General features: G+C 42.0%; 4 protein-coding genes across 5 annotated transcripts; 3 read left to right on the plus strand and 1 right to left on the minus strand.

The window, feature by feature from the left end:
• The first annotated feature begins 1422 nt into the window (after nucleotides 1-1422).
• DUSP16 (dual specificity phosphatase 16) lies at nucleotides 1423-28387 on the plus strand. Its single transcript, XM_066319431.1, has 6 exons — nucleotides 1423-2119; nucleotides 3294-3432; nucleotides 15375-15538; nucleotides 21869-22028; nucleotides 22711-22834; nucleotides 26627-28387. Exons 1-6 carry the CDS (start codon nucleotides 1889-1891, stop codon nucleotides 27747-27749), a joined length of 1941 nt encoding a protein of 646 aa, XP_066175528.1. The 5' UTR covers nucleotides 1423-1888; the 3' UTR covers nucleotides 27750-28387.
• Nucleotides 28388-32803: 4416 nt separating this feature from the next.
• BORCS5 (BLOC-1 related complex subunit 5) lies at nucleotides 32804-92502 on the minus strand. Its single transcript, XM_066319432.1, has 4 exons — nucleotides 92382-92502; nucleotides 91789-91932; nucleotides 52548-52705; nucleotides 32804-36519 (listed from the first exon to the last, which is right to left on the minus strand). Exons 1-4 carry the CDS (start codon nucleotides 92437-92439, stop codon nucleotides 36289-36291), a joined length of 591 nt encoding a protein of 196 aa, XP_066175529.1. The 5' UTR covers nucleotides 92440-92502; the 3' UTR covers nucleotides 32804-36288.
• Nucleotides 92503-97599: 5097 nt separating this feature from the next.
• Nucleotides 97600-102451, plus strand: MANSC1 (MANSC domain containing 1). Its single transcript, XM_066319433.1, has 3 exons — nucleotides 97600-97828; nucleotides 98639-98779; nucleotides 100491-102451. The coding sequence occupies exons 1-3, from the start codon at nucleotides 97609-97611 to the stop codon at nucleotides 101462-101464; spliced, it is 1335 nt and encodes a 444-aa protein (XP_066175530.1). The 5' UTR covers nucleotides 97600-97608; the 3' UTR covers nucleotides 101465-102451.
• Nucleotides 102452-114998: 12547 nt separating this feature from the next.
• Nucleotides 114999-222574, plus strand: LRP6 (LDL receptor related protein 6). 2 transcript variants are annotated; one of them, XM_066319434.1, is made up of 23 exons: nucleotides 114999-115360; nucleotides 129661-130054; nucleotides 159707-159904; nucleotides 168351-168547; nucleotides 169258-169389; nucleotides 177060-177456; nucleotides 177957-178128; nucleotides 192582-192798; nucleotides 193866-194155; nucleotides 195297-195523; nucleotides 197708-197892; nucleotides 199604-199930; nucleotides 203414-203616; nucleotides 206244-206455; nucleotides 206639-206829; nucleotides 210976-211185; nucleotides 212424-212549; nucleotides 213896-214132; nucleotides 215777-215887; nucleotides 217684-217914; nucleotides 218709-218845; nucleotides 220000-220097; nucleotides 222226-222574. In XM_066319434.1, the coding sequence occupies exons 1-23, from the start codon at nucleotides 115306-115308 to the stop codon at nucleotides 222515-222517; spliced, it is 4839 nt and encodes a 1612-aa protein (XP_066175531.1). In that variant the 5' UTR covers nucleotides 114999-115305; the 3' UTR covers nucleotides 222518-222574. The 2 variants fall into 2 exon arrangements, with proteins under 2 accessions (XP_066175531.1, XP_066175532.1); XM_066319435.1 differs by having other exon boundaries at nucleotides 213938-214132.
• Nucleotides 222575-243793: the final 21219 nt, after the last annotated feature.

Below are 243793 nucleotides of genomic sequence, written 5' to 3' on the forward strand. Positions count from 1 at the left end.
CTTTAAAACTGGATTTAATGAAAATTTGGTATAGTATGTTTTCCAGTATTTTTATTGTAGTTTAAAGCAATATGCATTTCATTGCTATGTGCTTCCATTTATCTGGGCAAGCTTAACAGCACTGTCACAACAGCACTAAATCAGGACAAATGGAAAATCACATCTTATCAACCTAATGTCTGTCTACGTGGAAGGTGATGTTTTTCTTGTATTGTCACACAAAACTCATGAAAGAACTTCCAGTCTCCTCTTTTGGATAGTTAAGATGACGTTTGTACTTTTTGCAGGATTTATTTTACTTAAGGGTGTGTGAATGTAGATTTGTATGACATATCTTAAGAGTAAAAAGTCTTGGGACCTGGGATTTCCCATTGCCAAATGCAACTGACCTGTTGCTATAACAGGACTTTTAATATAAATCTATCAATAGTTTGAATTCATTACTTCTCTTGCAATTCAAGTAAAAAACAAGCAAGCACTTCAAACGAAAGCAGCTAGTCAACACTATAAAATCTAAATTCAAATGTGAGCTAAATCCCTGAAGGATGCAGCCCCCTGTGGTGGCTCCTTCCTGAGGAGTGCTCCTAGGAGGACTTGTGCCATCAACAGGAACCTGTTTTGGGAGACTCTGAGGAGCCTAAGGGCAGCTATGAGGCAGTGGTACAAAGAGGGGGCTAAAGGTGTCAGGGTTTGCTCTGCTGCTGTTGCGCTTTCAGCCGATGCTGTTCAGGTGCTCTCAGGATCTAATTTTAGAGAAGTATAGAAATTGTTTCAGGGATTATTTAGCATAAGTGCTGGGGGTTACGCACCTCACATAAGCATCACATAGCTCCAAGAAGAACAGAAGAGTGCTCATTGCTTTACCTTCCAGTAGTGCGAGGCCTCATCCATCTCTGGTGATGAATTCAAATAAAATGCTTGTGTCCTGATGTGGCATCTTGTCCTGGTTTCTATTCAAGCATTTCCTGCAAAGAGATAGATGTGAGTTTGGTTCTTTCTTTGGTGTAGTTTCAGTTCCCCAACTTGCAGTGCTGTTTTGTGAAATATTTTCCAAGTCATTAAACTTTTAAAAAATGTTTAATGTTTAAAATGTTCAAGTGTTTATAAACAAATTTTACTTCTTACTATCTGGTGCAGTGTTGAAATGCATTTAAATAGTTTTGCTATTGAAAGGAATACCATGATTTAGGGCAGTATCTCTTAATTATGTTCTAACAAAGTCTTGTGAAGAGGCAGAGCTAGTGGCAACAAAAGTCTGCAATTAAGGCAGGGTATGTTGCCTGAAATACAAGATAATTGTCCAGGCAAGATCGTTGGAATGGATTCAGAGCCTGTAGTTGCCAATGCTCTCTCTAGGTGTTTGGCACATTCAGCAGAGAGGAGAACTCCTCAGGAATGTGTTTATTACATGGTGTGGCCCACTGTACAGCTAGGACTCAGAGCTGAATGTTTTGTTCTGTGAAGTTTCGTGGCCTCATCTGGTTTGTGTTTTTTGTTTTTTTCCATCTTCCCCTTCATACAGGCTCTCTCGGTCTGGTGTAAAGCTGATGGGTGGGAGCAAAGGTAAAGAATGATGTAATGCAGCAGCAGCCAGAAAGCATCTTTTGTGTGAATTGTGAAATGGCCACTCCGTAGTCATCTCCCGATGAATCAGACGTGAGGGGCTGCTTTGTGGAGCCAACCCTTTGTACATCAACTGGAAGCAGGAGGAGACATTCAGTCCAAGAGCTCTTTCTGAAAATGGAATTAACTTTTCTTTCGCCAGTCACTACCAGCATGACCTCATACACTTCTAGTACAATGGTGTGGCTAAGCCTTTGAGTACACAGCCATTACATCACCGCAGCAAATTAGAGAGAGAGGTGGGGAAAGAGGCCTTGTTGTTGTCATGGCCGATGAGATGATCAGGACCCAGCTCATAGTTGCCGAGAAGTTGGTGGCTTTGCTGGAGAGCGGGACGGAGAAGCTGCTGCTGATTGACAGCCGCCCCTTTGTGGAATACAACACCTCCCACATCCTGGATGCCATCAACATCAACTGCTCCAAGCTCATGAAGCGCAGGCTGCAGCAGGACAAAGTTTTGATCACAGAGCTCATTCAGCATTCAGCAAAACACAAGGTAGGGGTCATTTTCCTCTTATTCCTTGCGTTTGTTTAAAGGATTGGCTGGAAAGCAACTTGTAATAATTTTTCCTTAGGTATTTCATTAAATAAAAAAAACCCCAAACAATCAAAACTCAGCAAGAATAAAGGACAGCGTTTAGCTGAGATGTTACCTGATTGAAGAGGGTATTGGTTACTACTGAGTTTATCTTTGGGATTCTTTGTAGAATCAGTGACACAGTTAAGGGGAGCGATATAGAAATTACTCAGAAAGAATGTTCTCAGTCTTCTTGTGTGTCTTGCAAAGCACAGCCTCTCTAATGTATGTAATTAAGGCAGGAAACATTCTCTACTAAACTTTGAAGGATTCTTGGGGGTCTGTGGTGGTGGTGGGACTTGCTTAGCAACTGTTCATTTGGTTTGCAAAGAGATTGCCTCTGTCAGTCCTGGCTCCTACTGTTTAAAGGGCTTTTCATGGAGGCAGTTTGATGAATTTTGGTGTTTGTTTTGTAGTTTGTTTATTTCGGAGGAGGGGTGTGGTTTTCTCCAGTGTTATCAGTGAAAATAGCTATGCTGTTTAAAATAAACGTGTATCTGTGTGTGTGTGTGTGTGTGTGGAGGGAGTATTGGGTTTTTTTAATCCACTGATATTTATTTCACGTGTTTTGGGTGCAAAACATTTTATCTACTAGGTTCTTGTTTTGACATGTAAAAAATGAAGCTTTTTATTTTTATTATCTAAAGCATATTTTATATATAAAGTTGCGCAGGTAACCAAAATGTGTGTGTCTTAGCAGCAGTTTAAGGTTTCTTTACTGCTTATGTACACAAGCCTCAGAAGCAAAAAGTGAGGCAGGGACAACTTCTAAAAAGCTCAGCTTTTAAACAAATCCACCAGCCTAGCTGAAGGTAGAGCAATTCATAAGTGACATAAAATTACCAAATGATAGAAATTTGTGGAGTGGGCTTCAACTTGCAGCAAATAATCAATTTACAAACTCGCTGTGATATTAAATCTGAGAGGCTTATGAAGTATAAAATAAAAACTGTTTAGTGAACAGGTGCATAAGAAATCTATATATCTGAACTGCTGTTATAGCAAGTATGTGGGAACCCTGATGGAGGTGATAATGTGTTGCTTTCAATCATCATCCTTCTTCCTGTTTTACTCCGAATTCCTTGTGTTTCAGATTGAAATCGACTGCAAGCAGGAAGTGGTGGTGTATGACCAAAACTCTAAAGATGTGACCTCTCTCTCATCTGACTGCTTTCTTACTGTGCTCCTGGGCAAACTGGAGAAGAATTTCAGCTCCCTGTATCTGCTTTCAGGTAAGGAACAAAACAAAATAAAATATAACAAAAGAAACTCCTTTCAGGTGACATGTACCAAAAGAAACCTCTGAAACCCTTGAATAAAGAGAAGAGAGAAAATGCTGTTGGTATAACAGACCTGTACGGTTCTGCAAGTGCTGGTATAAACTTCAATTACAGCAGAGGCTTTTCTATAGTTCTTTTTTTCCATATAGTGACAGTCATAATACATGCAGTGCTTAGAAATTGCATCTCACAGGGGATATATCACACCATTACTCTGTGTAAATGTAAATGGAGCAATGCTGAGGTTTTTTAAATGCATATGTCTTCTACTTTAGGGTCAAAAAATAGTAAAAGAAATGGGCTTCCATGTTTTTTTAAGTATTGTACATTGTAGGAAGAAATTCTCTTCCTTACTGAATTGGTAATTACTAAAATAAGAACAAAGGAAATGATCTCCCAGAGTTATAGAGATTAGTTTGTGTGACATTTGAAACTTCAGCTCCTTAAGTGGTAGCACTTTATTTAGGTCTTTTCCTTCACCCTTCTTTTGTTGTTTTTGTTTTTTGATTTTAAATCCCAGGTCAAAGCACCTATAGAAATTCAATTCCTTATAATACAGGATTTGCTGGTCTCAGTAGGTGCTTGTGTCATTATTTCTGTCATGGAGCAGTAGACAGTGTTCACAAGAAGGAGCAAGGAGGGGAGTAAAGCAGATCCAAGGCTGAAAGAAGAGGGAATGACAAATTTAGATAAGAAATCCATTGCAGTGACTGGATCATGATCTAATGAAGTGTACATACACCTAGTGTCTGAGAGCTGCTGAAACACAGGGACTGAATAATGGGAAGAGAAAGGAAATAACTCCAGAGAGATGCTTCCTCTTAGCAACAGGGCTTCACTACAGTTTGTAGTGACTTCAGATGACAGTGAGAGGTTGTGGTACTGAGAACTTTTCTCAACTTGTTTTCAAAGTGATTACAGAGAAAGTAGATAATTCCTGCACTTGGACATGAATTTGGTGCTCATGCGAGCTTTACTTACAGTAGGCCAAGCGGGTTTTCCTTTGGCTAAGGTTGGTGATTTTGTTTTCTTTGCTGTGTAGGTAAGAATTACACCTGTGGGTGGTGGGCTACAGTATTAGATTAAGTAACTCTCTCTCCTTTCATATGAGCCACCAAAAATTGTGTGGTGTGTAGGCAAAGTAAATGCTTAATGCAAAAGTGCTGTAATAAGTGGTTAATATTCTCTTAAACTGAAAATTGTTATTTGAAAAATAAGCTAGAAACAGTTTATATCTCTTCAGAAATCCTTTTATTGTTCAGATTCCCAACTCTGCTCAGCTCTCCTGAGGGTTTTTTTTAATAACTTGGGGCAGATTACAGCTCCAGGCACAAATCAGACTATCCTCAACTTAATTTCCACGATAGAAACAGCATTCTTACGACTGAGAATCAGATCTCATGGCAGGGAGGTGTTGGGGAGGGGCCAAGCACAGGAAAATGTCATGAACCTCCCTTCCTCTACACTGTTCCTCACTTGTGTGAGACATAGCTTTGATGTTCTGTCTCATCTGCTGGACCCTCTGAAAGAAGTGCTCGGAGTCTCCACTCTCAGGCTTGCCTGTGGCTCTCATAGGAATGGACAGGATGAGGAAGGGAGTGTTCCCAGCTGCCCAGTGCATCATCTGAGCGATCACCAGTTGCATGTACCATCATGATGCTGGGAGAAATGGTTTTCTTTTCATTTCCAGTATGTGGTCGTTGTCTCTTCAAGATGAAACTGTTACCTAAACCACAAGCAAGATGGTAGTGCACATGAGCTGAGGTGAACTTAGCCACACACAGCTGGGGAATCTAATGTGTCAACAGCCTCCTTATAAAAATCAGGACTTTTATTTTAGAGTGTCAACTGGCAAAGATCAGGTTTGAGAGTTTCCTCTTGTATTTGTTTACATAGCTAAGATGGGGATATTTATGAATGCAGAAACAACTGATGGCTTGAAAAACCAGTGGTAGAGGAGGATAAGAAAAAAAAGGGAAATATAAAGAATTTATTTATGACTGATCTATTACAGTTGAGTGTAAATTTCATGTGCTTATTTTTTTACATCTGTTAGAAATCTAGCTACTTAATGCACACACAAGAAACCTTTTAGGACGTGGCATGAAGGAGAATTGGGTAGATTCAGACTTACAGAAAGCTCCTTGGAGTTTATTGATATGTGGCTGTAGAAACTAGATAAAATATGTTGTCTCAGCAAGCTGATGACGAACTCTCATAAATGTTTATGGCCCATAGTGAGGGCAGGGGTCGGTGTACTGTGTAAAGAGAAAAACCTTTGGACTTGAGTTTTCCCTATGCCACTAAATCTGGTTTATTTAAAACAGTGACCTTAAATAAACATTTTGGGGTAGGAAAATATTTTTTTGTTGGGATAGAATAAGGAGCAATTAATGAAGATCTGAAATTCCTGCCTCTGTGAGGTCGTTTTTTATTTAGGTTGTGCATAAAGATGTGCTCTGCCCTGGAGGTTGTTTTTCACTGAAGTAAGTATTGTAAAGACCTCAAAGGAACCCTTACCAATCAGTTTAAGATCTTTATATAATTTCATAAAAATACTTATAATCTGATGAGGAATGTTTTCAGGAATTAAAGATTCCATTTGGTTCTTAGTTTTTAACAGTGCACAAAATACTGAAATGTGGGCACCAAGGGCTTAATTCTATTCCCATCATGGCGTCTACTCCTCTGAGTTAAGTAAGATTTAAACACGGGGATGTCACTCGATTCCTTCTCATATGTTGAGAATTGGATTTACTTGCAGTCCTTTTCCTAGTTAATAGTGTTATGATTTTCCTGCTTGCTCTGCAGAAACAGTTAGGAGAAACTAGTGATTTTTTGTTTGAATGATCATTATTAATGCTGTAAACATCAAGAGTCTTGATTAAATTCTATTCCACTATGTGAATAGAAGCATTCATATTCTACTTTTCTTTTAAATACTTGTTCTCCCCTGCTTTTAATCTGGCTTAGTTCTGCTCATGCAAGCACAGATGTCTTCATGACAGCTACCTTTCAAATTTTTCCTGTGAAGAAGATGAAGCACAGCTTTTTATTTTGTGTTGATTTTTTTAAAAACTTTTTTTTTTTTCCAAAACACTTTATCTAAGTGGAAGACTTTCTGAAAAACAGTGATAAAAACCCCCAAACAAAACCTTTTTGTATATACAAACTGTCATTAAAAATTTTGATAACCTAATACTGAAACAAGGTATGTCTCCCTCTCAAAACAATGGTTGGTGGGGAATTGCCTTCTAATCTCTTGCTACCCTTCTGGCTATGAAAAATGTCGTAATGTGATGGTGGATTCTCCCTTCACTAGAGCTCTCTGACAAACTCCTGTAGAGTCAAAGGTGTAATAAGGAGAAATAAATAAGTTATTGGGTTTTTATTCAGTGACAAATGTTGGGGTCATACATAGTGGACAGTGAAGGGTGTCCTAGGCAGAATGAGTTCAGTGAGACTGGACAAAGGTCCTGGGAACAAAGCAATGAGTGATTACCCAGGGAGTATGGCAAAAGGTATGTTATTGCTGAGACAGCCCAATTCCTTGTTTCCCCCTGAGCTGTCCCTTACCTGACAAGGTGTGTGTACCAAATGGAAGACTTGCATGGAGGATCCGAGGAGAAGGAAGCAAGTCAGGAACTCTTCTTCAGTCTTCTTTATCCTGCCATTTGTTTTAGAAATATTTGAAATTGGAAGCCCATTTAAAGAAATCTTTAGTGAAGTATCTCTAGGATGCATTCACCATTCTGCTGTCTTTCTTGCCTAAAGAAAACCTAGGTAAGGAAAACCCAGTGCTTTCTCCCTGCTTTAACTCCACAAGAAGCATTCCTTGTGGCAAAGGAGGAGGAAATCTGAAGAATGTTCTCTTGTAGGTAGAGCTGGTCGTTTCCATGTGCTGAAGGGACCAGGGCTGTGAGACAGGGCTTTATTCCCAGTTTCTGCAGTCCCCTATGTCAAGTAAGAGGGTGCCATGTGGTTCACTGTGGACTGAAGGAAGGCATAAGGTTTGATAAAGTCCTGGCAAACATCCTGACACCTTTAAACAGTTAGATTTGGAGCTTTATACCTTTCCATTGTCGATGTTCTGAGTGTTTCCTATGTAGAAGTCTTTCCAGAGTACGCCAGCACACCTTAAAATGGTGATGTCATCAATTGAAATAATCAGGTTATCAGTGAATTGAAATAAGTATAGTGAGAATGAGCTGTTAAATATCCTGCCAGCATTTGGAGGGGGGGAGACTGTTGCACAATGATGCCAGCTTTCTTGATATTCCAACTGGTTCATTCCATTAGAAGGAAGCCTCTACTGAGAGAGGTAAAAATCTTGCTGAGGTAATGCAGTATTCCCCAAGTGGTCCCATAACCCATGGAGTACAGCCAGTGATGTTAGGGAGGAGATGAGACTGAGGGAGGACCTTAGCTCTGAATCACTCCCTTGAAAAGTCTTCCTCTCCATCAATTTTTAAGAGAGCTTAGAAAAGGCCTTGGCTACAGCCAGGCCTCTGTGAATATCCTCCCGCCCTCTGTACTTAAAATGCAATTTTCAGTGTTCACTTAGTGCCATAATTGTTTTAAGCACTTGAAGAATGAGAGTAGGGTTTATTACTTTCATATGTGCATCCACTTGCTGTCTTTTGAGAGAGAGCAAGGCTTGACTAGAGTAGAGCTCACATAACATTTCTCAAACCCAAGAATAACTTGTTAAGTTTGCTTTTGTTTTGGATACCTCTGGATGCTTGTGAAATTTAATTGACTGAAATTATGGTGAAGGTTTTTTGGGGTTTTTTTTCCCTTAAAGGCAGAAAGGGCAAGTGCGGTGTCCACTCTGCTCTTTGTACTTGCCGTGCCACTTGGAATATGGCACTTGGGTGGGATGGGAAGCTTGACCCCATTCTCACACATCTCCCCTTCCTTGTTTGCTTAACCTGCCTATTAACCTTGTCTTACCAAAGGCAGAAACCTCCAGGGCAAAGAACTTCCCATGCTACTGTGCTTGTAAAACACCTGAAATAACGGGGCCACTTTCCGAACACCACCAGAATAAAACCACCCCTGGCTTCCCCAAACTGCGAAACCTTGGATGCTGTGGAAGGACACCCCATGGCTGAGGAGGGGGGGACAGGAATGGGATGGGAGCCCTCTCTCCACAGGGCCCTCCAGCCTGAGCTTATGTAATGGAAAATGGCACGGGTCCCTGCGGAGCGGAGCTGGAATGCGGGAATTGTAATGGCCTGTGGAGGTCTGCAGCTCGTTTAAACAGAGTGGAAACATTGCAGATTCATAAAACTTGTGAGTCAGAAAGTTTACAGCTTTCCTTCCTTACGGCAAGGGAAAAAAAAAAAATCTACACTGCAGCTTTTAGATAAACACGTTAATGTTCGACGGGAATGTGACTGGGAAAGAGCACGATGAGCCTCTGAGGCAAAGCAAACGTAAAACTTCAGGGGTTGTGTATTTTATCTTTGCTATAGTGCTGTTTGATTTTTTTTTTAGCCTAGTTTTCAGTGATGTTACCTTACTGGCCTGGCACTAATTGGTATTTACAGTAACAAATTCTAAATTGCTATTTAGAAGAGAAAAAAAAAAAAAAGCCCCAAAAGCTAAATATGAGTTACTCCACTGCATACCTTTGGTGAATAACAGGCATTTGGTGAGGCTTGCTTAGAATCATAGTACCTAAATATTATGTTTCAGAGGTAGTTACAGATTTTCCTGCTTTTTTATTCTTTACTTCCTTTAAAATGGAAAATCAAATGAAAAAGGGAAAGAAAAAAAAAGGATAGCAATATTCCTTTAAAAAAAGGGAAAGCAATATAATATTTCTTAGAATGTGGTTATATAAAATTATGAATAATTAGTGCCCTTAATGAAGAAGCAAATTCTGGATTTAATAAAGGTGGAATTGTCTATTAAATCCATAAGCTTCAGTTTCCTTCTTGCAATTCTGTCCTAGTACATGCATGTAGTTTATGGTTTTCTGACTCATCACTTGGGTCTCAGACCTTTTCCACTCCCTGCTTTAAAATAATGGGTTTTGATGCTGAATTAACACTGATGTACTGGCAGACAATTAGGTCTTGTGGGAAAAGGAAGGAAGTAGCTTCTAGTCTGTTTTCAAGAATTCATTGAAGAAAACCAATTTCTCCCTTTGGCTTTTTCAGAACTGTCAGAATCCAAAGCAGGGGGAAGAGGAGCAGTATCTGATTTAAATGGCACTTCAGAAAAATGCCAAAGTTTGCTCTGTTCCCAGTGTGCCTTGTCTGTGGTCTTTTCCAGCAGACTCCATGTGAAAAAAGGAGTCTCTTACATCTCCATCAGGAGCACCAGATGAGATCTTTCTGTGCCTCCTATGTGAGGCACATGGAGCTGCAGGGCCAGCTGGAGCTGCAGGGATGTTGTATTAAACACTTTCTAGGCTTTTCTTAGCCTGAAGCCAAGCTCTGAGGAGTTGCCATGTTGTCATCCACAAAACATGTTTCAAAAGCTCGTTGGTCAGCTTCAATAAAGCTTGACAAAAGGAGTAATTAAATGAAAAAAATAATGGAAGTTCTTGTGAGCTGTCTGAAATAAGCACTGGTACAGTACAGAGCTGCAAATTAGTGTCTCTCCCTGAGAAGCTGAGCTGGGAGTGGATTTGCTGGTGTGACCAAGCAGCTGAGAGAGCTTAGGCTGGAAGTTCACAACGATCTGCCATGAGATGAGCACTGGTGGCAGGTGGGATTCCTCGGTTCTGCAGCCCCTCAGTTTCTTGCATGAAAAACATGTCTCTATTCATTGGAGAAGGTGCCAGAGACTTTCATCCTGGTTACTACCTCTTCTCCAGCTGAATCTCCTCTCCCCTCTGCCGGGCTCTGAGGCACAGAAGCAATTGTTGAGATTCTCCATCGAGCTGTAGCTGTCCAGGCTCACTGCAAACACGTGGAGTGATGTGAACACCTATTTTCTCACCTTTCTTTCATTCCAAGTTAGGTTTCATGGCTGTATTAACAAAGAAATAGTACAAAATCCTCATGACACAAATGCGCTGTCAGCTTGTTTCTACACCTTTGACTGTTAGGATTTGTGTATGCATGGAGCTCTCACCCTTTGTAGGAGTTGTCTCCATACTTGGATAGTTACACAGAAGAAACAAGTCACACCTAATGGAAAGGTCCCCTATTTTCATCCTTCCCTTTTCTTGCAGAGCTGTGAGAAAACTCAGAGTTGCACTTCAGCTGTTGCTCTTCAGTTTCACACCCAAACTTAACCCACCTTATCTCTGAAGCACAGTCAGATATCTGTTCCTTTATGTGCTTTGTCAGTATGCACATGCCTGATGAGCAAGAGCAGCTCTCTAGATAAGGATTAAGGATAAAAATTCTGGTGCATACCTCTGCAGACACCTGAGGATGAAAAGGAATTACAGAATTGGCTGTTTCAACAGTAAGGTTATGAGCAACTATAAAGAGAGATTAGGATAGCCTCCTGATTGTTTTTTTTTTTTTTCTATATGTTAGAAATATGTGTAAGTTGAGAGATAGGATGGATGTATGAGGGAGCAACTGTAGTCTGTGATGTGAATGAAGAGCAATGCTTGCCTTTTGAAAACTGATGTTTTTAATAACTGATGCTTCTATTTAACCTTTTTGTTCTTCCTTGGGCCAAGTTAGTAATTAGCATGTTCCATGTGAATTTGTCTTGTCTAATTATGGTCACATCTCTGAATGGTTTGACATCCATTGAAGGAAATATAAAGACCAGGAGGAAGAAGAGAAACCAGTGTAACAAGGAATGGACGTAAGAACCATCCACCTGTCCTGTTATGGTGTCATTTAACTGGAAAGATTTTATTAAATATTGGATAAAACAAATGAAAAGTTATCTGCACTTCACAACTTCATACTAAGTATTCAAATCAATACCTTTGGGCTTAGCTGATCTTCCATTTGCAAACCTGCAAAGTGGTTTGCAGAGCTCTGTCCCTGATTGCAGCAGGGCAGCTGGCAGCACTGGAATGCTCCTGCTCTGTTTCCACAGAACACAGAGAAATGAGCTGCTGTAACTGCTTGTGCTTCTCAGGAGTCATTCCTATGGAATAATTTATGATTTGTGTTTAGTGGTAGTTAAACTAAGTAATCATAAGGATCTGGATGAATTCCATTCCCTCAGTGAAAGGAAGCTCTTCCCAAATCAACAATATTTCTCTATCATTTGTTGCCTCTTGATCCCATATTCTTTCCCTGCCTCTTCCTGTTTCTAGCAGAGTTAATTGGGAGTTCTGTTTCTATAAGGACTTATGCAGTGAATCTATAAGGAGGAATAACTTTTACCACAGAATTTTGCTGATTTTTTTTTAATCCGTTCTGGGTTTGGCCCTGGTTTGTTTCCTGAGCTGGCTGAGAAGGGAGCTGACACTTCTGATACCAAGATTCCCTTAGAGATCATACCTTTATGATCCCAGCTGTAGTTAGGGAAGCCTTGATCAAAGAGAAGTCTGTAGTCACCACTTTGCAGAACCATAGCAACAGGGCAATCAAGTAGTTTACTGGATCTTGCCAGATTTCTGCTAAGGGATGTGGAGGCTTGTAAGCAAGAAACACTTTGCTGTAAGGACTGGGAGGTGTTGGGTTGTCTGCCACACACAAGGGCTGCAAAAGCAGAGAGCTTTTGGCACCTTGACATGGTTTTGTAGAGACATCCTGTTGAATGTCAAGAGAGCTGTTTCAGCTCAGCTTACCACTTAGAATACAGAAAACCTGTGTGGTTCAGAGCTATTGAGGAAAGAATATCTGGGAGTTATTTGTCAGTCATCTATTTCCAAGGCCCGGTGACATTTATCAAAGAATTCAGTGAAACTCTATTAACCCAGTAGCTCTTTTAATGATCTGTGGATTTTTGCTTTCCTCCCTCACACTGTTCCAACATGCTCTTGCAATTGATTTATGATTCACATGAGGCTGGAGCAGTGGTGGGAGAACGGGTGTTATTTAGAAACTAGCTCCAGAAGAAAAGTATTATTTTCTCTAATTAAAACAAACTGCACAGTGCTGCCAGTGGCTCTGTTCCAACTGAGGCACGTAACGAGATTTAAAGAAAAAAATTGTCTTCTTGCAAAGGTCATCCCCAAATGATGGAATTTGAAACAAAACTTGTCCTGATTTTCTTTTAAGGTTCAATTTTCTGTTCTGCATTCCTACCTGTAGGCTAAATTAATTTTCCAAGTGTTTTAAGTTTATTTTTTGAAAACTGCTTCATTTACAGCAGAAGTGTAGAGGTGGTCTGAGTGCTTAAAACACTTTCCTCATAAGAATGCCTTTCCTCATAAGAGGCTCCTCATGTAGATTGATCACAGAGTTCAGCTTTGGGGACTCTGGGGAGCCCCTATCTGTGTTAGAAAAACAGACATTTGAAATAAATCCCTTTTCTCTATACATCTTTAGGTGCTGAAGGTTTTTTTAAATACATTTCCCTATGTATTTTAAAAATATGTATATTTTGTAAGTTAGTGCCAGGAAATAGTGATGAGTACAGATCTTTTGAACAGAAATGAGTCTCATAATGCCATGAGATCTCAGTGATCATACATGTGGATGCTGTTGTTCCAGACCCCTGATAGTTTGTGGCACTTTAAGGAATTGGTACTTCAACAGGATGCATTAGTGTTTTCTTGGTTTGGGATTTGCTTGCTTGTGGGCTTTATAAGCAATTTTTCCACACACACTGACCTAGAATGGGTTTTTCATATGGGGAAGTGCCATAAATCAAAGCCAGATTCATTGAAAAGCTACTAACCTTTTGAAAACCTGGTCATAGAGGATGGCAGGGAAGACAGCTTAATATTTGAGACAAATCACTGGTTTTGTTCTTTCTCAAATCAGTTCAGTACAGATACTAACACCAGGTTAAAATACACTCAGAGGAAAGGAGGGTTCACTTGGTGCACATGTAAAGGCAGGCAGTATAATGTCAGACTTTAGAGATTTGAGCCTTTTCTGAGAGTAATTCATGTTGTAAAGGTACCGAAGCTACATGTTACTAGGAAAGCATGAGTAGGAAAAGAAGAAACATGACTTTGAAAGGATGAATGCCTTAGAGGAAGTATCGAAGCATCTAATATTGAATAATTTTAATTTGCCTTGATAGAATCCTGGAATAAAAATAAAACAAAAGAGTGCTCCTTATACTTATGATGACAGAGCATGGGCTCCATCTCCCAAGATCTCAGGTGTTCTGCACATTAGCATCCTGCTTAATTTCTTGTCACAGGTTTCACATAGAAATGAGACCAATCCCTAGGAAGTTGTGAAGAAACATTTTTTGCTGAACTTTTCCCACATAGTCTTTTGCAAAGATAGCACAGTTGTAAATCCTTGCTTGTGCAGCTTCTTTGTAAGGACTTCTCTATTTCCAGCCATGTCAGTGAGAGGATCCACAAAGCAGCCAACAATGCTCCCAGCACATAAAGGATAAGCAAATGAAACCAAGGCAAATATTTGATTTCCTCTTCTTCACCACCCTCTCAAATAACTGCTTAAATTCAATCTCAGAGGTATATATAATGCCTGTAAATTCAAGAAATGCATGTTGTAACAGAAAGGAAAACATTAGACCATACAGAGGAAAATTCAGCAAGTATGTGCAAACTCTTCCTCTCATTCGATGGAATAAGCAGGATCTGTGCTCCTGATGGGCAGTGCCTTAGCTTGTCTAACAAAATAGTCAAGTTATTTATTTATTTTGTTTATTCTTTTTAATTTATTTATTCAGGAGACTAAGCAGGAATTGCTGTTCATAAAATGTTTGCTTTAGAATCTGCTTGCTGGCTTTTTTTTATTATTATTAGATAAAATGGGTTGTTACACTCCATTGCCTTGGTGTTTGTACATTTACTAATGATACAGATTTTAAAATCTAAAGAATAGGCATAATTCAGGCAATGGTAATGCAAGCCCTGGCAAAACAGTACATTAGCTTATTCCTGAGTAATTTTAATTCACATCTTCAAACTGTAATCATAGTGAACATAGCATTTGGCAGATTCAGCATGTCAGTGCTTCAATTCCTTGATGATAAAAAGGTCTCTGTTCTAAACAGGTTATAATTACTCTTCCTTCAGTTAAAACTCTGCTCATCTGGGAGGAAAGAGCTGGGGATTTTCACTGTGCTTTGCAAATTTTCCCTCTGGTTCACCTCCCCCACTCGAGATGGAAAAGCCTTGGCTTGGTGTGGTTTTGAAAGATGAAACACATTATTGGTGTCCTGGATGAAATACATTATTGGTGGAGCACCACACAAAACAGTACTGCAGGATTTTAATTAGTACTGTAGGATTTAATCAGTAATGAAGGATTTTAAAAGTAAGCATTACTAAATGCATATTAATGCTTTTACCACATGGAGTAAACGTGACCTTTTCTTAATGAATTCTCAGTATAAACCTGATATAGGAGAAGGAAGTGTCTAGAAAGCATCTTGCTGGGGTGGAGACTAAAAGGTGTGCCTGTTCATGATGTGGTGGGTGCTGTGCCTGTTTTCCTGAAGGATCATTTCCATATATTGAGAATGGGAAGAAGCATCAAAAATTCCTGAGATGTGGAGGGAGAGAAAGAAATGTTCCAGGCAGAGTGGGAATACATAGCCAGACCTTGGCTGCTGATATATGGTTCCACAGAAAGATTTGTACTTCTTCTCTTATTCTAGGGAGCGAAAAATCAAGAATTACAAATTTCCTGTTTTGTCTGGAGAACCACAAAGCTGACCTAAGGAAAAGGCACATGTACAGCTTCTCTACCAAGGCTTTCCTGCTGCCCCTCAGTGCCTCCCCATCTCCCATGCTAAATGCTGTTCTCCCAGGACTGGCACAGGCACCACCACATTTGTAGATTAAATCCATGCTCTTCCTCTCACAGGTGGATTTGCTGAGTTCTCCAGCTCTTTCCCTGGTCTCTGTGAAGGAAAATCCACACTCATCCCTACTTGCATTTCTCAGCCCTGCCTACCTGTTTCCAACACTGGCCCAACTAGAATCCTGCCTCATCTCTACCTTGGGTGTCAGCGAGATGTCCTCAACAAGGTGAGCATCCTGGGTGCCATGTGGGTCACTGGAATGTATCTGATCTCCAGGGATCTCCCATCATGGTGCATCATCACAGCTGTGAAACAGCAGAAGTGGGTGCAGGTAATGCACAAGCCATGGAAAGCTGTGGGAGAAGCAGTGATCCACACACCATGTAATTCTTCTATGGCTCATGTAACTTGGGAGTCTTTCTTCTTCATCCTGGGGCAGATGAAATGGTGCATTCCTCAGGAACCCACCCACCAACAGCAAACTGTCACATCTGCCTTGACAGCAGGTCAAGTGTGTTCCTGTCACAGCTCTGGCTTGTTTTGGCAGGTCTTGGAGGTTGACACAATTACATTCATGGTTACAGCAGGACAAAGGAAGATTGTCTGGTTTAAGTATTTCCTTCAAGTGCTAGGAAAAATTTAAACACTATTAATTGTGTAATAAGAGATTACTGCAAACAAATCTTCAGGTAACTACTGAAATCAGTGGGGTTGTTTAAAATGAGCTTTTATGGTGGCACTGCATTAAGAAACTTTTACTGTTTCTAAGTAATTTAAATTACTAAAAATTAGTAACTTCTGCTCCTAAAGAATAGAAAAAAAATTATATACTTAAAACAGTCAGCAAAGTTATCCAATATAGCACTTGTAGGATGCTGGACTACCAGATATCTAAGACAGCTTGTCTCAAATTGCCATGGGTCTCTATGCCTATGTATAGCTACAGGTGTTTGCCTCCATGAGGAGCCAGCTCACACTGCTTCCAACCTGCACCTTGGGTCCCTTTAAAGGGAATTTTTATTCCTTGTGCTGCATGTGCCCTCTTGCCTCCCAAGCTCTCTGACAGTCCTATTCATTAGCTGAATCCCCAACAGCCTTCATAAACTGGCATTAAATACATGGATAAGGGAGAGAGGAGGAGTGCTTCACCCTAGGATATTGCCCTAATTATGTGCAAGGTTTATGTGTATGGTTTTTTATCCATGTGCAAACATTAAGCCAGGAGCTGTCATAAGTAGTCCTGTAACTGGATAAATTTTATGTACTTTGACCATTTTAATTTTCACTGCTTTCTTCTGCTTTTGCTCCATCCCAGTCTGGCTGGGATAGCTAATAGGCTATTTTTTGATTTCTCACAATTGTTTTAAGGGGATTTTTGACACACAAGCAATCATATGGAAGGTAATTGTGATTTAGCAGAAAGCACAGAAATGGAGGGTAGTCAGCAGTCATTGCATCTACTTTGTCCTTTAAAATCTTCCTTGTCTTTACTGCCAGGTAACAAGTCAGCCATTCCATTCAGTGATTCACTTATGATGGATGTCAAAGCAGCTTATTACTCTTCCTACCACAGAAGTAATTTATGGTCCCCAGACAAAAGGCAGCAGGAACTAAGTAATTAAAAAAAAATCCCTCTTTCAGTTGATAAGGTATTAGATGTTTTTATGCTGTTTATGTCAGTGTGTCTGCAGTCTTGGTGTCACTTCAGTGTGTGTCAAAGGAAACCCTGCAGCTGCAGATACTTTGGAATTAGTGCAAAAGCCCCAGGAGCTGGTCAGATCTGTACTTCTTCACATGTGTTTGGGACTGAAAATCAAGGATTACTGTGTTTCCCATGCTGTATGGAGAACCACACAAATGACACAGATCACCTCTTGAGGTGTTCAGGAAGTTCTTACCACCTGCTGTCATCTCTGACAGTCGGTGTTTGGAAGTTTTTCCAATGGTGACCTTTTAGATTTCTTACCCATTTTTACGACAAATACAAATCTTTTGATTTCAGATCCACTAATTTTTTAAAACTTTTTCGTTTTCCTTGGGAATGTCACTTGTTGGCTGCACTAACTGGACCTGAGTGCCAGTGGCTTATCTACCTCTTACCTACATCTTCAGATTCCATATTTGCCTCTGGAAAATGCAAAAAGGCTTCCATCTTTAGTACCAGAAAATATTAAGAAGCTGTGGAAACAAATTACAATTTCTACCTCTTAGGCACTTGGTGTTTTCCCCAATACCAGCAACTCCCATTTTCCTGGGTTTAACTAAATCAGTTTCTGGATTTAACTAAAAGTTAAATCTTTTAACTGGCACATTAGAAACACAAATTATCTCTGCTGCTCTTCCTGTAACATGCTTGGCTTCTGGGAAGCCTGGATCCTGCACAGGGGCATTGGGGAGAGCAAGGAGGGTGGCTGACTTCACTGATTGCCCAGAAACACATGGCAAGAAATCTGGGAAGTAAAGAACATTTGAAAGCAGAGGGCCAGAAACAAAAAACCAGGGACAAGTAGCAAAGTGCTGTTTCTGATAGGACAGTCCAGGAGCTGGTAAATGGCTATATTTGCATGCTCTGGTTTTTTTGCTTGGGCTACTTGGGACAGGAAGTCAGCTTTCTGCTAAGATTAAAATAGCTCTTTTCTATTCACATCCAGATTAAAAAAAAAAAAAAAAAAAAAAAAAAAAAAAAAAAAAAAAAAAAAACACAACAAAACAAAAAAACAAACAAAAACCAGCTGAAAAATTCTAGTAAGATTCCCCAAATTTAAAATGTAGCTGTATACTGACCTTTTTCTTGCCTGCGAGTGCTACGAGTTCTTCTGGTTACTTTGATTCACTAGACATATCAATCTCTCTGAAATGAAATAATCTCAAAAAGAAACTCCTAATCAGCACTACTGTTTGACCTGATAAATTAAAGATGTGAATTTTCATCAGGTTTTATCAAGATGAGCTTATCTTTTCAGAATCTTTATAAGCTTATCTCTGAGTGCCTGAGTAGGGAAATGCTTCTGTTGTTGGAGAACAATCTGTATTCATGACCTTTTCAGAATAGTAATGCTATTTACCATTAATACCTCTGCTGATAATGCTTTATTTAGGAAAGATGTGCAACCACAAATGCTTGGTTTCTGTCCTTCAGCAAAACTAATGATTCATTCAGGAAAGTCTTAGGAGAACTTTATTATTTTCTGCAGATTTATTTCTAAATGCTTAATTCTGAAAACATTAATATTTTTTCAGTGTTGGAATGCTAAAACCCCCCTCAGAGTTCTACAAGAAAAGTTTGCTTGTTTTGGGTCTCAGTGTGCTACATTGTGGTCATTTTCCTGTGATAGACTGGTGACATTGCAAGACAGTATTTACTTTTACAGATCTTCCTTCATCTTTGTGAAAGAGAGGAGAATTGCATTCTAACCTATGTAGACACTATGTAATGACAATAGAGTGACAATGTCCTTTCTGAAAGTTAGTGGGCCAGAAAGCAATCTGTAGGGTGGTTATGGGCCTGAAGGAGCTTCCTACTTACACCTCATGACTTGTACCAGCATTTAAAATGTAAAACTTTCTGCCTTCCCACTTGCATAACTATTCTTTTCTTCCAGACCTGGATTTTATTTCCTGGAACAAAATAACATTTTAAGGTGCTATTAATTTTCAGATTAAACAAGTCATAAAATGTAAATAAGCTTACAAAAGAGCATTTACCTTCTTTTCACAGAGTTGTTAGTATTAGGATTTCTGGATCTTCCTCCCATCGTAATTCACTTTTTCCTCTTGGGTGCCTCACAATGAAGGCACTGTTATGGTTATTACACTGGAGCATGTCACAGTGGGAATGATTGATTCTTCAGAACAGAAGGAAGCATAACTTCTTTCTTTAGCCTCAGTCTGAAAGACAAGCACTAACATTTTGGGGTGGATTTCTTGGCTTGTAGATTTTGGACTTGGCACCTTCAGCCTTCTTGTTCCATTTGAATAATCAATCCCACATCCAAAACCTGGCACAACTGTGCAGTGGTGATGGTTGGACTGTGCAGCCCATCAATGAGTTTTAAAAGAAATAATAGGGTTTTCTATTCTTCCCAATTCATCACTCCTCCTTAGGTCCTTAACAAACCTGGCAGTCTATTTGTTAGTGAGACCTTCACCACCCCCCTCTTCATACCTGGGAATTCAGGACCCTGTGTGTGCTTTTGTCCTGGATATCCCAGTTGCTCCTCGCTCACCTTCAAGCAGTGACAACAGAGAGTGAGCTGGTTTAGGGCCAGTATTTCAGCTCAGTGACCTAAAGCCAGTAATTGTTTCCCAGGAGCTGCTGCTGAAGAGCTTTGGGGTCCTGGAAGAGAAAAGCTGTGTGGTCCAGGACAGTGAGGTGGGGACATTGGAGATCAGGGGGTTACCCTAGCACATGTAAGATACCAGGAGTCCAGTTAGTGCCCTGTGCCAGAAATCCCATTCCCACTGGATAAATCCCAGTATTCCCATATTTCCTTACAGCACTCTTGCTTTTGGCCATGTGAGTGTGTGAGAGTGAAATCCAGGCAAGGAAGGTGGTGCTGTGGAAGGCGTGCAGGGCTGGAGGGAGCTTGGTGCTTCAGCTGGGGGGCATGAAGGAAGGGAGAGGGGCAAACAGGGACATATTGGAATTTGTTGATGAGAAGCTGAGCTATACTGGGAGTGTGACCCAGGAAATTAGCAAGGCAAGAAGCACCAAGGCTGAGAACTTACCTTGACACATACAGCCCTTTTCCTTTCTTCTTTTTGTTTTATTTTGACCATTGCTGCAAATAATATTTCTGATTATTTGCTTTGCAAGGAATTGTCCATCTCCTGTTCCCCCTGGATAGGTGTGTTCATGACATAATGCATGTCCATTAGTTTATTGTGCCCACACCTCCAGCCTCTGAAGGTGCTGATGTGAGGGACTTTGGATGAGAGGATGAAGGAGCAGCTCATTTTGTTCCAGGCAACAAAAATCAGCTCCCTAGCAGAGATTCATGTAAATTCCCTGTTTAAAACACTATTGCCTGGACTTTGTGCACTTTCCCCTGCAAGTGGCTGATGTAGATTCCCTTCTCCCCTGCAGCTCTTGGTTCTCACTCAGCATTTAATTTATGCATGGATATCCCTGTGTGTGTTCATCCCTTCTACACATGCTGTGCCATGTGTGAGGGGTTCCTGTGCTCAGCACCACATGTTAGTTAGACTGCTCTGACTAAACAAGATAGAGTTCTGGCTCTTCTGCACATTAAGCATATCCCTGTTTTTCCTCACTAAAAGATCTCTATGCTTGCAGAAGGAATTTCGGGAAGAATCAACCATTTGGCTTTATGACTGTATTTTTCTACTGGTAGATCTCCAGTTGAAATCAGCAGCGTAAGAATTCCTTCATGCTTCTGCTCCTATGGATAGACAAACTTTATTATATATCTGCTATGAAAGCAAAAGGATTAAAACCAGATTTTCGTGGGGGGTTTTTTGTGGGTTTTTTTTAATGTTTATTTTGAGATAAGTTTCCATAGAAATCTGGCCAAAAGCTTCCCAGTATTTATGTTCAGTGTAAGTAGTGTCCAAGCCCAGTATTGCATGTCACTTACTGTCAGGTCCTCTCTGAACCATGGCAGTTTGATAAGCATTACTCTAACATGCTAAATTGCTTTTCTGTGTCAAGATGCTTCCTTGGAGGAGACTGAATGGTTTGCAGTAGAGCCATCTCTACTTTTCCAGTACTTCTTCCACATGTTTTTGCACACTGCATCACAAACTACTTTGCTCAACTCCAAATACCATGTCTATGGTGACATGCAGAGAAGATGCCTCTCTTTTATTTCAGTCATGAAAACTGACTTACTTAAAGCCCAGTTGACTCTTAAATGTACACTGAGTCTCTTTGCTTGTTCCTGTGACATTTCTCTGAGAGGCAAGAGGTCTAGAGACTGAAAACTGAAATTGTACATCACAGAGCAGGATTCCAGTAAAATGCCACTCAGTGCTGTGTGGAAATGGTTTAATTCAAGATCTTCATCTGTTTCCTTGAGGTTTTGAGAGAGTTTTGCACATTCCCTTAGAAACAAGAAACTCCTGGACTTGAGAGGTGACTGCAGGAAACATCTATTTCATTTCCTATTTCCCGCCAATATCAATGATGGGGCAATTTCAGTCCTAGATATGTGATCTGGAGAACATATTCAGGTCAGCAAACTGCATGTGGGAAGTGTTTGTTGTCAGCTTGCGTGCTGAAAATTTAAACCAAAGTAGCAAAAAGTTCATTCTGTTGGAAATGATGCTTCAGAGTAGAAGGTATTCTACCATTCCTTCTGTTCTTTGTTAACTTTGTTTTTAAGACATTTGCAGGCTATATGTTATTTGGACACACCGGATGTCTCATTAGAAGTTGTTAAAAGAATTCAAAGCAGAGGACTTGTCTTTTTCCTAGAAGGATGTCCCTTACACAGCTAGAGCAATTCCAACACAAATTTCAGTTTGATCTTTAGCTTTGTTATGTGCCAAAGATACCGTTTGACTTCTCTAGGCCTAATCTTCCTCTCCCTCCTAGGAGCTGATGCAGCAGAACGACATTGGCTACGTCCTGAACGCCAGCAATACTTGTCCAAAGCCTGATTTTATTCCAGAATCCCATTTCCTCAGAGTGCCTGTGAATGACAGCTTTTGTGAGAAAATTTTGCCTTGGTTGGATAAATCAGTCGATTTTATAGGTGAGTAGATTTTAATTCTCTCTCTCCAACAGTGTTTGGGTTGCTCTGTGTTTCTGCCATGCTCTTTTGGCTGGAGAAGCCCCAACTGCTTTCTCTGTGGTGTGAAAATACCCTCAGGATCTGTGGACATGATCAGCATCGCTTCTTGAGCCAAGGAGCAAAAACTGGGGAGAATCTGCCACTGCATGTTCCAGCATTACAGAACAAAGGCACTTCAGAGCTGCTTTCAGGCAGCCTGGTACATGCCTGATGTATGTCTGCAGAGAGTGGATTAGAAATTTGGACATACACCTTCTGTCTTTACTTTTGAGAAGTGAACTAGCCAGATTTGAACTGGCCCATTTGTTCCATCATGAATGCTTGCTTTTTACTTGTGTATAAAATTAGAAACAATCACCTTTCCCAGACATCTAAATAGGGCTGTTTATGTGCACATTAAAATGAGCTATGCTGTGACTGCAGGATGTTTCCTGTGTGTAGTCATGCTTTTTCTATACTCAATGATGCTACACAGTGCTAGAGAAAATAAGTGAGTTTTGTTTCAAGCTTCCATGAGATTTGCAATTAGCAGTTCACTTGGAAGATTTAAATAATTTTCACTAACAGTACTTTCTTTGCAAACTTTTCATTCTGGTGTGATGCTGCTGAGTTTGACAGTTGCCAATTTCTTTTTGCCATATAGAAAAAGCAAAAGCATCCAATGGCTGTGTGTTGGTGCACTGTTTAGCTGGGATATCTCGCTCTGCCACAATTGCCATTGCATACATCATGAAAAGAATGGATATGTCCTTGGATGAAGCTTACAGGTAGGGACAACTCTTCCCTTTCTACTAACTCTTGTGCCCGTTGCACTGTTTTTAGGGTGGATGACAAAAGGTTCTGTGACCAAGGGTAGAAGCAGACATTTTACCTGGTAGTTCACTGGCAGTGCTTGTTTTAAGCATAGGTTTCTTCCAGAAACAAATTAATGGTATTGAATTGATATTATACTGCTAATATTAATTGCTCACTGCAGAATGGTTGTTGATCCAAGCAGGCAAATACATGGAATGTAAACTGCCTGTTCAATGTATGTGTCTTGTCCTGCTTCTGGCCAGGAGGGGGTTAATTTCTGCAGTAGCCAGCAGAGGCGTGGCAAGGACCTGGAGGTTATTCTGTGCCACCTCTTGTCACTGCTGGGAGCAGGGGAAGGGTCCCTTCAGGGGCAGGGGCGGGTGCCGTGGGGTTTCCACATGGGCTGAGTCATTTGCCTCTTTCTTTGCCGTCTGTCATTACTATTGTGCTGTTACTGTTCATTTTTCTGTCTCATCGCTGTTTCCAGTGAATTGTTCTTATCCCAACCCATGATCTTTGCCTTTCGTGCCTCCGATGCTCCCCTCCATCCTGCTGCGGAGGAGCAGTGCATGGTTTGGGACTGAGCACCATTCCTGAACCACAGCTGTGTGTACAGACACACAGAGTTACAGCACACATGTAACATCATCCTGTGAGCCACAGGGACAGCTCAATGGTCAGGGTTGAAGAGAGAACATTTAGAGCCACACTTAGGACAAATGCTGGGCTGGATCTGGCTCCTGCAGTTTGGTGTTTGGTAGTGCTCACAAAGAACTGCCTGCAAGTGAAATGCCCAGGAATGGAGAAAGCTTCCTTGTGGCTCTTGAAGTCAACCAAAAACTGTGGGAGAAAGTACTTTGAAGTATCATGTCATTTGGCATTTGTGGAGACCCCCTTCTCTTTTCTCCTTCAGAGATCCCATTTTTTCTCTGCTTGGATTGTGAACACTTTCCTACCCACTAGGTGTCTTGGTTGCTGTTTACCATGACTTCTGTATTTAATTTAACCAACTGCTTTGTTGTGTTGTACAGAAAATGATGAATGTCTTTTTGATGGGCTCCCTGGGCATCACTAAGGAGTTATGCAGAACCTGTCTCAGTAATTGCCCTGGAGCAGGGGGAGAGGAGTCCCTTTGGAATAAACTGTGTGTTTGTTACCACCATCCCTAAAAGAGGGATAAGGACAGAGAGATGAACACTGTATATTGCCATGTGGGACATGATTTCCACAGAAACTTTTAAGCTGTTGAATGTTGTTAAGTGTGCAGTGAAAGAACTGCATGGAAGAGGTGCCTGAGCTGCAGCTCTCTCCTGCTGTGTTTGGACACTTCCCACATTTCCTTACTAGAGCCTGCTGGTAGCTTGGGGTTGTGCAGGAATTTCAACATGGAACAGATTTGGTTAAGAAGCTAAAAGCTTGGTTTTTCAGGTACAGATAACAGGCATGAATTACGATGGATGTGGACAGATACAGTGCAAGGTGTGAGCTCAGCGAAAAAGCCTCTGGTCTCAGGCTGCAGTGGCTGAGGGCAGCGCTGTAGAGAACTAAACACTTCTAAAATGTACACACTTCAAGGAACTTCTTCAGGGAGCTTCTAAATGCCTCCATGAAATCTCTGCATTCAATTCTAGTTTGTATCTTAACCAAAAGCATGAACAGAGTGTGACAGATTAGTCCCACTATGTCTTTTTCTCTTAGCAGTGAGCAACTGCTGTGAAATTTAGATTATATTTCATCCTATTTCCCTTGATATGGCTCAGAGAGAATCATCTGCAGAACATTTCACTCATTGGTTTGGGATCTCTTGTTGGCCAAGCTTAAAAGAAAAATACTTCTCTTTGAATTAGTGGAAGTCATTAGATAAAATGTTTGTCTGACACCATTACAAAAAGCAAAAGGTGATACTATTACTTGAAGTCAAAGAACTAAACTTTTAAAATCTTCTGTATAATGAACTATTTAACAGAAATAAACATAAGAATTAAACATTACACGTTTTCCAATTGGAAAAAATAGTGCATATTTTGAGACGAAAAAGCTTGCAAAGCTTTAAAACTTGTTAGGGGATCCAGCATGCTTTCCCTACTCTCTTCATTTTTAAAAATTCTAGTTTTAAATTTGGGACTGCCCAGTATTTTGGAGAGAGAGGAGAAAGTGAAAAGAACAGAGTGTTTGGGAGGCTACCAGAACACAGGCAAGAAGGACCTGTTGCTTTAAGTGACTAATCCAAGTACAACTAACTTTGACTGGAAAAAAAATGAACAATGACTATGAATTCCTGGGAGCGAATTGCTAAAAACCTTCACATCAAATGCTAAGAGGACAAACTACAGAATTTCTCCTGAGGAGACTCACTGGATTTCTCCATTTGCCAGTGTTACACTTCTTGGTGGAAGTTTCCACTGTCAGCTTGTGAAATCCGATATTCCAGGTCATAGTGCCAGCTTGACTACTCCTAATATTGTTTCTTCTCTGTCAAATTAAAAAAAAAGTAATAAAAATGCAAGTTTTGACATTTTTCATGTGCTAGCATGTACACACATACACAAATACATATTTCCATTTTTCTCACACTGTTTTTAATGACTGCACACTCATCTTCTGTACACTTTCCCAGACAGGTTTTATTTTTAATAGTATTTAATTTTCCCAGGGACACATTATATGTGTGTTTGTACTAGATTTAGCTCCTCAAGGTCTCTTCCCTTGTTAATTCTCTTGTCATTGGGTTAATCATAGTTCCAGGAACGTTTCTTTTGAAAAAAACCAACAGAAACCAAAACTGGAGGAGGAGGGATTTGGGCAACTTTGTTTTGCAGCCTGTTAAAAGCAGAGTACTTATTTATCTGTATTGCAAATCAGACAGTTAGGAAATATGTATTTATATTTAACTTTCAAATAAATAATAGAAGTCATGTGATACAACTCTTTTGTATACATTCAGAATCCTGATTCAGCAAAACATTTCCACTACCCTTGCACTTGCAGTGCATGAGTAGATTGGCAGACCTGTGCCAGCCAGGCTGCTTCCTACAGCACCTCAAAACAGGTGAACTCTTCTAGGGATTTAGCAATCTTGTTTCCCTGTACTGCTGAACACCTGCAGGGCTTGAGAGAGGGTTTTGTTTTAACGCTGCATCTGCACCTTTCTAGTGTTGGTCATCCCATCAGTGGTCAGTAACAGCGTGGGGTAGAAATCGCTGGCACTGGCTGGACAAGTTCAGAATGTACCAGGGCTCTCTGTCTTGCCTGGCAATGACAAGCAGGGTAGGCAGTGCAGTGGTGACATGAGAGAGGGGACAGGAACATGTGATGTCACTGGAATGGTGGGGAAGGTGTCCACTCTCTGTAGCACAAGGGAAATCGTCTCTTGGCTAAAGCTCAAGTGCTGTTTGTGCAAAAACTCCAGGAGGTCTTCACTTTGGTCAGAAACCAAGGTAGCAAAGATCCCAGTGATGAAGTAAATACAGAAAATTATGCACTTAAATCACCTGTGGACACCATGAAGAGTTAAAATATTTTTTTCCCCCCACACTTTTTAGCCACCTTTAAACCGCAGAGACAATTGAGAGCAATGCAGCAAGCATTATTTTGCTTTAAACTGCCTTTTTAAAACTCCATCCTCAGGTTACTTATGCTTGATTGAGCCTTTGTCCAAGTTAAGAACAGGCTATAGGCATTCCTGACACTCAGTTTAGGGTCATCTTACACCTGAGCAGCAGGCTCTTGAAATAATTCTTGGGTTGTTTGTCCCCTCTTACCAGATTTGTCAAAGAAAAGAGGCCAACCATTTCTCCCAACTTCAACTTCCTGGGCCAGCTTTTGGACTTCGAGAAGAAGCTCAAGAACCAGAGCGGTCAGCCCGGCCACATCAGCAAGCTCAAACTGCTGCACTTGGAGAAGAGCAGCGAGCAGGCGCCGGAGGGGGGCCCGAGCAGCCTGTCCACCAGCCAGCTCTGCCTGTCTGCCGCCTCGGAGCTGCTGGAGCCGGCGGACGGCGGCCCCCGCGGGCACCCGGCCCCGCTGGAGGACGGCCCGCTGCTGCAGGGCATCAACGGGCTGCACGTCTCCCTGGACAAGGTGGAAGACAGCAACCGCCTGAAGCGCTCCTTTTCCTTGGACATCAAATCCGTGTCCTACTCGGCGAGCAGCAGCTGCGTGACCGCGTCGGTGCAGGGCTTCGCCTCCTCCGAGGACACGCGGGAGTATTACAAACACGCGGCCGCCCTGGAGGGTAGCAGCAAGCTGTGCCAGTTCTCCCCCGTGCAGGAGGTGTCGGAGCAGAGCCCGGAGAGCAGCCCCGACAAGGAGGAGGCGGCCCGGCCCCGGGAGGCGCCGGGCCCGTGGCCGCCGGACAGCCCGGCCTCTCGGGCACACGCGCCTCGGCCCCTCCTGTACCCCCTGCACCGCAGCGGCAGCGTGGAGGACGCCTACAGAACGAACTTCGTGTTCGGGCTCTCCACCAGCCAGCAGCACCTGGCCAAGTCCGCCGCGGGGCTGGGCCTCAAGGGCTGGCACTCGGACATCCTGGCCCAGCAGCCGTCGTCCCTCACCAACAGCTGGTATTTCGCCGCAGAGTCCTCGCATTTCTACTCGGCCTCGGTGTTCGGGGGCGGCGCCGCCTTCCCCGCCTACAGCTGCAGCCAGCTGCCGTCGGGCTGCGAGCAGCCCAGCGCCGTGCGCCGCCGGCCCCGCCAGGCCGACCGCGGGGACTCCCGGCGCAGCTGGCACGAGGAGAGCTCCTTCGAGAAGCAGTTCAAGCGCCGCAGCTGCCAGATGGAGTTCGGGGAGAGCATCCTGTCGGACAACAGATCCAGAGAGGAACTGGGCAAAGTAGGCAGTCAGTCAAGCTTTTCAGGCAGCATGGAAATCATTGAAGTGTCCTGAGGGGCGGAGGCGCGTGTGACTGTGGCAGAGCTGCTTCCCCTTCCAGGCCGCTCCCCCAGCCTGTGAGAGGCCCCTGTAAATCTGAAACTTTGGGTAAAAAGGTGGAGGGAGGGAAGAAACGGAGGCTTTGCTGTGAGCCGGGGAAAGGTTGGTACTGCAGGGAAGTGACCGCGGCCTCTGCCCGAGGAGACCAAGTGTGCTGCTGGGCTTTTTCCCTCTCCGGGAGAAGGGCAGAAAATTTCACAGACCTTTCCCTGTCAGAGGAAACAATTCTATGCAAGGGCTTGCACATCCTTTCAGTGGCTTTTAACAAGGAAGCTCTCTTGGTGTCAAACCCTTTCTCTGGTTCTGCTGAACCGCGCTCCTACCTGTCAGAAGGAGTTTTGTTCTCCCCTCCCCATGCCCCATGTGTTCACCAGTGCACCTTAGCCCTGACACTGAGCCAACCTCTGGAGGGAGACCTTTTTCCGGTAAGAAAAGGAGACTGGGAGCGATTCCAAAGGCCATAGGGACCGGTTACAGCAAGGCTGGTCTGAACACACCGTTCAGACAAATGTAAATACTGGTGTAACTATTGTTCTAATGGATAGGCTTTAGGTGATTCGCTAGAGAGCTGCTTCAGAGAGAAAAAAACAAAACCAGTACCTCAAAAATACACAAAATAAACTAGGGCTTTATGGCTGCCACATGCTGGTAGTCAGTTCATAAGCAATGTGAACAAGTAATGACTGGCCACATTTGATTTTTTTTTTAAAGCTGTTTACGCACAAGTGTTTCAGTTGGCTTAGCAGCAATTCTTAAAAGAAGATGAATGAACCATACCTAGGACTGTTTCCCTCAGTCTTTTGATACAGTATTTGTATTTTTGATATTAACCCGGCTTCTGGGAGAGGGGTAGCTGCTTTGGTTTCTAAACTATAAAGGAGTGGTTGATAGGTAGAGCTACATGGAAGAGAAGTGGCTGGTACAAGTGGCCATGACACGCTTTTCTTGCCCTTTCAATTGCCGTAACAATTCAATTGCTGAAAAACAATTATTTTTTTGTTTGTTTTTTTAAGGTAAAAATGAGCTGGGGTGGGCTTTTGTCCTTAACTGAGCAGTTCCAGGGTGGAACTGCAGACACTCAAGGCTGTACCACGTCCTCACCCTTAGCACCCCAGGGCAGACACCTCCAGCTCGGAGGTGTCACAGCCTTGGTGTCACAGACGAGGCACAACCCTTCCCATGTTTTTGACTGCCACCCAGCTGCTTCCCCTCCCACCTTGGCTGCTGCTCACCTTGGGCTACGTGTACACGTTGCCATGAGAGGTTTATGGTCAGCGAGAGGTGGTACCAGAGCCACTGTGTAAAGCTGCATCCTTCCTGCCCCCAGGGCCTTCCCCAGCAGCCCTCAGAAAATGTATGTTGAGGGGAAACTATATTGTTTTGTCCCGTTTCAGTGCAGGCAGCTGAAAATTGTAGTAACAAATAATTAACCCTGGCCAACAGCTTTAAAAAAAAAAAATTGTCAGCAGCAAACTGAAGCCCTAATTCAAGTCAGCAGCTTGGGTTATGTGTGGGGTTTTTTTACTGTAAGTTTAGCTAGTTTGTGACTCAAATCTCAGGTTTTACTATATTGAAATGTGGAGAAGATTTTTGTCATTGTTTTGTTTTGTGGCTAGGATGTGACTTTAATTTCCTACAATGGACCGTTGAAAATAGCACTGAAAGCTACAGCATTGATTAACTTGATCCTAAAAAGTGCAAAAGGCACAGAGAGAGGAGGCACCAGGAGTCACTGAGCCCAGAGGCTCTTTGTGCTGCATGTGCAAGAGGCTGGACAAGGGCCTAGGCAAGGGAGAGGTTGACATCACCCTGGACACTGTGTCAGGTGCTGCCACTTGTCTCTGTTTACATCTCCAGTGGAAGTGATTACATCACAGCTATTTTCAGCTGTGTGTGTATTTGCCTGTGTAAACAGCTGAACAGGGCTCCTCTCAGCCACATTTCAGGAAAAGCCCGTGGCTTTGATTTAAACCAGTTAATGGGAGTTAACAGGTCCCTAGATCCTCTAGATCCCTAGAGGCAGATAGGGATCTTCCTCTTTTGTGCTCCCCCAGACACGCGTGTTCTCCCCTTTTCCGTATGCTTGGAGTTGGTTTGGTTGATTGCCTTCTGAGGAACTGAAATCTGTTCTTGTGGCTCCTTGTGATTCCCAAGGTGTTCTGGATGAATCCAAGGTGTAGGCTCAGTACTTACAGGGGGCAGGTTCCCATAGGAGGAAGCCTTAACCCCATGTCCTGCACAGGGTGGTGCCCTGGCTCATCCCTGAACAATACTGGAAATGGTTTGCAGAAGTCTGGAAAGCAAGGTGGAGGATGTGAGAGGGAAAAATGTGTACACGTTCAATATGAATATAATGTATGGCATTTGGTGTGTGGCATATTTGGCATGTTTGGTGTATGGCAAGCTGGTGAAATGGTTCAGAGAGATGTGAGTTTCTCATCTTGTTGTGTCATGAGCATTACCTGTATGTTATGATGAAATAAAATCAGAAATGGTACCTGTTTATACAGAAGGCTGAGGAAGGAGTTGTGGAGTGTTTTACATGCAGCAGGACCTGCTCCCCACAGCTGCCAGGAGAGCAGGGGCCTTGTCCTTTATGGAACACCCCCTTCCCTGCAGGTGTGTTCATAAATGACAGGGCTGGAGCAGCTTTAGATCACTTCTCACAAGCAGTGGTGATTTTACAGCACCAGTAACCATTCAGGCTCTTACCTGTTCCTCATTATACCCCTTCTTCTGCTCAGTTGATGAGCAGCGGTGGCACTTGTCTGCATTAACATTAACACCTTCCACTAATCCAGGTGTGAGAAACCTGCTCCTCAGCCAGCTGGGGAGGTAGGTCTTGGTGAAGCAAGTATTTCAAATTGTTGAAGTTACCCAGAATGAACCCCATGCTTTTCTCTTGCCTCCCTCCCATACTACTTATTTGAAGAATAATTTAATTACTTGTTTAAATACTTGTTTTGACTGATGCTGTCAGTCTTGAAGTATTCAGAGCAAGTTCTGCTGGCTGAGATTGGAGCACACCCACCACTGCTGCTTCAGAGAATGGCTTACACAAATATAGCAGACTGGAATTAAAGGGGGCTGCCACTGTTGTATCCTTAAGAGGGGAACGCTGCAAGTTTATGTAACAGCATCTTCAAACTCAATCTTCATCTGGGATTGAAGCACAATCCCAGAAAGAGAAATGCAAAATCTTCAGCCTCTCTAAAAGAAACCAAGCCATCAGTCAGAGCACAAGTACCAACCTGTGGGAGTTTCTGTGCTTAGTTTCTACAAACAAGATGTAGCAGCTCTTAGGGAAGAAAACAAGAATCATGCAAATTGAATGGCATCATCAGCTGCTTAGCCTACACAACAGGTTGACATGACAATCTTCTAAAATTTAGCTGCTCACCACTTCTGACTGCAGTAGCTCCGTTTGCTGCCTCAAGGTCTGTTTTTTGAAGCATTCACTTCAGCTTTCACCAATCCTCCTGCCTGCTTTACAGGACTCGCTCTGCTCCTGTTCCCTCCATGCCTGGCCCTGCCACTAGACAGCTCTGAGAAGAGACAGTTTAACTCCACCTTCAGTCAAAACACAAGGGGCAACTGAAATCTGCCTCAGGCATGTCATCAACACTTAATTTTCATTTCACTGCTTGGCATTACTGGGAGGAGGTCCCCGAGGTCACTGGGCTCCTGATTGTAACCATCACAGTGACATTCCTAGAATGAAGTGAACTGAAAACAGAGCGAACCTCCCCCCAGCAGGGATCAGGTAGCCCTACTTTTGAGAGGGCTGGGGAGGATAAGAGAGTAGAAATATGGTAATTAAGTAAACTACTGTCCTTATTAACTGAATTCATCAGCTAAGTGCCTCGATATGCTGTGACTCACAGCACAAGTTATAAACTGACTTCTGCCAGAAAGTGGGGGCATGAAAAGCCCAGAACAAGGGGCACAGCACTAGGGTCCTATTAAGACTGCTACTTTTAAAATACAAAATCACTGTGATTCAGCCCCAAACTTACCTATCCAGACATCTTAATTAGCCAGCCATGCACCTAGGTAGTCTGTATTTGTTATTAATCTATGATACAAGTAGTTATTCTAGCACTTTTAGACAGTGTAACATACACAATACCAAATTACATTATACACACAAACCCACAACTGAGAATTCAGGTAGAACAGTGTTCCTAATACATGACCTTTGTCTGGCAACAGCACTTTCCCTTTGAACCCTGCCTGCAAAGAACTTCTTGGACCTCAGGTCCAAATGGTTGCTCTGAGGCAAACTGAAGTGTTTCTGCAGTAAAGCCGTCAGCTAATTCTGTATTTCCAAGAACATTATTATGAGTCACCATAAATAGAAAAGGAAAGGGAGCTATTTTCTTGCCTTCTGCAACACCCACCCCTCTGGGAAGGGGCTGCTTTCCTGGCAAGTAAAATGCTGCCAAACACTTCTGGAGCTTTGTCCTGCTGCAAGGGATTGCTCACTTGGAGGAATGGATTTCAGCTGCCATTTTCAGGGACCCTCACCACGCCTCACTGCTCATACAAAGCCAAAGTGTGACACTACAGGCAATGATAAGGCTGGGGCATCAGGCCATTAAAATACCCCAAAACAGCAGCAAAACAAAAAGAAATCCCATAAATTTGCCTCTATTTCTTTTTTCAGTATCATGTGTGCACATGAGAGTTCATCACCGTTTTGCCTTCCCAATGCCAAGTCCCAAAGTCCCAAGTCACTGCTCACATCCTGTATTCAAACTGGACATCAGTGCCAGGCAGAACTGGGACAGCACTGGGGCAAAAAAAGCCAACCAGCATTTATTTTCATTCTGGGGACATGTTTCCTCTCAATCCCACAGCAGAGGCAGCCCCAGGGCAGCTGCAATCAGCCACCTCCATGGCACAGAGTGGGTGCAGAGTAAAGGTGAGCTACGCCTGCACTGCCCAGACACCACAGTGGGAAGTGGGAATGAAGAATGACTAATGAGGCAATTGGAGAAACAACACACTTGGAAAAGAGCCACACCAAAGGTTTTAATGCTGGAGCTGTGGAACATGGAGTATGTAGGAAGCTGAACAGGGTAACCACCCATAAACCATGGAGTGCTCAGCCACAAGGCTGGCAATCAAAATACCCTCTGGCAGCCTGGGAACAAGAGGGATGTTACAGCAGTACCTTGGGAAACTACTGGCACACAGTCTGAGAGAGGGGCTGGCTCACACAACCAGTGGGCCTTTAAAAATGTGTATTTCTACTCTCTCTGTGTAAAAGCTTGGAGGAGGGGAAAACACACTTTAAATATTTAAGTATATTTAAATATATTTAATTTAAAATACATATATTAAAAAAAACTACCCCACAAAAACTCTTTTCTCTCCCCTTCAGCAGAATTGCCCTGCAGGTAGGTTGGCACTTTAGCACCCTGTCAATGCATTCAGTGACAAGAACAACAGAAACAACAAAGCAAACCTGCTCGCATGGGCGGCACAGTGACCAGCGTGAGACACAAGGAGCACCAGTGGCAGCACGGCGGGGGAGTTGCCACAGCACAGTCAGGGGAAGGGCCAGAGCAGCTCAGGGCAAAGAGGAACCACAGCTCCAGTGACTTGTCCTGCTCCCCAGCTTTTCACAAGATCACATATCAAGAAGCTTAGCCTGTACCCCAGACCACACACCACCCCAGAAAGCAGAAAAGGGCAGCAGTGTCTGGTTTCAGGGGAGCACACCAGATTATTCTCTGTTCATAGCACTAAATTTGTGGTAGAAGTAACAGCTGGTACATTCGTGAAAGATACCTGAGGCCTCCTCCAAGAGCACTTGGCTTGGAAGAGGGAAATTCATAAGCAGAAAGGTGATTCCAGTCACATCTCCAAGCTCCTGCTAAACGGCGTGGGAGGGAAGCGTCAGTCTTACCCTGAGCATCACCTGCATCTGAGCTGAAGCTGAAAGCAGCGTGTGGAGAGCAAAGCCAACAAGAAGCAGCCAAGCAACAAACAGCAGCTCGAGAAGATGTGGCAGGGACACGTCTCCCCCTCAGCAAGAGGCTAAAGATTTACAGTTCCTGAAGGCAGAGACAATGTTTTAAATAAAACTGTAAACCATCATTCAAGGGCAGTTAAGAGGGTGCATGCTTCTTACAGTACCCACGTGAGAGACTATCACCTGTGGAATGAAGGTGATGACATGTGAGCCTTGGAAAAGGTTGGTCTTCACATTTCAGCTCTAATTTCTTTCTAGTTCAGTTATTACAGCTTCCACAACCTGCCCTTGCTGTTCAAGAAGCTCTGTCTGTGAGGCCCAGCAGCACAGCCACAAGCTTAAAGACCAATGTTCCTAAGAACAAAGGTTTTCTCCCGTTCTCAGCCCAATGCCTTGGCGTTTTCTGGCAAATGAGGAAGGAACTGATTTGCAGTGCTCACTCGTGCAGCCTTCAGTTGGGAATGATTCCTTGGCCCTCATTAGCACTGCAGGGAGCAGTGCTTTCATCTGATACTTCATGGCCTGAGGCCAAATGTACAAGCCTCAGAGAAGTGTCTTACAGGAGAGAGCATCTGCCTTGAGAGCCAGTATCAGGATCTTCTCACTGGCACAGGCTTCCAGCACACCAGGGTATGGGACACTGATGATCCCGTCTGGCAGACAGCTGAATGTTGCACATTTTAAACATCCAGACAGCATCATCTGGACAAAGAGAACAAAAATGGCTGCAGCTGCTATTTAAAGCAGCTCAATATTCTTGTGTGTCTGATGGTGGGAGAGACATTCCACAATGGACAATGAAGACCCACAAGGGTCTCGACAAGTCTTGACATGGCCATGACAAGCAGCTTTTCCTGGTTTAAGTCTCATGTAAGCTTTTAACATTCCAAGTGTAAAACATGGCAGGAAGCTTGAAAAAGGATGGAATGCTGATGTTTTATCCTGGGCAACACACAGCATATGCCTATGTACATACAGCTGTGTAAAACCTCTGGGGTGGGAGCAGCAGGCAAGGAGACCTGCTGCCTTTGCTAAAAACCCTCCTGCTGAGGGTTCCCTGCTCTCCCTGAACCAGTCAGTCCCACTTCCCAGGGCATCATTCCAGGGGGCTTCATTTCTACAGGACTCTGCTTCTAGATAGGATTCAGCAGGCTGGGATCCAACCACCACCATGGTTCGGATGCACATCTAAGTTGGCTGCTGTCAAAATGACAAAAATCCACACTATGTGGCCTTTGGGAATGCAACAAGAGAACAGCCTGTTGCTTCTTGCCACCAAGCAATAATTATTAGTCAAAAACCTACTGCACTCTTACTTCCAAATGCTCAGAGACAACCTTTTGCTTAATAAATGCTATTAAGTACTAAGACGTATTGAAGCAAGTTGCCTTTGGCAAGTGACCCCACTTTGTGCTGTACTGGAAGCTGGTTTGTCCCTGACTGTCCTCACTGCTGAACTGCACTCCTGACACACAACAACCCTTGGGGCTCACAGGCTCTTCAGCCTTGCCTGGGAGGAGGCAAGACAAGAATGTCCTGTTGCCTTTGGAGCAGGTGGCTGCGAAGGGCCCCGTGGTTTCAGTTGTTCAGCAGCGTGCCACAAACCAACACAAAGAGCCAAAGGACTTCTCGTGTCTCTCTCCTCCACCCTCATACACTTGAGAAGCAGCTGCACCCCACTGGTAAAACAGACAGCACCAAGGTAACTCAAGTGTCCCAACAAAAAAAGACACCTTGTGTCCAACTTTGGGACGCAAAGTGAGCAGGTTGTACCAGTGCCTGTCAGAGGGACACAAAATGCCACCAGCTGGGGCATGGGGACATTGTCGGGGCAAGAGGGAGAGGAATTCTAAGGTTTGCTTTACATTAACAGACATACATATCTAGAACAGTTACTCCTTTACAGCCTCATAAATTAGTGAGCCCATAGAAACAGGAGCGTCAAGGACGTGCCAAAACCCTGCTGTGCAAGCCATATTAATTATGATAATGGCCAGATTTTAATAAGCCAGTTCCTGGCTCCCACACTTTTCACCTATAAAACACACATATTTCCAAGGCCAGGGGATCTCAGAAATACCTTCCAGTCATCTAATTGTCTAAACCTCAGTGGCACAAAAAACATGTTAGAGGGTTCGTCACACCCCATATCCCTTTGAATTTTTTTAGTAAAAAAAATAAAATAAATCAGAAGAAAGGAAATTCCTCCTCTGTAAACCCCAAACAGTCACAGTAATGAAAGAAATGGATCTGCACAGACAGTGTAGTGGCAAAGGAGACAGGAGGGCAAGAGGAGGGAGATGAGGGAACAGTAAATCATCTCCTCCAGGAAGCTCCTGGATTCCTGGCTGTGCGGCTCTGGCACTGACGCCGCTCTCTCTCCGGTGCCCTGGCAGAGTCCAGCAGCAGCGCTGCCCGCTCCAAACACCTGCCAGCGCAGCCAGGGCAGCCTGCTGGAGGCGTGTCCGTGCCCACCGTGGAGCCGGAAGGTGAGGAGGAGGAGCTGCCAGAGCGCTACGACCTCAGCTCCCGGTCGGGTTTCATGGAGAAGGGCTCCAGGCGCTCCCCCTCTGGCAGGAGGCTGTTCAGCCGCTCCATCAGCGGCACCGTCTGGTCGATGCCCATCTGGATGCGGCGCAGGATGGCAGACATCTCATTGACCTTCTGGATCTGCTCCGCATACTTGGCGTACTTCTTCTGGCGCTCCTGCATGAGGCTGTAGAGAGTTTCCACGGAGAGGTCCATCTGTGTAAAAACAGCAAGCAGAGCAAGGCTCGTTAGGACAACTGCTGCCGCAGACCGTCAGCACACCGTCCTTCCCAAAAGCAGCACTCGGGATGCTCCGCTAACAGGAGGTGACAGGTACAGAGGAGCTCCTCGGAAGGTACATAACCAGTTTGTCATGGAATAGGATGATTCATAGTTGTATGACAGGGAGTACATATGATGACCCAAATACCTGATCAGAAAATTCTTCATTTGCAGGACTGAAAGCCTACAGGCGCTGCCAGGGATTTCCCAATAAACCAACACACACATCCTCCAAGTTATCCAAACCTGAAACTATATTTTCACTGGAGATCATTCATTTGCAAGCATTAAACTCTGCCACAGTTGCCAGTGCTAATTCTTCTCAGTTTAGCTAGGTTACTCTGCAACTAAGCTACAGCTGTTATTACCATTATCATCTGGAAAACTCCTGCCTTGAGAGAACCACAATGGATTGCTAGTGTCCCTAATTTCCCTGAAATCCAAAAATAAGAGTGTTATAAGTGACCCCAGGAGAGACATTAAGTAAATTAGCCATGCAATTAAACACAGTCAGTACCCAAACGTGGCTCAAGCATGATGACAATGACAGGAACTGCAGTGCTGTTCCTGCCATTGAGGGAAGAAGGCAGCCTTTATAATTCACAACCCATTTTTCTGTTCAGCCAGACCTCCAATCTCCAGGCAGGATTCAGCCAGTAGCTGCCAGTACCTTACACACAAGCCCAGTCAGACGGTTTCAGCTGTTTTACATATCCTAAGGTATGTACCACATGTTCCAAGAGCTCGGTAACAGGGTTGCTCCAAGCCCTCGAGTGCACACTTGAGGCTCGGTTGCTTTGGCTCACTGTAGCTGTACTTAAAAACCCCACTGACTCCAGTGCACTGCCTCTTCCAACTGGGATGTCTTTGTGGAAAGCTTGGGACAGCACAAGCCCACAGTGACTGGGGGTGAGGGGCAGGAGAAGACACACACAGGGCAGTTTTAGCCCATTGCCACCTCTTACCACTGTTTTCCCAAACCTTTCCCATCTAATTGCTCCCAGAGGAAGGAGGTCACTGTTCACAATGCAGCAGCCTCGGGGAATCGATGCCGAGAACTCCTGGTCTACCAAGAAGCCCAGGTTCAAACACCACCCCTCTCCTGAACTGTGTGACAGAGCCAACCCATCCGGTGGAGGACAGTGACCGTACCTGTCACAGGGGCAACACACATTTATCAGTGCAGTGCTAAGAACACACAAGGTGCTGACCTGACCTGACTGACACAGCACTGAACAGGCAGGGGCAATCCCGACCCCATGCCCAGTGCTGTGGGTTTCTAGGAGAGAGCCTGCAGGAATGGAAATGGTACAACACTGGAAGGCCTCGCTGAGGACAGAGGGCCCAGCAGACAGAATCTGCCATCCCACTGGTGGCAGTAGGGTTTGACACTGGGGATAAACTGCTGTAGCTGTATGTGCTGACAGACATCCCTTTCAAGCCCTGGGAAGGAGGTCAAGTAAAAAATAGCTGGGCAAGAAAATATTTTATTGAGCAACCTAAGTTACAAATAGCATTGAAAACAAACACACAAGTTTCTGCTGAACTATCATGGGGATTAGGGGACATTTTTCCCCTCATCACCTCCATCAGAGTTGCATACAGTACCAATTGACTTTATTTCCATTTCAATCAAGGCCTGCACTTTCTACTGCACTCAGTCTGAATTCGTTCTCTTTGCCTCTGTGCTTTCCTGTGAATTCCGTCCTCCATGCCTTCATGCATGGGACAAAATAAAAACCAGCAGAGCAGGAAACTCCAAATAGAGTGGAAACAATTTAAGCCTACACAGGGGTTTCTATTAAAACCCCAGCTTAATAATTTAGTGCCTTGGCACTAGCTCTGTAAAGAGGAGTGTGTAAAAAGCAGACCACCACCAACTAGCAAGTTCAATCCAGTGCCTAAAAACATCCTACCTAATTGAGAGACAGTGGCCTGGAGGGGCGGCTGGTGGGAAACCTGCCAAAAGCCAGCACGCCTCGTTAAACACAGCAGTGCGGGGACCCAGGCAGAAACCTCCTCTGGTTTTGAAGTTCTCCTCCCCAGGCAGGTTCTCCACAGCACTGCACAAGAAGCAAAGCTGGCACCTACCAAGCTTTCAAGCAAAAAAACACCCAAGGTCCCCCTTTCTCTCCATTACAGTAATTTCATTCAGCTGACTTTTAGGCTCCTTGTGCAAGTATGAGTAACATTCACTTACTGGCGGAGAACGAGGGGAGAAGCTGATGCTGACCTGCAGTAGGAAGAAGAAATGCAGAGTGGCCTCCAAGCACTTTGCTACCTTTGGACACATTCATAACAGCCATAAAGAGCTGCCTCAAAAGAAAGAGAAAGGGTCGAAATGAGTGTTTCCTATGGTTTCCTTACACCTACTGTCCAAGTTTGCCTGCTGAGGGAGGCCACAGCAGCTGCACAGCACAGAGAGACAGGGAGAACTGAAGTGGAGCAATTGTGAGGAAAGGTCAATTTTTACTCAGTCTGAACCTGGTCTTTATAACTATTAAAAAAAAAAGGCAACTACATTAATTCCTCCAGATAAATGCCAATGTCTCTCTCAGCTTTCCTTGAAGCAGGCCTAAGTACACACTTACATCCTTCCTGCTTCCTCCCCCTCCAAGTGAGCTCCTCCAGTGCCAGACTTATTGCTTTTACCTCTCCTGGCATGCAGTCCCATTCCTCTGGCACTGGGATGGAGCCCTCAGATTCTGAGGGTCAGCCTCATCTACCCACCACAGAGACTAACACTGGCCTGCAGGAATCCATAATGAGCACAGAACATGTGTAAGAATCCCCCTCATTCCTATCTATTTAATTTCACACATCATACAGTAGCAATAAAAAGCATCTGGAAAAGGGGAGCTGAAGTAGAGTCTGGTCCCTCACCTACAGCCAAGGCAGTCCAAGACACCCTGGAGAGTCAATGAGTGGATTTGCCTTTCCTGAACAGTTCCCATCGACTCCTGCGTCCCTGACACAAAGCCCTGCCACGTTCTCACCTGGAAAACATTCAAGTCTCAGCCTTCTTGCCCATCCCAGACTGGGAAGCTCTCTGGGAAGCTCAGCAAGACAGCCCACAGCCAGTAGTTCTTCACTGTCCTACAACTATCTGAGAGTGTTTTACTGAGTCATTGTTTGCGCTCTGCTTGCTTCAAACTTCCTATGACGCCCGGCCACCAGGGCTGCAGACAACTCCCTATCACCCTGAGCCCATCAGATAGGACAGATGTGAAGCAGCATTGTCACCAGCCCCTGACAACCTCACCATCACTAGTCCGTCCTTCCAACATCACCACTCAGTAAGCTACAAACATCCACAGCTTAGTGGTACAGAAAAGTTTCTGGGGAGTTAAAAGACTGACCTTGAGGCCTGTTTAAGAAGCAACAGAACAAAGCAGAGGGCAGAGCCCAGCATGTGATGTCAGCGTCCTAATTTTCATCAAAGCAAGAGGTTCTGCCCCAGCTGGAGTTAAGAAAAGAAGATGTGTTCTCAATGAAGGCATGAGCTCCTAATGCATATGTTATTTCTTTCCAAAAATTATTCTTCCTGTCAAAGCAGCAAACCTGAGGCTGGACATACCCAGAGCAGAAGACAGGATCTTTCTCCCCTTCCTACATCAAAAAGGTTGGAGTTCAGTTTTTCTTTCAGAAGCACAGGATCATAAAAATGGACAAGCCTAAAACTCACCCTCCAGCATGACACACTTTCTTTGTACAACCAGTGACATTCAGAATTTGTGTCTGTTTCTGTTTCAAAGCTCATGCCTCCATCTGTGGATTATCATCAGCAGGACTCTAATTTATGCCTCAGCTTCACATTTAAACATGAAATGACATCTACTGAGCTTTTCTTTCATCAAATGAAACCAGATTAATAATTACTTCCAACAACACTTCAAGATGGATATTTCCTCACTTAAAAGGGCCCCAGCACAGCCCCTCCTACTACACCATTCACATTGTCAGCCCTGAGTCTCCTCTGCATTACACAGGCCCATTTGTAACACCACACTGATGAAACACAAAAACAACTGAGGACACTGTCAGACATCTTGCACACCATAAATTCTTGCATTCATTGAAAAATTCTTCTTGGCCCACACTGCCAAGCAGAATAAAGACATTAATTTAGCCCACAAAAAGACTGAGGTCAGCACTGGCCAATGCCCAATTCTTTTCAAGAGACCACACTGAAAACAAACCAGTGCCCATATATATACATATACACACACACATACACATATATACACAGGCTTCTTACCTGGCATTGTTCAATAGTACCCCAGTCACGGGCACATGAGTGTCCTAAGCTCTCAGAATCAGAGGTCACATCTCATTAGTTCAATGACTGAGAGACTGAAAACTGCAGCTAGACACATTTTCCCTGGTTGCAGAATATGCAAATGTAATCACAAGTTCATTAAACTTGGAATCGAATTTTTAGAGAGGCACTGCTGACATTCATAACAAAACAAATACATCTCATGAGAGGATGTTCAGACATTCCAGTCCCTCCTAAAATGCCAGTAAAGGCAAGAAGATGTTTTTGTTTCCCCCCACATTCAGTAAGAGCCTCAAGAGCTCAGGCAGACATGCATTTGTCCTGTGTCCTTGTGTCCCAACGATTTCCTCTCAGTTCCCATCCCCTATGGCTGCCCCTCCAAAATACACAGCTCTTAAGGTGCAATCCTTATTCCAGAAAGTTCTTTTGCTAGGACAGCACTCTGAGCACAAGCAGCCTTGCCTTCACATTGTCAGGTGCTTGACTGGGGTTAAATGAACATCTCCCTGCAGCTGCACACAAACCACATCAGAAAGTGGCAGGCGGGAACATGACTTCATGGAATATTAGTCACGATGTGCTGGTGTGAAAATACTTTTCAATCAACACACTTAAAACTGAAGACAGCTCCTCTTTCTGTACTGCCTGAAAACAAATGTGCCCCATGAATGGTTTTTTTTTTTCTCTTCCCCTCTCTCTTTGATAATGTCACGCAAAGTCAGCACAATAGATTGCGATGACTTCCTGATGCTGGGAACATCCTCTGTTTCTCCCACTCCGCACACACTGGTCAGTGATAAACTGACTGGGCAGCTTCTGTGCCAGGGTACACAACAGAGATGCCCAGCCATGGATCTCACCCCCTTCTCTTCAGCTTCAGCCGTGAGTACGGCTCTCATGGAGCTGCACCCTTCCTCTGCCCCTCTGCCAGGTAAACAACTGTAGTTTGTGTTTAGATTTTCCTTATCACATCTAAGATTGAATCCACTGCCAAAAAATTCCTTTTGCTCCCTTTGTGATCTGACATTGCTGCAAACGATTGCTAAGGGTTATTTTGTCTAAGCATTGCACAGATCACAGTCAAGTCAGAGAATGAAGAGTAACCATTTTAACTGGCTCTGGAACTGAATTATAGCAATATTAATAGGTACATTAAGGCCCTTACTCTTAAAGATCAAAATTAAACCCATGCTTAGTCCCTTAGTTCTACAGTAGATACATGACAACATGTATCATCCCAAGCTGCTCAATCTGTAGGATCAAGATTTAATTATTCTGAGAGGCCTTGGGACACACAAAAGCATTCAGAATTCCAAACAAGAAGAAGGTTTATTCTTTAAAAAGCTTTTCCACCTTTATGTCAGTGTCTTTCCCTGCCTGTTGTGTTATTGGACAGGATGTGTTTGTCACTCCCACTGTGTGGCCTCCTCAGCCCACATCTCCCTGCCTGAGAGCCACCAGCATCCTTCTGCCAACTGGCAGGCCCCCAAGATTAAGTTATGGCTGCTATCACTGACTGGTGCTAAAAAAAGAGTCCCAAAGCTATGAGTGAAACAGTATCTACCTCTTGCCCAGGCCCAATGCACCCACAAACTTCCAAGTGTTTAAACAAGGCTGGGCCCCACTTCACAGAGATGAGAGAAGATGGGCAGCAAAACCTGACAGCCAGCTCTCCAGTTTGGACACATCTCCTATCATACTGCCATCCTACTGGTCTCCGTTTACTTATGTTTCCCTCAACACCACAGACACCCATCATCTTTGGCTTTCAAAACAGCTAAATTCTTTTCACAAAAGCAAGTGAAACTCAGGGCACTGCAAAGCAGCAGTCACACACTCCTCCGAAGGAGCTGAATAATCACAAACTTAGTTCTGCACCTTAGTCCTCAAAACAAATGGAGTCTTCCCTGCCTCCCTCTTCTTCAGTGGTCTTCTGGCCCATGAGCTGACTCCCAGCCCGACAGTCACAAACCAGCAGGATCACAGGGTGAACAGCACCATCTCTCCCCCTGCATGTGATCCTGGCCTTCGAACTCAGCGGCTGCTGGGGCTGTATCAGACTTAAATGCACAAGATTCCTGAAAAGCAGAAAGGAAAAAACCCAAAAAAGATCCAGTTTTGCCAGTAACCTTTCTAAACTGTCCCCAAGAAAAGGTCACAGTAATTTCTAGCTCATTGTCTTTGATTATTAAGAATGCCTTTTTAGAGCTTTCATTTGCTGCTTTTGTAGAACAATCTACATCCATCTAAGAAGTCACCTCTAAAATTTATCGTGGCTAAAATTGTTGTTACATCCTGAGCATTAGAAATTCTTAAATTCTTCCATACCTATTCTAAATAACCAAGTTTACGAAAAATAAATACAAATACGCCACCCAAACAAGATTATTGCACCTGTGTGTGCAATGTTCTCACAATGTTCTCTCTTTTGTGGAATAGAATTCCACAGTAATTAATAACACATTCCTGATCTGTGTACAATTAGCTGTTCCTGGAAAAGAAAAAAATATGTAACTGTTACAGATCTATTGCCTAAATGATAACTTGTACAACTCTTATTTCAGGCTACCTAATAATTCTGTTAAAAAACACAACCTTCAATCTCCTCTTTTCCTGATTTTACACTGCTGACACGTTACTTGCCCACAACCCTCCTATGCCCAGCCAGAGCTTGAATGTTGCAGGCGAACAGCAATTACAATGTTATTTACCCTTAGGGGGTTATTTTATAATAAATTTCAGTTTTGTACTTTCAACATGTCAGAATGACTAGCTTTAAGCAAGTTGTTTTTCCCATCACAAGTAAACTTTGATTTGAAAAGAGATGACCACTATCATTAATGAGATGTTTCTCAGAAAACACCACCATTCTCGTTTCCCAGTGAAAACAGTCAACATCATTACATTTGCAAGCCATCTGGTATTTATTCTCAACTTCACAGATGGGACCTGATAGCTGTAGGTCTTCTTTTCCATGTCCCACAGAAGTCTTTCAGAAGAAAATGATATTGCTGTGTTTAGTCAGGGTTAGATACACTAGAAGAAAATTATATTTAAGTAGAAAAAGCTCTCAAATCTGTTCCCACAGAATGCACAGGAGCTGGGTTTTAACTATTTCCTACTGGGTGTGAAGTGCTAAAAGGATTTTAGCTCTTTTTTCCCTGAGGAACAGCAGACAAAGCTGGGTCCACACACCCCAACACTCACACTGCCAGTCCAACACATCTGGGTGCATCAGACCTCCCTCCATGTGCTCTGCAAGGATACATGCAAGGAGCCTGAAGTGTTAGATGAGCATGGACATGAGCCCAGCAGTCAGGAATCAGGGATTTCTGGACACCTGAGAGCCCTGATCAAGCTTTTGCTCTTTTCCTGCCAGCCACATTTTTCATATGAAAGTCCAAATCAACTTCCAGGGAAACTCCAAGGCATGTCAGTTCTAACAAAGTCAGTCGCTGATAATCTGAAAAACTCCTCAAGTATCTATCTGTAGCTCTACATCAGCTCTTCCTTCCATGTTTGAAAAGCACATTAAATGAGTCAAGTACACCCACTGATGTTAAAGGGAGGATCTACTCCTTCATCCCCAGAAGAGAGACTTTCAAGGCTGACTCCACCATATTTCCACAGTGCTGAAGCTCAGACATCCCAGCAATTTTCTGGAGGTCACAACATCTGGACAGTAAATCTCTGGCTTCGAGAAAGCCTCAAGGAAATCTTGAGCACTGTACGTCATTTACAGACCAAGCTCTTCTGAGGCTATAGACTATTGTTCAAAATACAGCAACAGGAGTACAAACCTTCAGAGATCAGCGAGTCACAGAAAGGTTGGCTGAAGTGCCAGCTCTGATCCTCCCTGAGCATTCATTTTTATTGTAATCAGCTGCAGTGGCCTCAAGATCTACAGAAAGCTGAGGTGTGGTTTTTTTTTTATGTCTACTAATTAATCTCTTGAATAAATTGATCAAATGCAAGAAGACATTTGAAAATTTGTACTACAATCTGCTAGAAGAACTTGTAATTGAAAAGTAAGTAGTTCAGTTTCTGCATAGCCTTAGGTCAGGCATAAGGAAGAATTAAATTCTATGGACTCGATTAAGTAAAAGGAAAAGCAAAAGCTATGACCCAAGAATCCTTTCTGACCTTAAAAGCTCTTAAAAATTCTTTACTGTGTACTGCTGTTATGTTGATTTCTTTTACAACTGCTACCTGAGCCTTTTTTTTCAGCTGGAACTCATCTGATTTGGGATTTTGTCTTTCAGACAACGTGCAGCAAGTCCCACCAACCACTCTTAAATGCATCACTTGCTGTTCCAGTTAAAAAAATCAAAACCAAATGTTTAAAAGTCTTATTTTTTGCTCAGTTCACTACAGTTTTGGCACAGTTCATACACGTGATTATGGGGAATTCTACTATACTATAGTTCAGCATTTTATCCAGGCTTTTAGAGGTAGGTGACACATTCATGTTTCATACCTCAGAGAAGTGTTGCAATAATGGGTAATAAATGCTCTCATGTAGAGGCATTCATGCCCCAGTGGCACAGAAACATTTAGGAAACCCTACCCTTCACAAAAAGTGAGATGGGCAGATTACTTGCACTAAGGCTTTGTAATGCTTTCAACATGAAGTCATCTCTGCAGATCACATCTGATTATCACCACAATGCTAATTATGGGGCTGCTAACACAAGGTCCACCCTGCTCCCTCAAGTCTACCAACTACCATCTTAAAGTCATCACTGCAACTTCAAATGTTTGCAAGTAAGGCTGGCTAACTTGTCTGAAACAAAAATTAAACTGCTGAAAATTTTCCACCCAGTACTCCTGGCACCTCCACACCCCACCCCAATTCTCACTCAAGTGTGGAGTTAACACATTGAAAATTTCAATTCAACACTGAAACAGGAGGTAATAGTTAAGAAGGACAGCTTGTAAATTGACTTCTCCTATATCAACACAATCCTTCAGGGAGGGAGAAGGGCATTTTTAATCTACATTATTGCCAAACTGATTTAGAAAGAGAAATCATATCATTGTCTGTCTTCACTTGACTAAGCCAAACAAACAAAGCTTTTCCAGTTTCTTCCCCAAGGTTCTCCACTCCCCACACATCCTTAGAGCCCTTTTCTTGTGTTACCAGCTCTCCTTCCTTGAGCATTATGAGAGCTGCACACAGTGTGTCAGATGAGATCCCTCAGCTTTGTGCAAGCACCCTTTCATTTCTCCCGGAAATATAAGCTTGTACTTGTAGAAGTACAAGCTGTGATACACCCCAGGTTGACATTTGCTTTCTTTCTATCTCAAAGCCCTTTCATGCCCAAATGCACCATCAAGTCTGCTAGCTCTCTAATGAAATTTAGCACTTCTTATTTGTATTTGAAGTTCTACAGTGTTGGGGCAGGGGGTTGCTGCAGGTTTTTTCCACCTGGGAAAACAAGGCTTGAATAAGAAATCCAGTTTCGTAGTTTAAGCAAGCTGTGAGAAGGAACTGAATTATATTCCTTCTGGTACCTGATGATCATAAGCTCCGTGCCCTAATCCTGATGGAAGTGCTACTAAAAGGCTTTGCATGCTAGACTTGGGATCTTCAGGGACAGTTTCTTAAGCACCTAAGCTCTATAATAATACAAACCTTTCTGACTGCTAGATGCTTGCTCAAACCTAATTTTTTTCCTTGGAAATTCAGTTGTGGAAAGGATTCCAGTTTAGATCTTTCCTCAAAAGGCCATAAAGCACAAGAGAAGAGAACATGCCAGAACTGATTACACATATATATTCTAGGAGCAAGGGACTGGTCTTTTTTATGACACCAGACAAAGCAGTGCATGTCAGCAAAACAGATTTCAGACTGTCACCAGTGCAAACAATCTTTCCTCTTCCTTTATAACTGCTAGATCCCTTCATAAAGTTCATGTACAACAGAGCACTGGCCATCTGCCTCAGGCATACACTGCTAGACATTTATTCTCTATATTTAAATAACAGTGATGAAGCCTTTTAAGAACATTTTCACGTTTTGGTGCTGGCTGGTTAAGACACCACCCCACCACTTGGGTATTGAAGCTACTTGCACAGCAGACTGGAGAAAAATGAGCAAGATCAACCAAGGGACATGAAGATTAACATGTTTCCAGCTTAATAATCCTGTGCATTTATTTCTGCATGATGGTGCCTCTTGAGATTCCAGCCTTTATAAACAACACTTCATTGCTGATGAGAGAAGAAATAAAGAGCTGGACAGACTGCCACAGTCCTCATCCAACAACTTCCAAGATGCCAAAGACTAAATTTAAGGTATTGATTTCTTACAGAACACAACATTTCCTAGTTTTTTTCTGGAGAGCAGTGTAGCATTAAATCCTTTGAAAATACAAGTGGCATTTCAACCAAGGTTCCTCCTCTTTTCAGAAATATTATAGCACAAGGGATTTTATCCCTGGACCTGGGGCATTGGTAATTTAAGTCTGTAAACCAAAAGGCTCAATTTTGCTTGCAAGAGAACACACCTTATTTAGAACAACTTTATATGTTGTGTCAAAAATTAAAAACATCTCGATTTCCAATTTGCCAGGCTTCTTTTAACCGGCTTATTTTTGATTCCCTGAGCCCTCCCCTTTAATGGGCTGAAAGGTAACTTCATGGGCTGGTCCATATGAAAGCAAAGGCCTGAAACTAAAGATGCATTCTGTACTTTGTAAGGGCATTCATCTTTCATTGGCCTAATTTGGTTTAGTCAGAAGGTGCACCACTCTCAGGGCATGTCTGCTGAAAAGGGATTTCACAAACAGTCTTGGAAACTCAGGTCTGAAACCACCCACAGTGAAACCATAACCAAGAGGAATGGCAATAAACACCTCACTCAGCTGAGTCCTGAAACAAACCAAACCAAAGACCACCCAAAAAACTCCTCCCTGAAACTTCATCTTCATTTGAATCCATTCCCTGAAGGGACACTTCAGATCTTTCTGCCCATGGAGGGATGGAGTCAGAAGAGCCTGTGGTGTTTCACCCAGTAGAAGCTCTGTGTGCTTACAGCTGATGTGCACCTTGAGCCTCACTGCAGCTGTGGCTGACACAGTCCCCAGCCAGGCAATGTCCCCCCAAAGTTTCTGGCCCAGATCTTATTCATTCCTGGTGATGGAACAGCTTCCTGCACTTAGGACAGCTTTTCCCTTTATCAACCACCTTACAGGAGGTTTCCAGCAGGGAACATCAGACTGCTACAGGCAGTCCCCACCACAGCCAGCCCTCCCACCCCTATGGGGAGGGATTTAAAGTCATGGGCCATACCCAGAGCAAGCCCATGCTGCCCTCAGGGTGAACAAAACCATGTCCATGACTTCTGCGCATCACATTCCCCAGCAGGTTTTGCCACAGGATGATGGGGTGCCTCTGCTTTACATTACAGAAACAACGTAATTGCAAATAAAGGTCAAAAGGCCACATAGCATTCACAAAAAGATAAACTGAAATCCCTAAATCCCCAAACTGTTGGGCACATGCGGTGACATGAATGGCTGAATCACAGTTTATGAGTCTTAAATGCATGAGATAAGCTACAACATGCTTGTATATAGGAGTGATTTTTCTTGTCAAATGCATTAGACTTGCTGCTTATAGGAAACAGTGATTGAACTTCTGCTCATAATTTTAAAAGCTGAATTGGGAGATGTGATGTTGTGCTTGTGTGGCTGCAAAAGTTATTTATCTGCCAAATATTAAGGGATGTATTTCTGGATAACTTTAATATTAGAGAAGCCCATTACATTTACTTTTTTTGCAGCAAGCTGGTAAAGTAAAAAACAAAAAAGAAGAAACCAAAACAAGTCGAATCCATATACAGGCTATTCTGGAGTATTTGCTCAAAATAATGAGCTATTCCCATAGAAGAATTTATAGGTATGAAACAAGCCATACACTGCAATTTGCTGCATGGAAAACCAACTACTCATATTAATGCCTCCCTGACCAAAATTTATTTAACTATCATGAATATAAAAGTAATATTTATTATATTTGAAAATGGGGCGGTTCCCCCATCTTCCCTCCAAAGGTGAGTACCAGCTTAGACTGAGACATTTAAAATTTTACCTTGTATTGCAAAAGCTCCTGTTTTCAAATTTATTGGCAGTCTGGGATTCCTATGGTAATAAAAGCTACAAATAACACTGCATTAACATTTGTTTTCAAGGCAAAGCATCAGAGCCCTCCCAGTAACCCATTTCCAAATATTCGATTTCCAACCTCAGAATATCTAGAAACTACATTTGCCTTTAGGGTACATGGGATACTTCAAAAGCACAATCCCACTGACAATGCTGGAAGTCTAGTAAGAAATGCTGAAGATCTTTTCACTCAAAGCTTCTTTGAAAGGGGCTTAGAGGGCTTTCAGTTTCCCTTTTGCTTTCATGGAAAGAAGACAGGCCTCAATTTTCATGTGTGACTAGTAATTTTTGGATGCTTACCTCCAGATATCTTGTAAGATGTGATTTTTGAGAAGCTTAGTACCTTGTGCACACAATAATCCTTTTTTAAGTCATTGAAACTAGACTATTTTGAAGGCACACAAAATCATGTGCCGTTTCTGAAAATTTAGCTCTGTTCCCAGCTTTTTACCTATTCTGCTTGTTTCCCATTCCCTGGTATTCACCATCCCCTATCATATGTCTTGAAATTCTCTCTCTCCCTGTCACCCAAAACACCTATCTTCCACTGTGAAGAACTTAATGTAAAGGAGTCCTCTCCTCATTTATTTGCTGATTTCCCCCATTCATGTCTTCAGAGCTGGTCAACATTTGCCTTCAAACTGATCTTGTCAGAAACCCTCTGTTTTGGAGATCACAAAACTGCGGCAGACACTCCTGGTGAAGAGAGCATGTGTGGCTCTGTCAAACCCACAGCAGCTGGAGTTCCTCAAAATTTTGAATGAGTTACAATGCAAATCTCTATTATTTTCCTCAAAAAGATGCAAGCACATCCTCCTTTTTGTTCTTGACAGTGAAGACTTGACTTATGACAAAACCTCTTGTCATAAGTAAATCACTCCCTCCCCAAACCAAATCTCATTGTGGTATGATCAACTGCTGAAAAAAGGCACCTGAGTCAACCACCTTCCACCATCCATTCAATTCTTTCCCCTTCAGTCTCTTGGATAGATGTATTTCTGCTCAAGAGAAAACAGTCACAGCCACCTGGAAACTGCACAGGTTCTACATTTAGGAGCAGATATGGATCCAGCCAACACTGCAAAGGAATCCTGGCTACACTGGGAAATGGGATGGAGAGCAAATTTACACTGTACTGCTCCCTGGTCTGCTCAGACCTGCAGTCACTACTGTCCATGCAGGGTTGTTTTTTTCCTTTAGCTCATTCTCTTTCCTATTCAGAACCATTGTACTTCACACTGTGTGCTGATTTGCAAACCACCACAGCCAATTCTGAGTAATTGAGCACCAATTAATTTACAGCAGTACTTCTGAGTTTTGACAGAATCCAGGAAACTTCTTTCCTGGTGACAGGACAATGAACAAAAGATATTTGCTCTGGAACATTTTGTCAAGGAAAGACTAAAAAACAATCCCGGCTGCAGGCAGTGTGAGTATAGCGCATTATACAGCAGGACTGCTAGTACAGTTGGAGTCTGAGAAGTGAACATACCTCAGACAAATGGTAGGAAATCAGAGACTGAAGCTCACCAACATTTTGTAGAAAATTAAAAACATCAGTCACTTGACAATGTCTATTATCAGAAGAAAACACTTCAGTACTTAATGGTGTTAAAGAAAGGGAAAAGGAAATACTGGCTACCAAAATGAGGATAAAAGAATTTACTGTCCCAGCTTGTGCATACATTCTACTTTTCACAACACACTTGATTTTCTCTTTCATTTTTACACTTTACTAAGGGTCAAAAGCTTTGTGTACATGGCAAAACTAAATCATTGCTGACAAATCGGTGAGGCCAAAGGCGATTTCCTTTGTCTACACTTGTAAGGAGAGACACCTCCTGCTCTGGTTCAGCTGCACCCGGTGTTGTCAACAACTGTCAGCTCTGGTTCAATTTAGTGCATCAAGGAGAGCCCAAACAATTCAGAAAGAATGATTTAAGCCAAGTGGGTCCCACCCACATGCTCCAAAACACACATGCAGAACAGCCAACCAAAAAAAAAACCATTTAAAAATTATTAGGAAAATGAACAGTAAACCCATCAGATCTGGCAGAGGGACTGAAAGCATCTGAAGTCACTTAAAAGTTGTGACCAGTAAAAACCCAAACCACAGCTGATTTGTCGGTTCCCTGACTTACAGAATTCCCCATTTCTCCATCACTTTGTCAGAGGAGGCTGTTATAAAGAAGCCAGTGAGAGTATCAGTATCATAATTTAATTTATTTTAGATGAAAGACAATCACAAGCCTTATGAACTGGAAAAACATCACCGTAGCTAATTTGAAAGGGACTCTGTCACTTGCCCTATAGAAGGCAAACCCAGTTCATGAATATTGCACTGGTGGTGTCTACTATGACTCTAAATCATGTCCCTAGTCCCTCTGACACTTTAACAGCCAAAAGAATTACAATCTGCTTGGATTAATGCAGTACACTGTCATTAGGCTGGCAGTTAAATCCCATTTCTGAGATTGTGTGATCTGAGTCACCAACATCTGCAAATATCTTTACATCTTGTGTAATAGCTGGCCTCAGATGTTGATACACCAAAGTAAAAAGGTCTTTTTAATGCTTCCCACATTATTTTGGACTTAGAACTTCATGATGACAGCAGCTTCTCAAAGCAGCCCATGAATCAAATTTATTACCCATTTTGTCATGTGGGATTTTCTTAGCTCTAAGCCAACAGAGCAACACCAAATCAAGGTCAGTGTTTATACTGCATGAATAAAAATTAACCACATGCTCAAAAACACTTTTTTGACACTGAAAAGGTATTTGGTCTCAAAGACTTGTAACATACGCAGAATTCACCAGCTCTTCTACACATCTGAGAGTATCTGAGAAAACACCTCAAGTAACATTTCCCTGTCATGCCAGTCTGTCTTGATTCAAAACCTAATAGAATCTGGCAGCTATTCAGCTGCTTCCAACATCAGCAGTAACACATGAGAAAGACAATCCCACTGAACGACGCTCATCCCAGGAATAAAGTCAATCCCAAACAGCATCATTGAATATTTAAACAGATCAGAGGTTTCCAAATGATGATCTAGTGGTAAAAGCAGCAGCACAGGAGACCATTTTGCCATAGAGGTCAGAAATGATGGGGCATGTTATAGGCTTTGAAAACAAATCCACTGAAGTATTAGGTTCTTTAGCCATAGAGGATGTTAAGGTAGCTGTTTCCTTCCTTAAATTAGAGCCTAACCACGGGGCGCCATAAAATGTATGCTATACAGACCTACATAAGGAACGCTACCTTACAAACTCCAGTCATGTTTTAGCTCTCGGAGAGCCGCTGGCAGCCCCTGCCATTGCAGCGGCGCGGCTGTTGCTCAGGGCCAGGCCTCCTCGGGCAGGGCACACACACAGAGCAGGCGGCAGGAGCCGCGCAGCCCCGGGCTCCCGGCCCGCAGCGCACAGCCGCAGGGGCCCCGCGCCCCGCCATGGCGGCTCCGCAGGCGGCCGCACAGAGCCCCCGCCGCCCCGCGCCCCGCCGCGCCCCGCACCTCCTTGATGCGCTTCACCAGCGCGTTCTGGTCGAAGGCCACGGCCTCGGCGCACTGGTGCAGGTGGTCCTGGTACCGCAGGCACAGCTGCAGCACCTGCTGCGGGTCCAGCTTCTCCAGCTTGGTGTTGGTTGGAGACGTCTGCCCACTGAGGAGTCCTACAAAGCAAAGGAAAGCCCGGAGTTAACCTGGATGTTCCGTGCAATCAGTTCAGCTGCAACCCAAGAGGCAGCAGAACAAACCCAGCAGACAAGATTTATGAGGGGTGATGAAAAGCTAGTTCAGAATCATTTAAAGATGTTTTGAATTTACACCAATGCATAGGAGAGCTTGCCATAGAGCTTGGCCCTCCCTTTTTAAGTTCCCTCAGAACCTAAACACACTCTAAATGCAGATCCATAACGCGCATCTCCTTGGTTTTCAGCAATGAATTCAAGTCCTGTTTTTTCTCCTCCACAAGCAATCCTAAACTGTGAAGAATGAGCTTTCTCCTAATTTATGTATGCCAGAAGAGGAAGGAGTTGAAATCTGCATTCCCAGAAGGCACTGGAGTGATTCTATTTTCACCAGACTCACATTGCCAATACTAGAGCTCTAAAAATTCACTGCTCCCCCAAAATAAACCTGAGAAAACAAGTGGCCGACCTTAGGTTAAATTACTAGGGGTGAAATGTCTGCAATTGCCTACCTTGCAATTTTTAAAGGTTCAGAACTCTTTTACCTTCTAAGGCTTTTCTTTACATTCTCAAAGACTAGCAATAGACCTCTTTTTGTTCCGTTAATATGGAATTAAGATCCCTACCTACTTTTATGACCAGGTTGCACAAAAAGCTCACAAAAAAAAAAAAAAAAAAAAGAAAAGAAAGAAAAGAAAAAAAAGACATTGGACTTAGAAGTGGGACACTGGAAATATTCAGAGGAGCATAATTTCCCAGAGAAATTTCTCCTGCCCATTGTTTGCTGCCTACATAGTGCAACTTGACAATATCTGCTGAGCTCAAGGGTGTGTGTTCCACACTGACCCCCTTCCCCACAGCAGCTGGAAAAAAAGATGCTAAGCTGTCAGGCCATACTTTTTTTGCTATTTCATTTACTAACTTTCATTTTCCTTCAGCATCAGCTGTGACAAACTGCACATACACACAACATGCTTTTCCCAAAACATCCATCAAGCTATGTAAACTGAATTCAGTGACTGCACGCATGTGCCCTCTGGGACTCTCATTTTACAGACAGGAAAAGACATTAAAACAGCAAATGTAAGCAAGTATCACACTAAGCAATTAGAAAGTAATAAATGCCAGTTATTTGGATTGGAAAAGCTCTTCTAAGAATGTACCTCAGTGGAAAATGGAAAGTATTTTGAATGGCCCCCATGCCTGTTGGAAGCTACAACTGGTGACAGCGAGTTCTTGCTAAAGCACAAGAACAAGATAGAAACCAAGAAGCAAGTCAGAAGCATCTTACGAATATGAGCAAGTTAAACCTTTTTGAAAACATTTGCAGACCAAAATGAAAATAAAACTAGGACAGTAACTTCATCAAATATGAAGAAGAAGCAAGTTTACATTTCATCAACACTCAACATCTTATTCTCCTGGGATGCTCTCAATGGCTCTCTACACAAAACCTCATCATAAGAGATTTTAAAAAAAGGTAATTTTGTTGTACGGATTTGTCCACTACAATTTTGTTGCCTCAGTCAAGAGGTCAGAAGAGGAAACAAACCATTTAGTCACAGGATTTAGTCAAATCCCTGCGTTAGCAACAGTCAATTTTTTGTGTGTGTGTGGGTTTTGGAGGGAATAATCTCAAACAAAATCTTAGATTCATCAGTATCAGTTGCAGATCTTTTAAATCTACTTTCAGGTAAAGTACAAAACTGTGACAGGAAAAAATGCACTGAAGGAAATAAGACTTAAAAAAAACTTTTTATGTTTCATGTTCTAGTGCTTCCTCAGTTCACAAATTGTGATCTTTTACAGTATTATCTTGTCAGGATGCATGTTCAAATAATGTTGTCAACTTTTAATATACTGAATGTTCACACAGGAATGAAGAGTTCACCATACACCTGAGGCACTTATCCTGTCTCTGCACTGATCAAATACATGATGCTATCAGCCAACTAATTTTCTTTTATTACTAATCTCTCACCAACTTTGAGAGGAAAAAGAAAATTAGACACTGTTTAAGAGATTTAATTAACAAGAAGTATGTACTTTAGCCAACTTACGCTGCTTGTGAGAATTTTGAAGCGGAACAGGCCAAGGACTGTAAAATGAGCTATTAAAGAACATGCTACTTAAACTCATGTACTTACAGCCTTGTACAGGTTACATAATGCTAAAAGAAAAATTAATAAACCTATGCCTCTCATCTCCTATCCAGAAAAACACAAGCTTGAGTGAAGGGAGACATGCCCTATTCAGCTGGAATTCCTTCATAAGAGAGACAGAGGAGGAAATAAAATCCAGCACAAATGTTTGGACTAGAGATAAAAAACAAACATCATATGCTGCTTAAAGATAGACTATGGTATTATTCTGGGTGATGGAGTAGGGAGAAACCAAAGGAATTAGCTTCTCCAAAGACCTCTGGGGTAATGCTGACAATGCCAGAGAACAATTTAGCTTATTTTCAACTTGCAAGAATGGAAAAAGTACAGTAAACAACAGCCCAAAAAGGCCATGCATCCTGGCAGGAACTCCCATTGTCAGAAAGTTAATCCACCATTTTTTGCTGCTCACTGTAACCACTTACTAACCATGCTATAAATATCAACATTTCTTACTAACATTCCCCTCTGCCCAACTCAGGTGAGACTCCACCTGGAGCACTGCATCCAGCTCTGGGGTCCCAGCATAAGATAGATATGGATCTGGTGGAGTGAGGCCACAGGAAGGACATAAAAATGGTCAGAAGGCTGGAACATCTCTCCTGTGAGGAAAGACAGAGAGCTGGGGTTGTTCAGCCTGAAAAACAGAAACCTCCAGGGAGACTTTATCATAACCTTTCAATATTTAAAGGGGCTTGTGAAAAAGACAAAGAAAGACTTTTACCAGGGCCTTTTAGGTAAATTTCTTCTTAAACCAGAAGAAATTTAAATTGGACATAAGGAAGACATGTTTACAATGAGGGTGGTGGGAAGTTGGATGTCCCATACCTGAAACTGTTCAAGGTAAGGTGAGATGGGGCTTTGAACAACCTCATCTAGTGAAAGGGAGTGAAAGATATGTCTGCCCATGACAGGGTGGTGAGACTAGATGATCTTTAAAGGTCCCTCCCAACCAAAACCATTCCATGATTTCATTAATTCACTGCATTTTATTTTTTAGCAATTCTTATTTATATTAATATAATGTATTAGTAAAAATCTTTCCCTTTGAAAATCATTGCATCGTTCTTAAAGCCTTGTCCCACATTTTGACCTCTCCACTGAACAGGGCCATCCCTCAGTGACTGGTCTACGTGTGGTTTGTAAGAGGATATGAGATCACATCTGTTGCAATAACATATTTATTAGGTCACTCTTACAAGTGCCAAAAAGGGGAGAGACAGAGGTCACTGAGTGGTTCAGGCTCGCTCCTGAAACATCCAGAACTTGAACCTGGCCACCAGCACATCTCAGAGCAGCCAGCCACTGGGGTAGTATCCCTTCTGCACTGAGGAAATTGTGTTCCTGTGATTTCTTCTGTGGGATTATTGCTCCCTGCCCCGCCAAGAGCACAGTTCTGCTCTTATATGAAAAGAAAACAGCATTGAGAGCTTTCATTTCTTATTAAACTGAATACTCATTTTTCAAGCTGCTGGTTCTCTTCCAAAGAAGGAAGCACACCAGGAATCCTCTGTGCACTGTCTGGAGCCTTGGGAAGAGGCAGCTTGGCACGTGAGTGATAACAGCACACCCAGCATGACAAGGGAGGGCTGCATAGGGGGGGCTGTGGCTGGGGAAAACAGAAAGGGGAGAACAGGAGAAGGCCTCCTGCACAGCTCCAGTGCATGGACCAGAAGGGGCTGGCAAGTGCCAAACATTGCACAGCCCTGGCTATCCAATGACACCACAAAACAAGGAAGACCACAGACTACCTCTGTGCCTGCCATGATGATGAGACGTCAAATCTCCCACCTACTCGGACACATCTGGTCAGTAAACAGCATGACCAGGAGGTGACAAACAGCAGCTGGGGTAAAGAAAGAGTCACATTTCTAAAGCACAATGGTGCTTCAGAAAAAAACCAACTCAATACACCAAGTATGTCTGTCGTGCACAGAGAAATATATCATTGCAAGGCTAGCTGACCCACAGACTTGACAAATCTGTTATTGTTTCCATATTCCTTGGCAAAGCAGAGGCATGTTAAAACCATTTTCCTCCTACTTAGTCATCTCCTCGTTGGTTCCAGGTCAACATACACATCCAACAAATCATATCTTACTGAGCAGAAGAAAGCTGTTTAAAAGTTTAAAAAGCATTTTTATTACTAGAAGTGAAGTTCTCGAAAGAAAGCTCTTCACACAATACTGATTCTACATGCATACAGAACTTAGGACCCCACTATAGTTATGTTCTGCTGCTTTGGTGGGCAATCTCAACAACACCTTGAGTGCTTTCCGAACCTGAAAAGCATTAATTTTTCTTTTTGACTACTGTACTTCCACTTGTCAATCCTCTTTTCAACCAGTAACAGCAGGCATTACAAAAAGAAAACCAGTAGGCTGTAAATTTATTATTACAGACAGCGAAGCATATGATTTGTGGGGTCTTGTTACTAATTTTAAGGCCAGAAGGAGTTGCTGTCATCAGCAAACCAACCCTTCTGTGGACTACAAGAGAAGACTTAAGAAGTTACACCTTCTAAAATGAGACAAGAAGTCTACCTTGCCTAGAATACTGCTTCCAACATCTGACAACAGTTGACATTTACAAAAAAAAAACCCTTTTTATGCCTCCCAAGTTATTAATAAAAATTTCAGGCAGAAAAAACTGTTCTCAGTGAAGCTGTGGAGACTTGATTTTCACTAAACCTTTTTGAAAGGTGTACCTTTATCTCCACAATATCCTGTGACAGTAAGTATGATGCTTATTTACACAGCATGAAAAAACCCTTCTCACTTACTTTATGCTCTGTAGCTGTGCTGTGACACAACAGAAGTCTAATCAAGGTGTACTTCATTCCAACATCTTTCCAAGCTCAAAAACCCCACTGATCAGTCTCCTCTCCCACAGGTGTCTTAATTTCTTGGATTACCTCTGTAATACCTCCAAACACCTCCAACCTGAAGCCTTACTTCCCTCTTTAAAAGCCAAGTAAATTCTTCTGCGGAGTATATCGGTCACACTTCTAAAAATGCAGTTGCTTTTCAATTGCTACTCCTTTGCAGGACCTGCTAATCACCAACACCCCTTCAAAGAATGTGCATTACAGTGTATCCCACATGTCATCACCTCTTCCCCCAAGACCAAGGTTAAATAAAGCATCAGATTCCACACTGTGGTTAGCAATGGCTTGTCAGCTTTACAGAGGCATTCCTGATACCAGTTTTTGGAGGTTTATTACAATGGATGTAACCATTTTCTCTAAAACCTCTTCTGTGAACACTTCTTATTCCTCCTTGTCAAGAATGATGCTTTTTGGAAGGTCTTCTCTGAAGACAATCCCACAGACTCTCCAGTAAGCTTCCAGATAACCTTTAAAGCTTTTGTTAAGTACATACAAGTAGAAACATGTTTTGAAGGAAATTTCTGTTCTGGTTTTCTGATGACTTCCTATTTAACCCACTATAGTTTATGCAATCTTTTGCTCTCCTAACACAAGTTTCTTTTTTACCTTGGGTTTGGGGCTTTGAGGTTTTTTTGTTTTTGGAGTGTGGGTATCTTTTTGCCAACAGGTCCCTTCACACTGCTTTAACTACACTGCTTTTCCTTCTCCCATTCTTCAAATCCACCTGTACTGCCTGAAACTTATTTCAGCCATTCCCTGCTTCTATTACTACCCTAATTTTTTATTATATTCCTCTTCATAAAATTAACCCAAGACAGTTTTTCAGCTCTTCTATTCCACATGAATTTGAGTCGATTACAGTTACTGTACTATATTATAATAATGTAGTATATATAATAATTTCATTTACTATCATTAAGGCACCATTAGTTTCAGCTCAAAAAACACTAGTGTTTTTCAAGTCTCCAGGAATTTTTCTGTGTTCCACGTGTATTTAAAAACTAACAACCCCACAACTTGCTCCATCAAGCATTTCTAAAGCTCTTAGGTAGAAGCTACCCAGCGTGGTCAGCTTCTTAAATAAAGTCTGGCCTCACTGGCCACAGACTAACCATTATCATTGTCTTCCTTGTTGCTATTTGCATGGGAAGATTGTCTTGCCAGTACCTTCAAGATCCCTAAGTACCAAAAAAACGATCCACACAAGAAACAGATGAAATTACATTCCTAAAGACCGAGTCTTGTTTCTTGACTGTTGCTGCCTGCACATCTTTGGAGGCAGCAACTTGTTATTAGCTGAAATAGAGAGCTCATTTCCTTTTATTCTCCATGCAATATTACCTACTGAATAGAAAGAATTGCACACCTACGTGCAGCAGAATAAAAGGTATCAAAATACTTGCATATGGATCTGGTAATCAGATTTACAGGACTCTTAATGACTAAATGCTTTGAATTCTAATTGTGTACTTCCTTTCTCATTCTTGAAAACTAAGAAAAGACTAAATTTTTTAGCAAAGCCTGAACAGTTAAAGTAACTTTTCTGAAGGTTGTTTTGGCTTTGCTGTGGGGTTCTTGGTGGCTTGTTTTTTGATTGATTGAGGAAGGTTTTGTTTGTTTGTGTTTTAATAACCCCTGAGTTAGGAAACATCAACACTTATACACTCAAATTTGAAAACACAGGCCACCCTTAAGAAAAAGGCAATTAGTAAAAGTCAATCATAAGGAAACTGAAAAATGAAATGAAAACAAAATCACTACTATTCACCCAGAAATCTTTAAGCTGAAATGTGGATGACCACATGATCTTTTACTCAGAGCAGTTAATTTTCTAAAAATCTCACCGAAAAAATACCTTGTACTAAAACACATATTCACTCCAAAACAAAAGTTGGCTTTGTTGCCTGTGTATATTTTCAATTCCTTTGAACTTTAGTGGGGGAGCACAGTGACTGTAGGCAAAGTGAATAGCTATTGTGTGAGCAAAGAACACATTTGTATTGTTGCAAGGAATGTTGGCTGTAGCAGCAGATTTCCCCTCTACTTTGGAGTCGGTACCATGTGACCATTTACTTCTGCATGGGTGAGAGATGGGCTGAGGACCCTCCTCTTGTCATATCCTTTAAGAGGCAACTTTTTTGACCACAGAGCTCAAATATGCTTTCTGTGTGAATTCCCCACCTGGGTCTCCTAAGGCTCTCTAAGTCATAGCCTGCCAGACATTAGTCACCAAGATATATAAATCACCTCCCCTTTTGTTCCTCCACCATATGTCTTAAAAAACAAACATTAAGAGGACTCAGAACATTTAGGCTTCTATGAAAATGCAGCCTACTACAATTCTAAGACAAATTCCTCACATTCTTACATATTTCCACCTACTGAGGTCACTTAACATTAAAAGTGACTTAAAATCAAATAACTTACATAAAAGAAACTGTGATGCAGAGGGAAATACTTGCTGCTATTAATTATTATTATTTGCTTTAAATAAGTATCTGTTGAGATACTTCTGCTTTCCAATGGAGACTCATTTTGTTTAAGACTCACATTCTGCAAAGATTTCTATTTATCATTAGAGCTTTCTCTGTCCCACAGGGATGGCCACACATAACCAATAACGGGCACAGAGTTTTTTGCACCACTGAAGTTTGCAGCTTCTCTCACGTGATGATTTTTGCTCCATGCTTTTTATGAGCCATACAGCAGTTAGCACCATGGAGCCAGATCATGACCAGGGCTTTGAAGACTGCTGAAAAACACAAACCTCTCTCAAACACAACATCTCAAAAAATGCCTAAATGAAACCTTCCATTTTGAAAGAAGGGAAGATGAAAGAAACCGGAAATGCTGCCTCATTCAGATTGTTAGGAACCTGAATGTCCAAAAGGAGAAAACAGTGCACCATTTGCAGGTGCTGAGATTTCAGTCTGGAGTCACTTAAGATATGCCTCTCCACAAGGATGAGATTGAGGGTTACACCTTCCAAAAGTTGCTTGAGGTTGCAGCAAAACTGGAAGCTTCTTTTGAAGCTTCAGGCAGGAAAAAAAGTACACAATATACTCTGAAAAAAGCACACAGCTGCACTTTGTCAACTAAAAGCAGCCAAGATCCTGCTTAGTCCATCTCCCCACTAACTTTTCACTCCTAGAGCACAGAAGTAATATGGAAAAGAAGTGGTTTTGACTACACAGTTGCATTATCGTATGGCAAACTACCTGTAACAAATCTCAAAGTACAAAAAATAGACATAAGAGTGGAAAAAAGGATGGGGTAACTCACAGGGAAGTGAGAGACAATGCTCTTGTGCTATGCAATAAACTGTATTTGCTATGCAACACCCTTTTTTCTTGAAAACACACTAAGAGAGCCCCAAAGGCTACCATCATCTGATGGTACAAGCACATCACATCCACGGGCTACAGCTGACTCTGTTCTTCTAAGTGCTCTGCAAACCCCAAAGCCACAAGACTAACATCATCTTAAAAGATGAGGAATTGAGGCACCAAGAGATTAGATAATTTATCTGAGACCACATGGAAGCTGCTGTCCCTTGGCCTGATGACTTCAGCACCAGAACATCCCTCCCCTTCTCTGGCCCTCAAATACCAAACGCCAGTGGGACAGGCAGCAGAGGAGTCTCATTTCCTACAGCACCCCAAGGGCTGACACTGAGCATCGACACGGCCTCTCCCACACAATTCCCAGATAGCTACTACAGGTTCATGAAAGCCAGTGCCAAATCAATGGCTTCTTCCTTCTGACTCCCAAACTCATACTCCACGGAAAGGAAGATCCAACTCCCTCCCTCCTCATCATCTGCCTCACCACAGCTCTTGCACAGAAAATTCTTCACTCCACTAAAACCACAGACAATTAATCCTGTGGTTTTCTCTGTCCTCTAGGGTAGCAAAAGGAATCAGAGCACCACAAGACCAAATACTAGAGCTAGTCCCTCCAGGAGAAGCAGGCGAGTGGCAAGGAAAGGACAGAGGGTAACTTCTCTGTTTTAGCAGCAACAAAATGTCACTTCAGTTATTTTATACGTGCAAAGCCTTGAGTGAGTCTCAACTTTACCTGTCCACCCATCTTCCTTAAAATAATGGGACCATAACTGTCTTTTTTATCTCTCTCCCTGCAAAGTTTTCTAGGCAGTAGATGGAAGAGAACGGAGAAAGGATCAAATAAACTCAATTTCTTTAAAATAATTTTTAAAAATATCTACAAGCTAAAACCCACACAACTGATTCTATTACTAGTATTAAAGATAAGCCTCACAGCAATCTTTATTTTATTTTAGGCAAAAGTGCATGGGTATTCATCCACATGAGACAGCCCATGCCAGCAGACAAAAAACAACCCTAAAATCCCAGCGTTTTCTGGTTTAGAGAAAAGGTGACATCTAAAATCACTTCCAAGCACAAGGGCGCCCATGTGAAGCTGGGGGTGCATTTGCTGTTCCACAATAACCAGACTGTGTACAGACACTCAGCCCAGGTAAAGAGTGGGGGCACATGCACTGTGCTGCTTACACCAAGAGCCCAGAAGTTTGGAGAACATTAACAGACAGCAGCAGTGTCAGCTTACTTTTGGGCATTTCCTTCAGTTCAGATGTAAATCTGAGAGTCTTGTTGGCTGTTTATTTTCACAGCATGACACGGAGCAAGACTGATCAACAGGCCATTTACTAACAGGTTCAGCAAGTCCAAGATTTCAGTTCTTTTCCATGCATGGAGAAAACTTTTGAAAGTTGTTTTAAAAAGCTGTTTTAAAACTGTTTTAAAAGGGTTTGGTGAAAACCTTCACAAAAATAGTTCCTTTTAAATAAGTAATAGGATCTGTTGGTGAATGTTTCATCAATACCTTATAATTGCAAATCAAACCCAGTGCCGATGCTGGTATAACCATCATTTATATACATGAAACACAATTTCTCTTTGGTACCTATCAACACTTATCACAGAATCACAGAATATTCTGGGTTGGAAGGGACTCACAATGATCATCAACTTCAACTCACTTACTTCCTATCAATTTTGCACCAGCACAATACAGTGGACACATTGAATGATGGCACATTGCCATAATAAAAAGAATTATGGCCATGTCATGGCCTTTGCCTATTTTTCAAGAGCACTATTTAAAATGTACATTAAAGCACTGTCAAAAATATACCACTGGCATGTTCTAGCCACAGGTACTAGGAAATAGTAACTTATCTCTACCATGTGAATTCAGGAAAAGATAGAAAAAACAAGAGTAAAGTTGTAAATCCAAGAGTTGACATTTTCTACTTCTTTTCTCATATGCAACCCAACTTATCACTCAGCAGTTTTGCTAGCAATGTGGGCTGCCATTTCACATGCAGTTGTAATTTGAATGACACTTCTTTTCTGAAGGCTTTACCAGCCTGAATTGAATTGGCTGCACTACTCAGGAGTAGCAAAGTCCAAGTGGGGCTGAGGAAACACTTGATGTTTTATAATCCATACATACATAGGTCATACAGAAATTAAGAAATTGCTCCTTACTTTTTCTTGTAACAAGTTTAATGGAATTCTCTTGTTTTTTAGGGTAAGTGGTTATTTACTAACAAGTCCAGAGGGAAACATGAAGCTGGCATGGAATTATAACAACTAAATTTAGGATACTGAAATGACCTAAAAGCTGAGCCGAGGAGAGACACAGGCTACAACACACACACTATCTACTTCTGACAGTATTTTTAAAAAAACTGATCACTCAGCTTGGAGAGCCTTATTATGGCACCTAAAACATTCAACAGTTACAGAGAATTAAGTGGCCCACTGTGCTCTGTATTACCTCTGTATTTATCATCTTCTGTCAAATACTGTCAAGTACAACATGCCTGGAAGAAAGACAAAGCACAATAAGGAATCCTTAGCACTGAGTGTTTTAAAATTCCCAGAGGAGGGGCAAAAAAATAAAGCAAACTGCACCTCCTCAGTTTACATACCTTTTGCCCTTCAGTAAATGAACTCATTAGTAAAAATATTATGAAAGAAGATACTCTCACAATTAAAAAAAGCTTCTACTTAAGCAAGCTTTGAATGCCTAATGATAATATTTATCCTTCTAGGTAACTGCAATCTAGAAATACTGCTTTTATCAGCTGTAAGTAACAGCCCAGGGTCAGGAAGCCTGGGAGCTTCTTGAGCCCGACTCGAGCACGTGCACCACTTCTCTGAAGTTAGAAATAGCCAGAATATAACAATTCATTCATTCCTCCACTTAACCCCCTCAAAACAGGGCAGCTGTAAAAACATCTCCCCTTATTTTTTATTTTTCTACATACAGCCTACTGATGGTGTGCTCACACACAGTATGAACATATTTTCTATGTCTGTCATGGAAATTATCAGTCATTTTACAGAAAAACTTCACCACAAAGGTTTTAAATACGCAGCAGGTGGAGTTTTGCTCATCCTAAATCACATCTCCCTCAAGGTACTTATAAGGCCCATTACAATACCTAAGAAGCCTTTCTAGCTGGAAAGCCTCCCAACAGCTGGAAAACAGTTGGAAAAGTCCCCTGTCCCTGTTAAAGACACATTCTCAGAACTACATCCTCAGCAGATCTTGGGGTGCTCTCCCAAAAATGGAATTCATCTTGTTGCTCTGCCACCCCTCCTTGCCTTTCTTGCTCCAGTCATGCATCTTTCTAAGCTCCTGCATGGATGGATTCAGCCCACCAACCTTACCAGAAAACTGCCTACTTTTCACTCCTGGATTCTTCTCATCCCACTGAGCCAAATTGGCTCACAAGGGGGCCAACAAGCCCCAGGAGCAGCACAAAACACAAAGACATAGGTATGTCCTCCCTCCTCGCAGCTGTTAGATCAACTCTCCTGCTCTGGGGATATCTGGAGACAAACAGACAGACATTCTTCCACAGTCTGGGGCAGAGTCTGGCATCCAAACTTATAAAAGCACCTCCCCGAGCACAGAATTCACTCTTGGCATCATCTTCCTGCACTGTGAGGGGAAAGAAAAATACATCATGTTATAGATACATAAAGTGTGTGTGTGTGTATATATATATGGAATACCACCAAGGAGAGTAATTATGGTACATGAGGACATACTAGTACCAGATGCTCCTAATACTAGAAAATATGCACAACAGCCAAATAGAACTAAAAACATTGAATAGTTACTCAGCTGCTAAGTTTAATATTAATATATATACACGCTCATGAAGCTCACTTTCTTTTCGTTGAAACAACTTGGTTTGTGACACTGACAGCAATTAATTCTGCAGCTATTAAGAGAAAGTAGCTGTTCTAGATGCTGTTTTTGTATCAGGTCCTACATAAACATCTCCACTTCTGCAAGGATTTCTGCTTTTTCAAACAACACAAAAATAGACTGAGAGGTAGATTTTAGTAAAGGCTACACTTTTGCTTGAACTTGTAGGGGAAGAATTTTGATCATCTGGGAACCTGTAACCACAGGAATGATGACAGAAGAACTGTCTTTTGTTCTGAAATTATAAAGCATTTCTTGCTCTTACTAATATAAATACATACCAACATGTTGACTCCACATCTCTGCTCTAACAACAAAAATCTAAAAGCAGAAGAAAACAAACTGTGGAAGTGCAGACATACATGCATCTCTTCCTGGACTTGAGAAGAAAGAATAGGAAAACCTGCTCTACAGAAACAGGAACAAGAGCAACATGTAACCATGTATCTACCTCTTCAGCTTCTCTAAAATTAAGGTATAAACCAATTTAGAACAGGTTAGAACTTGAAAGTCCAGAGCTCTGACTTCTTAAGACTCCCCTAAAAACTCACGAGAACCTTAAATATTTTCATTCAACTGTCAAGTTAATGAAGTGTGATTTTTTTTTTTCCTTTCTTACTACTTAATTTAGGAGAGGAGGACAGCCTTTGCAGCAGCCGCTACATGATTTGTTTGATTCTGATAACTTTTGGTAAAGGAGTGGAACATGCAACAAACCTGATTGTTCCTCCTTCCCAAGTTAAACTGCCTGCACTTATCAAAGGCTCCAGCCAACACAAACACAGCAGCTTTTTCTTTTGCTTGTCCAGTGTGGCTTGAGGGCTGATGCACTGCTCTTTGCTCATGCCTGGAGCCAAGTCACTGCAAAGGTCTGACACAAGTCCAGTAAGGTCATTCACCAGAGAACACTCCAACCTGCTCCCTCCACACTGTGCTAGCCAAGTGAATTCTGAATGACACAGCATAATCTAGCAGGAAGTGATCAAATGGAAAAGCTTCCAGAGGGTCACACATACCTGAGGGAATCCCATACCAAGAGGGTCAAATGCAAAGCTTTGCCTCTTTACAGTGCCACAGCAGTGTAAGCCTGGAGGTGAAAGCCAGCTGAACATGTTTAACTGATTTGCAAAGTTTGGGTTCTAAACAATGCAGTTCTTAAATCCTATAACCTTCTGAAAGAGAATGGCCTCATTTCCCACAAGTGCTCAGTATCCTGAAGAGCTGTTTGATAACCACACAAACACCTTAGAAATGTTTGGATAGCTCAGGTAGCTGAGAGCAACCTATGTACATGGTGAGGATGAGGAAAGGGAAAGATACACGACACACAAAGTACCTCACATCTACACTCCTAGAAGTCTCAGTACTGGCACCTATTCCAGCCTAGGAGAGCTCTTTTCTAGTTTAACTTGAGCCACTTTAGAAATGGTCTGCTCTGAGCTAGAATGCATGAACACAGAGCAAACACTATACAACTCCTATCCTTGTTATAGGTTTTAAAACATTTTTTTCTTAAAATCTCTGTCACTTCTATGTTCTGCAGGAGCATTCATACAGAGGATGATGAGCAGTAGATACCTCAGTATAGACAATCCATAGATTAGACGCTGTTAAAGATTTCCCGTGTTTTTTTGGTTTTAGAAGATTCTTTGTTTCATTTCTAGGAGCATTTTTTTCTAGAACTGTTCTATCACTACATCTACATCTTTTCTGAGGTGCTTTCCTAGACTGTTCACCTTCAAATTCACCAAATACCTACCAGTTGTTGCTTCTGGGCTAGAGAGTGGTCCCTGTTGAAAGGCAGCTTTCACTGTTCTGCTGCCTGTGTTATGCAAGTCTCTTTTTCTGCAGAGAAAACTCTGTATTACTTGAAGCATAACATATGATGAAGCTTTAAAATAAGGACATACAGACATTGAGGGTGAGGGGATGTCCTCCTATTCATTGGCCAGGCAGGGAAACTATCAGAGGTCACAAAAGCTGAACTTCTTTATTCAAGCAGAAATTCCCATTGAAGCTAAATGAGTTTTTGTTGAATGAGGGCCACAGGAATAAGCCTGTAGTACACTCTGGACTGGGAGCAAGTCAAAGCAGATTACACAACAGCTGTGAGGAATCTGTGTACAGGTCTGCAGAGCCACGGAGGAGCCCTGGTCCATCCTTAACCTTTGTCTATTTATGTCCAAGCCCTGAGACCCCTTTCAATAAAACAAGCCATGTTTTAATATATTTTTATGAGAAAAATTTATAGCAAACGCTCTCTCCTCCTCTTCCTCTTTCCCCTCCCCTCCTTCCCACCGTTCCCTCTCCTTCCTCTTGCTGTGTTGTGCTGTTTGTGTGGAAAAAAACGAGCTCCTGCCCTTGCCAAGAGTGACATCAACTCATTCTTATCCGGTGATGTCCAGCAGAATCTTCCTCTGATAAACATTTGCTCAGTGTCAGAGCCCCAAGGTTACTGGCTGCATTTTGTTTTCATTGTTTTTTGTTTTCTGACACTTATAACTGCTTGTTATACATTAAAATCCTCCCCCCTGCATGTCTTCGACCTGGAGCCGGGTGAGGCAGTGAACAGGACATTCCTCGCTGCTTACCCGGGTCTCCCACCACCCCCTTCCCCTGAAACAAGAGTCTGTTTGTTTCTCTGTGAACAAGAAAAAGCTGATATTGCAGAGAAGAAAAAAAAAATTCAGGAGTGCAAACCTGTATCTTTTTAACCTTAGGTTTCTTTTTTTTTTTTAACAGATTTTCTTTTATCCTTTCATAGCATGCTCTAAAGTCAGTGAAGAGCCATGGTTGATTAATGGGCTGGTGTACCTTCCTCCCACCTGATGAAGAACCTCAGATGTTTTCCTCTTCTCCCCTCCCCTCCTTTATCCATCCTCTCCTCAAAAGCCACCAGCATTCTGGAGAAGAGGGAAGCAAATGATCCTTTTTCAGGCATGTTCCCCATACCCCTTATCCAAGCTGACATTTATCTGAAGTACATCAACCTGTGCCTTCAGACAACTAGTACTGAATGAAATGCATTGCTGTCTGTCCATGCACAACATGGTGCCATAAAGCAAGAAGCAGAGAAAATTTTGACAAAACGTAAAGGGCTGAGTAAATGTCAAAAGCCCTGAAATGTCTAACAGTGAATAAAGACTGGAAACAGGCACCTTTTACCCTGATTGGTTCTTATATACAATTCCATCAAAGAGAAAGCACTCTACAAAAACTTCATTACAGGATAATGGAAATGTTGCAACTACAACTGCATCCCTCCCTGGGTCATTGGGAAGCAAGAAAAATCCATTTGTACAGTTATCCAGAAGGAAAGGTCACCTGTAAATGGAAGATGTTCTTCTTCTAGCACCAACCTACTGCCTCCCACTTTTCTAGGAAACCCATCATAAAATCTCCTCCACTGTTCAGGAAAAGGCCGCAGCTATTCTTAACAGCTTGTGAAAGCAATGGTCTTTTAGCTTGTATGTGACACAATGAACAAGTACCTTCAGAAAGAAAGTGAAGAAAAAAACTTAGTTTTGAATATTTCCATGAAAATATGCCAGCTGTACTAGAGCATTAGAAGTACCAAAAAAACCCAAACAAACAAACAAAAACAAACAAACAAACAAAAAACCACCAAAAAACCCAAACAAAAAAAAAAAAACACCAAAAAAAAACCACCAACAAACCCAACATAGGAATTTACTCCCTGCTCTGCCATCATAACTTACAGGAGGCTGCTGGAAGGAAGAAAGGCAAGATGACAACCTGGCTTCAAACAAAGCACAGGAATCCAGTGATTAGACAGGACAGTCAACCTGTCCTTGGGTTCTTCAACCTTTCCAGTTCTCAGTGGTGTCTCTAATGTCTCTTGGATCCAACTGCTCTTGCAAGTTCACAAATCCCAGCAGCACCTGCTGCCACAGGCTTACGTGCAACATCCTCTTACATAACAGCAAATTCTGTTCTTGTGTAGTTCTCTTTATGATTTTTTCTAGTACATACAGAAAATGTTGACAAACAAGACATTTCCTCCTCATCACCTGATTTTCTAAAAGCCTTGATTGCTTTCATGGAAGCAGGCAGAGTACAAGTAGCAATCATAGTCAAGGTCAGGTAAGAAATATGTTCTCAAACCATGAGGAAGTAACACCCAAGGTCTCAAATTAATTAACAAATGAGACTTTTTTAATGTCAGTTTTCAGTGAGAAGGTTGTCATCTTTTAGAGAAGTGTTTTGGAAGGTCAAGGTCTTATTTCCTCTTTTCATAACAGTTCTTTCAGAATGATAAAATATTAGTAGCAGCTGAAAAAAGTCACTGAAAACAAATTTTGCAAAGTAGTGTGCTTAATCTTAATGTAATTCCCTCTCTCTTTCCAATGAGACAGCCAGCCTAAATAAATGGAAAATCTCCTCTTGCCTTGAAGGCCTGATAAGATGCTACACCACTACTGCAACAGATCACCCTCAAGGTTATCCTGTCCCTTTCCATGACTAAACAGACAGGCAGAGGCACCAACACCTCACACAGAAGCACTACAAACCTTTAACCAAACATGAACAAGCATGCTATAAAACCCCTACACAAACAGAAACTATACACACCAGTCTTAAAATATAATTTTAAAAAAAGACTGATTTTCCAGAATACACAAAGAACATTTTAGCACAAAATTGCTTACAGGCATTTGCATTGAAACATATCTTAGCACAGTGTCCAGACAGAGCCTGAATGGAAAAGGGGGAAATGTTTTTGGAGGGATAGAAGCATATCCATTTGCTACTGCCCCATCAGTTGTTTTGCTGTCCTCAAGGTGAAACAAGGTGAGACAAGTAGGGATGCAGCTCCATAGGAAACCTGGGTGCCAGGTCTCACCTGTGATCATTATAGGGCTGAGTTCTTTTCTAGGCCATCTTTTGTACAGTATTTGAAGTATGTGATTATTTCCAGTACCCAGAAATAGGATGTTTCATCACAGAAATACTGACAGGAACGCCAATTCCCAAATGACCTTGACTATAATTAACCATCTAATTTTAGTGGTGTTTGGCTGACCGACATTTCCCTGGCTGGTTTGTTTCAGCAGACAGACTGACTGCAGAAATTGTCAGAGCTGTCCTCCAGTAGGATACACCCCATGCAGTAAGGGAGGTGAGAGCTGTAATACAGGAATTCATTTGTCTGTGAACAAACCAGATTTTTTTTTTTCACAACAGGAATTAAAAAACATATAGCAGTGCTGTCTCAGGGGGTTAATTAGCTTCAAATGAACGCTGATAACAAGACATCTTATCAGAAGCTTTGCTTTCAACAAAACCAATTACTATCAATTGAAACAGAACCAGCTGAGATAAACGTGTACATAGCATGCATAACCTTGAGGTCCACAATGCCTAATAATTAAGTACTGGATCATTTCCCATACTCAAGAGAGAAAAGTTTGTATAAATCAACAATTATCAAAGGAAACTTGTTCTCCTATGGGGACATGAAGGGTTTGAATCCAATACATTTATTTCAGCCAGTTGTCGTTGTGAAACTGAACCATGGCAAGGCTCAGGTTTTCTGTGCAGCTTTCTGAGATCTCCAAACAAGATTGTGAACTTTTCCTTCCTAACATTTTGACTTACTTTCCTCCAAAAATGAGTCCACATTTCCAACATCTCTTGCAGACAAAGAAAAAACTAAGCCACAGCTCATTAGCAGAATTCCCACCCAAAACCATATTTATCCATCTCCCTTCCTCTCCCTGCTCTTTTGCAATCTCCTGTCTCTGCATTACTATTTCTTTTCAATCTCCTGTTTCAAGAAAGATTTACCTGGACCTTTTAATTAGCAATGGTTCAGTGGGGTTCTAAGTGATACAGATTTTAACTTCATACAACCTCTAAATGGGCTGAAGAAAAGTGAGACAGATTGAAAACTGGCTGAGCTGTCAGGCTAATAGGGTTGTGGTAAGTGGAATAAAGTCCAGCTGGAGGACAGTTACTGGTGGAGTGACTGCAGACTACAATACTGGGGCCAATACTGTTTAACGTGTTTATAAATGACCTAGATCAAGGGACAGAGCCCCCTTAGCAAACTTTCAGATTATACTAAATAGCTGATAACACCTCTGCCATTCAGAGGCACCTTGACAGGCTGGAGAAATGTGCTGATGGGAATCTCATGAAGTCCAGCAACACAAAATGCAGAGCCCTGCACCAGGGGAGAGGCCACCCCAAGCGCAGGTCATGCTGGGGGAGAGAGCAGCCTCGCAGAGCAGGACCCACAGACAGACAGCAAGCTGAACATGAGCCAACAGCAAGCCTCTGCAGCAGAGGCAGCCGAGAGATCCTGGGCTGCATGGGAAAGAGCTGCCAGCAGATGGAGAGAGAGAGATGGTCCTTCCATTCTGCCCAGCCCAGTGCTGTGTCCAGGGCTGGGCTTCCCAGTACAAGGCAGGCATGGACATGCTGGCAGTAAGTCCAGGGAAGGATCATGGAGATTGTTAAGGGGCTACAGACCTGTCTCATAAGAGAAGGCTGAGTGAGCTGGAACTGCTTATCCTCAAGAAGAAAAAGCTTGGAGGGGAATCCCATCTATGATAAACACCTGATGGGGGGCAGAAAAGGAGTCGGGCTCTTCTCAAGTATGGAGTGAAAGGATAAGAGATAGTGGACAAAAACTGAAACACATAAACATAAGCTTCTTTTGGTTTTGTTTTGTTGGGGTTTTTTACTACGATGGTGATCCAACAGTGGAACAGCTACCCAAAGAAGCTGGGGCGTCTCCATCCCTGGAGATACTCAAAACACAACCAAACAGGGCAATCCACTTTTGCTGACCTAGCTTTGTACAGGGAAACTGGACTAGGCTGGCTCCAGAGGCACCAGCCACCTTCAGCAATTCTGAGCAATGGGCAGAGACAAATGTTAGGCTCTCCAAGGTCACTGATGACTTGTAAACAGTGCTTATGTAATCTCTGCTAGTCTTAAAGAACATTATAAAACTTCTCAGCGCATTTCCCTTTTGCAGTAGGATCATTCTGTATCCTTCCAACAAAGAGCTACACAGAAATGCTACCAGAACAGAACTTTTAACTTACACCAAGCTCCAACTCACTGTTTGCACTCTGCCTCTTTTCTCCCACTTGGTTAATGCAAACTGGTCAAGTGCAGCCTGGGTTGTAGGAGCAGCAGCAAGAAGCACATCATTTGCATTCTGGTATACGGCCATCACTGGCTGCGACCACAGAATGCACATGTTTCTTATAAGATGGAAGAATGCTTCTGAGAGCATTTCAAATTCATTCACAGGGCCAAATTCCTTTCTTGGTTACGGAAAAATGGAGCAAGCTCACTGCGGTCAGGACACAGGATTGCAGGCTATTGTAATTACTGTACATGTGAACGTGTGCATGCATCCATCCCACATGCTGAGACTCAGGGCTACTTCCATAACTGCACTGCAAATTTCAGGACATGTAGTATTTTCTCTTTCAGCATTAGCAAAGTTATAGGACTATCTCCTGTATTTCTAGACATGCTGGCTTCAGAGAGCTTGAAAACACATGTTCTTCCCATACTTCTTCATCTGCCTTCTGATTTTTGTCTACAAAGGAAAATGTCTAAGTGGCAATTTCTCGGGTTAGCATGCAACTCTTCAGTGCTTGTGGCTGATAAAGACAACTTTCATTCAACCAGAACACTTCAATCCACATCAAGTCTTTCCTTAGAGAGAACTAAGGTAAACACAGGCATTTCAACTTACAATTTCTGTGACGCCCACGTAAGTTCTTCAAAATCATGCATGATTATCATCCAAACTTGTACACAGAACGCTCCCCCGGGGTCACACAGGAACAAGCCACAACTCCCCCTCCTGCATGAGTCACGCACCTCCTGCCACCTGCACCCACTGGCTTCAAACATCATGCAGAGCTTGTCTTTTCGTCAGGAGCAGCTTCACCCTCCTCTCCTCCACAGGAAGGGCACGAAGCCCTGCTCTGGTACTCTTTACCAAAAGCATTCCAAAATCTACAACTCAAAGCCACTCCTTTGCTTCATTTAACCCAACCTCTCCCCTCTCAGAGCACACCAAACTTCACAGCTGTTCATCTCCAACCAACCTATGTTCAGTCTTTAAAAATGCACTCTCTTCACCAGACTAACACCATAAAACATGTTTGGCAGACTCCACTGGTTTTGAGACCAGGACACTGTCATGTCTCAGTAAAATTTAAAAAGGAGAAGCAAGGTCTGAACATTTTGCAAAAGCACCATCGTTTCTGTGCATGCTTTAACCAATTTGTTCTGGTTTAACCAGGTGGGGCAGGAGTTGAGGAGCTCTGTCTGCATCCTCCAGGTTTCACTGCAAAGTTCCATTTGAGAGGGTGTTAATGTCAGCAGGGAACCTGGAAGAGAGGAAGCAGTTTGCATCCCAGATGTTAACCTTCACCCAGCCACTGCCAGACACTGAGACAGGTTGGAAACACAGGGCAGAAAACCCTAACTCTGGAGAAACAAATCACTTCTCAACTATGGCTGCAGCACAAAAATCACAATGTAAAGAAACTCAAGTTTCCTCCTTTAATAAGACTGTACTGAAGGCACCATGTCTTTGACTCACATCACTGAAATTATTTAAAAAATGATGACTTTCCCTACAGCCAAATATCACCTTCCTCACAACCATTAGACCATATGCTGCAGGGCTTCATTCGTTCTTTCATCCATGGTACACCCTGAAATCCTGGAAGTTTCTTTCCAATTCTTATTTCCTAAGGAAAATTTTTGAAACTGGTAGAAGCACAGTGTAAAATCCTACCATTTAACTATCAAGAAATGACACTGCTGGTATAGAAAACATTAATGAGCAGCCCTTGACAATATCACTGCCCTTGTTTGAAACAATCTTTCCAGCAAGCATAGGAAGAGGATGAAAATTCTGTCTTTCTCATTTTTATCCAAAAGCAATGGAATTATCCCACAGGATTTTGTACTTATTTTCTTTTCTCTTAAACTGGCAGCAAAAAAAAATTAAATAAATAACCTCTTCAGGATGAGGACAGTTCATGGAAGGCTAAGCTCAAACACTTAAAGTAAGGGCATAAACCCCCACACTTGTTTCTGCTTTGCATTTGTTTTCAGGATTGCTGGAAATAAAACCGTATTTCAGCACCAAGGTAAGCCAATTTAAGCCAAAGCTGCTGCCCTACATCCCCATATACAACCCAAATACACTATATTGACCTCCCCTTTACATCACTGTTGCTCTTACAGCTAGGTGGAAAGCTAGTTCAGGGAAATGAGATTGAGAGAAACCAGTGTTATTTTAGAGAGGGTAGGGTTAAGTTTTCAGTTGGCTCAGCTCCCTGTCTGGCTGCATGAGAGGCAGGGGTAACACAAGGGAGTAGGGAAAGCAAGACTGCCTTCAAACAGCTTTGAGCGCCAAGTGAACTTGGCGAGCCAGCTGGAAGGTCAGGAGATGAAACCTGCTGTGCTAGCGCCACTCCCCAAAGACCACTGCAGCGCTCGAGGTGTGTACAATGCACGTGGTTAAAACTAAAAAGCTTTGTGAAGAGGTACAGGTCAATGCTGAACAAGCAGGCAAAGCCACAGAGCCCAGGTTAGGCTCTTGCAGAAGATACAGGCTGAAGTCTGGGGGAAGCCTGCAGCCCGAGCTCAGGACACACTTAACAGCTTTATTAGCTGAGAATGATTCTGCTCCACTACTCTGGTAGTAGTGGAGCAGAATCATTCTGACTGCCTGACACTGCCTAAAAATTAGTCCCTAACACCCAAATATACTCCTTCCCAAGGCAGTTTGCATATTCACAGCAATGGTATTACTGCTGAGGGTGTACATACCTTCCCCTACCACAAGCAAACCCTCCCCTAAAATGCAAAAAACGAAGAGGTTGTAACTGCATTGCAAGCCAAACCTGCAAATTTAATTTTTTGAGTTCCCCAAAAGCCTCAGGCATAGTTTTCAAAAAGAGAATTGCCAAAGTGGATAATAACTAGAGGAGTGACTAGTGCTGCATCATACCCTAAAAGAAATGAATAATATTAATCACATTAATACTCCTCAATAGGAATATCAGGAGCCCAGGAATCAGCAGAAGACAGGTAACCTCGCCTGATACCTAGAAAGCAGCACAGACTCAAAAAATATAAGGTCTGAGTCTCCCTCCAAAAAGTTTGGTAACCATTTATTCTGACAACTCCCTCTATTCCTAACCCCTTAGCAAACATCCAGCTTCTTTTTGAACCTTGTTAAATTCTTGGCCCCAGCAGCATCCTGTGGTTGACTGTTCCAGCATCTAATTGCAATTCCTAACTTCTGGAGCCGCCGGCCGCGCTCTGTCTCACTTAAACACTGAGCCCACTCCACCCACGTGCAAGTGAAGAATGTCCCTGATAATCCTTGTGAACACATCTGCTTCAGAGCAGAGCACTGCCTCAAACCAGGTCTGCATCAGGCCTCAGAAACCCATGTATTAAACTGCCAGCAACTGCAGGAATGCCAGAAGGAAAAAGCCTATGGCAGACTAATCCCTGCAGCAATATTTGGAAGAAGCACTTAATCACTCTGCTAGGCAAAAATAAACAACGCAAAGGCAGAAAACAGGACAGCTGAATAAGAACAGCAAAATATTTGAGCAGTTAATAGCAAGGAGATGCTCTGGTTTCATCAGAGTGCGCCTGATTTACAGACTGTGCTCTTGTAACACATGAGTCCTCAAAAACACAGACCAAATGTGTCAGGCACATATACAGACTCATGTTGTATCATGTCCTCCCTACATCCTGCACATCAGGGAATCCAACTGTACTGGCCCGTTTCCAGAGTGAAATCATATAGTCTGCTATCAGCACTATGAATTCAAATTTCCAGAAAATCCTGATGTCATGGCCTGAGAGCAATTATCAATGAGGAATTATTGATTTTAATGTCAAGTTGTGCAATCACTTAACAGTGGGAGAAATAGAAGAAAACAGCCAAGCATGAACAGGCTATTTAATGTCTTTAAAAACAAAAATTAATTTAAAAGAGTCTTTGATATCCAGAACAATTGCAGTTGTGGCCAAAAAAAAAAAAAAAAAAAAAAAAAACCACAAAACAAAACAAAAACAAAAACACCCTAATTTTATTCCACTAAGGATTTACTGTTGGGTCCAAATTTCTTACTGTACTTCGTTGATAAACAGTTCAGCTGAAATGGACAATATACAATGGACAAAATGTGGCTGACAATATAAATGGCAGAAGTATGATCTACTAGACCTGTTTTACTCAGCAAATGCTGCAGTCAGATGTGGGAGCCATGACTTCATCTAAAGGTATGGATGCACCCTGGAGTTCTGAGCAGGAAAGAGCATTTATGTGCCATGGGATGCCCGAACACACCTGCCAGGCTAATGCCATCAGGGTGCTAAGTCCTCTGTGAAACATGATTCCTACCAAGAGAAAAATGAGGAAAGCTCTGTTATCACACCTGGAGACCACGGTTTCATGACAGGTTAGGTGCCAGCATGTTTCAGAACATCACCCAAACAAAAGCTGGCACCAGCACAAAGTAAAGGGAAGGGACTGGGTCATCAAACAGCAACACTCAGTACCAGAGGAGCAAAGCCTTGGCATGAAGCTCCATCAGCTCCCTCCTAACGGCTCAGCACTGCATGAAGGGCTGGTGGTCCTCCATCCACTTCTCTCATACCAGCCCTGGCACTCGTCTGACAGAGCAATAGACCAAAGCAGCTCATTAAGGGGAGAAAATTAACCTGGCACAGGAAGAGTTCTCCACCATGCTAACAACACAAGTCAGTTTCACACAGGCTCAGATGAATGTCAGACTTGGTGAGGATGGAAGGGCATCTGTTTCCAGAGTGAAAGACGGAATGTGGGTGGGTGTATTCTCCACCCTGGACAGGAGGGAGCTATTCCATCAGCTCAAGCTACACTGCATGCCCTGATGAGCCAGGCTGTCTCACTTTGCCTTGGAGGGGACATCAGCCTCTCCATGCAGTTATGTACAGCACCATTTTAATGTTCTCCCACCCATCAGCACAGGCGAATGAACTCCATGGACCCCAGGTACAACCTGCACAGAAGTAGAGAACAACAGTCCCCATGGTACCCACCCTACAGGGAGAGCCCAAGCCAAGCACTTTCCACACACAGCCCAGAGGGATTTTGCTTTCTGCAAGCTTTCAGAGCAAATACCCTTTGAACCTGCAGTTCCCCAGTGATAGCCTCACTTTAATATAGGGCTATATGACTGCAAGGCAACAAATGTCATTTTGATAGGAATCGAATGTTCTTTTAGGAAAGGGGAAAAAATGGGGAAGAAAGGGATACAAAGTGGAGGGGAAAGGGAAAAAAAAAAAAAAAGCACTGTGTTTCCTTGTTTTACTTATCTATATCCTCCATGAGGGCTAGTTTACCAGACGTGGCCAAAAAGCAAAACTAATGCATCAGTTTGATCCCTCTATTAAGAAATGATGACTCTAGAACATTTCTTAACTATATTCCAGGCATCCTCTCTGTGCAGAGATTGATTCAGCCATGCACTGGGATAGCTGCTCACTCAGATAACAGAGAGATTCTATTCACTTTGCAGAAATAGCTTCCTTTCAAAGACATCAGAAAACAAGTATGCAATGACTGTTTATTTGCACCTGAAGCAGGAGACAGTGAAAATTCAACTTTGTGACTGTGTTTTTAACATTCACTGAAAAGGGACAGATAGTCACTGAATAAAAGACTGGAGTGGTTTAGGATGTTCTTAAAAGTAAAGTTTTTGGTTTGTTGTGTTTTTTGTTTGTTTGTTTGTTTGTTTTAATTTAACTGTTCCCAGAAGCACAGATGGCAAAGCACATCACAGCAGCCACCTTTATGTGTTTCACTGCAAGATGCCAACATCCCAAAAATAAAATATAAAAAAAATTAAACAGAGATATGTCTAAGGTTTGCAAGTTATTCCACCTGAGGAACGTGTTTCTCAATAGAGAACACCTTCCTAACACAAACCTATGGTTATTATCCCAAAGCAGGGGCACAGGAGTTAAGTACAACCCACTTCACATAGTTTTTAAAAAATCCATTAGCTACAGCATCTCTTTTAGACGGCATCATTAATAAGAACATGCCTGAGGGCAAGCATATTTAGTATCACGCCAAACTCCTCGATGACACCTCAGAAGAGCAGAGCTCTCTGGGGCTACAACAAATAATTTTACTTCTACATTGTAAGAACAAACAACAACCAAACAAAACCCAAAACAAACAAACAAAAATACCAACAATTTTTAAAAAAATCTTTTTTTTTTCCTTTCCAGGTTTGGGCAGCATGCCCTCCTGGACAGAAGAGATGCCCTCAGTATATTTACAATGTCACTTCACAAGAGAATGAGAAGGTAAGGCAGTGAACTAATCTGTACATTTTACAACTGGTTGACCCCTACCTACATTCTGGCAACAAATGCCTTTAAAATCTTAGTCTTTGATGGAATCATCCTCCTGTGAAAGCTTTTCAGTGAAGGCACAGCAGTGTCCTTCCAAGGACAAGAATACTGAGGTGACCTTCCTAGCTCAGCTCCAAACAAAAAGCTGCCACAATGGAACTTGAGGCCATTTAGAACATTAGGACCTACTGTTAGGTGGCTCTGTCTTTTGTCCCATGGAGCATATTGTTGAAGAAGAATAAGGGAAAAAAAAAAAAAAGTTGGCACTGTCATTTGTCTTACTGCTTCATAATGTGCAGAAGTCTTGATGATCCATTTCTGCCTAATGGTAAATATTTACGAAAACCACAAGCAGCTACTTAACTTTTTAGCTTTTCTACTACAGTCATAAATCCCAGGTCTCATTTCAAAGGCTCACTGCTGAAACCAAAGCTAAACAATAAACCTAACTGAAGAAAACCCAACAAGGCACCTTATCTGTTACGAAGTCGTCTGTCTTGACCCAAACTATCAGCAAAACTAAGGTTTTTAGGGCAGTTATGCAGCACATCTCCATTTCCTGACCTGTTTTACAAGAACAATACCTACACTATCCCCTGTGAGGCAGCAGCTCAGATGAGGGCCTCTTCCAGCTGCAGCAACCTTGGCTCTGAGTGTCCCTGGAACTACAGGGAAATCCAAAGGGAGCAGTTGCTCCTTCACCAATACACATCCTAATGCAGTCTTATTTTAAAGATAAGGCTTTTCAGGTAGAAAAGTCCTAAAATGTCACTGTGAAGAAAAAATACAAAGGAGGAAGATCAACACACAAACACAGCATTCTTTCAACTCTCTGGTCCTTAAGGATTGAAAGAATGTTCATTCCTTTAGTAAGAAAAAAAAAATTGACAAACAAGAACTGAAGTTTAGTATAAACATGAGATAAGACACTATTTTAAGGTCATTGATCACATTTCCTGTAGAAGAAATATAAAATTTTCTTTCAAGCTTAAAATTTCTTATCACTGTTTCATGACCAACATTTTTGCTGGAACAAGTCTAATGTGTTGTAAATGAATAAAATTAGTTACAAGGTACAGTAACTTTGATAACTGAGACTCAAGGGGGGAAAAGGGCATCTGCACACAACTCCGGGCAAGTGAGCACATCCTGGCTTAATTTCAAAAGAAAATACCCCACAGCTGAGAATCCAAAGTGGGATAGCAATAGCTCTTACCAAAGATTAATTGAAACAGTACTTAAGATCTCACCAGCTGAATTCTCACTCCTCTCTGAACTTACAGACACAGTTCTAAAGGGACAACAGAGTCAACGGTGCAGTGAGTTTGTGACTGTGATTACCTTACTTTACCACTACACAGAGGGAGTAGAAATGGACTGACAGAACAGCCAACATCAGTGTGTTAAGGTGTGTTACAGCCTAGAACTTTGGTTGAGATGAGAGAGAGATTTCTGTGATTTTCTGCTGCATAGTAAGATTTATTTAATTTTATTTTCTGATATTCAGGGCTTGAACAGTACAATAATACATTCTTATCTTGATTTCACTGTACCTTATTTTGATTAGCCAGAAAAGTAAGCCTAGCTATCTGGATAATAAAGAGGCAGGTTAGCACATTACAGAACTTGATCAGTCTTCTGAAAAACTTCAGTAGGGTTAAAAATTAGAAGTAGTACAGGTTCTGTTTTCTTACTAGGCCCCTTCACTAAAGATAAGGGAGCAGAAAAATCAAAAGCATCAAAATAGCTGGCATCAAAACAGTTTCTAAAGAAAAAGTTTATGAACAGTCTCAGCACTTTTTATCTTTTCCAACCTCAGTTCCTTCTAGATGGCAGCTTTCCAAAGTAAAGACAAATTCTGCTGGTTTTAGGGAAAAGAGCCCCAAGCCATTAGATTTAGCCTGTTCTGCTCACCCTTGCTCTTGGAAAAATCACCAAATCAAACAGAGAATTAGAGCAGAATACAAAATATTTGTACAGAAGCCCCAAAGGTGCAAGTCCACCAGTCCAGCTGTCTCTGCTCCTGCCACAGCATCACCACCCAGTGCTTCATAACCACCCTGCCCCACTTTCCTGTGGGATAAGTCGGTCAGCAAAGCAGCAGTGCATTCAAAGGGGACACTCCGTGGGAAGCCAGAGTGCCTCAATAAACCCTGCACATGTTATCTTCTCCTGCAGTGAGTCCAGAGGCTAATTTTGGACACGTTCTTGCCTTAGTCCTGAAGTACCTAACTGGCAAAGCACAGCTGGCAAAGCTGATCTCAGCTGGCAAAGCTGATCTCAGCTGGCGCCCACATGACCTCAGTCCACCAGCCCTGGGATTTCTCCCCACACCAGCCAAAGCGCCTGCTGGATCTCATGGTGAGCCAAATCTAGCTCCTTGCCTACCAAAAGAGTTTTTTCCTGGTTTCCCTGGTTACACTAATCACCCTATTTTCTTTTTATCTTAAAATTTCGTTTACAAGGAGTAGAGATGAGTCACCCGGAACCACTGGTTAAGTATTAGTGGATTGGAGGTCAGGAAACAAACATCCTCAGTTTCTCACCTCTTCCCCAAACTCTACCAAGTCTGTTAATATTTAACAATTTCCACCTTTTCTTTTGTCCTGTGTGCACCACCTTTATCTTTCCCCGTTGCACATTGACCATGATGGCACATCAGCACAGCCCATTTTTAGCCAACTCACTAAACCATTTCCCTGTATCTTTATGGAGATATATTTTTCACATCAGTGCTACTCCTGGCAGCACAGCACTTCAGTATCTAACTCACTCCTGTTGTTTCACAGCACAGAAAACTGCTTTATTTTTACTTACATCTTAAGTAGGTGATGCAATCAAAACTTCAACCTTTTTAGATGCTTCCTTCTGCAAGCTGAGGTGGTACAAAGGTTGACATACTACCACAATTTTCTTTGCAGAGGCAAGAGCTATGACATGAAAAATAATTCTGCTCCTACCATATTTGTCCCATTGCCTGGCATTAAAAGCTAGGCCGAGCCTTTATGTTCCTCATCTAAATACATATGCATTGACCACAAAATCGGACTCAGATAGTGTTAAAAGGCATTTAAAATAAAGAAGTGAGTCCAAAACACCACTGTAGCTTAATCATCACTTGTCATACTAGAGATCATCAGACAAAAGAACTCATTTACATTCTAAGTGATTAATGTACAAATTCCTTCTGTCTTCCCTACCACAGAACATAATAAATCAGATGAATAACTGAGGGAATGCACAACAGTGGAGAATTTTGAACTATCGCAAAAAAAAGCAATTGAGCCACCACCCAAACTGATTCCAAATTTCAGTTCATACTAAAACTGGTGACATGTTCCCTGAAGGGGAGACAACCAAAACCAAGAGTAAGTATTCTACCCTGATTTGCCCTGTTTCTGCAAATATATAAATGCAAACATGTACTTCCATTTCAATCACCTGCATCTTCCTACTTTCACATCACAGAAAAAATAAAGATTTGCTCTCACGGGAGGCAAGCAGTATGCAGTCCTTAAGAAGTTTTTTTTCCATTATCTCTTCCACTTCCTATAAAGGTTCTGTTTAATCAGATGAAGTCAAGACTTCAGGGTTAAAAGGAAAATCAATCTTCCCCTTTAGGTACAGGCTTTGTTTAGCTGACAGAAACCTTCCAAGACTCCTATTACAAAGAATGAGAATGGATAAAATCCTGACCAACCTTTTTCCCATCCTCCTCCTGAGCCAGCTGAGGCAACTCTCAGCCATTCCTTGCAGAGGTCAGCCAGCACCAGGAGTGTCAGTAGCGCCTTTCCAGCAGGTTTTTTTGTGTTTGATACAGTATCAAAAGGAATACTTTAATTTTATCCAAAACTTGTAGAGCATCACCAGGTTTTGTTCTTCCCAGAGCTCATCAACACCATCTTAGTTTGACTAAGAACTAAAAGCAAAGGATTATTCACTGAAACGCTACCAGATGAAAATTACAATGCTTTTTGAAGTCTCTTGATGACTATGATTTATAATTCCCTGGTCCATAAGATCACACTTTCCAAGGAGCTCTTTGGAAACATCCCATTTACAGCATCACAGCTGCAACTGGTGTCTGCAGTCCAGCAGATCCCAGGTCAGCTTCCAATTACACACAACAGTCACAGAAAAGGTGGAGGACGCACAGCAGAAAACCCACCACTACAAGGACACAGCGAAGCAAAAACACAGTAGGAAGAGATGATCATTCGTCTGGCCAGCTAATATCTGCAAAAGAAAGGGATTCTTTAGGATAAGGGTTTTCCTTGGCACTGTGCTTCTTATTCTAACTTCAAACATGGCTTCCCATCCATGGTAGCTGGCACAAGAGTTTAGAAAAAGTTTGCAGAAACAGTGAATTTTAAACAAGGAAACTAAGACTCCAGCACTTTTACACCAAAGCCCGAGTGATGATGAGGCATGCCTTGCCTCATCAGCACTCAGTGGATTTCACTTTGGACAGTGAGACCAGGGGGAGGAGAACCTGCACAAGTAATTTTGCATGGTGTCTCACTGAGAACAAGTTTAGGCAAGCAGTAACGTTACCTATATCAGCACTTTAAAAAATTTTAAATGATTATAAGCAAATAGGTTATAATCTTAAGTTCCTGGTGTGCACCCAACACCTTCTCAAGCATCAAAAGGTTTGGGCAGCATATAGTGAAGGATAATACCCTTCAGCTGATGCCCAGATGTTGTGGTACAGACCTCCTATTAATGCATTGATGAAAAGAGAATCACATAAATCCTTCAAATAAACTCAAAGGGCTTTTATTGGCATGATAGACTGGACACAAGATACTTTCATGACACTTCCAAGGCAAGAGAGATTAAGGTTCAAGACATTCCTCTTCCACACTCCCTTGTCCTAAAATAACTCAGAAATTAGCAAAGCACTGGATTTAGCTGAACAGACGTATGTGATCAATACAAAGATTCTCCCAAACAAATGTCTTCATTTAGGTGAGATTACCTGTACTCACACACGAAGAAGGTGGGGTAAAAGCCTGGAATTTTAGGCTATCACTTAACAGACACATTGTTTTTTCCCCCTTCCCCTACTCACTTTGTGTTTCTCCCCTCACCCAGTTCATCCCATGTTCCACACTCTTGTAGCAACACTAGCTTGTAGGGCTGGTGATGAGCTGGAAAGATCTCATTGAACTGAACATTTTTGAGCTGGGCAGAAGGAAAGAGTGTTGAAATAACCTTCTGGACACATCAGTTCCCCAGTTCCATCCCCTATGCTGAATAAACATTTTTTCGCAGCACAATGGGCCGCCAGGGAAGAACTTACTATGCATCACTCTTGGCATGAGAACATCTTGGTCTTCAACACACCTATGATCAAAACAGTGTTGTCGAGAGAAACTACTGAATTCCATGTTACAGATGGTGTACTGAGGTGAGGATCAAGAGCCACAGCCAGCCTCTGAACCTCAAATTCTTTCACCTGAATTACTGTTCATCTGTATCTACATTTTCTTACCACACACACTTAGAAACCCGCTGGTAACAACCAAAAGCGAGTGGCACCCAGTATTTCTATTTTTCAAGATCATAAAGCCTTCTGAAAGGTTTTCAGCTGAAGATGACTGCACCATCTCCTTCTCACAGACCCAGTGCTGTTTCAGGCTGCAGCTGCCTCTCAGTAAAAAGCACTGTGTGCCTCAGATCACAGGTCCAACGGGTACCAACCCCAGCAAGGTCTGTCACCAAAACCTTGGTCACTTGATAGCAGTGCAAATAGAACACAAATGTTCATGGGAAGAGCTTGAAGAGAAAAAAGTTCCCAGCGTGCAGTTTCAGCAAGGTTTCCACCCCTTTTCAATCACGTCTGCTACTTCTTTTGTATTCCAGTGACACCCTGTGGCACTTACCTAGACTGCAGGCTTGCCAATCTCCGTATTTTTAACTACAGGGGTAAAACCAGCAAGCCAGAAAACAGAGAAAGGACATTGCAAGCCTGAGCTGAAGGACTGCTGGTGCTCCTCCTTACTCCCAAGGCATGAAATGCATAGATTTCTCCTGCACAGCAGTTACCCACTAGCAGCCTGCGCTGCTGTCCCAGTATCCCACCTGTTGTTACATTTTTCCCTTGGGTACAAGTACATCACTGCCATGCTGATGTAACATGGTTAAAAGAACTTCATTTTAATGCCTGAGCTTCTCAGGTCTTTTACTGCAGCACTGAATGGCACTTCACTTCAGTTGTATTTCTGTCTAAATTACACAAGTGACTTCCAGGGGATGTCCTAACTAACAAATGCAGCATGGGATCATAAAGTCTCAGTTTTCACTGCATTAGAACAGACCCAGCTACCTTTTCAAGAGTGTCATTTCTAGATGCATCAGCATATTAAAACAAACAAACAAACCACACAAGTGTATTCAAACAGCAGCCTAGCATTCTTACTGTTTGCCCTTAACCTCATTAAAAAACCTCTCATAAATATCAAGTGCACTTAATTTTGCCCTTCAGCTCTTTACCACATCAAGAAATATACCCATAGTGGACCTTTAATACAACAGGCAGCCAGGAGATACTGCACATTTTGCATTTAATGAACACATCAAGGGGCAGCCTGGGCATATTGTGTCTTCTCGGAAATTATGTGCCACAATTGCACACATAATTATAATATTATAAATATTTTGAAACATGAGAGAAGTAGATATATGCAACGCAGGTAAAAGCACCCATGTAAACAATCACAGACATACACACAGGGAAACCTCAAACAAAAAACTCCACATGCATCCAAAACACCAGCTCACACACAGAAGGTGCTCACATTGCTGCAGTGTCATCTTCAGAACTTCTCAAGAGGCTTTAAATTGCTGAAAGATAAGAGTTTCCACCATAAAAAAGGAAAACATCTCCCACACTGTGTTACAGTATTCCAAGGATGACCAGAGGCTGAGTAAGGTCTCAGCAGCTGCCACCAAAGGCTGCCTGAAGCCCCTTAGCTCAGCCTGCATGGTCAAGGAACCGACAAGAGCACAAGGTTTCTCAAAGAGAAGGGGCTAAGGGAGAGTGAAAGGAGAAGTGTGAATCCTGATCTTCAGTCCCTTCTTCCAAGCAACAAATGCTCTCTTTATAAAGAGCGTATAAAACAGACAGGTGAGCACAAAACCTCTGAGGAAGTTCCCATCTTTTGAACAACCAAGGCCCCTGTGGATCTAGTTTAAGGGTGGGAGGGAGAATCAATTCCAACAATGCTACTGGGGAACTTTCCACACAGTCTCCAGAACCTGTTCCCTACTTCTAAATTTCAAAAATCAACCTTAACACTCTACCATACAAATTTAAACTATACAGAAATGCACGCTGTTTTGGGACAAAAATCTTCAGTTGGAACTGACAGGAGCTTTGCCTTCCATGTCAGCAAAGTCTCAATTTCACCCTGAACATCCATTACTGCTATAAATTATTGCTTTAGAGCGTGTACATCTCCTCCTGTCCATTGTCCTTGACTAATTTACCCCTTCTTTGACTACTGCCTCAGGATGAGGGAGGCTCCAGAGCTGAGTTGCACAGCGTACTGGCAGAGTGGTGCCTGTGCACAGCTACGACAGGCAGCAATTCCACTTCCTACTAACATTACTACTCATCACTTTGTTACTACTGCAAACTGAAAATCAGGATGTCCAGGAGATCATCTGCATCTCAGGGTTCAGTATGTAATCTGCAATTGCACATCTTCTGGTTTATTCACGCAAGGGTGTCAACAAGCCAAGTGTACCATGGCCAGCCCCACATGGAAAATAGAGGGAACATTCAGAATGTCAAACCTCAGTGTTTAAGACAAACGAACCACGAAATTCCTATTTTCCCTTTTGTTAAGATGCCCTAAGAAAGGACTAGAGGCATATCAAATTTGATTCTAAACTTCAAGGTTTTATAACAATGAGCTTGCTGACCTGTGCTTTATTGGTCAGCTGTTGATGTCACACAATAATCCACAGAGAACATGGTTAAAGCTGAGCTCCCACCACTGCTTTGATAACAAGGCTTAGGGCTGGAGCAGACCTGCTTTTTCACTTGTACCTTAATACCCTTTTCATTTCTATACAATTTTAGTAAGTCAAATACTAATTAGAAAAGGGGAGTATTATTTACAGGCATGACTTTCTGGAATCTGCTCTTTATTCTGCTGATAGTGTGTGGGCAGGTAATAAAGACTACACCAATGGGTGTGCAACAGCTGGAAAAGAGGAAGGGAAAGGTAGAGAGGTAGAGAACTCAGTATTTGCAGTCCTTAGTGCTCTCCCTATGGGTATTGAGCACATTGTTCGGATAATGCCTAACCACAGACTCAAATCCTCTCACCCAAAAAACTGAGTTTAGGTCTCCTAACAGCCAACAAACAACTGAGGAATACATGGAAGTCAGATATTATCTTCATCGACTCCTTCTTCAGCTGTCCTTTGAAAGGAAAGCTCCTTTCTTCAGAACTGAAACATCTTCTAGATTCTGATTTCAGGATCCACTTTCAAGTCATGAATTCAAAATGGAGAGACAGATCTTTACAATACAGAATATTGCTCTACAAGCCTGAAAAAAAAACCCAAATCAAAAAAACCACACCCCACCAAAAAACCAGCCCTACTAACAAACAAAATTACAATTAAAAAACTCAAATTCACCAGGCCTATGTACTCACATTCCTGGTACTTCTTTCCACTCAACATGCACATTTTGTTACAAGGACTAGACATGGGGTCCATCCAACAAATTTGGATGTTTAAAATTCTAATAAAGGTCTATACTTCAGCAGCTACAAGCAGCAGATCCTCCTTGTAAGGCACAGGGACAGAATTATAAAGGTATTCAAGTACTATGTGTAGAGAATAATAGGAATAAAGTTTACTGATGCACTATTACCTAAATTCCCTACACTATAAATCTAAGTAGGAGCATTCAGTAAGGAAAGGGCAAGAAGAGAGGATGTAAGAAAATACTGAGGAGTGAGATGTGACAAAATCTTGCTTTAAATGCAGTAAACTCTAAACATCCATCCTTCCTTTAGACACCATGCCAGAAAGAAAAATACACTGGCGTTTTTTAGACAAGTAGCTTTCCTGCCTGAAAAATGACTTCATAAAAGAAGTTATAAAGGTATAAACAATCCTTTCAATGTTAACACAAGCTTCTGTTTCCTGTCCCTAGAGGACATGCGAAGACGCATGGAGCACACAACTTTCACCCCAGATTTCTCAGCATCTCCCTGTGCCTCTCAGCTGAAGATACACATCTACTGTAATATATGACAAGTTTTCCACTTCAAAGTATATTGAGCCTAAAAGAAAACTCCTTACGCTGGCCCTACTCTTTCTGCCATGTAACTTGGGTTTCCTTGTTGCACTACTTCCAGGTAAACTATGGCCTTAACTTTTCAGAGTAAAAGTCACTCTGTGTTCTTTATAAAATGCCTTTCTTAATAAATAACAATAATAAATATGGGTAATGAGCAGCAGAGTAAGCAAAGTTCTCACTGTATACTCCTTAATGTATTAATTTACTTCCAGTTCATGACTGATAGATCATTGCTTAATATGCCCTTAAAAACTGCATGGACAGAAATGCCACAACCTTACTGAGCAACCTCTTCCCATTATTTGCTATTCTTAGAAAAACAGCAGGATTATTTGTAGGACAAGAATCCAGTTGTTTTGGGCTAGAGCATGCTGATGAGCTGCACATAATACCCTCCATAAGACTGTAAGATGAAGGCCACCTATGTTTGACAAAGGAATGGAGTGCACAGGTAACTACTTGCTGAATGTCTGCAAAAAAGACAGCTCTCATCTATGACACGTCTGGGAATGCAGGTGAGCCTCAGCAGCTTCTGCTGACCTTTTTTCCTCTCAGTGCTTGAGGGACCAGGAGTTCCTATGACAGAAGACATGCTGCTTATGACAAACACAATTTGCATGTGACATAGCTGAACTGTTCATGTTCATGAACTGGCGATTCTGCAGCAGCACATCAGCACACTGCTTACTTCACAGAAACAATCTCTGCTCTCCTGGGAACTTGCACACAACAATCCAAACACCATCAGACAACACAAAACAGAAAGTATCATCACATTCTTGCAGCAGCCAAGCAGGCACCACCAAGTTGCAACAGTTAAATATCTAGCATTAAAATTGTTCTTATAGTATTAAGGTTTCCTTCATAAATAAGTCATAACACAAAACAGGGCTGCTGAATTATCTCTAAATAACCACAAGCCTATATTCAGTGAACTCACAGTATGCTGACTACTCAGGTATCACACTTCCAAGGGATGCTGCTATAACAGCTTCCTCCAAACAAGGAGGAAACAAAAAGTAAAAGGGCAGCACAAAAACATAACCAGTACTTACAGGGGAGTAAGTTACCAAAAGTTTGTTTCATGTTACCACAGGTGCTGTTTTAGTTACAGGTTAATTTTAATGTACAAGATCCACCCAGAGGAAGGTCACAGCCCTCCCTGATGTGTCAGCAGCAGCTGACAGTCACTGCCTATTCTGGCAGCTTTTGTCAACCAGTCAGGATTCTCACATGGTAACAATAACACCAGGCTGACCTGAATAACCGTGAAATGAGATTGGAGAGCAAACTGATCACAAAATCCTATGGGAACAGGAGGAGGCACAGTATGTAAAGAAGTTTCTGCTGCTGACACAGTGCCTTTGCAGTGAATTCGTAACCTCCGTTTCTTTTGCTTCTTCATGCTGAATACCTTTTACCAGTGCACAATTCTAGCCATAAGCAGGAAAATGTTTCCTTTCCCAAAAAGCCTCCAGAGACAGATAAAGCTTCTAAGAAAAAGAGACACTTTTTGCCTGGGCCTGCAATGAAGGAGCAAGGACAAAGGCTTTAAACCAAAGTGGGTAGGTTTAGACTGGACATAAGGAAGAAATTTTTTTTTTATGATGAGGCTGGCAACACACTGGAACAGGCTGTCCAGACCACGAGCACTCTTCAAGGTCAAGCTGGACAGAGCTTTGAGCAGCCCCACAGCAGCTTTCCAGTACCTGAAGAGCGCCTACAAGAAAGATGGAGAGGGACTTTTTACAAGGGCTCATAGCTGTAACTCTGAGGTGCAATCCTCCCTGTAGAAGTCAAGGGAAAGCATAAAAGATGTAATGGACAGGACACTGGCATCTTCTTCCAAGTGGGAGCTCACAATGGTAAAGGTTTCCAGGTTCACTGATTCACCTCAATTCAGTATGGCTAGGAGGAACAAGGGCATTTGTTTTTCAAGAACATGCAGTGTTTACATGACCATGTACTTTGCCAGTCCATTTATTTAATGATTATTCCCCTTTTGAAACTTAAAAGCAAAATAAAACCCCTTGCCTTTGCTTAGGCAAGGAGAAACTGAATAGAACAATGAACTATAGGGACTATAAATCCAACTGCAAGCTGGTAGATCACAAGGCACAAGTTTTTAGAATGAGGTCCTAAAAGATCTTGAAACTTACTCAATCTTTCCAGAAATATAATCTTGCATGGGAAGAATACTGATAAGAGACCAGTCCAAAACAGAACAGTTTCTGATGTGGGCCTGTGGCAGATCTGCCATCTCTTAAGAGTCAACTCACTAAACAGGCCCACACTGCTTTGTGTGAACACAAGCATCACAGTCTGATTGTTCAAGTAATAACGAGTCCTTGAGGCTGAAAAAAGTGCCCACCAAAGTGATTCAGCAGGCAAAACATGAGCAGTCACCAGATGTCACCACATCTCAAGAGACTCGTAGGGAAGCAGCAGGCCAAGTGACAAAACCAGAAGAGAATGTTTCTATCATACATCCGCAGCTTCAGGTCCAGAGTAAGGCCAAAGAAAGCAACTCAATCACCAAGACAACTTAAAGTGTGCACATTTAGGAGCTGAAGGACCTGGACTGGACATCTAAGGCAGTGCCTTCCAACCTTTCCATCTCAACCACGTGGCTGCTGCTCTAACTTCTTTCTCACTTCCCAACTCAAGCCCTGGATCCTTGAGACTCTTAACAGCCTCACAAGAACACCATCTCTGGAAGTGATCACCAGTCTCACTTCCCAGGACTTCCTTCCACAGGTCTTGTGCAACCCAGGTTCACTCACAAGTTTTAGGCTGGGTGGAACTGAAACTCTTTGTCATCGCACTCTTACACACACACAACTTTGGTGCCAGATGTTGTAGCATCTTCTAAATTTTTTCTCTCATATTAAAACTTCCTCATTTTTTTCAGAGACTTGGATTCCAGCATTTACATTTCAAGCTGTCACTAGCATGACCCTGGTTCTACCTTACATACAAAGCAGAATAAAGCATTTGCTTTATAGGCAAAGCATGCTCTGCTTTTTTTCATGGCCTCCCTATTTTTCTGCCCCTTCTGCAGGAAACAGCAGTCAGTGCTATGCACATCCAGAACTTGCTCATAACACAAAATGCCAAAAAAATGTTAAATGTTTGGCTCAACAGGATACCATAATGTCTACAAGTTCTAGTCATGTTCCACGACCCTCACGCAGTAGGCACATATAAACAAAAAGTAAATACTTTCTGTCCAAAAAGTGGTGGTATGATGCTACCTCTAGTAGATTACCTCTAGTGACACCTTTTCAGATACTAAGGCCACTCTGCAGTCTCCTCAAAAAGAGATACCTGGAAGCCAGGCCACAAAACACACCAACAGTTTTTGTTACACTGCAGGCTTGACAGCTTTGAAATCTTCCCTTTGAACAGAACAGAAGAAATAAATAATGAGTGCAAGGGATAAAAGAAAAAAAAAACAGAGTGAGAGGAAAAGAAACAAAGAGTCGTCTCAGCCCATCTACCCCACTGCAAAAAAACAAGAATAAAATTTGCCCTGTGTTGGAAACTCCCACAAGGCACCTTGATTTCAAGCAGCTGAACACATATACAGGTAGCTATGACTCTGAGAGTAACACACAACTGTTTCTAAAAGACTAGAGCAGAACAGGAGACTGTCATCCATTATATATTAGAATATAACACAGCATCTCTCATTGACCAGTGGTACAGGGCAAGCTGGTATGCTGGGAGCTGCTCTGTCTTCACAGTAGATGATTCCATTGCAGAGAACATTTCCAGCACACCTCTAAACCAGTTCACCCAGTGTTTAGAAGGCTGGGATTAATTAGGGCATAACAAAAGAGAGTAAGGTTTAAAACAAGAGAGGAAGCGAAAAATAGGAACAGAAATATGGTAGTAGGGTAGAAACCTCCAGATACACAAACTCCATTAGGTACAAAAAAAGAAGGCGCTTAAAAACAGAGGAAGAACAATCAGTTACCTTTCAAAAGGGGCTGGAAAGTTGGAATTTCCTGCAGTTTTATGACATCTGGATCATTGCTGACATTCCGTGAGGATTGTGTTCCTGGGGCTACGACCACAATGTCGTCCATTTTTGCTCGTTGTTTGGCTGGCAACGGAGATGCTGGATATGGGAGGGAGACGGAACAATCAACTTTAAAAGCAGATTCCACCAGAATTCAACCCTACGCGAATATTGCTCTATTTAACATTGCACAAGTATGCTTTTTATAGCGCATTGCCGAGATCCCTGAAGTGCTCTAAGCTCCTTTCCCTCTCCCCGCCGGGGAAGAGCCGACTCCGGAACAGCCGCACCACTGCGGCCCGCTGGCCCCTGCTCCCCCATACCCGCGCCGCGTCCAGGGCGCTCACGCCCGGCCCTGCCGCCCCGGCCCGGGCGGTGCCCCCGCGCCGTCACAGGAAGGGCCGGGCCGGGCCGCGCCGCCGCTGCCTCCCGGAGAACAGCCCTTCCCTTCTCCACAGCCGCCGTCCCTCATAGGAAACGGCCCTGCCCCTCTCCACAGCCGCCGCACCGGCACAGCCCCGCGCCCTGGCTCCCTGCCAGGCACCGACCTGCGGCGCCGGGCTCGCCCGGGCGGCTCTCGGCCTCGGCGCTCTGCTCCGCGCCCATGGCGGCGCCTCCGTCCCCCGCCCGCCGCGGCGCGGGGCCACCGCCGCCCACGGGGTTCCGGCGGCGCCGGGTCACGGCGGCTCCACCCGGCGGGCGGGGCCCCCTCGGGCCGGGGCCGCTCGCTCTGCCCCGCCGGAGCCGCGCTGATCCGTGTGGCCGGGGAAGGTGCTGCTCCGCCGCTGCTCGGCCCCAGTGAGGCCAGTGTCTGTAGGGCTGTGTCCCCTCCTGTGCTCCTCGGTGTCACCGGACAAGTGATTTCTTTAAAAAGGAGCCTGTGACCAAATATCCTCAGTTGGAAGGGACCTACAAGGATCGAGTCCAGCCCCTGGCCCTGCACAGACACCCCTCAATCCCACCCTGTGCATCCCTGAGAGCATTGTCCAGACTCTCCTGGAGCTCTGGAGCCTTGGGGCCGTGACCATTCCCTGGGGAGCCTGGTCAGTGCCCTACACCCTCTGGGGGAAGACCCTTTCCCTGATACCCAGCCTAAACCTCCCCTGACACAGCTCCAGCCGCTCCCTCGGGCCTGTCCCTGGGCACAGAGGGCAGAGCTCAGGGCCTGCCCCTCCTCTTCCCCTCAGTGACTGCCATGTCTCCCCTCAGTCTCCTCCGGCTGAACACACCAAGTGTCCTCAGCTGCTCCTCACACGGCTTCCCCTCAAGGCCCTTCACCATCCCTGTGCCCTCCTTTGGACACTCTCTGGTAGTTTAATGTCTCTGTTATTGTGGCACCCAAGACTCCACACAATATTCCAGGTGAGGCTGCCCCAGCGCAGAGCAAAGCAGGGCAATCCCCTCCCTGGCTGGGCCGGGGGTGCTCCGTAATTTGTGCTGAAATCAGCTCCAAGTGGGACAAGGTAATTCTGGTAGGGAGATCTCCAACCACTGATCCACAGGCCACCGAGAAACGCCTTGACCCAAAAGAAGAGACAAACTGAACATGTGGACTAATTAACATTAAATGCGAGCAAATCATTAACCAATAGAAGATAGAATACTAACTAATAAGAGAACTACATAACTGGTAACCAATGATCATTAATTCCTTTGTTCATCGAAATGTATAGATAGTCAAAAGTTTTGATAACTGATTAACGTGTTTGGTGAGGCAATACCCGTGTGCCTCAGTGCTGAATTTAGTACTGTCAGTTTTCTAACCTTACAGATTGGGTAAGAGAGCTCGTTTCCCAGTTTTTGGTGAGGAGAGGGTCTAGTAGACGCCACAAGGATAATGTGGGTCTGGAGCACCTCTCTTATAAGAAGGTGTGCCATGGGAGCAGTAGGAACGTCAGATAAGCTCTGCCCCAGCTCAGATTTTGGCAACAGTTTAAATGTAAGGTAAGGACTCACACTGTCCTGCAAGTTCTAGTGGTGGCAGATCAGGTCTGTTTATAAAAATGAATTATTTATTAAACAGACAAGTGATAGACAAAAGATCTTAATCAGAATTATTTACTACACAGTACAAAACTAAAAACATCTAGGAGTAGATTACAGCATAACATAAAACAGTGCACAATATCAAGATACCTTTATTAAAGGTAGCACAAGAAATAGTATTAGGAGTCAAATGTAACTTCCCACTGAAAGGTCAATAACATTCACAGGTTCCTTCATTTAGCCTCCAGGAAAGTAACAGCAAGGCAGTCCCTGCTCAGGGGAGAAACTCCACACATTCCCAGGGAAATGTGTAGAAAATTTCTGCTTTGTGGAAGTTTGGCTTTTATAGTTGTCAAGTGAGGTGTCTGTCAGTCAGAAATACAGCTTATCTTTCCAGATCTCACCTTTCAGTGAGATGTTTATTGGCTGCTGGGAGGTGCCAGATCCATGTTAACCCCATGGCCCCAAAATGATCCATTACAAGACAGCTTGTCCTGTTTGAGTTGTCTGACCAGTTAACAAATAACAAATAAGCTCTTGTGAGGAGTGAGATGCCCTGCTACGAAGCAACTGTGGGGACTGGGACTGTTTAGGCTGGAGAAGAGACAACCGAGAGAGGATCTCTTTAATACAGATAAATATCTTAAAGGCAGTGCCAAGAGGAAGAACCAGACTCTTTTCAGTGGTGCCCAGTGACAGGACAAGGAGCAATGGCCATAAACAAAAAAACGAGAAGTTTTATTTCAACATGAAGAAGAAATTCTTCCCATTGAGAATGGCAGAGCACTGGAAGAGCTGCCCTGGGAGGTTGTGGAGTCTTCCCCTCTGGAGAAATTCCAAACCCACCTGGAATGTGGGTTGCTATGCCACTTGCTCAGGGTGACCCTGCCTTGGCAGAGGAGCAGGACTAGATGATCTCCAACACTAGGTCCCTTCCAACGCTAACAATTCTATGATTCTGTGATTTTTTTTAATTAAAGGTATTAATTATTCTGTGCCAAGGCAAACCTGGCAAATCCCAAAGTGCTGGGCACAGAGCAGAGTAGTATGGGCAACACTCATCACCAGCAGCCCTTATATACACATGTGCCAGGAGTGAAGGAAAAGCAGCCCAGATCAAAAGTCCACAGGCAGCTCACACTTAAGAAAACAAGATTAAAAAAACTCAAAACCCCACAAGTGTAAATGAGAAGGAAACATACTTTGAGATTTCAAACTCTTTTCATATTTGACAGTCAAATCAGCAAAGACATCATGCAGTTGTCTATGACAGAAGAATTGTTATAAATAAGAACAGCACTGGTCTGTGCTGGTTTCTGAACAAGCCTGTTCTCATGCACAAAGCCCAACATCATCCAAAGCTCTGTGCCAAACTTGGCACCGTTTTTCTTGGCTGCTTTTGCTAATCGCCACCTAGATTTAATCTCACACAAGAATGTTGCTCATATCTCATGAGGACTGCACCTCAGCACTGTTACCGAGATCCAGGCTATGGGAAGGCAATCTCAATCCAACAGAACCTGCTGCTAGCTGTAGGCTGTATGCTGCACTATGTTCTTTTGTAACATATTAGGAATAAGTTACAATAGAGGTTCATCTTATCTGTACCTGAGCATTTCACTATGTAGGGCACTGGCTCCAAGGCAGAGAGCTGCTCTACAGAAAACACCTTTAGTGACCTAGCACCATGTCCAAGAGCTAATGCTGTCCCACCATTCTCCCTCTCTCAGGCTCTCTTTCTTCCCATTGCAGTGTCAAGGGAACATAGCATTTGCTGGGCAAGGCTGGCTCTCTCCTAGCCCAGTGGATGTGCTTTCTGGGTAGCTTTTGATGGACCTTGGCCTCCCTGCACCTCAGCAGCCTGACCAGTTTGCTTCTGGTCTCCCATGGGAGACGGAGTGCCTGCCCTACCAGGAAGAGGCAGGAAAAGCAGAAATTTGCCATGGTGGCTGGAGTGGGGCAGTTGTGTTATCTGCAGTATGTCTTCTGCCCTGCTTATATTACAGATCACATCAGCCCTTCCCATTTTCCCATGGCCATCTGTGCCTGTCTGACCACAGCAGTCTCTGTGCATATTCTCACATTCCCCATCCCAACAGTTCAGGTGAAAAACCAATTTCCTCAGCCTCCAGTTCGGACCACCTCAGCCAGACCTTTAACCTTATTTTTCAGCTTCTTTCTGCTTGGCTTCTTCCACCACCTCTATGCAAGCAAAGGCAGGTGGCAGCTGCAACTTTATCTAATACATAGCAGGGGTAATATCTGTGCTTGCTTTTAGTATTCATTCCCCTTGTTCATTCACTGTGTGATGCAGTTAGTAGGCAACACCCTAATGTTCACATTCTCTTAGGACTTTTTCTTTTAACAGTCAAAATAATGTCATCAGTTTACCAGAAGAGAGAAGCTGGTCTAGAAAGGAACATTTCCTCAAACAAGTGCAGGTGAAAATTTTAGAAGAAACCATTCCACCAAGACTGCGAGAATCACAAACAAACATTATTAATTGCCCCAAGATGGCCTTGTGATCCAAAATGAGATGGTGGGCTCAGTATCTTACAACACTCATATCCAAATAAAAGCCAACACCCAGCAGCATTGACAAAGGGGATTGACTGGGCATGAAGAACAAGACAGCTGCCCATGCCTTGGCATCTAACCATTACAATATATAAACTAACCTACCCTTTGGGATCTTTTCAGGTAATGCACATCTCTAAAAAGAAAACAGATTTTATTTACAGGGAACTAAATAAAAGGTCTCTTTCCTGAAAAAGAAGGAATCTGTCTTTTATTCTATTCCTTTGGTCTACTTTTAGTCCTAAACACTACCCCAAAACAGTAAGAAAACAAAAAGAGGAAATGAAAAATTTCCAAGCAAAAACATTACTTAAACAAGCAATTGCACTGAGAAGCTGAGGGAAGAATGGCCAAGACACCAATCGGGGTCCCAGTAGACAGGCTTTTCTGTACAGCTCCCATTCCACAAACATCTTGTGCTTGGCTGTGATTTGAACAGGATTACTCAGGTAACAGGGAGTCTTACACACACACGGACATATGTAATTGTCTGTTTAGTCTAGGACATGCATATTGATTGCTTTCATTACAGCTTCCGAAAGCAGATCTCGGATGGAGGAAAAGTCTGACTGTGGGTGAAACCGTATCAGCCTGACCACCAAGAGATTATTCACTAGGTGTTTTTGCCTTTGTGTCTGATGCTCAAGAAGAGCCCTTGGGGCCGGCGAGAGGCTGGAGGAGCGGGAATACCCTCGCAGCTCCACTGGGCAGGCAGGAGGAGGACGGGAGGAAGGCAGGAGAAGGGCAGGCGGGAGGAAGAGGGCAGGAAGGGGCAAGCAAGGGAGAAGGAGGGCAGGCAGGAGAAAAGGCAGGAAGGGGACAGGAGAACGGCGGGCAGTGAGAAGGAAGGAAGAGAAGAGGAGGGCAGGCAGGAGGAGGACAGGTAGGTAGGTAAGCAGGAAGCCCAGGAGGAAGAGGAGGGCAGGCAGGCAGGAGGAAGGCAGCAGGCGTCCCGCGCCCGCCTCCCACGGCCCCTCCTCCCGGACGTGCCGGGACAGTCGCGGTTTCCCCGAGCCGCGGTCCGGATCCCGGCCAGGCTCCGCCGCTGCCTTCCGGACCCCGCGCTGCGGGCGGGGGTAGCCCGAAGGTGCCCCAGGAACGCGTGCCCGTCCCGGGAGCAGCGGAGAGCCCTCGGCGCGGCTCCCCTCGCTGCCGCTGGCCGCGGATCCCGCCCGTGCCGGAGGAGCCCCGCGGGGACCGGTCCGGGTCACCATGTCCCTCGGGGGCGGCCGCTGGCCGGTTTGCCTGCTGGTGATCACCTGCCTGATGGCCGGGCCGGCGCTGAGCCAGGAGTGTTCCGCGGAGAAGATGGAGAATTCCATCATCGATATAGACTTGTCCTTGCCCCGCGGCGTCCGGGGCGCGGAGCCGCTGCGCGTCCTCAGCGCGGGTGCGTGTGTCCGCGCCTGCTGCTCGGGGCACCGGCTCGCAGGTAACCTCGGCCTCCTTCTCTGCCACTGCCTGGGACAATAATTCCGGAGTCTGGGCTCGCGGGGTGGTCAGCTGCTAGTGTTCTCCCTGTTCAGCATGGAATTTACCCTCGCGTTCAGGCTGCGCTTGGTTCCAGCTTTCGGCTGTTACCTTCTTTTGCCAGTAGATGTTAGATCTTAATGCAAGACCCCGTAGTGTTCAGGAAAATAGTTGCATCACAGAAACAGAACCCCGAAGGGGCACAAGCTGTATTTACTAGATGCACTAAAAGCAGCTGACATTTTGTGCTGTATTTAATTTTAGCCAAGAATTAGAATGCTCACCCTCCTCCGAGGCAGCTGATTTGAATCAAGTTCTTGGAGCAGTAGGAGGTAGAGGTAGAATTGACAGTGGTGAAGGTGACCCCCCGAAGCAGCAACTAGCCAAGCGATTCCTGGGATGTAATAAGGAAAAATGTCTAAATAATTTTCTTCCCCATGAGTATATCGAGGAGCTTTTCAGATTTATCAGCATTTGTAAGTGAGAAATTGTTGTATAAAGTGGTGTCAGTGCAGTATGGGCGAGGGGATGGAATGAGAGATTAGACTCATAATTTCCCCAACTTTATTTGTACAGGAAAAGGAAGGTGTGACCTTTCATATTTTGGCCCTGGGCCATTCTTCTGCAGTCCTTGATTGTTTTTCCTGTAGGAATGTTATATGTTAGTAGTTTTCCTCTTACTCACATGAGCAAAAGTTAACGAACTAGATCTCATTACCATACTGCTGTAAAAGTTCTTATTGCTGAAACAGGTATTTACTTTGTTTTGCAGGAGACAAGAAGTGTAATTTGATTATTTTTTATGCTGCAAGAACAAGTACACATCCAAACTGCTACTTGTTTTACTGTCCAAGCACTGAGGCTTGTCCAATGAAACCTGCACCAGGACTTGTGAGCTACAAGATAACTACAGGTAAATAATAGTGAGGGCCATTAGCCCCCACAGCAGATGATTTTTGCGCCTGTGAACTGTCAGTAGTGACCAGGAACTGCTTTTAGTAAAGTGCTCTAAGCCAAGCATTATGATTTGAAAATACTGCTGTTTTTTGTTGGGGAGGATGGCTGGGCAGGTGTGTGGTGAGCTCCTTTGTGGGCCCAGCTTCCTGCTTGGAATAATGTCCCAACCCTTATAGTATTCCTTCACATTAGATTCAGAAATCCTCCTAATTTGTCCTTGCTTAAGACAAAAAGAAGCTGCTTCCATCTAGATATAGTGAAGGAGGAAATTTTCCTGTTCATAATGCTGAAAAGTATCAGGAAAACCAATGGAAATACCATGCCCTTGTAGCCAGCTGTTTATTTAAAGGACTCATGCTACACTGATGAATAATTTGCAATAATAATAAATAATCATTATTTTGTGCTTTCAGTTAGGGAATCTGAAGTGCAGAAGCAGACCTAAACTCAGAGTTTTATGGCATGTGGGCTGCACACTCAGGAATTTCTTGCTCTCTGGCCTATGCTGTGGTATTTTTAACACCGGCCTACTTGTTGATTGACATTGACTTGCACCAAACCTGTCTGAACAGCTCAGATAACAAACTGATAATTAGACTGTCCTGCAAGGTGGTTTCCGTATGGCTGCTTGGGAGACCAAACTTTGGCCGAAAATGAGAACTTTTCCAAGAGACACTTGTATGATATGTAAAAAGATTACTCATGTAATATTACCAAGTATTTTTGTGCAAGCACAATCACACAGGAATCACGCAAAAGCAATGTGCAACAAGTGAACTGCATTTCTGTAAAATTATTACTATAGTTACACTTTGCTGCAGCTCCTTCTCCCCTAGAAGAACATTGGGATTTCAAATAAAGAACCAAGAAATGCAGTCATGCTTGTGCTTTTGTTCGGCATGTAGTGCAATGCTGAGTGAACAACTTGATTGCATTTAACACTTCTTTTTCATTTTGGAGACTTGATCTTCTGTGAACATTTAACTGTGGAAAGATTATGCCAGCTTGTTTAATGTTCCTGAGAAGTTTTCAAAAGTAGCATTTGAGCAGTGTCGATAGCAACAAATGTTTCAAAATTTGTTCTTTCATATGAGAATCTGTGTGTGGTTACAAGAAAACCAAGCTAAAAGAAGGAAAGATACTTGTTTAATTATTTTTTTCAGTTCCAGTGCAGTTAACAAACATTTTTGTTTCAATATTAAAAAGAGATGAGTGAGAGTCAGAACGACTTGAGAGCATGTTCCCTTTTAAATGTTCTGTGCTAAATGGTTATCATGAATATATTATATATATTTCTATATTTTTATAAATATAAAATTATATATTAATATGAATTGACAAGAGCTCATGCTCAGCCAAATACTTTCCATAATACCTGTAAATCAAGTAAATACTGTAGAAGAAATTCTGTAAAATCAGGTAGCTTTTAGGATTATCATTTGTATGGTATTTCTGCATAGAACACTGTTATGTGTTAGGCCGTTATGTGACAGCTTTTATGACATAGAATTTAAATGTTACTGTGCATATTTTAAAGAAAGGAAATTTCACTAGTCATTATCTATTAGAGCCCCCTCACATAAATGTTTCTAAGAAATAAAAATAGAGTATGCCTACATTAGTCAAAAATAGATTTAATAATTAAATGTCAATATTTCTTTTTCCAGACATCCATGGCTCAGAGGATGAATCCACGAAAACTCAGAACTTTTCTTCAAATGAGTATTTTTTGCCTTCAGATGCTGGAACCTTTATTTCCCCTAGTCAGAATATCCATCAGAATCACAATGCCAATGTGCAGCAATCTGTCTTTCATCAGGCAACTGAACTCCTGGACCACATAGGCAAGCATTTGGACAACATGGAACTTCATCCAGTTTTTCCTGAATCTCAAAGAGCAAAACAGTCTGAGAGCTTAGACCCCATCTCAAGGCAGAAAGTAATTACTCTGCCACCAAACATGCCTTCTGCTTCATTCCCCACCACTGTTCAGACAGGGGCTTCTGAAACCAGCAGTGCTTCTCTTACTCCTCTGCTGACAAGCACTGCCCAGCTGGAGCCTCCTACAACCCCTCTGCATGCTGGTGCTGCTAAACCAAACACAACCCAGCCCACAACAGCTGCCTCTCCACCTGCTGCAGCCACTGCAGCTAAACCTGGTGTCCCTGCCACCAGCATCACTGTTAGTCCTGTTCTTCTTTCCAAGCCCACAAATTCTGCTTCTACTTCTACAACCAAGCAGGTGACTGCAAATCCCAGATCTTCTACCACCTCATCAGGGTTAAGGACTCCAGCCATGGCTTCTGAGCCAACAGTTGTCTTTTCCAGTGATACCAGCCATGTGACCCCCCTCTCTTTTCCAGGTTTCATTCTGTCCAGTGATTCCCCTGCATCCTCCCAAAATGACCTTCAGGGTTATGACCCATCTGACTCAGAAAGCTTCCTGTCAGAAGGTGTTCTGAGAGGGAAAACTGTCTTTCAGCTTGGGGAAAAAACCAGCCTTGTAGCTGCTTTGTTTTTTGGGGTGATATTCTTGCTGCTAGTTATTGTGCTGACAGTGAAGAAAATACATGAATCTCTTCAGAAGAGGCATTACACCAGGCTGGATTACTTGATCAATGGAATGTATGCTGATGTCTGACTGGGAGAGGGAATAAAATTTTGAGGAGCATCTCTCACTTTTGAGAGGAGAACTCTGAAATGGAACAGTAGATACTGAAATCTCAGAAGAGAATGGATTCCCTTTTTTGGGCTTTAATGAGAAAGCAGGAGACAGGAGATGGGTTTGGTGGTGAGAAGGAATGCTCTGTCTGTGTTGAACTATAATGTCTGTCCTTTTGATTTATTACTAAATCCTGAGAGTAAACATTCAAATCCAAGTTAAGCTAAGAAGGTCTTATATTTAAGGAGAAAAAGCATTTCATGAGCTTAATCTGTACTGTGACAAGATTAGTGAAATTGAAGTACACCTAATAAATTCAGTACCTGTTCAGCACATGGGTGTTTTCAGTGCTATTTGCACCAAATGCCAGTGTTACACCATTGCCTGGCAATCCTATTTACCCTTGTTGTAGCTTTAAAGGAATACTTAGTAACAGAGCTTTGCATCCAAATGGTTTTAGGTACAAACAGGAAAAAAATGTATTACATATGGCATAATCTAATTTTCCTTATCTAAGTATAATGGTTATATACATATCTTTAAAGTTCTTCTTCTGCATATGTCACAGGTATCCTTAAAACTACATCCTGCAAACATGAGTAGTGCTCTCAAAGCACACTCTCTTCACTTCTAGTGTCCCCTTTGTGTGACTGATAATATGCATAGCTGTATAGTAATAATTGTCTTGATATTCAAGTTTTTTTCCAACCTAAACAACTCTATAATTTTATGTTTTCCTGACTCTTCAACAGGGAGAGTAAGTGGGAGCATCTACTGCCACACAACTTCCAGTTCACGTTATATAAATTTCCCTTTGTGTACAGTCAGTCTAAACCTGGTTTTAGAATGAAAGGCTAGATTTCAAAGTGTTCTTGTCAGGTGGCATAATCAACAACAAACGTCACAGCAGAGAAGGAAGGGTGCCTCATGAATGCAAGGAAACAATTCTATTACAAAATGTGAAATTTGACTCACATCCAAGAGATTCTTAGATCTGTCAAGCTTAGTGTGGTGGGAAGCAGGTGTGATCCAAAAAATGGCCTCAAGGCAAGTTTTCTGAAAGCTCTAAATAACTAAATGCAGAAAATTCTCTGAAAATTCCATTATTCAGAGATCAAAGAGAAGTCAGTGCTCCTTGTGTCAAGAACTTGAATTCTTAGTATATGGAGGCTGCAAATTGCTTTGTATATATAAAACCAGCTGGTCTGCTACACTGTTTAAGTCTGACAATGGTTAAAAGAAAAGCAGTCTGGATAACCTCTTAAAAGTGAGCAAAGTTACAGAAGTACCCCAAATTTATCAGCTTGTTTGTTGACTGTGCTTTGTTTAACCTCTTTTTCTTTTCTTGTTTTTTGTTTTGTTCCATTTTGTAGCTATTTTCAGATGTTTCTAGTCAAGAAACATAACAAGGAGGAACATTTTTGGGAAATGAGTTTACCTAATAAGTCCTAGGCCTAGCTGTAAAAATGCAGATGCAGATCTGAGGTTGACCATAATTTTCTCTCATAAGAACTGCAACCTTCTTTCTATGAAGCTACCTTCTTTCTGAGAAACTTTCCATGTTGCTGGTGCCATCACAGCACTTTAATGCAAGAGAGGTGCTGAGAACACCCCCTGAATGCTCACTGTGCATTTCTGCTGCAATAAATAACTCGTTGGAGGGAAAGGTGGTTGGTATTGATATGATTACAGTACAATAGCAAAATATTCAAGAGAAATCAGCAGATGTATCTCAGGGCTGTTCAGAGCACAGATCATGTATTCAGCTGGAGAGGGGCATTTCACAAGGACATGTAGTGATAGGACAAAGGGGAATAGCTTTAAACTAAAAGAGAGAAAGTTTAGATTAGATATTGAGAAGAAATTCTTCCCTATGAGGGTGGTGAGGCCCTGGCACAGGTTGCCCAGAGAAGCTGTGGCTGCCCCATCATCCCTGGAAGTGTTCCAGGCCAGGCTGGACCAGGCTCTGAGTGACCTGGACTAATGGAAGGTGTCTGTGTCCATGGCCAAGGGCTGGAATGAGCTGATCCTTAAGACCCCTTCCAACTCAAACCATTCTGGGATTATTCAGCGTGCCCCACGTCACTAAGAACTGCCCTCCAGCCCAATCAGCTGTGCATGCCCAGCAAGGCGAATGGCAGAGGTAAAGCTCAGAGGTGCTCAAGCACCATGGCTCATTTGGTGAGGATGCTGACCTCAGTGGCCTTTCACAACATTTGAGGAAAACAAACAACTTCAGACGTTGTTACATGAAAGATGTTCTTTTATGTTTGAGTAAAGAAAACAAGGTATTAGGCAGATGTACTGAAACACTTTTTAAAAATTATTTTTCCCTTCCATTTGTCATGTTGGATTAAGAATTAACCAGGAATTAATTGATGGCTGACCACTTTGGATCTTTCTGGAGGGGCTTAACTATCTGTGTTTGAACACTAGAGGGCAACAACAGTTTAATAAACAGAATTGACAAGTTAAGAGGATTTGTGATGATTTTAAAAAGTTTTAATTAGTTTGGTTTTTTAACTTCTCAAACTACGGCTATTTCATTGTAAAAAGGTTTTAAAGGAAAGTTTTTTGTTTATTGGAAGGGTCTGGGTGGAGGATTATATACACACATTTTAAAAGCTTTCCATATCATGAAAAGTATCATATAATGTAGGAGATTAACAAACCTAAGCATATTCACTATTTTAATAACATTGAATCAGGTTGCATTATTAGTCATGTATTGGCATTTCCAATTAACAGAGAAGGAGAGAGATTTCCCATCATCATTCTTTTGACTGTGATGCTTTATTACTTGCATTTTTGGAACTTATTTATTTGCCTGGATAATCGTCTTGTATTATGAATCAAAAAGGAGCGAGACAAAGTAACTAAAAAAATCCATCCAATTTGTTATGCTTTCCAGTGCTGAAACTTCTGTGCACTCTTCAATTTTTCCACTGACATATCCTGTGGTCTTCACTGTGCACCACACATGGAACTGGATCATTAATCACCACGCTGTGATGATAAGCCTCACATTGGGGTGGCTCTTTCTGAAGGTAACCAGTTCTGTTATGGCAGGAGGCCAAAAGCTGATTGACTTTTGTCACCTGGAGAGTGCAATAAATTCTGTAGCTGCTTGTTTTCATGTTGTTGCTTTATAGTGCTGAGCAAACATAAGGTGTGTAAATAGACACTCTCATGAACAAAACTGTCTTGTGGTACTGTACAGTAAAGCAAATAGCCCAAATTTTTATAATCACTGCAAACAGTCATACAGAAATAAACTGTAGATCTATTTGAGATGGATGAGAAGGGTGCAAAGTCCCTACCTCAAAGGGCTGCAAACTCAGCATGGTGTATTCTCTGCAAATAGTGCTTCAGGTCATTTTAACTCCTGCAGGAGTAGGAAATTCTTATACTCAGGATTATTTCAAGTAAATTACTAACCAAATAACAAAACCCAACAAATAAACAAGGAAATAAAATGACAAAAAAAAAATTACATGAGAAGGCAGTTTTAAAACTGGATCTTGTTTCCCTGCCTCCTGCAAAACCATCTTAGTGGATTTGAATCTGATGACATGCTTTGATCCTACCATCCCACACTCCATCCTGATAAAAATGTGGAGTTTAAAGTGCCAGTGCTGCAGTCAGCAGTTCCCACGCAGTATCCCATCATACACAGAGCTATACTTTTGTAGACTTTTTTTTCTGACACCCTCCTGAAATGGGCCTAGACAGCTGTGCTCTCCCTGTGCATTACTTATCCTCTCATGTAGGTGATATACTTCTCTACATTCCTGTTCATTGATAGTTGCAGCATAGCTGCAGCCCCTCATCCTTGAAGTCTTGCACATCCCTTCAGGAGTGTACCTGCTGTTCCCAGATGCTTTCCCAGTGTCTTGATAGGTATGTCCCCTGAAGGGCCAGCACACACTGAACATTTTCCTTCCTCTTCAGAAAGCCTACACTCAATCTTGCAGTCTAAATCTGCTTTTTTTCCTTTAGGTCTCTACACTTCTTCAGGATGTCAAAGTGAAAAGCATAAAACTGCTGCTCTTTGTCTCCTTTGTGTTTGGTATTATAAACAATGTATAAAAGTATTTTTAAGTTTCAGTACAACTATGCTTGATCACTGTTTCCTATACATTGGCTCACTTAATTAAAAAAAAGGCCTGAGGGTTTTGCATTAACTTATCTTCTGTTTTTCTCTTACTCCTTTCCTTCCCTCCTATAAAATGTCATTTTCTTAAGTGGCAAGAATTTAGATATGCCATGTGCAAGCTGTTCTGTTCCCTTTTCTTTTTGGTTTGTTTTAATAGAAAATTGACAAAGAAAATTGAAAATTCCATCATACCAATAACATCCAGGAGTAGTAATCAGTTCATTTGTGTACTCTGTATTTTCTCAAAGAAATTTAACAAGCAGTTAACACCCAGGAAACTGGCTAAACCATAAGGAATGTTATGAAGCATTTGCTGATTTGAGCAGTCACTCTGAAGACCAAGAAAGTGTTTCATCACAATGCTATGATGGTAAGGATGGTTATATGGGGTAAAATAAATCGTTCTAATGCTTTGGTACCAGCTACCTCAGAGAAGCAGCTGAATTCTGGCTGAAAGTTACTGGGAACATCACCAGGGTTTCTCTGTGCTTCCACTTGCACTGAAGGAAGGATGTGATCAGTGGAACTTAGACTTTGACACTGTGATTTTTGCAACAATTCTCAACAACACCTAGAAGGAAAATTTGCACAAAGTTTAAACATGCATTCTTCTGCTGCAAAGATGGTGGAAATCCCCTCACTATGACACAGATCTCCTACAGGCTTGGCTGCTGTTTCATTAGTTCCTGAGTAAAATTTTCTGTTTGCTTTTAGGAAAGAGCTTTTTTCCCTACCCTGAAACCTAAGTTCCAGTGACATTACTGAAATACTTGTGTGTAAGTGTTTGGATCCTACAAGGAAGATTTTTTGATCATCCAAGTAAGGATCCAGGTTAGTTTGGGTCCTCCACGTAAATTATGAATGAGATGATTCCTTTACTACAGTGGTCATGTCCCACTTTGGTCCTGTTTGGCTGTGGTTTGTGAGGGGCATGGCATCTGTGGGAGGTATGGTTCTGCTGGTTTTTAGTCAGCTCCTTTTTCTTCTTTCTTACTTTTATGTTGTTGGTAGTTTGTGGGGGGGATTTTATGGTTTGAGGGGGGGTTTTTTGGGTTTTGGGCTTTTATTTTTCCTCTGGTTGGCATTCACTCATCTCTGCTCAGGCCTCTCTTCTCTTGCTTTTTCTTTGCTTTTCATTTTCCTGCAGGGAGCCTGCAAATCTTTCCACCCAACAGTGAGCTTATACAGCTAAAGCCAGCACCAGTTGGAATCAGCTCTTGGTTTAGCCAAAGCTGATTCATTTTACCCTTTTTTCTTGGAAAGGCTTTTTAGTTCTCCCATGTGGTGCCAAGGAGTCTGCTGTGCTCTCTGGGGTGCACGGGGTGAAAGCTACAGGTGCCTAAACCAGAAATGTCAGTCAGAAGTCCAACAAGGCCAAGTGTCTGCAAACATTTTTGTCTCCTATCTTTAAGTTTGGATCTGTGATTCCCATTGTTTTGGGTTTTTTACTGTGGTGACTGGAACACCTTTTTCTGTACTGAATGATTTACTGCTCCAGTGTGCCTTAGGACACATGTATCCTAGCTGTTTTCTCCTGTGAAAGTGCCAGGATTCTTAAACCACAAATGAAGGTAGGACTCGAAATCATAGTTCCTTCCAACACTTAGAGCTTTCGTTATCTTGAAAGAAAAAAGTGTTTAGGGAAAATAGCACTTTAAATGTATTGCTCAAAAAAAAAGATTTCTTAATATGCTGAGATTAAATGGGGATATTGCTCGGTGTAAGCCCTTTTCAAATTGTTGTGAAGGTATTAGATTTTTCACAATTGCAATAAGGAAAAAAAAATAGTAGAAGTTGCATTAACTGCAAAGCTCTGACACTGAAAAAGGCATTGGAATGAGCTTTATGAGTCAGGGCTATTTAGACACAATTCCCTGTCTTATGCAAAGATCCATGTGACCAAATACTGTCTTTGTGGGTTTGACTGGGGAGATGGTAGAAAAAGGATGAGGAATGGATTGGGTAGCCTCACTCTAATCACTGTTTCTTCTTGAGAGGAGAAAATATAATCTAATTATTCCAAAATAGAACATTATCATCTTTCAAGAATATCTTCATAGCAGCCACTACTTTTTTAATAAATATATTTGGGGACAAGGTCTGACTTTCTCTGAGTTTTCCTTTGTCACTTATCTACATTTAGTTGCCAGCTGTAGTGGAATAGTATTTATTGAAATCTACACTGCAAGGAAATTATTCAAAGAACTAATGAAAATGGAAAGGCAGTGAATGACACTTCAGCCCTACATAATTGCCTCTTCCATCCCCCATCATGTGAAGAATGAGTTAAAGGCCATAAACCACAGAAACCTTTATACATGCAGCCAGTGCAAGCTTAAAGACCCACATGCATTCCTGCTGTAACGGGCAATGCCTTGTGATTAGTTGATTTAAAGGGTTTTGTTTTTTTTTAAGGTAAGAATTTTGTTCCTTGAAGTTCACTCATGTGAGATCAACCTCCAGGGCATTCACAAGAACTTTTATGATACTGAAATAAACTGGATATCATCTTTCATGCCATTTTTTCAGACCGTGAAACACTTCCCACAGAGAAATCTAAAATTTGTCAAACTCATTATAAGTAATAGTTCTGAATTGTCAGAGGCATTCCTCTTTCTCTGAGAAACCCTGGCTAATGGCAGTTTAATGAAAATGTTACCAAGAATGTGCCTTCATCTTTGTTTTTAATATTTAATTTATTCATCCAGTAAAAGGATAACGAAGATTCGGGTTTTCCTTGAAATAATAAATTGTTCCAACTTCTTGCATTTGTGTGGCCTTACCTTACAAATCACATAAAAGGAGAGAACACTTCATAAAACATCACAGACATTAAACCTAGGTATTAACCATTAGAGGGCAATCTTTCCTGCTCTGAGGAACTCAGCATGCTTTTCTAGCCTATTTTGAGAAGTTGACTACAGCTCATAAAAACAACACTCCTGAAGAGATATCAGGTTGGATGCTCCACACCCATATTCTTGAGGGGCATAGTGCATTTGCTGAACTGAAGACTAATTTGTATATGAACATAAAAATAAAGGTATTACTATCAACATGAATATAATATGAACACAGCTATAAATATGAAATACAAATAGGAAATACAAATATGACTCTTCCTCACAAAGTCTGAATGAAGAGGGATGGGTCTCTTTGCTTGCCATAAATTGCACTCTACGGTAGAGTATTTAGCCCAGAAGTGGCTACTGCAGGTGGCCAATGAGCTCTTCTCTACACACACACGTTGTGTCACATCATAGGATACACACATAAAGACTGAAAACTGTTGCAGAAAAGATTGCTAATTATTGTGACACAGTGACTTACCTTCCTTGACCATAGGCATGAATTCTAGTCACTAATCCCTGTGACTAAAAGAGTGCAAGAAAACGTACAAGGCTTTACCAGTAACTAATTTTTAAACTTCAAAGGCTGCAGTGCAAAGCAGAATTGTTAAATATTATGCATATTGCAAAACGCTGAAGGGGTTTGAAAGCGGCTTGAAAAGGAAATATTCTTAAATTGTTGTTGCTTAAAAGGCACACACGTTATGGTTAATAGAGCCCAGATGCTGACTGGTTTTGAAAAGCTGAGCAAGCTAAAACAAAATAGTGTTTTGGTGTCTGTCAGCCTGAAATGTGAGCTCTTTTAAAAGGATGTTTTCACTGTATCAACATAGCATTAAAGCACTTTCCAAATTTTAGAACAGTAACTTTCTCAAATGACATTTTTATAATATGGCTTTGAAATGTAGCCACGGCTAAATATTCCTAAGGAAAGTCTTGGACTTGCCCTGTGGTCTGGTGGGCAGTGCCAAATTAAAATCAGAATCCTGCATGGTTCACACTCAAAAACACGACCGCTGAAGAAGCGTATCCTCAGGCAGTGCTGTTTTCAACTCCCTGGGAGATGGGAGAGGAGAAAAGACGTAGTAGGTAGACAGCCTGACCTTGAATGCACCATCAGCAGGAGTCCAAATGCTCCTCCAAAGTCATAAAGAAAATGCCCAAGCCTTCCAGGTCATCTTATTTCATATTTCCCTGTGGGGATATTGCTGGATTTCTGTTAGACTAGCTTGCCTGTATGGGCTGCTGAACTCAAGCACCTTCTCCTCTGTGAAGTTTTTGTTGTAAGGATTTTTTTTTAGCCACAAAGAAACGCAGTTCTCATCCAGGCAGCCTCTTCTGATACAGAAGATAGGAAAGAAAGGATGGGTATGGGGGTGAGGGGAGAGTTGGGGGGAATAATAAAATAGTATTGAAATGCAAGGAGAAAAAGCCACTCCATATATGATAAAAAGGGGATTTGATGGGCTATTTAATGGGAAAATTGCCCCAGAATTAGTGGGAATGCTAATTTTTGCTGTGTTTTGACTGTGGTGATAGTAATGGCAAAAACAAGTTACGTTTGATGCCTGGGGAAAATTGCTGGACTAGAGAGATGACTCTCTGTTCAAGGAAATCTGCTTGTAAGTGGTGATTCTGCTCTCATGAGACCCCACCTGGAGTTCTGCATCCTGCTCTGGGGCCTCCCCCACAGGAGGGATGTGAACCTGCTGGATCCAGAGGCACAAAGATGAGCACAGGGCTGGAGCAGCTCTGCCACGAGGACAGGCTGAGAGAGTTGCAGTGGTTCAGGTTCTCTGGAGAGGGCTTCAAACCTTCTAGTGCCTGAAGGAGGCTTACAGATGGAGAGGGGCTTTTCACAAGGGCATTAGTGATAGGACAAGGGAGAATGGCTTCTGTCTGAAAGAGGGCAAATTTTAGGAGGAAATTCTTTATTATTCTATGATCTGGCCCTCTGTTCATTTAAGAAGGAGCGCCATGGTGAACCCATTGCACTCTTGGAATAGGATAAACTGTGTCAGGCATTTTTATCACAATTTTTAGAACCTTGTTTTGAGGAAGAGTTGGATGAAACATTTTTTCTTTATAAACTGTATGACCTAAGCACTGTGGCAAGGAGATGACGATGATGTCACAAGTCAGGGTGTCCTATTTTATTCCATGATATTGTTGTAACAGGCATTATTGGATAGCAACATTACATCCCATTTCCCAAGCTCCTGTGCTGCAGGCTTTCCTGCTGGGGGCATGAGGACTTGAGCTTGAGTTTCAGTATGAAACCCTGGCCCTTTTGAAATCAGTGAGAACTTTACCATTTACTTCAGAGGGACCAGCATTTCAGCACGCTATGCCCATTAATTTTTGTTGAAACATTCAGTGAGAAAGCTAATTATGATAGTGGCTTCTGTGATGTGGGCAGCCACAAATTCATTTGCTGGGCATCCATCTTCTAACAGCTTTTGCTCATTAGGGACTTTGGTTCTGGTTCTACAGAAGATCCCATTGACTCCACTCGAACTTGGGGCACAGTTCAAAAGCAGAGTGACTTTGGCAGTCACTGCTGGTTTCATGAGCTCCAGCTGCTGTCCCTTGCTGTCCTGGGGGCTGACACAACTGCTTGTGAAGCTGGGCCACCAACTAAACCAGGGAACTTACTCAAGCTTTAAAATAATCCCATGAAAGCTCTTGTGTCATTGAGCCACCATCCAAGTTCAGAGGTAAGGGTAAAGCTGCCCAGGTTTCTCAGCCTCAGCCGGATTTGAGCCATCAAACCAAGGTTTCCCTTTCTAAAGTGAATGAAAATAACTGCAACCAACAAGGCGAGCTTCTTACTAAAATAAGACACATTCCCTCTTCACTTACTTTGACTTTAAACTCAAATAAAGGAGCATAATCATCTCAGAGAAATCACGCCTGTTGGAGGCTTTTTTGTCTGCGCTAATCTTTCCTCCTATTTTACTTTGTAAAAGCTTCTGCTATAGAGTTAATTCTACATGTATGAATTAGAAGTAAAGCGGACAAACATTTAGTAGGAGATAGACTTGGTCTTGAATCCTAAGCAGTGAAGGGGAAAAGGGTTCAAAAAAGGCCATTTTTGCATGGGGTAATGATCAATGGCTCAGTCCTGATGCACCTCAGTGACTAGTGGTGTCCCTCAGGAGTTCATACTGGACCAGTGTTCTTTAAATATCTTCATTAATAACACAGATTAAGGGACAGAGGGCACCCTCAGCAGGTTTGCAGATGACACCAAGCTGAGGGTGCAGCGACACAACTGAAGGACAGGCCAATCCAGAGGGACCTGGACAAGCCCCAGAAGTGGCCCATGGGAGGTGGGGTCTGAGCACAGGAAAGACATCAGCCTGTTGGAATGAGTCCAGAGAAGGCCAATATGATTAAAGGGATGGAGCACCTCTGCTGTGAGGAAAGGCTGAGAGAACTGGGATTGTTCAGCCTGGAAATGAGATGGCTTCAGGGTGACTGTCCTGCTTCCACCCAGGAGGGTTAATTTTTGTAGTAGCCAGGAGAGGTCATGGCAAGAACATGAAGGTTATTCTATACATCTTCTGTCACTGCTAGGGGTGAGGGGAAGGGAGTCTCTTCTGAGGAGCAGGGGTTTCTTCCAGTTGAGTAACTGAGTTGAATGGAGAAGTGAGGAGGCCCAGGTTCTGTCTGTTGTTGGGGTTCCCACAGTGAGGAATTATTTTCTTTTTTGTACTCTCTGTCTTTGCTATAGTGCTGTTACTGTTATTTTCTAATCTCATCGCTGTTTCCAGTGAATTGTTCTTATCCCAGCCCAGCTTTGTCTTTTCTTTGTGCCTCCAATTCTCCTCTCCATCCTGCTGCAAAGGGGCGTGGGGGGTCTGGGGGAGTGAGTGACATCACATGGTTTGGAGAGTCTTGGTGGGAGCACTAAACTGGGGAGCACTAATCCTAAACCATGACAGAAACATAATTGGGGCCTTCCAGTACCTGCAGGGAGCCTACAAGAAAGATGGAGAGGGACTATTTTCAATAACCTGTAGTGATAGGACAAGGGGGAATGGCTTCAAACTGAAACAGGGCAGATCTAGGTCAAACAACAGGAAAAAATGCTTCTCTATGAGGGTGGTGAGGCCCTGGCACAGGCTGCCCAGAGACGCTGTGGAAGTGTCCAAGGCCAGGTTGAACTTGGACTTGGGAGCAACCTGGGATAGTGAAAGGTATTCCTTCCCATGGCAGGGGGCTGGAACTAGATGTTCTTTAAGGCCCCTTCCAATCCAAACCATTCTATGATTCTATGATTTTATGATACTTGGGCTGGATAAGACAGAGGAGGATTCTAGGCAGGCTGTGGGCTGAGGGAGGTGAAGCCAATAATCATTAACTGTCTCAGAGGATATCCAAGCAGGAAAGGGTTTGAATTATAGAAAAATGGCAAAATGCACCAGTGTGAGGAGTGACAGCATATATGTGCTCAAAAGTTAAAAATAAAACCAGTCAGCTTGGACAGCAGGGAAGATGTCTTTAAGAGTCAGAGCAACCAGGCAGGGGATCAGGCTCCCAAGGGAGATAGTCAAGACACCAGAGTGTTTCCAGCAGAAACAGATAAGATATGAGAGGGAATGGTATGTGGAGAAAGGTGTTTTTGTGATGCAGGGGTGCAGGCTTGAGGTTTTCCTCAATTGTGCTCTGCATGATTAAGATGCAAAGAATTCATTACAGATCTGCCATACTTCTCAAGAGGGTAATAACAGATTGTGCAACACTACAGGGATGGGAATAGTATAACAAAACACTAGGAGAGGGGAAAAAAACAAACCCCAAATCAACCACAATCTCATTTTCCTTTTGATTCCAATTAAACAATGAAAATAAGTATAAAAACGTGCTCCTTCTGCCTGCTCCTGCAAAATCTAGTGGTGACAAACAAGGGCTGGGTGCAGGTTCTCTCTTCTCCATTTTTGTATGGCAAGCCTTCCCATCCATTATCCACGTGGATCTTGCTCGAGTTTGCTGATCCTCCCACCCGACAGCACAGTAACAGAGGAGGCTATTTCACCCAGCAGACAGTCAAGGACAAAATTTTGTAATGTAGACCCAGCCCTCAGGCAGATACTGCTGTTGAGCTGAGTTGTTTACATTTTCAGAGTCTATTTTTGCAACCTTGAAGGTTGAAAATATACTTCATTAAAAAAAACCCAAAACCAACCCTCTGTTTTCTTCTATTTTTAAATTTTTCCTGCAGTAAAAGCTGAAAGTCTGATAATATCACATGACACCAAGAGCCCTTCAGAGTCAGCCTACAATGCCCAGGCCTTTAATCTGGCCCAGATGTTATCTCCTACTGTAATAACAAGAAAAGCTATGAAAATATATGTTGAACAGATATGAAGGTAAAAGTTAAATGTTTCAGTGAGTGTCTAATAATCCTGAAAATAATACCGATTTTGGAATGTAAGTACCTCAAATGTTCTGCTTCATATCATTATTCTACTCACCAGCTGTCACATTCTGTGAGGGAGGGAGAACGTGATGTGGACGTCTAGACTTAATGAAAACGTTTAGACGGGTTGAAATCATGAAGTAGATTTTCTCATCTAGAGGAAATGCAAGAAAGCTGCATTTTAAATTGTTTGTTAGGAACGAACAAAGAAGGTAAGGAGGAAAGTGTTTTTCAACTGAGAGTGTGTTACAAAATCTTAACTTTCTAGCCTCTTCAGAAGGAAAACGGTACGTTTACTTGAATACAAGAGGGGAAAATGCTATGTTTAAACACAGCACATCGGCCGCTCGTATTATTGGCAATACTGCTGTAAGCAGCACAAACCCAGCCCACCACATTTAGTTCAGCAAGGGGCACAATAACGCAGAGTAGCCCCGAAAGCGCTGGGAAATAAATCACGCATCATTACATCAGCCGGACAGCAATTCCTGCTGATAAGGGACGCCTGCTCCGTCTGCTCTGGGAAAGGCCGGGAATTATTGCTCTTCGGTCTGCTCACCGGCGGAACGGACCGTAACTTCATTTTGCCCCCTGCCTGCCGCCCGGCCCGCGGGCGATGCTCCGGGTCCAGCCCGTTCCCGGAGCGGGATCGGGAGCGGAGCCTTTGTGCCGCCGCTCGGACGCCGCCACAGCGCTGTGGCAGAAAGTAGTCCCGTCCTCAGGGGCCGGGGCTGGACCGCATCGCAGGCGGCGGAGGGGGCGAGGGGAGGCAAAGTAGTCCCGCTGGAATGCGGCCGCCCCCCACCTCGCCCCGTCCCTGTGCTCGGCGGGTGCCCTAACCCCGCTCACCTCCCTCCCTTTGGGGGCCCCCCCAGGCCGCGCTCCCCGCGGGGCTCTGCCGGCTGCGGGGCTGCCGAGGCTCTGCGCGATCCGCCCGGGAGAAGGCAGCTGCGCGCCCCCGCCCCTCCGCTCCGGCCCTCCCCGAAGGGAGCGGTGCCGAGGGGCGGGCGCTGCGCCGGGAGCCGGCCGGGCACGGCGCGGGAGGAGGAGGAGAAGGAGGAGGAGAAGGAGGAGGAGGACTGTATCCCTGCGCCTGTGCGCGCGGCGGAGGCGGAGGGGTGGATGGGGGAAGGACCGCGGCGGTCGCGGTGAGGCGGCGGCAGCAGCGGCCGGCATGGAGGGCAGCGCCCGCTCCCGCGGCGGCGCGCCGGGGCCGGTGGCCTGCTAGGGACCGGCGAGGGGGGATCTCCGCGGCCGCCCTTCCCCGCCTCCCGCCTCCCCCCCGCCTTTCCCCGCCGCCTCCCCCGCCCGCCTGGAAGCATGAACTGGCAGCGGAGGTGCTGCTCCCCGCCGCCGCCTCCCCGCCGGTGAGAGCGAGGAGGGAGGGAAGATGGGGGCCGTCCTGCGCAGCCTACTCGCCTGCAGTTTTTGTTCCCTGATGCGAGGTGAGCGGGGCGGGCGGCGGCGGGAGGGGCAGGGGGAAAGTTGCCGGGTTGGTGGCGAGGGGCCATGTTTGGGCGTGCGGGAGGGGAGCGGCGCGGCCTGGCTGCCGGCGGGGCGCGGGGCCCGGCGCGGGGGCAGCGCTCCCTCCCTCGCTCCCGGCTCCTGAGCAACTTCCCGACCCGCGCCGGGAGCAGCCCGCCCTGCCAGCGGCCACCGGCCGCGTCCCGAGCCGCCCCATTGTTGTTTTCAAGTTTTTTTCGTTTTCTTTTCCATTTTTTTCTTTTCCTGAAGGCTCTCCCTAAACTATCGCGCGCTCCCCTCCTGTCTCTCTGCAGCCCCAGCAGTCCGTGGGCTCCGGCGGCTCTGGCGCAGAGCTCGGCCCCGCCGGTGTCAGGCTGGTCCCGCGGCGCCCACGGCCGGGCTGGTGCCGTCCTCCCGCCGCGCTTCCATCCCGCGGGGAGCGCGGAGCCCCGCGGCTCGGCCTGCGGGAGCGGGGACTGCCCGGGAGCCGCCGCTCAGCCACCCTGTCCCCGCAGCCAGGGGAGCGAGTGGAGCGCAAGGCTCAGCTCTCAGCTGGGCTGGCGCTGCGCTGGGACTGGAGAGAAGTTTGAGTTCCTCTGGTGAACCACCACGGATGTTCATACAGCTTTAAAGGAGCAGTCGAGTGCTTTACGAGGGGATGTTACTTGAAGTAGCTGAGAATTTTGATTCTACTTCTCGACTCCAACAAAATTCCTTGTCTTGCAGGGCACAATCTAAGAAAAAACAGTTGGGTTTTGTTTTTTTTTTGTTTTTTTTTTTTTTTTTTTTTTTAATGCTGTAAACTTAACTACAGTGGCTATTATCTGTGTTCAGTCTTTCTGGGAAGAAATTGCCTGTGGTGCTTGCATACCTAATTTTTCTGTTTACTTGATTTTGACTTTTTTCATACTAGATGGTCAAGAGATTAATTGCTAACAGTTAACCACATTTTGATCTAGAGAGTTCATCCCCATTAGAGTGTTTTGATGAAAGTTAGTCTAAAGGTGGTGTAGGGTGAAGTAACTGCTCAGTCTCCAGTTGCTCAGTAAGTAATCTGGAAAACAAAGATTTTCATCTCATCCATAGCCTTTTTTTTTTACCCTGTGCATCTGTTTGCCATATTGTATCCTGTTTGCAGAGATACAAATATATTTATTTCAATGACATGTGTAATTTTTCATACTTACGTTGTGGCAGTTAAACCCCAAATTTTAAAAGTTAAGTTGGCTCTGGAGTATAGGGAAAAACTCTTTCCTGATTAGTTTATTTTAATAAGTAACAATCATAGCCATTCTTAATATACCATGTGTTTGGCTTTAATTTAATGTTCAGTGTAGTTCAAATGACAGCACAGAGACAGCTGTTGTATGTGGTGTCACTTAATATTGTTACAGTAATTTCTGCAAATTAATCTCAAAATAGTGGCATGTGCTTTTGCAAATTTTTGTATACTTCGTGCTTAATGGGATACTTGGAAGAAGCATTCAGTTTATAAATCATATGGCTGTCATTTCTTTTCTCATCTCTCACCTCTGTCTATTGCCAAGGACATTTCTGTTTCTTCTGCGTTCACGGTGCCCTGCTGTTTGATTGCCTACCTGAAGTTGTAATCCTCTGTTGGTGACACAATTGCAATTTTCCTACTGGCTAATTGTTACTTTAGATAGCGATAAACAGCGGGAACAGCTGAACCGTGAAGAAACAAAAATCAAATTTTAATGCATCCATCCTCCCTAATAAACAGCATGTATGCAAGTAGAGTAGGTTCGAGTAAGATGTGTGGAGTTCACAAGACGTGTCAGCAGTTCCTTAATGAGGCAGAGGCAGTGCCAGCATGAGTCTGAATAAGCTAATACATGAAAGTAGAGTTGTAGTTAGGAAGTTCACTGTTTGGTTTGTACATTCAGTGCTGTAGAGGATGCCAGGCTGACAGTGCTGGAGACAGAAACCCAGCAAATGTAGCAGTGTGTGTTTGTAGATTGCAGCAGTATCCTCTCTGCTTCCAGAGCCAGCTTCCCATTCTTGTAGAAAAGGCAGATGGACCAGGGTTTATGACAACTGAACTGTTACTCTGAAGAAACTGTGGTGGACTTGCTAACCAATCTGGAAAAGAATAAAATCAGTACCCTGGAAATGCATAAGGACTAGAAGAGGTTTGGAGCTGTTACTGGCTAGAAATGGATGCACAGGGCAAGGCACCTGTCTCAAAAACCATCCAAGGACTGCAATAAACCGGATGCTACTGATGTTGTCAGGGCAAGTGTTCGAATTTCTAAGAGACAGGAGGTTACTGTCATGACAGCTTGCTGTGGGGGTTCTGTGGTTTGGGCTTGGGGTTTTTTTTAATGTTAGAGGTGCTGGGAGAAAGATGTCTGTTCTCTCCTCTTGGCCCATGGTTTGATTTGGGAGGTGGGGCTTCCGCCTCTCTGACCAACAGTATTTCTTGGAGCCACTCTCGTAGGGTATTTTTCCAGAGGAGTGGAGTTAGAGCTGCTCTATGGCAGCTTTGAGGTGTTCTTCAGGACAGCTGTGAAACCAATCAGATAATCGTTCGATGACTGACAGCTGCAAAGAGTACAAGCAATGTCACCACATCTGTCAGGGTGCTGCACAGAAACTCTGAAACTGGGGTTTCAGCTTTTTAAAAAGTGATAAAGAAAGTTCTTCCTCCAGCAGTGTTCATGGCTTGCTTTCTTCCTGAAATAACTCTCCGGTCAGCTTGCAATTGCTGTTTTGTTCTGGCTTTAAACCCTGATCATGCAGGCAGTACATAAAGCTCTTGCTTGAGTAGAAATCCTATAAAGGATATTTGTGCAAACCTACTGAATGTTACAGACTTCTGTGTTTAGAGTCAGATAGTGAAGAAATGAAAATGCCTTTTTGGTAATGAGTATTTTAAAACTGTGGTTCCCTAGAGTTCAGAAGAGAGTTTGTTTAAATCCATTATTATTGATGTTATATTTGTTACTGTTATAATTGATTTTAATCCATTGTTTCTGTTTTCATAAACAGATGCTTGCCTTTTTGTGTTTTTTTAAAGACAGATCCATTTGCATGTTGTTTAGAAGAGAGTTTAATGTTCAAAACTTTGCTTGTGGTGTGTTTGAAACTTTGCTAAACTTTGGTGGTGTGTGCACGTATTTTTCTACCAGAAGTCAGAGAAGGGGATAGGAAATAGTTTTTTACTCCTGAAGCACTCAGGTTGGAGACCAAGTGTGGCATTATCCAGGTAGAGCTATGTTTTTGCATTCAGGTGAAAAGTCTCTCCATCTAGAGACTGTACAATACTATCCCAGTAAGACTTGGAAAAAGATATATTTTTAAATAATCATATTTCTTCACCAAAGCTTGAATAAACCATTTTCTAGTCATTGTGTGATTCCTCAGAAATCAGTGTGCCCTTGTCTGCCGTTTTTGTCTTTCATCTTTTCATAGAACAGTCTAAAATTAGTGTGATCTAAGGTGTTCCAAAATCCACTGTTAATTTTATAGTTCTTTCAATTGCATTTCTGTGATACAGTTTAGTTATCATCAGATTGCTTTAGCTTTTATTTAAAACTGAGAAATTGGGATTTAAGAAGTTGGATGACAATTTTTACTATACTTACTTGGAGGTAAGGTAAAGTAGCATTTTTGACAAGATTTAGGGAGTTCTGAAGATATAAGGAATTCTGGTCAGAGGAGTATGCAGGTAAAGGACTTCTTGTATCCTTCAGCTTGAGTTATATGAAGATATTCAGGTAGAAAACTTTGTTCTTTTTTCTCAGCGATACTGGTTAGAGGGGCATGAACTGTATTCGTGTTTCATTTTTCCCTAGAGAATTGCTTCAATCTGCATTCCCAGAGTTCTAGGTAAGGAATTTGGCCATGAGCTGTAGAATATGTAGAAAGGTTTTGTTTCTTCTTCTTTTTTTTTTTTTTTTTTTTTTTTTTTTTTTTTTTTTTTTTTTTTTTTTTTTTTTTTTTTTTTTTTTTTTTTTTTTTAAGGATTGGTCATACAGGAGCCTTTTAAGCTCTGTCTTTGGGACCTGGAGAAATCTGAGAAATCTGATTCCTTTGGACATCTGTAATCCACCTTTATGATGATGTCGCAATTCAAAAATGCCAGCTTCAAAAATATCTGCTGCAATGCATGTAATATGGGATTTACTTTATAGTTTAAACCAACTAGAGTGAAGATATTTTTTTCTTCCCTCTGAGGGAGTGGGCTAGGGCAGGAGAACAGGGACAAACAGGTCTCAGTTTCTGGTCTGTCACCATTCGTTTCCTTTGGCAGCCAGTCAGCAGGTTTAAATATTATGTTCTTTGTCCCCAACATATTTAGCCTCATTAATTTCCTGAGAAATGTTAAATACGTGGGTTGCTTTGGTGGTATCTTCCAAAGTTCCTCGTACTGCAGGGAGGGTCCATGTTACTGTTGCGTGCCTCCAGAAATGCAGTTGGAACTAAAGCTTTGTTGCATGCTCCTGCTTCTGGCTGAGCTGGTCACTCTGCTGTGTCTGGGAGAGTGCTCAGCTCCTGCTGCAGTTCTCCTGCTGGGGAACCCTCATGTTTCATCCTCACCTGAGAGCTTTGGGTGGAATTCAGGTTGGTAAGGAATGTCTCTCAGATGGACTTCTGCCAGTGAGAAGTGTAAGTTGCTTAGAAAGATGTGGAGGGGGTTGCAGGTGCCCTGCAGGCTTCAGGGATGGCCTGCTCATGTTCACGGTTGGAACTCTCCACTTAAAACTGAGCCCTGGAATTTTAAATGCTGTGGCTCACCAAGGGTGACTGTTGGTGTGTACACATGAGGTTTGGGATGAGCCGGCAGCCAGTGCTTCCACTTCTGTGCCGAGCACTTTGTAGTGATGACTCTTCCAAAGTGTAATTGCTGTTCAGTGAAGGAAGCACATGCTCTCCTCACAACCTTCAGTTCTTCACCTTGCACGTCAGGTATGGCTTCAGAGTATGTACCACTTGCAGAGTTACACAGTGCTCCAAAGAAAGAGGCTGTGTCGTTCTTTTGTGGTAATTGTCCAAGGCTTGAAGGGAAAGCTTTGGATCTTTCATGGATTATACATAAATGCTGGGTATTGACACCCTAAATATTAATCAACCTTTTCCAATTTATATATTTGCCAGGCAAGCTGACAGACAGCCTTCATTAAACTCTCCAGATATCCTTGTAGTTTATAAATATTTATGTCTGGACATTCACAATGTGAAAGGCCTGCTATTTGCTCCACATGGATAAACTTACTCAGAACACAGTGCTTGCATTTGCAAGTAGAAATGATCTCTTGTTGCCGTTTCTGCTTTCTGACATGTTCTCTGGTGAAATGGTTATGAAAATAGGGTGGGGTTTTTGTCTCATTATTATCTTGCTACAGACCTTTCTATTTTCATGTAGTTGGCACAGTTCCCCATCAATTTTGAAATGGAGTCAAAGTCTATGAATAGAACGGGAATACTGCTAATACCTTTGTCTGTAATACCTTATTCCTAATAGGCTTTTAAGAAATTAACTGGTCAAAGTCTAGGTTAAAAGAAGCAGTGCTTTAGTTAGTAAAACTTTGTTTCCTTTGCAAAATATTATAAATTACTTGGAGAAAGAAGTATGTCAGTTTAAAAGATGGAATGTTTTTGAGCTTCAGTATTTATATGGAGAGAACAATAATGAAATGTTTTTAATATAAACAGACATGGAGAATGGCAACATTCATACAGATTTTTTTAGTATCTTGTTACGGGATCACATTACCTAAATAGAATTACTCCCTTGTGATATAATCAGTGCAGCAATAATGGGATTATAGTTTTAATTCTGTTTATGAGGGCCATGTGTGAGTTCTTGATGTCAGATTCGAAAAGTAATCATATTTGAAACAGAAAATTTTAATCAACTAGCTATATAATTTTGCTTAATCAAAAATTATTTGTTTTCTTCTCCATGATACCTTTATATTTTTGCCCCTACTCTTCCCCTCTCTGCCCAGTCTGTTCCCAGAGGAAAACTAGTTTGTAAGCAGTGTGCTGAGGTTTTTTTAACTATTTGTGCCTCTAGAACTCTTTAATAACAAAGATTCTCCATTGTCAGAGAGTTCAGGCTTCTGTTAAGTAGCTTGATGTGTTTGCTGGAATTCTGGAAGTCAAGGATGTGTGGAAAGTAACAGAAATTTAAGGTGTCAGAGAATTTCAAACGTAGTTGTTCTGTCAAAGCAGGGAATAAAACTCCTGCTTATACTTATAGTATTAGTGTTAATTAAAATATTAACGCTTTAGAAATTCAAGAATCCTCTTGTCCATGCAGAGAAAGAATGTTAAGGATAACAGAGGAGAAGGAATTTGTAGAGCTTGTAGTGAGTGTTAGAATGTCCATTTAGAAATGCAGTGATGTTCTTACAGCTCAAAACCTTAACTGAAGCTCAGCAGTTATGCTTTTACCCTGTAGGTAATGGTAAAGTGAATAAGTAAGATAATTCCAAATTGGGTGGTTTTGTGTTTATGGGTTTATTTGTTTTTCTTTTACATTTCCACAAGTGAGTCCCATTCAGTATGAAAAAGACAAGGTCATTCACCTTTTCCAAGGGATCCTGCATATATATGTGTGTGTGTGTTGTTTTATAGGGTGGTTTGTTTGTTTGTTTTTTCCTATGTGTCATTACATCTAAAGTGAGCATGTTGAACATTTGACATTAATAATGCAGGGATATTAAAAGTATGAGAATTAAAAGTATGCTACAACAGTTTTTTCCTCAAATAAAAATTACCTGTACAATAACTCTCAAAATTACTGAAGTATGTTCTTCAATATGAGTGGGTAATATTTCCTTACCCATTAAAAACCTAAATTCCCTAAGTGTTCATTTTAACTGGGGCCTTTTGTGCTGAATCAGAGTTCCTGCTTTACAGCAACTTCCTGATAATGCTTAAAAAATCTAAACTAACAAAAAACCCCAGCCTCGAAGCAGAAAAAATAAGCTGTTTTGAGTGATTTGGTTTTTACCTGGTGAGACAAACTGACACACTTCAAGAAATATTTTTTGAGTATCTTTTACACTGGCGTGCAATCCTGGGTAAGTTGTTGGAAAAGTCATCTAAGAATAGTTCATTGTCTGTGAACACCTTGTCAGTGTGGAGAAACTTCCTTGTTTGTTGGAAGTATGCTGCTGTTGAGGGTGTGAGTTCTTTGATCCATGTGGAACTAACAGCAATTGGGGTAAGACCCTGTGGCTTGGGCTGTTCCTACGTGTTCATTGGGTTACACTCCAGTGAAGGAGGTGAGTGAGCTGGTAGGAGTGACTGGGAGTAACACTCTCAGGCTATTCCCGACTGGATGTGCACCCTCAAATGTGAGCTGTTTAACCTGGAGGACATAATGAACTGCAGTTGCTCCAGAGTAGCAACAAACCTTGGGGCATTCCCACCTCGGCTTGCCAGGGTGTACAAATTGTGTTTTGCGGCCTTTAGCCTTCCTAGAATTTGGGAAATGGGCTCCTGCTGTCACAGCACCACAGTGTTGTGTCTCAGTGCTCTCCTTTAGTGGATGGACTCAGCTTCAACAGCTTCCTGAGGAATACGATCGGCTTTGGGTTTGTTTTCTTACTGTTAGAAGTGCTGAAGGAAAAGGTGGTGCCAGAAGGTGTGAAGGGCAGCGTTTTATTTCAGTGTGTTCCTCATCATCACAGCGCTTAGTTTAGATTGCAGAATACCACCCCTGTTCAGGTGTGGGACTCTCATTGGTAGAGGCAAACAGGACTCCTTTTCTGCAGGAGCAGAGGTGCTTGCTAACTAACTTTTTCATTAAACAGACTGTGTCGATTTAAACATGGGTGTTGCCAGTAGAACTGGGGAAGTATTGCCAATGCATGTGGAACTGGTATGACTTCATCTGCAAGCACTGTGTGCTGTTCTGACAACTGCTTGAGAGGCTGCAAGAGTGTTGAAGGAAGATTATGAGGACACCTGAGAAAATGAACTGTATAATGTTGAAGGTCTGCAGACATGAATGTGGATCACGGAAGTACTTGATTACACATCCCTAAGGACTTTTCCTGCTTTCCATAGCCTGCAGTTTGCCCTGGAAGGTGCCAGGTCACCTTTATTTTGCTGCTGCTCTGTAAGCAGAAGGGTCATGGCAGAAGGTGGTAGTGTTCTATGGTAATGCAGCTGCAAGCTGATGCCTGACCAGGGAGCATCAGCTCTCTGCTCATCCCGTTGTCAGCGAGGTAGATTCAGAATATAAAGTTAGAAAAATGTCAGAGCTAAAGCACTGTGTTCCCCCCGCCATGAGAGTGCAATCAAAAGAACTTCAGAACAGGGGAGTCCGTGTTACAGAAGGGTGGACAAAAGATCTGTGTGAGTGAGCTACCTAGCACTAAGAAGAGCCACATTCTGGTAACCCTCCTGTATGCTGTATGGCTCTGTTGCCAGTGGGATGATTTGGCAGGTGATGCCTGCTATTCAGAAAATGTTTTGCCTGTCATGAGCTGGAACTTCATGGTGTACTTCAGTCATGAGTGCTTTCGCTATAATCTGGCAGGTCTGTTGACTTTTTATGCCTGGATCTGGTATTTCTATCCTTTCTGAGGTCCTGCTTCTTCTTTTTTTTTTTTTTTTTTTTTTTCTCCTCTCATTCTGATGACTCTGTCCTTCTGTCTTGAGTAAGGTATTTTCCCCCTGTATTTAGCAGGAATAAATAAAGGCTAACTTGCTGCCTTTCTACCAGCTAGTCCTGCAGGATGTCTTGTTCTCTACAGCTGGTATCTGGCCAAAGGCCTAAAAACAGTGAAGTTTAGTGCAGAATCCAGATGCTGTTGTTGCCTAGCTTGGTATCTTTGCTGTTGCACTGATATGGCTACTCATCTCCTCCACTGGCCTGCTGCTCCTGTGACCTTTTGAGTTACCATGTGAACAGCCCTTGCGTGGCTTTAGCCTGAGGAATATACTTTAGGTTAACTGAAAAAAGGAGAAAATGTCCTTTCTGCCAAGTTTGGACTGCCTCATGCTCATTTACTGAATTCCTGGTTGCCTCCTGTGTCCTGCCAGTGTATTTGTGAGAATAAGGAGGTTCAGAGAGAAGAGTGCTCTCTGTTCACAGTGAAAGAGGAATAGTGGGTACTAGTAAGTCAGTTCATTATCTTTGTTTTTAAAAATTATGGAATTGTGTATTCTGTGGAAATATTTGGAAAGTGCTGTGACAGAGAACTTGGTGCAAAATTCTGACCTGTTGCTTGCTGTGCTTAAAACTTTCATGTATTTCCTGGTGATTTTATTGTTTCCTTGAAAATTTTAAACGGTCTCTGTATAAGTTTCTTAAGACTTGCTCCCTTCTGTTTGGAAAACTTTGTTAATTTTCAAATTGTCTTTCTTCTTATTTGATACAAGTCTCCCAGGCTTTATTCCCAATGCCACCTCAATCTTTTCATTCTTGCTTCTCCAAGTTGAGCAGCAAAGCTCAAACATTTGCAGAAGATCAATATACAGAATTTTTTAGAAGCATGAGCAGTGATGAAGAATTTTGAAACCTAGGGAGTGAAGGGGCAGCCCTCATAACTGACTACCACTCCAGAAACTTTTCCATACATCCTTGTGTTGGTTCTCTGTAGGACATCTTGGGGATGGTTATTAGATTGCATACAAGGAGTTTTGTGTATTGAGTGGTTTTAGAGAGGTTGCAATTAATGTTCTTTGCTGGTTATCTATGTCCATTTCTCTGCTTTTCTTTCTCCGGTGAGCTGAATGTGAGTGTGTGTCATTCTGTCAAGGCATTTGGAGTCCTTGCTTACTGTGTGTCATCCAGGTCAGCATAGATTTGTTTGGTACATCTCATCACTGTGTCTCCTCTTTTCTGCTGTCCTCATAGCAGTGTGCCTGGTAGTACCAATTCACTATAAATACTCCAAGTTCTTCAGCAAGACTTTTAAAAGATGGGAGTATTCCCTTCCCAGCTCAACAACATCTTTCAGTGTGACAATCTGTGGGGTTTCTTACCTGTGACTTCTGCATGGGTATTTCTTTCCGCAGTGTCAGCAGTTGCTCAATGGTTTCCACAGTGTGATTCTGTGGTAGGTGGCCACAACTTATCTGTGACCACCTCCGCTCTGAGTCCTTAACTGGAGGTTCATGAGCAACTGCTTCAACTAATTAGTCCAAGCTGATGCAGCCTTTGATTTCCCTGCCGTGCTAGTGCTTATATTGATTTGATTTTTGGTCTGAACTGATTCTGGATGATGGCTAAAAATTACTTTTTTGGCAGGTGGTGGGGAGAGCTCAGTAGCCTTCTGCTGGTTTAGCTCCCTGCATTGTCTTGCCGTGGCACGGGACAAGTTCTTGAGCCAGCGAAAAGGAGGGTCAGGAACCAGCAGCTGGAAAGGGAAGCTGAGGAGAAAGGAGATAGCTGGAGTCACGTCTTGAGCAGATCCAGCAGGCTGCCAGTGGAGGGGAGAGAGCTGCTCTCTCTTCCAGCTCCCTTATGTCAGCTTTGAGTTTGCTGGACCACTTCTTGAGTTGATTCAACCTGCTAACCCAGTCAAACCTTTTGCTGATGTAGTGATTTGAATGAGCTTGGGGAGGGGCCTTTAACTGAGGGAGGGGGTAGAACAGCATTACTGGGGCTTTGGACGGAGAAAAAAGGATTTGGGGGAAATGAGACTCTGCTAATTGCTTTAGCCAGGCTAAACTTCATGTCAGTGAAAGAGAATAAGGATGTTGAAGGTAACGCTGTCCTTGCCTCAGGGTACCAGAGCTGTCCTGCATCACTGAAGCTAGAAAGGAGAACGTGGGAGTTTGTGGAAAAGGCCACTGGACTAGTTATAAAAGTGTGACAAATTCTAACAGCTTCAGATTGCCATTTAAACACCAAAAAGATGTAAAAGCCTTTCTGGCTGGTAAAGTGCTTGTTTTATGCTGGTTTGTCACTTTGCATCCTGTGGGCAGCAGAGTTTTTATCCCTGTAACAGATGCCCATAAGTCAGATGCACAAAGCAAGACTTGAGTAAACAAGCGTAAGGGAAAAGAAACTTGGGTGTCCTGGGAATTAGCAACTTTCAGTAAGAGAGACAGGAGTTGCAGCCAAGAGAAATACGTGGTGTAAGAACTGGAGTTTGGTGGTGGGAATAAGGATGCTGGTAGAATTCTAGTTGCAAAAAAGACAACATCTGAACTTTCATACTGCATGTGGTAAACTTAAGAAGGGTCTTCGGTGAACGCTGGAGTTAAGAAACAGTTGCGGGCTCAGTGGCCACTGCTGCCAGAAGTTTACCATGTAAATTATTTTTATTGCTGTTGAAATGTGTTAAACTTGAGTTTTTGTAACTTTTGTGTTCTTTAAGGAAACATTTGTTCCTGCTGGTGGGTACAAAAAAAATCCCTTAGTTTGTAACTAAGTATAGCTCTTAACTCTGTATTGGGTACTTTAATTAGAAGAATTTCCTGCATGTAGACTTCTCAGGTCATAGAGGATGTGGTAATATTCATTACTATTTTTGTTTTTGATTTCCAGGATAGCTGTTTTTGTCTTCCAAGTATATGTGTTTCTCTTTAGTTTGTTGCAGTTACACTATATTTTATTATTATGTCTATGGGAAGAGAAATAAAAACATGTAAAGAGTTCAGGTTCTTAAAAGAAATCTGAATTGTATCTTTTTGCCCCATTATAACTTAAACTGCTAAATATTTGCTCAGCTTTGAAAGGAGATGTTCTTGGACTTCTTCCCAGGCTGTTAGTACAGTTCATAACTTCATTATTTAAGAAAGCCATCCCCTCAGTGTCCTGTGCTTTCGAAGTTGGGACAGGGTGGGATCTCCTGGCACAATTTTGCTCTTGGCGCTGCTGCCTGAGTGAAGGAAATGCAGAGATGATGCTAATGCTGCCAACTTCAGTGACTGGGTTTTATAGCACGTTGAAGCTGTCGTGTTTTCTGGGAAGGGCTGGAGGCAGTGTGGAACAAACCTGGTTTTTATTATTTTGGTGATGCAGGCTTCATTCCTGACTGTCGCAACAAATTGGAAAGCTTACCATGCTCATCTGCCAGCCCTTTGGAATGTGTTACAAGTTGTGGCTTTGAATCAATCTGCATGAAGCTGCACATCCTGAGTGTAGCTGTGTTTCTCCTGAGTTGTCATTCAGCTAAGCTGTCTCACTGACGCACAAGTGTTTGTCTGCAGTCCCTGCTCGGCCAGTCTGGGCTCCAGCAGGGAGTGAGTAACCTCTGCAGCGTGGCTGTGTGAGGCTCAGCAGTGCCTTCAGGCCTGCCTGATCACCTGGTGTTCCAGTTCAGTGCATGCTGTGTGCATGGGCGCTCCGTGTTGCACATAATAATGGAGCTTCTACTCACTGGTGTGTGGATTTACTTTTTTCCAAATGCTGGGCACGCTGTCTTACTAGAGAAAGCTGTGCCAGCTGCCTGCACAGTCTCCTGTGTGCACTAGATGACACTGAGCTGGCTGTTAACTAGATTTTTCAGGTTACAGTTGTAGGCAGGCTTTAAAAAGTAAAGGATTTTATTGCGTTACATTTTTTTTATGCCTTGCAGTTTACTGAATACTTTTTTTTCTGAAACAGGTTGTCTTCATAAGCAATCTGCCCTTCAAGAAAATGTACTCTTAATTGATTTTAAATCTTAAGGGGTGGGAAATTATGCAAGAAAAGGATGGGAAGGTAATCTCTAAACTTGAAAGTTTTTTTCTGCATTAAAATATGGCTTTTTGGGGAAGGGAATACAAATACAAATTTGGTATTATTAAAACCAAGGAAGTTTCACCTCTCCCTTGTAAAATCTAAAGTTCACCAAAAATCAAGTTATATTCAGTGTTTCTAAATTTAGGATGACAGTCTAAGTAATTCAGGTTTTTTAGAAACCAACACAACTCCCACCACCTCAAAACACATGTACAACTCATTTAATTGCAGGTAGATTAAGGAGCTTTCTTAGTTCTTTCAGCTTCTCTCAATTCATATGTGGCAGTGTCTTTGAGAAATTGTTTTGTGATGAGATAATGAGGGCAGTAGTCCAGTCTTGGAAACCAAGCTTTTGAATTTACTGAAGTCTGTTATATTTCTAATTTCAGTGTGAGTTTGTCATACAGGGAACGGTTCTTCTTCTGGGGGAGAGTGGCCTTTGACATCACTGAGCCATGCGTGTCTGTGGCTCTGTAAATTTTGACCTTTTGGTTAGGACATACATCGTGCAGCAAATTTGAAATGCCCACCTATGCTGAGGAATAAATCTGCAAGATCCCTGTGAAATTTGTGTGGTGACAGGTAGAGGAGTATTTATGGACCTAAATGCCTTTGTTGAGCTCTGGTGCTACAGTTTCTGAGTAAATGCTGGGAAAGGTAGAAATGTTTTCTGATAGTAGATTTTAAAGAGTGTCATTGCCTTATACAACTGTGGTGTTTTTCTGAACCTTTTGTTGAAGTAGGAACGCAGCTGGAATTTTCATAATGCTATATATAGCTTGTGGTTAAGGACAATTAAGGAGGCATATTACATTTAAGAAGCTGTCTTTTTTATGGTTGCTGCTTTACATTAGTCATCTCAGCTGCTATTATGAAAAATATACAGACTGTGCAAACTGACAGAGTAAGCAAATAAAGTATATAAAATGAAGGCTTTGTGTTAGAGAACTAAGCAAGACTGGTAGAGCTGAGTTTGAAAGAACTATGTTGTCCATTCCTGTAGATTTATTTTTGTCCCTACCTCCTCATACTGCCTTCAACACTCTAAACCAACATTCACCTCATGCTGTGCAATGGATTTTGTATTTTTATGTGCCATATGTAAAATGTCTGAGATACATAATTTCAGGGAGTATTGATATGCAGGTGGCTCCGATAGCTTGGTGTAAATTATGCTTCTATAGAGGTGGAGTGTATTATTATTAAATTCTATCAAGAAAAATAATCCTTGCTCAGGTGAGCCAGTACGGGGTGCTTAGAAAACTGCTTTGCTGATCTTTCTGAAAAGAAAGATTTCAGACAGAAAACTGTCTTTCTGATCCTTCTCTACAGAGCAGCATCATTTGGGCACTTCAAACCTCCATTTTCTTTGTTCTCTCCCTTCTTCTTTAATGTTATTTTAATAACGCACAACCCAGAATAGCGAGCTGCCCGTTACCAAGACTTGTAACCAAGTCGAAAAGCTTTGAGTCGGTGCTTTTTAACCAAACTCCAAAACGCCTCCCCGGTATTTCTTATTTTTGTAAAGATACTCCTGAATCAGTAAGACACACCGTCGCGGTGCAAGTTATGCCTGATAGGAGCGATGCTAACACGTGTCTGTGTGTGTCCCATGCGCAGCTGCCCCGCTGCTGCTGTACGCCAACCGCCGGGACCTGCGGCTGGTGGACGCCGCCCACGGCAAGGAGAACGCCACGGTGATCGTGGGGGGCCTGGAGGACGCTGCCGCCGTGGACTTTGTGTTCCTCAAGGGCTTCATCTACTGGAGCGATGTCAGCGAGGAGGCCATCAAACGGACAGAGTTCAATAAATCTGGGAGCGTACAGAACGTGGTCGTCTCCGGGCTGCTGTCGCCCGACGGGCTGGCCTGTGACTGGCTGGGGGAGAAGCTGTACTGGACGGATTCGGAAACAAATCGCATCGAGGTTTCTAACTTAGACGGGTCGCTGAGGAAAGTTTTGTTCTGGCAAGAGTTGGATCAGCCCAGAGCAATCGCCTTAGATCCTGCTAGAGGGTAAGTCTTTTTTAAAAATAGTTACAAATACCAACATTTGTGCTGTTTCTTGTTTGTTGAATGATTTCAAACGTTATTGTCAAAGTTATGCTAAGCCTATTTGCATCATTTGTTTCTCTTTCTATTGGTGTGATTTGCAGGCTTCTGAAGTTCCATTCATACTGGTTTGTGAACGATCAGGAATCATCAGACTTTAAAAAACAGTGCTAGGAACTTAGTTTGGCTGCAATGCAGAAGATTAGCAGAAATGGAGAAGTTCTAACCTAAAACCTAATCCAATCTACTTTCCTCAAAAGGCTGTGTCAGCTGCCTGTGGACAGACTGACTTGTGCCTAACTGAAGTGTCAGGAAATGAAATTTTTTTTGAGCTTTATTCGTTGTTGATATTTATGCTTTATTGAAGCATCTGAAAAAAAATGGGAGAAGTCAACATACTGTATCAATAACAACTTGAGATGTGTTTTGAAGCTGAAAATTTTCAAGAGAGGCTCCTTTTCCCACCTTTGGAGGGACCACTGTTTCAAGAAATGCTGTGTTTTTTTTTCTTAGCTCCTTCTAGAACTGATGTTATTTTCTCAACTCCCATGTGAGTCTCTGGATGTGGCTCTTCTTGCTCTGTTCTTGGGATAAAGCAGCAGGACAATGGAGTTTTGGTGATGTTACATAAATGGCTGGCCTGAGGTTGCTCCAAAAGCAGTCATCTGTGACAAAGTGTTTGAGAGAGTCAAAGTGGATACTAATGGAATATCCTTGACGCTGTGCAACCCCTTGAAAATATTTTATATCTCTATTAATAAACTTATTTTTGCTATATCTTTTTTTCCTTGAACAAGCAAGGAAACTAATCTGTCATTTCACATAGGTTTTTCAGCCAACTCTTTTTTTGGGGGGAGAAATTAGTGCCTTGTTTCTTTGGAAAGATGAAGGTTGTGTCTCACTGCTTGCCACTTCTTTGTGTTACAACTTTTGTTTGGCTTTTTTCCTCCAAAAGAAGAAAATCTCTGCAGAACACAGCTTCTTTCCTGAACTTCATAGAAATACTATTTCTTGAATATTTTTTCTGCAGTTTCAATAGTCCTTTGACAATTTATAAACAGAAAATATGTTTATTTTCCAGATACTATATTTCAAGCTTTGGAAATAACAAAAGTATGTATGCTTTTCCTGTGTATTTGCAACTCGTAAATTTGAGGCAATGATCCTATTAGTTTTATTTTATTTGATTCTAAAGCCCTTTAAGGTGTAAGCAAAGTGTAATGTTCATGCCTTTTCTACCCACCATCCCAAAAGTGAGAGAAAAAGGAAGGAAACACACATCTGTTTCCAGAGAGGATGAGATTCTTGTTGATTAGGAGTAAAGCTCTGTTATGAAGCCAGTTGGTCTTTTTCTAGAACAGTGTTTTTATTCTCTGAGTGTGCAGTGTAGTATGCTCAGCAATGCCAACTTGATGTTTGCATACTCTTGACTCTTTCTTACTACTTGACACCAAGAGGAAAATACAAGAAAAATTATATAGGTCCAAAGTAAAGCAAACCTGTAACTTTTTCCATACTGATGATCTGTTAAAGCGGTAGGACTAAACACTCCTGAAAGGATGCTGAAATTTAAAACAAAACAACTCAAGCAGAAAAAGAAATAAAAGTGAACACCAAACTCCCTTCTCCAACCCAAACAAAACCCCTCTAACCAAAACTAAAAAAATCCCTCCAACAACTGTAATTTAAGGACAAAATATTTTCTTTCTTCTGGATTTTTGAATAGGTCACTTTCTAAGTTTTTATGTGAAGGGTATGTTTTAGGAAGGTAATACAGCGGTGTATCCACTTTCTGGTTTACCATATTGCAGTTGCAAAAATTGCAATTCTCATATACAGTTTTATAAAGAAAACCTTTCAGCTTGTAATTAATTTGGTTACATTTCAGAACAGCCTCTAAAGCTTGAAATATAGGTGGAAGGGGATATGAGCACACAGATGTAAATTAAAAAAGATAAATAATTCCCCAAATTGTTCTTGCATGGATGCTTCTTTCACTAGTATTTACATTTTTTTTTACCCCTGTAATTGTCTTTTGGTTTCAAGATGTTGCCTAGCAAACAGTGGTAGGACTAAGCCGTAAAAATTTCTAAGAGTAGTTAATAAAATCTGAAATCTGGAAAAGCAAACTCCCTCACATTTTCCTGCACTCTAATCCACGTCCTGTTATGCTCAGATGATATTTATTTCAGATACAATTTTCTGAACTTACAATTAATGAAAAAAATTTGCCAGGAGAACACCGGGTGTTAGAAGACCAAGTGCAGGAGAGCATTCTATTTAAGAAGAGCTCACATGCAAGTTGAGCAAGTAGAAAAGAGATTTTTCTACAACAGCACATTAGATGGGACAAAAAAAAAAAAAAAAAAAAGGCGCATTCAGATTCTTGAGCAAGTGCTGCTTTCAAGTGCAGTGTTGTATATTTGTACTGCTGTTTTCTTGTTTATTGGGATTTTTGTTGTTGGGAGGTTGGTATGTTTGTTTATTTTTGGTTTTTAATTTGCACCTCTCTTTTGTCCTTATGGTAAAGACTTCATTATCATAGTTTCAATTCCCCAAAAATTACCCTGTAGACAACTGGATCAGCTTTCTTCATCAGGAGCACTATCAGAAAGAATGAACTGGCTTTTCTCACTTCTATGTGTATTGTTCACCACAAAGGGAATTTTAAGTGCCTCCTAGAAGTGGTGACTAATTGCTTGCTTTTCAGGACATGTTTTAAATCAAGTGACTATATAGAGTTACCTTAATTGTCAAGGTCTTGTAAAACTTTTGGGTTGTAAAGGGTTTTGGTTAATGAATGGAATTAGAGTACAAAGAGTTACAACACTTTTTATGGCAGCTGAAGTTGATTTCTGGATGAAGTACTTTGAATGTTGGGGAAGATCTTCAGGTTTAATGGGCACCCCTCCCCCAGGAGACTTGCATTTCTTTTCATGCAAAATTTTGCAGAGAACATGTACTTTCTTTCTGCACCTACCTTTTTTTTTTTTGTTTTGTTTTGGTTTTTTGTTTGAAAGTTGAAAACTGTTGTCTGAGCTTGTCAAGCAAAAAAAGCAACTGTAGTACAGACCTTACATTTGCGGATTGTAACAGAAGATTTGGGGCAAGTGGTAGTACTTTTGCTGAGTGGTAGATGTTGCACAACAGAATAAGAAAAGGGAAATGGGCAGTTCTAGTAACAGTTACAGTACCTCTGATTTCGGGAAAAACATTTTAAAAATGGAAAAAAAAAGATTTTCTCAGTAAATTCACTTGTATAGTATAATTTTGTTTTCAGGCAAGTTATCATTACATAAAATGGCACTTTGGATGTAAATATAACTGAAGGCTTTGCTTGATACCTTCTCTTGCTTGATGTTGCCTCTCCCTTGAGCAAATAATTTCTGACTGGAAATCTTTCTGCTGCTCCTCTGCTGACAGCAGTGTTTCAGAGGTGACAGATCAGTGCACTCAGCTGATCATTTGCTGTATAGCCTGGCCTGTGTGCTAAGGAGGTAGTTTTGAGGTTTTACAGGTGACATGTAGGCAAGTGATATGAAATCTGCAGTCACCTGTGATTATGGCACAGAGATTTATAAGATGTATTTAATCTTTCTTCACGTAAGGAGGATCTGTTGATCAGATGATGTTGATGATTTGCAAATGCATCTCTAAATTCAGGTAGTAGTGAGGATATTAAACAAGCCACAAGGTACTTTTTCATTACTTAAAGATTGCAACAGTATTGCAGAGGTTGTCTTGGTGAAACTGTACCTACCTTGCCTCTTAGGGCTGCATATAACTCTGGGAAGGTGTAAAATGCAGCTCTGCTGTCTGTCACTCGTAGCTGGGTGATCCTTTTGTGCGCACTGCTGGTTGACCAGGCATGGTCTTTCAAAGCAGAGCAGGTTGCCTAGGCCAGGATTATATTGTGTGATTCAAAGCTCAGCAGGGTGCAGTGCATCTGGAATGTCCTTGCCATCTCCTGCCCCAAAACTACTATAGCTCCCTTTGCTTTTGGAGTATAAGCTGTTTGGAGTTTGCTTCTTGGTCTAGAAGGTCTTTGTGGCTATTTGGAATAAGATCAGACACCATTAATTTACTGTAGTCGCCTTGAATTTTAACTCTAGGGGGTTGCTTGTTTTTCTTTAGGTTTTTTTTTTTTTTTTTGCTTAGTTTTAATCTCACTGACAGACAAAACTTTGCGAAGTTTTTATGTTTGAGATTGGTCATGGATGGTCCATATGATGCTAGTTTCTAGTCCTATGCTAGGATATTTCCATGTTGGATAGATGCAGAAGTTGTAAAGGTGTCATTTTATTGCACAGCTCGAAATGTTAGGTTCTCCCTCATCGTCTCTTCTCCTCATGTGAAGGAGGAGGCGAAGGAAGGTAACCAGAAACCCACATATTTAAAACAGCGAGGACTTGGAGAGGTGACCTCTCTTGTAAATCTTGCTGTGCTGGTTTTAGATGTTACTGCCACTGTCTGCCTATCCTCACCCTACTGCCAGAGGTTGCCAGGAGCTCAGAGGAACATGTTTGCTATATATTTTCTTTATTTTGCAGTTGTTTTACCTAGTTTTTTTTCTTTGTGGGAAGAGATGGGAGAGATTTGGCTTGCTAGAAATCAAGCTAGAGTGCACAGAATTGAGTAGTGCAGAACAAACTTTTTTTTTTATAGACTCATATAACAAAGTTGCAGATGCTTTTAGCTGTAGGCAAGGTTGAAAATAGTCTTACATCCCCACCTCCTTCATTCAGTTCTTGGGCTAGAAAACAAGACTGTGGAGAGGATCAGTTGAGAGATACGCTTTCCCTCCTGCAAACCTTCCTGTGAATGTCAGCAGCATCTTGCAGTGCTGTAGAGTTTGTCAGAGCACTTCAGTTCTGTGCCTCTTTTCTTCACTTTATCTTCAGTTTCAGATTTGTTCAGGTGAGACATGTAAATATGATATGCAAAATGATCGTCTATTAACAATTTAAGGTAACTTTCAAGAGTGTGGTTTGTCCTGTCCTTTAACAGGTCAGTGCTGCAGTGATAAGGGTGGCAGGAATTATTTTAACTTCATGTTACTTGCTGTAAAGCGTCCATGTATCAAAGTATACTCCAGATTTGCATGCAGTGTTTATTTAATAAGTTAGAACTAAGTATTTAAAGCAAGGTAGTAATTTCTGCTCTGCATGAATAACGTCTGGTGATGAGTCTTTGGGCAGGCTTCTATATCTGCATTTTCACTCCCTGCAATTATAATTTAGCATCCAAGTCTAGACTATGAAGACCTGTTGTATTTAAAAAAAGAAAAATCATGATTTTAAGCTTGTTATGCATTATGTTAATTAAGAAATATTTTTTCACACACTTTAAAGAATAAAAATAGTCCTAAGATAAGTTTTAATAACTTTACAGGGTCTCAAAGGGACCATAATAATTTGCAGCAGAGCGTTATAGTCTGGTAAATTGTTCATTCTGTATTCTTGCTTGAGAAGTCCAAAGTGGCATTGCTTGTTAAGGAAGCAGAGAGGCTTTAAATGAAAGTCCTTGCAGCTTCTGGGGAAGGGGCCAGAGAAGAAAAAAACCAACCAACCAAACAAACAAAAAAAACCCCAACAAAAAACCCCAACCACCAATCAAACAAAAAACCCCCTACAAATAAACCTTCTTTCCCCCAAATGCAAGTTAGATAACTTGGCAGCGTTTGTCAGGAAATCATAATTTCAAAATTCATGACAGCTATTTAAGTCTTGTAGCAGGGAGCTTGATTGCTTACTAAAACCATTGCAGCTGACTGAACCTAATCATTGCAAGGAATTACTTTTAGAATTCCTCTTGGAGAAAGATTTTGTCTGTAATCTCTTTACTATCTCAAGGCAGGATATTGTAGAGAGGATTTTTTCAGAAATTATGGTGAGCCTTGCAGACAGTGTGTGTTAAGGTAGATCTGCACCAGAGGACAAAATTAGCCTTTAATGATCACAGCTCATTGCAGCATGGTTTAAACTTACTTTTGCATCCTGCAACCATCTTCTTGCCTTTATGGATGAGCTTCAGTGCCACAAACACACTTTCTGCCATAAGATGAAGTTGCACTCACAGTTCTTGCTGTGGTGTATCAGCCAACACACCTGTACAACTGAGGGGCATTTGTAGCTGTGCAGACCCAGCCTGAGTCACAGTGGATCAGAGGAGTGTGATGGTGTCTGGCCTCTTCATGGCGTGCACAGATGGAGGAAATCTTACATTTCCTTCATTTAAAATCAAAATAGGGCTTTTTGGTTGTGGATTGGGTGTGTTCTCCATCTGTCTTTTGGGGAGTTACTGAAATGTGTTCATTTTAGAGTGCAAAGTTTAGTCCAAACTTTAGAACAAAGGTTTTGGCCTGTGCTGTAAAAAGTGGAGCAGAAAGTTTCCTTTGTTTCTCTGCAGGGCATTGTAATTTGATTTATGTTTTTGACAAAAAAAGATTGATTTATGGCTTATTTCTTGAAGAAAGCTGATCAATTCCTTTGCCAGCATGATTTGAAGCAGACTGATAATATTCTTTAAGTAAACTATGGATTAAGTTTATTTAAAAACAAAAATCAGAGGACTCAGCTGTATGAAATTTCAGCATGATTAACAAAGAAAAAAAGTCTGTAGAAGAACTTTTTTTATTTGGCTGCATTCCTGGAAAAAATAAGACTATCCCTGTGGAGAATGAATGTTCAGTTCTGACATCTCTGTAGAATGGTCAGATAAAATGTCACAGGATAATATATTGTATGGAGGACATAGAACAAATGCAGCTTCTACAGTGTAGCCAGTGAGAAAGGAGGACATACCAGAGACAAATTTTGAGGTGACCTAATAAAATACCTAAATCAGCATTTTGAGAATTTGTGCAGTGACCCTGGGACACAGGAGCTGATTAGAGCTGGTCACATTACAGAGTGCCAGGGTTGTTTGTTGAGCCTATATCTGACCCAGTACGATTTTACCTTTTTAGAGTCTCTCTCTCTATATATATAGTCCTGAAAATCAGCCGAGCAAAGCAAAAGTTGCTGCTTTGGATTTCTGCTTGACACTCCTATTAACTCTTCGTTGTGTAACTGTAGCCTAAGTCGTTAGGCTGCTTCTTCTGTGGTGGATTCCCCCTTCCAGGTTGTTTTTAAAACATCTGGCCCAGTTGTGTGTGTTCTGTAATGGGGGAAAGAAATAGGAAAACACCAAGCCTTGTAAGTGGGAGCAGAGTCACTTCAGATGGGGCAGCGATGTTGTTAATGGTATTGCTCTAGATTTTAAACTGTGTACTTTAAATGCATATGTGTGGGTGAGAATGTATGTGTAATATGTGTTTGTGGTGTCTGTGTCTGGTTAATTGTATCTCATACTTGAAACAGTCTAATTGTGTTGTACCTTAAAACCTAAAGTGCAAACAAACTCACAGAACATCTCCTTCTCACCTCCTGAAAAAGCCCCAACCAAAAAACCAAACACGTACAGCAAACCTCAAGTACCCATAAATGTGGAACCCTTTTTTCCCCCTTGAACTGATGACTGCAAATATAAAGAATAGTTTCTGGACCTTAATGGTTTAATTAGAATCCTTCAAATACTGCTCTGCTAGAAAAAAAAAAAAAGTCAGCACTCTGGGCCTCTCTCTTCCACCCTCCTCCACCGCCTCCTTTCTTTCCCCAGGGTTGTTTAACACATACTTTACATTTTCATTTCTCATTTTCATTTCTCATGGGAACTGTGTCGTTTCTCACTTTTACATCTTAATTTCATGTTTCAGCATAAAGTATTAGTTGTATTAAGTTTTCTCTGTCACTTCAAGCAAGAAGTAGTAAAGATAGGAAATTATGCAGCTAAGAGCACTGTTAAGTCTAAGAGCTTTTTTCCTAAATAAATCTGTGTTAAGTGTGAAGTTTATTTTTCTTATTCAAAGGATAAGTAAGACCTCTGCTCTAGCCCATTGTTTAAAAAATCCCTTAAAATTCAAGAAAACTGTCTTGCAAATTAAGCTTGTGTGATTCTTTTGCTGTGTATTGTAGCAAAGCATATAAGTGTCTTTAATTCTCTAATAGGAGCAGATTCTTTTACTATAAACAAGATGTTTGTCATAAAATAAAACTGTGCCTTAAATCATGATCTAACCTCCAGGTTAAATTCTGGCAAACTTACTCTTGTACTAAAACATACTATTTTGATATTTCTATGATTTTTCAGCATGCATTTTTCTTGTATATGCCAAAAAAAAAAAAAAAATTGTTCCTGTGAAGTACATGTTTCGATCTGGTTACAAGCCTGATTAGCCTGGTGTAAAATTAAGCGGGGGAGGGAAATTACTCAAGAGGAATATAAGGTTTATAAAGTAATGGAACGGTAAGAACATCCTGGAAGATCTTTCAGATAGGTAAAACAAAACCTGCCTATTTCTTACTGTAAACACTTGAAGTGTGATGGGGCTTGAGCAGTTGTTAACAGCCAGAGCTGTCTGGTTTTATTGTCTCTGCTTATGTTGCCAAACTGGTGCTTCACCTGATCATGAGATGTCGCACAAATGGTCTGTTAGCTGTATAGAAAATACAGGTTGTGCTGTAATTTTATCATGCCTTCCTGATTAAACAGTTTGTTGTTGTATTGCAATAGGAGGACATGCTGTTTTAATCAGTATTTTATAATGTGCTTACTGTGGCCAGCAGTGGTAGCTGGGGGTTCTAACTGAGCATTTCTGTTGCCCTGTTGCTACACGAGTGTAAAGGCAGTCTCCTGACTGAGCAGAAGAATTGCTGCATGTGGTGTCCAAGCCAGCCCTCAGTGCTGAGCTGGCAGGCATAGGATGGCTTGGCTAACTAGTCAATACTCTAACCAGAGATTTGTTTTAGTAAAGGTCTGATTGCTGCTCATAACCACTAAAAGCTTTAGCATTAAATAAATTATATAGTCCTAATCAACATTTTATAACTGCAAACCAAATTTGGATTAAATGATGCGTATATGAAAGCAGGAAAGTACAATGTGTTCTTGAGGTTTGACAGAAATTTGTTACTTAACTTGAGAAGAATTGTCTCCTTGCATAAAAAAATGTTCTTCTATTTAAAGAAATGAGACTTGGAAAACTGAGTTCCTAAGCTGAGGCAAATGAGATTTGAAGAACTGAGTCCTTAATATAAAGGTATTTGTTTTAATGTAATTAAAAATGGTGATGTTTCATCAGCTTGTATAACCAGAGCATTTTCCCCACTATTTAAGTAGACAAAAGGCAGCCTTATTGATAGCCTTGAAATAGAAACAGGTTCTCTTTGCTTCCAGTGACAAGTTTCCCTGTCTGAGGCAGATTATCATTAAACTGTGCCCCTATTGCTGCCCCTATTGTGTCTCTGTATCCCCCTTCAGAGTAAAATGCCTGCTATCAACTAGTCACACACAGATAATTAGCTGATGAAAGTTAAAAAAAGGAAAATCCAGTATATGGAGGATTTCTATGCATCAGCAATTATAAATGTCCATCAGGACACACCTGAAACAGGGCCAAGCAGCGGCTAGAAGAAAAGCTTGGTAATTTTTGTGTTTTGGTAGGATTTATGGTCATCCATAAAGAGATAGAGTCTTCCCATTTTCTCCAGTATGAGTAGGATTCCAGATGCCAAAGGGCCACCTGTATAACAGGGTTTAGATTTTTGAGCTCTGCCTCCTGTTAAAGTTTTTTGTCACTCTCCTGCTTGCAAAGCCTGGCCCTCTGCAAACAACTGCTGCATACTCTATCTGTAGAGTTCACCAGTACAATGTTAGCAGTACATACACCAAATGATCTATGAAGAAAAAATGCCTGAAATCTGTTACAAAAGTCAACCCATTAAAAATAGAATGTAGTTGCCGGACAACTTAGTTTAGGTGTAAATATTTCAGAGTCTGCAAAGGCTTTGGACTTTTATCTGGAGGCCTTCACAAGCATGCTTCTTGCTGCATGTTTTACATCACACATCGTAGTCCTGGAGCTAAGGGATTGGAACAGCTGTCAGAATGTTTGGAAAAGATGGAGGAGAGAGAAACTCCTTAAGATACTCTAAAAGGAAGTTTACGAAGATCACAAGTAAGATTCATCAATACTGGAAAATGCTGCCTGGCAGCTCTGCAGAAGCCCTATATTTAAGGGAAGAAAAGACAAAACAAGAGACAGTGACCCTGAACAATTTAACGGGCTTGATGAGAACACTCAAAATCAAGTGCAAAGTCATCTGTGGGAATCACTTGATGCTTAAACTTTGCTTTCAGTATTGCCTGTCATAATCTTAAACTCATGAATGACTTGGCATGATTCTTCTATTGCTTATTTTCAGGACTAAATTTGATTGGGGATTGCCATTCCTAAATTTGCAACTACCTGCTTAACTAGGAAGAAGTAATGGTTTGTACCAGGGAAAGAATCTGCAGAGTCAGTTATCTATAAATTAAACTTATGAAGTAAATATACAAAAAAAAAAAATAATTGTGCTAATGGAAAAATCTGTACTGTTTTGACAGTAAGATTACTCAGTGAGATTTCTGCATTAAAAAAAACTGAGTTAGATGCAAATGCAAATATGTGGGTTCTGAGGTGGACCAAGATGAGACTTTTTTAGAAAACACATTTATCAAGATATCTAATTGTGCCATTCTTCATTCCTTCTCTCCCCTCCATTTGCCCCCGCCACACACACCATCCATTTTTCTGATTTTCAAACTATGCTTTACCATCAACTTTGGGAGGGAATGTGTGTTATGTAAGCATTAAGTATATCCTTTGGGGTTGTGGCTTTTAAATGCTTTTCTTAAGTTCTGCTTTCTAAAGTATATTTAAGGTGCTCCTTAGAATCTGTCCTGTGAACTGTCTGGGTTTTCAGGCTGGCTTGTTGTGGTAGACCATGCAGCCTGGACAGATAAAATCACAGTATTAATTGGTATTTTGCCATAGCAGTGTTGACCCTCCTGTTCAGGTAGAGAACTCTGGTTTTGCATAAGGAGTTTGTGGCATTCAAGTGTCCGGACTCAAATTATTGTTTTCTTAGTGCAAGACCCTAGATACCATATAAAACTTCTTTTCAGGGACTGCTGAATATAAACTTGAAGAGTTTCCCCCTTGAGATGGTAAAGGATATAATTAAGCTTAATCTATGTATTTTTTCTGTCAAATAAAGACAGACCAAAATTCCATTTCAAACAGTGTTAGTGATGACCGCTCTCCCCTATGTGTGTGCCAAAATTAGTTAATGAAGTAGAGTTTAGCTGAGAATTTGAAAAATGCCCAAGCTATGCAGTGAGGAACAAGTATATAGTTAATTTTATCCTGGAAAATTTTAAAAATTCGTTTTAGCAAAAGAAATGCCTACCTTTTTCTTTTGCACACATGTCTTCCTGGCAGATGTATGGTTCTTGTGAACCATGAAACTTGCTATTTTCATGATGTTCTGTTGCTTCTAGGTAGGTTTCCTTTGGTGTGAGCATGGTCAAGGAGGTCACATGAATGTAAGACAAAGCTTGTCAAACATATGTTGAATGAATGCTTGACTAATGTTTTTATGATGGAAAAGTTCTGGGTCCTTTTTTTAGAAACAATAAGAAAAATCTATGGGAACAATTAGCCTTTTTATGTCTGACTTTGAAGATATTACATGATTTGTTTCTTCATTTCAGCCTGTCCCTCTGGAATTGCAAAGTCACTGGCGTCTGTTTTCTCAGTACTGTTGAGAGCTGTGTACTAATCTTCACAGAGATAGTTTGGTGGTTTGTGTCACTAACTGTGAAGTTTTAAGGATCTAAAGAAATAAAACAGTTTAATGCTCCAAAATGATAATGGGATAAGACTGATATTGATTTATTGATTGATATATCCAGAGAGTCAACAAAAATTCCTAGGCAAACCAAGTACATAAACCTTTTGACCTTAAATAGTTTATTCCACCTAGAATTACTCTGTTTTACATAACTGAAGACAACACCATTTCAGTGTAGTTGTGTTTCCATGCCTGATAAGAAATCATGTAAGTTAATAAAGTGGTAATTTAGGGTCTGATGCAGTCTCCACCTAGACATTTGTAGACTGAGTTATGAAATTCACGTGCCCTGTTATATAGTTAATTTGATTACAAGACCTTATTCAGTGTTTCAGCGATAGGAACTGTTGACAGGAATGGCCATGCCCAGTTTAATTTCAGTGTGTCTTATTTTTCCTTGACTTTTTTTGTGTGTAGATTTGTTACCCTCTTTAGGATTCAAGGTGCTTTAAGTTGTTTTCAGAAACTGAAAATCTTTGTGGTCAGCTGGTGATTTTGGAGACAGTAGTGGGCATGGACAGCCTTCTGGTTTGGGACAGAATTGCCCTCCAGCGAGGGTATGACTGCAGTGTGGTAGTGGAGGGGTTCAATTAGTTCTTTCAAAATTCAGTTTTATTTTAGTCCTGGTCTCTTTTTCACAAGTTTGACTGAATTTAAGTTCATGTCTATCAGCTGTTAACAAGTGGGAAGGTATGAAAGTGGAGTGGGAAGATAGGAGGTTTTACCTTAAATAAAAATACCTACTAGTGAAGACAATGTGACCTGATAAAGTATTTTTCACAAATACACATGAACACCAAGCTCTGGTTTTTCTCCTGTCTATCACTTCTTTGCTACCAAAGTATTTTACTAATATTCTTCTTGTGAGAAGTAGGGTTGCTTTCATATATCATAAGAGGAAGCAAACTTTTTTTTTTTTTGCATTGTGGTGTTTTGTCTGTGACATGTTCCAGAGTGCATTGGATGAATTTGTTTAGAGAAGCAGTTATTTTATTTATCTCTTTGGAAGCATAAGAATGGGCAAAACATGCCAGCAAAAGTCAGCTGAATGATCCCACAGACAAACTTTTGTTGCTGCCAGTAGAAAAGTACCATTTGATTGAATTGGCATTTTGGAGCTAACACTGTATTTTCAGTAATAAAACCTGTGACCATTGCCAAGGTGACTGTGAGTGGGGTAAACATACTGTACTGGGAGTGCTGTTCACACAGACATAGGTAGGCACTTTTTTTAATGTGTAGGTTCTTTTTTGCATAAAAACACATAACTGTGATTTGTGGAATGTTGGTGTGAGTGATGTGTACACCAACACATGGAAATGATGGCTACTGGGCTGGAACTAGGGTCCACTTGGAGGCATCTGTTGTCACATGCACTTGAGTGCATGAGGTTCTTGAGGTTCTGAGTTGCTGGGTAGTGGTTTTATATCAATGATAGCTTAAAAATCTCAACACAGCAGAAAGCCTTAAACACACAATTGCTTAAGGGAGCATTTAATTGAGGGTTTGTCACCCAAAAGAGCGCAGCCTGTGAGTTTTTGGTCTTGTATTTTGGTCTGAATGTAACCTGGGAAATGAAGTCAGGAAACCTAGCAACTGAATATTTTAGTTGAGGGTGAGATGCTATTTGATTTAAAGTTAAAAGCTGTCAAACCACTTGCATAGATAAATAGATGATGTCTCAAAGGAAGATTTCTGCATGTAACTCTTGGTATAATGAATGCTCAGCTCCTGTGATTAGCAGCAGAGTGGGCCATGATATAAAGTATCAGGCATTCAGACACCATAATCATTCTGAAAATGCCAACAGCTGGTTTACACAAGTAAGTCAGTATGTAGAAATTAATAACTGTATATGGTAGCATTGCATCATTCGAGTTTCAGGACTTAATTCTTTAGATAAGGAGTCTTTAGGTACAGATTAGGTTGAAGACCATAGGCCATGAAATGGCAATAGTTACAAGCATGTAACTTTACAGAAGCATCACATAATTTAGTGGTGTAACATGTCTGAAAAGACAAGAGTATTAGTAGTGGTGCAGTCTGCCTTATCACTGTAGTTGAGTGGAGTGAGTGATTTGTGTATCACTGAGCAGATACTGTCTGTACTACAAGATTTTTCAAGGGGCTGATAAATGGGGATTTTGTTTCTGCTGCTTCTTTATGTGGTGTATTGTGGTTTTGGTGTTAGTTTTGATGACAAATCCTGAGCAAATCACTATTTCTGACTTAACTTTCTTTTTCAAGACATTTGATGTTATTTAGCTTGGTTTGTGAGCACACCACGGTTCTCTGCTTTTCTTTTTCCCATCTCCCACTCCCACAGATTCCTGCTGGAAGAGGTACTGAGATTCTCTCTGCCTGAATGGGACAGGCCTGGGCCAAAGCTGTGCCAGCCTTTTTGTGATTGTTTTAAAATGTGTGGAGCAGCAGCTGTGCTGTTATATATTCATTCTAACAGCACTGCCTGTCAAACAGTTTTGATGAATTAGAAAGGCAAAAGTAAAATGTGTTTCAAAACCTGGAATTAGTGTAAACACTTTTGGGAATGCTTTGGGAGATTCTGAGATGGACTCTAGGAATGTTTGTCATAAAAGCATTCTTTGCCATTGCTGCATCCTTCTGACTGTAAAAAACATGGTGCTAATGTGCTGCTGAAATGTATATAAAGAAACAGAGGTGCTGACCTGTCTTCTTAATTTGAAGAGATAAATCATATAAACTGCATTAAAAGGTGAAGTAAGAGCTAACACTTTCATTAAAGGATTTTCAGTTAATTGAAGTTGGTGTAGAATTATCTGACCATTTATTTTAGTTGAAATGCTGGTTCATCAAAATTGACATTTTTGGTGGAGACATTGTTTTGCCAGCTTTCCATAAGGCTGACATCCTGGGTCACATGGTTGGAGCCTTGAGTTTCCTGTTCTATTGCAGTTATTCCACAGTAGGTAGCTGGTAAGGTGGCTGAGGATCTTCAGCTGTGGCAGCGTTGTGATCTTCCTGTTCTTAGATGGTTCTGTCCACAGAGTTATTTCTGTTTTAAATGTTATTGTCACATGCTGTTCCACTGCAGTGGTAACAGAGCAAGGCTTAGATTACAGTGAAATGCCTACTTCCAAAAAAACATACTGCCCTTTCCACATCCCCAGTCTTTATTCCTTTGTCAGCTCTTCCTCATTCTGTCTCTGCTCTGTGGTTTGTCCTACACTGTGTATTGCCTGGATGGAAGGTAGGATCAAGGCTTGTTAGGCTCACCAGAATTGTAATACCTGTCTTGTAGACCCTAGAAGGCATGAGGGTGATAAAAATATAGGTTTGAGGTCTTTTTTTCATGAGACAGAAACAGAGCAGCTGAAGAGAGATGGAGCCTCTTCCCCTTGCCAGAAGTTTTAGCTTCCTGTGCTTATTGACCTGTATATTTGCATTGTATAATCTGGTCGACATACAGGAATGCTATTTATCTGTGTGCTGTCCTCACAGGCAATTGTTTTTTTAATAGGTACTAAGCTGTTTTAGCAGTTTTCTAATTTTTGCTCACTGGTGGTTTTTCTGTAAGATTATTACAGACTTTAAGACACTTTTCAAATTATATGGCATCCGTGTTAAAAGGTCTGATTTTCTTGCTGACTTGTTGAAGTCCACACTATGAAATGCAGAAAAACCTTTCTTTTTTACTTGTCAAAAGCAATGTCATTGAATTGCAAGAGCAGCCTTCTAATTCACCCTGTATTTGTTCATCTTTTGTCTCAGCAGTAAGCAGCTTACTTTGTGAAAGTTGTATTGTCTTTAAATATATGAGCAGATGCAAAAGAAGAAATACACACAGCTTGTAACAGACTGTTTTTATCATTTGGTAGATGTTCTTGCTCCATCAGCTTCTAGCATAGGATGCATTCTTGCTTCTACAGGTGGGATTGGGAGAACAGAAAAGACAGCATCACTGTACTGCCAAAATGAATAGCTCATGGGCCTCGTGTACCAATGCTGTCAGAACAGCTGTTAACTAAATGTTTCAGCTGCTTAGTGGTGTGGGGATTGGATACTACTGTGGTGGGGTGGTGTAGTTAGTGACAGGTTATTCTGCAAACTAATACCTGTTTTCTCTGATAATTTTGTCTTAAATATGCACAGCTCAAAAACAGTCTAGGCACAGATTAGTGCTTCCCATGGAGGGTTGAACCAAAGAGCAGCAAGCCATTCCCATGAGAGCTGCTACAAGAGCTCATGTTGCTCTGTCCAAGAAGTTTCATGAATAACTGTGCTGGCTGTCTAACTTTCCACGTATTTCATTCATGGGTATCTAGAGCCTCTTGCTACCTCTGCCAATGTGATTAAAAGCCAGAAGTTGTTAGTTGGTGATCAATGGCAATTTTCACTCCTGACCTTGAGTCACATGCAAGAGTGCAAAGGAAAGGGTTGCTGCACAACTTTGTGGTGCTCTTAATTAGCTCCTCTGAGGTTACAGATTTATCCATCTGAGGTTTGTGCAGCTGAGAAAAGCAGTGTTCACAGCTTTTCACATTGAATGTATGAGATTGGGTTATGTTAAACTAACACTGAGCACACGTATACAAAAACCCAATGGATCTAGGAGCTGACAGCAGCCTAAAAATAAGGATAAAAATACCATTAGTAGCTAATATGTGATGTGTATGTGAATACTGCAGGTATCTGTGTTACTCCCAATGTGACCTTTGCAATTGTTGCTCAGTTTTGGTCAAGGTGGGCCCCAGCTTCATCTCCCAGTGATCTCCCAGCCCAGTGGCATACTGCATGTTTGAAACAGGGCACCCACATGGGAAAGACTCTGCTCCAAGTGCTGCACCTGCTGGATGTGTTTCATTCAGTGCCTTTGATTTCATTTAACTTCAAGGAATCTGGCTTGATGTGCCTCTTTCTAGATGATCAAGTTTTCTTCATTCCATTGTTCTCAGAGAAAGTTGCTATGGTCTTTTTCTGTTTGTTTTCAGAGGTTTTGCCCATTAGTCAACATGAGTCAACATCCAATTCGTTACAGGGGATGCACAACAGAAAAAGCAATACACAGATCTCTGGTACTACATTTTCTTGTAACAATCTCTTTGTGTGAACTTTATTTAAATGATCTAGGAAGTGTTTGCTTGGGCTTTGTGTTGAAAAAGAAAACTCTAGTCTCTGCTTCGACAGAAGTTTCATATGTCTCTAGAAGGAGCTAGCTACAGAGGAGATGATGGCCCTGCTTAAATACAGAAGTTGGTGACTTCACTTAGTCCAGGTATGACTGCCTCAGTGACATCAGTTTGGATTGATGACTCTTTGCCTTTGAAAAGAACAAAAAACCCCACATAGTAAGCTCTCATTAGGATATAATGAGACATCTGACATTCAGCAAGAGCAAATGCAGGCCCTGCAGCTGGGCAGGAGCAGCCCCATGGACCACCACAGGCTGGGGGCTGATCTGCTGGAGAGCAGCTCTGTGGGGAAGGACCTGGGGGGTCCTGGTGGACAAGGAGCTGTCCCTGAGCCAGCATTGCCCTGAGGCACAAGAAGGCCAGTGGAACCCTGGGGTCCATCAGGAAGAGCAGTGCCAGCAGGTCAGGGAGTGATCCTGCCCCTCTGCTCAGCCCTGGGAGGCACATCTGGAGAGCTGTGTCCAGCTCTGGGATCATCAGCACAGGAGGGACAGGGAGCTCCTGGAGCAGGGCCAGTGGAGGCTTGGAGATGAGGAAGGGCCTGGAGAATCTCCCTGGTGAGGAAAGGCTGAGGGAGCTGGGGCCATCCAGCCTCCAGAGGAGCCCCAGCTGAGAGAGTCCCTCATCCCTGTGTGTCCCTGGGAGCAGGGAGGGCTCCGAGCAGGGCCCAGGCTCTGCTCCAGGGGGCCCAGCAATGGCACCAGAGGAACGGGCAGGGACTGAGCCCAGGAGGTTCCACCTGGACATGAGGCAGAACTTCTTCCCTGGGCAGTGACCGAGCCCTGAACAGATTGTCCACAGAGGGTGTGGAGTCTCCCCATCCCCCTTTTAATAGGAGTCCTTATAGTTGTTACGCCCTGATGTCTGAATTTTCTTTGGAAAATCTTCTTTTAGGCATCGCAGCCCAGTGTAGAGGAGCACCAAAGAGCTCTGAGTAGAGAAGATTTTTATACAGAAAATCTTAAGGGGATAATAAAGTCATCAGTATGTACGACCCTGTAATTTTATGTATTACTTGGAATTTCGACTTCTTAGCTTCCCTGAGTACAGAGCATGGTGTTGAATACTACCCTAGAAAAGGGCTTGTTTACAGAATGAATTCTTGCTGCACTGAAAAAGCCCTTTCTCAAGCAAGTAATTATGTCAGCTTGCTCAATTGATCCTGTAGAAATGAGTCAATTAGACTTGAGGTGGGAAAAGTACCTTGATAACCCCACCCACTTTCTTCAAATGTCTGAGTTGTGACTTAGGGATTGGAATTGTTACTGGTGTGGGAAGGGAGTTGATTAGAAGAAGCTTTTAGGAGGTATCTGTTGCTGTTGGTGAGTCAATTTTCTTTCCTCATGCTGTGGAAAAGCTGCAGTGCCTGTTTTCTTTGATTTTAATAATAAAGTTAAGCTAAATATGCATTTGTTTCCACTCTCAAGTAACAGAGTATATCTTTCTGGTCTGGCCATCCCTTTTATACCATTGGTGTGACCCTATCAAGCTCTCAGTGGCAGGTGTTGAGGGAAGTTCCCTGGTGGACCATCCGGGACCACTGTGACAGTCTCTCCTGCACCACCTGAGCTGGGACTGAACCTCCTTCCCCGGCCACACTCACTGAGGCAGACCACCTTTGCCATAGCAGAGTGTCACATGGGTCTTGGTGCAATAGCTAAATAACAAAACAACAGCTGGAACTGGGTGCCTGAGGCCCTGAACAAAGGAAACCCTGGCCTTTTATACCCTCACACTGTAAGAGCAGGAAAGTCTGGGGCCTGTCACTCCTGTCTGAGTGTCTGGTCACCTGGCCGTGTCACAGGCCCCTGTGCCATTTGTTATCTAAAGGGTTGGTTCTCTGCCTCCTCTCTGTTAACCCTGCAAAACCAACCTATCCTGGCAGCTCACAGCAGTTCACGGAACAGAAGAGGAGCAAGGTTATAAAGAGTTAAGTTTCTTTTGAATAAATAACCCATCTGTATTTCTTACACACGTGGGGGAAATTCTTACTGTTGCCACTACTTCTGTGTATTATTAGAATTGTTCTATTTGAATTGCTTAATATAATTAATTTTCTAGACATATTTTTGTCCTCAGTAGTAATCCCAAACTCTGTATTGTTTGTTGATTTGTTTGGGTTTTTGAGGTTTTTTGTTCATTTGCAGAACTGGAGATCCATTTTATTACAGTTCAGTTCAGAGAAGAGTACATAAGAGTAATTGTCAATAAAGCAGATTAAGGCCTTTGGTAAAATTGGATAACAACCATGAAGGGATTACTGTTCATGACTTATAACAAAGGAAAGTATTATCTGAAGCAGACCATGGAATGGACAGACTAAAAGGGGACCTGATATGAAAGGAGTAAATAAAATGTAGAGCATAAAACTATTTTTTTGGAAGTGTATGCAGTCAGTTTTCAGAAATGGTTGCACTTGGGATTTGATTTGATCACTGGTGGACAAACTCAGCTCCTGAAGAGAAGAACATACATAGGTATGCACACATCGTGTGGATTTTTTTAGTGTTTTTTTACAAGCGCTGGCTGATGGAAAACTTCGAGAGGTTGGGTTGTGTGAGCATGTTACACATTTCCACAAAAGATGTAAGCTTAAAGGAAAACCCTGAACACAGATATATTGACAGAAAAAATATACAGCAAAACCTGTAAGTTCTGTGTGGCTCGGTCACAAATCTCAAGCTTTCAGTAGTGATGCTCAGTGCTGCCACTGAAGCTGTCATTTGGCCCCAATCCTTTTCATGCTGAAGACTGTGTAAGAATTTTGGAGTACAAGTACTTTGTCCTCTTCAATAAAACAGTACTAATGCTGTCCTGTTTCCAAGAGAGTCAATCATGATTCCTTGGTGAACCTGGATTGATAGCAAATAGATGTAGCATTTGTTCAGCCAGTTTGAGAAACAACTAATTTGTAGTGGAGAGGAACAGTGTTACACCAAGTTCTAAAGCATCTGCTTTTGGGTTTAACAGGGATATGATGGGGATAGTGGGAGAGCAGTAATAAATAAGGTGTGGTTTGTGGGATGAGAAATTTGACAATTTGTATCCTTCCAGTCAGTCATGCAGCTAATGCAGTTGTGTAGTGGAAAAAGGTCTGCCCCTCGCCTTTGTATGTCAGTGGTCAGGAAGGAGTAGTGTGGCAGCTGACACCAACACATCTCCTGTTGCATTCTCAGAATTCCAGCACTGTCCCTTGTTGAACTTGAGATGATTGGTGACTGCCCAGCCCTTTAATCTGTACAAGTCTCTCTGCAGGGCCTTTCTGAATGTTTGAGAGTCCAATTAAATTAAGCAGTAAGTTTCACCGTAGAGCAAAATCGAAACTAAAAAAATAATTTGCAATAAGGACTGTACACATACAAGCAGAAATGTCTTTTCTTGGATCCTGTTGGCTTAAATCCTGCGTAATGTGGGAAGGTGGCTATTCCTCTTCCCCTTTGATGGTGACCAGTGGTGGTGGTGTCTCCAACAGGCTCTTCCAAAGGGTAAGTTACTGTGAATATATATTATTCTTACAAAATAAATTACCTGCCATTGTGCTCTGTACCCACAAAATTACTAAAATCAAAGATGTAACAGGTACTAGTTTTTCTTTTGAGCAAGCTGTAGCTTGGTGGGTGGTTTTTTTTTTTTTTTTTTTTTTTTTTTTTTTTTTTTTTTTTTTTTTTTTTTTTTTTTTTTTTTCCCCCTCCCTTTAAAAGAGTACAGGACCTGTAGGAAGCACAGTAAAAGAGGCACTTTTAGAACTCCCCTTTTGCAGCCTATTCAAACAGGTTAGTGCCTGGTCTACTTCAGTGCTCCTCAATTTCTGCAAGCAGATTTCTCCCACTGATTCAGGGCAGTAAGAAATTTTCCCTCACCTGTGCATACTGGGTTTTGCTGTGCTTAAGTTTAATTTTCCCAACTCTTTACTTTCTCTGTGCCTTTTCTTCTGCAAAGAAAACTGGGGATTTTGCTGATGTTGAAAATCACTGATTGTACTTAAGCTAGGTGGTTTCTAGAGGCCACTTATGCATACAATAGTTACCCTCACTGTTGCTAAATAAATGTAGACCTCCCCTCCTTAAGGTTTTTAGTATATCATGATATCATTTCTGTGGTATCCCTTTCTCAGTTGCCCTCCCAAGAAGCAGCTGAGTTTCAAAACTTGCTCTTTTATCTAATTAAATTGCTCAAAATGTAATCCTTTTCCCCCCAGCAGATACTGTAAGGAAAACAGGGAAGAACATTTCTCTGTTTGTTTGTAAAAACCTTTTAACAGCATTTAGTATAATTTTTTAAAATTGTGTGAGCTGATGAGCAAATTATCAGCTCTCTTTTCTGCTGAGCAATTCAGGCTTGAGGTGAAAGGTTTAAACTAGAGTGAGTTTTATACCTGAGTGTCTGGAAACATGTGTTTTTTCCCTTAGTGTAATATTTGGTGTGCATTGTTAGAAGATGTCTTGTCAATGAGGCCTGTACTAGGGCGAGAATTTGGAATTTTTTCCCACTTTTGATGTATCTCTGTGCTGGAAGCAATTTGTATGCAATTATATGGTTGATGGTGGCTCTTACTCAAAGAGCAGGTGAGTGACCTGCAAAAGAAGCCTGTAGGGAGCAAAGCTAATGACCTGGGTTTAAAGCTGTGTTAATTGATTCTTAATTTCAGAATTCCAGGTGCATTATAGTTGCTGTAGAATGCATAGCCATTTTTTCCATAAAAATTGAATCCAAGTACTTAATATTTAGCTGTTAACAGTAGGAATGGAAAAGTAGAAGCATTCTTATTTCCTTTATAGCAAAATCTAACCTAGAAAAAGCTTGAGTGAAGTCTCAGACATCTCAGTTGTTTTATAATAATGTTTTCAGTGTAAAAATGAAGTGGTGTTTGTTCCATCTGAGTGCGAAGCCTTTGGTCAGTATTCAGACCACGTTTTGTGCACCTTTCTGAGTGCTCTGGGCAAAAGTAGCTTCTTCTCAGCAAAAGCCAAGTCTACCTATGTTTGTATCTCCAGAATTAGGTCTCTAAACAAATCTTATGTAATGTAACCTGCCTCATTATGCATTAATTACAATGTGTCCCTTTATTTCTATCCTTCTTGCCCTCTACAGAGAAATCTCTTCGTCCTACCCTCTTCTTTTTGTGGTTGGTTTTGTAATGAATATCATGTAGCTTTTGGTTAAAACCAAGGCCATATTTTATGTGATTTTGTGGTATGAAAAAATGATTTGGTGTGTGCCACTTTCTTATAGGAGAATAAGTGATTTAGTGTTTCTGATGGATGATCAAAGTGGCATCAGGTTGGTTTCTGTATCAACAAACTGATAAATCACAAGGACAGGAGCTGCACTGAAAATGTACTGAACCCCTAGATTACATGACTAATTGAATTTTAAAAAAAGATTAATTGAATTTTTTAAAAAAGCCTAAGGAATGGTGGTTACATGTAAGTGAGTGTGATTTAGATACCAAACAATAGGATGAAAACTATGAAAAAAGTATTAGCAGAGTGCTGAAATGTGATATGGAGGGTTACTAAGATTCAGCATGGCTTGGCAGAACATTAAAGTTCTGTAGGGCTTCTTGGAGGAGTCAGGAATCAAGAACATAAAAATCATCCAGTTGGTATCTGTGTACTGAAGAGAGGGGCTGAAAAATAAGGGGATATTTTACTGATGAAAGACCTGGGATGATAAAAAAGAAATCTCCCAGAGGAAAAGTTGCAAAAAGATTTCGTGATACTGAACACATTGTTCCCCAATTTCAGTTGATAGTAGACAGGTCATATCTCTGAAATTTTTTTTTTTACCTAATCTTTTCTTGTTCCTGGCTATACCATCCTGCCCTTCCATGTCTTAGCACAGGTACCCACTTGATGTTATGGTGAACTGCATCAGGGGGTTGATGGGCCCCTACTTAGAGTAAACTTCCATTAAATCAGCGAGTAAAGTTGCATGAATGGGTCTTGGCTAAAAACTGTTTGCCTTGTAGGTTAACTGTGCATTAAGGATTGCTGGGATGGTTATAACAAGACATTCTGTTTGCTGGGTGTAAGTGACGTATCTGCGATGTATCAGCAGAACCTGGAATGGAGTTCATAACTCCAAACCTGGGAGTTTTTAGGCACAACAATGGGATATGCCTAAATTTGTGTTTCTGAGAAACAACCAGAATGCCAAATTTATGAGGGCAGATTTATGTCTTGCCCTCATTCACTGAGCAACACACTGGCATAAATGACTGTGCTCTCTTGCCATGGAGAAGTGTTTGTGTTTCTAGGGCTTCAATTTAAGATACAAGTGTAGGGAAAGATCTTACTGTCCTTCCCACATTCAGAATGCATAGGGTGATATGGAGAATAATTCTCCTAGTTTTTTTTGAAATATGAGAAACAAGTTTGGTTATGACTGAGGTGAAAAAGCACGAAGTGAAAAATTATTGCAGCAGCTGACTTGTCTAGTTTCAACCCCAAAGCTCTTTGAAATGACAGAATTCTAAATCCTCATTTACAAACTAAATATGTTTATATTTTTAGTGCAAGTCCCTGTAAAGAATCAAATTATAAAATTATGTAATTATCTGAGAAAGATGAAGAACTGTGATCCCACCATTTTCTCACTGCTTTCCCCCACTTGTAGTTTTAATGTAGCCAAATATTCTTTTGTACTAGCTTTCATAATTTTGTTCAGTTCACAGGTGCATAAAGATCTGCACCTTTCTGTAGGTTCTGAAAGAACTATTTGGAAGGTGTGTTTCTGTGTATGTGGGCTCCTCCTGGACAGTGCTGGAGGCATTGCCAGAGCAGACCTCTGTGAGACTCCTCAGCCATGCAGAGTCACCCAGCACACGTTCCCAGCTCAACTTCTTTCCTGGCCTCTTGAGAGATTCTGTCACAGTTGTTGATTTGTGATATTTTTTTTCATGTGTTTGTTTTTTGGAAAGTCTGTCAGAGCTGCCTGCTGGTTTTCTTTCCTCTATTTTCATGCTATATCTGAGGAACCAAGGTAGGATGGAAGGCAAGGAATTTTCTTCTCCTATTTTATCCATCTCCTGTTACAGTAATTACATTTTAGTTTTCTGTTGGCTTACCTGCTGTCTGAGCTTGTCAGGGTCTGGTGTATTGTATCTGGAGTGGTTCCTGTGCAAGGGGTTGGCTGGAGTCTTCCAAAGCACCTTTGGATCTTGCTTCTCTCTTGCAGTCAGCAGGGATCCGAGGATGCTGTTAATCGGTAAGAGAGAGGGGGGAAATTGTATCTTTTTTTGGTTTAAACTGGGAAGATTCTTTTAAATACTGTTTTTCAAATGCTGCTGAGTTTTGACAGGCTTTGTTTCCTGCTTGCTCTAGGAGAAACCAAAAAATGGCTTTTGTTTCCTAACTGTGGAAGGCACATCAATAGGCCTTTTGTGTCTGGAGATAGGTTAATTTACAAGTTCAAGGAGCAAGAGACCTTTCCACCTGCTCAAACAATTATAATTCTGCCTTTGTGAGCATTCAGCAAAAAGATAGCTGCTTCTTGTTTTTTAATGAATATCTGTCTCTTTTTCCTGGGGATCCGTGGCCAAAAGGACAACCATATGCATGAGACTCTGCAGTGCATCACTGTATGTTTGGTTTGACAGCTCAGTCAAACCTTACTTCCTACAGACCCTCAGAAATGTCTGGGTGAAAATTAAAAACAATCTCTCATCTGTTTTGTTAGATTGCCCAGCATTTTCTTTAAACTGGAATACCTGAAAACAGAGGCCATGGTAACTAGCTTGAATACTGAGGTTTTTCTTTTGGTTATGAAATGAGAATATCATGTAGATTTGTGCTTCTATGTTGATTTCTTATGAAACACTTTCAGTGACTTTTCTAAAGCATTATTTTCACAGGGTTTATGTGTAACACCATGTGCAAAATCTTGTTCTAGTTTTATACTTCATTCTTGATACTTAGCTAAAGACAATGCATCACTTTTTGATCTCTTCATCACAACTTTTCTTCATTCCAGAAGTGGAATGTTTGCATTTATCCCTTATTTCAGAAATTGATTCCAAGAAAAGGGAAGGTCTGGTGATGATTTTATTTCTCCTGCTAGATAAGGTCTGAGTAGGAGAGCAAAATGAACTCCCAAGTGGAAATCCTCACATTGCCATTCTGGTTACAGATGGGTTTTGCTTGATTAGTATCCTGCCTGATGTCCGAGGATATATGGAAACATTTGCATTAAAGTGGTTTCACCAGGACAGCTTCTTCATCTTGAGGAAATCAGTATAGAGTATACTGGGCAAAATATTTGTATGCCTTACAAAATATGTGTTCCGGTAGAGCTTTTCCTGGTGTGTGTAGTAAACATATGGAATTTCACACATGGGATTCTCCCACTTGTCAGTCAAGTCTTTTAGCGTCCCTGACAAGTGAGCTGTGGAGGCTGCAGTAATTTATCTACATGACCCCGTTCCTGCACAGGTTCCTGCTGTGTGAGCAGTGATGCCATATCGAGGTGTCCCTGTCACAGGTCACTGTGTTCCAGTCACTGCACAGAGACCCCTGTCTAGGTTTGATGCTGATGGTCTGGGCTGTAAAATACAATAGCTGGGATCCAAGCACCTGTGCAATTGTGCTCATCCTCCCAAAATAAGGGTAAAAAGTAAAAGATTCAGTGTGTTAGGATGTTAACAGTTCTCTGTTTAATTCACACCCATTCCTCACACAGCTGCTCTTAGTATGTGCAAGAGTAGTGTAGAGGCAACCAAAAACCTGCAGATTGGGTAATTTGCACAGAAAATGATGTTGACTGCACTGAATATTACCATAACATATTATTGTAAAGGAGCTCTGAAAATTACATTCAACTAATCCACTCAATCAACTAATACACTTATTTACAGAGACAAGCTATTGTAAAAGAGTACAGTTCTCAGCTAGCTAAGAACATATTTTCTCTCATGTTTATCTTGATTGTATCCCCAAAGGACATTTCTTCCTCTCTTTTATGAAGAATGATTTCCATATTTAATTTATATGTACATTTTTTTGCTTTTCCTGGAGGATGGAAAATATTTTCTGATTTTTGCAGTTGGTTGAGAAACTTGTTATCAAAACCTTCCTGTCGTACTTTTAGTCTCCTTATTTGAAAATCCATTTTCTGTGTCTTTCAATACTGCTGTGTGCTTCTGGATTGCAGTTTTCATCCCTTTGTGAACTTGCCTCAGAAAGAGTCTCCGTTCAGCCACCCGAAGGGTCACTTGATTCAAATGTCTTTCCATAAACTCCTGAACATTTCTTCTCAAGTCAAGAGCTATTTTCAATAACCAGATGTACTTTATTGTGCGTAGTTTTCCAGAACTACTCCAGCACCTCGTGTTTCACTTTGTATTTTTTGGTTCGAGGAGTGCCAGTCCTGTTAGTGCTGGAGCTGGAGCAGGCTGGTGTTTCACAGGGTCCACTGCAGAGCTGATGAGCTCCGCAGGGGCTGCTGCAGGCTCTGAAGTTTGGCAGCTCCCTGTAGAGCTCAGAAGTTCTTAGGGCCTTTACCAAGCATAATTGCAGAGTTGGGGCCTTCACTGTGAAGGACCTCACCAAATAATTAGCTGTCCTAGTTAAGCAGCTGCTCTTGCCGCTGAATAACATTCAGGAAAGTGAAAGTTTGCAGATCAGAAAGTTGCAAAGCTGATGGATGCTGGCAATAAACTTCTCTCCTTCTCTGCTTACTGTTGGAAATCACTGCTAAATTCTGGCATGTAATCCTGGTATTTGGAGTCTGTGAGCTTTTTTCTCTGGATGGGGCATATTCTGCCATCAGAGTGCCTAGACTTTATGGGCTTTTTGGAAAAAAAAGGCTCTGTTACTTTTTTTTGTTCATCATGTAGAATGAACTGTGTCATGCTGTTTCATCCTTTTTGTTTGGTTGGGTTTTTGTTTTGCTATGGCAAAACCTTCTATTTGAGGCAAATCAGAACTATGAAGTTACGACTATGCGGTGCATAGTGATTTCTGAGGCCTTTTAGGAGGAAGTTTTATTGCCTGGATTCATGCACCTTATGCACCAGAATGCAAAAATCAAAAATAGCTAGATTTAAAGAGGCACAGAAAACAGTTTGTAGGAAAAACTTTCAAAACTCTTTCTCTGTTTGTGATTTTTAATGATGGGATAAACTTCAAGATACACCAACATTTTGGCCACAGGCAAACAAAACACAAACTTTTTTTTTTAATTGAAGTCTAAGAACCTTCCTCTCTTCTATAAATGTATGTGAAATACTTGATGTTCATTAAATCTTTGGAGGGGGGCATGACTCTGTAATACTGAAAGTTACAAACACATATAAAAAGAAACACACTGTTGTTGCTATTTTTCTTCTTATTTTAAATTTTTATGGCACCTCACAACCATTTCCAGAGTCTGCTGGTAAAATTAAAATCTAGATTCCTGGATTTTAATTGTACTGCAAGGTATAACTAGGTGATTTAATGCAAGACAATATTTTTCTCTCAATATTTTACTCTATCCCATGACTTTTGGTGGTGGCTTTTTTTTTCTTTAATTGAAATAATTAATGTATTTGAAGAGGATGGGGAAGAGGGGAATGACCCTTACTTTGTCTGCATGGCTGTCATCAGCTGGAGCATGGCTGGTTGCAAAGATTTTTGATGGAGACATTAAAACCCACAGGCTTTCAAGCAAGGTGGAGGAAAACAAACGTGATAGTGAAAAAAACCCAAACTGTTGAAGAAAGTGCACAGAGGTCACTGGAACTGATTGGAAATACTACTGAATCTTAAAGCCAGTTCTCTGTGTGTGTGTGTCTTCCTCTGACAAATGAAATAGGGCTAGTGTTGTGAAGTCTGGGAAGCCTTTTTTTCTTACCAAACTACCCTTATCTGTTTTTGCTTGAGTAATTGCAGCGTTCATGAGAGGTGAGAGCGAGACAGGGAAGAATATGAGGTTGTATAGCAATTAATGAGCTGTTTCAGCCCAAAAAAGTCAGTCCAGCAGGCTGGTCAGAGCCTTGGAACCTATTAACCTTGATTTGGAGGCCTAAGACTAGACAGCTGGGGCAAAGCTGGACTATCTTAAAGAAGTTAAAAGTAAATCTCTCTTTTTCTCTCTTCTTTCTCACATGCTCACTGGTGAAATGCTGCCTGATTTTTTTTAACATTTCTTTTTTCAGGTGTGAATTCTTACTGCATGGCTTGACCAGGTGCTTTGCTACTGTCCTAGCTATCTGGAAATTATTTGGAGTCTGTCCTTCTTCCTTATGAAAAAACACTTTATCTGAGGCACTTGTTTATGCCTACAGAAATCTCACATATTCTTTCAGATATTTTTGTGCTCTGTGTTAAAATAAACGTGTTGCTCAATGAAGAATGACTCACTTGGGATCAAATAGGACAATATTTTTGTTAATCAGCTGCATTTCTATCCACAGATATTGCTGAATATTAAAGCAAACATGCTTTAGACGTGAATGTAGGGGGAAGATATGACATGGAATTTCCTGACTCCTTAAAATAATAATAATAATAATAAAATAAGAAATCTTCACCAAGAATAACTTCATCTGCAAGTGTCTCTTAAATGTGTTGCACATTTGTTTTCCTTTAGAGGGTGGGTGGCTAGGCCTTTTCACATGTGGGTACCATATACTGACCCGTTGTGGTTGTGTGATCATCTGAGTTAGATTAAAGGCTTCGGGTCTTCCCTAATCTGAATTGTTTTGACTGAACCAGGCTAAGGAGCACAGATTCAAGCAGGTAATGCTGGCAGATGTCATGAGGTTATGAAGAGCAATTTAAGGCAGTAGTCTGTTCCAGCTGCAACAACAAAACAGAGCAAGCACCATGGACATGCTTTGGCTGATCTGTTTATATTCTATGTTGCTTCAGTTTAGTTATGTATTCTGTCAACAACCCACAAAAGTAAATTCATTTTCTACCACCTGCAGGAAAAGGACGAATATTCTTAACCTGTGCTAGTCTCTAGCTGAAATAAAGTGGTTTCCCTCACTTTCCCTCAGTCTTAAATACAACTGAGTAGCTTCCCTCTCCCCGCTACTTGTTAAATAATGTTTAAAAATTGATATATAATACATGTTTTAAAACTTGCTTGTCCAGTCTTAAAAGATTTTACAGTGCTTTTCTCACTTACTGGATGTAAGGTGTGTTTCTAAACATGTTGACATCTAAATGTGTTGACTTAGCTGCTTGTCTCAGAATTTCTCTGGAAATAAATTGACTTGATCTTCCATCAAAACTACTTTACTGCATCACATACAACTATGTCTGCTATAAATCTGCACACCTTGTTCTGTGCCCCCTGAAATTCGGACACATATTAGAGAAGCTGTTGTACTTTTATGACAATTTGTAAAATCTGCTTTTGCTGTTTAATGATGAATTTTGAGATGGTTATCAAGGTCTGTTGAATATCTCCAACTTTCTCTCTTGACCCAAGGAAAGAAAGAAACATAAGAAAGTATAATGGGATGTAGTACTATGGGTTTGTCTTAAGTTATTTTTCTTCAGCATTGTGTAAAGTAACTTTGCTTTGTTTCCCAGGATATGTGCCCCTTACCTGGTAGAGCAGAGCTCCTCAGACATTGTCTCTGCAGAGCCATAGAGTGCTTTTGTCTTTGCTGAAAGTTGTAGATTTATACATGACTGCTTTCTTTTTTTGTCTTTTCTCTTTTCAAATCATTGTAGGTTCATGTACTGGACAGACTGGGGAGAAGTGCCAAAGATAGAACGAGCTGGGATGGATGGTTCCAGCCGCTCCGTTATCGTTAACACAGACATCTATTGGCCCAATGGGCTGACGTTGGATTATGAGGAACAGAAACTCTATTGGGCAGATGCTAAACTGAATTTCATTCACAAATCAAATCTGGATGGAAGTCATAGGTAAGAAGTTTTTGGTTTATGTGTGTAATGTAGGGATTTTCTTAGAAGATGCTGCCTAAGCAATATTGTAATCTCTATTGCACACCAGTGCTGTCAGAAACTTTTATCCTTCACCATCATCTCCTTTCCAGTACTGTGAAGTGGAATGTGAGCTTCTCTTCAGGGTATCCTGTAACTCTTGCAAAGACTTTTCTCAGAACCAGTTCCATTAAAAAAATCCTCGAATCCTATTCTTAACTGTGTGAGACTATATAGCAAAATTGTCTATTTTCAGTAGGTCTTCTGTGTAGTGTTGCTGTGGTATTCAGAAATGCAGAAGATCATATGAGAAAATGGATTATCATATATTAGTATTTCAGTTTCATTAATCCTAGGGGCTGGGAAATGAGAGGAAAACAGTCCTTACAGGAGAGAGATGTTAAAATTACTGTTTTCCTTGAATGGTTTAAAGTGATTCTTTTTGATCCAGTCACGGCTACTTCTTAATTAAGGGTATGACTGGTACCTTCTGTGTATGCGTTTGTCTCACATATATTGGGTGATGACTCTTTTCATTAGATGAGCTTTGTCAAGTGCTGCTTGTGTACAGATATCACAGTTAGCTTGTGCCCAAGGTGTCATATGGAGAGATGACTTTTTGTGGGGTTTGCAAACTTTTGTGATGTTTCTGCTGGTTTAGCAGGGTATTAAATATCCTTTCTCATGCTCTTTGTTCTGGCCTCTTAGGGGCTTGTCCACCTTTCACCACAAATGTTAATTTGACATAAAGAAATTAATTCTATTGATAAGATCATTGTTTTGTGCAGACTGGCAAGTAGCACCACAGGCAACACGCGTGAAACATGTCCACTGTCTTCCTGTGCTACTTATTTTGAACTCCACAATGTCTTTGTAATGGTGGTTTGAAAGGTTACATCACTTTCGTCCTCAGTTCTGCCTTGTAAGCGATCACAAGGTCATGTGGTATGTTTGTAATGGTGTTTGTTTGTGGAAAGTATCTGGAGCTGGATGCAGTTTTAAATTTGTCTTTGGATATGACTAGCTTGGTTAATTCAAAACTGTGGATATCTATGTTGAAGTAGTCCTTCATTTGCTCTTTGTTTCACAAGAAAGAAGACTTGGTACCAAGAAGAGAGAAATATTTAATAGAGATTCTTTCAAAAAAGAAGACTGTCACATAAGTTTTCAAGCAATGGAGAGAAAAAGATAGAAATTATCATATACAGTAACAATCTGAGTATTTTTTATTTTATCTGGTGTTTCCAGCCTTTCTTTTTCCAGAGCTACTTCACTGTTTCCTGCTGGCCCTTCTGCTTTTTCGATCTTGTTTTGCTACTGACTCCTTTGCAGTTTCTTTCTTCCTGATGATCTGTTACACAGCGGTGTAAATATACTTGGGTTTGGTATTCTGTTTTTATTTTCATAGTGTGTATTCCCTGGTCTGCCATTGGTTAACCTGGGGAATGAGGCTCTGGAGGTGCTGAATATTCTTGGTGCAAGGGGCTGACCAGCCTTGTCTGCGTGCAGAGAGAGAGCTGTGTCCAAAAGCTGCCTCATGGCCCACAAGTGAAGTCACCTGAGCCCCAGTAGTTACCTCATTCCACAGTAAATTCTCTGGAATTAATTAAGCCTGTAATAAAGATCTGTATAGACAAGTAATTTAGATTTTTAGATCTACTAATTCTTTCTTAAGCAGTCACAAAAACCAAAGCAGTCAAATGCTTTGAGTTTGGTTTGTTTTTCAAATTGATACATTTCAGTATCAGGAAGATGTTGTGGCAATATGCTAATATATTACTATTCAAGGGGCAGAAAGGGAAGTCATCCCTAGAAAGGAAAGCACATATGACTTCCCTTAAGCACTCAGAGCCACAAACCAATTCTAACAGCACCTGTTTTTCCCTAGGCATGTAAGAAAGTTTTGAAGATTCAAAAACAGTCAACATCTGTATCCAAGCCTTTTGGTTTCATTTTTAATTCTTTGCAATTACATCATAAGTGAAAAAAAAAAAAAAAAAAAAAAAAGAACTGCAGAAGTTAGGCTTTTCAACAGTGGGGTTTTATGGAGTGGTATTTTTCTGCTGTGACCTTTTAGAAAGTGTTGTGGGTTTTTTTGGTGGTTTGTGTTGGTTTTTTTTGGGAGTTTGGTTTTGGTTGTTGTTTGGGGTTTTTTTGGCGTTTCTGGGTTTTTTTTTTTTTTTTGGTGGTTTTTTTGGGTTTTGTTTTTTTGGGGGGGGGTTTGTGGTTTGGGTTTTTTTGTTTTTTTTTTAAGAGAGCGAGAGAAACAATTTATAAGCCTTGATTATTGGGGTTTGGTGGAGTTTTCGTCACCCCTTCCAATAGGACTGGAGTCACAGTGAGCCACTAAAACCAGTGTGCAGCATGCCAGCTCTGGCAGTAGTACACAGTTAAAAATATGGTAGAGTCATAAACTCGTGAGAAAACCTCTGTAGCAAATTTTACAGGGATGATTATGGTTCATTACCTGCTAGCCCTGGGATTTACTAGCCCTAGCTGCTCCAGTGCTGGGCTCATTAAAGACGAAGAGCAAAGAACTTGATGACTAATGTCCTTGATTTGCCAGTGAGAGAAAGGAACGAACAGTTTTTCATGTCAGAATGCAATAATTAAAGAACTAAATTGATGCATAGAAGAGATGGTTTTGTTTTTTTGCAGCTCTTGCCCTGCCCTTATCAGAGAACACAGTTGCTTTTTGTGGGACTAATTAAACAAAACTGAAATGCAGACAGCTCTCCTGTGAGTAGAGTCCCCAAGATAGGTTGGCCTGCTAAAGCAGTTCTTGAATTAATTTCCTCTTCCTTTACCCTGCAGCAGCAGTTCTAATTAATAAGTTAACACGTTACTGGCTGAAGGGAAATGCACTTACAAGGTCCCCCAGGAAGTGTTTGTGCTAATGAGATGGTTTTTGAGGCCACTGTAAGAAAACATACTTTCAGCAACTGTCAGAAAGCTGGGGAGCCCTTGCAAGAGGTGAATGTCTTAAGTTTGCACTTGAGCATTGATTTTTCTAGTTTCTTTTTTCAAGCATCTGCTCATGTCTGTCTGCCAGATGATTAGTTGCAGATGTGTTGAAACACTAAAAATACTGTATCTCTGCATTTAGAAGAGAATTTTTTCCCTTATTTGCCTATAATGTGTACAGTACATGACATTATGTACAAGGTATAAAATCTCATGTTCTGTTTATATCTTTCTGTCTGTTTCTGGGAGATAAAATTGCTTAACACCTTCAAGCAACGAAGAGGAACCAGTCAGTGGTGAGAAGCCTGTTTCAATACCTCACCAATATAGGCCAGTGCAGAAGCCAAATAAGGCCCTAATTAGAACTGCTAGAGAATCCTGTATAAGCAGAATAAATTAGATGATTTGGACCTAGAGCTAGGGTGAATTTCTTGATTCTTCCCCACTGTGCTTGTGGGGAAAAAAAAAAAAAAAGCTGGAAAAGTGAAGTTTCAAAACATCTGTTTTTCTGAAAAATGACCCACAGGATGATTTCATTTCTCAACCATGATTTGATTTCTGATTGACTTTTTTCAGACTTTCATTGCAGGTGGGATTTGAAATGTCGTGGCCAGACGTGTTTGTTATATATTATTTCTGGAAGCACGTGGCAATTGTGGCATAAAGAAGTGGCAAAAGACAAAAACACTTTGGTCTGAAAAGAGACATTATATCCCACAAATCAGGTTTCTTGCTTACTTTCTCAGGTGATTAAAAGCAGGCTTATCTTCTGATAGGAATATTTGGACAAGCATTCATGGTAAAAAGGCAGCTGAGCATTCTGAGTTTGCTTTGCAAATGTTTTTGTTAGGTTGGCAGGAAAGGAAATCCCATGAGCTGAGGGAACCAGCGCTCCCTGCCCTCCTTGTGACATCTTTTGTGTGGTGTTTTATGGGTGTATATTAATCTTTGATCCTACTTCATCTGATTCATGCTCTGTGTGCTTTGGCCACTTGCTAACATTTCCAGTTGTCACAAGCTGAAGATGTGTAATTCCTTCAATTTTGTTAATACTCAAAGCATTAAGCATTCTGTAGATGACAAAAAAGATTTTGTTTAAAATATTTTAATTTGCTTTATGCAAACCTCTTATATGCTTTCTTTAATATGAGGAGCACTTAAGGCAGATTTTTTTCCCCTTTCTGATAGCCTGGGAGATAGTAATAGTTATGGAATCCCCCACAGGGACACGGGAGAAATGGGGTGAAACATTAAGTGTCAAAAATGCTTGCATCCTGCCCTGGAGACTGAACACAGGCAGCCTCAGGGCTCACCTGAAAGGAGTTCTGCTACTGTGAAGCTGGAATGTTAATGGTTTGGAGACATACAGGCCAGAACATCTAAAGTACCCCAGGTTTTCTGCAGGTGTTCTGATCAGGTCTTGAGACTAGAAAACTGTAATGCAGCAAGAATAAAAGGCATTTGGTTCATGCAAAGTGTTTACTTCTTTACTTTTATGGAGAAATGCTGTTATGGTTGGATATAAAATATCTTAATATTCTAGGAGAGAAAATAGTAGTTCTCATGATATTTTATATTTCAATTATCTTGATTATTGGTGGCTTTCTTTTGGTGATCTGAATTATCAAATGTCATAGCTATAATGTAGTTTTGAATGCTAGTATTAGTTGGAAAAGGAATAAAAGCAGACTGAGGAAATCCTGGTTATAATAAAGGATATGAAATTAATGGGTTTTTGGTCACTTTGCTGTTAATTTTTATTTCAAGTGAGTTTAGTCTTTGTCTGAAATGCATATTATCCTGAAGCAAGAGCTTTTTTGTCATTGTTAACATAAAACTGGATAGACTGTCTATGAAGTTTCATGTATCTATTCTATTTCAAAGTTTGGTAGTCCCTTTTGTAATTCCTGCTTCTACTTGTTTGTTGTTTGTTTCCTTTATCTTCACAAAGTGTTTCACAGGACTCTTTAACAGAATAAGAATAGAACAAAAGTGAATATATTTAAATTGGATCTATATTTTCTCGAGATAGTAAAAAACTCTACCATAGCAAGTATTTATTGTAATGGCATCTCTGATTACTGTGATGGTAAATAGTTGTGTTTGGGAAGTCATGACATTCAACAGAGAATGAATTTAATTTCTGTGGAAACTGCTTGTTTTCTCTCTCTGTTTCTCTTCTCACCTTCCTTCTCTGCTGTCCCTTTTTGCATTTCCTTTCCATCCAACTCAGCAGAGGTGATGGCCTTTTAAATGTCAATCACCACCCAGATTTTTAAGGCAAATTTGTGTGATTATATGCCTGGTGCAGGAAGGATTAATAAAGTTAGTGTATGCTTAGGACCATCTAATATAGAGCAAATTTGCATCTTGCTGAAGCCCTGGAGATGTCCTGGAATGAATAACATTACTCCTTTTGTCCCTGGTGTCTCTGTCTAACCAGACTAATGATACAGCTGCAGCAGTCTGAAGGAGCCAAGGAGCTTGGTGAAGGACGATAGGGTGGAGTGCCTTTTGCTGTTGTATCACTTGTCCCAATCCCAGTGAAGCCTGGCCTGATGATGTAACTGCCACCAAGGAGCTGTCACATCCCATCCACCCAACTGCACCTGCAGCCCTGTACCTAGAACGCAGAGCAGGGCCTGGAATGTGGAGACCCCTCTGCTCCCCGACCCTGTGTGGTGCTTGTGAGCCACCCTGGAGTTGGGAAGCACCTGCTCTCACCAGCTCTGTGCAGCAGCTGAGTACAGCAGGTGACACTCCTGTCACCTTCATCCACCTGAGTGTATTTAATAAATAATCGGGCAAGGCAGAAGTCAGGACCCCTCATCTCACTTGCCAGAGGCAGAGCTCTGCAGTTCCTAGTGGAGGCCGTGCTGAAGTACAGCTGAACAATCAGATGGTCATTTCTTGCGCCCTCTCTTCTCCTTTTTCCTGTTTGTTAATAGCTGGGCTCTCCAGCCCCTTCCTTCTGCTCCTCATTAGGGTGTGGAGACTCATGAGCTCAGCTCAAGCCACTGCTTCTGTGCTGGTGCATCATGTGGCTGCTGTTCAGCAGGGCTGTGGAGGATGTTCCAAGGGGGAAAAAAGCCAGGCTGGTTTTGCTGGTTGGAAGTGAGCTATCACCTTGTAATGGCTTACTGGAAACAAAGATTACAGAGTACATGTTACTGGTAATACTGATCTTAATGAGATGCAAGAAATACACATTTGTGTCTGGACCCAACGCCATCTTCATGCATTGCAACCTTATATCTGCTGAGAAAAATAATATGAGTTGAGCAGTAATTGCTTCAAGGCTGTGACTGACAGCACAGTTAAATGAAGGGCCCCTGAATCTCTCCGGATAAGGGCTGGTTTAAATAAGGGTCACAGTTCACCTGATGCATTGTCATATGAATAGATGGTTGTCTGAAAGTTAGGCATGTCTAAGAGCAGCTATTGTACTCAAAGATTTATTCCCACTAGTGGTGGGTACAAATCACGTGCAAAATTCCTTTCTGTTGGGTTGTTTTTTTGGTTTTGTTTTGTTTTTAGTTGGTTGGTTTTGTTTTAAAGATAGTCAGGATGCTTCATAAAAATGTGCCTTCCCTTCTTATGGGAATACTGTCTTTGGTTTGGTTATAGTGAGAGTTTTGGACTTTCATTGCTTCTATTTCATACAAAAATTTGTCAAATGCCACACACTATGTGTGGCATACTCTCCAAGCCTGCTCTAAACTAAAATTCAAATCTGAAGATATTTAGGGTTTGGAGGTGGGGTTGGTTAAAATATTTTCAGATTTAGAATATACTTCATACTTGGTATGGTTGTGTCATTCTGGCTTCACTGTTTGGCTGGCAGGTTTCAGCTTTAAATTATATTACAATAGTCTTTTGTAAGATGCTTAGTTGGTGCATTTAATTAGAAGCAAATATACTTGACTCCAGATAGAGATAAGAGAGAAAAGATATGTCCTACTTTTGAGTGCAAAGTATGCAAAGTACCAAGAAATAGAAGATTTCATTTGGTGTAGAATTGGAACACTAGAGTGACAAGCAAGGGAATCTATATCTTTTTCTCCTAAATAGAAAAAAACCAGAAGCTTTAAAGATAACGTGTCTTTTTCTAGAAGCTAAGGTGAAAGAACAGTAATGACTATAGTCTCTTTGTACTCACAGTCATTGGCAGAAGGCACCTTCAAGCTTCTTGCTTTAATATACTCTCCTGTTATATTTTAACAGCAAATATTTGGAAAATAAGAGTAATTTTGTCATCTGTTAAACCACTTCAGTTAGACTTTTCCAGAAGTGATGCCTATGATATGGGGGTGTTTTCTGAGTGAATGTATGGATAATTACTGTCTTCCCTGCAAGAAGAGAATTGGGAGGCTGGTGTTCATAGTGGGCCTTATTCTGAAGTAGTAGCAGGGCTCTGTGCCAATCCCTTATGGCTCCAGTTCAGGAAAAGGATGGTGATCCCTACTGTTCAGAAGGACCTTGTCTGCATGGGAACACACTTAGGCAGTTAAGAAGAAGGGAGGTGAGAAGAAGCACTTATGTAAATGGTACTTATGTGGTCCTGCTTTGAGCAGGATATTGGTCCAGATGGCCTCTGTAGTCCTCTCCATCTTAAATTCTTCTGTGATTCTGAATAAAATAAAAATAAGAATTGAGCTACTTAATTCCAGTTCTGAGGATCTTAGGTACAGATAATTAGTTTCTACATCACAAGAACCTGGAAAAACTGTCTTCAGTAATGTTTGTGCTGCATATTTGTGATGGCTAATGAGCATGTGTTTGTATATATACATAAAATATATGAGTATACTCTTTAATTTTGTTTGTGAACCTGGAGAGAAGTAGTGACCCAGTTTGCTCAGAAATTGTACCATTACCATGGCAGAAAATCACTAGAACTCAGTTTAATGGCACTGCTTATAGTAAAAACCAATAGCTTAATAATTATCATAATAATGAAAGTAATTTTAAGGATTTCTTTATAGTGAAAAACTACTGGACTTTATTTTGATGGTTCAAAAGACCAAAACTGAAGAGATGGATGGACAGCTAATTGACCAGTTTGTCTCAGTCTGAAATCTGTTGAGGCTGGAATTGGTGGACATGGTGGATCAGCAGGTAGCAGTCAGACTCACATAAAATCAGCTGGCGTTACCCCATTTTGTGGGGTGGCAGGGAGCCCTACAGGTGGGGACTATTCAAGAGATAAAGTACCAACAGATCTGAGGATTTCAGTTAGCATCTCTTGGGCTTCTCAGTATCAGTAGGCAGCCTGAAAATAGTACTCCTGTGTTGTTCCTTCATGTCATTCCCCAAACTGGGGCAGTATATTTGTTTCCCCAAAATAAATAAATACCAAGTTCTGATGAACAGTACCCAAACTTCTTTTCACAGAAGCTGTGTTCAGGCAAAACTGTTGCATGAATTGTGTTTGAGCATTCATTTTCTCCCTGTGCTCTAATAGGCAAGCAGTGGTTAAAGGCTCCCTTCCACATCCCTTTGCTTTGACACTGTTTGGGGACACGTTGTACTGGACTGACTGGAACACACATTCGATCTTGGCCTGCAGCAAGTACTCCGGGGAGGACCTGCGTGAAATACATTCCAACATCTTCTCTCCCATGGATATCCATGCCTTCAGCCAGAAGAGGCAGCCAAATGGTAAGCTGTCTTGCTGTCTTTTTCTTAATTGCAAGCTGGAAATGATTTGCAAAAATCTTAATTAGTCTTTCTGTATGGTGCTGGGTGGCTTCACCCATGTCATGATGCAATTTTTCCAGTGCAGAGAATAGCAAAAGACCCAAAGGGAAACCAGATATTCTCTACGTTTTTATATGGATTTTTAAGTGCAAGAAAACCTCCCATCTCTTACTTTTTTTCTTCCTGACACATTTATGCTGTTGTTGTATTTTTCTGTTTCCTGTACCATAACTTCAGGCAACACAGTATTTTTATTTTTCAAAGTAGTAGTTTGGCAGTGTATTAAGCAGGATTAGCTCTGTGTAGTAACCACTGTCTTAACCATTGTGTTAATTTACTCTTTGCATTTTGTTTTTATCTATACATTCAGCACCAGTGTGCTGAGGAGTTTGTAAAAATGAGAGGAGCATGGCTGAAACAAAGTTCTTGTTTAGAGCTAAGTGCTGCTTTCCCAAGGAGGGAAACATTCAACATCCGTGCATTTTGGTACCATAAAAACCCCACTACTCAACACTTGGAAGTAATTTTTACTTGTTCTGTATTTATCATTTCCTCCTTTAATCTGTGTTGCTGCCACTGATTCTACCACTCAAATGCCGTATGTGTCTTAACACATGATATGAGGTCATTCGTTATCAGAAGCATTAATCTGTCTGATTTATGTTTAACAGCTACAAACCCATGTGGAATTAATAATGGTGGCTGCTCCCACTTGTGTTTGATGTCTCCTACCAAGCCCTCTTATCAGTGTGCATGTCCCACTGGTGTGAAACTTCTCGAGAATGGAAAGACCTGCAAAGATGGTAGGCTTTGTTTTTAAAAAATCCTTTAGATCAAGCACAAAGTAGCTTTTGGAGGGAAAGGGATTCTTCCAGCTGCACTATATGAATTATGTACCTTAGGGGTGGCAAATTCTGGAGCGATGTATGCTTTTGCAGTACAGGTAAAAGTGCTTAGAAAATATCCTCTACATTTTCAAAAAAAACCCCATAAAACATTCTCCTGATCTAAGGGCAGGTTACCTCCAGTTACAAAATTTAAGTTGCAGTTCTGTCACTAACTCCCTGCAAGTTTTGGGGGTCTCTGTTGTTCCCTTTTCCTAGAGAAAAAGATACCTACCTCCTCTGTTGTCTCTAAAATGTTTCTGACATTATTGATAATTAAGTATTTGGCTAATAAGATTGTACAACAATGCCTTTTTCTAAGAAAAAAATTTACATCTGATGTCCATTTATTATACATACATACGCCTGACATCTCCCCCTGAAAATAATGCCATGTTTTTAGAGGTGCTGAAAGCCCTAAAACTCAAGACATGATCAAGACTTAAAGCTGCAAGTGCTGACCCAAAACTGCTTTTAGTTTCTCATTGTGGGCTAATGTACATGATTTTAAATTGTTATATTTTGTAAGTGTAGGTCTTGTGGTGTTGTGCTGTGGTTGCTGTAGTACACTAACAGGCTCAAAATTAACACTGAAAGATAATTAGCTGGATCATAAATAACCATCTTTTATGCAGATCATCTCTCTAGGATAGAAGTAAATAGAGGAAGAAACAACAAAGCAGAGCTTAGTGTAAATAAGCTAAATAAAATGTATACAGAAATATTTTTTAAAATTGGAGTTTTATATTTTAAAAATTATTCCAGGCTTGTCAGCTGTGTTCAGAGTTTTCTTTAATTTCATGCTATTTCATGCTCTCTGCTGATTATTTTTGTGTGTCTCTGTGAACCTTGTTAAAATAAATTGCTGCTTTTATGTGAAAAACAGCTCCCAATTTAGCCTGGCAGGATTGTTTATTAAAATTTCCCAATACACAAACAAGATGTTTTTCTTCCATTTTCCTTGGTGTAAGGAGAAGCTTTAATAATACTGCTTTGGGTTGGTTATATGTAGTCAGAATGTGACACAAATCCATGTGCTTTTTCAAAAACACTTGATATGCACAGATAAACTCCAGTGTATCAAAGTAAATTACCTAGGGTAAGTACAGGAATGGTATAAAAAATCCCCCCCAGAACCTTATTAAAAGGATTTGTCGTGCAGAGATATTCAGAATCATCAGTTCACTTTTTTTTTAGCCATTTCTTATGTCTCAGAATTTAAAACTGTTGCTCTTTTCTCCCACTCCCTGAACATGAGAAGCCAAATTTTATGTTCCCAGTCAGCCATAAGATGTATTTGATTTACAGAATATAAGCCTCCACTGTATTAGAAATGTTGTTAACCAAGTTGCTACAGTATGTTGTCCAGTTTTGTGCAAAAAAACTTTATACAAGAACATTTCTCTTATGCTTGTCAATATGACATTGCATTTTAAACCACCTTTCTGCTGCTGTATCTTTTGGGAACATTCTGCCTCTGCCTTTCCAGGAAAAAAAGGGTGGGAAGAGAGCAGAAAATTGAGACTGTTTATTTATCTTGGTCTTAGAAAGGAGACAGCCCCTAACCCATATGAAATAACCAACTCAAATTATTCATCAGGTCCACTGTTTTTGTGCAGCTTTGATCCTGTGCAGGGCTAATTTCTGACATACTCGTGCAGAAAGTTCAGCATTTAGAGCTGAGCATGCTCCACAATAGCGATTTCTTTTTTCCCACTCCTCTCTCCCTGAAGGGAGATGCAGATCCCTAAGCAGATTTAGGACTTTTGTGAGTGACCTACAACTTTCCAGAGCTCTTCAAGGCACAGATTCCCTGGAATTGCTTCCTGCAGTGGCAAAGGCTGCAATTGCTGATTTGGGAGAGGGAGGGAGGGCATGGCACTTGAACAGAGCCAGAATACCCATAGACCAGAGTTCAACATGTAAATCTGTACTTGTCTTTTGGGGACTTCCTTTCTTAGGCTCCTTGAGGACCCCTGGGAAGTAAATTTGTTTTCTCATTTCCAGGTGTGCAGGATGGGGGATTCATTCTAGTTTCTTGGGCTGCTTTTTTCCCCTTGTACTTGACTGTTCTCTTTATCTGCTATGAAAGTAGAGCTGAACCCTGAGAACTGAACATTTTTACCTCAGATAGTTTCAGTGTTACCCTGTGATGCTGCAGTGCTGATTAAATCTCCATTTGCAATTAGAATGAGTACATGACCGTGGGAGAGACTGGTGACCGAGAAGTGAAGAAAAGTGAAAAATTAGGCTGAGTTTCTCTTCTTTAAGATGGTTTTGTCTTCTAGCAGTAGACTAAAATCAGACTGGTTTCTTAACTGAATTGTTTCATGGTGAAATGAGCCTCTTTGAGGAGAGAGCTTCATTTCATGCTGCGCTCTGGAGAATACTGGCCTGCGCTGGAAAGATTTTGATGGGTGAATTTTGAGTGTTTGTGGTGTTTGCAGTGCTTTGGCATTGACAGATGATCCTGGCAGCCAAAGGTGAGGCTGGCTGACCCTCCCTGAGCAGTTTCCATGACAACCCAACGTTTTTGAATAATCTTGGTTTATAGGAAATCTTTTCCTCCCTTGCCTTTCTCCCAGTGCTAGTTTCTCCATTTTTGTAGGGTTTTTTTAATCATACGTTAGAGGAGTTTTATTGTTTCTTTTAAGATCTGTGAATACAATAACACACACACATTCCAATTTTGAAAGATTTCTCCACAGTGTTTCAGGAAAGGGTGATACCTTCGAATAACACTATCTATTTTTCTAATACCTGATAATACAAATCATAACAGTGAAATATACTGAGATGTGGGCTTGTAGCAAGGTTTTAGGTCCCCCATTGCCTAGGTGAAAGTTTGTAAATCCTTGTCCCTCAAGCAAGAGAGAGGCAAAGTAAGTCATTTCATGGCCAGATATTCCTCTATCAGTAACATGAGAAGCAAAGAGTCCTTTCTGACCACCCAAGCAGGACTCTGGTCTTCTGCCAGAGAGCTTTTACTGCCTTGTGTCATATTCTTGGTAATGTATTGTTCTTCTGCACAACATACTGGAATTTCTCTTTTTCAGTATTGTTTGTGCTGCTGTTCTGAGTTTGGCAGTGCTACATTTAAATGATCTTTTGATAGCTGTGAGACAAACCTGAATTTTCTTAGGTAAATGAGTTTGTTATTGGAGTTGCATTCTTATTAGTGCTTGAGGATCTCTCTGTCCATGTGCTCAGCTTCTGTCTTTGCCTGTAAGGAGTCCTGCAGTTGCTCCTGCCAATAGTGAAATGTGGTTTAAACTGATAAAACCAGTGATGATTTCAGCTGAGTGAGGAGATGTGAGTTGCCTCACAAAGAAAAAGCAGTGCTTGACACTTCAATTTCAGCCTGCTTTGGCCATTCTGTTCTCTTCCCGGAAAAGAGTCTTTATTTTGCTCATGGATACTCACATCCTATTTCCCTGGTAGGCCTGGAGGCAGGAAGCAGAATTTTGCACTTCCTTTTGCAATTTAGGGCTGTCCACTGCCTAATTTGCTTTGTCAGGAACAGCCAGGATCCTGATTTGACAGCACAGATCAGGATGTTGGTTTCACACCTTCATTCTTTAATTTCTTTTAAAGGAGAAACAGATGATTAATTTCAGATGCATGTTCTTTCACCTTTGTAGTTCTAATGTTGAGCTTACATGAAAAACTCTTGTTTGTACTGTCATATCAGGGATTCTTTCACAACAGTGACACAAAAACTGGGGGAAAACATTTAGGAATTAAACGTTTTGGTCAAATGTGAAGTAATTCTATTTGGGATGTATTAATAATCATGATTTCTCAGATACAGGAGAATGCATTATACATGTCTTAGGTCTAGCACTTCTTTAGTATGCATTCCTGAGCATGTGTCTGCGTAGCTCAGCAACCACTGATGGTTTTAAAGTTCAATAACTTACAAATGACTAAGGCCTGTATATCATTGAGAAGATGTAATTAATTGTAAAGGTTAGAAGGGCATTGGACTTAAAGATGTGGTGTTGCATGTATCTTCGTGCTTGCTCTGCTTCCCCCTTTCTCCCCCTTCCCTTGACTTCAGCTAGCACACAGATTTAAATTATTTAGAATTTTAATAGTGAATTTTTGAGGCAAGTATTAGTTCCAGTACTAATGTAATGCACCGTCCGTGAGCTTGTAATCCCAGCTTTCAAAGTGCTTAATAAAAGTAGGCTAAAGCTCTCAAAACTAAGAGTCTGGAGTAAGGCTTATATGTCCATATTTAGACAAGTGAGGGACTTGGCTTTCAAAAAATCGCTAACTGTCTTGAATATCCTGTGACTTGAGACACTGCTAAAAAGAATTCTTGAGCTTAGTCCACAAGCTGAATGGTTTAGAAACAGAGGGAAAACCGCCTCAGGTCTGCATATGTGAGAGGTCAGAGTTCTGGCTGCAGCCTGCATGTGCCCCTTGAAAGCATCTAAGCCAGCTGAGGTTTGAAGTGTTTTATATGTTTGTGACTTGTTCCAGTTCTCCTAATTCGTGCTGATAAATTTTTTAAATGCCAAAAGTAAAGTTATGCTTGCATGCAGCCTTCACTGTCTTTCTGGTTTTTTGAAATATCGTTCTGTACTCGTGATATTCTCTCTTTCCTGCTCATCATTAGAGGCTTGATTTTTCTTAGAGAGGCAAGGCAGGAGCTCTGGAGATCTTGCTGTCATCTTAGCTTTTGCTTCATAACTGGTCTTTGGAGTAGAAGTGAACAAAATTGATTTGTTTTGTCATGTCCTGGAGCCCTTAAAAAGTACTCAAAGTACTTTGAGCATCTTCTGAATGGTGGTCTGTGCCTAGCCAGGTAAACTTTGCACAGCTGGTATTTGCCACACTTTGGAGACCACCTGGGGTTCTTTTCCCTGGTTGTTATCGAGGCGGTAATGGGATCAGTCTATAAATACGCCCAGCTCTTGCATTTGTTATTTCTGCTATTGTCAGGACAAGCCTGAAGGTATTCACAGTGATCTTTCCCTCAGCCTGCCTGAAGGTGTGATCTTCTCTGCTGCTCGGTTTCTTTTTCCTGAGCAGAATGGCTGCTGATCTAACTAAGCAGCTGAGGTGTTGGTTTGCAAATGCTTGGGTAATAGCTCTGAAGTAAGCTTTAAACTTTCTATTGCCTGCTTTGGAGGGCTGAGGGCTGGTGTTTGATGGAGGGATTGGAATGCTGGCCAAGCCCCCAGATAAAGACCATGAAATTCTTAGCTTGGGGTTCCAGAGTACAACACAGGTTAGCTGAAAGCCAGTCATTTCCTAGTGCTGAATTAAAGCTTAAACACAGTGGGTTGTTTGACTAAACAACAGTGTTGCAGGCTGAAAGCAGGATACAGAAGCTGTTGGAATGGGTTATCAGTGGGAAGAATGGGAAGGTCAATTGGTCAATTTTAAGGGTGAGCTGGAGCAAGGACATGGTTATACTGAACTGAGTCTTTCTGGAGACCCGGCAGTGGTTCTTTGAAATTACTGTCTACTTCAGCCAGAACACACAAATTATTTTAAAATTATGCCTTACACTTTTTCTGTACATGCTAGACAATATATATGTTTTGAACTCTGAGATTAGGGCATTTGCTAAACTAAGGTTTACATGATAATGCAAAAAAAGTTTAGGGTTTTTAATATATTTGTCATTATTATGTTTAAAAGGCGGGTTGGATAAATGACTGTGAAGTTGCAAAGAAAATTTAGTAGGGGTTTCTTTCTTGAACCTGAATTGTAGGGATTAGTTATGTGCTAAGACTTTCTATGAACAAAATGCATCCTGTCTGCTTGAATCTTGATGCTGAATTGTTTGTTCTACTTAGTAGACACAACTACAGATGTACATAGAGACTGCTGTGTCAAGATTAATTGCCTCTGTAGTTACAAAAAACCGCTTTCTAACAGGCCTTTTTTCCATTGGCTGTGTCACATGCGGTATTTATGTAACTTTACAGTATTTTGACAGATACATAGGCATGTAATTACAGGTTCCCCCCTCCTGATTAATTAACACATAAGAATTACTCACTAGAAGAACAGTTAAGTAGTGTGTACACGTATTTCTGAACACAAAGTATTTTATGGCAGAGGATCCCAAAGCTGATTTTAGTCCTTTCTGGACTACCAGTCAGAAACGTGTGTAATAATACCCTCAACGTCAGTTGTTGAAAGCTGCTGTTTCTTGCAGCGCTGTGAAAGTATCTGAGAAGTTTTTAACGCATGAAACTTGCTGCAAATGAAGCAATGGCTGCTTTGGCATCTTTCCAAGGTTTGGCCTGCAGTAAGGTTTCAGCTAGCACCAACATCAATTACTGTCTTTTTAAAAAAAAAAATTGACATCAGACACCAAAATTCCTCTTTCATCACCAACTTACTTAGTTCAGTTGTAGCTCTTCCAGTCTTCTAGCTCTTATTTATACCTCTTACATATCAAAATCAAGACATGGACACAATGTGGCTTGGGGATTGCTTATTTTCACTGCATGCTCATGCACTTGTTTTCCTAAGCCTTCCCCACCCTTCCTCTCATCCCCCATCAGTCCCTGCCAAAGCCTGTCCTCTCACTCTTTGAGGAGAGCCATTGCACCACACTTTCTCTGCAATTATGCATGCATTTTTCACCTTAGCTCAGGCTTCCCTCAGGCCTGAGCTGCTCTTATCTCCCTAAGACTCCAAACTGATAAGCCAGTTTAATTGGAATGGGGTGTGGTGGTTGTTTATCCTTCATTACCTTGAAAACTGGTGACATAGAAAAGAAAATTAAATGAAAATGAATGAGATTAGACAATAAGTGCAACTGTCATTGATAGTACCATTAAACATGCTGCCTATGTGAACATCTTCTGCAGTGCAAGCTGATCTTACTTATTTGTTGTGATTCTGACTTTTGACCCAAAAGCCAGCCGGGCTTTTGTGTGCTTTGGCTCAAAATTACTTTATAAGACACAGTTATTTATCTTCATGTCTTCATTAAGCTTGTTGTTAACAAATGTGGGAGAAGGTGACAGCCCTCCTGCTTTGCATGGTCATTGCACTGTGGTTTGTTCCCAAATCTGACTCCTCCAATAAGAGTTTCTCAAAAGAAGTTTACTTGTGGTGTTCTGTGTTACATTTTTTCCATTTATCAGGCATTGTTGAAGCATGCAGTTTGTTTGTCATGGTTGTTCTCTCACCACCAGCAGCAAACATCAATAAATTATCTATAATTGATTTCTCATCTAAGAGGTTGCAGGCCATCTGTTGATCTGCATAAAATAGCAGCATAGTTGCTGCATGTCTCTTTCAGTAATTTGGAGGGAACGATATGGATGGAGAATGTGTGCCACATGATGCATTCTGGGAAAAGAAAGGAGCACTGAATTTTCTCTGTAAACACATCTGACTTGTTCTGCAGCAGAATAAACAGAGACATTGTGAGCAACTTCACACTTGAAGCCATGGAGTGGAATTCTCTGCTGGTACCCAGCAGTTTGGTTAGGTCCTGCTGTGAAATCGAGGCAGCCAGACCACGTTGCTGAAAAACAACAGATTGCGGTTCTCTGTTTTCAGGCTTCCTGCACTGTGTTTGCAAGGTGTTTGTGTTTGTCCCGTTGCTGCAGGTGCCACCGCACTGCTGCTCCTGGCCCGCCGGACGGACCTGAGGCGCATTTCCTTGGACACGCCCGATTTCACGGACATCGTGCTGCCGCTGGAGGACATCCGCCACGCCATCGCCATCGACTTCGACCCCCTGGAGGGATACATCTACTGGACGGATGACGAGGTGAGGGCCATCCGCCGCTCCTTCCTCGACGGCTCGGGCAGCCAGTTCGTGGTCACCGCTCAGATCGCGCACCCCGACGGCATCGCCGTGGACTGGGTGGCCCGAAACCTCTACTGGACAGACACCGGCACGGACCGCATCGAGGTCACCAGGCTTAATGGCACCATGAGGAAAATCTTGATATCAGAAGACCTGGAAGAGCCCAGAGCTATCGTGCTGGATCCCATGGTTGGGTGAGGAGCTGTTTGTGAGCAATTTTTTAAAATGTTAGTCATGCAAAGAAGATACCTCTGTCTGCTTCTATGTAGATAATGGCATGCGATGATAAACTTCTGAGCTTCCTAAATGAAAATACTGGGATTCTCTGAAAGTTAAGGCTCTGAGGCACGAACACTGCTGCTCTATTTTCACCACCTGGGTAGTCACCTTATGTGTCTGTGTTTTATTATTTTTTAAAATGTTTCCATGGACTGCGTGGATCAGCTTGTTTATTCTAGCTAATAGCACTGGTTATATTGTGTTGCTGAGCAGACTGATACAGGACTTTTGTGTGTTTACATGCCAATTCTTTCTGAAGGGTTTGGACATCCTTACTTATTTCTTTACGTAAGGAAATACTTTTGGTTTAGAAATGTAACTTTCTCCATGCTGTGTGGTTTAGGGGAAGAGTAGTCCAAAAGAAGCTATAAGAATATTGGAGGTTTGGATTGATAAGGTTTTGTTTCCTTTGCAGGTATATGTACTGGACTGACTGGGGAGAAATCCCAAAGATTGAGAGGGCAGCATTGGATGGCTCAGACAGAATTGTGCTGGTGAACACCTCGCTCGGCTGGCCAAATGGGTTGGCACTGGATTATGCAGAAAGCAAAATATACTGGGGAGATGCCAAAACAGACAAAATAGAGGTTTGTGACTGCACCTGCATTTTTTTATTCCATGAAGTTACAGAATGTAGTTTTGCTTTTCTAGGTGTTCATATTCTGATACAGCTGGAAAGGATGATGGGGTGGTGATTGAGTTGTGCTTTAAGAAACAACTCTATTTTTCTCAGCCTTTGGGCAAGTTGTTTGCTATTCTTCCCTCATTTTTTTGTATAAAATATAAATTATATCCACGTACTATATGTCTTTGTAAGAATATGTGATAAGAACTTGTTAAAGAAGTCAGTTCTTAGGTCATCAGGGAAAAAAGCTTTTTGCTGGGATTAATGTATGTAGTTTTAAAAAAATTATATTTCATTCTTTGCTCTCCTCAGCTTAGAGCCTAGTAAAACATATTTTAAAGAAATAAATCTTACTTCGCATATAATTATTTGTACTTCCAGAAATCCTTTATACTTTGCATCTCCCTTGTTTTATTAGAGTTTCAGAGAGAGCACAGATTTTCCTTTTTTCTGACATGTCCAGTTGAAACTTTTAATTTAAAAAAAAAGACACTTTTTCTTCTCTCCCCCATTGAAAGTGTTGCATTTATTTTGTTGTGTAACAGTTATGAAACAAATTTGACATTTATTATCTGTCACTCCTTGAGAAAATAGTATTATTTAGTATTTGATCAGTTTGTTGTCAAAAATCTTTTGTTGGAAGCAGAAGACCTGACTGCTACCTGGTGCACAGGTCTGCATTTGCTATATCCTGGTAGATTTGCCTTCCTTTGATGAATTACAGCTTTCCTTGTTTTTTCCTAACGATTGCAAATAACTTTTAACACTTATCATATTAGGCACAGCCATATGTTTTCTAGACTTACAAAGCTGTTTTTACTTATAACTACAAATAAGTCAAGGTAAAGTCATAGTCATGTGCTGGAAGGTCACATAACTGTTTGTTCTCCTTTAGAGCCAAAGCAGCTCCAGTCCTGCAAGGTGAGTTGCTTTGAAGCACTCCTTGAGAGAGCCTCAGGGAGCAGAGTTTTCTTTGTCCTGAAAACAAGATTTATAGTCTGTAATTCACCTAATATTACACCAGAAAAGAGGAGTAAATAGTCTTAGTGATGTGTAGAGATTTATTTATAACAGATTGAGCACTTCAGCCCTGATACTGTCTTGGCCTTGAATGTATTTTGCAGAAGTTAGGCATTCTTCACCCTCATGTTTGCCAGAACACTGAGATTCCTTATTCATTAATAATGACTCTGTTCAGTGCTCAATCAGTTTGTGGCAGAAATTTTCATCTAGATCAGGCATGAGCTCACTGCTGCAGTTCTGTCAAGCTGGCTAGAGCACACCATAGAATGTTTATGCCAATGTTACAGTGTCTGTGGCAGGACAGAAGATATCTGATTTGGCAAAGAGGTTTTTGGGACAATTTCCATTTCATTGTTCTTAAATCAGTGTAAGCCAGCAAAATGAGTTTGTTCCAGGTTGTCATGTAACATCTATGCAGGGCATCAGAAAAGATTTATCACCCTAAGATTTCAGAATTACTAGTTATTTTTTCCTATGAGTCTCCAAGTGTTACAGTTCCGATATTACTGCTGCTGCTTTTTATAAAAAGTTAACATTTGTTAACTCCTATCAACCTGCAGTAAATCTTGAAGCAGTCTGGCTAAAACCTTGAAAGCAACAACAAAGAAATTCTCCCACAGTTTTTCTTCAGTGCCTTTGGATTTTAGTTTTTGCTTGGGGACGTGGGTTTGAATTTTTTGATCCCTGAAGGTGTTCATTTAGGCATGTGACATAGATTTATAAAATTTTGTGTAAGGTGAACCAACATTTCCCACACAGACACCTTTTTTGACAGAAGATATTGCTAACTAATGTGAGGTGGTGGGTGCAGAACAAACAAAAGCAGATGTGGTAGGTTGTGGAAATGGTTGTTGATGTTAAAAGCTTACATGTGTTACTAGGAAGACTGAGTAAGTTTGTGGAAGGGAATTCCACTGCAGTTTGGTGGCAAATAGAATTGCCTCTGAAGCACAAATCACTGAACTGTAAATTGCTGTAGAAGGAAGGAGTCTTCTTGAAAAGTTTCTGTATTGCATTTCCTTTGTTAAGCAGTTCTATGAGTGCAAGTGTTGATTATTCTTTGAGAAAGGATACTGGGATGGGTAGACCTCTGGATGGAACCCATACAGCCTCTCTTCTCCTGTGTTGAGGCCATTCTGTCATGATCTTCTTTAGATGCCAGTGACCCCAGTAGTGATCAGCACACATGTTCAGTGTGGCTTCTGCGATTAGTAAAGCATGGAAGGGCTCTATAGGATGAAGTGGGGGTGTCCATCCAAGAGAATGGTTCAGTCTAAAGTGGATTTCTTTTATCCACATTTGTCATGATTAAGGAATGGTGCTCCCCAATTAGTGCTCCCACCGAGGCTCTCCAAACCATATATCCCTTACTTCCCCCAGTAGGATGGAGAGGAGAATTGGAGGCAAAAAAAGGCAAAGATCACTGGTTGAGATAAGAATAATTTACTGAAAACAGCAATGAGATAAGAAAACTAACAGTAACAGCACAATAGTAAAGAGAGATGAAATTATTCACTCAGAATATCCCTGAGAATAGACAATACTGGATGGCTCCCTCTTCCCCTGCCGTGTTTCCTCAGTTGGAAAGAACCCCTTTCTCCCTGGAAGAGAGTCCCTTTCCCCCACTCCCATCAGTGACTTGAGGTGGTACAGAATAACCTCCAGGTCTTAGCCATGCCCCCTCCCAACTACTACAAAAATTAATCCTGTCCTGGCTAGAAGCAGGACATTTCCTACCCCTTATTTTATACCATGTACATCATGCCAGGTCCTACTCCTTCTAACAATACACACACATACATACAGATACACACACACACACAAGTACAGCTCTCATTTCTGTAGTCAATGGCCATCCCCCCCAAGATGCCTGTTGAATTTAATTCTTGGCCGTGGGTTCTGTCTGTCCCAAGTGTTTTCCAGGCCAGGAGGAATGGTGTGATGTTGGCCGTTACACCAAGTTACATCAGGAGCTGATGACTGGTGTATGTGGGGCAGTCCATCCTCATTGTCCCTGGGAGTTATGGCATGCAGTTATTCAGCAACCAGTAGAATACAGCTCAACATCACACACTGTTCTCACCCAAAAAACAAATCCCCCTGAGGTACCCATTGTGTTTCCCCATCCCTCTGCATCACCCACCAGGTGCACCCCAGTCCTTGAGCAAAAACAATCCCACCGATGGGTTTGCCTTTGCTTGAGGCAGAACTGATCCAAACTGTGTTTGCTAACACATTCCTCCTTGGCACCACAAGGACTTTATCCCCTTCTGCAGTTGATGGAGGTTTTGACTGGGCAGGGCCAGCTCGACTGGTAGAGCCTCTGGTGTTAATCATCTGGCCTTTGCTAAATGTAGATCCCTATCTTAATCTATGGTAGCTAAAATGTTACTAACATTTCAAGTTTGCTCACACTGCCTACTCTCCAATGGCAACCATGAATCTTGAGATTTGCTGCACTTTCCACGTCCTCACCATCCATTTTTTTGTATCTGTGTAATACTGAAGGCTTTGGCCTTCAGTAAATGTTTGAAACTTATATTGAAGAAAGGACACTGGTGTAGGTGCAACAAAGAAAGGTATTTGTGACAGGATCCAAAGGTGAAACTTGGAATTAGACATGAAGGCATCAGAATAAATGCCTGGCCCCTGCTTTGCTTTGTGTGTTTGTGTCTAGTTGAAAAGGGGGGGGGGGTAAAAGCAAAGAAACACATTTGTGTACTTGCCTCTACGGCCTTTAAGTAGTTTTTCATACATGATTTTACATACTTTGTGCTTTTTTCATTTTTTTCGCCTTTGCATGTGGGATTCCTCAGAACCCTTACTTAATTGCAGCGCTACCAAGCTGAATGTCTTTCTTGCATGCCATGTTTCTGGTTTGTTTGTGCTGCATATGAGCTTTTATTATTTATTTTTTACCCACTGATTCATGCTATGCTGTTCTGGAGCCCCCAGCCGATAATAAAGCATCAGCGGGGGTTAATGGAGACTGGTAGGGGGTACAGCAGGGAGCTTTTGTTCCCATTTTATCTGGCAGCCTGCAGCAGGCAGAAGCAGGCTGTGGCTCAACAGCTTCGTCATTTATCTCGGTCAGGTTTCACTGCTGATAAACTTCTATTGAAATGGATGGCTGCTATTGTGCTTACCAGTGGGGAAGATTTCTCATTGACTTGCTACAGGTTTAAAGCATTTTCCTGCCGTGCTATGAGGTTAAAAATGTATGATCTGCTCTGTTGAATTGGTCTTGTGTTTTCCTGCTCTAGTGAATATTTGTGTTCTTGGCACGTACACTACCTGTTTTAAGGCATAGGTTGGATTTTTAAATGGTCGGCAAAGCTGGTATTGATAAAGCAATTATGAATGGCTGCATGCATGTGTGGCTGTGTGTGTTAAGGGGAATTCATGATGATATGGCTGATTTCTCATAGTTTTTCAATCTCTGCTTCATTTTTCTTTATTCATCCTCTCCTTTTCTCCATTCTCAGAGCCGCAGATGACACCCACTAACACCTACTAGTGGTGAGTGTAAAGAAAGGCTCTGCCTCCTGCTCACATCCAACCATTACCTGGTGATTTTTGAGTGCAGCTCTAACTTGAAGTGTTTGTGCATTCCCAAATCTATTAGCCGTGCCTGGCATTACTGTATCTAATCCTCATGATTAGTATGGAAAGCATTACATCCTGCTGTTTTTCAGCTTAAGTACACACAAGTGTTCAGAACTCAGCCTTACTGGACAACAGAAAGCAGATGCTGCTAAGACTTTTTAGAGCACAAAAATCTTGAACAGAGAGGACATTTTTGTCTTTGACCTAGGAGCTAATAGTTTAGCATCTAGAGAATGCTCTAATTCATATTCTAATCCTGAAATTGCAGGGCTATATTTTCCTCTGATGACAACTCCCTCAATTTTACTGCCACCCTAATAAGGAAATGTTGTTTTCTAAGTATACACCATTTATTTTCTGACTGAGAATTTTTGTCTCATACATGAGTCTTTGTACTGTGAAATGCTGATGACTTGCAAGCCTGGTTACTGATCCTACCTCCTCCAGCCTACTTGAAGCACAGGTTTGAAAACTGAGAAGCAGACTCCATTATATTCCTAGCTGTTGAACCCAGCTGCTTTTGTGTACTTGCATTAAACTTCTGCAGGTATGAGAAGTAAGGCAGGTGAAACAAATACCTGAAGTTGCTTTGCTGTTTACTTTTACTTTGGATGATTGTGGCACTTGGGAATTTCATTCAACAAAACACAAGTATGTGCTGTAAAGGGTAGAGACAGATCCCAGTACTCCATCCCAGTTTCAGAAATTTAAAGCTTACTTTGTCAGGGTATTTCCAGCTATTTCTTAACACCTGCTAAGCCTGTATTAAGAAAAAATACAGATTTTCGAAATTAGTAGTAGAGTAAGGATTTATTTTAAAAAATGGGATTAGTTTATACCTGGTATGATTTTCATTTGAGAGGTTTCTTTTGAACTTTAAAACATCCATGCTAGTTTCAAATTTGGAGCATTAAAAGTTAACTTTTTATTACTTTTGATGAACTGAGACTATCCAAACAAAATTCAGATATGAAAAGTATGATTATTGAGACCTTACATTGCAAGCCACTTGTGCTGAGGAGTTCTCCAAGAAGTCCTGAGGATTTGCTGTCCACAGGCTGTCTGTCATTTGCTGTCCCACAGGCTTTGTGGGACAGGGAGAAATTCCTAGCAAAGAGGCTACTGAGGGAAGCCTTTGGGGAGAGGGAGCCAGAACTCCTGCCCATGAGTTACCTGACTTTCTGGTCTGAGTACCAAACATGGTATTTTTCCAAGTGAAATTACTACCCTAAAAATTATGTGGGGAAGACTTTGGCATTCAGTTTTCAAATGATTCTTGTGTCACAGATCTGCAGTTCATCCTGAAATCTGTAGTGGGTTTTGTCTTATGAGATGTAGATACACTCAGCTCATTTAAGTTCCCTTATGTTGCCGTTATAAAAATGTTGGAAATGAGCACCTCCACACTGTAAACGTTCAGACTAGATTAGATGAGTCCTACTCTAAAAGCACCCCTTTTTTTCTGTTACCTTGAAGGAGAGCCTGGAATGACCATGTCAGAGGCAAGTATCCACACTTGAGATACATTTGAGCAGAAAGTTATGCTGACTGCTCGCGTTGGGAATTCAGAGATGTTTCTTACAACCTTTGCTAAAAGATGAGCAGTTCTGGTTTGCTGCTGGTAGGTCTGAAAACCTCATGGTCCCCATGGCCCAGCATGCAGCTGATTGGAGTATAATTATTGGATCTACATTAATATGTTTTATGTGCCTCCCAGATTTAGCACATTGGAGTTAGGAAATTGTATTTTGGTTTACGCAGGTGTCTCATTTAGAAAGCAACAAGCCTCTACTAGCAGCCAGTATTGGTTACCTAAGGGAAAACACTGAAATCTCTCAAACCAACAGAGCCAGAGCCATCAGCTCACCTGAGTCTGACGTACTTAAAATATTTCATGGCAGGCTGGGAGCTATGTGAAGAGATACTGAGAGATACTGAGCTGTCGTCTGTTTCTGATTCATCTGAGTACTGTTTGTTAGTCCACTATTATCCCTTCCTCTCCAAAATACTGTCTTTGTTTTTTTCCCCTTTTCAGAAGCAGAGTTGCATTACTACACAAAACCTTGTACTGATCTTGGACCTGGGCTTCTTTGGAAGTATTCACCTGGCCTCCAATCGCTCTCAATAATGATTTAGCTTTCTTCACAAAGGCTTCTTACTTTGCTGTGAGACATCGTAGTCTTAACATGGACATCTTTTCTGGTACCATGCATGAGCTTGTAGTGTGGCAAAGAGTCTGTGGAAAAAGGTAGAAAACCAAAGGTGGAAAACTCTTGGACATGCAAGACCCTGGGAATTGAAGTGGTTTAGTGAATAGAAGCCATTGAATCAACCTGAAAGCTTACTCCCACCAAGGGTGAGAAGTATCTCATAACTGGCTGAGTCTCTCACTGCAGTATTCCCTGTAACACTTGGACTTGGTAAAACAGTAGAAAACTTTTCACATTTTTTCCCCCTCTATAAAAAAATCAGTTATAATCATGAAGGAGTCTGGAAAACATTGGGTTAGGTAGAGAACAAATGAAAAATAAGTTTCTGAGGCAAGGTACTGAAAGAAAAAGCCTTGGGAAAGAAGAGCACAGAGGCTTTTGCCCATATGCAAGAGCATCAGGGGTTGTTAAGCAGAACTTCATCTTGTAAAACTGTTCCTCCAAGCCCACTGTGAGGTTTCAGGTTGGTCTTGGCTAGTCTGGTTTACATTCTGAAGAGTGTTGTGTGTAGCTGCCCACAGGTCTTAGTTGCTAAATAGTAAGTTGCGCAATGCAATCATTAGTTTCCTTTGTTGCCCCTACAGCCTATGCCCAGGTAACAGAACACTCCCTGACTGCTGCCACTCCACCCTGTGGATTACATACCAAAATTAATCTCCACAGTAAAGCATTTTTAGTCACCTGTTTTACCACTGACTCTTTTCAGAGGAGATTCTTTTTTTCCCCCCATGAAAATCTCTCTTCTCATCTTATTTATCATTTGGCTCAGTTTTTGTCTTAGCCTGTTCTTTGCAAATGCAGGAGTTGGTGTTGCATGAGATTGCCTAGGAGATGTCACATGTGATTGTCATGATGATTCTAAAATCTTTTCTTTGCCTACTTGTCACTTTACCTGACTTGAGCCATTTCATTAAAAACTGAACCACTTGTTTCTAAAATTAAATTCCATCACAGAGAAAACATTTCTGCTGTTGGCATTCATCAGTGAGCTAAGAAAGTTGTCCTATTGTGAAAGAAATTAGCTTATAGCAGTGTGTGTAGCCTGACAGAAAGGGTATTTATGAAGTTAATCCCCGTACTGTTTGGACATATTTGTCTTTGTGGCAGTCCTAGTAGGAATATTATCCATGCTCAGAAAAAAAATTTCTGAATTCTTTGGAAAAATTGTTCGAGTTCTAAAGAAAACTGAGGGTGCTGAGGAACTGTTAAATTAGGAATTGTTAATGACTATTATAAAACAATTAACAGTAAGAAATCATGGACTTGGCTGGAGGCATTTGATTTCTGATGCAAATCCAAAGGGTTCCATGATCCCTTCTGCTGATTCCTTGGGATTTTATTGCAATGAAGAGAGGACCTCCCATTTCATTCCTTAATGTTTTAGAATTGAGGGGAAATGCTGTTAACAGTAAGTAAATGACACTGACTTACAATTTCTTCAAACTGAGGTGAAAGTTTCACTTATTCATTTAAAGAAAGTACAATAGATCAAGACTTTTTTAAAAGGGAAAATGAATAAAACTGGAAATTTAGGCAAGATATCTCTTTGTTTCTCTCTTAGAGCAGCTGTTTTATAGTAAATACATGTGTTAATTATATGATATTGCTGCAGCCGTAACAGTAAAATCATTCCAGTCTGTTTTATGTTGCTTAGAGAAGTCGAAAATATATTGTTCTTAAACGCTGTCCAAAAAAATGCAAGTATAATGATTAGAAGGCATTCCTAGCTACCTTTTAGAGTTACTTTTAAGATAGATGCTGCCCAAGTTTCTTCTCTTTCCTTTAACCAAGTAAATCTAATGAATGTTGGTTTTCACTTTCCTTGTAAAGTAAGATTCATGCACATTTGGGTAGACAATGAACAGTCGTATCCCAGATTAGCATTGTCATGAACTGAGTTGTTTTTTGTTGCATCAAACAGCATGTGTAGATATTTACCTCTGGATAATCAGAGCTGAAGTAACTAAGCCTTGATTGTGAGTATTCCTAAATTATTTGAGGTATAATGCAAGCCTTGCTCAATATGGTATGTTGGAATATCTGGGATATTTGTATTGAATTCAGTATTTTGGGGTGTTCTACAGTAATGCTTCCTTGCAATCACCTTAAGAAGATCAGTGTTAATGATCAAACTCATTCCCCTTTTTACCTCATTGTTTTAAGTTGTATCTATTCCTATGGTGCATTAGCATGACCCATGTTGAAATTGTGAAGATGGTAATGCTTTCTGATATTTTCTGCTGGTTCTAAACTGTTGGGAGAAACTCAAGTTGTCATTGGAATGAGTTAAGGATTTAAGATCTGCTCAGGAAGAGTTTACTTTTTTTTCTTTTTTTGTGACACTTCCATCATAGAAGCCTAGCCAAATGTCTGGGGTTTTGTGCATACTGTAAGGTAAACCATAACTATATATCCAGAGTATATTTCAATATGTTCCAAGGAAACAACAAGCTACTGTGTTCTGCACTTGTGGGACACGTGACCGGCAAAGCATTGCCACGGGGTGAGAAGGATTTCTAATTCCTTATCCTTCTAGAAGAAAGATGAATGCTACAATTGCATCCTTCCTGTGATTCAGTGGGGGAAGATGCTTTCCAGCTGTGGTGCCTGGTGAAAATTTTGTAGAGCTGGAGCAGTGATGGCAGTAGTACTTGAGCAGAATAATTGAGGTTCTGCATATTAAGTGAGATCTTCTGGCCTCTCTGAGGAACAATAAATTGGTGCTGGTAAAGATGCTGAAGTTCAGGAATCAGTAATGGCTAAGGTATCTGTCATTTGTCCAAAAACAGGCTGTTTATTTTAAAAATCAAATATCTTAGGTTCAAATATCTGAAATTAGAGGAGCTTATAGATTTTACTGGAAGAATTGTTTGTTTTAAGGGGGTTGGATTTTTGTTTTACTTTTGCGTATCTGTGAAATAATAATGTTCTGACAACATCTTATAGTGTAGCCAGGGACTTAGAGTCCATCACAGAGGCCTCTATTCCATGTTCATAAGTAATACATTTTTTTGAAGGCAGTGTTACCAGGTGTTTATAAATTTTCATTGATTGTTGACTTCCTCTGCTCCTGTCAGCCAGAGAAAGAGCTTAGCATGCATGACATTTAACCTGCTCCCTGGTCATTTACAGCTATATCCAAAAGAGGACCTGGGAAGCTGCAGGCCCATTAGTCTTATTCCAGTCCCTGGAAAGAGTTCTCCTAGAAACCTGCAAGCTAAAGGAAGCAAGTGATTGGGACAAGCCAAAGCAGGTTTACCGAGGTCAAGTTGTGCCAGCGTGCTGCTGTACAGTGAAGGCAAACTGAATCCTGGGCTGCATCCGTGGGGACATTGATCATCCCACTCAGGGCTTGTCAGGCCATACCCAGCTGTGTCTAGCTCTGGTCCCCAGAATCCAACAGAGATGCAGGGAGAGTGGAGAGTGCCTAAAGGAATGATGAGAAACAGCCCTGTGAGGAAAGACGGAAGGGGTTTGGTCTTTTCTCCGTGGGGAAGAGAAGGCTCACATTTTTCCAGTACTCAGGGAGGAGGGAGGCTCACCCAGCACATGGGTGGTGCCACGTGGAGAGGACAGGGGAAAATGGTATGAGGTGCATTGAGGGAGGTTTCATTTTAATATAAGAAAGAAATACTTTACTGAGGGCATGTAGTGGAGTCCCTCTCTTTATTTAAAAGTTTTCAAGATGTAACTGGACAGGATGCTGGATGATCTCATCTAGGCTTCTTTCCCACAAAAAAAAGGCATGCTGGATGATCTCTCAGGGATTCCTCCAACCTGGGCTGGTCTAGGACTCAGTGATTCTATACTGAAAATTCAACCATGCTTATGAGTTAAAATGAAAGGTAATGGTCTGCACTCTGTCACCTTCACCTCAGTCTTGACACCTTGTAGGACTCTTAGTTTGCTATTGATCTCAGTGTAGCCCAAGAGGTACAGACACTTTCTGTGATGAGCATCTCCTCAGCACTGTGCACATAAACCTGTGCACATCTGCTCAGTCTCTGTTGCCCCTGGCCTTGGTGCACTGCACCTCAGGGGACTGCTAGTCTGCACAGTCTGCCTGGGCCCCAGCACAAGCTCTACACAGAGCTGAACATGATTTTCAGAAATGAGATAGATTTAACGATGAAACTCTAGACTTAAGGCAGTCAAGTGACGAGTTTAAACTACCATACATTCAAATCCCAGATTATCAAAAAGGTAAATTCACTGCATTAGCCTATTTATCACAGTGATTACTGGTACTTAGAAGTGAATTGAATGCAAGGTATCTAATAACAAGAAAGATCCTTAGAATATGTTACTGTGCGTTCCAGCCTGTAACTTTAAATTAGAAGTAGTGCTTCAAAGTTGTTATTTTATTGTTCCTACTGATCACTAAGTACAGGATTTTAAAATGTGACTACATTTTCAGCAGTAATTCACTTACTTTGAATAAGCTGTATGTTCATGCGGCTATAGATTTGCATTCATTATTGTTTTAGGATAAACAGAGCTCTTATTCTCCAAGCAGGATATCTGGTTGTTGTTTTTTTTTCCTGAGGCCATTTAATTTTTGCACTTTTAGATTTTTATTTTTTTTATGGAACTACTCGCTCTTTCAGTAAAGGTGGTGTTTGTGGTTACACCACATCTGTTTCCTGTTGTAGCCTATATTCTCAGTGTGATTTGCAGTATTCAGAGTGGCCTCAGAATGTGAAACTCACACCACATTGTGGTTAAAAGCAGCATAAACCTCTGGAGACGCTGGCTCATAGCAGCTGAATGTGGAACTCTTGTGGGGTGTGGGATTCTGTGGGGATGGACTTCACTGTGAGGAGCTGACCCATGTGGAGCTGGGGAAGGGGAAAGTATCCAGAAAGGAGTATGGCGTGGGACTTGGTTGTTGTCCCAGTTTGAGTATGCAAAAAGATGATGCTGAAATCCCTTGAAACTGGTTGATAGGTGATTGTTTCTTTTTGCTTTATTCTTGTACAGATCACCCCTACATCTCTTGCCACTTCCCTTCTGCCTTACACCAGACTGTTTGATTCTGCAGCCAATGGATGTAATTCTGTTGAAATCACCTATCATGCAGCCAGAGTCAGTGCAGACAACATGGTGCCATGGAGGGGAAAAAAAATTTTATTTATATATATATATATATATATATATATATATATATATATATTTATATGTGGTGGTAGCTGGCTGCTACCAGATATATATATATATATCTATCTAATGTGGTGCTAGTGGGCAGATGTTTATATTAGGCAACATAGTGCAGATGTGCTCAGGTAAAACTGGGAGATGGGAGCAGAGTGGCAGATATATGTAAGTACTTTCAAAGAGGTGCATGTTTTGTCTAGGAGTTGTAAAGCTGTCTTTCAGAACAGCCTTTCTGTGTCAAACCAAAAATTAATTAAAAGCAGATACTTTATCCTTTAGTTCTCCCTTCTCTTTTCCTGACCCTTCAGTATAGGGGGAAGCTTATTTGAGCAGCTCTTAAATTTTGCCAAAAAAAGTTCCTCTCACTCCATATACCTTCCAACTAATTTTCTTTGCCAGTAGTTAAGCACTCCCTAAAATAGAGAATTTTATTTCTTTTACAAATACAAGACAAAAAATGTAATATCTAAAGTTGCTATTTTGCGATGGTGATGTTTTATTGCTTATTATAGTGTAGTTTTAGTTGGTTCGCTTTTCAACATCCTTCCATTCTGTGTATCTTCTTGGTCTGCTCTGCAAGCACCAGTTGCTATGTATTAATTAGTTGCAAACAAATGGCTTATCGCTGTAGTTTAAGGGGAAGGGGGAAACAAGTCATCACAGACAAATAATCTGTTTTTGAGATCTGTGTGCATTAGTGCATTTGTAGAAGCATGCTTTATACTCTGCTGGACTGAAGAGTTTTGGTAAGCTAATTTCATAAAGTAATTATGACCTTTCTTCAAAAGTAGCTATGGAGCTTATTCCTACAATCCAGCAAATGTGCAGAGCCCCTTTGATTTTTCTCTAGGAAATGTGCACATGAAAATTCAGTTCCCATTTTAATATACTGAGAGTAAGTGCCAAAATGTTGGGAAGTTTGACAAGGTATAGTTTTAAGGAGAAGCTGAATTATTGTGAGGATTATAGCATTTCTCCCACTCTTCTAAGGGAATTTATAAATATTTTATTAATGTGTATATTATCCTGAGTCCTGGGAAAGATATGTGTTTCAGTTCTGTTTCTCTATTCCTTTCCTCTCTTCTCATATGTGCCTGGGTAGGAGTTCCTCCAACCTAGCCTTTACATTTCTCATGATCTGGGATGATATTCTGGCCACCAGCTATCATCAGTCTAGTCTGAGGTATTAAACCAGTTGATCCTGAAGGTTGTCATTGCATAAGTCTTTGGGTTTCAGCCATGAGAAGGATGAGAAGCCATATAGATTTGTTTGTGGCTATCTTAGTTCCATAAATGAGAGAGATTTGAAAACAGTGGTTTAATAAATCACTCCTTTTCCAGTCATTTACTTAGTACATGCTTGGGTGGTGGGAGGGATGCTTGAATGTTTCAGGAATTAGTATGCTACCTTGGATTTGTGAATCATATTGTTTCAGAAAGTTCTTGTATTAAGGTTGGTTGGAGGTTTTTTCTGTTTTTTGAAAGGATGGTATATATACTGTAAACTTCAACTATGACCTTGAAATATTTCAGAAGGATTTTTTTTTCTGAAAAGTTGTAGCACTGAACCATTTTTAAGCTTCTCTTAAAACGCGGGACTCTTCGCTTCTGTCAGTGTGGTACATTTGATAATAATACTTGACATTCATAAGACACTTGATCACTTGAACATGCATGCATATGTTTAATTAATCCTTTCAGTGCCTCACTGAGGAAGTTAGGTATTACTCCTTTTTAGCAGTAGAGAGAAATGACACCGTAAATTCAAGTGTCTTGATCAAAGACATGCAATTATTTACAGACTACTGCTGTTCCTTGTAGTAAAAAAATTACTGTACTTAATTTTGTAGAATGTAAAACTGGTTCCTTGTTCAGACTGGGGATATAAATACTATAAATATACTCTGTAGATCTTCTTCACTGTTTGCCTCCCAGTATTTGTGTGGAGTCTCCTCTTAACACTCTCTGTAATATGGACAAAGCTCACTTGGGAAGGACTCTGGACTCAAAGATGCTGAGCCAGAACTCCTTGGCTATCATAAATTTGTCTTCATTTGTGTAAAACACAGTGAGTCCTCTTTAAAGCTAAACCAAAAATCATGTCAGAAATGAGAGAGTCATAACAGGAGTAACTATTAATACATAATAATAGTTCCTAAAGCAAAGGTAACGAGTGTTGTGTCATAATTTCACATTACGATCTGGTTACGAGACTAACCTTCTAAATGAGGCTTTTAGAGTAAGTACCTGTTAATAAACAGTCTCTTCTTTTTTATTAGGGTGCTGTGTAACATTGATAGCATTATAATGGATAGGAGATTATTTTTAATTTGAAGTCTGAGCATGGAGCAGCTATTTTGTTAATCTGCCAAACAGTGGCAGGTTTATTCCACATGCCTAAAAAGTTTGTGTATATTCATAGGTCATGAATGCTGATGGAACTGGTAGGAGAGTCCTGGTGGAGGACAAGCTGCCTCATATATTTGGATTCACTCTGTTGGGAGACTACATTTACTGGACAGACTGGCAAAGGCGCAGCATTGAGCGTGTGCACAAGTGCACGGCAGAGAGAGAGATCATCATCGATCAGCTGCCCGATCTGATGGGCCTGAAGGCCACCAACGTCCACCAGGTCATCGGTGAGTGGCCTGCTCATCAGGCAAGGGAGGATGAGGTAGAAAATGTCAGCAGTTCCGTACTGCAGAGTTTTAGAAATGGGCAGAATCCAGTCCTGTGGCTTGATGGGGTGGGTTAGGTCTTCTGTGAGGAGCTCCAGTTCTGCAGCTTGGAAGGATATCAAGCTGAACATGTGCTCCAAGTATGCAGAAGCTAAGAATGAGCCAGTTTTAGTCTGTTCGGTAGTTTTCACATTAATACTAGAAAATGATCCTTAAAAATATCTAGAAGTACTTCCTGCCCTGTAGTATTTGTGGTGTAAAAAAGCAGCATCTAGCTTTAAATTGCCTATCCTAGGCTATCCGAGCACTGGTAGCAATGTAATTGTAGCATCACAGAACTCAGCACAGTACCTGAGTATCCTGCTATCTGGATAAGGCTTGCAGCTTCTTGCTGTCATGTCTGGATTGTACTGCAGGAAATGAGTCAAATGTCATTGACATGTATCTTTGTGTGGCTGATGCCCCGAGGTACCTGTGTTTTGAAGGCAGCCCTCTTTCCCGTTGTTTGTACAATTGAACTCTTTAGTGCCACGCCTCTCTTAGTTCAATTTCCAGCATGTGCAGGTACTTAAGTGAGTATTGTGAAGAGGTGCTTCACCTGCATCCTGGAGAGAGGAGACTGTGGAATGGATGTGAAAATAGCTCTGCAAGTTGTTTACCTGCAGGAATGCAAGGGGGTATGTAGCTGGAGCAGTGTACTGTAAAAGGCAGCAGAGCATATACTTACCATGCATTCAGTGCTTGTGCTGTGAATTAGGATCATCAGTAGCTGTTAGATCCCTTTCCCTAGCGCTGGGTTTGTTTTTTGGCGTAAGGAAAACAATCACTGGCTTTTCAGCCAAGGAGAGCATGTCTAAAAGATTACAGGAAATGAATGAAAAGTAATTTGATCAGAGAACATAAGGAGAAAAACTGCATGTTTGCTTGGAGGACTCACAGAGTGGCTGATGCATGTGAGGAGTAGCTTCACCTTTTTTACCTGCAGTCAGTGTGCAAATGGTTGCTTTTTCCTCTCACTGCCTGCTTAGGTACAAACCCCTGTGCAGAAGACAACGGCGGCTGCAGCCACCTGTGTCTGTACCGACCACAAGGCCCCCGCTGCGCCTGCCCCATCGGCCTGGAGCTCATCAGTGACATGAAGACCTGCATTGTCCCAGAAGCTTTCCTGCTCTTCTCCAGGAGAGCAGACATCCGGCGCATCTCTCTGGAAACCAACAATAACAATGTTGCTATTCCGCTCACGGGAGTCAAGGAAGCTTCTGCTCTGGATTTTGATGTGACAGACAATCGCATTTACTGGACTGACATTTCACTGAAGGTAGACATTTAGTCCATGGTGGCTCTCAAGATGATACAGGCTTCTTGAGATATTGAAGAGTAGGTTGATCAATGGGGTTTACAAAATTCAAGGGATATGTAAAAGAGTTTAGTTTTTAATTACATTTTCTGCTGCTGACTTGAGACCTGTGCCAACAATAACTTAAGGACTTTTGCAACTGAAGAATCATAGTAATTGAAAACATAGAGTTAAAATGAGTCTGCAAGAGGTGACTTGGCTGAACTCCCTAAGCGTATCATGCCATGATACTCTTTCGAGCTATGTAAGTGATACAGGTTAAGACTGAGATATAAACTTCCCTGCTGTGTGCTGTCTGAAACTGGCATAGCTGGCAGGTTGTGTTCAAACTAGGCAGTAAACCAAAATCAGGGATTTGTTAACTTCTGGTTGGTTGTGAGTATGAGGAGTGTGTGCAGATAGGAATATTGAGGACATAGAAAGGTAGCCCATGTTTGCCAAAAGAATTCTGTACTATTCTAACATAAGTCCTTTACTTTCAGGCTTATCAGGGAGTGCCTAAACTCTAATGTATTATTAAAATGGAATTCTGACTGTATCTGCTATCACAGGCTGTTCCTGATGGCAGAGTTAAAAAAAGTCTTTTGAATAAAAGTCCAAGAAGAGATCATGCTTAGTGAAATTAAATTTAGCCGTCAGTACTGAAGCTACTGAGATCATCAGTCATTTGGTTGTTTTCTTCTATTTGCTGTTCAGTCCTGCATTTTTTCATTAGGCTGCTTTAAATAGTGTTCCATGCTATAACACTGATGCTTTTGTATAGTCCTGGGAGAGCCAAAATATTTCCCCCTCGAAGTTGGCACTGAGTTATTAAGGTCACTTTGTCATGTAGATGCTTAATTCAACCAGACTAGTTATCCCATTTATTTCCCCAGTGAAATGCTATTGTAATTGACACAGAATACATTCACAGAGCGCAGTAAATCATTACTTCTGAATAGCAGCATTGTTTGCTTTGCAAATAAGTAGCATATTGTAAGATCCTCTTTCCTATGAGATGTCTAAAATCTGAAAGTGTTTAAAATTCAACAAAGAACACAAGCAGCCCAGTGACAGGCTGGTAAGATTTCTAATTTGCCTGTGTATCTTTGTATCCCCACAGACCATCAGCAGGGCGTTTATGAATGGCAGCGCGCTGGAACACGTCGTGGAGTTTGGCTTGGATTATCCTGAGGGCATGGCTGTGGACTGGCTGGGGAAGAACCTGTACTGGGCTGACACTGGCACCAACAGGATCGAGGTGTCCAAGCTGGACGGGCAGCACCGCCAGGTGCTCGTGTGGAAAGATCTCGACAGTCCCCGGGCACTGGCACTGGACCCTGCTGAGGGGTAACTTGCTGATTTAATTCTGTGTTTATGAACAGTGAAAAACAACATTGTAATGCTTCCTCTAGGGCATGGTCGTTAAGCACTGCCTGTAAACCCTGAGAGAACTGAGCTGGGGAATAAAACGTGGCAATTTAGAGAAATACACTCTTAATGTCCTGAATAATCATTAAAAATACTAAAAAAAAATTAATCAGAGCAGTGCATTAGAAGGGGAATTATATTTAGTTTTTTAATTAACCACAAAATCAAAGTAGTTTTGGTTTTATGGAATTCATTAATCAGAAAAAGACTATAACATTGAAAGGAATATATTTAAATTTTTAAAATTGGGATTCTTGTTATCACAAGTTAGGGTCCAGTAAAGGTATTTAAATGATTTAATATGAGGGTGGGAGAGTGAAGTTTATAGTCTAAGCGTAAGGAATGTGTTTGTTTCTTCAGATAAGGAAACTTTTTAATTTGTATGGACAAGGGAAGAGGAGCAGAGAAGGGGTGGAAACAATTATTTTCATCTCTGTCCCAAATGAAAGATTTTCTGAGAGGAAACATCTCAGTTGGATTGAAGTTGTAATAGCAGAAGCAGGGCAATAAACAGAGGGGGGAAGGAATGGGGCAAGTCAAGGTAACTATTCAGCTTCTGAAATAGCTCTTCTGCCATGAAACACTCACTTGACAATAACTAATTACCACAAAACTTTTTTGAGGTTATACCAATAATGCATTGTTTTTCAAATGAGGAAACTTCATTTGCAAGGGTTATGACATTATCACAGTTCCCAGTCACACTGTGACAGCTGCAGCAATGCAGAGAACTTGAAACACATTCCTTCTGCTTTATTTCAACAGGGTGGTGGCAATGGTCACCTCCAGTGGGAGCCTAGATTGGATTCAGCCCTGATGTGCCAGGGGTGACAATTCAACATCTGATTCTAAGATCCAGTTTCTCATTTGTAACAAAAGGCTGCTATGGATGATTCTAGTTTTACACTGGAAGTAGGTTTTTCCCAAAGATTATCATCATTCAGTGCTTTGTCTCTTCACCACAGATCAGAAAAAAAAAAACAACTTGGGTCAGAATACCCATTTTTTCTTACAGCAATAGTGTAACTGTATACTTCTATATGTATATATGTATACTTATATAAGTATACATACAGTGTAGTTACACTTTAAATGCAAGTTTTCAAGGTATTGCTGCCATGAGGGCAATTCTAACACTTGGCTCCATGCTGTGTTCAACTTGCAAAATTTATACACAAAGTACTTGCAAAAATTTTAAGAAAAATTTGCGAGTATTCCTGGTGTCTAAAGAATTTCATCACCTTGATAATCTGTTTCTGAAGCAGCTTTTCCTATTGTGCAGTTGGTTGGAATTGAAAGACTTCCCAGGGGTTTGTTACTAGAGTTATTAAAACCCAAAGGTGTAAATATTGGATAGCTGCCTCTCACTTTTTTTTAGAATGGTATCAGCTTAATATTTTTGAAGGAGTGACTGACTAGCCACCAAATATATAATATACAAGTATACATCCTACTCTGCTATGCAGTGCCTAAAGAAAATGTAAACATGTGCAGGTCTGTCCTTCTTCCAAATGAGGCATAAGCTGGCATGTGAGTATGTAATAATTGTATTTTTGCTCCTTTGGAAATGCCATACAGTTTTGTGTGTCTTGGCTGAGATGTAAGACATTGTTATGTGCTGGTTGACTTAGCTGTGTGGTCATGAGCCGTGGCAGCTATTAACAAAAGTACCCTGCAGATCTACCTTTATGTGTTCCTTCATTTGAGAGACAGCTGACTAGAAACAGAAGATAATGCTCTGGAAAAACATCCTGCTAAGTAGCCAGGTATAAATGAAGGTGCCTGACTACCAACCTCTGCCTCTTAAATGACATGCATAGATTAGTTACCTGCCAAGTGCTGTCACACAGAACTTGCTAGTGACAATCCAGGTCCAAGTGGGAAAAAATAATGTTGGAAGCATTTTGAGGAAACTTGACTCACTTTCTTGCCTGTATATTGGGAAAAAAAACAAACTCATTTAGCACAATGGGTCTTCATAAATGCTTGAATTTACAGCTCTTCCTCTTACTCTTTCTAAGGATTTTTGTTTTGTTTTTTTTTCCTCTTGAGTTCTCTTGGATTGAATGCAATTATTTTTCTTTCTTCTGTTCTTTTAATCAGCTTCATGTACTGGACTGAGTGGGGTGGCAAGCCAAAGATTGACAGAGCTGCTATGGATGGCAGTGAGAGGACCACGCTGGTCCCCAACGTGGGACGTGCCAATGGCCTCACCATTGACTACGCCAAGAGGCGCCTGTACTGGACCGACCTGGACACCAACCTCATCGAGTCCTCCAACATGTTAGGTGAGCCCCAGGCAGCATCCAGTGCTGCTTTTTGCACCTCCCTCGTGGCAAATTGTGGCTTAAATAATGCAAAGATACGCATCATGAGACAAAAATAAAGTTTTCCAACCTCATGCGCCTTTAATGTTTGCTTCTGTAATTCGTGTTTATGTAACACTGTGGTTAGTGAGGCCTCGATTTTCTTGTGGGTGGTTGGGTTGTTCAGAAAGTTAAAATTACACAAGGTGTACATATTTCCAGTTGTATGTAGGACAAACATGTCAACTTGCAGTGTTTTGGAGAGTCTTGTTTTGCTACTCTCAAGAGTGCTAGAAAATACATAACAAAGGTAGAAAGAAAGCCAACAAGAAGATAACAACAGCTTATTCAACATGTAATTTATTATAATTCGGTTTTATATCTTTGTTAGTATCCTCAGGCATTTTCCACCCCTGTATTCTGCATGTTAAGGAGCTTTTCCTGGCTAATGCTTATCAGCAGGAGAGTTCTCTTGTGCTAGGGTCTGTGATCATTTTATTAACTGGCAATTGCAGCTAAATGGAGGTTAAATATTTTATTTCTTCACTGTCCCAGAGTACTGTGTGGAGGACCTAGGCCCTGTCAGATTTGCACAGTACCTTGTTTTAACGTCTCTGCACCCATTGGAGTGAACTGCCTTGTGTATGCTAAATTATTCAGATTAGCATTAACAATAGCCAGTATTTAAGCATTAATAATTAGTCAGTATTTAAGGCTAAAGGAATTAGTCTGCTTTAAACAGTATGCTTGCAGTAGTGGAACAAAGCTAGAAAAATATCAAAACAGGAAAGAAGATGCAGTATAGGAATTATGTGTGGTAGAAAAGTTTTTCTTCAGCTTCTCATGTATTTTGGTGTTCTGTGGAGGCCTGCTCCATGTTTCCCTGTGAAAGGTGGGACTGGACATGGTATTAGAGCTGCTTTTCCCCCTGCACCTGTGGCTGGTGACAGCAAAGTGTGGGGCTGTGTATCCCTGACTTCTGTGAGCAAAGAGGGAATGACTTCTTGCTTCATAATCTCATGTTCATTTTGTGTGACCACACAGCAGGAGGTGCCATGGTAATGAAGTGGTTGATAAAACATGGTTGAAGTAATTTCCCCCTGCCCTGTCCTGCTCCTTAACATCTCTTAACATTTCCATGGTCTATACACAGTTAGCTGTTTCCTGTCCTGACTTTCTGGCTGCTCCTTCCTGTTCTGACATTCCACAGACAGGTTAGTTTAGCCTTGTATATTTAATTTTTCTCATAATGCAATGTAGTACTTCATTAAGCTCATGACAGTTCTCTTTTTGTAAGCAGTAGGAAAAGTGTGATGCAAGAGATGCTCAACTGGAAATACAGTGTCAGGATCTTGCATTAAATTGAGAGGCATCCTATCAGTTTTGGGAAGGAGAAAAAGGACAGAATATTTCTGAGAACCCTCATATTTTTTGAAATTGAAACTTTTTCTTCACTAAACTACCTTTTTTTTTCTGTGAATAACAAGCAGAATTAGCACATTTCTGTGATAGGCTCTGAGACTCCTTTTGACTACTCTACATTACTTTGTAATTTACTCTTGTAAATGAGTAAATTGAAATAGTAACTTTAAAGTAATTGCATGGTAACCTTTCTGGGCAAGGGACATGTTCAACAGTATACTGCTTATGGCCGTATAACTCTGCTTTTTCTCTGCCTTCTTTTTGGACACAGGCCTTGACCGTGAGACCATAGCTGATGATTTGCCTCACCCCTTTGGCCTGACCCAGTACCAGGATTACATTTACTGGACAGACTGGAGCCGGCGCAGCATCGAGCGAGCCAACAAGACCAGCGGGCAGAACCGAACCATCATCCAGGGCCACTTGGATTATGTTATGGACATCCTGGTCTTCCACTCCTCCAGGCAGGCAGGCTGGAATGAGTGTGCCTCCAGCAACGGGCACTGCTCTCACCTGTGCCTGGCAGTCCCCGTGGGAGGCTTTGTCTGTGGCTGCCCAGCCCACTATTCCTTGAACTCTGACAACAGGACCTGCAGTGGTAAGCCATAAGGAATGAAAAGGAAATGCAGGAGCACTTGTGTTCAGTAACCTATGCCAGCAATGTACTTGGAGGAAAGAGGAGTTTTAGTTTTCCAGTAGTAACATCTTACTGAGTTTTAAGACAACATAGGATGTTGAAAGAAAAAAAAAAAAAAAAAAAAAAAAAAAAAAGGAAAATAGTCTTGCAACATACCAGTATTTTAATTAAATAAGAAGAATGGCTGTTAGTGAACTTTTCCAGTGGCTTGGCTACATCTCTGTAAACATGAAAGTTAAAAATGTTTAATGTTTTGGTTCTGTGTCACTGTTAGACCCTCTTCAAGTGCTTTCTTGCTTGTTTATTTATCTGCTTATGTATTTCTAGTCTTGCCTGGCATAAAGGATATGTGATACTTTTGTCTGGATTCTAGACTAAAGTATCATGCAGCTTTTATGGGGTCAAGATTTCGTTCTGTTGGCTGGCTGATGAGATGATGAGGTGGGCCACTCAGACCTCTACAAGTGTTTTTCCTCAGTGAGGATGGGTTGGGCTCCATGGCTTCCCCAGCAGTCTGGTTCCTGATCTCAGTTCAGCCAAGCCCCATTTTTCTTTATTTTTGTGCAGCATACAAACCACAAGGCCCCTTAGGCTGTGTGTAATTAGTTTCTAACCAGATAATTTATCCATCTCTCAATAACTGGCTGCCAGTGAAGCTCTCATAATTTTGGCAGCAGCTCTGGATGGCTGATTTCCACTGGTGTCATTCACATTAGTCAGTGGGTGAAGAGATTCCTGGTACAGAGAGACAGATTGTATCTCATCCACATTATGCAGTGAGTAGAGACATCCAACTGTTGTCTTAAAGCTGAAAGCTGGGCAGATTGTTCCACAAATGCCACCTCATGGCATTTTTTGAAAACCAGGCTTTTAAAAAAAACGGTGCTTTTCTACTCCCCGTGTGTTCTGTACTTCTCCTCTCCTTTTTTATTACAATGGCCCATTGCATGACAGCTGGATTCTTGTACCCTGGTACTCTCACATGTTTGTGAAAGTTAAAAGGCATGGCTGGCACCTCTCTGATAGTGACTGGGATCTTCTAGGTGGAGGAATTTGACTTCCAGTGGAGAAAAAGTAACAGAATGATCGAAGGTTGTGATTTGCGAAAATGTGAAAATGTGAAAAAGTGAAAAACTTGTGAAAATGCTCCCAGAAACAGAGCAAGGAGCAAAATATAGGAAATACATTGTGAGCAAACAGAACCATTTCCCCATGGTACAGTTCAGGGCTCCTTGTGTGGTATTAGGAGTTTTCCTTTGCCATATTCAACCTGGGAACTTTCCAGCTTCTCATTTGTAGGTAATTGGATATTTAGGCCTCTCTGCATATAATTTAATTCCCTTTTTTTGGACCTTGTAATTGGAACATGAATTGTTTTAACTTTCTTTTGCCTGTATTACTTGCTTATGTACCTCCTGAACATTATTAGTCCAGGCCCTGTCTAGAGCTCCTCCCTGCTGGAATACCCTGCTCATGCATGCATAGGTTCTTTTAATTATGCTCTGGTGAGATCTCTTCAGACCTACCACGTGTCGTGAAGTTGGAAGGCAGGGTTACAGGCAGGAGACATATTCAATGCACTCCATTTGCCTGCTGCCAAAAATACAGTTAAAATGTAACTATTGGGAGGGAGAATGATGAAAACTGGAAAGGGATTTCTGAAATTGGTACTGTTTCAGAGATGTGGAGTCTCAAGGGGAGAGATTCTGCTGTTGCTTTTTATAATGAGCCATCAGTTCAAAGTTGTAAGCCAGGCAGTCTTGGAAAGTGAGGGGGTGTCTTTGGGGAAAAGTAGAAATAATTTTAAGTGCTTACATGTTTACCTGCATTGTTTTACCTTAAGTTTTTTCCTTTTCCATTTCTATCATAACTTCTTGGTAAGAATTCGGATGTTTCTGAATCCATTATTTTGCTATACACATTCATATAAACTTGTCTTCGTGGGTTTTTTGGTTGTGTGGGGTTTTTTTGATTTTGGTGGGTTTTTTGTTTTGTTTTGTTTTTTTGGGAGTTTTTTTTTTTTTTTCTTAAATTGTGCTTTCTTCTACAGTTTAAAGCTAAGTAGAAGGCAGCTTGCATTATTGGAGAAGTGCTTGGAGGGAAAATACAGGTTTTCCAGAAAGCAGAAATACCTTGCAATTAGGCCTGATTGTTGTAGGATGTTAGGGCTGAGTATTGGTTTCCAAGGAAACTCCTCCCTGCCTTTTTTTGGTTTTTTGGTGGTTTTTTTTTTTTTTTTCCAGCAGTCAGAATAGCTGTTCAAAGAGTATGCTAAAATAACAAAGCAAGGTGATGATGTTCTCTCGGAGACTTTTGCTTCCTCCCCTTTCCCAGGTGCTGCCTTACCTGTTTTGCAGGCTGGTAAATGAATGCAGTGTCCCACTGATAATCTCTCTCCAGACTTGGGCTGTAGAGAATTGATTATAAAACTTGAGGGAGGCTTCAAGCTGCATTTCTGGCAATTTGCTCTTATGCCATCTTGCACAGCAGTGGCTTCAGGTAGAGCAGTATTGAAAACAACCTTCTGAAAAAGGAAAATGCTTTCACTACCTTCTCTGATTTCTGACCCAGTTTTATAATACAGAGATAATATTTTTCAATGATGTATTAAATGCTTTGTGCACTTACTGTAAGTTAGAGTTGACAGACTACAACTGTATGGGGTGTTGAAATCTTACTTTCAGGTCTTTGATGGTATTTCTAATTACAAAACACAAACACTTGTCCAGGCAATTTTTGCTGGGCAGAATATCAGATTTCTTTTTCTCATTGCAAGTTGTCATTCCCAGATAACCACCAAGAAATAGTAAAGATACGTAGATTTGAGAAGAGTAAATACATTTTTCTCCAGAAACACAGCCTTACACACAGTTAAGAAATTGTCCTGTGAATTAGTTGTTTTATTCCAGTACAGCCAGACAGAGGATTTGTGAGAACAGGACTGAACCACTGTCAATCTCTTTTCCCTGAAATGTCTAAATAAGGGACCAGTGCTGTTTTTTTCTCACCTTTCTCTGCAAGTAGAAGTGCACCTAGCAAAAGGTTAAACTTCAAAATGGTGGAGCTGTATTTCACTGAGACCCCTTTAGAAAGAAAATGGACAGTTCTTTGAGAGGCATAATTGACCATTCTTCTTTGAGATGCTTTTGACAGAAGTCTTCACATTCACTAGTCCTGCCACTTAAAAAATCTTACCTTTGCCTGTCACATCCGTGTACAGACATTTATAATAAAAAGAGGTAATTTAAAAGGTTTTTTGTACTCATCAGAGGTTGGGATTGTTATGTTTTGATTTTTTGTTTGGTTTTAGCAAAGGAAGAGGGAAAAGGAGAATGAAATAAATGTCTGGTTATGGATTGTAGTTGCCATTTTTAAACATAAAAATGCCCGTTATCGCTCCCATGTAACCCTTTTCAACCCGTTTTCTGTTTTTGAACCATCCAGCTCCTACCACCTTCCTGCTGTTCAGTCAGAAGAACGCGATTAACCGCATGGTGATCGATGAGCAGCAGAGCCCAGACATCATCCTGCCCATCCACAGCCTCCGCAATGTCCGCGCCATTGATTACGACCCCCTGGACAAGCAGCTGTACTGGATCGACTCCCGGCAGAACATCATCCGCAAGGCACAGGAAGATGGCAGCCAGGTATCCTGAGGGGGCTGGAACTGCTGAGCCTTTGGCTTGCCTGTGCCAAACAGGGACTGGTTGTATGGGGATGACTTAGATGCTCAGACTTCCCCGTAAGGTTACAGTCCCTTGGCAAAACAAGTGGCATCTGGAGCTTTCTGGGGTCCTCAGTCATTAAATCTGGGACGTGCAGCAGTAAATAAAACATGGAAAACCAAGGCCAGCTTGAGGATACTGTTGTTCCCAGCACATTATTTGCTTAACACTGTCTTTTGTCTGGAAGCTGTTTGAAGCCGCTATTGGAGTTACGAAACACGGAAGGGAAGGTTCTTGGGAGGAACGGGGGATGTGACAAAGGTGTGTGAGCAGAGTGCTGGGGTAGATCCTCTGAAACAAGGAGACTGGAACTATGTGAGCACACTGCTGTGTCTGGATCCTCCCAGGTTCTGGAGCAGATAGGAGGAGAGTTGTAAATCAGTGGGGCACATAGTGAGTAGACTGAACATGTAAAAAATGTAGCAGGCTTGGGAAAATGTATTTGACTGGAGAATACAGAAAAAGTAGAGTAGGGTAGAAGGGAAAAGGTAATACAGGCTGTGGTGGTTCAACCCTGGCTGGAGGCCAGACACCCAAACCACCCTGTCACTTCTCTCCTCAGCTGGACAGGGGAGACAAGATACAGCAAAAGGCTCCTGAGTTGGGATAAGGGGTTACAGTCTGTTCATCACACTTTGTTCTGCCACTGTTTCCTCCTCATGGAATGGAGCCTTTTCCCTGCTCCAGTGTGGAGTCACTCCCACCAGAGATAGTCTTCCATTAACTTCTCCCTCCAAATTGAGTCCTTTCTATGGGCTGTGTTTCCTCATGTGCTGCTCCAGTGTGAGTCCCTCCTGTGGGGTGCAGTCCCTCCTGAGCAGGCTGCTGCAGCCTGGGTTCCTCACAGAGTCACAAGTCCTACCAGGAAACCTGCTCCAGGGTGGGCTCTTCTCCCCATGTGGTTTCCCATGGGGTCACAGCCTCCTTTGGACATCCCCCTGCTCCAGCAAGGGTTCCTCCAGGAGCTGCAGTGGTTCTCTGCACCCCCATGCCCTCCATGCAGGGACACAGAGGAATCCAGGAGCAGCTCCTGCCCCTCCTTCCTCACTGCCCTTGGTGTCTGCAGGGCTGTTCCTCTCACATATTCTCACTCCACTCTTCTCTGACTGCAATTGCTTCTGCCCAATAACTTTTTTTCCTCTTTAATATATTATCCCAGAGTGTTACCACCATCCCTCACTGGCCCCACCTTGGCTGGTGATGGAACTGTCCTGGATTCGGTGGCATTGGCTCTGCTGGCCATGGGAGAAGCTTCCCATCCCTATAGCCCACCCCTCCCACTACCAAAACCTGGCCATACAAACCCAATATGCAGGTTTAGTGAGGTTAGCTGTGACTAAGCAGTGACTGCTTATTCGATTTTATACTTTAAAGCAACCTTTTCTTCCTGTTTTTCTTGGATGTGGGAGGAGTTAGAGACTAAGATGAGCAACACAAGAGAGGCGCTATATTCAGTTGAATTTTGAGAGTGTGGTTTCTGGTGGTGGGTGTGGTGGTAGATGGATCCTGCTGTATGCCCTTCAGCCTTAGCTCTTAATTTAGCAGTGCTTTTAATTGTGGAATATCTAAATAATACCCAAAACTAGTCAAAGTCACCATGTTTTTGCCAACTTCAGCAGAATAAACAAATGGAAGACTTGCAGGCACACTGTTTCATAGAGGTGACAAGCCAAATAAAGCTAGGCAAATTTTCTGGTGAAGTTTAATTTGGGGATGAGAGGGTAGAGGCTGCTCACTTCATAAGCATGGCTTCCAAAATGTTTATGTAGGCCATGTTCAGTGATTTATTAATCCTCTTCAGAATTCCAGAAAAGTCCATGAAATACGTTGATGAGGTTGTTTCTAAAGGTAATAATAGTTAAAAAAGAAGAAGGCATGCCAACTCTAGAAGTCTAGACCAGTAGAAGGCAAGACCTTGAACTAGTAAGGTGTTAGCTGGAAATGCTCTGAAGTCAGGGTTGTACACTAGCTGATGTCGTTCCCATCTTCGGCAGAGCTGCCTTCCATTAATTAACCGCTCTCAGGTCCTCCAACTGAGATGGCAGCAATGGTGGAGGAGAATGAGGCAAGCATTTCAAGTGCTGTCTGGCCTCACTTTGCCTGTGTTTTTCTCTGCTCAGCTACCGCTTTAGGAATTAGTGGTGGTACATTTCTTTTGTAGACTGTTAAATGTGCTGAGTTTTGGTCTATCCAAACAGAGCTCTTGAGTTGTTAAAAAAGAAGAAAAGATACAGAAGCTGCCCCTGGACCTTGAACACAGAGACAATTTGGACTTCCTGGTCCAACTTGCAAAGTCTTACAAGCTGCAGTCAGCTTGTGTGATTGCCGTTACAGCAAACCAGCAGGACTAATTGTCTCTATCTTATCAAAGGTATCGGTGTGGTAACAGAACCTGTGTCTCTCATTATTTTTGCTAATATTTTGGTTGTCTCCTTTTTCTGAGCAGTAGTTAGACATGGTGCATCTATAGCAAATAATCTAAAAATTCTAAACTCACATTAGATTAAGATTAAATGTTCTGCTCTGTGTTGTTTCTCTTTCCTTTGCAGAGCCTCACTGTTGTGACAAGTCCTGTTCCCAATCAGAACCTGGATATGCAGCCCTACGACCTGAGCATTGACATCTACAGCCGCTACATCTACTGGACTTGTGAGGCCACCAATGTCATCAACGTGACGCGCCTGGATGGGAGACCCATGGGAGTGGTGCTCAAGGGGGATCAGGATAGGCCCAGAGCCATTGTGGTGAATCCAGAGAAAGGGTATGTGGGGAAATTCAAGCCCAGGGTTTTGAGAATCAAGTTGTTTTCTTGCTGCAGCTTGTTTTCTGTTTGTCAGAATGAAAAACAACTTTGACATTTGTTAAGATGTCATGGGTTTATAGCAAAAACATGGAAAGATCAAATAAACCTTTTTTTTCCCCCCTCTAATCATTCCTGTTCCAGATACATGTATTTCACCAACCTCCAGGAGAGATCTCCTAAAATTGAGAGAGCAGCATTGGATGGAACTGAGCGAGAAGTCCTGTTTTTCAGTGGTTTGAGCAAGCCCATCGCCTTAGCTATTGACAGCCAGCTGGGCAAGTTGTTCTGGGCTGACTCAGATCTGCGCAGAATTGAAAGCAGTGACCTTTCAGGTAAAGTAGCACCTTAATTCAGTGATTCATCTGTGTGGTGTGGGTGTGGGGGAATGCAGAGAAAAGTGTCATCTTTTCCTTCTTACTATAAACAGTCTGAACTATGATTCTAATCACTCCCTGAATTCCCAGCCAGGGAATGTGCATGACTCATGCAGCATGTCTTTACAGTTTCATGACTCTGTGATTTGCATTATTAATTGCTATACATGCTATTCACTTCAGTTTCTCACTGCAAAATCTTCGTGTGGCTTCCCAAAGTTAGTTGATGAATAAATAGCAGCAATTTTGGAAAGGGGAGAGAAAGGATTGTTTTTAAAGGCATTGCTTTTGGTGCAGTAATCTGTCAATCAGAGGACAGTTCCCTGTTGGTGGAAAAATGTGTCCTGCAGAGTTGAAGCAGCAAGTGTCCAGGTTACTTATGTACCTGTCATTTGGGGTGAAAAGATGTGAGAAGGATAGAGAAGATCTAACATCTCTCTGTCTGCAAAAGACAAAAACCTCCCTCTTCCAGCTGTGGAATTCTCTTTGCCTGCTCCCCAATGTTGGTTATGCTGCTTGTCTGTCCTCCTCTATGAGTTCATTCAGCCCACTTAACAATAACATAACAACATTAGACAGAAAAAGGCAAATAGAGAATGATGTTCTGTTGGCTTGGAAAGCTGCATTGGTTCAGGAAAGAGTCCAGCAAGCAACCAGAAGTGGAGCAAGAGAAGAGGGGAAAGTCATATGGTCCAGATTGGGCAAGAAAGACAAATGTCTTTCATTTACTAGCCTAATCCAGCAAATGGCAGGATCAGCTCAGCTGCCTCATGTAGCATCAGTACTAATTTGTGATACAGATTGGGCTGGATGATGTTGCTGGAAGTGAGAGTTGAAAACATAACAGGAGTTATGACAGCTTGCAGTAATGTTTGAGGTAGTGTCTTTCACTTATGACATGGTACCTTCATTCAAAGAAGCAGCACGTAACCCCCTTGACACCACTCGGATTTTCAGCCTTTTTTTTTAGTTCCTAGAATAAGCTTTTGGTTTTGAAAACATTTTGTTTTTCCTAGATGCTTGGAATTAAAGCTCAGAAAGACAGTAATTTTTTTCAGTGATGTGTCACTGGAAGATTCAGGGTCACTACTGAACTGTGATATCCTGACTGCTGTTTTAAAATGCAAGACAAAATCTGAGTTAGTGAATTATTAAAGAACAAAAAAACCAAGTGCTGTGGTGTTGCTTGGTACGTTCCAAGCTGTCCCAGATCCAGGGCTTGCATGAGTAGAGTAACAGGCAGGAGAATATTGCACGTGCTTTATTTCTCTCTTTGTCTGTTATCTGCTTGAAATTAGAACACCAGACAAGGAGATGGGTCTAAATTCTAATTCAGTCTAGGTTTAATGATTCTGCCTGTTTTTTTTCCCTTAAAGAAGTAGCTGTTGGATCACCAATGTTGTGTAGTAAAAGCTCACTATATTTTGAAGAGCATGAAGAAAAACCGTTCCAAAACCTCTCTTGCTTTTTAGCATTTGCACCACAAATAGACTGCTATAATCACCACGATAAATTGCTAACTGCTGAGATGCATTCCTGTGCTTAGGAATGCTGATTAATAAGCTCTTTTGACCAGCAGAGTAATTTTTCTGCATATTAGCTTCTTAAAAACATTCAGTCTCTTGCTCCGTCAGTTCTGTAGATGCCAGTATCCATAAAGACAAGGACAGCTAGGATGCCTTTTATGTGATGAAGTCCTTTTCCTCCCTGTCCTTCAGGCATGCAGTTAGGACTTGGTTATTCTGCCCAAATGGGAGATCCTATTCAAGTTAACCAGATTCTTCACATGATTAAGGGGTTGTTTATGAAAAGATGACTGGAATTAGCTCCCTACCATGGAAACTATTTGGAAATTAGTTCTTCTATTCCAGAATAATTAGTGTGATTTGGAAATGTCTAATGATTCTGGAATTAAGTAACTTTTGTTTGGAAATAAAATGAGCTGTGGGTGTGTTCTGATTTTTGTATTAATTTGGTTGGTTTAAAGTCTTTTTGTAAAAGGTATTGCTGGAAAGGGGATGGTGATGCCAGGAGACAAAGCTCCTCTTAATCATGTCTCCCTTTCATCTGACATTGCCAATAAAGGAGACTAGCACCCTGATGAGTCAGCTTCAGGTTTCATTGTTGGTTTATGGAAGCAGGGATTTTAGTGTCTCGGTTACATAAAAAATAGTGAGTTACACTTGGTCACAAATATTAAAAAGAAAGATTAAGACATTAAGGGAGTGAAAATATTAAGCTTCGAAGCTTTAGGAACATACTGCAAAAGGCCATGCTGATTGATGTGGGCATGGCAGAGCAGGGCATGTATGGACTCCATTTGGGCAGGTCAGGGTCTTAGCTTTTGTATTCCTTCCTGTCTCCTTTGCAGTTTGCCCTATTCTCAGCTTAACTGTATTTCTCAGGATGCAGGTTTCTGTTTCTTGCCTTTTCCTGACAGAATTAGTCATGTTATTGGGCTTTAATAGACGGTTGCAGTTATTTAGGTTGACTTACATCACTCACTCTACTAATTTCTCCATCAGTCTGGATATAACCTCCCTCTGAATTCATCAACGTCTTTTCTTAATCAGATCATTGCTGGTATTGTTCCAAAGTGGTGGTGAGAGCCCAGCCTAGCTGATTTGAATTCCCATGTTTTCCTTCAGGTTTTAATACTTGGTAAATGTTTGGAAGGTTACTTAACTTCTGAGCTCTTCGTGCATTTAGTGAAAAGGAGATAAATACATTTTTCATAGCAGAATTTGTTTCTAAGTCATCATCATTAACATAATGCTGATTCAATTCTCAACAAGCAAAAAACTCTTCTTGCTACTAAACAAAGTAGACAGACATAGAACTTACTCAGATTATAAAATCGTGAAGTGCATGTGTCTTCTGTCCTGTTAGGTTATCTTGTGTGGATATGATAGTGATGTGGTAGATTTTTTTCCTCTCGGATTCAGTTTTTCCAGTTTATTTTTACAGAACAAAACCATAAAAACTTACTGGAAATCATTCTGTGGATGAACAAAGATTTTGTTTGCTGTAGTAAAAGTGAAAAATAAGCACAGCAGTGAGCTCAGGTATCAGAAATACCAGGATTTAGAGGTAAATTTTCAAGCTTCAGCTTGACTTGTGTGATCCTGTTTCAGCTTCTCAGAATTGAAGCAAATTCCTTGTGCTTCACAAGTAATTTTGTGCTCAGAATCTGATCAACTCACTGAATATTTGACTGTTAATGACCATGTCCTCATGTTAAATAAAGGAACTGTGGATTAAGCCTTCCTCCTGAGCCCTCAGGTTTTGACTAGCATTTTTCTTCTGTGTTGTTTTAAAGTCTTCACTGTCTTCAGACAGACTTTAGTGATACCTTTAAAACAGCTGTTAGCTGTGTTCTGTTCATGTGACGAGTTAACCATGAAATGTGATAGTCACTCTTGACTGTATTTAATGCCAGAAAATCTGGCATAAAAATCAACAACTGCTCTTCAGGGCCTCTTGTCTGCTCCTGGTGATTGCCAAAGGAACGCAGGAAAGTAAGTCTTTGCTATGAAGAAAAGAGCATTCCCAATTTAGCACTAATGGCTTAGTGAAGGTAACGTAGCTGAAAGAAAAGAACACGAGGAAGTCAGAAGTGTTAATCTCATAATTCATGTGAGAAGTCCTAATTACCCTGCTTTCACTTGGATTTTATCTTGTATGGGTTAGCTGAAGCCAATAATCCATCTTCTTATTCCCTGTTGTATGGCAAGACAAAGCCATTAATCTCTCCAAAAAGGGAAAGAAGAATGAAAAGAACAACCGGTTTCCATCATATTAATAAGAGACTGGAAAGGCTCATGAGAGATGAGGCCCCCCACTCCAAGTGCTTCTTAAATACACTAGATATTTTTGAGCACAAAAACTCCCTCCTTGGTGAAAGCAGAAAAAAAAAAATTGATCATCAGTCTGCAAAATGCATTAGCCTTGCATCAGAGGACCCAGAATTGCCTGGGTTTTTGTAGCACACTTACCCAGTAGCATAAAAGTAGTGAAAAATAGTGGTATGAGTAGTGTAGGAGATGTTTCTGATAGTTTTTTCAGTTTTTCTAGTTGAACCAAAGCACTCTCTCCCTTCTGCAGGTGCTAACCGGATCGTTTTGGAAGACTCCAATATCTTGCAGCCTGTGGGACTAACTGTGTTTGAGAACTGGCTGTACTGGATCGACAGGCAGCAGCAGATGATTGAGAAGATCGACATGACTGGTCGAGAAGGACGTACAAAGGTCCAGGCTCGTATTGCACAACTCAGTGACATCCATGCTGTGAAGGAGCTCAACCTGCAGGAATACAGTGAGTGCAACCCCTGCTTGCAGGTGCAAACAGGGCCTGGGAGACCTGAGCCAAGAGACACGAGCCTGTTGTGCCTTGTTGCTGATCAACATCAGTGCAGATGGAAGGGGCCAGAAGTTGGTATTGGTGCTGTTAGGTTGTTTCCTTCAGGCACTTGGCAACAGACTGGAAATCTATCACAACCCCAGCATCATGTTTTGATGCTGATGACAACTTGATTGGTAGTCCCATCCAGGCACCTGGCATTTGAGTGTCTCTAGGCACGGTGGAAACATCCTGTTATCTCCAGTAGAGGACTTTTCTGGATCATGCTGGTGCATATTGGGAGTTCACTGTTTAGGCAAGCACAGCTCTTAGGGCCTGTCACTAGCTGTCAGTGTTTCAGTGGACTGCCTGCCTTGAAGGCAAAGTGAACAATTTTAGGTGGTGATATTTCATACTGAAAGTGAATTGACGGAAGAGCAATGTTGCATTGCACAAAGGAAGTATGCATTAAATAGCAGTTTGTGTTGATCATGGCTGCACTTGTTAAAAATTTCTGCTTAGCAGGCCTTTCCACACACACACACACACACTTGAAGTGGTGGGAGGTGGATGGTTAAAGCAGTAGAGTTGCTGTCATCCTGGAGGAAGTAGGCCTGGATGTGGTGCATGCCTTGGAGAAATATGTAGAAAAATGTCTGGGGATGTTTAATTAAAACATCAGTGCAGACTACTACTAGTTTTGTGTGCTGTTAATCTCAGTAAATCTGTCAGGAGTTCCAAGAGAAGTATGTTGTCCTTATTAAACATTAAAATGAAGAGACATATTTATCTAGAGCATGTTAATTTGAGTTTCAGAGACAGTGTGGAAGCTTCAGAATTCATAAATTAGAAAAATTTATTTTTTTAATGGTCTTTGGTAGAGAAAATGAAGTATGGAATCCAAGACATTTTTTGTATTACTAATATACTGTTTGCTGCAGAGAAGTACTGCTACCTCACACAAGAAGCAAAATGCTTTGAGTACTGTTTTAGTATAAATTCTCAGAGTAGTTTCAGATCATGGAGAGTTACCAATCTGTGTTATCATTAGAGATGTGTGTAAAGGGAGAAATACACACAAGAAAATACAACACTAACAGAGATTTTTCATTAATCCTCTCCCCAGGGGCTAGGAGGTAATGGAGAAATGACTGAAAGGTCATAAAATAGGTGGAGATTTCTTATCAGTCCCTGTCTTATTTCTAAAATCCTAGGGCAGCATCCGTGCTCTCAAGATAATGGTGGCTGCTCCCACATTTGCATTGTGAAGGGGGACGGCACCACGCGCTGCTCCTGCCCCGTGCACCTGGTGCTGCTGCAGGATGAGCTGTCCTGTGGAGGTGAGTCCTGCCCACGTTCTGTGTCACTGGGCTCTTAGCTTCAGCCTTGGGGAGGGTCTCCATTTTCAGGGGTGGCTTCTGAGCCAAAGGAATGTGACAGTGCACCAGGTGCTGTTACACACCTGTGCAGACTCACCTCTTCCCTCCACCCTCCAGCTAAATCTGCAAGTATTGAGGAGGAGTAAAAGAAGAGAAAAAAAATCCTTAACTGTTGAATAAGGATTTCTGTTCACTCTTTCTACTTAAGACTCACACTTAGGACTCAAGTTAAATTATTTCAACTTGAATCTTTTAACTGCATGAATTTTATTACTTTTTGCTGTCACTCCCCATGTTCTGCCTTTTCAGTCAGTGGTAGATTCTCACATTCTGGCACACTGCACAGTCCATGCTGTTTCGTTCTTCTCTGTTGTCTTCCCTGAGCTCACCCTGTGTGTGTCTTTCTGATCTGCACTCCCAGAAGGGCAAGATATGGTCACTGTAGCCCAAGCCCTGGTGTCTGGAATGGGGGAGAGGGCAGGCACTTCGGTGCTTGGATCTCTTTGTGCCACCGGACTGAATGGATTTGTTATGCAATCATCTCGCCATCGAGGCGACGTGTAGTCTCACAATGGAACAAGAGCTAACATAATCCAGATATTTTCTCAGAGCAAGTTTAGTACCGGGCCAAAAGGCCGGGGGAGGAAAGGGGGATTAAAAAAAGGGAAAAAATCTACACTTACTTACTGCCTGAGATTAACAGTTAATGTAGTAAATGTCAAATAACAGCTAACAGATGTGTTGAGGTAGTGGAACTTGACTAGATGGAGTAGTTTTTTGTTTTAAAAGAATTTTTACTGAATAGAGTTGTCAAGGGCACATAACTAGACACTGAGTCACAGTGCATCCATCTGCAGAAAATTACATCCTTTTAACATCTTCTATACAATGACTGTCAAACATGAAAAAGAGAGTAAGCCATTGGCTGTTATATAGTGGTGTTGCAGGAAAGGGGTAGTTGAAGAGTGTGATGACTTCGACTTGAAGTCTCACTAAGAGAAAGGTGTGAGAGTCTGAAGTGGGAAGGGAAGAAAATAATTGTGTTTTTAGTGTGCATGTTTCTCGGTTCCTCTTGTTCTTCGTCTGCCAAGCCCCTGTTGATGTGAGGCTGCATCAGTCACACTGGCCTCAAGGTCTGCAAAAGTGGCTGTGAACGCAGTGGCTGTGGAAGTGACCTTATGATGTGGCACACGGCTCATCAGCTGCTTTGATATAGGAAAGCAGCTGAGCTCTTGTCCTTACCTATCCCGATCTGCTGTTTGTTCACCTGGATTTTTAACTTCTGTTTGTTTGCTTGATTTTCAAAGAACCACCAACATGCTCCCCTCAGCAGTTCACCTGTTTCACAGGTGAGATTGACTGCATCCCGGTGGCCTGGCGCTGCGATGGCTTCACTGAGTGTGAAGACCACAGTGACGAGAAGAACTGCCCAGTGTGCTCTGACACCCAGTTCCAGTGTGAGAGTGGGCAGTGCATAGACAGTGCCCTGCGCTGCAATGGGGAAGCCAATTGTCAGGACAACTCGGACGAGAAGAACTGCGAAGGTACGGAGCGTGCTGCCAAGTGGGATGGAATGTGCCTGTCACAGGGACAATACCAGCGTTACTGCTGAGCAGGACTTGAAAAGATCCAAGGTTCTGCTAGTTTTTAAACTGGTCTGTTGAACAGAAGTCATTTCATAACTCCATATTTTTGTTTCTCTACCTATGAAGTGGAAATTAAGAGTGATCTCAGTCAGAGTGGCTTAAATGGTGTTTGTGAAACGTACTATCAAAAATGGCACGATTTTAAGCTCTAAAAACCTAGTGTCTGGGAGTGGACTACAAAGTGGAGCAAATCCTTGTCATAGCTTTTTGTGTGCCTTGTACCGAGTAAAGGTTTTGGGATTGTTTATTTTACAATACCTGAACAAAATGAGCTTTTCTGAGTAAGCCAGAGTGAGAGACAGAGGAGATTTCTGGAGATGTCTTCTTCCCCTAGAGCACAGCAAAAGAGAGTATTTGAGACATCTTTACACAGGGAAATGCTGTTGCCAGCACAATGAGAATTAAGTTCATTTTGGAAAGGACAGGTTTTGCTGGTGGAATATGAACTGCCCCACCACTACACAACATGATATGTGAGCAAACTCATCCTTTCCTTATTGCAGATGCAGTGAAGAGTTGTAGGGAAAACTTGTAAGCTTGAAAGGATGCTGCTTCTTTATATCCTCCGTGCATTTCCCTTCTTTGTGGAGACTGTTGAAATGTCTTTAAATCAAGGCTAATTTTTTTTCCAAAAGATGTGCTCCAGCTCAAACAAAAACATAGAGCTGAAATTCCTGTGTGCCAAAAGGTGACTGTTAGCCAGCTGAGATGCTGACATCTGAAAATGTGTTGTGCAAGTTAACTTCCCAGTTGTCATCCAGCAGCTGGAGATGTCAGACATGGGGTTGTTTATCACCTTCAAAGTGTCTTGTTGCTGAGAGTATTCAAGTTGATTACAAATCAGAAAAGCCTTTAGTTTAACTCCTTAATTCAGCTGAAGACAAAAACGGATTTCTGGATTTATGAGAAACACGAGGCAGGAATATGTGGATACAGCAGCAGCCAGCACCTTGCCTGCAGGACCTTTTATTTTTCAGTGTACTGGCAAAGCTTCAATTTTATATTCTGCCCTTTGTTTCAATTTAAAAATATAATATCAAGTCAAAATATTGTCTTATGATCGAGGAGTTTTCTGGTTTACTGGAAGAGCACAAGGACATTAAGAAGGACATTTATCTTTCTTAAACAATTTTAGTACCATGGTTTGGCAGATTTATTTTTTATAACTTAATTCTTCTCTATTATATTACAGTAAATGCTTAGGGTTGGAGATTCTTACAGTAATACTGCAATAACAATGTCCTGGGATAAGTGCCTATCTTCTCAATGGCCTCTGAGTTATTTTAGATGAGGGTCCCTTTATCTTGTAGTGTTCTTACTGGAAGCAGGCAGTAAAGCCCAGGTATCAGTGTGTGCTGTCCTCAGCAGAACACTGAGTCACTTTCTCTGCATGCTTCACGTGAGGACTTGGTGTGCCACTGGCGACTTCCAGAATTGAAACTTGCAGCACTCCTGATTGTATGCTTTGGTGTCTTTATTTCTTAATTGATGTCAAGAGGAGAAGTTTCTGATGCTGACTGTTGGTGTGGGGGTTCTTTGCAGTGCTGTGTTTAACGGATCAGTTCCGCTGTGCCAGTGGGCAGTGCATTGGGAAAAGCAAGAAGTGTGATCACAACCTGGACTGCAGTGACAGCTCTGATGAGCAAGGATGCTGTAAGTGTACTGCCTGAGACTGGAGACTTGGTTGCAGCGTCCAAAATTTGTTTCTCAGCTTTCCTATGAGTCTGATTTTATTCTGCCAAGCAGACTGAATTAGTTGTTCCCAGAATTAGTGCTTTTCTTCATAACTGCTGTCATGCAATAAATGCACAATGTGATGGAATAGGAAGAACAAAAAAAATTAGTATTCTGAACAAGTAGTTTCTGAGGCAGAGAATGCCAGTTATTTTTCTTCTTACCTTTTAAAAATTTTGAAAGAAGGAAAAGGTTTGTTTACTGTAATGTTAATATGCTGAATTGTTGCAATGTTAAAAAAATATCTATTGGCATGAGGCATTCATATATAACTTCTCTGCTTCATGGTTTTCTCATCCAGAGAATTAATAGCAGGTGCTTTTAGAATCAGAGGAGCACTCTGTTTATAGAGTAAACCTTCTAAAAAATCTTTTTATTTATTTAAATTTTTTTAAATCTTGAAAGGATGTAATTATGAGCTTGATTTCTGATTTGTAACATGTGATATCGCCTACCTTGAAATCTCCAGAGCTCTACAAGAAAACCACTGCCTTTAAAATTTCAACTCAAAAGTTCACTTTCACTGTTGGTGCTTTAAAAGAAATTGTAAATAGAGACATCTCAGCTTGTGTTAAAGATCCATATATCACAGCTGACACACAGATAATTTGCAAATACAAAGCCAGAGTTGGACCCTTGATCTTATGAAGGAGTATTAAGAGATATTCTGTCATGCTACCAAGTTACTAGTGACATTATCACAGGCTTGTGTAGTTCCCTTTATTAGAGTTCATATGTTCTCCAGTTTTGTAACAGAGGATGGAAAATTGGCCCACCCAGAATAAGATGGCAGTTGTCACCACCCCTCTTTCACTATGATCAGAAGTCTGTTTACTTATCTCTGTAGAATGTGACAAGCTGGTTCAAGTGTGGGTTTGGTGTTCAGGGAGAAGAAGATGTGTTGAGGGAAAAACTTTCAGTAATGCATAAGATGTAAAACACTGACTAGAACAGGAAAATACTTTAAAGTCTGCCTTTCTTGTCAAATTCATGAGCACAGGCAGGGGGTTGTCAGTTACTACTCCCAGAAATGTCATTGCTTAGAACTGGTCTTCTCATTTTGACTGTTAAATAATTGTTTTGGGTACAGATTCCTCATAAGGGGGCAGCTCTCAGGCTGATGCTCAGCTGTATCTGTAACCATCAGGGTGGGTCAGATGTGGAATAGTTTAGGTAGTTTAATAAAGAGCAGTAAACTCAAAATACATCACTGCTGAACAGTCAAGGTGATGCTCTGTAACAGATTGTTACACTGCTGAGAAAAGAGAGTGCCAGTCTGTTACACTGAGGGATAACTGAGGTGTGACATGAAAAGCAATTGTTGTCATCTTCAATGACAAGAAAAGCACAAGAGGAGTCCCTGCACAGTGTCACCTGGAGATGTGGCTGCAGGTCTTGTTCATCAAGTTGTCAGCCTGAAAAAAGAGCAGGGCCTGGTTCAGCACTCCCCCCTGCACATGCATGTACTGCTCATTCCCTGTTATTTGTTATCCAAAAAACCTCATGGCATGTTTGGAGGTCTTCTTGGAGGCGGCAGGTAGCCCTTATGAATGCTCAGAATCTTTGAACAGACCTGTCCTAGGGTCTGTTTCTTACTCCCACATATTAATTTGAAAGTTGATTGTCTGCCTACAGAAGAGGAGGAAAGTGGCAACGTGCAAGAAAACTGATGTTGGCCTAAATTTACATGATCTGATTTTCCTTTTCCCTCTTAGACACAACAGAGGAACCTGCACCACAGCCCAACAACACCATAGGCTCCATCATTGGTGTGATCCTTACAGTCTTTGTGGTGGGAGCAATGTACTTCATCTGCCAGAGGGTGCTGTGCCCACGCATGAAGGGGGATGGGGAAACCATGACCAATGACTACGTGGTGCACGGGCCAGCCTCGGTACCTCTGGGCTACGTGCCTCACCCAAGCTCCCTGTCAGGGTCTCTCCCTGGTAAGTAAAGTAAAAATCTTGGTAAGTAACTAAAATCCTTGTCTTTGGCACTCCACTCCATTATTTGTGAATAAACAGCTGTATACTTGAGGATACTGTGCATCTGTGTACAGGAATTGTCTGCTCCAGATGCAGTTCTTGGATGCTGTGGCGAGCCAGGACTGCCAAGGCTTGTTGCCATCCTTCTTTACAATAGTGAACTGCTATTTTATCCATGCTGTTCACGAGCATTTAGGTACTTAGCAGAGCCTAAGCTCAAATAAATGCACACACTGTGCATTTTCTTCTTTTGCTAACTAAAGAATCCTCTTTTTGGGCTATTGTAGCACCAGCAAAGTTTCACAACAGTACAGGGTAAAGTTACACAGAGTTATATTCGTGGGACTTTGAGCATTATGTAATCATTCTTGGTAGGTTTGTAGACTAAGTTGGTATGCTTGTGAGACTTCTTGTCAAGTCTGTAATGACCAGCAGTAACTTTATGATGAATTTTCCAACACCAGTCCAAGCACATGATGCTGCTGCTGTTCAAAAAGTAGAACTTAACCACAACATTGCACTTCATCTATATGCATTGCTTCTATATATATTGATCGAATATGTACAGTAACTTGTGGCTGTTAGATCCAGCAGGCTCCGCTCAGAACATAACTTGTTTTTAATACCAAGATAATTAATTCTGGGTATGCAAGTTGCGCTTATATTACTGTTGTCCTCCAGATTATTTTTTTAAGCTTCCTTTTGTCTGTGAATGGAGGAAGACTTGAACACTGACATACATCTCTGTTCTTCAGGTATGTCTCGAGGTAAATCTGTCATCAGCTCCCTCAGCATTATGGGAGGGAGCAGTGGCCCACCCTATGACAGGGCCCATGTTACAGGAGCCTCCTCCAGTAGTTCTTCAAGTACCAAAGGCACTTACTTTCCTCCAGTAAGTCATTCTGTTATTCATAAACATTTAATAACTTCCAGGGAAGTGACAGTGTCTTTCTGCAGGTTAATTAATTGACAGGTTAATGTTTTGATTTAGAATTCTAGCCTAATAAACTTGTTTGGATGTGGAGTAAGGGATTTTGAAAGGGGATTGTCTTTTTCTGAAATGGTCTAGAAATTTTCACTTAATTGAAAAAAGTCGTGAGAAAGCCTAGTGCCAGGAAAAAAGATACATTAGATTGAATGTCAGGGGAGATGAAAAAAATCCCTGTAGATGTTGAGCAGCTCTGGCAGAGAGATCTCCTTTCATTATTACATGCTGCCATGTGCCTCTGAAGGTAAAACTAAGGCTGATTCTGTACAGACCTTTCAAGGAATTAAAATGAAGCTTTGTGTCATGTGTCTTACAAGTGACAGGTAAATAAGTAAACAAGTGTTTTGCAGCTCCATAACATCCCTCCATCACAAATGGGTGGTGTGCTGCACTAACTGCTGTGTAACAGTTGGTGCCAGCCCTAGAGGGCTCCCTGTCTCTTCACTTCTATATCTGTGGTTTGCATATTTTTGTGGAGCTCACCAAGCCACTGTCCAGTGTTAGAGTCCCATGCTTGGTGAGTGAAGGCTGGAATTTTCAACTGTCTGTTTTTAGTTCTGAGAATCAACTTTATGTCGGCTTTAAATTAATCCAAATACATGGAGTAAGAACATGCCTGCATAGGGAAGGAATGCTTGCCTTGGCCAGCATGCTGCAAGTGCTATAAGCACAGTACTTAGGGACTGCAGCTTGCAGAAGCAGAGATCTGCCAGTCTGCCTAGGGCAGTGGTATCCCTAGTGACAATCTAGAATTGAACAGCTGGCTGCAACTTGACTTTTCAGCACTGGCTGTGTCAAAATAGCCACAGCAGTCAGCGATTTTTGAGATGAGCTTAGTAGTAGCCAATAGGAATGGCAAAAAATGGCATTTCCAGGGTCTGCTTAAGAGCTGGGGAATAAACAGGGAAAAATTCCTGTTTGTTGGGAGGGCTATGTATGCAGTTCTTTACTTAAGGTTCCTGTTAGACACTACTAAAAACTTAAAAAGTGGTATTTTCTTGAGTTTCCTTTGTATCTTTCCTTTTTAAAAGTAGATTTTTTCCTTTCTTACTCCTTAGATTTTGAACCCACCACCATCACCAGCTACTGAACGTTCACACTATACCATGGAATTTGGTTATTCTTCAAACAGCCCATCCACTCATAGATCCTACAGGTAATTACTATTACAGTAGCTTCTGTGAGGATCAAAGCAGTTGGTGTAGAAAACGCAGAATAAAAGCAGCCTCTGCTCTGTAAGAATTACAATCAAAGGCCCTAATTCTGCAAGCATTAAACTGGTGCTTAAGTGGGCTCACGTGTATCATGTCACTGCTGCCTGTGTAGAGTGCAGCACTGTTTGAGGAAAATCATACACTAAGTATGTGTATTCCTTAGGGGGAATGACAGCACTCATGCCAAAAGAAACGCAGTACCATGAGTGTTTTGAGCCAAGAAAACTTACCCTGGGGTGAGCCCTGCCTTCTTTTAGGCTTCTGCCATAAATAATTTGTTATATAATTATCAGAAATTATAAGCAAATACCCTGTGGAGGAAAAGTTGGGAATATAAAGGCTAATAAGTCAGAAGTAATATTGTTGTCTAGATTAAGCTCAGAATTTCTAGTTTGACACATTAAGGGTTAATATCTGGAAAAGATTGCTAACCTTTTGCGTTATTTTCTCTTGACTAGTATTTATGGACATGCATTTTATCTCTGAATGTATTCTTCTTACCTTCTCTGTAAGAATCCTGGAGTTAGTTATGATTTTATAACAAGTTACCAAAAATAGAGGAACAGACCCCTGCTACCCAAGGGTGTAAAGGTTCCCCTCCCAAATCACCAGTAGATGTGGTCAGTGAGAAGAGAGTGCTGTATTTGTCAGAAAGCTGTGCCTCCCTAACACAGAGCCTTTGGGGGCTTCAGATAATGAGGTCTCTGGGGCTGAACAGACATCTCTTCTCCATTAGCAGAAAATATGGCCTCTGTTGTGCAGAAGGTCAGACCAGATGTTCATAATGATCCCTTGCAGCCATATGAAAAATCTTTTAAAATTATGTAATTTTCTAATGAAAGAAACCCGAATTCAGTCATGAATTCAGCATGGGTCATCCACTGGTTAGCAGATGTGACTTATATTGTAAATGATATTAGGGATGTAGCATAGGGTTCAATATTTTCCAAATGCTCCTTCACCCAAAATTAAACACTGGTCTTGCTGCTTCTGATCTTACTTCTTTCCTAATATTCTGACTTGACTGTAGAGGAGCTACATCCCCTTGTGTCTCCAGCCACTGACTGTGATGCTGGGGTTTGTAGTTACCGTGCATTTCCCTTTCTAATTTGTTTCCTTGAAACTATCTTGGGGTCATTTTAAAGGCTGTTTTGTGGTAGCAGCCTTTGAGAATTTCATCCCAGTCACTTCTCTAAGGAATGCTTCTCCTGAGTGCTATGAGTGTGCTAGGTCGTTTTCAGTCCTCCTGTCTGGCCTTGGAAGTTGGTATCCAGAAATTGCATAATGGAAACAGAATTACCTTCTCCATAATTGCAACACAGCTATTACACAGGCACATGCACACCCGTGCCCTTCCTGCCCCACCGTCTTAGGAGCAACTTTTTCTACCTCAATTAAGTCCTTAGGGAGCCTGTTGTGTGACTCAGCCAATGCTCCTTTCTGTGGCACAACAAAAGCTCTTACAGGTGCTCTCTGAGCAGGCAGTGCCAGGGTCACTGGAAACATCTGGAGACTGGGAGGCAGTTAGCAAATCTGCAGTGAGGTTGGAATCACAGAATGCTGCTGTGGGTAGGCAGGAACTTCAGCCCATCCTTTAGTTCCACCCTCTGCCATGGGCAGGGACATCCTCCACTAGATCAGGTTACTCTATGCCCTGTCCAGGCTGGCCTGGAGCACTTCCAAGGATGGGGCACCCTCAACATTATGGATTAATGTAACCCGAACTTGATAATACAATACTTACACCAAACGTGGCACACTCTCCAATTCCAGCAGTTTCGAGCACAAAATGAATTTTCTACGAGTAAAGCAGCAAAGCAGCACATCAGAAATTTACGTGACGGGTTGCTTAGAGCTAAAATTAATTTGTTTTACAAGTTAGGTAATTAATAAAGAAATTAGCATCCCTTTCACCTGTTGCTGTGGTGCACCCAGTGCTGTAGCACTTCTGCATGGAAGTTTTGGGAGGAGATGCAGAGGTTGCCCTGCTTTCTGTTTCCACCTTGGCTTGTCCCTCTGGAAAAAAGGGAGAAAAATGAGCCTTTCCCCTTGTCCGTCTCCCCGCTACAGCTACCGGCCCTACAGCTACCGGCACTTCGCGCCGCCCACGACGCCCTGCAGCACGGACGTGTGCGACAGCGACTACGGCCCGAGCCGGCGGCTGCCCGCGGCCGCCGCCAAGGGCTACACCAGCGACCTCAACTACGACTCGGAGCCGGTGCCGCCGCCGCCCACGCCGCGCAGCCAGTACCTGTCGGCCGAGGAGAACTGCGAGAGCTGCCCGCCGTCCCCCTACACCGAGCGCAGCTACTCGCACCACCTGTACCCGCCGCCGCCGTCCCCCTGCACCGACTCGTCCTGAGGGGCAGCCCCCCGCCCCGCGCCCGCCGCTCCGCGCTGTAAATACAAAAAGGGTCTGCTGGGGACGGGGGGTCGGAGGGAGCCGAGGATGGGGGAGGACAGTGTACAGTTCAATGTGGGGCGGAGGAACGCTTGAAGATATTTGTACAGAAGAATTTAAAAACAAAAACGAACAAAAAAAAAGGATATTTATATATTTTCTTAAACAGCAGCTGCTGCTTTGTGCCATAAGAAGAAAAATTTTTGTATAAAAGAACCCAGACGTTTGTACAAAAAGTTTTTATTTTTGCAAATGGAACACAAAAACATGCCTTAATCCAGTGAAGTGACTGAGCACATAAGGAAATGGAAGGACTGGGATATGTTATTTGTCCAGCGAGGTGATATGTGGGTTTTGTCAATACCAAAAATGTTTAAAGTAATTAATAATAAATAAGTCCGTCTCAGAGCAGCATACCATAGATACTTGGAAGTAGCCAAATAACCTCTATGTTAACTGCAGAGGGCCAGCAACTAAAGTTAAACTTGAAAATGCAGTCAGGACAGATATTAACCTTACACAAAGGGCTTTGTTTTCTACAGGAATACAGCAATCATAGCAGTGAATCCAGAAAATCAGTTGCACACTTTTTTAAATGAATACACCTCTGGTTTTCCTTAATGCATTTAACAAATGAGAGCATTTAGAACTCTCTCCCTGCTTCTGGAATTTCAGTTATTTTTTGGTTGGGTGTATTTTAAAGTTTGTTTTTTAATCCCCATTAGGTTTTCTTGTCTTTTCTTCATCTTTTCTACCTGCCCATGCCACTTAAATTCATGATATTCCTATTTAAAGTACGGCTAGAACTGGGCTGCTGTAAATGCCGGGTTTTCTCCTAATTAGCCTTGTCACGCAGTGATTATCATGCTATACATTACCCTCCTCAGTTTGCCAGCATGGTAGGTCTCTGTTTTGTACCAGGTCAGTACGATTCTCACATCATTGACAAGGGTAATATGCATATACCTGAATGATTTTTAGTCCCTTAAAAAAGATGATCTTATTTTGACCTAGTGCCCACAAAATGTCAAATATTTTTATACCACATATAATATAGACAGCATATTTATAAACTATAAATTTAACCATGAATTGTTAGTTTTACTGTAAATGAATAATATATCCTTGCAGTACTTTCAGTGTATATTGATATCACAGTATACAAATCATATATATAAATATATATATTAGTTTTTCCTAGCAAGGAAGCATTTAACTTTCAGTGGAACAACTGTCCATAAAAAAAAGATGTTTTGATCATTGGAAGGGGTTCCTCTGCTGTATTAACTGCTCGTGTTCTCTTTGTGTTAGGTAAAGCCAGTTTTTCTCAGTATGATTTTGACATACCTCCTCTTTTGCATGGTGTGAGTTTAATACTTAAGTATTAACCGCTGTGAATGTCAAATTTTAGGATATTCTTAACCAAACCGTTTTATATTCACATCTCTGTTTTTTTATATTGTCATATTTAGCCCCTTCTCCTGTCAGCCTCACCATGGTGATTTTGACAGGAAGATTATTTAATCAAGTGAAAACATTATTTGTGTAGCTTAAGGGGCAACCTAGGATCTTGTTAACTTCTCTTGGACTCCAGTGCAGTGCTTTGAATTTGTTTTGTTGCAGCAGAGCTCACAGTATACCTGGTCTTAGATAGCATTGTGCATTTGCACCTTCTTTTGACATCACATCCACTGAAGGTGCTCAGTGCCTTCACAGACTGGCCCTCTGAGTCTTCTCTCTCAAAACAAAGGTCCTGGGGAGCTCCTGCCTCCTCACCTTTGGGTATGGAATGGGGATAGCAACTTTCCAGAGGCACCTTTTGGATTTTATTGTTCTCTGTTGATTCTTTCCCAGCCAGTTTCAACTTAAGGAGAACTTATCTGAAAATACGGCATGGGCTTGCAATTGTTGCTGTTGACAAAATTAGTGACAAGTTATTCTTGCTAGCTGCCACTCATCTGGAGTACTGCATCCTCATTTGGTTTCAGCTCCAAGGAAAACGGTGTCATTGGGATTCCATCTGTAATACATGGTCTTTCCTACTAGTCCAGAATACCTGAGGAAACTTCAAAAAGCCTTGGTGATCTCCAGGCTATTGCTGTTGATCTCTGAAGATGGCGTACTAAGGGTTTTTTTGCCCAGCTTCATTCTAGGTTTCTAGGAATTGTGGTAGCTGTTCTTCTGGCTCTGCCTTGCTGGTGGAGAAGCTTCCTTGTGTTGTCCAGCAGGATGGATGTGGGGGAGGGTGTTGTGAACTATAAGGGAACTCAAAACCATATATATGAAGGGGGGAGGGCAGGTGTGTCGGGGTGGGGGCTGAGGCTGGCACACCGATGAGAATTAGAATTTCTCTGTTGTTTACATTTTTCATGTGCAGCATTCCGTGTGGGTTCACATGTGGAAACTTGCACTAATGAACTCAGAAGAATATTGTGTTGTTGTATCTCGGTCCAAGTGCTTGTACTGCAATGGCAATGGTCTCTTGGTCTTCTTGCAAAATGCTTTTCTCAGTGTGCCAATTTCTTTTGGAAAAACTCTAGGATGGTTGAGCTTAAGGAGTGGTATCCTCTTTCTGGTGCAGCTGGACTGCCTCGCTGAGGCATCCCCTTGGAGGGAGCTACCTGCAGGTAAATTTGTGTGCTAATTATAACAAGGATTTGCTTGGGAGACAGACATTCTCTGCGTATGGATTGTGCTGCCTCCTGTGCTGGTTTACATCCACATAACTCAACTGAAGTCAGTGGGGTGGACATAGAATTCCATGTAGGATGTGATCAAGTCTTTTTAATACAGGTGTTTCAATTTGTGCATCAAATATTTTGAGTGATCTGCCTCCAGGAGGTTCATGAGGGGAAGTGGACAGGCTGGGCTTTTGCACTGAAAATGCCCAGCATAGAGAACAGGCTGTTCCTTGTCTGAGCAAGAAGCTATGATTTGATTTTGCAAATGCATGTATTTTCTCAGTAAATCTGGAGTAAAGTTTTGAAAGAAGTACTGACCTGTGAAGCTCCTCTCAGGCGGATCTCCAAATTACAAAGGCATTGATGCAATCAGTACCCACACCTGACACATTCCCAATGGATAAATGCTGAGACTGAACATTTTCTCTTTGTTCCCCTTTGCCACTGAGCCAGTTGTAATTCATATTTTCTCTTTCCCTCAGTGAGGATCATCTTTTCCCCTGCTTCTCCAATTTACTGTGGTGTTGGGACTGTAGATAACACAGGCATGCCCATTCAGGAGATTGCTGAAGTGGGTTTGTAGCATTATCATGGAAGGGATCTCACTGATGGCAGTGAAAATTGCTCCTTGTCCTTCAAGTTAAGCATGAAAGTCCTTGTCCTACGTCATCAGGTACAGTAGGGCATTAACACAGGGACCCTTGTGTACTTCTTCCTCTCTGTAGTGAGGAACCTGGGCAGTGTTCTTAGCTGGCTGTCTGGTGATGGGAATAGTTGCCATGCCCAGTCTGGAAAGAAATAGTCTGTGGCACTTAAAAAAACAAAACACGACAGAACAGCCTAATTGGTTTAAAAATTGACTTTGCATGTTTAAATGGCAGCGTTAATGACACCTAAGTCTGCCTTGTAAAGTTATACCTGGCATGTCATGCTGGATGCAGTTCATAGCTTCCTAAGGGGCACTCCTTATTTCCCCTTTTGGATATCAAGACATTTATTAGGAAATAACTTGGATGCAATAAATAGAACACACACATGGCATTTGCATTTGCATTTGAAATAAAGAATGGTTTCTGTGAATATAAATTCATGCAACCTGTGCACGGACCTTAAATGAAATTTACAGTAATGCAAAATACTTAAGTGAGACATTTGATATCAAAGGACACATTTTGCTGTGAGTTGAAACTTTCTGCATTGTAAATTCTGGATTTCTGTCACAGCATTTCCCTCCCTGTTTGCATGTACAAGTGTCTGTGCAGGTACCCAAACCTTTGGTAATGGGCACTTACCCAAAGCTGATCATTTTGTGCAGAGATTCAGCCTCCCTGACTCCAAGAGTGCTAATGCTGAGTGTTATCCTGCTGTGTCTCACCTACCCTGGGCTCCTTTTGCCCAGGTTGCACAACAGACAGCAGAACACCTGAACATTTAATGTTCTGTCAGGCCAGGCAGGAGAGGAAGCACATTTTTTATACTGTTCCCTTACTTTTACAGTCCATTTTGCAGATGAGTAAAGCTCCTCTGTGTTTTGTAGGGACATGAAAAGCAGTCTGCTGCAGCCCTAGTGTAATTATGAAGAAAATTGCACCCAAACTGCTTGACATGGCAGGTGCTGCAGGGAAGGTGCATGTGGAAAATCCCTGTAATTTCTGTTTATTACACTAATGGGCCTGGATGGTGTTGTGGTCTCCAGCTCTGCATTGCTATTGCAATAGCAGAAAAATAACTGGCTCATTGAGTGCAAAAATAATTGGAGCCTTGCAATTCAGAAATTGCTTTCTTGACAATGAGATTTTTTAAATTGCATTTGGGTGTCGGTATGACTTGAAAATTAATCTTTAATTTAATGTCAGGTGACAGATAAACTTTGCCAATGAGTTAGGAATGAACTAATAGCTTGAAAAAGGCTACAAAACAGTCAATTACTTTCTAAAAGAAGTCAAAATACAACAGTGGTCCAAAATTTTCTTTCTTTTCCATCTTTAAAAAGGGAAGGGACTTGTGGCGTTTATAGGGAGTGGATGATTCACACCAGAACTGTGCAGGGCAGGGTAAGTAAAGTGTCTGTGTTTTATTCAGGATCGTCCTAGTAAAGGGCAGGGTGGTTACAAACTCCGTGTTCCCCTCTTTAAATGAACCAGGAGCAGCTCTGAAGTCCTGATTAAAATGGCTGTAGCCTTAAGCCATGCAGGGAAGAGTCAGCTGGAAAAGGGAAGTGGGTTTTTTTTTTTATTTTGTAAAGAGGATACCACCACGCTTAAGCTGAACTAACCTTGTTTGCAAGTGAAGGATCTGGTGCTGCTTTCAGATTTTAACTCTTCGTTTTGTTTTTGGTTTGTTTTGTTTGCTCTTTTTTGTAAGCTTTAATCACTGTTTGTCATTGTCTTAAAGCCAGCTGGTGTCTCTTGTTCATCAACTTCGGTACGATGGTGCTTTGCAAGGATGTATTTATATTATAATGGCCAACATTTGGCCAGCCCTATCCACTCATTCACTAACTTTTTTTTTTTTTTTTTGTAAAATAAAGTGCTTTACTTGTACTTTGTGTATATAAACCTTGTACAAAAATCCTTTCCAATTATTACTATAAACTGAGTTGTAACAAATGAAATGTTGATTTTTATAATAAAACTAAGAGTGAAAAAGGAGAAGTATGTTTCAGTTTATTTCAGCATCTGGAGGACAGGTAATTAAAGGTACAATGTGCATCTTTGCTCTCAGTAAAAGTCAGAATGGGCTGAGTTTCCTAACGCTGTAGAAGGCTCTGCAGCCACATGGATTTGCAGTGCTGACAGTATTTTAAAGCTTGAAGTCTCAATTACTGATCTGTTAGGTCAGTGTACAGGATCACACCAACCGGATTATTTTACCAAATGAATATTCATCAGGTGCCAGGTGACTGTTTTGGACACTGCTGATTCTTGAAATCTCTACTGAAATGTTCGCCAAGAGAGAAGCGTTTAACTTCAAAATGGAAAAGAAATTCCCCCAACCCCTCATCCTGTTGCTGTAACAATTGGACAGGAACCAGTTCTGAATTTATAAGCTCAGCACAGGAATTCCCCACTCCACTTGCATCCACTGGTCTTGGAAAAAACCACATGGATGCAAATCCATTAGTGTGTATCTGGCTGTACTAAGACTTCTGCAGCTCCAATTTTTCTGCATGGAAGCATGGACAAGCCACATGTCACTTCCCACGTCAGTAAGTCAGGGTCTGCATTTTTCAGTCTCACAGAGCTGTGTAAAAATACCTCCAGTTCCCTCTCAGCCAGGGTGCTGTGCTTACTGCAGAGGCTTGAGGGCTTTCCAGTGGGGACAGTCCCTCTCAGGCCCAGCCTGGACTGGTTTTCAGTGGTGAGGGGCTGTCGTGCCAGCAAGAGTGACCAGCTGCCAGTGCTTGGGGCCAGCCAGATGGGAGCAGGAAAGCTGGAAGAGGAGATGGAATCAGGAATTATCTGAGACACCTCAGCAAAGCCCTTCCTTCTCCCAAAATTCCCCTGTGAGCTGCACCTGTGTACAGCCTCTTTCCTGCCTTGCACCTCCCCTGTCTCTCTACTGAACCCCAGACCTTGGCCTCTGAGGGCATTCCATGAGCTTTTGTGGCTCCTTCCTTAGCAGAGACCTTGCTGTGGAATCACACTTGTGGGAATGCTGCTGGCACACTGATTCTGCTTCAGGTGCAGAGTGAGCAGCAGGGGAGCCATACTGATACTGATACAGATTTTAGGCAAACACATCCTGTGCTGAAAAGTCAAAGAATAAATTACCAGAACATGACACCCACTGTGGACAGTGAGTTTGGAAGAGTTAACTTTTGATTTAAACAGCTCATGAGCCAATAGATGCTTTAAAAATATAAATCCATTGGTGTATTTTTCCTAACTTTGTGGGGGTTTGGGAATGCTCTGTTTGCTGTAGACAGAGTGATTCCTCCCTAAATACCACTGTATTCTTTCCATCCTGCAAACATGTTGAGAAACCCTGTGGCTGCAGTATTGCTCTGCAGATGGCCTAATGTGGGCTGATGTTCTGAAGCACAACTGTGAGGAATTCGTTATTTGATGGAAGAAAACCCGGTTTCAGATGCCTCTAACAAAAAACTGTTCCACCAGCAGCACTAATAAGGAAGGTTGATGTACCTGAAGAAATTCACTTCCTCTCTCTTACCTTCCAGTGTATGGCCACAGGTCCACTCCACTCTATGTTGCAACTTGAGTAGTGAAATAGGAAAGACACATTCCCTCAAATTTTGAAAAAAGCAGGGAAGAGTTACCAATTATCTCCACTGGCATCACTCTGACTCTGAAAAAGATCCACAAAATGCTTAGAAGTAAAAAGTTAGACAGAAGCACAGGCTTGTCATAAAGCTGGAATTGCAAGGACAGATTTTGGCAAATGGCAGCAGGTAAGGAAGTGTTGCAGGTCTCTGTCAGCACAAGGCATGTGGGAACAGGTGGGGAAGGGAGAGATGGGAGTTTTGTTTAGGATACTTGGCTCCTTTGACCACGTGGGTATTTTATTCTCTTCTCATTTAATGTTTGTATTTTCCTTCAGCTTTGGATGGCTCCAGAATGAGGACCAAAAGGACAAGAGATTTAACCATCATGTCCCAATTGTCAATTTCTTTGAGTTAATTTTATGTTGGTAATAAAACTTCTGTCTTTCCATGAGCATAAAAGACAATGGGCAAAGCACCTGTAGAGCTGGAAGGGCTTGGCAATTCAGATCCATCATTTACTGTGGGATTCTCCAACATCTTTTCTCAATAGAGCTGGCACTTGTCATTGTGCACAATTAAGTGCAGTTGCTGTCAGCAGGTACTTGGTGATTTCTTGGTGGATTTAGTCTCCAGCTTGTGCTGGAAGCCAGCTGTAAGTCACTAAAAAGATTGTTTCAGAGAAAAGGATATAGGGCAAGCTTTTTTTGGTTTTGTTTTTTGGCAGATGATCTTCACTATTGCACAGTTGTGTGAGACCGCTTCATATTTGAAATGATCCCCTTCCAGTCCTGTTCCTGTGTTATTTTGTGACATGGAAGAGCTGGTGAAAAGCAAAAAGCACTGCAAGCAAAGATTATATTAAATGTGAAGATCCCTCCTCTAAGTCCAAAGGTACTTTGTTACTTGTAAGTCTAAAAGTCCTTTGAAGGAACTGAATTTCACATGCAGCATCACGAAAAGAATGTTCCTCTGAATTTTCCTTATGTTCCTTCTCTATTGCTCCTGTGGTAGTTTTATAGTTAATGATCTCTACTTTGGTTCCTTCCAGACAGAATAAGTTCAGTGATCTGATATATCTTTTACTTCTTTGTGAGCTTTCAGTGTATTTTATATATTTTTTATATATATATGCCTGGAAGAGCTCAATGCCTTATTTGTGATTACAGCCATCTCCACTGCTTTCATTGCAACTTTTTCAGGAAAAAAACACAGTGGATTTTTTGTTTTACATAGATTTTCATTTCAGAATGTGCACAAGAAGCCGACATCCGTCCTTCTTGGGAACAGCTACAGCAAAATACTCATCTCTGTGATAGCTGTGAGAGCACCAATCTTCACCCATCCTTGGGCTGCTAGAAAAGGGACCCTGAGGCCAGAAGGTAATTAGCCGACTTACTTTAAGGCTGAGATGCTTGATAATGTCCCTACTGAATCCTCATGAATAAACTTCGCACTCACATGCATAGTATTAACCCCAAATTTGTTCCCAGGGTTGTTTCCAGTCTCATCCTTGCTTTGCTTGAGCCACTACCTGTAGGTAAAAGGGTATGATCCCTTCCAACCCTTTCTTTTGAAAACCCCTGGTATTTAATGCTGGCAATTAGGATGTTCTGCAGGTTTCCTGCTCCTTTTCCTTGTGTGAGAGGCCCTGGTGAGTGATTCCACACAGGTCTGCATTTTCCTGTGCTTTATCTTGTGCCCTGTCCAAGCAGGAGAGGAGGTGGCAGCCTCAACCCATTTCCTTTCCCCAAAGCTGAGGAACAAAACACAAGGTGCTGGGGTGTTGAGGGGAAAGTTACCCCAAGCCCTCACATTTAGAGCAAAATACACTTTTGGAATCTTAAAACCTTTTCCAAAGGCAGAAAGTAAAAAGAAAATTTAGCCTTCAAAGTGATTTTGAGTCACACCCTGTTCAGAGCATTTCCATGGATTTCTTGAAGTTTCTTTCCAGTGTATATTCCAAACATTTTTGTGGGGCTGATAAATCTTTCCTGTCTCACATTTTATTTTGGTCCATCAAACTGGCCCTCATTTTGGTTTTTCTTCTGGCAATAAGGTCTAATTTGTGTTCTTAAATTGAATGCAGACACTGTGTCTAACATGACAGGCCCTACCACTCAAAAATGGGATATTGTCTTTCCTACTTGCCTTAATTGAGAGCAGAGGGGTGGCCTCAGGCCTGAACTGTGCCCTTGCTAGAACTTTGACACACTGCTTCACGCTAAGGCACAACAGAGCACCTGCAAGTCCCTGGGGTCAGAAACCCATTCTCAGGCAGGACCTAGGATATAACCTGTAGTCTGTTAGATATCCAGTCTGGGTTTCAGGCTTCTAGTTGAGGTTGTTAAACCTTCAACGTTTGGAGTTTTCATCTTGTGTCCTTTCACAACTAAATTTAGGACTTTGTGTGCTCAGGTCAGCATCACTTAAGCCAGCACAGGACCTCTGGTGTTCAGCAACCCTTGGGTTTGTGAACTGGGAGGGTTCACAAAGAACCTTGGCTGGCCACATGGAAGTGTAACAAATGGAGCCCCGCTCTCCCAAACTGGGGTACAGATGGTGCAAACCAGGAGGCAGCAGTGGCTGCAGGGGTGTGGAACAGGGCGTGCAGAGGTGGTGGTGAACATTCCCTTCTGGAGCTGGGCTGTCCCTGTGGGGGGACTGCCAGGGGAAAAGGCACACAGAAATCACCCAGCACGCACACAGCATGGCTGTGCTGTGTGTATTTGTTGTAATCATCTTTAAAGAGAAGCATTTTGCTGAGTCTCCAGGCTCCTGGAAAGAGAGGCATGGGAGAGCTCAGCTTTCCGTAAACTGCCTTCGCTTTCCCACTTCTGGAGTGAAGGTAACCAAGTGACCTGCGTTTATCTGAAATGATAAAACACAGAAGGCAAACATGACACCCAGCCTGCACAACAATTCTGAAAACCTCAGAACACCACTTGAGGGAAGGGTTCCTCTTTCAGTGTTTCCCTGGGAGAGACTGAGGTGCTCTCTTGGGGCTTTTGGATGCTGGGGTTGTCCAGGCAAGGCACAGGACACAGCTGCCCTCAACAGCCCTGCACGGCTCTGCCAGAGCTGCTCAGTCTCGAGGGCACCCTCCTTTTCTCTGCTGCTCAGCATGGTGGAAATGTCTGAAGCAATCCCTGCCCCACAGAAGGTCTTTGTAGGCCAGGTGCGTGCAGGAAGGCACCTTGCCCAATACCCAAACTCATACCAATCTGATTAAAAAAAAGGAAAAAACCAGCAGAACCAATCCCAAGCCAGCTGTAGCCAGACACATAGCTGCTTTAAACACAGAGTGTGCAGGTGCTTTTCCTGTATCCCTGGAGTGCAAAAGTTTTTGGTATGTTTCTCTTGAAGTGTTTGGGAAAGTCTGCGTTCTGGACTCTCTTGCACTGTCATTTTGGTTTGAAGGAAGACAGAATTCTGTTCTGTACCTGGTAGTCAGTAGTCTTCCAAATTATAATGCTTTGGAAAGAACCTGAGATAGAAAAGCTGCTTGGATTTATTGTTTTGTCTGATAGCCAGCAGCAGTTATTTCAATGTAAACAGTAAAAATGAGAGAGAAAGCTCATGCCCCTACCTCTGACTGGTCCTAGAACCTTCATCTACTAAAATTTTTAATTTCATTACAGGCACCTACATTGAATGCTTAGGCACTGCTGGCAGCACCAAGTACTTCCTTCAGGCCTTGACTGACAAAAATAGTCCACACTTGCCTGCATTTCTGCCACAGACATGGGCAGAGGGCTTAGTCCAAGCTGTGATTTGCTCCATGGTGCAGGCTGTCCTCTTGCCTGGGGAGAAAACAGGACCAACCCAGCAGATGCTTCCCTGCATAGATCATTTCAGCTTGGGGGAGCAGGGAGGATAATACTGGTGGAATTCTCCAAGAGGTGGTATTACATCAGCAAGGTTAAGAACAGCTAGCTTGCATTCAAGAAAAATCCAGGTTCAGATCTCTAGGGAAGATATCATAAGCATAATCCAAAGATTCCACTGCAGCACTGTGTGTAATTAATATTTAAGGCAGGACCACTGCAGTGGCAGACAGAAAGTTCCATTTTAGGTTTCAGACTTCTAAATATTATCTCCCTCCAGGAACCAGGGATGAATTTGGTTGGTTTCTCTTTTCAGCATGCCAGCTTTGGCGGGGAAGCATCTGAGCTTCCCCCAAGAGGAAAGAGCAGTGTTTGGCATGGATCTGGGGTGGAAAGATGAGGGGCAGACTAGCTTAAAAGTCAGCACAGAGATAACATCAGTCAGTAAAGCTGCTGACTCCAGCAAGAAATCTTTGGAATCCATCACTTCCACCTCCCCAGGCAGGAAAATGCATCATCTCTGCATTTTGTACAGTAAGGTTTTCTGCTTTGACTGCAGCAGGTACCCAGTGGAGCAAGACATGGGACACAGGAGAAGCCTTCTCTGAGGGCTGACTAGGAAGAATCACAGTAGCGCCAAGCCCAGAATGTCTCCTAAGCCCACCCCACAACCTGCTGTGTGGGATATCGTGTAACAGCATCAGAATTCCTGACTCGCTGCTGGAGTTTGCACCACCCCTGGCAAGAGTACCCCAGGTTCAGATAACGGAGCACAGCTTCAGCTCTAATGGTTTGTGCCTGGTTCTCACCCTTCACTCGCTCTGCAACGCCCCAGCTGTGAACTTTTAACCCTGAACTTGTTCCAGATTTTGAGCCCGTGGAGCAGACAAGTCACAGGCAGTAAATCCACCTTCAGACAAGTGCCTGAGCACAGGGGAATGGAGCTGTTCCCCTCTGTGCCTCACTGCAATTCACCTCCTGCCTGCCTCTGCCGCTCTCCTCACTCCCACGTGTGTGTTGGCAGCAGCATTCTGCTCACCCGTGGGCAGACTAAGAAGGGGAACACCGTGTGATGCCATAAGAGCCAAGGATGCCTTCTATGACTCATGAGCCTGGTTTTGGAGAAGTACTGGATTTACCGTCATATCCTGAGAGCTGAAGCAAAGGTGAGCAACAGGTAAGTAAATGTTTGGGTTTGACTGAAGGCTGTTTTCTCCTGTTTCTGCCTCCTGCTTGCTCGGTGGAGCAAGGAATGCTGTGGCCATGAGCTGGGACAGAGCTCCTTTGTGCAACATGTGTGCACATGGACAGTGGGAGCTTCTCAACTGATGCTGTAGCTGCTCCAGGGAGCAGAGGGACACAGGTCCTGCTCTGCGGGGAGCACAGGCTGCCCCAGTGGGCTGGCTTCCTTTAACACAGCAAAAATCAACTGCAGGACACATCCAGCACCCTTTTAAAATAAATCCCTCCATCACCTGCACAGGGCTAAACGCTGTTGTTGCCATCCCAACACACAGTGCAATCAGCAGGTTTTAAACATAACTTGCTGATATAACAAGTACTGATGCTGATCTGGGTGGATAGATGAGAAAAATCCCAAGAAGTGGCACTTCTTGTATTAACAATAAACCCCTTTATTGACAATAAAACTTTTGCAGGAACACCTCAGTTAGGTGGGGTGGGATTAGAGGGTCCTACAACACAACACAAAGATATTTTGTGAAAGATTTATGTAAAATAAAGGCATAGCTAGTCACTCTGAACTCCTTTGTTAAACTTCACGTGGTTGGTGATTGCCCATCTCTGTTTTATCCAGATCTCTGTGGGGTCTCTCTGTCCTCAAGGGAGTCAACAGCTCTTTGCAATTTTGTATCATCTGCAAACTTATTTGGTCTCCCTTCCAGTCCTGCATCCAAGTCATCAATGAGGAAGGTGAAGAGCAGAGGGCTGAGGATGGAGCCCTGCAGAACCCTGCCAGTGACTGGTGCCAGCCTGATGTCACCCCAGTCACTGCCACCCTTTGTGCCTGACCCATGACCCAGTTCCTCACCCACCCATGATGTGTTTATCCAGCTGGAAGCTGGACAGATTGTCCAGAAGAATGGTGGGAGAGGCAGTATTGAAAGCTATTCTGAAGTCCAAAACTATCACATTCCCTTGGTCAAGCCAACTATGTTACCTTGTCATAAAAGGAAATTGAGCTTTGGCTGCATGGATTTTCTCTCTAAAGTGACAAGCAGCATCTCTGTGTTCCTCTCACATCACCTGACCTTGCTTCCACTGGGCACACACCTTCCTTTGTTTGCCTTACCTCCAAAGGAGGATCCCGGCTTAGACAAGGTGGCCTGTTGTCTTGCCTGCCTGACTCCTGACATTTTGGAATTGCCTTTTCCTGTGCCCACAGGAGGTGATGTTTAACAAGTGTCCCGCACTGACGGACCCCAGCACCCGCACAAACACTTTCCCAGGGGATTTTACTCACTGATTCCCAGTGCAGCCCAAAGTCTGCTCTCCTCATGTCCAGGGCTGAGGTTTTGCTGGCACCTTTCCTCCCGTCAACAGAGATTTTAAACTTGGTGGCTCCCTGGTCACTGTGGCCAAGACAGCTCCAACGCCCAATTTGCCCACGAGACCCTCTCTGTTGGCAAGCAGCAGATCAAGGACATCTTTCCAAGTTGGTCCCTCTTCCATAAAGTTGCCATGCAGGTTTTCTAGGAATCTCCTGGACCTGTTTGTGCCAGCTGTGTAATGCTCCCAGTTTATTTCTGGCAAGTTAAAGTCCCTTACAGGGACAAGGGCAGTTCATACAGAAATGTCCCTTGGTTCCTCAAATAAATTCATTGGCATCAAGAGTCAGAACCATACCTGAGACAGCACACGAGTAAGGCTGGGGCTGAGAAGAGACCTTTTGTGCCCTCCTTCACCAGCTCCTGGGTCCATTTATTAACTCCGTTGTCTGCTCCAAGATGCTGGAAGAGGAGCACTTCCTTCTCACCCTGACCATGCAAACAGACCCATCCTGGGTGCAGGTCTTTCCCTTCAGCTCTGCTCTCACGTACAGAGGAGCAGATTGGGGTACATGGTAGTGGAGAGACTCTTTTTGTGTCAGGGGAAGAAGAAGCCCAGATTCCTCTCCCAGTTCTTCCAGCTGGATCCTTTCCTCTTGGATGACCCTGACTCACTGACAGTTCTCATGGAGAGAAGCAAAACCATCACTGATCACCAGGGTTCATGAAGGAACACAGCCAGTCCTTCCCATAAAATCTGACCAGAGAGGCGCTCTCTGTGCAAGAGAAATTAACTGTTTTAACATGTATAGATGGTGTAGGAAGCTGGTTTTGCTCACAAACTCACCCAGCAGGACCTCTCTACCTGCTACAGCAGATGCATTGTGATACAGCTGCAAAAAGAGAATACCAGATCTGCCTGCTGACAGTTTTAGGGCAACCTGTCGCCTGCTGGATCACACCCATCATTCACTTGGTTGGATTAGAGCTCTAAAATCCAAGAGCAGTTCCTCCCCTTTTTGATACCACAAAATATTTGACACCTGAAAGGACATTGTTTGATATCTAAATTAATGATGATAAATATAGCCACTTAATCCATACACAACTAAGATCCAGAGAATCTTTTGCTGGATTATAGACAAACATTGTGCAGAAGAATGTTTCATAAAGTGCATTATGCACGTGCAAGTTTCACTCTTGTCTTGAGTTGAGACAAGAAAAGGGGGGTTTATTACCTTCTATAGCTATTGCACCTGGGCTCCTGCTGATTCCATTCTTTCTTTTCCTCTTCCAGTGGCTAGACTCGTCCTGCCAGAGCCAGCATTGCAAGCACAGCACTTCCCTTAAGAACACAGAAGTTCACTTTTATTTCACATTTTCAGTCTTTCATCAAAACGTGTTCATAAGCTTTCATGAAGAAGGGCACTGCACTTGCAATAAAATTCAATGCCTATTGTACTTCCTTATGAGAAGAACATTCAAACAAGCCAGTCTGCTTACAGATGTGGTTTAGGAATGGTACTTCCCAATGCAGTGCTTACACTGAGACTCTTCCGTTACAACCAGCCATAAATTAATCTGTATTTTTTCATATGGCATGGCATTTTTTTCCCAAACTCATGTTTAAGCATTAATTAGGTAAGATCAGTAAAATGAGACAGTGATGCTCTTGTAGCTCGTGGACCAAAATTATGATTTGGTTACCTTTAAATCCATTTAAGATGGATTTTTACCACACTGGTGATCCTCCATTTCCAAAATAAGCTTGTACACGAAATTGCTCGCAGGGCCTGGTGCATATGAAACAGCTGAATGGGGGAACACTCACATTTATCGGTGGCAGAGAAATAGTTTTAGGAGATGCAGAGAGATTTCTGACTGGGAGGAGAACAAAAGCACTTGAGGCTGCACCTTCATCTGAGGCTGTTGCATAGATAAGCTCATCCTGCTGCCTTTCCTTCCAACAGAGGAATTTACTAGTAGGAAGAGAAATACAAGCAGAGTGAACTTTGGATTTTCCAGGGAATAGCAGCTTGGAGTTCACATATACATTGCAGGCTTATAGAAGGCTTTTTGTCCATGTTCACTGAAGCTTCCTATTTCCTTCCTGCTTTCCTTGGACCAGCTGACCTCAGAGCAAGAATAGCAGATGGAAAGCTTGCATATTAAGGATTATTAATGATCTGTCAAGCCCTGGACTGCAAAAACTTCAATTTTCGTTTTCTTTTCAAACATACCCCATATCCTGATGCAGAATATATTTGCTCCAACACTAAAAGGAGGGCAGGGGGTGGAGGGAAAGGGAAGTGGTATTTGAGGCCCAGTAAAGGGAAGGGCAGCCTGAAGGGAACAGGAAAAAAAGAACTAAACAACCATAGATTTAAAGGTGACCTTTTGAATTTTAAAGAAGCAGTCAGAAAGAGGGAAGACTGAGCAAAACCAAACTAATGTCAACTCTGCCCCATTGTATCTACCTTGTTCCCATAGAAATTATTGCCTTGTGTGTCCTATCATGACAAAAAAGGAGAAAAATTGGCCATTTTCCACTTGGCATTTGTGTTGACCTTATAACCACAGCTGTATTTATAGCCCTGCAAAACTTTTGAAATATACTGGCAAAAAAAACCCCTTCCATTTGATTTTTTGATTTGATTTGATTTGATTGAGGCAGCATCACTACCCATGGAGCAACGTTCTCCTCCAACACTGACCCAGCCTGCTACTTCCATGATTTTCTACCACTTTCCACCTCAGATTATATCCTTGAGAATGACATCCTGGCCATAATTTTAAACTGAAAATCAAAACAAAGCACCTCAATTCTTTTAAGTCCCTGGTGGTATTTAGGGAATAGTGTGGCAGTCCATGGCTGCAAATTTCCAGCCCTGGCTGCACACAGGAAAAGCTGTAGCCATCTTTCTTCCTTGGCTGGAGCTCGAGGTTCCTAAAACCTCTGCTTAGAAGGACCTCACTTCGTCCATTATAGAATAATATAAGAACAATGTAAGAAAAGAGATATTTCTAAAGGTGTTTCAGCCAGCCTGGGTGAAAGGGATGTGGGTGCAAGGGAAGGTGTGATCTGACTCCTTCTTTCATTTTGGCAGTAGCTTTTTCAAACAAACAGAACTGGAAACTGTCCCAGAGTAGGCAAGAGAGATGTAAAGGGAAAACTCTGATAGAGACAATACAATATAATTTTTTATGTGCTTTAATTATTTTTTGCTTCACTGTGCTTATCTATTTTAGTCCCACTGCTTTGTCTCACAAGGAAAATTTATTTCAATTGCATTTCCTGAAAGAGGATAGAAGAGCAAACATTCTGAATAATGGCAGTAGAATTCCCAATTTCTAGGATGTTCACATTTGGTTTTTCTTTGGCTTCTCAGTCTCTTCATGAAGTTTCTCACACTAAGACTAAAACTAAGTTCTCTATGCTGATTTTTATGATGTGTATTGAGCTGATATCGTACGATTTCCCTTAAAAATGGGAAGAGACTGTGAGCTCTGTTGAGACGAAATATTTGTTTCCAGGAGGGAAAAATAAATCAAAGGGGGAAAGAACTTCTTTTGAGAGACGGAAAGGCTTGGGTTAGGGTTTTTCCTCACCAGCAACAGCACTGCCGGGGTTTCCAAGGCCTTCCTAAGCTGGGCGCTGGCGGGTCAGCGGTGCCTCCGCGCATCACCTGCCAACACATGCCGGCACCTCCTGCTCCGCAGAGCAGCTCCCCACGGGCGTCCCCCTGCTCAGCAAGGGCGGGGGGAGAAGGGGCTTTGGAGCGGCGGCTTCGGCCGGCCCGGCCCGCAGCGCTGTCCGGGGCTGTGGGCCTGTGGGGCTGTTGTGGGCCTGCGGGCCTGTTGTGGGGCTGTTGTGGGCCTGCGGGCCTGCTGTGGGTCTGTGGGGCTGTTGTGGGCCTGCGGGCCTGCTGTGGGTCTGTGGGGCTGTTGTGGGGCTGTGGGGCTGTTGTGGGGCTGTTGTGGGGCTGTGGGGCTGTTGTGGGCCTGTTGTGGGCCTGTGGGGCTGTTGTGGGCCGGTGGGGCTGTTGTGGGCCTGCGGGCCTGCTGTGGGTCTGTGGGGCTGTTGTGGGTCTGTGGGGCTGTTGTGGGCCTGTTGTGGGCCTGTGGGGCTGTTGTGGGCCGGTGGGGCTGTTGTGGGCCTGCGGGCCTGCTGTGGGTCTGTGGGGCTGTTGTGGGGCTGTGGGGCTGTTGTGGGGCTGTTGTGGGCCTGTGGGGCTGTTGTGGGCCTGCTGTGGGCCTGCTGTGGGGCTGTGCCCCGACCCGGCCCCAGCCGCAGCCCGGCCGGGAAAAGGCGTCGGGCAGCGACACCCGGTGGGTGAAGCGGCTGCGGGGCCCGGGAGAGCCGCCCTCCCTCAGCCATGAACCGGGCACACGCAGCCCGGGACGAGCTGGCGGCCCCGCTGGAGAACCGGGAGAGGCTGTGGGGGCTCTGCCTGGCAAGAGGCCGCCTGCCAGAGCTGTGTTTAAATGCGTGAAACACTCACTGAGCTCCAGGGGACACCGAGGCACCGAAAGGCGGCGGGCAGTCAGGAGGGCCCACACAATTGAAAACGGAAATTGGGGTCCTAATTAGTTATTAGGAATGGTACTTTCTATTTGATTTAATTAATAGAATATCAGGTGTGAGTCAACTTCCGTGCTGAAATCTCTTGACAGATGTGGTGAGAATTACCTGAATTTCAAAGTGACTTTCAAGTTATTTTAACAGAAATCTACGCATCTATATGTAAGATAGATTTTTTTGTTGTTGTTGTTATGTATCTGACAGCTCCCAGGATTTTCAGGTGCCACCGTTTCTGGCAGGGTTGTACAGTTTTGGAGGGCTATTGTTTTCTTTTCTTAAGACATGGTTAAAAAAAGACATATGCAATAAGTTCTATTCACTGAATAGAGGTGCTGAAAATGTTTAAGATATTTTCTGAAAGCTGCCTGAGATTAGCTTTATAATGGACTCTTTATTTATTTTAAAAAATCCAGCTTTTAAATAAGCATTGCTTTTCTGTGTCTAGCATGTGTTAGTAAGAACAACACTATTAACCAACTCAGGCTATTACCAGTTTTCCAGTTTATACCAATCATTTATATTCAGGTTATGTTTATCATGTGCTGAATGTCATCCACACACATGGGAGGATGCTTGTCCTTTCCTGAAAATCTTACAGTCAGTGGCAAAGAAAAGAGCATTTTATTTGCTGAAGGCTGAATAGGCCCTTCAAACATCTCTATGCTTCTAAAGAATCCAGAAAATAATAATGGCTTTAAAAATAAAGTAATGACCTGTAGCTTCCTTCTTGCCTGGCTTTAAAGACACAGGGCCCCCTTCCGCACAGTCACTGAGCCTCTTGTTTTTAAAGATCAACCTCCCCATTCTGGAGCTGGGAACAGATTCAATTTTGCACGTGTATCACAGCAGGGAGAAAAGAGCAGTTTGTTAATAGCTCTTGGTCACTGCAGCCTGAGTTAGATCATCTACTACATTTCTTCATCTCAGGAGGGGGAACACCTCATTTCCCGCATCCAAGCTCACTTCCAGTGCTGCTTTCCTCTGTCAAGAGACATTTCCATGCCAGGAAGACTGACAGTGATGGTTTTCTAATGACAGCATTTGCCCTCGTGCCCTGGAGGTTCTGCCTTGTAAACTTGTTTTCAGTAACAAGATAGATTCAGCCCATTTGTGACAGAAGGAAGGATGGTATGAAGGACCTTGAGGGGTCCCTGCCAGCCCCAATCACAGCTCAAGGGCTGTGTGACAAATAGCATCTTTTACCACTTTAGGAGATAAAGTGGCCAGCAATTTGACAAATAAAAATTGATTTTCCCCTCACAAACTCCATATAAGCACCCTGAACATTCATGAACCATTCCATTTCTCATCCCTTTCTCCTTGCAAAATTCATTGCGAGTTTCATTCTTCCCCTTCTGAAAAACCATCTCTAGCACTACCCAAAGATCCACTGCCAATGAGAGTGAGGCAGTAAAATTCTAGATGGGACCTAACTCACTTCTTTGTTTTGTCCTAGAGCCAGAGCTGTAATCTCCTGAGGGCTGTAAGGGAATGTGTTGTGATGATTCAAGGCAGGACCAGTCTCAGCTGCCTGTTGTGCCCTCTGCCCAGGAGCAGGAGGACCTCTGGGGAGGTGAGTAGCACTTTGGATGCTTGTGAGTGTAGAGTGGGTTTTTCCTCCCTCAGGGAATCTCGGGGCAGAACCTCTGGAGTCAGCCATGAAACAGAAAGATGCTCAGGAGATCTGGCTCATTTTATAGAGGAGTTCTGGAGAACTCAAGGATGCATCATCCCCTTGTACAGGAGGACAGGAAATTTTACAAGATGCATTTCATGCTCTGACAAAAGAGAAGTTATTACAAAAATAAGTAACAACTTTTTGGGCTCGTCCCAAAAGAGCCAAAGCTCAGTTTGAGATAAAACCAGCAATGAGCATTAAGGAAATGCCTGGTTGAGGAGTGGGGTGGGGAGATATTTCAGTGAAGCTTCCCTGTAGCATCTCTTATAGCACTGTCATTTGGAAAGGAGGAAGAAACAAAAGGACTGCTGGGAAAACTTGTTTAATTGGCAGACTCACAGGACAGCGGTCAGCAGCCCCTCACCTGATATGTGCTGTAATGGGGTGCTCAGGAGCCGATATTGCGACTGACACTGTTCAACACCTTCAGCAGTAATGGGGAGGAGGGCACAGAGTGCACCCTCAGCATCTCTGCAGGTGACACCATCATAGGGAAAGTGGCAGAGACAAATGCCAGAGCCTCCATCCAGAAAGACCTCAAAGCCCTCAAGAACTAAAAAAGACTGCAGTAAGAGCTGATGTGAAGCTCCACACTGGGGCAGAATTGCCCCATATATCAGCAACTGGCTGAGCAGCAATTTTGCTAAAAAGGACCTGGTGTTGTGGTGGATGCCTGGTTGACTGTGAGGATGCTCTCACTGCAAGCAGACCATGTTCAGCTCCTTTCACCTCCTGCTCAGTGCAGCTGTGCCCACATCTGGAACAGAATGTCCACAGAAGGACATGGAGAACCTGAAGAGGGTCCAGCAGAAGGTTCTCCAGCAGATGGTGAGGAGCCTAGAGCTCATGTCTTACCAAGGGAGGCTGAGAGAGACAGATGAGCTCAGTCTAGAGAAGAGGAGGCTGAACTGTTATCAGCTCCCCACAAAGTTCTGGAAAGGCAGAGCCCAATTTCTCTCAGGAGTGACTGAGTGGAATGGTGAGGGCTGTAGCTGTACCTGTCTGCCATCCTGTCTCCTGGAAAGACCTAGAGCCTGTGCTGTAACCTTGCCTCTGGCCCTATCTCCTCTGCAAGCTTTCTGGATGGACCCTGAATCTGGTCCATTGCACTACCTAATTGAGGGTTGTTACTGATCACTGTTCAGGTCTGGTGGGACTGTGCCAGAGGGCTGGAGGCTTGTGCAGTGCTTGGCCCTCAGCTTCTGGCTTGTCCTTCTTTGGGGAGCAGTTTCTTCCCATTCCCCATGTTGATCCTTGGTGTTTCACGGACCTCTGTTTTCAAGGCCAAATTTGACCAATTACATGGTATACTTAGACTTTCCCTTCAGCACAAGGAATAAACCTTTATCTGGTTGAACCTTTCACCCTAACAGCCTTTCACTGATTGACTGTATCTAAATGCTTCTGGGGATTTATTTGCTTCAGGTATTTCCTTTGGTTAAATAGAAGGTGACACTCAAATCTTATTGGATTTCTATTTGGAACTTGTAAGACTTTTAGTTAGCCAATAACCATATTACAGATTACTTTGTATTTTAAATTATATTTATTACAGGATGATGTCTGCTTGTTTTAAATATTGATACTTCATGCTATAATTTATCTTATGGTTAAAAAACCCACACACAGAGTCTTATTCAATAGCTGTTGCAGAAATTGATTTGGGCATTTTGAACAGCCCTTATTCCTTGAAGAGAGCAAATCTGGATGCCCAGTAATTGCCTAAATGTAACATTAACC

This window comes from Sylvia atricapilla, chromosome 5 (genome assembly GCF_009819655.1).
Source record: "Sylvia atricapilla isolate bSylAtr1 chromosome 5, bSylAtr1.pri, whole genome shotgun sequence".
NCBI lineage: Eukaryota > Metazoa > Chordata > Aves > Passeriformes > Sylviidae > Sylvia > Sylvia atricapilla.

Excerpts from the sequence above, each read along its gene's own strand:
- DUSP16 (XM_066319431.1), top strand. The coding sequence starts at position 1,889 with ATGGCCGATGAGATGATCAGGACCCAGCTCATAGTTGCCGAGAAGTTG. Across the intron at positions 2,120-3,293 it reads AGCATTCAGCAAAACACAAG|ATTGAAATCGACTGCAAGCA; the intron begins GTAGGGGTCATT and ends CTTGTGTTTCAG. Across the intron at positions 22,835-26,626 it reads TCCTTGGATGAAGCTTACAG|ATTTGTCAAAGAAAAGAGGC; the intron begins GTAGGGACAACT and ends CCCTCTTACCAG.
- BORCS5 (XM_066319432.1), bottom strand. The coding sequence starts at position 92,439 with ATGGGCGCGGAGCAGAGCGCCGAGGCCGAGAGCCGCCCGGGCGAGCCC. Across the intron at positions 91,933-92,381 it reads GGGCGAGCCCGGCGCCGCAG|CATCTCCGTTGCCAGCCAAA; the intron begins GTCGGTGCCTGG and ends TCCCATATCCAG. Across the intron at positions 52,706-91,788 it reads TTTCCAGCCCCTTTTGAAAG|GACTCCTCAGTGGGCAGACG; the intron begins GTAACTGATTGT and ends TTTGCTTTGTAG.
- MANSC1 (XM_066319433.1), top strand. The coding sequence starts at position 97,609 with ATGTCCCTCGGGGGCGGCCGCTGGCCGGTTTGCCTGCTGGTGATCACC. Across the intron at positions 97,829-98,638 it reads CTCGGGGCACCGGCTCGCAG|GAGACAAGAAGTGTAATTTG; the intron begins GTAACCTCGGCC and ends TTTGTTTTGCAG. Across the intron at positions 98,780-100,490 it reads GAGCTACAAGATAACTACAG|ACATCCATGGCTCAGAGGAT; the intron begins GTAAATAATAGT and ends TTCTTTTTCCAG.
- LRP6 (XM_066319434.1), top strand. The coding sequence starts at position 115,306 with ATGGGGGCCGTCCTGCGCAGCCTACTCGCCTGCAGTTTTTGTTCCCTG. Across the intron at positions 169,390-177,059 it reads TGGAAAGACCTGCAAAGATG|GTGCCACCGCACTGCTGCTC; the intron begins GTAGGCTTTGTT and ends CCGTTGCTGCAG. Across the intron at positions 203,617-206,243 it reads CACAGGAAGATGGCAGCCAG|AGCCTCACTGTTGTGACAAG; the intron begins GTATCCTGAGGG and ends TTTCCTTTGCAG.